This window comes from Caretta caretta, chromosome 25, assembly GCF_965140235.1.
Source record: "Caretta caretta isolate rCarCar2 chromosome 25, rCarCar1.hap1, whole genome shotgun sequence".
Lineage (NCBI taxonomy): Eukaryota > Metazoa > Chordata > Testudines > Cheloniidae > Caretta > Caretta caretta.
The window spans coordinates 4,901,784-5,190,141 of record NC_134230.1 but is presented as its reverse complement, the minus strand read 5'-3'; the positions used below and the strand labels follow the sequence as shown (position 1 = coordinate 5,190,141).

At 47.3% G+C, this 288,358-nt stretch overlaps 3 protein-coding genes across 9 annotated transcripts; 2 read left to right on the top strand and 1 right to left on the bottom strand.

Annotated features, from left to right (window-relative positions):
• Positions 1–13,929: 13,929 nt before the first annotated feature.
• On the bottom strand, positions 13,930–105,897 carry ELAVL1 (ELAV like RNA binding protein 1). Of its 2 annotated transcripts, none has more exons than XM_048831123.1 (6): positions 105,800–105,897; positions 62,026–62,209; positions 43,279–43,382; positions 36,354–36,507; positions 30,462–30,687; positions 13,930–15,464 (listed from the first exon to the last, which is right to left on the bottom strand). In XM_048831123.1, the coding sequence occupies exons 2-6, from the start codon at positions 62,195–62,197 to the stop codon at positions 15,140–15,142; spliced, it is 981 nt and encodes a 326-aa protein (XP_048687080.1). In that variant the 5' UTR covers positions 62,198–62,209; positions 105,800–105,897; the 3' UTR covers positions 13,930–15,139. The 2 variants fall into 2 exon arrangements, with proteins under 2 accessions (XP_048687080.1, XP_048687079.1); XM_048831122.2 differs by lacking the exon at positions 105,800–105,897 and adding an exon at positions 92,455–92,600.
• Positions 105,898–139,179: 33,282 nt separating this feature from the next.
• LOC125627219 (zinc finger RNA-binding protein) lies at positions 139,180–231,123 on the top strand. Of its 3 annotated transcripts, none has more exons than XM_048831111.2 (19): positions 139,180–139,677; positions 176,234–176,453; positions 177,205–177,319; positions 188,321–188,539; positions 188,636–188,928; positions 191,323–191,505; positions 196,385–196,613; positions 197,669–197,829; positions 200,151–200,270; positions 206,110–206,255; positions 208,110–208,248; positions 217,248–217,438; positions 218,296–218,467; positions 220,406–220,547; positions 221,128–221,225; positions 222,499–222,594; positions 224,649–224,760; positions 225,447–225,544; positions 230,736–231,123. In XM_048831111.2, exons 1-19 carry the CDS (start codon positions 139,613–139,615, stop codon positions 231,036–231,038), a joined length of 3,102 nt encoding a protein of 1,033 aa, XP_048687068.1. In that variant the 5' UTR covers positions 139,180–139,612; the 3' UTR covers positions 231,039–231,123. The 3 variants fall into 3 exon arrangements, with proteins under 3 accessions (XP_048687068.1, XP_048687071.1, XP_048687070.1); XM_048831113.2 differs by lacking the exon at positions 230,736–231,123 and adding an exon at positions 227,292–229,040 and having other exon boundaries at positions 139,183–139,677; XM_048831114.2 differs by lacking the exons at positions 225,447–225,544; positions 230,736–231,123 and having other exon boundaries at positions 139,181–139,677; positions 222,499–222,645; positions 224,649–224,738.
• A 7,249-nt stretch (positions 231,124–238,372) lies between these two features.
• MATK (megakaryocyte-associated tyrosine kinase) lies at positions 238,373–266,130 on the top strand. 4 transcript variants are annotated; one of them, XM_048831119.2, is made up of 13 exons: positions 238,373–238,717; positions 252,555–252,633; positions 253,553–253,666; positions 254,285–254,400; positions 255,120–255,339; positions 256,647–256,740; positions 257,046–257,111; positions 257,589–257,688; positions 262,349–262,433; positions 262,897–262,970; positions 263,471–263,666; positions 264,553–264,639; positions 265,063–266,130. In XM_048831119.2, exons 2-13 carry the CDS (start codon positions 252,625–252,627, stop codon positions 265,243–265,245), a joined length of 1,344 nt encoding a protein of 447 aa, XP_048687076.1. In that variant the 5' UTR covers positions 238,373–238,717; positions 252,555–252,624; the 3' UTR covers positions 265,246–266,130. The 4 variants fall into 4 exon arrangements, with proteins under 4 accessions (XP_048687076.1, XP_048687078.1, XP_074979313.1 ...); XM_048831121.2 differs by lacking the exon at positions 238,373–238,717 and adding an exon at positions 239,404–239,531 and having other exon boundaries at positions 254,288–254,400; XM_075123212.1 differs by lacking the exon at positions 238,373–238,717 and adding an exon at positions 239,404–239,531.
• The last annotated feature ends 22,228 nt before the right edge of the window (positions 266,131–288,358 follow it).

The window sequence follows — 288,358 nt, the reverse complement described above, 5'->3', positions numbered from 1 at the left end:
ATAGGGGCGATAACTTGGAAGATATGAAACGTTAGGTGGTTTAACTTGACATTTCCTTACTTTTGTGAGTTCATGTCAGGTATGCAGTGTGTTGCTTCACAACAAAGTGTCTTCTGTATTATTCATATAAATCCTTTCAACCTCATCCCAGTCTCTCTTTGGTTTATTCTCAATCCTCACTTTTTACATGATACCTACATTTTTATTGTAAGTTCTTCAGGACAGGGATCTATTTTATTTTGCAAGGTGCCCAATGTATGAGATAATATTAACTACTCCTGGGGGAATACTGCACCACTGTGCATGCGCATAATTCACAGGAAAAGGTACAAAAAAGGGCAACAAAAATTATTAGGGGTATGAAACAGCTTCCATATGAGGAGAAATTAAAAAGACTGGGACTGTTCAGCTTGGAAAAGAGAAAACTAAGCAGTGGGGGGAACATGACATTGGTCTTTAATATCTCGAATGGGTGGAGAAAGTGACTACGGAAGTGTTATTTACCCCTTCCTGTAACCAGGATCCACCCAATGAAATTAATAGTCAGCAGATTTAAAACATAAGGAAGTACTTTGGCATGCAACCGACAGTCAGCCTATGGAACTCATTGTCAGGGGACGCTGTGAAGGTTGAAACTATAACTGGCTTCGAAAAAAGAATTAGTTCATCAGCCATGATGGTCAGGGATGCAACCCCATGCTCGGGGTGTTCCTAGCCTCTGACTGCCAGAAGCTGGGCATGGACAACAGGGTATGGATCAGCTGATAATTGCCCTGTCCTGTTCATTCTCTCTGAAGAACCTGGCATTGGCCACTGTCAGAAGACAGGAAATTTGTCTAGATGGACCACAGGTCTGACAAAGTATGGCCGTTTTTATGTTATTTTAAAAGACGATGAGGGGCTGGAATGGATTCTCCAACACAGACTCAGTGCCTTCCTGTTCCTCTGCTGCAAGAGGTATTAATTCCTCTGCATCAGTGACTATACAGAAATCACACTCCCAGTGCTTCCAAATTACTCAGCATGGTGCTTTTCATAGAATCATAGAATATCAGGGTTGGAAGGGACCTCAGGAGGTCATCTAGTCCAACCCCCTGCTCAAAGCAGGACCAATCCCCAATTTTTGCCCCAGATCCCTAAATGGCCCCCTTAAGGATTGAGCTCACAATCCTGGGTTTAGCAGGCCAATGCTCAAACTACTGAGCTATCTCTCCCCCACACAGGAATGGAAGCGACACCAGCTGAGCGACTGTATGGGTAGTTGTAGGGGTCTTCATGCTGAGACTAGTGTAGCAAGTGCTGAGGCTTACTTCTGAACTGCACGTACTCTCCTCAGATCAAATAACACCCTTACTATACCAAGAGGTGAAAGAGCTCTATGCAAGGGCCTCTGCCTACAGCTACCACCCAGGCAATCTCAGCACCACCCAGGGTAGGCAATGCCTCTTGGAAGCAACGCCTCATCAGATGAGCCAGAATTCATCACCAACATCTTGCAGTCTATTTTGAGACAGAACTAAGGTTGAAGTAGAGGTAACAGCTGGCAGGATCAAAAGGCACTTGCTATGAGAAGCTTTGTGTCTGGCTGGCTCCAACAAGGAGTTTGGGGTAAGGTTCTGGTAGGGCTATGGTGTGACAACTGCTGGGGCACAACTGACCAGCAAGGTGAGGGTGTCTCACGCTAGCCTTTATTACCTCAGCAAGCCAAAAATAATTTGGGGTAACGTATTTCTGCCTTGCCCATATGGGGAGCACAAGACCCAAGGGTGAGAATCCCTGGTATCTTGAACCGAAGCTACTTACTTACTTTCCAAAGATATAAACTGCAATAGAATCACATGCATCTTCACCTTTCCCATTAAGTGAGGGATACATGGTGGCAAGGGTCCTTCACTCAAAAAAGAATTAACAGCTGGAGCTCTACTGTCGGCCACTCCCGCTGAGCAGGGATGATGTCCATCACTCGCTGCTCTTAATACTCTATAGCTATGGGAATTGTTGCTGAGTTATGCATTGCAGAAGAATTGCTCCATGAATTTATTATATACCTTAAAAGAACAAGAACAATAGGCAAGTCGTTTTCTTTTCCCAAACATCCTGGTGGCTGCCAGAATGAGGATGCTGCTGAACCCATTTCACTAAATGGCCCATAATGGGTGGCAAGACTATTGCAGCCCTTTTAGAAGGTGGAATTATGATGCAAATATCTATTAATCCCAGTTCCTGGAATCTTCTGGATAAAAAGCAAATTAAGCCAGCTTTAGCAACAGTCCCACAAACTGGAGAAAGACTGGCTTTTCCCTGGTATACTCTTTGTCCTTCTCAGTCAGGGGCCTAAGAAGAATCACCATTCTCTTCCTTGCCTAACACCCCCAACCCAATAACTCCTGATCCAAAGCAGGAGTTGGAGATCAGATGCTCAAGCAGGCATTAGTTACATCAAATCCACCATTACAGATAGTGACACTGGTAACTGTCAGGACTGGTGCAATGTATAGTGAGGGTGCTGAAGTCCAGATCAAAGGCTTCTACATCAAAGAAGACAGCAGCACAATAGCACTCAAGGCTACAACCTGCCTAGATGACAAATTGATGCTTTGAGGCATTGAGGGTATGTAAAAACCCAAGACAAAATTGAAAACATATGCTCATGAGATCAGATCAGACAATATCTCCTGCTGTTGCCTTTGAGAAACCCCATGTTGAGGTAACATCAAACATAATTCAAAGCAGAGTAATTGGAGGTCTCAACAGGGGAATACAGAAGTGCTTAGCATTAGCCATGAATAAAGAGATGACTGATGCCCACTTGGTGTAGACTCTGAGGTATTTAGTAGATGATGCCATAACTGAAGTCCATTTTCTTAAGTCACCTGTGTGGCTGGTGGATGCACTGAGGGTCAACATGACTCAGGGACATCAACGGATGGGGTCATATGACAGCAGTTGTCATGAATACAAACCCTCAGTATCTTGGTTAAACCTTAACTCTACCTGGTTGGGACTTGAAACTCTTGAGGCTCATTTGGGCCAGTCATAAGTCAACCTTAGTTAAGCTAATGCAGGCAGCCAGAATGCTCATTCTGGGATTCTTCGAGCACATGGTGCACCCCAGTCAGTTATGTTCTGTGCCACGGCAGATGAGGTCAGTCAGGGTCACCATTACCTTCATGGTACTTCTGGAAGTTGTTGGGTTGTCTTCCTTGATCCATTCCTGCGGTAAGAAAGGATTAAAAAATTAAGACGGTCTAGGCAGCATTGGTAAAAATAGAAAGGGTCAAAGATAGGGAGAAGATGCCCAAAAGAGCCGAAAATAATTACGTTGAAGGCTGCCAACTCCCTGAGGAAACAACAGCACTTTCCTTTATGGGACAAGGACATGGATGAAAGGGAAGCCCCAAGAAAGTAATGACACTTTCCAGTGAGTCCCTTTAAAGCAAACTCACAGAAAGGTTATTTTTCTGCACCAATTAGTAGTTATTTTAGAGCAAATGCAGGGAGAGGAGGGATTTTAAATATTAATTTTTTATCCCACTGCCAATTCTCATTTGACATGCTCATTAACCAACACTGCTATGGTGTGAGAATGACTGACTACAATAGCTGAACCTACAGAAATAAAATAGGATTTTTTTAAGGGTATACAGTATATCTGCGGTAGCCTAGACTGAGCCTCCTGAGAGATACCGCACAGAACAAACAGTCTGGGAGAAAAAGTGATAGGGTGAGCAGGGAACACACACTTTCGAATTCAGGGCACCTGCAGACCAGAACTATCTCTGAAGTTAAAGTAGCCCAAACAGGCTGCTCTAATTTACAGCAGTTTTACCCGGGCTGACCTGCAGCCCACAATCTCTGGAGCAGCGAGTGTTACAAGCACATGCTTTCTTTCCGTGGCTCCCGACATCACCCCTATACCAGGGCCTCGGAAGGGGGGCAGCCTTGGGCTTCTTTTATTTGCCCTATACGGTTCCTGTGGCAATAGAATTCTCTTCTGCATTCCTGCAGCCCCTTCATGGTCTTTATATGATGCCTAAGGAGCATTCAGATGCTGTAACAGGGGCCACAACTTATTCCAATATGTTTTAAAGGAGGATCAGTTGCAATCAATGAAGTTAAAAAAAATTAAACATTAACAGATAGCTACATAAATAGCAATAGACTGAGGAATGCCCCAAATCCTATTTTTTTATTAGTCAATAACGTTTTCTATTATTCTAGTTTAGGGTGAAGCAGCACATTCTCTTTATTAAAGTGCTCCAGCTAGAGCTCCTGTAGAAATCCAAAATCTTCTCAGATTTTACTTTTTTGCCTGCATAGTATATTGTTCTGAATTTTCCATTTTAACTGAAACAATCTAATTTTAACTCAAATGTGTCAAGTTTAGTTTGAAGAGTTTTTATTGTAAAGAAAATCTTCTCCAATGAGCTGTTAGTAGAGGAGTGTGGTGAAGAAATGGAATCAGATTTCTGTTACGCTAATTTAACAGCTTCTAAACCAGGCACAGGAAAAAGGTAATTGTAGTGGGAAGTGAAGAGAAAGAACATATCTACTCCTCAAATTAACAACTCACTTGTATTTACAGTAAGAAAATGTGAAAAAGTTATCCTACAACACAACACTTGTTCCCTTTCTGCCTGATTTTGGAAGCAAAATAATAAAAGGATAAGGTGTTTACAAGAAAAGAAAAGAGGTACTTCCTTAAAGTCAAGAAATTGGAGAGGGGAGAAAAATCTCTTAAAATAGAAGAAACTTCTCTAAGGCAGACCTTACTGCATGGGATTCCAAGTGAATACTTGGAAAAAAAAAAGACACCAGGAGACTTGAGAAAACAAAAATATTTACCTCCCTTAAAACAAAGAAAATATTTATATATCTATACACACACACGAGCAAGGTGACAAGAGCAATCAGGTGGGCAGGACCAGATGGAAATGTTCCTCAGCTGGTTTCTGAAGTAGCATTGGGTAGGAAATTAGTGGAGCTTCTAATGCTGTTCTCTTAGGGTCCTCTGGGCTAGAATCTAATGGAAGATGACCCCAGCTGATTCTCTGCAGTAGCTCAGATGGCATAGGCTCTGAAGAACCTAGAAAGGAGAAGCATGGCAAGTGTCTCCCTCTTCTGGGAACCCTGTATCAAGAGAAACTCCATTTTGGAGTTAGCCTCTTTATCTAGCCTAGAAGTTGTCTCTTCTTTGGAGTCCAGCAGTACGCTGCCATTTGTGTGAGGAGGGGTATACTTGGCTTAACTGTTTTGTGTTAGCAACTAACGCGCAAGTAAGGTAAGTCATCAGCTCTCTGTCCTCCATGAATTTTTCCATTAAAAAAGGGCAGAAAACTCATCAGTTAAAATCAAGGAAGGAAGTGGAGTTTACTGCAACACATTGAACTAAGCTTGTAAAATGAACTGAGGAGGTAAACAGAAGAAGCTTAGCTTAGGTTCTAAGCAGGTAAGAGCTCAGGGAAGATCTAAACCCCATTTAAATATACTACACCCAATAAATGGGATTTAGATTTGTTTCCAGTGTTGTCTTTGTATAACTTAAGTTGTATTCAGTATCTTGTTACTCTTTGGTTGTCAGTAGAAAATGCTTTCATAAGCATAGTGTGAAAAAGTTAATTTCAGCATGATCTACAGTTTGCCACACTAATCTGATCACCATCATAGGCAGGAACAACTCTGAAATCCATCTTCCAAACGGGTCCAAATTATCAAAAGCAACATGCCTGATTCTTTGTGTCCCTGCACGTTGTATAGTCATTAATACAAAGTAAGTATAAAACAGTAAGATTCTGATGCAGCAGTGTTTACATCCACTTTCCACTGAGATAAATGATTACACAAGATGCAGGCCAATGGAGATTCAGAGTCTATGTCAAATGCACAGGTCTCAGAGAAGAAAACATTTTGTCTCAGAAAATCAAAAACAATGATTTCTCTGTCTGAAAAGCAACGTGAACGTAAGATGTATGCCAAATCTCACCAGATGCTGACTTCAAAGGGCAAGGCTTTCTGGCAGTGAAGTAATAAAAAATGACTGTTCCAGTTGAACACACAGTATGTTCAGAGAAAAAAATGAAAGCAGGGTGATGTGACTTAACTGAAAAGAACACACACTGGTCTACTCAGTGAACCAAAACTTTCAGGGAAGACTGTATTAAGTGATCCCTTTGGAAAGAAAGGCCATGAGTGTGTAAAACCTAGATGTTACCACTGCCTCATAGAAAAGGCAACATTTAGAAGTGAGGCAGGGAAAGGGATCAATTGAAGTTCACTTCACCTTCCCATCTGATTTGAAGACGGGGTGGAAGGTTCTCATTTTCAGGTAGAAAGCTCCTCAAATTTTCAAACTTAGATTTGCAATTCAGACTATGATCTGGTTAAAATAAAAATCTTTCAGCCAAGGTAACCGCCATCATTTGGTAGAAAAACAACAACATTTTACCTGAAAAGTAAAAAGTAAACCAGGTGTCTTATTTTAATTCCCACTCTGTTGATAACATTACAAGTACTAAAAATCAAAAAACTGTGGTAACCCTGATTATCTCATTTCATGAATGAACATAATTCAAATGCTTCTGAAAAATGTCACTGTTCCAATAAATTAAATTAATGTACAGTGTACAACAATAATCCAATTCCTGTGGAGAAAACAGGTAAGTATTTGAACAATTCAGTAAATATTACATAAAAGCCTTAATTGTGATTTTATATTTGAAAATACATTAGTTTTCATTCCAGTTCACTTAATAACATAATGAAAACATTTTGAACAAGGGTTTAATAAAAATAGTAATGAACATGTGGTAAAAAACCAAAAAACCCTGTTACAGATAATTTACTTCGTATTTTTAAAAATTCTGAAAATGGAGTAAAACATTTTTGTGTTTTGTTTTTATTAATTTTGAGAATACCATTTAGAAAACAGAATGCTGGTAACTCCACCCACACGGTTCCAGAAAATTGATTCTTCTTTCATAGGTCCTTTAAAGATTCAATGTTCTTGAATATCAAAACTCAGTTGTTTTGTTGTTTAAAAAACATTGCTAAGAACTTCCAAGAATATGAATCAAAATGCAAACAGAAGTTGGACTTTGCACATTTCTGCAACTACTACTAAAATAATTACATAAACACTCTCAAAATAACACAATGGGATTCAACTTCATTTTAGACATTTGGAAAGCAGTGTCATACTTTATTTTAAATAAACCCATGTAAAAACAAAGTTAAAATGAAAAATGGTACCTGAAAAATAAATTATTTGATATAAAACAAATCAATAACTTAAAAACATACTAATATACAAAATGATTAACGATATAGCGTACAGTATGGGAAACAATTGATAAAGCCTTCTGTCCCACAAACAGATTACTTTATAAACAAAAGGTTACATAAGTTAAGGGAAATGAAATCAGTAAATAGACTAGAAGTACAATGTTATTCAAACTTACTGGTCAAATAAAGGTTTATCCCAACTTATGATGCTTCAAATGTCTCAAGTCATTTTCTTCTTAATGACCAAGTGAAAAAGTTTAGCTTTATCACTGAAAGGTTGTTTAAAAATGTTTAAAAATAAACAATAGTTAATATGAGAATGAAATTTCTAAAATATGAACATAGTAACAATATTTCAAGATTTCAGGTGGCTGTTCCACTATTACTGAATTTCCATCATCAACAAAAGAATTTAGTGTTGAAAATTCCACTCAACAGAAAAATATTTTAGTTAAAATTGTCCTTGTAAATTGTTTACCAAGTGTGATATACAACAGAGAATTGCAGCAAGATTGAACAAAGCAACAACAAGTTTTAAAGGCAAAGCCACTCACTGGATGCTTTGTGTTCTGTTTTAGAGATCATAAAAGCTTTAACATCAATTGTGTTTTTATCATGCACAGGGAAAAATATACACCTAACTTTTTATTAAATATATTTTACTACATATGAATGCTACAAAAAACCGTACAGAAAAAATAATGCTGTACCTGATTAGAACTAAGACAAGAAATTTAGAGAGAAGTTAAACTTCAATTTTCAATTCTATTGGTTATACCTTGGACACACTAAGTTGTGCATTACACAAGTACCTCAACTTAAAAATGGAAGTGGGGTCATTGTGTTTTCTTTGAAATCCATGTATTTTCATAATGTAGCAGAAACCCAGTAGCATATACTATAGATCACAATGCTTAGCCTTTTGATCAATATATTGATCTATCAATCCTACGGTGCTGGGATTTCCCAGCATTAACAGGAAGTGCAGACATAATGTTCAGGAACCTGCCTTCAGCACAGCAGAAGACTCTTCTGCCAACAAATATAGAGATTAAAGAAAATGTGGTACACACTAAGTGACAAATTCGGTCCTTGACTAAATGAATGCAACTCCACTGACTTAAAAGGAGATGTGCCTGTCCATAGTAGGCGTGAATTTGGTCCCTTCTCCCTAAAACTAATTGTTAGGAGCCCCCTCCCCCAAAAATTGAAATGGTGTAATAAGGTGCTTGTTCAACAACAATACAAACTTCCCATTTTGGAAGTCAAAATTCGGTAACCTTATCTCAGAGGTAGTATTATGACAGAAAGCCCTATGTGGAAGGTGCTCTGTGTTTTACTTTTGAGAATTACAGAAAACCATGACATCATCACCAATATTTCATTAAAAAGTTGTGCATTTTTAAAAAAAAGTTTCCACAAACTAACATTTTACAGGTAATTCTTAGAAGTCCTAATTCCAATAAGCAAATTTTTGTTAGAACTAATCAAGTACATTTGGGGACATCCTTATAAAATTAATTAGAAGTACATATTATTCAATTATAAACTGTACATATTTAACTTTAATCATTCCAGTTTAGCATATATGGAAGCCGAGACCCTTTTCTGAAATTTTTGAAGAACCTCCATTTTATTGCCTAACCAGAACATTAAACATAAAATTATGTAACTGCTTATAAGGAGGCTGGGAAATATTCACATTTGAAATTTAGCATTCACAAAGACTGGATTTCATTTTTACGAAAAAGTGACATTTTAGTTGAGGCTTAATTCAATTGCTGAAAGCTGTCTATAGTAATAGCTACAGTATCTTATTCTAAAACTTTGAATTGCTTTGTAAAAATGACATTGCTACAACTTTGCATGCTCCTATAAAAACAAAGTTAAAAACAGCTGACTTACAAACCTTTAGGAGTAAAGGTATTCAAACTCATTTGGTCACCTGCAATAAAGTAAATGACCATACACTGACCACCTACAATTAACTGCAGTGAGAAATTCATATCCTATTCCAAGGACTTGAATACCTCAATATTTTCAGTGTGTTTTCTGATACTATCATGATACGGATGTGCTGAAAAAAAAACAAAAACAACCAAGGGGAAAGAAAAAAGTTTAGACATACACCACTGAGGGGATATTGCCCTGGAGAATGATTCCTCCTACTCTTCCCCTTCCATCCCCAGCATGATCTTGAAATTCTTCACAGTCCCAAACCAAAAGAATTGAAGAGGAGGGGTTGCCATAAGGTCAGGGGCAGGAGGCATCATGACTGTTTTGGCTCAGTACCACCCCCGTCCATACCTCATAGTAGAGTGGGGGCACAGGATCATAAATGAACCAAAATCTTATGATGCAACAGCTTCAAGGATAAAGATACCCTCCTGCTTACTTTAGTGCATGGGAATAGTTTGCAAATAGGAGAATCAAGGGGTCAATATATTTGGAACAGACTAAAAACCACTACGAGAAGTTGCTTTAATTCATCTCAGTTCATAGCTTTCATGATTCTCAGTATTATTTTGTTGCTGCCAGCTTATGTGAAAGAGTTGTATTTATTTTTGCATCTTGTACAAAAGTACATAGCAGCATTATAATTTTATGTATTTATTTTTTGCTTTTAAAGTGAAATTCCCTGTGCTACTGATCAACACAAGCCTATAGTGAAGGCTAAAGTGGCACATGGGCCTTGTTGTTAACCCTTGTACACAAGGGTGAATGCAATCCATAATGGGATCTTGTGAAGCAAACAAAAAGTGAATTGTTGGAGGGTTTAAGAAATATTACTTATATTAATATAAGTAGATGGACTGGGAAAAGCCAGTTTCTGAATACTTTTTCAATTCATTTGAATTCTTTTGAAAACATTGAATTTTACCAGATTAAAATATTTAATACTTTTAAAAAATGTCTTAACAATAGCTAAAGCCCAGAACATTTTAATGGAGTTTTAGAAGTCATTCCATGGTTATAATTAGGATAGTTTTGCCTTACCTATAAAATTGTCTCATCTTGGAGTGAAACTCCACCAGTCATGCAAGAACTACCAGGTAGCCAGGCCCATATCAAATTCTGGAAGAAGCCCTATGCAGACAATGTGTTTAGTATCCAAACTCTGGCCCTACAAGAGCCTGATTGGAGCAACAGCCCCAAGAAATGTTTGGAAAGATGAACAAATACAAAGAACAGGTAAACAGAAGGAATGATGCCAGACCGGCAAAGGTTCCCATCCAACTGAAATTCCAGGATGAAGGACAGAGTGGCATGAAGAGAAGTGTACACATCTATGGAAGAGCATTAATGCAAACAGCAAGATCAGTCATCCAACTCTGAGGGAAGGTCTTTCATGCCCTCTGTACGATTTCTATCAGCTGAGATGAGTACCCAAGGTTCTGAAGGATCATCCTTGTCAGTCTCCAAACAGTCAAAAGAGTGTTACAGGAGCAAAGGCAAACAACTGTGCTTGATCAATAGGAAAAGGAATCCACCTTCCAAAACCCAGGAACCTCTGTGTTTGGGGAAGAATGGAGGTAGCTGAATATTGTTAAATGAAGCAAACAGATCCACTTGTGGGTAGACCCACATAAAAAAGGTCTGTAGTATCACTGATTTGTTCTATTGATGTTCTCACTTGTCAGTCCCTTTGAGTATGCAGGTTGCCTTGAACATAGGTGGATATGAATTAAAAATGGGCTCATTTTTGGAGATTATATAAACTGCAAAGATTCTGTTTTCACATTCAATCAGAATGGCTGGTGAATAGAGGTAATGAAGAAAACCCTGTGCCCTCCAGACCTATTGTCCTTTGTTCCATGAAATTTAGATTCTTAGCTTCTTTGAACTAGAACCCTTGACACAGTCTGTGACCCAAGTGCACACTCCATCCTTTGAAACCTTGTAAATCTGGTGACAGAATTATCCTGGAAACAGATTACTCTAATAGCACATTGCCCTTTAATAGGGATTTCTTATGTAACACCACTGGAGTGATGTCTGGACCTGGAGAAAAAGTACATTAAGGATCCCAGGGAGTCTTTCCAACTATCTCAGAGAGAACGAAGGCCAGAAGAATTCTTATATGTAGTGCTACTCATTGTAGTTTGCCTGCTATAGAGACTGATCAGGATAAATTGGTTCAGCAGGCACGACCTGACAGTTTCCTTTATCTTACTTGCCTTCTGTGTCTGATGAGAAATGTATCATGCCTCTTGTGTGAAAACAGGCCCCTACATTAACAAGGTTTTGAGAAGGAATAGGGAAGTTCATGAAGCCAGAATCACGGAAAACAGACAAAAGCAAATGGAAACATAGATGTGCCATCTGAAAGGTATCAGCATTACTTGGTCATCCAAATAATGAAATCTGTGGATGCCCTCTGTCTTAGGGATGGGTATGATGATGGTTATGATTTTTGTACACTCCCTGAGGGATAAGAGGCCAAAAAGTACAACTGCAATGCTGGAAGTGGTTGGTCCAGGTAGAAATGGAAGCGTGTGGTAGGCTGGATGACTGGGCACACCAAGGCATGCACACTTCTAAACCACCAAGCAGAAGAAATCATTGATTTATCTTATTAGAATGGAGAGTGTTAAGAGTGCAGGATTCAGGATGGAAACAGAGGGACTGAGAGAAAGCAGGTCTGGTATGGGTCAGAACTAGCCATCCGGTTAGTTATCAAAAAGTAATGTGAACACATGCCTCAATTTCTCTCCACCTGGGGAGTCAGATTGGAGTGGTTACGGACAGTGACAAAAAAGGACTTTGAGAACAGTCTCTCGCTAGATATAAAGTGGCCTACAGACCTGGAGGACTGAAAGGGAGATTTGTAGCTTTATCTGTCTCGCATTATCCCCGGAGGAATTAAATGAATGTACCTCTTCCTGATTTGCTCCTGCCTAGGTGAATGGTAGTTTGCTCAGGTGAATGGCCTCATTGACAGATTAAGGGTTCCCCCCAAAATTGCTAAAGGAAACTTGGACCAGATGCGTTCTAGAAACAGAGAGTCTGCATCCCCAAGTGTGAAACCAGGACGTTGTGTCTCAGTCTTACTGAGCAGAGGTGTATGGGAAGGAAAACATCAAAGCAGCCAACGAAGGAGAGCGATGTCAAAGTATTTGAGGATAGTGCAAAGAGTTGCCATTACTCTGTTTTAAGAGCAAGGTTTGGCAAGCTCACAACAGTGAAGCTTTTGATGTGGCTGCATGGGCCAATGCAGTTTTAATGATTTAATACCACAAAGGCATCAATCTCATTTTAAAGACTGGTCTGTGCAACTATCTACCATGCCCTTTACAGCAGCAGCCCTGCTCCCACTAAAATGTTTCTTAATGAGCCATGAGATGAAGGGAATTACAAGGAAGGTTCTTGGATCTTTAAAAACTGCACTCTCGTGGAGGAGTCTAGGGCTGGTAAAAGAGTTGATGGGACACAGTGAGAGGACTTTATTTAAATAAGAACCTCAGATTTAACATGGAGATAGGCGTAAAGTAACCCTGATACAGCTGCTGAACCCCCCAAAACTAGTATCTCACCACAGGATACAGGAAAAGAAGGACTCATTGGAAGGAAACATGAGTGATGGAGAGGAAACACTGGAAATAGCAGCCTGCCCAAGGAGGAGCTCATAGAGGGCCCACTGTTTACCTTTTACCTGGTGGCAGCTGCTGGTTTTGGAGGACATTATCCTACAACTGTCTGATGCTGACTGTGCTTCTCAAAGGTTTGGGGCATGGAATAAATGGGAATGGCAAAAATGGAAAGATAGCACACATTAGGCAGCAGAAAGCACTTTAATATACTGCACTAGAGCTAAGGCAGCTCACTCAACATTGCTAGAGCTCTTGGAAAAGAGCTCTGCTCTTGCTGGGCTCTCCTGAAGCCAGCAGAGAGAGGCTGTGTACAACCACAAACAGCCAATCATTAGGGCAGTAAATGACCGGCTGCTGACAGCAAATAGTGCATGCTGCAGATTAAAGGAAAGGCCAACAGCTGACTGAAGAATGAGTAAAGAACCAAACAATGAAGTATAGGAAAGGAGAGCACAGAATTCCAGCGCCAGCACAGGATTGAAGGCCCTGATGTTGAAAAAAGAGAAATCATAGTTGTGATGCAAGATAGGATCTTAAAGAGCCAATGTTTGGGCACCATACAAACAAAAACAATTCTGCATGGGACTGCCTCCAGAATCTGAAATGACTACTCATTAGCTCTTTGGGATTGGCACAGGTTCACTCAAAAGAGAATTGCTGACAAGTTGTCCCAATTTCTGCATTTCCTCTGGTGACAGAACACAGATAATATTCTTGCAATAGTTTGTCAGGTGAAGTCCCTACTCATGCTCACTAACTATGTACCTACATGCCTTACATAGCACATTTTTAATAAAAGAAATATTGTTCAGTCTGTCTACAAAGCAACATATGTGTGTTTAACTCAGTGTCTGGCACATACTTTCTATGTGACACATTTATTGTAATGCTTTTGTTTTCACACAAATATTTTCTCCTACTGATCTGTCAAAAGGACAGATTAATGGATTTTAATTTTAATGAAGACTTGTAGTACTTTAAAGCAATACTCTTAATATTGGACACTTTGTGCAATACTTGGCAAAAAAAATAATATAAAATAAAAAACAAAACAAAATTCGAGCAAAACAAAATCAAATTTAATGGTCTTAAATGCAAAAGTAAAAACAAACAAACAAAAAACACAAAAAAGCAAAAGAAAATTAACAAACAGAACAACTCAAAGTTTCAAGGCAGTCTGCAGAAAACTTGGGGGATTAATCTTTAAATCTACAAATCAGTTTTTTGTTAATATCTAACTTGCAAGTAGTAAGTACTTTTCTGCTGAGTGTTCAATAAGTAAAGCTAGTTGTCAAAACAAAATCCTATTAAAATAGAAAAATCTAGCACTCGTTAGAAGGGATGCGAGAAATACAATGCTCAAATGTTTATAACTGTTTTTACAAAATGGAACTACCCTTAGGAATTCAAACTATAATGATCTTTGAAACTGAATAATTATCTTGCTGCATTACAATGTACCAGTAAGTAGTGCATCATGCATTAAATATTTGGACAGAAGAAATTCAGTTTGATAAAGTAAAAAACATATTCACACTGTTTTTGGAGTTTCGTTTTGACTCTGAAATCTTCCGAGTTTCTCTGAAACTCTTTGGTCCATTCCTATGAAAAACTGGGCTTAAAATTTTTTGTAAAACCTTTCGATTTGACAACTTGGCCACTGTTCAGTGCGCAACTTACCTCATCAATGGTGTTAAAAGTTATGCTGGCATGCTACTACTTACAAGACCTGCATGTTATGAAGTCTAATCCTCAACTAGATGTAGCAATGAAAATCACTTTAAAAAGCAATGTACTGCCAACATCAGTATTTCTCAACTTTTTTACCAGGCTATTGGGGACTGAGGGGAGGACCATACTAACAGTGTCCACTTGATAGTTTAAAATAAAAAAAAAAAATTAAAAAAAGTTCCAGTTTTTGCAGACAATGTTCAATAGAACAAATGTTAGTCTCATAAGTGAAAGCATGCTCCAATTTTACCACCATCCAGAGGGTCTAGTTAATGCAATCTACTTAAGATTTTATGGTTTTTTTAATATATATTTTTAATGAAATAACTTAAAGGAACTTAAAATTGGTCTAACATTGTGGGATTTCAAACATTTGAACATGTCAGTTGCATCCCAGAGTATAAAAACCTTTTTCACTTCTCATTTAGACTAAGACAAACACTTGTGAAAATTGGCGCAAAATGAGTTTTACACTAACAAAAATGTTTTAACTTCTGTCACTCAATTATCTATTCCATACAAAAAGCACGAGCAAGTTATTTGTGGGACTTGTTGGTTTTGAAGGAAACCTGTAAGATTTTGTCCCCCAGGCGGTAGCCATTAAGACTTGCTATGGCCATTGCAGCTTCTTCATAGTTTGTCATGGTCACAAAACCAAAACCTTTGCACTTGTTGGTGTTGAAATCTCGAATAACTTTCACATTGGTAACCGCACCAAAGGGGCCAAACATCTGCCAGAGGATTCCCTCATCAGCATCTTGACCAAGGTTGTAGATGAAGATACACCAGCCAGAAGATGCGTTTCCTGGAACATTTACACCAGAAAGCCCACTCATGTGATCTACACCCATAGGAGAGAACCTAGCAAATAAAAAGCACAATATTTCATGTAAAAGTTCAATACAATCAAGCAAATTAACTTGAAAGGGAAGCAACTGAATATTTTCTATATAAGCATCAAAACTTCTAGTCAGAGTGAAATGTTTCACCTTCCCCATTTATCATAGGACAATCAAACTGGCAGCTGATCGAGAGAAGAGTTAAATTCAGCAATGTGTCTACATTAATGGGTAACTACATAAGAACAGATAGGCAATGAAAGAGTTGCCTGGTGATGTGACAATCAAACAGGATATACAAGGCTGGTTTAGATACTCACATACACTATTAGGGATGACTTAGGGCAGCAATATGGAACTACTCAGTGCTTAAAAATAGGCCAAGAATCCCTCCCCTACGCCCCAACCAGCCTTAAATCAACTTATCTTTGTCTACAAGGAGCTTGTGCCCAATTCCCTCCTAGAGCTGATCCTGCCTTTACAGCAGTGTCTCGGGGTCTCGCCAGTCAAAGGGGTTTCTGTGGCAGCAAACACAGCTTGAACCCTTCTCCACCATAAAGCAGCAGCAAAACACTCCTGCTCCCAACTGGCTGCTAAACTGATGACAGGCAGACACCTCGTAGTCCCTACCACAGTAGGCCGGGAACTACTAGAGTTTCCCTAGAAAGTGCACATTAGCTGGAATAAGCCCCAATTCCTAGGTACACCGTTAATGTCACTTCCAGTGTATTCTGATTTAATTTTGGTAACACATTTGCATAACTGATCACGTTTATTTCCAGTAACTAATCATTTCTAATTTATTAAATAGCCACTTCTGTTTTTAAATATTGATTGTAAAGTTTCTTCTGCCAAATATAGATTATCTATGAATGTATAATTTAAAAATAGTACTTCTTTTTTAAAATGTAAATCCAATAGGGTTGAGTCTACTTTCATTTACATCCATTTTACACGAGTAAAACTCCAGTGACTTCACTGGAGTGGACTCCTGATTTACACACATATGAGAACCAGACCCAATATGCCTGTCCTTCCTCACCCCCAATATACATTTCTCCCCTTCTTTCTCTCCCCCAGAATCCGGTCTTGACTCCTCCTGCACAATGAGCCAGAGGCATCTCAGAATTTCTGAACCTTTGCTCTTTTCTGTTTTGCTTTTTTCTTTCCCTCCCCAACCAACATCCCACACCTTTAGCTATTTCATCCCCCACTTCTATTCTTACGACCTAGGAAATTAAATCAATAAAATTATTTTAATGAAGCATTAGGGTTGCACAGTTAAGCACTCAAAAAAAATCAGCAAGTGTCAAAGTTAAGGCCAAAGGCACAATTTTAACTGTGATCCCATGCACTTATATATTTAACAATCTAAATTTGCGGTTCCATGTGACTCCAGAACTACTGTGTAGTATTATGCTATAGCTGAGAAAGTTGTTAGCCTACTAAAAGCACGCTGAAGCATGCAAGGCTTCTGTACATTGGTAGTCCACACATTAAGTGCCCAAAACAAACTCTCTGATATACAAAAATTGCACTTCTTGTACAATTCTTTACTGAGCAGATCCAAGTGATCTGATGACTATCATCTTATATCCCATCAAGCAGTTCTCACTTTAAAAATATAAAATAGTTTTTGTTTTCTTGTGTGTGTTACGTTTCTGGTTCTTCGAATGAGAACCTTGAGCTTTCATTTGTTTATCCAAGTCTTACTTGGAAGGAGAAGCCTATTTTCCTATAAATCATTCTTTGAAGATACACAATCTTGGGTTCCTGCAGTCAATGCTTTATTGCACCCCTTGCTGTCAAACTCAGATGCCTCCAACCCTCACCCAGCATTCTAACCATTGGTTATGGTCATGGCAACAAGTGAAAATACTCTAAAGAGGAGAAAAACCAACTTCCAGTGGTGAATAGGGTGGATAGGCTAATATGTATATACGCAATAACACCCAGCTCAACAGATTCCTCACTCTTGAGACTAAAAAGCTACAGAGATGTTACTAAAGGAAACTACCAAGAGAACTGCAACAAGCATTTTCTGTAAACAAACATGGACAACATGTTTAAAATTAAGAAAAAGCAGAGTGGGATAAGATGCACCCAAAACCACAAGAGAGTATAAACAGACACATTGCCAAACAAAGGCTATGCAGTGTTGTTGTAGCCGTGTTGGTCCCAGGATATTATAGAAACAATGTAGGGAAGGGAATATCTTTTACTGGAGCAACTTCTGCTGGCGAGAGAGAGAGAAGCTTTCGAGCATACAGTGACCTGCTAAGCTCACAGCTTTAATATTCTGTGGCCAAGACTTCCACCAGTGTACAAACAAGTATTTCTTTTTATCAGTGTTAAATTCGCTGGCTTTTAATTTTCCTGGTTGCTCTCTTGTTCTAATATTATGAGGCAGGATAAATATTAAAGCTTCACTTACCTTCTCTATACCATTCATTATTTTACATACCTCTCATGTCCTCTCAGTCTTGTTTCTAAACTAGAGATCTAATCTTTTCAACACCAAAATCCTTTCATACTTGCAAACATTTTACTTGTCCTTCCCTAGATCCTCCTATTCTAGTTGCATCTTTTTTGGGATGACATGACCAGAACTGTATATAGCATTCAATGGGAGAGTGTTCCCTCAGTTTACATAATGATGATACGATGGTTTCAAAATCACTCTATTCTTTTATCATAATTTAATGACTAGTTTGTTTTGACCTCATCTGCACACTGATCAGAGGTTTTTATTGAGATGTCTCCAACGTCCAGATCTTTTCTTCTGAGTGGTTACAATTAGATTCTAGCCATGGGTAGGGAGGACAGTCCATCCTTTACCAGATGGGTGTTGACAAAACCTTCATGTTGCAGGCTTTCCAGCCTGAAACAGTGAACGATGGGTCAGAGAGCAGTACCAAGTGAAATAAGAGCATTCAGTAACAATGTGCTATTGCTTTGCCTAGACCAGCAGTTCTCAAACTATGGGGAGGGCCTCCCAAGGGAGGCACGAGCTGTGTGTTTTTTCTGATTTTTGTAGAGCTCTCGGTCGGCCCCAGGATAGCTGGGGTTTGTGCAGAAGGGCTGTATGCTCCTGGGAGGTGGGGAAATGGGACAGCAAAGGGGCTAATAGGGCTCTCCTTTTCCCCGCCCCCCTCAGTCCCTCACCAGGAAGTAGCCCAGGCTATGGCTCTCTCCTCCTGCCCCCAATCTCTCACCTGAAGGTGGTGGGGCTCCAGCTGAGAGCCTAAGGGGGCAGCAGCAGCCGCGCAGAAGTAAGGGTGACAATGGGGCACTAAGTCTGCTGTGAAAAGTGATATTGACGAATATCACTTTTCACATTGCCAGCCTTACTTTTGTGCTGATGCTGGCGTGGCGCTGCCTTCAGAGCTGGGTGCCCGGCCAGCAGCCGCTGCTCTCCGCTCTGCCTTCAGAGCTGGGTTGCGGTATTTGTACTTGTGGGGGAGGGGAGGGGCCTAAACGACTACAGACAAAGACGGGGACGGGAGCTGATCAAGTAAGTTTGAGAACCACTGGCCTAGACAGACCAAGTTCTGTTGAAGTGAAGCTCTTCTCTGTGGGCTCTCCATTCCATGCAAGATGCATCCACAGTAAAAAATAGTTACTAACCTCGCATAACTGTTGTTCTTCGAGATGTGTTGCTCATGTTCATTCCAATGTAGGTGTGCACTCGCCACAAGCACTGCTGCCAGAACGTTTTTCCCCTCGGTGATATCTGTTGGGTCAGCTCTAGTGCCCCCTCATAGCACCAGTATATAGGGCCCCGCCACCCCTTCAGTTCCTTCTTGCTGGCCAACTCCAACAGAGGGGAAGGTGGGGTGATTTTGGAATGGACATGAGAAACATCTCAAAGAATAACAGTTACAGGAGGTTAGTAACTGTTTTTTCTTTGAGTGCTTGCTGACATTCATTCCAATGTAGGTGACTCCCAAGCAGTTGTGCAGGTGGAGGGATCAGAGTTGGTTGGCATGCTGATTGTAGCACCGCTCAGCCAAAGCCTGCACCATCTCTAGGTTGCTATATGATGATGTAGTGTGATGCAAACGCATGGACTGACCACCATGTCACTGCTCTACAGATAATTGGAACCTGCATCAAACACAGTAGATGATGCCTGAGTTCTTGAAGAATTGGCTGTCAACTGAGGATTGGGACCTTCGCCAGGTCATAGCATGTGTGGATACAGGAAGTGATCCACGATGATATTCTCTGGGCCAAGACTGGACGGCCTTTCATTCTGTCTGCGATGGCTACAAAACAGCTTTGTGGACTTCCTAAAGGGTTTAGTCCTTTCTATGAAAAACGCTTGCGCACATCTCACATCCAGTGAGTGGAGTCTCTGTTCATCCCTGTTTGCATGTGGGTTAGAATAAAAGACTGGCAGAAAAATATCCTGCTTACTATGAAATTATGAGACAACCTTTTGCAGAAAGGACAGGTATGGCCACAATTGTATCTTGTCCTTGAAGACCATGTAGGGTGGCTCAGAGGTAAGAGCTCGGATCTCTGAAACCCTTCTGGTAGAAGTAATGGAGACTAGGAAGGCCACCTTTCAAGACAGATAAAGCAGAGAACACATTGCCAGCAGTTCAAATGGGGGTCCTGTTAGCCTTGCCAGCACCAAATTGAGGTCCCAAGGAGGTAGTGGCTGGCATACCTGTGGGTATAGCCATTCCAGCCACTTAAGGAAATGGCCACAGACTGAGTTTGAGAAGACTGACTGCTGTTCACCCATGGGCAAAAGGCTGAGATTGCAGCTAGATGGACCCATATGGATGACACCATTAGGCCATGCAGCTTTAGGTGGAGTAGATGTTCCAGAATGAAGGGCGGTGATGACTTGGTAGGTGAAACACCCTTTTGTGCTGACCAGATAGAGAAATTTCTTCCACTTTGCCAGATAAGTGGCTATATTAGATGGCTTTCTGCTCCCTAAAAAGCACCTAGCAAACACGCCCGGAGGAAGCCAGTTCTGCTGAGTTCAGCCATGGAGCTTCCATGTCGTGAGGTGAAGAGATCTGAGGTTCAGATACATAGATGTCCATGATCTTGAGAGATCAAATCTGGAAACAGTGACAAGCTGACTGGTGTATCCACCGAGAAATCTAGGCATGCGCTGAGCTAGTGTTGAAGCAGCTAAGCTATCAGGATCAGACGCGTCTTGTCGCTTCTGGCCTTTAACAGGACCCGGTGTATGAGAGGGATGGAAGGGAAAGCGTAAAAGAGCTGATCCAAGGGATGAGAAAGGCATCTGTGAGCAAGCCTGGGCTTACCCCTAGGAAGGAGCAGAACTGAAGACACCTCCTGTTGTACTTAGTTGTTTACAGGTCTAACTGGGGAGTTCCCCACATCTGGAAAACAGCGTTCATGACATCTGGAAGAACTGACCACTCGTGATGGTTGGAAAAGGATCTGCTCAGATGATCCGCTAACTCATTCTGCGACCGTGAGAGGTATGAGGCTTCGAGGTGGATCGAGGCTATACAGAATTCCCACAGCCTCCTGGTATAAGGGCGAAGAGTGCACTCCGCCCTGCTTGTTCATATAAAAAATTGCTGTTGTGTTGTCTTTGAGGAACACCACGCAGTTGCCCTACAGGTGGGGCTGGAAAGCCTGGCAGGCTAGGCACACCATCCCCAGTTCCCTCATATTGATGAGCAACGAGAGTTCTTCTGGTGACCAGAGGCCTTGAGTTCTGAGTGTTCCCAAGTAAGCCCCGCATCCCACTGCGAACACCTTTGTGATGAGACACACTGACAGTGGGGATCTCGAGAATGGAATTCCCGCACATACCATCCCTGGGACCAGTCAGCAAATGAGGGAGGAAATCACTGACAGGGAAAGCGAGAACACCTTGTCCAGATGATGTCGACCCGGTATGTATACCGATGTTAACCAAGATTAGATCATAGAATATCATGGTTGGAAGGTCATCTAGTCCAACCCCCTGCTCAAAGCAGGACCAATCCCCAATTTTTGCCCCAGATCCCTAAATGGTCCCCTCAAGGATTGAACTCACAACCCTGGGTTTAGCAGGCCAACGCTCAAACCACTGAGCTATCCCTCCCCCCAATAAGAAGAGACCTCCAGATACTTTCCCAACATAACACATGACTGTTTATCACTCACCTTTCTTTACAGCTTGTTTTCAATCTATGGTGACTGAGCTCACATCCAGGCCAACTTGATTCCATTATGTAAGTAAGATTTCATAGAATCACAGAATATCAGGGTTGGAAGGGAGATCTAGTCCAACCCCCTGCTCAAAGCAGGACCAATCTCCAATTTTTGCCCCAGATCCCTAAATGGCCCCCTCAAGGACTGAACTCACAACCCTGGATTTAGCAGGCCAATGCTCAAACCACTGAGCTGGAGAGGTCTGAGTCACAGTCTTGCGTGCTGTACTACGTAGGTGCACGATGCCTTATGCCCCAAGAGCTTTAAGCAGTTTCTTACAGTGGTAATGGAGTGACCTCTCAGACTCTGAGTGTCCCTATAGCTCTGAACCCGTTTTCCTGGAGAAAAGCTCTGGCCTGGATCAAGTCGAGGACCACCCCTATGAATTCTATCCTTGGAACCAGACAAAAGTTGGATTTTTGCATTTTTAATCAACAGTCCCAGGTCCTGGAAAGTTGACTTTACATTTGCCTGCACCTGGTCCTTGGTCTGACCTCTGATCAGCCAGTCGTCTAGGCAAGGAAAGACCTGAACCCCTTGTCTCCTCAGAAAGGCTGCAACGACTGTCAAGCACTTTGTGAACACAGAAGGAGCTGCTGACAGGCCGAAGAGTACTGTAAATTGGTAGTGTTTGTAGTTTAGAACAAACCATAGGTACCTTCTGTAGCCCCAAAAAATAGCAATATGGAAATACGTATCCTTCAAAGGGAAAATTCACAAGCTAAAACAAAAGATAACCTAACGTGCCTTGCCTTGTTTACTTACACTTCTTGTAAAATCAGAGACTCGTTTCAGGATTGTTTGGAGGAGATGTATTTCCCTGACCTGGTGTGTCTCTGCCTCCTGAGAGAACACACAGAAACACAAAACAAAAACCTTCCCCCACAGATTTGAAAGTATCTTCTCCCCTTATTGGTCCTTTTGGTCAGGTGCCAACCAGGTTATCTGAGCTTCTTAGCCCTTTACAGGTAAAGGAGGGATTTTATGCTACCCTTAGCTGTATGTGTATGACAGGCAGGTGTATGCAGTCCTAGGGATTTAAGGATGACTATAGAGTCCTTTAAGCTATGCAGTTTCAAGTCTGTTTGCTTTGAAAAGAGGGATTTGCCTTCAAACTGAAGGTCCTCAATTATCTGCTGTACCTCATAGGGCAACCCGAAGATTGAAGCCATGAGCTTCGCCTCTTGATCACTGCAGAAGCCATGGAGCAGGCTGCAGAGTCTGCTGTACTCAGTGCTTCCTAGAGGGATGCCTTGACCGCTAATTTCCCCTCCTCCACTCAAGCTCAGAACTCACCCCTGGAATCCTGCGACAAGAGCTCCCTGAATTTTGCCATTACACTGCAGGAGTTGCAGTCAGACCAGTCCAGGAGCGCCTGAGGGCTGGCGATCCTGAGCTGGAGATCTCCTCTGTAGTAGATCATTCTGCCAAAAAGGTCAATTTTTTTGGCATCTTTAACCTTGTGAATTGGCCCTTGCTGTCCCTGTCTCTCCCTTTCATTCACTTCTGAAACAATCAGTGAGCCCGCTGTGTGTAGGGGGGAGGGGGTGGTGTGGTATGGTGTGGTCTGACCAAAATTCATACCCCTTGTCTCCATCCTCTTAGCAGTAGGTTGGCAGGATCCAGGAGTCTGCCATGGAGCATTTACAGGCTCCATGATGGCACTGTTCGATGGCAGGGCACCACCCATGACGGCCCTGAGGCTGCTAAAATATCCACTAGGGCGTGGGAGGATTCAAATCTCCTCTGCCTGGATACCCATCTGAGGATGGGTTTGGGCACCCATCCTCAGGAGGCTCCTGGTGCACCCTGTAATCATCTTGGGTGGACGCCATAGCTCCACGTCATCTAGAAAGCAGCAGCAGCCTGCACTGGCCCCTGTACTTCTCCCTCTGCCCCAGATGGGTCCCGTGGGGGAGAGTCCTGTAGTTCAGTACGGGCTCAGCACCGGGGACTGATCCCCGTTCTGATGAGGATGGTGGGGAAGCTCTTGACTCATACACCAGAGCTACCTTCTGGACTGGGGGCCCTGGATTGGCTGGAAAGCCCAGGGATTCCAGAATGGGCACTGCAGTGGCATTTTCCACTGTACCAGCGGCCAGGCTATTGGCAGCATGCCGTGGTTCATGTCAGCGGTAGGGTGCTGCTGTTCGGAGTGGTGTCTGCTCCCGCACAAGGCATAGGACTCCACTTCTGAATTGGAGTCCGAGGAGTCATTTCTCAGCGACCGAGACGGAGCAGTACCAACTGGTGCCGAAGAACGGTGCCAGGAGGGAGGGAGGGATATCAGCTCTGCGCTATCATGACTGGCTTGCCCTTCGACAGTCCTTGTTTCTAGTGCTGCTACTGTTAATTACTGAATGGCCGGGGATGGCAGCACCAGGACAGATAGTAAGTCACTTGCTGCCACAAATGCCCCCGGCCTTGATGGGTAGTGCCAGGGCTGTTGAACCCCAATGGCCTCCCTTGGCAGGGAATCCAATGGTATCGGATTCAACGGCTCCCTTCCCGGGGCCAGAGTCAATGGTACCGTTTACCCTGCTAGCGTCTGAGGGGCCCAGCACAGGTCGCACTATCAACATCTCTATGGCCCATAGACCTTGCAGTTCGAGAACGCCCCAGTCTCTCTCTGCTTTTTCCTTGGCATCAGCGATACGAAGCAGTGGCAAGAGTCCCGTGCTGGAGTTGACTTCTTCGACGCCGGTGATGCGTGTTTGTGCCGGGAGTCCCGGGCCGTCAGTGCGGAGTCCTTCCTTGGTGCCGGGGAGGTGGAACAGCACTGTGCTTCCCTCAGAGACACCAGAGTACGTTTCACCGAAGTTTGAATGCTTGGTGCTGAGTCCCCAAGACTTGGCTCCAAAGGGGGACTGAGCGCTGCCTCCATGAGGAGGAACTTAAGCCCTGTCCTTTTCTGTTCTGGGTCTGAAACTCCTGCAGATCCTGCACGTGGGTCTCTCCCAGACACATAAGGCAGCTAGCATATGGATCACTAACTGGCATTGATTTGTGGCACGATGCACATAGTTTGAACCCCTGGGACCAAGGCATATCCCGGTGCTCAGGGAAGGGCTAGCCCTGCTAAGCGGGGTTCGCTGACTACACTACGAAACAAACTGAACTTAACTCTAAAGGGTAACTATTTACAATTTTACAGAACCAGTACTCTTAGAGCAGGTATTAGCAGAAGTGCAAGCGAGCAGAAGTTCCAGTGACCATCATGGGCGGTAAGAAGGAACTGAAGCGGCAGTGAGGCCCTATATACTGGCGCGACTCCAGGGGGCAACAGAGCTGACTCGATGGAGATCACTGAGGAAAAACACTTTCTGGAGCCAGCATTTGGGGTGAGCACACACCTACATTGGAATGGACATAAGCAAGCACTCAAATAAGAACTACACATTTGTTTAGATGAATTTGGAAGCCCTGACCAGATTTCTATTGTCCCTAGAATGGTATCAAGGACAGATGCCCTCCAGGCCTATGTGGCTTCCCACTGAGGTTGCAAAAACCAGTGTGTATGAATACTAATGCAGCCCTCAGTCCCAGCATTTATAACAGTTCCAGCTGATACTTGCTGGCTAAGGAAAACTGTTACACTTACAAGGTCATGCATCCCATGTTGGGACAGGAAAGATCCAACTCCAGAACTCAAGTGAAAGAGAAACAGATTCTTGGATCCCTTTCATAATGTTCTTTGATCAGATAATTGTCAATACGAAAAACAAACATGCACTCTCATCCTTATAACATTTTGGGCCCAACCAAACACCTACTGAAGTCAATGGAAGTTCTTTTATTGACTTTAACAGACATTGCATCAAGCACCATGAATGTACTCTGCATCAAAGGCAGCTCGTATACTCAGAACTAGTACCATTATTCTCCTAGAATAACTTTGATACAAATCTAGTGGTTGAGATGTAGCCCCTTTGTGCAAGTACATATCCGTAAGACTTTTCAACATACTCTATAGCCATTAAATTAACATGTCTACAATTAATCTGAATCAATAACTAAAGCTAATACTTCTGCAATTTAGGAACTACAGAACTTTACTGGCAATGTTGCTGTAGAAAATACTGATATCAGTGGATCTTAAGAGCTTAACAGAAATGCCAGCACCAGCCCCTGTGAAAGCTGCTGCTTATCAGACTGCCAGGATTAAAAATGAAGCAACAGGATGGCCAGCTAGTCAGTAATTCTATTAGTTCCTGCTCTCTTTTTCTTTAGGTCCTTTTCCATTTTTGTTCTTCTGTCTCTGTCCTAGAATTCTGGTAATGCTGGAAAGTGCTTTGAATGAAAGAAAATTTACTCTAATTAAACTGAGAATGCAAATACAATTAGAAAAGGAGTACTTGGGGCACCTTAGACTAGACTAACAAATTTATTTGAGCATACGCTTTCGTGAGCTACAGCTCATTTCATCGGATGCATGTAGTGGAAAATACAGTGGGAAGATTTTAATATACACAGAGAACAAGAAACAATGGGTGTTACCATACAGACTGTAACAAGAGTGATCAGGTAAGGTGAGCTATTACCAGCAGGAGAGCCGGGCGGGGGGTCGGATGGGAGGGAGGGAACCTTTTGTAGTAATAATCAAATCAGCGGCACTGCTATGGGTACCCACATGGCCCCACAGTATGCCAACATTTTTATGGCTGACTTAGAACAACGCTTCCTCAGCTCTCGTCACCTAACGCCCCTACTCTACTTGCGCTACATTGATGACATCATCATCTGGACCCATGGAAAAGAAGCCCTTGAGGAATTCCACCATGATTTCAACAATTTCCATCCCACCATCAACTTCAGCCTGGACCAGTCCACACAAGAGATCCACTTCCTGGACACTACAGTGCTCATAAATGATGGTCACATAAATACCACCCTATACTGGAAACCTACTGACCGCTATTCCTACCTACATGCCTCCAGCTTTCACCCTGACCACACCACACGATCCATCATCTACAGCCAAGCTCTATGATACAACCGCATTTGCTCCAACCCCTCAGACAGAGACAAACACCTACAAGATCTCTATCAAGCACTCTTACAACTACAGTACTCACCTGCTGAAGTGAAGAAACAGATTGACAGAGCCAGAAGAGTACCCAGAAGTTGCCCACTATGGGACAGGCCCAACAAAGAAAATAACAGGACGCCACTAGCCGTCACCTTCAGCCCCCAACTAAAACCTCTCCAACGCAACATCAAGGATCTACAACCTATCCTGAAGGACGACCCATCACTCTCACAGATATTGGGAGACAGGCCAGTCCTTGCTTACAGACAGCCCCCCAACCTGAAGGAAATACTCACCAGCAACCACACAACAGAACCACTAACCCAGGAACCTATCCTTGCAACAAAGCCCCTTGCCAACTGTGTCAATATATCTATTCAGGGGACACTATCATAGGGCCTAATCACATCAGCCACACTATCAGAGGCTCGTTCACCTGCACATTTACCAATGTGATATATGCCATCATGTACCAGCAATGCCCCTCTGCCATGTACACTGGCCAAACTGGACAGTCTCTAAGTAAAAGAATAAATGGACACAAATCAGACGTCAAGAATTATAACATTCAAAAAAAGAAAAGGAATACTTGTGGCACCTTAGAGACTAACCAATTTATTTGAGCATGAGCTTTCGTGAGCTACAGCTCACTTCATCGATGAAGTGAGCTGTAGCTCACGAAAGCTCATGCTCAAATAAATTGGTTAGTCTCTAAGGTGCCACAAGTACTCCTTTTCTTTTTGCGAAGACAGACTAACACGGCTGTTACTCTGAAACATTCAAAAACCAGTCGGAGAACACTTCAATCTCTTTGGTCACTCAATTACAGACCTAAAAGTGGCAATTCTTCAACAAAAACACTTCAGAAACAGACTCCAACGAGAGATTGCTGAATTGGAATTAATTTGCAAACTGGATACAATTAACTTAGGCTTAAATAAAGACTGGGAGTGGATGTGTCATTACACGAAGTAAAACTATTTCCCCATGTTTATTTCCCTCCACCCCTACTGTTCCTCACACGTTCTTGTCAACTGCTGGAAATGGCCCACCTTGATCATCACTACAGAAGCCCCCCCATCTGCTGGTAATAGCTCATCTTACCTGATCACTCTTGTTACAGTGTCTATGGTAACACCCATTGTTTCATGTTCTCTGTGAATATAAAATCTCCCCACTGTATTTTCCACTACATGCATCCGACGAAGTGAGCTGTAGCTCACAAAAGCTTATGCTCAAATAAATTTGTTAGTCTAGTCTAAGGTGCCACAAGTACTCCTTTTCTTTTTGTGGATACAAACTAACATGGCTGCTACTCTGAAACCTGCAAATACAATTGTAATTCTGTTTCTTACCAAATGTTTTAACAAAGCAAGCAGTGTTTGTTTGTTTTTTAATTACTCTATGATCCAAATTTTTATCTATTAAATGCAGACAATTAACACAAGAGTGGCTTGTGCCTCAGATATCAGGTGAATAGAATTTTTTATCTCCAAGACATTTCCTCTATAATAATGCTGAATCTCCATCTGACGACATAATGAAAAAGACACAGTCATGAACACCTTCAAGCATCACTTATGAAGGCAGATGCTCTTACTGTCATACTGATGACATCAAAGGACGCTCGTATGTGAGATCCAGCTACTCTTTGCTATAGCCCCTTCCTGCAACCGTGCTCTTGAGGTGAGGACGGAAAGAACAGTTACTGACATCTAGAGGCAGAGATATGTTCTATGTACCTGCCTTTGACAAAGATGGAATGCTGGAAGGAAGTGAAAATACCTCCTTTACTTCTGTTCCTAGAAGGAGATATCTTCCACTGTTGTTCACAGCGTTGGCCCCAGGACATTAAAGAGACAAGCTGAGTGAGCTAATATTTTTTTAGAAAGAAAAGGAGTACTTGTGGCACCTTAGAGACTAACCAATTTATTTGAGCATGAGCTTTCGTGCCACAAGTACTCCTTTTCTTTCTGCGAATACAGACTAACACGGCTGTTCCTCTGAAACCTGTCAATATTTTTTTAGTGGACCAATTTCTGTTTGGGAAAGAAAAAAAGCTTGCAAAGCTTTTGTTCAGGTCCTGTGTAAGCTCAAAATTGTGTCTTTTACCAACAGAAGTTAGTCCACTAAAGGATATTACCTCACCCACCCTGTCTCTAGAATAAGATAAAATTGTCCAGATACCATATTTGTAATGCGACCCATCTTTAGGTATCTCAGTTTGAGTCTTAAAAAGCCTCCAACAATAAAGGGGGTGGATTTAACCTCGGATCCTCTTATGGGCTTTGTTACCTCTCTGCTTCACAGTGAAGATACTCTGGTCTCAAAAGATTCCTTCACATCCCTTAGCCGAAGTTAGTCCTAATTGTTTTCATCCAATCCTTCAACTAGGTGCCCCATGTTATGATGTCAACTCAAGAGGTGGAAGCACTGAAGCTTCTGGGGCATATGTCCACATTAGCAGCACGAAAACCATGACATGCCATTAATTATTAAGACCAGTTCCAAGTGCAGTGCAGAGGAGTGCAGGAGCTTTGAGAACATGGATGACTCCAACTACTACTTGTGTCAAGACATTGCTTCATTACACCGGACTGACACAAAAACTTTAGTCCTGGACATAAGAGAAGAGGACTAAACTGAGAACAGCCTAAACACACAAATGTTGTTCAATCTTTAAGTAACACAACCTTTAAATAACACAATTATAATTCACTCAGATTAGAAACTCTTTAGGGCAGAGATCATTCTTTTATTAAGTATTTGTACCGTGCCTAGCACAGTGCAATTCTGGTCCACGACTGGGGCTCATAGGTGCTACCACAGTACAAATAACTAATAAAAATTGTTTAATAGTTCTAAGTTCAATGTCCTTGGGGGAAGGATCACACCAAAAACTACATTGTTACATGTAGTAACGCTACATTTGAGGAGGGAAAGAAGGGAAATGTACTAAAAAAGAAGATCCTTAAAGAAACCCGCGAAAAAATTAAGACTCAACATAAAGGATACTTAATCACCTCTCAAGCAAAGGTAATAAAATAAAATGATAAAATAGTTTCTTTTCCAGAAGTAACTAAGGAAGATGCTTCTACAATTAAGCATTTTTAAATCAGCAGGTGCAGATAACTTGCATTTAAGAGTTTTAAAAGACTTGACAACCAATGTTAATTTTTAATAAAAATGTTGTAAAACTGGAGAAACTTCAGGACTGTCAATATTTTTAAAACAGAAAACAGGATGACTGATAATTATGGGCCAATTAACCTGATAATGATTCCCAGCAAAATAATGAAATGACTTAAGGATTCTAACATTAAAGAATTAGAAGATCTAAGTATAACTAACACCAATCAATATGGTTTAATGAGAAAATATGTTGTCAGACAAACATGATATAGTTCTTTGACAAGATTACAAGTCTTGTTAAAATATCAGCCTGCCAAGGTGTGATACAATGACAACAGAAGTTGGTCCATTACCCTGGGACCAATACGGCTACAACACTTCATACACTTTCTCACTATGTACTACTTTGTGGAACTAGAAACTTTACTTGATTAGTTGCAACACAGTTTTCCATATAGGTTATTACTTTGATCATACTCTACTTGAGCAATTTTTAGATACACACACACACACACACAGAGAAATACACAGTGCATTATTATTTATTCACACATGCTAGGACAAAGATATTTATTACTTTACAGTTGAAACAGTGCAACACTTTCCCCAGTGGAAATGCGTGTGACAGAATAGGCCTTAAATGGATTATTCTTCCTAACATACCTGAATCTTTGCGCCTGGTGATGAACTGGCCCTCCAAATCGTCTAGCTGGTGAATGATACAGCTGTGATAACAGTGCCACATTTTTGTTCTGGTTAGGATTGGCTGCAAACTTCACAGTAATGGGTTCAGAGGAACCTGGGGGTTTGTGACCATTGAAACTTGTAATTGCCTCTTCTGCTTCTGACCTTTTGTCAAACCGGATAAAAGCGACCCCTCTGGACAAACCTTTTAATCAAACAAACAAAAAATGCATTAAGAATAAGCTCAAAACAATTTTCCAAGTGAAAAAACAAAAATTAAGTACTTCTAAGGTCATGGCTTTAAGTTCTACAGTTTTACTGGTGGTTCTTCAACAGGATGAAATCAAAATATTTAAAAATAATTACGAAATTAAACACAAATGAGCACATTTACTTCAAATATATAATGATGATGGTGGAGCAAAACACATTTATAACATGTTAGTTCATAGTCCAAAAAAATCAAAAACTGTACAAAGTACAAGTGTTCTAGGAAACCCACTGTCAATTGACATTAAATGAAAAATATTTCAGATCAACTAAAACGTTTTCAAAGGAGAAATGCAAGGTGACTATTGGGCTAAAAATCATTTTTTATTTTTGCTCAGTTCTGTTACTCAAAATATCAAGAGACCTAAAACTGAAAAATAATTTCCAAACAGGAAATTAATGCATGCTGATGACACACCATTTCACAGATTCAAAGGCCAGAAGAGACCATTGTGATTGTCTAGTCTGATCTGCTGAACACATGCCACAGAATTTCACCCAAATCAAGTGCATTAGCTGATCGCCATATTTGGGGTTGGGAAGGAATTTTCCTCCAGGGCAGATTGGCAGAGGCCATGAGGGTTTTTCGCCTTCCTCTGCAGCATGGGGCACGGGTCACTTGCTGGAGGATTCTCTGCACCTTGAAGTCTTTAAATCATGATTTGAGGACCGCAATAGCTCAGACATAAGTTAGGGGTTTGTTAACAGGAGTTGGTGGGTGAGATTCTCTGGCCTGCATTGTGCAGGTCGTCAGACTAGATTATCCTTATTTGTGGTTAAGCTAGAGCCTCTCTTAAGACATCCTATTGTGATTTAAAGACCTCAACTGATGTCAACTCCATCACACCCCCTCAGAAGTTTTTCCAATGGTTAAATTACTCTCTTTCAAAAGTTTGCAATTAATTTCCAATTAGATTTTGTCTAGGTTCAACTTTCAGCCACTGGAGTTTGTTAGGCCTTTGGTAGATAAAAGAGCCCTGTACTATCAGAAATCTTCTCCTAACAGTCATAAACTGTGATCAAGTCATCTCTTAACCCTCATGGTGGTAAGCTACATTGAATGAGCTTCTTAAGTCTCTCACTCTAAGGCAGGTTTGCCAGACTTAGAATCGTTCTACTGGCTCTTCTCTGAACCTTCCCCCCCACCCCCCTTTTTAAAATAAATGTGCACAGGTATAGTAACAATAAGAGTCTGAAACATTTATATAGCATTTATTATATGCAGACTGGAAAATGTTTTTTAAAAGGTGGGTATGCATTATCTCCATTTTACAGATGGAGGAAACGGAAGCGTAGAATGTTTAAGTGATGTAATCAAGGTCATGAAGCAAGTGAATGTGAGAGCTGGGTGGAATCCACATCTCCTGCTTCCTAGTACAGTTATGGTTACATTATTCTACTTGATGCATTCAGAGCCTTTCTATTCAGGAGCTTTTGCCGCATTCATTGATGATTTTAAGTACATGGGACTGAAACAGAGCATGGCCCTTACCTTAGTCTCTGCACTAAGGAAACACTGTGTAGCTCTGAAGTGCCTGAGTTAGGTATATGTTCTTGTTCTTTCCCGAGCGTAAAGACTACACTTGGGTAGCACCAACAATGACACTAGCCTCTCCAGTTAGCTGTGAAGGAGCAGTGCCATGAACATGTTATGTTACTCTATGATCTTCCATTTGGGGGTTTCCTCGCACCTTCATGCATCTGGTACCAGTTATTGTCAAAAACAGGAGACTTGACCAGATGGACCATTAGTGAGATCTAATTTGGTTATGTTCCCACATACCCCCTGCACCAGCCAGAGAAGATATTCCTATGCTAGGGGAGGAAGAACACACTATATCCTCGCAAAGGGGGTCACAGCAGCTGCATCTCCTAGCTTCCAGCAAACACTATACCACAGTCTGATGCACAGTCTCACTTCTCTTCTACTCTGTGCTGTGCTCCTGTAGTCCTCTCTCCTGCCCTACCTAAGTTACCATTTGAAATAGATCACCTATAATTTACTTGCTGTATAAATGCACTTGGATTTTTATTATTTTTAATACATTGTTCAATTTCCCTTCTCTTGTTTATCTTCATATTACATGCTTGTCTACTTCAGTTTGTAAACACTTCAGGTCAGGGCCTTATCTTTTAATCTCTAAAGACCATGTAAAGTTATGGCATTATATACAGGTTTGCTAAAATTAACATTGTCCATACTGTTCTATGGGACATAGGAGAAGAAACTACACAGGAAAATTAAAGAATTACATCCTAAGGGACAAGGTCTTCTCATGAGAAAGATTAAAAATTGGTTATGTGACAACCAAGTTTAATACACAGCTGTTGCTTAAAGTGCAGAAAAGTTATTAATGAGGCACTATAAGAGCCAGTATTTAAGACCAACACGACAACTGCAACATTTATAACAGCTATAATTGAAAAGGCTGGCCATTTCTATGAGAAGCCCCTGTTTTCAAATACTCAACTTTGAGAAACTTTTACACACTGGAATGAAGTTTTCTAGGACTGGTCTCTATTTCAGAGGATGTCAGATTAAATAGTTTCACTGTCTTTGTTTACAAGGAGAACGAGTGCATGGGGGAACCTCCTCCATTATCAAAATGTGACTATTTTTGGACAGATCTTGCTCCAAAACAACTGGGAGTAGAAAGCTGGAATTTGGCAAGAGAATGAGGCGCATCCGACTATTCTGATGAAAAATTATTTTGACTGGTCCAAGTTATGAGGATCAGAAAACTACATTTTTGTACAATTATTTAGCAAAGGTCTGCACGTGTAATTTTTACCCGTATTTTAAAAGGGAAGGAAGGCTGTGCTGCACATGGCATGGCTAACTTAGCTGTACAATCTGTACAAGATATTTCCTGCGACAGCTATACAGTTAATGTCATTTAGGGTTCAATCGGTGCACTTGGGTAATCCTTCATGAGTTGCCATCTCCAAAATTCAACCTAGATGGAACACTATAAGATGAGTGCAAAACTGGTCAGAAAACCATTCTGAGAGAGTAGTTATCAGTGGTTCACAGTCATGCTGGAAGGGCATAATGAGTGGGGTCCCGCAGGGATCAGTTCTGGGTCCAGTTCACCTCAATATCTTTATCAATGATTTAGATAATGGCATAAAGAGTACACTTATAAAGTTTGCAGACGATATCAAGCTGAGAGGGGTTGCAAGGGCTTTGGAGGATAGGATTAAAATTCAAAATGATCTGGACAAACTGGAGAAATGGTCTGAAGTAAATAAGATTAAATTCAATAAGGACAAATACAAAGTACTCCACTTAGGAAGGAACAATCTGTTGCACACATACAAAATGGGAAATGACTGCCTAGGAAGGAGTACTATGGAAAGGGGTCTGGTGGCGATAGTGGATTACAAGCTAAATATTAGTCAATAGTGTAACTCTGTTGCAAAAAAAAAGCAAACATCATTCTGGGATGTATTAGCAGGAGTGTTGTAAGCAAGATACAAGAAGTAATTCTTCTGCTCTACTCCATGCTGATTAGGCCTCAACTGGAGTATTGTGTCCAGTTCTAGGCGCCACATTTCAGGAAAGATGTGGACAAATTGGAGAAAGTCCAGAGAAGAGCAACAAAAATTATTAAAGGTCTAGAAAACATGACCTACGAGGGAAGATTGAAAAAACTGGGTTTGTTTAGTCTGGAGAAGAGAAGACTGAGAGGGGACATGATAACAGTTTTCAAGCATGTAAAAGGTTGTTACAAGGAGGAGGAAGAAAAATTGTTTCTTAATCTCTGAGGATAGGACAAGAAGCAAGGGGCTTAAATTGCAGCAAGGGAGGTTTAGGTTGGACATTAGGAAAAACTTCTTAACTGTCAGAGTGGCTAAGCACTGGAATAAATTGCCTAGGGAGGTTGTGGAATCTCCATCATTTGAGATTTTTAAGTGCAGGTTAGACAAACACCTGTCAGGAATGGTCTAGGTAATACTTAGTCCTGCCATGAGTGCAGGGAACTTAAGGTTGTGTGAGCAACCCTTAACTTTGGCCATTCCTGACCTGAGTGTTGAACTAAGCAACGCTCATCAAAGAATAATAGAATATTAGGGTTGGAAGAGACCTCAGGAGGTCATCTAGTTCGGCTCAAAGCAGGACCAACCCCAACTAAATCATGCCAGCCAGGGCTTTGTCAAGCCGGGCCTTAAAAACCTCTAAGGATGGAGATTCCACCACTTCCCTAGGGAACTCATTCCAGGGCTTCACCACCCTCCTAGTGAAATAGTGTTTACTAATATCCAACCTAGACCTCCCCCACTGCAACTTGAGATCATTGCTTCTTGTTGTGTCGTCTGCCATCACTGAGAACAGCCTAGCTCCATCCTCCTTGGAACCCCCCTTTGGGTAGTTAAGTCTGCAATCAAATCTCCCCTCACTCTTCTGCAGACTAAATAACCCCAGTTCCCTCAGCCTCTCCTCGTAAGTCATGTGCCCCAGCCCCCTAATAATTTTTGCTGCCCTCCACTGGACTCTCTCCAATTTGTTCACATCTCTTCCGTAGAGGGGGGGACCAAAATTGGACATATTTATCGTAACTTTCTCTCTTAAATCTCATTCAGTATATTCAGAAGTGACAAAGAAAACAGTTAGCAAGTTTGTGAAGCTTGTTGCTAAAGCTTTTGGTTAGCAGTAACTGGAAAGGACCTTGAGAAACTCCAGATATACTAAAGTGCAATGAGAAATTATGAAGATCAATTTCAAGTTGATTACAGGTATTTAACGAACAAGTTATCCTCTCACATAAAATGATAGCTATTATTTAGCAGTAAAATCCAGACTATCTGTGAAAAGTGCTTTCTTGCTTCTCCTTGTCCAGCAGCTGGGGTCGGCAGTGCAGACTCACAGAGTGTGATTGGCACAACTTTTGCAAACCAGATAGCCACATCAGATGTTCTTGGGTTGAAACTGGAGTTTTCATTCTCTTAGGCAGGCTACCTGACACACCTGACAAGCCCCCATTGCCCAACAGAGGTACAGAGGTGAAGCAGTATGCCTAAGGTCAACTGCAGAACTGGGAATAGAACTCAGGGCTCTCGTATCCCAATCCTATACCCTCTCCACTGTACCATGCTGCCTCCCTTGTGAAAAAGTAAAGGTAACAAAATCTGCTTCAGGTTGCAAGCTGATCTTCTACAGTGATGAAGTACTGCATAATCAGATAGTTGTATTGTTCTATGTCAAGCACCAGGAATGGACAATTGGTGGGGTCAAGATACTGAATTTGGCAGACCAAAGATCTGATCTGGTATAGCCAAAGATCTGATCCGGTAAAGATCTGATCTGGTATAAATCCTGTGTTTTTAATACCATTCTCAATTTACAGAGAATAATCTACAAAATGGACTCTAAGTCATGTGTTTCAGAAAAGCCCCCAAAACACGGATGTTTGCCATTCTAGTTCTATATTTCTGGGACATAGTGATCAATAACAAATTCAACAATTAGTTTCTGAACATATATAAAAATTACCTGGAAAATTAAAAGTTAATTTTAAGCACCAATAATCTTTGAAAGAATGAACATTTCTGTGTATCCTGTATAGTCAAGTTTTTAATATCTAACATCACTGTGCATACCTGTAGTTTGATCCACAAGTACACGTGAGTTGATGATGCGGCCAAAGCGTGAAAACATGTCTTCTACATCTTTTTGTGTCATTGTCCTTGGTAGTCCACTAATATACAAGTTAGCATCTTTGATAACTTCAGAACTTGGACGAGCGTACGACACCTTCAAGAGAAATTTTTTTATGGTATGTGAAATTACATGAATGATTTGCTGTGTTATAAGACACCCACCTAAAATCCTTCTTTTGTAATATAGGCAATTTTCCTACAGTAGTTTCATAAAAGGAAAAAAAGATTGCCAGCATATAAAAAGCAAGAAACAAAAGTGTTTTTTTGTGTTTGATTTAAAAAAAAAAAAAAAGATACACAATCCTCTTCACTATTTGACTCTACTGACAATGAAACCAAGGCCCTGTCTACACTGGGAAGTTTCTGCACAGTAAAGCAGCTTTCTGCACTGTAACTCCCGAAGTGTACACATTGCCAAGCCACTTAGTGCGCAGAAACTGCACAGTTGGAGCGCTTAAAAAAACAAGCACTCCAACGAGAGGCATAGATCCTTCTGCACCGGAGAGAGCACTGCGGTACCACTATAGACACCATGGTTGATTACAATGCTGCGATTGGCCTCCGGGAGGTGTCCCACAATGCCTGTTCTCACCTCTCTGGTCATCAGTTTGAACTCTATTGCCCTCAAGTGACCAACCCTCATCCCCACCCCGTAAATTCTTCTGGTCTTAGCGTATCTTTCCAAGTGGCCATGCCTGCTCCATGCACCAGGGGATCCCCCGCTTGGTGCAATGCTGAGCTGCTGGACCTCATCAGCATTTGGGGAGAAAAGGCTGTCCAGACCCAGCTGTGCTCCACTCGTAGGAATTATGATACTATGGACAGGTTTCACAATGTAAGACAGAAAGAAGACATGACTGGGACACGCTGCAGTGTAGGGTAAAAGTGAAGGAGCTGCAGAATGCCTACCATAAGGCACAGAAGGCAAACCGCCGCTCCAGTGCTGCCCCCACAAGCTGCCAGTTCTACAAAGAGCTGGACGCAATACTCGGCTGTGACTCCACCTCCACTGTGAAGACCATTGTGGATACTTCAGTGGGTCGTGTGCCAGTCGAGAGTGGACCGAGCCAGGAGGAGGAAATCTTGGACAAGGACATGGAGGGGGACCCAGAGGTTGAGGATGACTAGGAGGCCAGAGATGCATGCAGCCAGGAGCTCTTTTCTACCCTGGAGGAGGCTAGCCAGTCACAACTGTCATAGACTGGCAAAGCACAAACAGGAGAGGAGGCCCTTGGTAAGTGGATCTGGATTATGGGAATCGCTGAAGCGAGTTGTTGGGGGCAGGAGGGTTGCAGTAAACAGGCTTGTCTCCCACTGCATGCCTAGTCTCAGCTGCGGAACAGCCTGCTGATTGACTCCCTCACTTCATGAGAATCTGCCTCAGATCTTCAGGAAACTCTCGTGGAGATACTGGGCAATCTGCTGCCACAGGTTCTTCGGTAAAGCTGCTTTGTTTCTTGCCCCATTAATGGTCACTTTCCCACGCTCTGTGCCATCACGGGGGCGGGGGGGGGACCATTGCTGCACACAGGTTAGCTGCACAGGCACCAGGGAGGAAGCCGCAGGCTTGGAGAAGACCCCTCCCTTGATTCCCTGCTCACCCTCAGCAGCGAGATATCTTCCATAATGATCACATCCTGTGGAAAGTGTGGGGACAGGAATGATTATCAGGCCCCCCCTACAGTGCTGGCTCTCCAAGAGCCATATGCCCAGAATACAGCAGGGTCCAGGACGAGTGATTTACCCTGCCCCTGTGGCTACTCACCATTCTGGGAGTCTTGTGGCTTGGCTTGTGTGCGCTTGCCTGGGGTCAGCCAGTTAGTGACAGGTGTGTGAGAGTACTGGCTTTGTTTTAAATCACTGAATTAGTGTTGTCTGTGTTGAAAACAATACTGTTTCTGTAAAATGTTCCGTTTAAACTTCACAAAGATGACCTTGGGAGCCTAGCCTCCCTCTTTGTTATTGGCGGCTGAACGGCTGCACAGAATTAGAAAGCAGCCAAGAAAAACTAAGGAAGATTTTCTGCGTGATGTTATGATGCACTCCACCGCCGAGAAACAGGAATTGAAGGAGTGGTGAAACAGCGCGAAGAGGGACCAAAAGGAGAACACAGCACGCCAGAATGAAGCCGCGGAGCGGCTCTGAAACATTATGGAGCACCAAGCAGACATGCTCCAGGCAATACTAGCTCTGCAAACCGAGCAACTCTGCGCGCGCGCGCCCGCCCTCCCCTACAGCTGCTGTCACAAAACTCTTTCCCATGCACTCCCCAGACATCACCAACACACTCTTATCAACCTCCTCGCTCAAGTCTATACCCACAGCATTCCACTCCTTCCCCTCACAGTCCAGCACTGTGGACTCCCACTACGCACAGCACTCAAACACCCATCCCTCTGCAGTGTGGCCCTGCTGAAGTACAGCACCTACTTCATTGTACTCCAAAGGAGAAGGCTGGATATGATCCCTGGACATACTCAAATCTTTAGCTGTCTTGGGATGCCTCCTCCCCCTGGGACCTTCCCTTCCCCCATCCCGCTCACTCCTAATTTTTGCTTGTTTGACTCTCCTTTTAATAAAATAATTGTAATGGTTTGAAAGCAATCTTTATTCTATTAACTGAAAGCAAAAAGAGCACTGCAAAGCAACATACAATTATGTTAAGTCCCCTTATTGCATCATGTGCATTAGTCACCTCCTAGCATTAAAAGCATTACAAGCACTGCAATCCTGAGCATAGCAACAAATATTAGTGGCTTTCAGCTTCAAATTGCTGCCTCAAGACATCCCTGATCCTTATGGCCCTGCACTGTGCCTCTCTAATAGCCTTGGTGTCTGGTTGTTCAATCTCAGCCTCCAGGTGCTGAGCCTCTGTGGTACAACCCTGAGTGAAGTTTTCACCCTTCCCTTCACAAATATTCTGGAGCTGTGATAAATTAAGCGGGGGAGGGAAGGAGAGGTGCTCCCTTTTATGGGCACCCAGCCAACCAGTTAGCTATTAAGTTCCTCTTGGTGGCTGTTCTCTGCTTGCTTTACCTGTAAAGGGTTAACAAAGTCCCCCAGGTAAAGGAAAGGGAGTGGGCACCTGACCAAAAGAGCCAATGGGAAGGCTAGAACTTTTTAAAAATGGGAAAAAAAGCTTTCCCTTTGTCTCTCTGGTTGTTCTCTCTTGGCTGAAGAGACAGGGACAGCAGGAATGCTGTGTAAAGTTTGAACCATGTATGAAAAATTATCTTCCATACCTAGAAGGATTCATTGGGACAGGGAATGTTTAGATAGATGTGATCAGATTTATTTCTCTATTTTGGGTTGTGGATTTCCTCTGTGATAAGCTCAGATATTTTTGTTTTCTTTTGTAACGTTAAGCTGGCCTCCAGGGAGCCATTCCTGGTGTTTAACCCCTTTCCAGTTGCTTTATAAAATCAAGCAATAGCCTGATTTTCCAGATGTGTTTCCTTTTCTTCTTTTTTAATAAAATTTACCTCTCTTAAAAAACCTGATTGAAAAACATATGCACAGACCTTACCTTTTAAGGCACAAAACCAATTAGCTGGTGGCAACAGCTGGATTTCCCTTTTGTTTGTTTTCTCTCTCAGCTTTCCCAAGGGAGGGATGGAAAAGCCAAGGGGCCTTAGGGAGAACTTCAAGTGAGTTTTTCCGGGATTTGCAAGAGGCAGTTTTTCACTTGGGTGGTAGCAGTGTTTACTGAGCCAAGGTCAGAGCAAAGCTGTAACCCTGGGAGTTTAAAACAAGCATGGGGTGACAAGTATTAATTTTTAGAATCCTTGCAGGCCCCTACCTTCTGCGCTCAAAGTGCTAGAATGGGGAATCAGCCTTGACAGAAGCGTACGGCACACGGCTATATGCATAGGAATATTGTCATTGGTCAGGTACAGCTTCCATAGAGGCAGCGCCAGCGGGCTTTTAAATGGCCAAAAACACACTCCACAGTCATTCTGCACTTGCTCAGCCTGTTGTTGAACCGCTCCTTGCTGCTGTCAAGTTGCCCCATGTATGGCTTCATAAGCCACGGCATTAAGGGTAGGTGGGGTCTCCCAGGATCACAATGGGCATTTCGACCTCCCCTACAGTGATTGTCTGGTCTGGGAAGAAAGTCCCTGCTTGCAGCTTCCTGAACAGGCCAGTGTTCCAAAAGATGCGTGCGTGATCCACAAAAGCGCCTGGAGAACCATTGAGAAATACCCCTTGCGATTATAGTACTTGGTGGCTGGGCAGTCTGGTGCCAGAATTGGAATATGTGTGCCATCTATCGCCCCTCCGCAGTTAGGGAAGTCCATTTGTGCAAAGCCATCCACAATGTCATGCACGTTACCCAGAGTCACCATCTTTCAGAGCAGGATGCGATTAATGGCCCTGCACACTTCAGTCAACATGAGTCCAATGGTAGACTTTCCCACTCCGAACTGATTAGCAACCAATCAGTAGCAGTCTGGAGTAGTCAGCTGCCACAGTGTGATTGCCACGCACTTCTCCATTGGGAGGGAAGCTCTCATTGTTGTGTCCTTGTGCTGCAGGGCTTGGGCGAGCTCATCACAGAGTCCCATGAATGTGGCTTTCCTCATCCGAAAGTTCTGCAGCCACTGCTCATCACCCCAGATGTGCATGATGATGTGATCCTACCATTCAGTGCTGGTTTCCCCAAGCATAAAAACGGCACTCCACTGTGGTCAGCAGCTCCGCGAATACCACAAGCAATCTCATGTCATAGCTATTATGCGTGGTGAAATCAATGTCGCACTCCTCTTGCCTTTGTAGTTTAAGGAATAACTCCACTGCCACTCATGATGTGCTGGTCAGAGCAAGCAGCATACTGGTCAGCAGTGCGGGATCAATTCCTGCAGCCCAAATAGGCAGGGCGTGCAGTACACAAACCGTTGAAAGACAGTGTCGAATGCGGACGGAAGCACAGGGATTGCTGGGATGCAAAGCAATGCATCACGGGTCACTGGTACGGGACCCAGGATGCCCCACAACCCCCTCTACCTTCCCACAAGTCTTAGTAGCAGAAAAGAAAGAGGTGCTCTGTGGGATAGCTGCCCAGAGTGCACCGCTCCAAATACTGACGCAAGTGTGAACATGCTACTGCGCAGGCAGCTGACAGTGTGAGCACTCTCTGAGCGGCGCTGTAACTGCCGGCACTGTAACTTTGCCAGTGTAGACGTGCCCCTAAGTGGCATCATTACTCTGATGAGCCAACTACAGGCCCAGCATTGATCCTGCCAACTGACATATAATACACTGAGCAGCCCCGATGTGAGCTTTGCTTCGTGTATCATATCTGTTATTTTGTAATAATTTCAGTGCCTACTAAGAACCAGTAACTATATTCAAGCAAAAAGAAAAGGAATACTTGTGGCACCTTCGAGACTAACCAATTTATTTGAGCATAAGCTTTCGTGAGCTACAGCTCACTTCATCGAATCATAGAATCATAGAATATAAGGGTTGGAAGGGACCCCAGAAGGTCATCTAGTCCAACCCCCTGCTCGAAGCAGGACCAATTCCCAGTTAAATCTGAGACGTTGCATCCGATGAAGTGACCTGTAGCTCACGAAAGCTTATGCTCAAATAAATTGGTTAGTCTCGAAGGTGCCACAAGTATTCCTTTTCTTTTTGCAAATACAGACTAATACGGCTGTTACTCTGAAACCTATATTCAAGCACAGAACATACCAATTGAAGAACTCATGACATCAATACAGGCTTTAGCACCTGAGTTAGGGACAGTTAACCAGCAAAAATACACCTTTTATCCTTCTTCAAACCTTCTAGTACAGAAAAAGAAAGTTACAGGCAAATATTTCAGCTGATCTGAGAGTCTATCCTTTTCAGGACAATGGTATATATACATTGTGCATGTCTTTCCTTTGTTTTAAGGCAGAGCTCATTGAGTACCTGAGATTCACATGAGTTCAATCCAAAAGCCAGGCAACAATCTGGAATAATCTTACCTACTGTGCACAGACACCACAGTCGTCACCATATGGCATTGAGATAGAACCCATGACCTGCCAGTAATTATGTACACCAGGGGTATGTAAATTGGCACCTAGATACTATAGTGATGGGTGCTCTAAAAATGGAGAGAGAGAGAGAGAGAGAGAGAGAGAGAATATCTTTGAAAATAAAGCTATTACAAAAGCTGAGGTGTTTGACAGCTCATTCCACTGCACGGTTCCCCTATAAACACCCTGTTCCCAGTTTCTGATGCTCTCTGATGCACAGCATTCACTCAAGAAAAGCAAATGACAAAACAAATATTTATCTGAGCATGGAATCTAAAACGTCTCAGACTTATAAGAACTTCTTCCAATGTAAGTTACCAATATAATTGACAAATAGATTTGCAAAACAAATGGGCATGACTTGAGCTGCCTACTTGGGGTGGCTATTGTGCTTTAGAGTGGTATCAAAGAGACAGATACTTTGGGAACTCCGAGAAAAAAGTGCTGAATACTTGGCAATCCACACTTAATTCAGGGGCAGCTGCTGGGTGTCCAGCATTTATGAAAATCAGTCCAAAAGCCCTCAAAGCAGTTTTAAGACAGTAATGAAACAACAAAATGCTAATTAGAAGTTTTCAAAATAATTTATCTCACCAGCTAAGCTTTTCAAACATTTTCTTACATCAAAAGAAGCACTGCTTTAAGTTATGCAAGATGCTAAACCAACATCCATTCTTGAGCTTTTAATCTTGCAAGGCATATAGAAGTCGAAAAGGAATTGGGGAGACAACTTACTAGGAGAATGCATTAAAGTTTTAGAAGACAGAGTTCCAGTTAACTGTTCTTTATGTATAAGTTACACTTTTACAATATTAAGCTTTAAAATCCATGCTTGTTACCTTGATTGTTTTTGACTGAAGTCTCAGGCCATTCAGTGTGTTTATTGCTCTTTCAGCATCTTTAGCACTCACATAGTTCACAAAGCCATAGCCTAAGCTGTGTCCTGCATGAAAGAACATTTTTTTACATTAATCCTGATGAATAAAAAGGTGTCACTGGTGAAATACAAGTAAAAAAGTATTTGGTCTACAGATGACAAAACTTCACCTAAATCATACAAAAACTTAAGAGCTTTTCCAACAACTCCAGGTTAAGTTACTCAGGCCTGTCACATATCATGTGGGAAAAAGAAAAGGAGTACTTGTGGCACCTTAGAGACTAACCAATTTATTTGAGCATGAGCTTTCACGAAAGCTCATGCTCAAATAAATTGGTTAGTCTCTAAGGTGCCACAAGTACTCCTTTTCTTTTTGCAAAGACAGACTAACACGGCTGTTACTCTGAAACCTATCATGTGGGGTGTCTGATGTAATGCTCACCCATTTGTCACTTCAGACGTGTGTCCTTGAGGCTAGTGCATCTCAGATGGCAAATGGAGAGCCTCAACAATACATTCAAGTCTGAAACAATGACTCGGGTACCCTGTTTCATCTGCAATCACAATCAGCAACTATTTTGTCACCTGGAACAGATCCTGACATGCAACCTTTTCTGATTTCACTTCTTATTGTCTCCCCTCTACCCTTCAACAGGGTGCTTCAAAATCTGTGAGAGAATAGTTAAACTTCATGCAAAAACAAGTGAACCAAGTGCTAAACTAAGTTTATAAATATACAAAGTTTAAAAAAAAAAAGTAGCAAGTGAGAACGTTTGGCAAATGACCGTGCACCAGAAAAGTCACAAGATTATCCGTTTCCCTGCTGCTGCAGCAATTCAATCCTCCATTCCTGGAGGCAAGAGTAGAGAAAGAGGGCTATCTTTCACACCACTCTTATTATTTCGTTAAATTTGTCATGCTCTGTATGTAAGGGTGGAGAAAACCTTAGGTCCAAGTTGGTTCATGCCCTGTCTCTTAAAACAAAAACAGCCGTACTTCTCTGCAGGTATATTACTGGATGTTCATGTCCATCCTTTTCTTAAATTATTCTTCACTCCCTCTTAAGTGTTTGAGAATAAAAATTCAATCTTTAAATCATCTCAGACAGTTACTCTGAAGAAATGTTTCAGAGTAGCAGCTGTGTTAGTCTGTATTCGAAAAAAGAAAAGGAGTACTTGCCAATGAATGCATCCGATGAAGTGAGCTGTAGCTCACGAAAGTTTATGCTCAAATAAATCCGCTAGTCTCTAAGGTGCCACAAGTCCTCCTTTTCTTTCTGAAGAAATGAATTCTCAGACAAACATTCTTTCTCCAATTTCCCCAAATGCCAGCTCCCAGCTGAAGTACCAAGTACCAAGCCTACTTTAGGGTGCAACGTCCTTGCGGTTAGGGACTGCCACCAGATATATAACACTGTAGTGGGGCATCTGCCCCACTCCTGGAGAACAGGGGTTAAAAGCAGCCAAGCTAACCTGATTGGGGAAGCAGCCACAGCTGTGGCCTGCTCAATTAGTGCCCAGCTGGTCCTGATAAGAGGGCTATGGGCAAGAAGCTGGAGGAGTCTCACTCTAGCCCTGGAGTGGGATGGGCTAGCTGCCTGAGAGGAAGTTACCTGAAGCAGAGCAGTATTGGGACAGGGCAAGAGGAGCTAGGGAGCTCCAGCCTGGTAAAACCCCAGGCTGCAGGCCTTGTTGAAGGCCTACAAAGAAGTACTGGGGCCTCAGAGGTGCAGCCTAGGAATAGGCAGAGGCAGCTGTTCCTAACCCCTTGCCAACGATGCGTGGCCATTACAGACTGCTGTCTGCCCCAGTGAGCGGGAGCTAGATGACGACTGGCAGTAGCCACCGAGGCAAGGCGGGTTTAGAGGGTTGGGGGTTCCCCTGGGATGGGAGACCCAGAGAGAGTGGGGGTACTGCTGGGGCAGAACCCTGAGGTAAAGGGGCACCGGAGTCCAGGAGGGACATGGGGCCTGAGGCAGGCAAGACACCAGCCTGCAGAGGGCGCTCTGGGCTGGACAAGAGCTAATCCCCAAGACGACCAGCAGGAAGCACCACACTGGTGAGTCGTCTCCTCGCTACAAACAAATTTTAAATTTTCTCAAATAATTTGACCTAAATACAGTGACTCTCCCTCAACAAAAATTCCCTCTCCCTGCTTCACAGTCAGAGCTGTGGGCTGTGATTAAGGACAACTAGGAAGAGATTGTATTATTTTATCTGACAGGGGGTTGGACTAGATGACCTTCAGGGGTCCCTTCCAACCCTGATATTCTATGATTCTATGAAATACTAAAATTAAGTTAACCTATGCAACCTTACTTATGTTTTCTTGAGTATATGCATTACCATATCATATTTAGGTATTTAAGACACTCTTCCCACAAGCAAAATTATTCCATAATTGTCCATTATAGGGATTCTAACTGCTTCTCTTGAACCATATGGTATTGGCCACTGTCAGACAGAAAAACAGAATAGACAGACCATTTATTCTGATCCAGTATGGCAATTCCTACATTTCTGAATATCAATTTCAATGAACAAACTCCCCAGAAATGACCATGTGCAAAACCATTAGCTTCATGGGGGGGGGGGGGGAAGGATACATAAGAATTTGTTCATCCCTTGGTGGTTCTGGACAGGTGTGAAAAGCCTTAACACTGCCTTTTCAGTCTCTACTGCATTTAGAAACAGCAGCACTGAAGTGCTTCATTCAGAGACTCCTCCAGAAATCAAGATGATCTTTAACTGGCCCAGTCTCCCAGTACCCTCAGGTAAGGCATTAGAGTTCAAGGCTTTTCTAGAAAGCTGTTTCATACAGTTAACTTTAATAAAGTTAACTTGATAGAAACAATAGCTTCTGGACAAACAGGAAACAAAATACGTAATCTATATCAGTTTTTCCTGTCAACTTGGTAAAGAAGTGTTCACATATATGTGGCGGGAAAAGGATGTGGATAGACAAGTTAGCCCAGGGAATGGGATTTGACTTGGGGAAAAGAACCAGCAATCTTGATTTGTAGCACAATAAAATTAGAATTTAAGTTTAATGTACTTTAAGACTAGAGTGGTTATAAAACCTATTAAAGTTGGGTGGGAACAGGTTTTGAAGAAATTGCAGTCAAAGAGGTAAGAAATATATTATACACTTAGTGAACATATCCAATTATTACACTATAGGCAATTCATAACAACCAAATATTTCAATATGGTTACATATTTGGCTGAGTGTAAGGCCTTGCTCTGCTCAACTCAATGGCATTTCGCTGTTTGTAACGTGATAACTTTTGAAAACTGCATTGGCTCAAATCCAAAATGTCAGGGAACGCTCCAGGTATCAATGTGCAGAATCTTACCAATTTTGTCAAAAGTCAGAGAAGCCTGATTTCCACTGATCTAATTGTTAGGATTATTCAGGCTCTCGCTACAAGGGTGAGGTCAATGCCTTGAGGGGTTAAGGTGAGATATTTGGGCTCGAGAACTCTCTGCAGCACCAAATGGGCATTCTATGGGCCTAATTTAAGTGAAAATCACACTTGCTGGAAGCCTCTCACATATTCACCCACTGGGCCCCTCACCTCCGCTCCAGCCAGGTCTGCCCCCAGCTGTGACATTCACCCTGGGGCAGGAGCTGGCCCTCAGGGAGTTGAGGATCCAGCTGGGTATACAGCTCCACCTACATAAACTTTAAGTATGCAACCCTCTAGATATTACCAAAATGATTCTTTAGGGCTTCCGAGTAAAAAATGAAACAGTGAACAATGAATCTTATATTAGTAGCCGCTGGACAACTGGCAACTTCTCAATGGAGAGGGAAATTTTTTTTGAAAATTAGTAGGGCTGTCAAATTATTTAAAAATAGTCACAATTAAATGCAATTTTAATTGCACTGTTAAACAATAATAGGATACAGATTTACATTTATTATAAATATTTTGGATGTTTTTGTACATTTTCAAATATAGTGATTTCAAATACAACAGAATACAAAGTATACAGTGCTCACTTAATATTTTTGATCTTTTTTTAAGTTTACAAATATTTGTAAACAAAATAGTATTTTTAATTCACATCATTCAAGTACTGGAGTGCTATCTCTATCAGAAAATTGCAACTTACAAATGTAGAATTTTGTACATAACTGCACTCCAAAAAAAAAGTTTACAACTTTAGAGCCTACAAGTGCATGCAGTCCTACTTCTCGTTCAGCTAATCACTATGACAAACAAGTTTGTTTACATTTATGGGAGATAATGCTGCCCCCTTCTTATTTATGTCACCTGGAAGTGAGAACATGCGTTCACATGGCACTACTGTAGCCAGCATTGCAAGGTATTTACATGCCAAATACGCTAAATATTCGTATGCTTCCATGTTGATGGGTGCTGCTTGATAATACCCAAAGCAGTGATTAAATAGTGACTTCTTTTTAATCTAGTCAATTTGTTTTACATTAATCCCTTGCATTAACTGCGCTTAATTTGACAGTCCTAAAATTATGTGTTGCTGTAACTGAAGGGTTAACTCATCAAGTACATACCTATACAACAATATACACAAAGTAACATACTTAAATATTTGGTTAGAATTGGATACTCTGGACAGTACAATCACCTGCAAATGATTGAGCATTTACAATTGTTTCTAAATATCTTTAAATACATTTACTTGCTTTGATTTGCTAATATAAACAGAAACAGATTAGGAGGTTACTGATCACAGAATCATAGACTATCAGGGTTGGAAGGGACCTCAGGAGGTCATCTAGTCCAACCCCCTGCTCAAAGCAGGACCAATCCCGAACTAAATCATCCCAGCCAGGGCTCTGTCAAGCCTGACCTTAAAAATATCTAAGGAAGGAGATTCCACCACCTCCCGAGGTAACGCATTCCAGTGTTTCACCACCCTCCTAGTGAAAAAGTTTTTCCTAATATCCAACCTGAACCTCCCTCACTGCAACTTGAGACCGTTACTCCTTGTTCTGTCGTCTGCTACCACTGAGCACAGTCTAGAGCCATCCTCTTTGGAACCCCCTTTCAGGTAGTTGAAAGCAGCTATCAAATACCCCCTCATTCTTCTCTTCCGCAGACTAAACAATCCCTGTTCCCTTAGCTTCTCCTCATAAGTCATGTGTTCCAGTCCCTTAATCATTTTTGTTGCCCTCCACTGGACTCTTTCCAATTTTTCTACATCCTTCTTGCAGCGTAGGGCCCAAAACTGGACACAGTACTCCAGATGAGGCCTCACCAATGTCGAATAGAGGGGAATGATCACCTCCCTCGATCTGCTGGCAGTGCCCCTACTTATACATCCCAAAATGTCACTGGCCTTTTTGGCAACAAGGGCACACTGTTGACTCATATCCAGCTTCTCATCCACTGTAACCCCTAGGTCCTTTTCTGCAGAACTGCTGCCGAGCCATTCGGTCCCTAGTCTGTAGCTGTGCATTGGGTTCTTCCGTCCTAAGTGCAGGACCCTGCACTTATCCTTATTGAACCTCATCAGATTTCTTTTGGCCCAATCCTCTAAATTGCCTAGGGCCCTCTGTATCCTATCCCTACCCTCCAGCATATCTACCTCTCCTCCCAGTTTAGTGTCATCTGCAAACTTGCTGAGGGTGCAATCAACGCCATCCTCCAGATCATTAATGAAGATATTGAACAAAACAGGCCCCAGGACCGACCCTTGGGGCACTCCACTTGATACCGGCTGCCAACTAGACATGGAGCCATTGATCACTACCCGTTGAGCCCGACAATCTAGCCAACTTTCTATCCACCTTATAGTCCATTCATCCAGCCCATACTTCTTTAACTTGCTGGCAAGAATACTGTGGGAGACCGTGTCAAAAGCTTTGCTAAAGTCAAGGAAAAACACGTCCACCGCTTTCCCCTCATCCACAGAGCCAGTTATCTCATCATAGAAGGCAATTAGATTAGTCAGGCATGACCTTCCCTTCGTGAATCCATGCTGAGTGTTCCTGATCACTTTCCTCTCCTCTAAGTGCTTCCCAATTGATTCCTTGAGGACCTGCTCCATGATTTTTCCAGGGACTGAGGTGAGGCTGACTGGCTTGTAGTTCCCAGGATCCTCCTCCTTCCCTTTTTTAAAGATGGCCACTACAGTAGCCTTTTTCCAGTCGTCTGGGACTTCCCCCAATCGCCAGGAGTTTTCAAAGATAATGGCCAATGGCTCTGCAATCACATCCGCCAGTTCCTTTAGCACTCTCGGATGCAGCGCATCCAGCCCCATGGACTTGTGCTCATCCAGCTTTTCTAAATAGTCCCGAACCATTTCTTTCTCCACAGAGGGCTGGTCACCTCCTCCCCGTGCTGTGCTGCACAGTGCAGTAGTCTGGGAGCTGACCTTGTTCATGAAGACAGAGGCAAAAAAAGCCTTTATTAGCTTTTTCCACATCCTCTGTCACTAGGTTGCCTCCCTCATTCGGTAAGGGGCCCACGCTTTCCTTGACTTTCTTCTTGTTGCTAACATACCTGAAGAAACCCTTCTTGTTACTCTTAACATCTCTCGCTAGTTGCAACTCCAGGTGTTATTTGGCCTTCCTCATTTCACTCCTGCATGCCCAAGCAATATTTTTATACTCTTCCCTGGTCATTTGTCCAATCTTCCACGTCTTGTAAGTGATCTGTAACTAGATATTTTTTGAGATGTGGTACCTGTTTGTATTCCATTGAGGGTTTATGCATGTGCATCATGAGCAGGAGATTTTTTTTCCCCCAAGAAGTAATGTCTGTTGGGCTACACATGAGCCCTTTGTTTGCCCCACAGTTTCATCCAAAGTGATTGAGGGTGGGGCAGACTGATCTTGTCTTCAATTCCTTCTCCACCATGAATTCAAGATATCCGCAGCAAAGGGGAAGGAGGGCAGGAAGTGGAATACAGATAGGGACCACAAATCTTGAGGGCCCTCCAGTTACAGGCAAGTAACCACCTCCTTTTCTTCGAGTGATGGTCCCTATTATATTCTACTGAGAGTGATTAACAAGTAGTACACTTAAGTCGGAGGATGGTGCAAGGATGAAGATGGAATGGTTTAGCAAAGGACAGCCGTGCCAAATGAGGCATCTGTTGCAGAATCCTGCATATATGCATGGCAAAGGTATGTACTGAACTCCACGTGTCCACTCTACATATGTCCCGAAGCAGCACAATGTGGAAGATGGCAGTGGTCGAAACCTGGGCTCTCATGGAATGTGCCCTCACCCCAGGGGATGGAGGCAGTCCTGACAACTGATAACAGTGAAATCCACTTGTAGACTGCATGCCACTTAACCCTCCTGGATATTGTTTATCTCAATCTAGAAGATTTCCTGATTGGTCTTGTCCTCTGCAGGTAGAAATTGCTAAATTGCTGCTACGTGGACCTTGAGAGTGTTGAGGGCGACACCCGGTCACTTCAAGCACAGGAGGTAATCCAAAAGAAGGGGAATCTTCACCTCTTCTGGGGAAAAGTCCTTTCTGTTGGGCCAAGGTAGTGAAGCGGCTCCACTTGGCCTGGAAGAAACGCCTAGTGGACTCCTTCCTGCTGCTCAAGAGGTTGTCTTACACTTCTGATGAACACTCTCATTCTAGAGAAGATGCCCATCTAAATACCACACTGTGAGGTGAAGTGTCTGCTGATCAGGATGTCTGATCTTCCTATTATGTTGCGTTAGCAGCTCAGGGAAAGCGGGGATGGGAAGTGGAGGGCAAGCTGACCTGGTTTCCCAACCTTCTCTGCAGAACTGTCTGGGTCACAGTAGGGCAATCAGGATTACCACTGCTCTCTCCTGCCTGATCTTGTGGAGTACCCATGGCAGGAATGGTGGTGGGGAAGATGTAGTTGATCTAGTCTGACCAGCAGAGAATGAGTGCATTGCAAGTGGAAACCAATACCTCTCTCAGTGCAGTATGTGCCTCGGGGGAGGCAAAGAGATCCCATGTTGCAGTCTCCCATTTGTTGAAGATGTCGCTTACTATGGTATCGTGGAGTTCCCACTTGTGATGGATCACGAATGGTCAGCTGAGCGAGTCTGCAATCACTTTCTGAGTCCCTCGAAGATAGGCTGCAGATAAAAGGATCTTGTGGACGATGCACCAATATCATAGACTGACCACTTCACCACAAATAGAGCCGTTAACTTCATGCCCCCTTGTTTGTTGATGTAGTAAACAGTGGCGGTGTTGTCCAGCATGATAAGACCATGATGGGAGCAAATGGATAGGAGAAATGCTTGGCATGCCTTCCTAACAGCTCAGAGTTCTAGAATGTTGACTTGCATCCTGAATTCTTGAGGGGTCAATGTTCCCTGCGTTATGCAATCTCCCACACTATGCGGGATGTGTTGGTAATGACTGTATTGTCCGGGGAGGATGGGAGAAAGGGGACCCTCACACAGACCTGTTGGATATTAGGTAAACCTTTTTCACGAGGAGGGTGGTGAAGCACTGGAATGCGTTACCTAGGGAGGTGGTAGAATCTCCTTCCTTTGAGGTTTTTAAGGTCGAGCTTGACAAAGCCCTGGCTGGGATGATTTAGTTGGGGATTGGAGTAGATGACCTCCTGAGGTCCCTCCCAACCCTGATATTCTATGATTCTGTGACCCATCGGGGCCTGTCCACCACTGGAGGGAAGAGTGTACTTCAGTAGAAACCATCAGTATCAGATCCATGGGTGAGTAAACTCTCTGGAGCCACATCTAGGAGGCAGCAAAGGTGGAGGTGAGCCAAGGCAGTGATGTTAGTGCCCAAGGCCATATGGCCAAAGAGAGATAGGCAAGAGAGAAGGACCAGGAGAGAAGGACCACTGACTACTCAGGCTACGAGTTCCTAAGAAAGACTACTCGGGCTACAAAAGACTGGACTACGTTCCTTGGTAGCTATGCTTGTGCTATGACTAAGCTGATGGAGGCCCCTATGAATTCTAGGGACCATGTGGGGTCCAAAGTTGATTTTTCAACATTGATGATGACCGTATGGGTTGAAAGGAGTCTGAGTAATATGGAGGTAGAAATCTGGACTTCATCTCTGGACCACGCTGCTAAGAGCCAGTCATTGAGATAGGCGTTATGGGTCCTTGTATTCCCCAGAGATAGGCCTCCCTGATGGCGAAAGCTTTTCCACTGAATGCATCCGATGAAGTGAGCTGTAGCTCATGAAAGCTTATGCTCAAATGTGTTAGTCTCTAAGGTGCCACAAGTCATCCTGTTCTTTTTGCGGATACAGACTAACACGGCTGCTACTCTGAAACCTGGGAGCAGTGGTGAGTCCAAATGGCAGGACCCTGTATTGAAAGTGCTGAAGGACTACCGTAAACATCAGGAACCTTCGGTGGGACAGATGGATGTTTATGTGAAAATAAGCATCCTGCACATGGAGAGCCATAAGCAAATGCCTTCTTCTAATGATAGGATGATGGCTGCTAAGGTGACCATATGAAACTTCGGTTTTGCAGATGAATCAATTGAGACTATAGAGATACAGGATTGGGCTCCACCCATCCTTCTATTGAGGTATCAGGAAGTAAGTTGAATAGAAAAGTCCAGAGGAACCCACTATCGCCCCTCTTTGTAGTCAGGAGGCCACCTCCAGAGCGAAGCTGCTGTCATGAGTAGTCCTTGAGGAGGATGGGGAAGGGGGCTGTGGATGAGGTAGCATAAAGAACTCAATCGTATAGCCATATTGGATGACATTTAGCACCCACTTGTATGTTATTGCACTCAAGCTTGTAAAAGAGTGCTAGACGACACTCAAATGGGGTGGTGTGGTTGTATGGCAGCAGGCAAGGTGGCTGACAGCTCTCTAGAGTTCCTCAGAAATACCTCTTCTGTAGGGGTTGCACCTGGGAGGAGGAAGACTGAGGGTGGTCCTGGAGGATGAGATTTTTTTAATCTTCTGGAATCAGGTCTGGTCCTGTTGTGGAAGTTTCTCGGCAAAGTCCTTAAATTTTCTGTAATTCAGGAAATTGTATTTGGCAAGTAATGCCTGATCATTTGAAATCCTATATTGAAGGCTGACTGAAAAGAAGACTTTGCAGCCTGAAAAGTCCAGTTGCTTGCCCTCCCTGCTGGATGGGGTGGAGCATGGATGCTGTTGCCTAGCCCGTTCTGTCGCTGCATGGACCACAAGTGAATTGGGAGGTGGAGGTGAGAACAGAAACTCAGACCCCTTGACTGGTACAAGTATCCTTTTCTGCCCCCTTTGGGGTAGGTGTACATGGGGCTGGAGTATGCCAAATTGTGTGAGCTGGCTCAAGGATGGCATCATTGTTTGATATCGAGGCCAAGCAGAGTCGACCTAAGAGAAGTATATCCAGCAGCTTATGCTGAGTGTCTTGGATCTCCTTCTGGGGAATGTGAAGCTCTCCAGCCACCCCACGCAGGAGATCCTGGAATTCCTGGTAGTCATCAGAAGATGGGCAGGACATTGAAACCACTGCTGCATCAGGAGAGGATGATGGGAACTTCTCCTGTTCCAGCAGTACCTTCTGAGCAGCTCATCTTCCATTACAGGTTCCAAACATCAACTCAAAAGCACCTCAGGTGGTGAAATAGGTGAAGCCTCCCTGACAGAATGGACAGGTTCTGAGGGAAGGTATTAGGGCCATGATCCCCAATAGGGACAGCAGGATGGATCCAGAGGGTGCTGAGGAGGGCCCCATGGAACAAGGAAACCAGTGGCAGCTGGAGTGAAGAATATGGTCACAATATAGAAGGCCACAGTGGGTACTCGTAGTGGCGGGAAAGGATGGATGGTCCCTAACCCTCATCTAAGTCCTCTGAAGACAAAAACTTGGGAGACCAGTTCCATTGGCAGTACCATCGGAGCTAGCAGAAGCATGTGCACTGTTGGAGTGATGGGCAAGGAGTGCCTCAGATGTGGCATGTCTGATGCCGGAGATAACTCCCCAGAAGTAGAGGGCTCCAGAAAGCGCGGGGACCTTGATTCTCCCAGAACAAACACTTCCTGGGGCTCTGGCACTTTTCCCAACCTCCCTGGCACCAAGAGAACTTTCTCAGTCCCTGGAACCAGAGCAGTGGTCTTTCTTGGAGGTTATGGCTCTCTGGTTCTGAGCAATGCTGATGTTGACTGTGTGCGTGTGTCCACACTTGGTACAGGCGGACCAGTCTATTCATGCAGCTGCTTTTCATGTTTGTGCACTTTAGGTTGCACACCGTCCCCATGACTAACTCATGGAAGGAATCTCTCCCTTCTTAGGTTTAGAGGAAGACTTACTGCCATGCTTATGTGCATGCTTCCTTACCTCCTGACTAGACCCCGGCACATGGTTCACAATGGTGGTACTGCTGGTGCCAGCCTACGACTTCATAGTTGAAGGCACACCGCTGGTAGCCTCAGGTTGATGTACAGAGAGGTTGCCTGGCCAGGGTCAAAATGAGGTCTCATGGCAACTTCCATGAGGTACTTCCAGAGATGGAGAGTCTGGGTATGGCTTGGGAAGAACTGGCAGATACTGCACCTGGATGAAATGTGGGCTTCTTCCAAGCAGTAGATGCAGCGTTGATTTTCGTAGCTGACCAAGAAGGAACATGGGCAGGAGGCACTGATTTTAAAGCCTTGGGTTCTCTGCATAGTCCAGTACCCGCACACGGGGGGCTGGGGTGGGTATGGTGGAGGGGTTTCCACTGGGACTAAAACATCCCAAAAAGGAACCCTGATTCTACTAAAACTAAACTACTAAAACTACTATAAAACCAATAGAAATGGTAAAACTCTTTAAAACTATGTTCAATTGTGTTTTTTGTAGTTGTAGTAGTAAGTGCACCACATGCAAGAGGACACTAATAGTTCCGATCCAGACCATGTTGCAGTCAGAAGGAACTGGAGACGTGATCGGTTCTGTCTGCCCTTTATCACCTCAGACAAAACCATGAGGCAAGCCACAGGCGCATGTGCAGATCAACAAACACTACCACCTGAAAAAAAATCTCCAGATCCAAACACATGGGGCACATGCATAAGCCCTCACTGAAATACAATAGGGTCCATCACTCGAAGAAGAATAGTCTTTTCAGTTTAAAGCAGAAAAAAAGCCTTTGATGACAAGGAGGTTCACCGATGACTATCTTTGTATAAGTTCTCTAAACAAAAATTAATTTTTTGTGATTGTTAATATTATACTTGTGGTAGAGATATTTGTAAAATTGCAAAACTACTTCCTAAATAAAGAGTTATTTTAAGGGGGAAATCATTTAAAATTTGCCATAAAGACTGCCCCTTATTCCTTAATTTTGCCCCAATGATATGACCACATGCTATTTTCTTGCCCCACAGAATCTGGGCCTTAACCAATGCCTAAAATACATACTAAGGCTATATCTACACTACAGCTTATATTGGCATACCTTACGTCACACAGGGGTGTGAATAAACCACCACCGAGCGACATAAGTTACACTGACGCAAGTGCTCGTGTGCACAGTGCTATGTTGGTGGGAGACCTTGTCCTGCAGATATAGCTTCTGCCGTTCGCTGAGGTAGTTTTATTGACAGAGCGTCTTCACCAGACACGCTGTAGCAGCATCAGTCCAGCTGTGCCGTTGCAGCACTGAAGGTTAGCCATGCCCCCAATGAGGCAGTTATCTGAAGCCCTCACCCCACCCCTGCCTCATTCAAAGGTGTGTAACTAATAAAGCAGGGGACTGCAGGAAGAGAAAGGATGGGCTTGTGCTTTAGGAAGTGAATTGGAGCTGCTTCTTCAGGAAGTGAGCAAAAGTAAGATCATCCTGGACAGACATTGCCTTTGTCTTCCTCCTCAGTGGATATTTACATAGCTTTTGAGGAATCAGCCCATCACACTCTAAAGAGTCATAATCCTTTTCAGCTCTATCCCTTTGCCCCCAGTCAGGTGATAGGCTGAAGCGTTGTTAAGGGGGGCTGGGAAAGCCTATGAACCTTGGGCAACCACTGACAGGAATTATACCAAGACAAGGGTGTTACATATCCATAAAGAGCAGCACAAAACAGGCTACAGGTACAGTTTTCTGCATGAAACCAGGAGAAATATCCATGGTGCCCAACCTTCCAACCAAGCCAGCCACCAAGAGCTTCAAGTGTGATGTGACAATCAAACAGCACTTGGAACTTCAACCTCCTTTGAGGAGTTAATCAAACAACAAAGCAATGCAAAGGCTCTCAGGACAAAACCCTCAGACCAGACACTCCGCACATAAAGTCAGATGATTGCTTTGAAGCAAGCACAGAACCATAACCACTCCATCAGAATACAGAAATTCAAGATGAGTGCTCCATCTAGTTCAGTATCCTGTCTCGAAAACTGAAGCAGCTGGGTTTGGCCACAAGATACAAAAAAACCCTAACAGATATGGGACAACCTGCTCCCAGGGAAGAAGTTTCCTCCTAAACCCCAGAAATTAGAGGTTGGCTTATGCCCTGAAGTAGTGGTTTTAGATACTAGTTACTAAAACTTTGGAAAGTAACTCTGGATGTTCCCCTCTAGAAAAGCAGTTCCTTCTCTACTTGGGCACAAGTAGCTTAAAAGCCATTAACCTCTGGGAAAGCGTGGCCATTTTGAAAGAGAAAATTGCTTAAAACAACTAATTTCTTCAACAGTACATATAAGGATAACTGGCAATGATTTTTAATTATATGGAAAAATGTAACTAAAGACAACCATTTGTTAGTAAAAATGGTTCAAAAAAAGAGATACTAAACAGATTAGTTATTTATAAAATTTTATTTATTTAAAAGGGACAAAGATGCATTCTCAGCAAAATAAAGAGTTAGCAGATGCCTTAGCAAAAGTGACCACGATCTATTTGCTGTGTGAAAACAGAATACAGTCCCAGCCAGTAATATAGACTCTTGGCATTGTAAAAGGGCCAATTTCTCAAAGCTAAAAATAATTATATGCAATACTGACTGAGAGCATAATGCTTCAGTTAGAGGGGCATCTTGGCTGAGAGCATATGAAAGATAAGTCAGCATGCAGCAATCAGCAAATGGAAAAAGGGGAAATGGATTGCAATGAATATAAACTAGAAGTTAAGAACTGCAGTTGACTCAAAGGAAGCTGAAGGTACCAATGGAGTATCAATGGCTAACGGGTTAAAGGACAGTACGGAAGAATATTTTTAATGAATCATGGAACAAAAGAAATCCTAACACTTATACAGATCTTCTTTACTAGATTGAGATGGTAAAATAGTCAATGATGCACAGAAGGTAAAAGCATTTGGTTAATGTTTATTCTGTATGAGGAACAAAACTAGATAACGTATCCACCTCATAACAGCACCATTCCAGCAGTAACCAAGGAGGGTGTTAAGCAGCTTCTACTAAAGTTAAAAACTTTTAATCAACAGATCTGGAAATGTTGCACCCAAGAGTCTGCAGGTCACTAGTGTTAGTTCAATAAACCTTGGAAAACAAATTCCAGAGACCAAGAAGAAAGTCAAAGAATAAAACAAGATAAGTAGCTAATTATCAGTTAGCTTGTTTGGCCTCAATGTCAGGCAAAAATAATGGAACAGATGCTGTGGGACTATCAATAAAGAGAAGACAGAAAAATAATTAAATGACAATCAACATAGCTTAATGGAAAATAGGTATTGTCAAGCAAACTTGATTTTTTTAAACAACGTTACAAATCTGGTTGATAAAGATATCAAAGTATATTTTATCAAGTTATCTGTAAGGCATAAGATTTAGTACCTCAGATTAATAAATCTGCATTACATCAAATCAGTACGATACTTGTTCAATAAATTAAAATAGGCTAGCATCTCAAAATGCAATTGTTAACAGAATGATCAAATAGTGGGGATACTTCCAGAGCAGTGATTCTCAAAAACTTATTTGATCTGTAGTATCTATAATAGTATCTGTAGTAGTTTACCCCCCTCACCCCAAGTACATATACTGCCACCCAGTTCTGAAAGCAGAGCAGAGAGCAACAGCTGCTGGCCAAGCACCCAGTCCTGAAGGCAATGCCACACCAGCAGCAGCACAGAAGTAAGGGTGGCAATGTGAAAAGTCATATTCGTCAATATCACTTTTCACAACAGACTAAATAAAACAAAAAACAAAAACAAAAAACCCCCACACAAACATACACAGAGCTTGCACCTGCCTTGACCCATTCCTGCTCCTCTCTTGGGAGACCTGCCTCATAGTTTGAGAACCACTGTTATAGAGGGCTCCTGCCTTGTCTTTCTCAGCCTTATGCCATTTAAAAAAAAAATAATCAATGACCTGGAAGAAAATATAAAGTCTTTGCAGATACAGTTTGCAGACGACTGAAAAATTGTAGCAGTAAACAACTCACACAGAGTAATCTAGATTGCTTGGTAAATTATGTAGAAGAAGTTGAAATCATGAATTTCAATATAGCCAAATGCAAGGTCATAGATTTAGGAGCAAAAACATAGGCCAGTATTTACAGGATGGGCAACTATTCTTGAAAACAGTGACTCTACAAAGTACTTAGGGTCACTGTAGAAAAGCACCTGAACATGAGAGGGATGCTATGGCGAAAAAGGCTAACAAGATCCTTGGATGTATAAACAGGGATCTAGTAAGAGTAGGGAGAGAGCACCACTTGCATATACAGCACTGGTGAGACCACTACTGGAATACTGTATCCAGTTCTGATACTCATACTTCAAAAGGAGACTGGAAAAAAATGGAGAGAGTTCAGAGAAGAGCTATGAAAGTGATTCAAGGAATGGAATATATGTCATACAATGAGAAACTTAAAAAGTTCAATTTAACTAGGCAAAAAAGTTAAAGGTCTTGATCATAGTCTATAGACACCTACTGAGGTGTAAAGTATTTGACACTAGGGGACTAATCGAGCAGAGAATACATAACAAGATCCAATGCCTGTGAATTAAATTTATAAAAATTCAAAACTGGAAAGAAGACAAATTCTTAAAAGAAAGCATAATTACCTATAAGGGAAGAAGTAAATCCATTCTCATTTAAAGTCTAAATAGAGAGGTTGCATATCTAACTCAACCACAAGTAACTGGGCCTGAAACTGTTCATTTATATAATAGGGACAAAATTTCCTTCAGTACAGGAATTACCATAGGAATTCTTCAGCCTGTGTTAAGCAGGTCAGACCATGCTCACAGTTGTCTTTTCTGGCCCTAAAAATAACTATATATAAATGAACATAGGTATGTAATAGCTCTTTCTAGTTTGCTCATGTCCAGTGCAGAACATATTATTCTAGGTGTGATCTTGTATTACCAGAGACACAATGATGCAGTGGAATACAGTTTACAGCAACAAACGTGGGCAGACGGATTCATTTATGAGGTAAGATTAGAACAACAATCTCACATAGTTCAAGTAGCAACTAAGAAGGGAGTCATGCCGGTGAGACAATTTTCTAATGTATTAATACTTCAAATATTTAAGATGGACAGGAATTGGGAGGCAGGGATAGCTCAGTGGTTTGAGCATTGGCCTGCTAAAACCATGGTTGTGAGTTCAACCCTTGAGGGGGCCAGCTTTGAGCAGGGGGTTGGACTAGATGACCTTCTGAAGTCCCTTCCAACCCTGATATTCTATGATTCTGTAAGAGATGAAAAATCCACTCGCTAACAATAAGTAAAAAGAAAAGGAGTACTTGTGGCACCTTAGAGACTAACCAATTTATTTGGGCATAAGCTTTCGCGAGCTACAGCCCACTTCATCGGATACATACTGTGGAAAGCGCAGAAGATCTTTTTATACACACAAACCATGAAAAAATGGGTGTTTATCACTACAAAAGGTTTTCTCTCCACCCACCCCACTCTCCTGCTGGTAATAGCTTATCTAAAGTGATCACTCTAAGGAAGGAGAGTGATCACTTTAGATAAGCTATTACCAGCAGGAGAGTGGGGTAGGGGGAGGTATTTTTTCATGCTTTGTGTGTATAAAAAGATCTTCTACGCTTTCCACAGTATGCATCCGATGAAGTCAGCTGTAGCTCACGAAAGCTCATGCTCAAATAAATTGGTTAGTCTCTAAGGTGCCACAAGTCCTCCTTTTCTTTTTGCGAATACAGACTAACACGGCTGTTACTCTGAAACCTAATAAGCAGTTTTCCCTCATAAAAAGGTCTAGGTCATCATTTTTGCAGAAAACAGGATTAAATAAAAACTACCATCATAAGGAGCAAAGATCATCTTCCAAGCGTTAACGGATGCCTAACGTCGTCTCAAATATGCATGTAGCGCCAATGTCTGTGCAGCTGCTGCTCACAGATCCCACCCCGTAGCTGCTTGGGAAAGTAATGAAACACAGTCAAGTATTGGAGCTATTCATAGCAAAGGATGATCCAAAAAACACAAGACAGATTAGGGGAATAGAGTAGCAGAAACTCCACACCAGATCCTCCAGAATCGGATGTAGTGGTAGTGGAAAGGGAAGAAGGGAGGGAAAAAGTCTCTAAAGTTGCAAAACCATTTCTGGTGTAGGTTTCAGAGTGGTAGCTGTGTTAGTCTGTATCAGCAAAAAGAATGAGAGTACTTGTGGCACCTTAGAGACCAATATTTATTTCTGCTGTAGTCCCCTGTTCTCACATGCATGCTTTCTAAAATATTCACCTTTTGCACAAAATTTTACATGCTTCATCTCTAGCAAAACTGACATTCTATAAAAATATTAATTTCTATTCATGAGGATAACTCAGCCACTGAATTTTGAAGCTTCAGACTTGGTATGTAAATAGGCCTTAATGAACAATATGGGCTTTACTAATTTTGAAGAAGAGAGTAAGAATCTTTGAACTGCAGGATTCACCAAGTGCTGTAGAAAATTCCATTAGGGCTGTTAGCTGCATGCTTAGACATGGGTGTAGGCAAACATGCATCCACAGGCAGTTAGCTGCACAGCTACTTGGTTATAGGAATTTACAACCTCACCTGCTGAAGCAGGAGATTGAAAACTCAAAAGATTCTGAACAAGGATGAGCAGAACTTGTAAATATAGGAAACTGCTTAGCGTGTCAAAAATTACAGTACCTTTATACCCTAACCACCTCATTATTTCCACACCAAGAAGCTGATAAAGGCTCTGCTAGTGAACCTTGTTAGCTAATAAGATGAATAGGTGTATCAAGAAAGTTATGGCTCTGATGACATTATCTGAATTTCAAAGAACCATCAAATTCCACAAGACTAAGCAGCTCTGTGTTTGTTATTTTTCCCTGAGCCCCATCCTGCCTTCTTCCTTAAAGAACTTGGGAAGTTAAAATGGAATTAGCATTAGAGCAATGTTAAGGTCACAAAATAAAGCACTCAAATAAGAAAATTCCTTAAATTCTTTTCTCCTGCAACAATATATAAGACACGTTGCACATGTAGCATTTTCCTGTTTTGAAGACTCCGATTGTTTGCACAGTCTACATCGCAATTTATTCAATAAGGCCAAGTTAATAATTCAGAAGAATTTACAGGTTGAATGGACCTGTTCACACCAGGGTCTGAATTAAGTTAATGAGTTGCACCTCCTAATCCAAGAGATGAATTTAGCCCCTTCATTTCTGAAATGTCTTGGACTTTATAATACTTTATTTCTTAATCTTAACATTGCATTAAATCTAGTTGTGTTCATTGCTGGTAACTGCAGACAATATACACAGATATTCAAAATATCTACTTGAATTGCATTTAGTCAAGGGTTTGAGCAAGCAGTCTACCAAAAAGCAAAAATTTGTATAGACTAGATTATACCTGCAACTTTGTCCCGAATAAGTTTAGCAGATTCAACTTCGCCAATACTGCTAAATAGACTCCGTAACTCATCCTGCGTCATGTTTTGAGGGAGGTAGTTCACGATTAAATTTGTTCTACCAATATCATCCCTGCAATCTTCAGCCATGTGATCTTCATAACCATTAGACATTTTATAAAATATCTGGAAAGAGAAAAAAAAAGTCACAAATAAGGTCTAAATCTTCATTTTAAAATAAATTGAACTTTCTCTGCCTGTATTCAATTGAAAGCTTCAAGTAACTATTTCAAAACTATATATTATCTTTAGTTCTTAAAGGAAAACTCCAGTATTTTTCAAAAAATTCCAGACTACTTCATTCTGTCAAGCTAACAAACCTGAACCACTGAAAAGAACCCCAGATGTTCACTTCAATAAATTGGGGGGGGGAAACAGGAGTGAAAATATATTTTAGGTACATTTCAATGTTTTTCCAAATCACATACACAAAACTATGTTAAAAAAGTTATTATAATGCATATGAGCAAGGGGCTGAACACAGATTGCAGGAGTGACAGCTTCACCAATGTAACAGGAAATCTGTGGCAGAGACTGAAATAGAAGCTAGTTCTCTTGGGTTCCAGTGCAGTGTCTTAACTACAAGTTATTTTCTTACAAACCTCTGCCTTATACACTGTCCAGCCTTTATACAGAATGAAGTATGGGTGTTGTAGAAATGACAGCATGTGATCACATGAAGACTAATAATTCATAATACATACACAAGAGGCAAATTACATAAGATTGCATAAGAACCTTAATTCTGGCATTTCCTAGTTTCAGGCTTGACTTTGAAGCTCAAGCATGCTTTTAACAGAAGTGTTTTTTTTATTATAATTTTTTAAGTTTAAAAAAAACCTGAAAAAATGCAAAAGTTTCATGTGAAGTCATACTGACCTCCTCACCCAATTTAACACATCAGAAGGACTTGAATCCAGAACTTTTAAATCCACGACAGAGATGTACTTACCTGAGCTAAATGAATAACTGGTCACAATATCAGGCTGTTACCCACTGTGTGGGCCAGCTACCAGAAGAGCAGGGATTTACACAACTATCTGGGAATATTGAGAATTAGGATTGCCAGGTTCTATTCCTGGCTCAGGAGGGAAATGGGGCCTAGAGGTTATAGAAAGCCCAGACACACACACAGGCCTGGCACATTCATTCTCAGAAACAAAGTAGTTAGATGGCCGAGACTTGGTCTGCAACATTAGAGACAAGAGTCCTTGTGGCACCTTAGAAACTAAAATTTATTTGGGTATAAGCGTTCATGGGACATAACCCACTTAGTTGTTTTTACTGATACAGACTAACACAGCTACCCTTCTGAAATTAGAGACTAGATTATTTTCCCAGCTGTTTGAAATGATCTTGTGCAACTCTCAGAGGGGGGAGATTATACTTCCCTGCGTTCTAAACTAGGTGTTACTGAGTTACAAGGCCACATACACAGGCTGTGAAGTGCACAGAATTAGTGGAAGAATGGGGACTAGAACTCAGAATCCCAGCTCTCAGCCTAGCACTCCTTCCCCTATGCCAAAAGGGCTGCAACAGCTCCTACTGAACAGGGTGATGCCTAAGCAGATGGTTATTTAAAAACAAAAAGAAAAGGAGTACTTGTGGCACCTTAGAGACTAACCAATTTATTTGAGCATGAGCTTTCGTGAGCTACAGCTCACTTCATCAGATGTATACCGTGGAAACTGCAGCAGACTTTATATACACACAGAGAATATGAAACAATACCTCCTCCCACCCCACTGTCCTGCTGGTAATAGCTTATCTAAAGTGATCAACAGGTGGGCCATTTCCAGCACAAATCCAGGTTCTCTCACCCTCCACCCCCCCACACAAATTCACTCTCCTGCTGGTGCTATAGCCCATCCAAAGTGACAACTCTTTACATAATCAAGTCGGGCTATTTCCTGCCTAGATCCAGGTTTTCTCACATCCCCCCCACCCCCACACACACAAACTCACTCTCCTGCTGGTAATAGCTCATCTAAACTGACCACTCTCCAAGTTTAAATCCAAGTTAAACCAGAACATCTGGGGTGGGGGGGTAGGAAAAAACATGAGGAAACAGGCTACCTTGCATAATGACTTTAAATAGAGACTGGGAGTGGCTAAGTCATTATGCAAGGTAGCCTGTTTCCTCATGTTTTTTCCTACCCCCCCACCCCAGATGTTCTGGTTTAACTTGGATTTAAACTTGGAGAGTGGTCAGTTTAGATGAGCTATTACCAGCAGGAGAGTAAGTTTGTGTGTGTATGGGGGTGGGGGGGATGTGAGAAAACCTGGATCTATGCAGGAAATAGCCCGACTTGATTATGTAAAGAGTTGTCACTTTGGATGGGCTAGCACCAGCAGGAGAGTGAATTTGTGTGGGGGGGTGGAGGGTGAGAAAACCTGGATTTGTGCTGGAAATGGCCCACCTGTTGATCACTTTAGATAAGCTATTACCAGCAGGACAGTGGGGTGGGAGGAGGTATTGTTTCATATTCTCTGTGTGTATATAAAGTCTGCTGCAGTTTCCACGGTATACATCTGATGAAGTGAGCTGTAGCTCACGAAAGCTCATGCTCAAATAAATTGGTTAGTCTCTAAGGTGCCACAAGTACTCCTTTTCTTTTTGCGAATACAGACTAACACGGCTGTTCCTCTGAAACCTGTCATTTAAAAACAAGGGGCATAAAGAATACTCTTAAGTGATGGAGGTCCCTACTGTACACAACTAAGAATTGGTGCACTGGCATAACCTTACGTCTGGCCAATTACAATATTTTCAAAAGAAAATCTATGTCCATGAGCACACTCATACGGTTATTAAATCTTCGCTGTAGAAATTAAATTCCAACTTCAACTTACCAAATCACTCCCATCACCAGTTATATAAAGCAGAACCAGTCCCTTTTGGTCACTATATATTAGCACTCTTTTTTATTGCATCCTACAAACACATTTTGTAACAAGTTACATTAAAAAAAAGTTCCTGATCACACAAGGAACCCATCAGCATACAAGATTAATTTAACCCAGAGCACGGTACTATGTTAAACTGGAGTTCTAGATGGAAATATGTACCACCACCACCAAGTTTCAGGACCCTACACTTTGGACAGCAAACAGATGCAAAATTTTCCACCCCTGTAGTCCTGCCAGGCTCCATATAAACTTATGAAACTACTGTACCTACAGACCTTCAACATTCAAAATTTGTGTTACGGTTGTCACCATGGAATCAGAGTACCTTGATTCAATACATTGATGTATAAATAAGGTACGCAAACACCCACCCCGCAAGTGATATCATGCGCTTCACACTAGATTTTTCTAATACCTTCCTTCCTTCGCAGTATAACACCCTCATGCCAGCCACTGGAAGTGTTGAAGCCATTTTAACCTTTTAGCCAGTGATCTTATTTCTTTTAACTTCAGAAATACTAAACTCCATACACTCTCCTAGTTTGGCTACCCATAGGCTTTGCATTCTTCAGTCTGAAGAGAAAGGTATACCACGATCGAATGCCTAGAAGTTGAAGCTAGACAAATTCAGACTGCAAATAAAGTGCACATTTTTACCAGAGCAATTAAACATTGGAATAATTTATGAAAGGTCATGGTGGATTCTCTATCAGTGATCATTTTCATATCAAAATTAGATGTTCATCTACAATATCTCTTCTAGGAATTATTTTGGGAAGTTCTATGGCCTCTGTTATACAGGTCAGACTAGATAAAATGGTGCCTCCTGGCCTTGGAATCCACTGAAAGAGGTCCACAACAAGCCTATGTTTCACTTACCCTTGTAGTTCGGATTCAAATCTGTGTTACCACAACACTGAAGGTCAATTCTCAGGATGAATGAAAATTTTCACTCACTTTTAAAAAAGTTCAAGTACTATGGTTAAAATATTTTTTTTAAATACACATATAAAATAAATGAGATATCACATTTTGTCTTAAAATTTCTATAAGACACAATGTGGGTGAGGTAGTATCTTTTATTGGACCAACTTCTGTTGGTGAGAGAGACAAGCTTTCGAGCTTACACAGAGTTCTTCCTCAGGCCTGGGAAACGTACAGAGTGTCACAGCTAAATACAAGATGCAACAGATTGTTTAGCATAAGTAGTTGCATTTTGATCCATTGAAATACATGTAACAAAAATGATTAGGGGTATTAACAGCTGCCATATGAGGAGAGATTAATCAGACTGGGACTTTTCAGCTTCGAAAAGAGATGAGTAAGGGGGGGATATGATTGAGGTCTATAAAATCATGACCAGCGTGGAGAAAGTAAATAAGGAAGTATTATTTACTCTGTCTCATAACACAGGAACTAGGTGTCACCAAACAAAATTCAAAAGCAGCAGGTTTAAAACATACAAAAAGGAAGTATTTTTTCACACAATGCACAACCTTGCCAGAGGATGCTATGAAGGCCAAGACTATAATAGGATTCAAAAAAGAACTAGGTAAATTCATGGAGGATAGGTCCATCAATGGCTATTAGCCAGGATGGATAGGGATGGTGTCCATAGCCTCCGTTTGCCCGAAGCTGGGAATGGGCGACAGAGCTTCGATCACTTGATGACTACCTGTTCTGTTCATTCCCTCTGGTGCACCTGGCATTGGCCACTGTCGGAAGACAGGATACTGGGCTAGATGGACCTTTGGTCTGACCCGGTATGGCCATTCTTATGATCACTCAAGGTGAAGTGGCCTGTGAACACTCCTCCAGTCACAGGAGGGAAAGGAAGGGTGGGGCAGGGGGGAAGAAGGCAGCTAGGAAGGGTGGTTAGCAGGTTACAGATTCTTGTAATAAGCCATAAAACCAGTGTCTTTATTCAGCCTAAAGAAAAGGAGTACTTGTGGCACCTTAGAGACTAACCAATTTATTTGAGCATAAGCTTTCGTGAGCTACAGCTTAGCTCACGAAAGCTTATGCTCAAATAAATTGGTTAGTCTCTAAGGTGCCACAAGTACTCCTTTTCTTTAGGCTGAATAGAGACTAACACGGCTGCTACTTTGAAACCTGTCACTTAGGTACAGTCTCTACATCTGTATTCCAGATGTAGCTACCTATCGCCACGGTTCTTTAATAATAATAAAAAACCTCCTTGAATTCAAACAATGGAGGATCACACACACACCGTACGTACGAAGTCACGCTGTGCAGATGATGCAATTTTGTAGAAAAAATGGTATCATTCATGCTGTCTGGGATCCTGGGAGAAAAAATTAAATAAAATGGGGCTGTGCTGGCAAAGAGTTTGAGAACCCCTGAAGTCTGGGAAATTTTGAAGACTTACAATCCTGTTAACTTCTCTAAAAAGAAAAGGAGTACTTGTGGCACCTTAGAGACTAACAAATGTATTTGACCATAAGCTTTCATGAGCTTATGCACAAATACATTTGTTAGTTTAAGGTGCCACAAGTCCTCCTTTTCTTTTTGCGAATACAGACTAACACGGTTGCTACTCTGAAATCTATTCAGCCTGTGATTTTTGGTGCCTAGAAGAGTTATGGATTCAATTAAATTCTTTCACAGTGAGCACACCACTCATATTACCACATCCCCATTGACACTCATAAGAAAAAAGAATTGACTTGACACCACAGAGCAGACAAAACCACACCCTTGATCATTACATTGATTACATCATGAAAGAAATTGACTGAAATCCTTAAAAAACATCACATACACCAGGATCTCGCCACCTTTGAGAGGACAGCTATACGGTCCCTGAAGTCTAATCTGGTGATTAGATTATCTAACCACATAGTGATCAAACAATCTGACAAAAGGAATGCCATCATAGTCCTCAACTATGGGGACTACATTAACAAGCTCTCCAAAACCCACATACTATAAAGCAGGGCTTTGGAGCAGAGCCCACGGAGCAGCTCCGGAGCTATGGAGCTGCAGGTTTTTGCCTGGAGCTGGAGCAGAGCACAGCTCCAAAGCCCTGCTATAAAGAACTCAAAGCAGAGTCCATGCTGCAATTCACCCAGGAATTTAAGGACCTCAAATCCTTCCTGAACAACTCCAAGACAAAAACTCTATAAACTCATCCTCCCAAGGGCCTACCCCAGGGACCTTGTACATGCTTCCCAAGATACATAAACAAGGGAACCCAGGCAGACCCATCATACCTGTCCACAGCACTCTTACTGAAGGAAAATCAGGACTCATAGAAACCATCCTGAAACCACTCATCACAAAAAGGACCAGCTTCCTCCAGGACACAAGTGACTTCCTCCACAAACTCCACAACATTAACAACTTTCCCTCAGAACACCATCCTTGCCACCAAGGATGTCACTTTTCTATACACCAACATTCCCCACAATGACAGGATACCTGCCTGCCTCAAATATTTCCAATAGACAACATGCAGCTATCCACCCCAAACACATCGCCAAACTCATCTATTTCATCCTCACTGTTGTTGAATGTAAAATTGTTATCAAACATTTTGTCCAAACCATGGGAACAGTTCTTGATACTAGGATGACTCCACAATATACCAGCCTCTTCATGGCCAACCTTGAAGAACAATTTCTGGACAAATGCACTACAAAACCAATGATATACCTGAGATACATAAATATTTTCGTCCACCATCCATCCGTCAGTCTCTCTCTAGGACATTTCCACAGGATTATCAACTTCCTGACCACCACAATCGCCTTCAATAATGGAATCCTACAGACAACTATGTATTACAAACTCGTGGATCACCACGCCTACCTTCATAGATCCAGTAACTACTCCAAACACACCAAGAAATCTGTTCTGTACAGCAAGGCACTCTGATACCACAGAATATGCTCAGAGGATGAAGTCCTGGACGTGACAGGTTCGGTCACAGAGACCCCCTTGAGGCTGTCACCGACGTGATGGAATTACCTCTAAGCCCATTAAGCTTGGGACTCCAGAACCCTGCTTTGTTGAGACAGACATGCCAACCTGCTGCAACACAGACCCAGGTCTGAACCACACAACCAAAGCTGCAGGCTTTAACTGAAAGCCACTCAGCAGGTTACCTATCTCCAACACCCAGTTCCCAATGGGATCCAAACCCCCAAGTAAATCCATTTTACTCTGTTTAAAGCTTATACAGGGTAAACTCATGAATTGTCCATCCTCTATAACACCGATAGATATGCACAGCTATTTGCTCCCCCAGATATTAATCACTTACTCTGAGCTTGTTAATAAGCAAAAGTGATTTTATTTAGTATAAAAAATAGGATTTAAGTGGCTTCACATAATAACAGACAGAACAAAGTAAGTTACCAAGCAAAATAAAACAAAAACACACAAAAGTCTAAGTCTAATACATTTAAGAAACTGAATACAGGTAAATCTCACCCTCAGAGATGTTCCAATAAGCTTCTTTCACAGACTAGACTCCTCCTTAGTCTGGGCCCAATCCTTTCCCCCAGTGCAATCCTTGTTAGCTCCAGCTCAGGTGGTAACTAGGGGATCTCTCTTGTTCTGTTCCACCCCCTTTTAGATCTTTGGCACAAGGCGGGAATCCTTTGTCTCTCTCTGGATTCCCACCCTTCCTTCTAAATGGAAAAGCACTGGGTTTAAGATGAATTCTAGTATCATGTGACATGTTCACATGTGAGACTTCGTTACCCACTGGCTGGCACACAGGTATATAGGAAGGCTTACAAGTAAACAGAGCCATTTACAACCAACTGTCCTAGTTAATAGGAGCCATCAAGATGCCAGGCCACCATTAATGGCCCATACTCTGCATAGTTACAATAGGACTTCAGAGTAATACTTCAAATTTCTGGCTTCAGATACAAGAACGATACATTCATAAAAATGGGATGAACACACTCAATAGATAAGCTTTGTAATGATACCTTACAAGAGACCTTTTGCATAAAGCGTATTCCAGTTACATTATATTTACACTCATAAGCATATTTCCATAAAATCATACGGAGTGCAACATCACACTGGATACATACCTTAAAAAGGCACTTAAAACTGCCTTCACCACACAAAGGACACTCCACCAGAGAGTAGACTGAATCATAGAACAGGCCACCCAAATACCCCAAGAGAACCTGCATTAAGATGGAAATAAAACCCACTCCAACTGCACACCCCTAGTTGTCACCTACCACCCCACACTGAAACCTATATGGGGTAACAAACAACTATAACCTATACTTAATGGGGACTTCATCCCCCCCCCCCCCCCCCCCCGGCCAATCTGTCCTGAACTCCATCTTCTCGCCTTCAACCAACCCTCAAACCTCTCCAAGCTCATCATCAGAAGTAAGCTCCCCATAGACCAGGATAGACCAACTCAAAGGAGCACCAGACCCTGCCAGAACAATATATGCAACCTGCAGACATATCTTCATTGCTACAATGATTAACAAATCTCTAAGGTGCTCAGGCACCAGAACAACATGTACAGTATACCTACGCTGATTTAGTAAGTTATAGGGACAACAAAATTGGAGGATTCAAATGATTAAATGGGAAAAATTAGCACATTTGATATTAATGCTCAAGTGTCCACCACCAAAGCACAAAGAGAACTTTCATCCATCAGCAGCAAAAGCCAATAAGGAAAAGTCTTGTCAAACCCTTTTGACAGGAAAACGCTTTATAGTAAGTGGCAAAAATCTTTGTTAAAACAGAGTTAGAGTTGTCTGGTGATGTCTCATGCCCTTGCAGAATGTTGAGTTCAGAAAAACTCAAACTTCTGAAAATCAGGAAGTACAGAAAAAAGCCCACACATTTTAGTTTTCCCCCTGAAGCTGGCAATAATAGCTACTGGGAATTATCTAGATGCATTCCAAACGCATTCATTGTGCCAGGTGTAGCTTCACTGAATGGGGGGGAAAGTAAGTTGGAGCAGCTTGGAAGAGCTGTGATTGTGATATGAGATCTGGGGCTGAGCCCCCATTGTGCGTGATCGAAGGAAAGAAGTGCATGTGTACCTTGAGGTTTCAGTCTCCATTATGCCAGTATAGGATTGTGTAGGTTGTGTCAATTGCAGGGCACCCTTACTAAGGGTACTGTCAGTAGTGAGGTGGGATATGAGAACAGGCTGTGGATTTATTGATGGGTGGGAGAAAGTATTAGGGTTAGGCTCTATCTTATGTACAAGTGTAAAGAGGCGATGAAAGGATAGTATTCTGTTGGGGGAGTAGACTCGGTGTTTGAGCATACAGCAAGCACAGGTAGCTACTCTCCATTACAGTGAAAAGGCAGCATGGGAGTGTGCATGTTGTGGGTGTATTGGGGCAACACCCAAAGGGCAGAATTCAGGTTATGTGGGCATTTACCTTAACACTGCTTCCTGGCTTTCAGAGCTTTGAATTTTACAACTTTAATAATACGAGGAAATTAAATGGGAAAAGCCTTTATTAATGAAGAGTTAAACAGAAAAAAAAAAATGTGTTGGTAGGAGCTAGTGGTCATTTCTAGACAGCTGGAGTTCTCACCTTTGGTTTGCAGTTGATATGCTACTGGTCTATGTCCCAAAACCTTAGATGACTTAGTAACTTTAAGCATGCGTGAGAAGACTGGTGTGTCTCTCCTTCACCCCCTGCCTTACCATTCCCCCCAGTATGTAGCCCCCCAATTGCCACACTTTCAGCTTCCCATCAAGCCAGTAGTTGGCAATACAATCCATTCATATGTAAGAAGTTGCTTCTTACTGACCCCAGCCCTAAGCGGCTGCACACACATATCACAAGGCAGCGGCTTACTGGAAGGCTGCATGCTACCTTGGTTAGGTAGCCTAAGCTGCACCTCTCACTTCCACTTCTTACCTTCAGCTGAGACTCCTGCCCCTGCTGCAGTCAGGCTTCCCCAGCCATACCCCAGATCCACCCAGTCTGCCACTCCTCCAAAAAGAGCCTCTCCCACACACTCTGGCGGCCCCCCACCATTACCTCCAGCCCTGGTAGCATCACACCTCCCACCCCAGATCCTCGTCACATGGAGGGACACAAAAAGAAGCTCAGACACTCCTAGAGGAGCAAGGTCCTCCAGGTCCCAGAACACACAAGCAGGCAAGGAGAGGGGCTCAGTCCCTCACAGAAATGTAGGGCTCCCCCAAATCCCAGCATACACACAAAAGGGCTCTCAGCCTTGTGACCCTAAGCACCCTGGATTCACCCCCTACATGCTACTGCAATGATATCTGTACAAACGATGCCTTGTAAGGTGTTAGTTTTCAAATGATAACATTGGTGATTAATATCATTAAAAATGTACATATTGACACTATGAGTAATTATGAATACTCAATTATATTATGCTTTGAAGTCTGTATTTGGACAAAGTAGAAACAGGTCTGCCCAGGTCTTGAATACAAATGAACCAGGGAGACCAGTGACAATGGAATTGCAATTTATATATACAGTAAACAAAACCATCAAAGCTCACAAGGTGGTTGGGGAGTTAGCATGTCTGGATCATAAAGAATTACGTATTCACTTGTCTAACCAGCCTGGTCCTCAGGCAGACAATGAAGGTATGTTTACATAAAAGGTAAACAAAGCCATCTAGCTAACAGGAAGAGGTGACAAATCAACTAGCTATGGCAGTTGTTCTCAACTGGGGGTACATCAACTCATCTAGATATTTAGAACAGGCTACATAAAAAAGCACTCGTGAAGTCTGTACAAATTAAAATTTCATACACACAATGACTTGTTTATACTGCTCTATATCCTATCCACTGAAATTAAAGTACAATATTTATATTCCAATTGATTTATTTTATAATTATATGGTCAAAACGAGAAAGCAAGCAATTTTTCAGTAATCGTGTGCTGTGACACTTTTGTATTTTTAGAACTGATTTTGTAAGCAAATAGTTTAAGTTAGGTGAAATGGGGTATGCAAGAGAAACCAGACTCCTGAAAAAGTACAGTAGTCTGAAAAAGTTGAGAGCCATTGACCTATGGGGGATGGAGAGTGCACGCCCAGGAAGCCTCCCTGCTTCTTGAAGCATGGTCAATGAACTTTAAGAGATATGCTTTTCAACGATTCACCGCACTATAAAAAAGAGAGGCAGTCAACCCCTAAGTTACCTTTCATCTAAAGTTGCCAAGGGAAAATCCTTTCTTACCATCCTTTTTCCTCCTCCTCATACCTCATCCCTCACAGCAGAGCCAAACCCCTTTCCCCTATTACCACCTACTCTTGCACCCCTAATCACCTTTGCCCTATCCAAGAACATTCACATGTGCAAGTTACTGTCTTTTCAAAAATAGTTTCAGTGCCTTCTGAATATTTTGCTGTACTCAGATTACATTTCTCTGAAACAAGAAAAATTAAAAGAAAACTTTACAGATGAACTTTAGCAATATGCCTCCCAACCTTTTCCAGATTTTTGCCCCAGGTGAAACTTGAACTGAATGACTGACTCAGTGGGTAGGTTAAGAGGACTACTTCAGCAGTTCCCAAACTGGAGGTCAGTCACATTTTGCTCCAAACGCAGCGATCTCATGGTCACAATGGAGGATCACACACACACTGTACATACGAAGTCACGCTGTGCAGATGATGCAATTTTGTAGAAAAAATGGTATCATTCATGCTGTCTGGGATCCTGGGAGAAAAATTAAATAAAATGGGGCTGTGCTGGCAAAGAGTTTGGGAACCCCTGAAGTCTGGGAAATTTTGAAGACTTACAATCCTGTTAACTTCTCTAAAAAAAAAAGGAGTACTTGTGGCACCTTAGAGACTAACAAATGTGTTTCAGCATAAGCTTTCATGAGCTTATGCTTATGCTCAAATACATTTGTTAGTCCAAGGTGCCACAAGTCCTCCTTTTCTTTTTGCGAATACAGACTAATCACGGCTGTTACTCTGAAATCTGTTAACTTCTCTGCGCATGTTCAGTGCAATCTATTAGGAGTGAGACTAAGCACATGAGGCAGACGACAAGCTTAACAGGAGAAGAAAATTTTTTTCCAAACATTTTAATTTGATTTTCCCTAGAGGGCTGGTGGGTGCCATGCACTCTGCTGGGGTAACCTTTGAGCAGTAGAAGCTCTGGTGTGATAATCTGGTTTCATCTCTATCCAAGAGCAACAAATGTGCTAGAATCTCTCAACTTGGAAAAAAAAAGGGGGGGGGGGGGAGGAGAGGAGGAAGGAGGGCTGTATCTCAGAAACCCCTTGGTCAAATAGCTCCAAACTGGCTCACTAACTGAACCCCCACTGCCATGAGGCACACCAAATTCAAGGCAATTGGAGTAACCATGTAGATTTTAAAGCACTCAGAAGAGTTGAGCTTTAAACAGAAACTTGGTCTTAACCTTAACAGTTCAACCCAAGAAATGCTGCGTGCCAGAAGATTGGAAAAAGGGAACCCTTCGGAGCGTACGTTGCTATCCACTGAATTCTACCTCCTGTGTATTGTTATACACATCTGTTGGCACTGAAGGAGTTGTCTTTAAAGACAACCACACAGAAACTGGAGAATTGGTGCCCTCATTGCGCAAAAACCATAAAGAAAGACTTGATCCCTTCCTTTAAGGGTTTAAAGCTAGATTAAGACAAGAAACAAGTGAAAGTAAAAACACAATAGGAGGGAATGGGAGAAAATCAGATTACACAGTCACAACAGTCAATGTACACAATTGGATTCTATAAGCTTTTTGCTAAACCTCTATTTTTTTCCCCATAATTTTTTTTTTGAAGATGTGGTTTAAGAATTCAATTGCATATGAATATCAGACACTAATATTTTCACTTTTAAGTTATTACACAAAACTGTTTTGTATTCCACAGTTAAACACACCTAAGATATTTACATAATTTGACGCTTGGGAGTTAAGTTTGTATTGAAACAAATTGTTCCAAATTTTTGAACTTTTTATAACTTGAAAAGTAACGTATTTGTTGAAAGCTATGTTTTGCAGGTCAGAGTTAAATTTTAAATTGGATGTCTAATGTGACATTTCACATGACTATTTTTTATAGAATAAATTAAACTTTTTCCAAATTACCCTGATGGACTGTTTCCATATTTCAATGCTGAGTGGAGAGGAGAGTCAGGAAGCAGAATGACTTGAAGATACTGCAGCTCACTTCTCCTTTGGAGGGGTGTACATGTGCAGGTAATGGGATAAATGGACAGACTGAAGACATTTAAGAGATAAACTAGAAAGTAGGGAACTGAGTAAAAGAGAAAAATAGATAAAGTAAAGATTAATAAGGAAAGAAAGATAGAAGTACTGGTGGGCAGAGGTAAAGTACCACTAAAAATAAAACAGTGCAAGAAGAAATACACCACGTTATGAAATGTGGAATGAAGTCAAGAAGTTATAAAGCAGCAGATATGCAGTATGCTACACTTTATAAAATGTATTAATTAGAAAGCTAATCAACAATCTATGACTAAAATCCGTACACAAATAGTACACCACCAATTACATTCCTTAAAACACTGAGCACAAATATTTTTCACTTTTGGTAGTGGGCTTGTGTGTATGCAGGTTACAGTCTTTAGATCAATGATATTCAGACTGAGGTTCGCAAGTGACTCTTTAATGCGTCTCCTGTGGCTCTTTGAAGCAAATGGTATCAAAACACTGTGATTTAATTATTAACCAATCCAAGTTATTAACTAATCAGAATGCTTTTACTATGTTATTAACCAATTGTAGTTGATAAAATAATAATACTTGGGTAGTCATTTTGCTGTGAGTATATATAACTAAATATTTCCCCTCTCATACTGTTTAAATATAAATATATAGCACTATAGTCAATGAAACAATGAAGTCACACTGCTGTGGCTCATTGGGTAATTTCGAATAACTAATTTGGCTCTTAAACCACTGAGATCTGAGTATTACTGCTTTAGATCATATTCCCCACATCCCAGAACCCCAGCCTCTTTTCAGTGCACAGAATGGACAAGACTCAAAAGCTCAACATTCAATATTTCTTTATCATCTTTTCAGTCTGTGGTCTCACACATTCTTTACTACAGACCGACCAAACTCTGCTCTGAATATGGAACTTAATTTCTTCACAGGCTTTTCAGTGACCTTCATCAGTGTAGTACCAGCACCTCACAGATATGAATTTGTCTTTACAAGGTAGGGAAGTCATCCCCTTTTCACAGATGGGAAACTGAGGCACAGACTTTGAGGTCAACATTTGCGTAAGTGTCCACTAATTCTGGATGCATTGCTAACCAAACATTCAACCCGAGACATTTGGGGCCTGATTTTTCCAAAGCACTGAACACCTGCAGCTTCTTTTGACTTCAACCTGAATAGAAAGCGCACCATACTGGAAATCAGACCTTAAGTGTTTCAGACACCCAAAACACAAGGAACACTTTGGGTACATCTGCAAGAGATACAAGCCCTGCAGCAAAGCTGTGGCTCACTCAGGTCAGCTGACTTGAACTCCCAGTGCTGAGGCTGCAGGGGTAAAAATTGCTGTGTAGACATTTGGGCTCGGGCTGGAGCCCAAGCTCTGGGACTCTCCACCCTCGCAGAGTCCCAGAGCTTGGGCTCCAACCCAACACCAAAATGTCTACATAGCAATTTTTCAGTCCCAAAGGCCAAGCCCCATAAGCCTGAATCAGCTGACTTGAGCCAGCTGTGGGGTTTTTTTTTTTTTTTTTTTTTTTAATCTGTGTTGATCAGCAGTTCTCAAACTTTTGTACTGGTGACCTCTTTCACATAGCATGCCTCTGAGTGCCACCCCCGCTTATAAATTAAAAACGCTTTTTATATATTTAACACCATTATAAATTCTGGAGGCAAAGAGGCGTTTGGGGTGGAGGTTGAAGGCTCATCACCACCTATGTAATAACCTTGTGACCAGCTGAGGGCTCTTGATCCCTTGTTTGACAACCCCTGATGTAGATATACCCAGAGTTTCCAACTCTAACATTCTGATTTGATGTTGAATATGAAGTATATAGCAAAGCCAGGGACAAAGCCCAGGTCTAAATCTAGTGCCTTACTGACAAGATCATCATTCCTCATTCACAATATACCTGCCAAGTTCTGCTGTGAATGAGGCAGGGGTCCTATGACCTAATTACACAAAATTTAATTCAGTCAACTGCGTGATGTGAATGAGTAAGAGTAATTCTGAGGGGAAAAGTAGTATGTGAAAATATAATTAAAGTTGATTATGCACAGGCCCAAGGAGCTGAATTACAGCTACAGAGGCAACCTTAATTCTGGCATTTTCTAACTTTTGGGTACTTGACTTTGCCATCCTAATGTTATTTCAATCTAGAATTTTTGTACAAAATATCATTTTCAACTGAGGGCTTGTTTACACTTAAAACACTGCAGCTGCGCTGCTGTAGCACCTCAGCGAAGATTCGGCCTATGCCGACGGAAGATCTACCTGGGGATTAGAAAGTACCAGAATTAAAACCTTGGTTGTGGGGTTCAGAGGTATTTGTTCTATAATCCCTATGCTAACAATTGCCTGTACTTCCTCTGTTAATAGTCTCTCATGAGAAGAGATCCCACAAGGTAGGAGATGGTGGTGCTGCATAGTGATTGGATAAAGGAAGGGCTTTAAATTAGACATTATAGCCTTCCTTTACTCTTTCTAAAACATCTGTCCATAACTGTTTGGTTGGTAGCTATGTGCATGTTTAAGGATGCAAAAGAAAACTATTCCCTGCCCAGGGAATCTAAGTTTCCCCCACCCCTTTATCCATGGAGGGGGAAAGATTGAAAGCCTGGCCTAGAGACTTTTGCGGTACTGCTACTATAACCAAAGAGCTTGGAAGAGTGTGCACATTAAAACAAAAAAATTACTCCTGTGGGATTTGATATAAATTTGTCCAACTTCTACAGACTGCTTGACACAAATGAAATACTACAAATGTGTGACATTAGAAGAGAACTTGAGACAAGAACAGCACTAAGGGAGCTGATAAATACAGAGCGATTAGCAAAAAGATCAAGAAAGGAATGAAGGTGGCCAAGGAGATATGGATTAAAAAACAATGCTCTAAAATTGAAGAGAATATTGATCATAAAAATAGCAAACGAGCCTTCCAGGTTGTAAAAGATTTGACGAAGGACAGATGGACCAAAGCTAATGCAATTCAACACAAAGAAGGGAACAGTCTTACAGAAGAAAGGGACATCATCAATAGGTGGACAAACTACTGCTCTGATCTATATAACCACCAGACAAATGGAGATCCTAGTGTCTTAGACAGCCCAGATTCAACAGAGGAGGATGACTGTCCAATACTAAATGAAGAAGTGGAGACAGCTGTGAAATGACTCAAGAACAGAAAGACGTCCCAGTCGAACTGATGAAATTTGGAGGAGAAATAGTAACAGATGTACTCACCAAGATCTGCAACAAGATCTGGCAGAACGGTGAGTGGCCCTCCAAGTGGACACAGTCACTAATCATCACTCTGCCAAAGAAAGGCAACCTGCAATTGTGTCAAAATTACCGGATCATAAGCTTAATTAGCCATCCCAGCAAAGTGATGTTGAAAGTCATATTGAACAGATTGAAGCCACAAGCGGAGAATATAATCGCTAAAGAACAGGCTGGCTTTTTGTGCTGGAAGAAGTACCACAGAACAGATTTTCAACATTCGTGTTCTATGTGAGAACACTTACAACACCAGCAGGACATCTATCATGTCTCTGTTGACTTCAAGAAAGCGTTTGACAGAGTATGGCATGAAGCTCTCCGGGCAACCATGAAGTACAGTGTTGGTCGTAAGCTTATTCTTACCATTAAACAACTGTATGCCAAGGCCAGCACTGATGTTCTTGTCAGTGGCACAATAGGAGAGTGGTTTCGCACCATTGTTGGAGTCCGATAAGGCTGCCTTCTTTCACCCACACTGTTCAACATCTACTTTGAGCGCATAACAACTGATGCCCTAGACGATCACATACACAGAATCAGCATGGGGGGTGGGGGTGGGGGCAAGCGAACAATTTTAAATCTTCGGTTCACTGATGACATTGATAGCCTTGTGAAACGATTGGATGAAACCTCTGCAAAATACGGCATGGAAATCAGTGTAGAGAAAACCAAGCTGATGACAAACAAATGTGACGGGATCAGCTGACGTATCACTGTCAGTGGACAAGAGCTGGAGACAGTGAAACAGTTCAAGTATTTGAGGGCAATCACTGATGAAGGATCCAAGGCAGAAATTCAGGCAAGAACTGCGCAAACAGCAACAGCGGCAAAGCTAAAGCCAATTTGGAAGAATAAGAACATCTCCCTGGAATCCAAACAAACTGCTGCATGCATTGTCATCTCCATTTTTCTATGTGTGTGAGACATGGACTCTTACAGCAGAACTTGAACAGAAAATACAGGTAGTAGAGATGAGATACTTCTGTAAAATCCTGGGCACCTCCTACTTCGACCATGTCACTAATGAAGAGGTCCAATACGCTGGGTCATATGAACACCTCCTGATGACCATGAAGAAGTGCAAGCTGAAGTGCTACAGCCATGTAACAAGATCTGGCCTATCCAAGATCAGCCTCCAAGGGTCAGCACAGGGGACGAGAAGAAGAGGTAGACAGAAGAAGAGATGGATTGACAACATAAAAGAGTGGACAGGAATGGACTTCGGAGACTCAAGCACTAACACACAATCATCAGGGGTGGAGACAATTGGTTGACTGCTCATCGATGATGGTGCCCAATGACCAATGCGATGATGGGAGTTACCACCACGATGGTTTGGACCAAAGGAATTTTGCCAGTTGCTGCAGCCCTTCTAATATAGGCAAGGAGACTTTAGTTTTTGATATTATGAGATCGACCACCAAGGCTAGACATGAGGTCTCCCCAAAACTGCCATATCAAACAATTCAATTTCATTAACTGGATCCTCAGATGGAGATGTTTCAGAGGAACAGCCGTGTTAGTCTGTATTCGCAAAAAGAAAAGGAGTACTTGTGGCACCGTAGAGACTAACCAATTTATTTGAGCATGAGCTTTCGTGAGCTACAGCTCACTTCATCAGATGGAGATGGTGTTGCTATGCTGATGCTGTAATAGGGATATGAGCCTCTCTGCAACATCACGTTGAAAGTCATCCTGTGGAGGTCCCTCTGGGTAATCCTCTTCTGAGAATATCTCCTGTTCTAATGGAGGGATGGGGAAGGAGAGGAGACTGTGCAATTCTTGGATCTGAACCTTTTCCAACACAGTTTACACACATGAGATCTACCAGCACCGGAGAGTTTAACCTTCTAGTCTCGTAAGAGTAGAGAGAAGGAGTTAGACAGTATGGCCAGGACATCCAAGGCAGCATAGGCCAGTCCTGCCAACAAGTGGAATATGTAGAAAACACTCAAAGAGGAACCTTCAGATTTACACCTACAGGCCTCTATCACCTGCGCTAAGGAACTCCGTTAGAGAGTAGCAGTTGTAGGACACTTTCTGTGGACTATCCACTAGCAGAAAGCTGAGACATTTTGCTAGACAGAAGTACAATCCTGAGAATCAGGATTTCTAGGCTCTACTCCTAGCTCTGGGAAGGGAATGTAGTCTATTGGTTATGAGCCAAAGTTTCAGTCCATCACTAGCTACTATTTCAGAGTAACAGCTGTGTTAGTCTGAATTCGCAAAAAGAAAAGGAGTACTTGTGGCACCTAAGAGACTAACCAATTTATTTGAGCATAAGCTTTCGTGAGCTACAGCATACTTCATCGGATGCATACTGTGGAAAGTGTAGGAGATTTTTATATACACACAAAGCATGAAAAAATACCTCCTCCCACCCCACTCTCCTGCTGGTAATAGCTTATCTAAAGTGACCACTCTCCTTACAATTTGTATGATAATCAAGGTGGGCCATTTCCAGCACAAATCCAAGGTTTAACAAGAACGTCTGGGGGGTGGGGTAGGAAAAAACAAGGGGAAATAGGCTTGAATAGAGACTGGGAGTGGCTAAGTCATTATGCAAGGTAACCTAAGTTAATTGTATCAAATTTGCAAATGAATTCCAATTCAACAGTTTCTCGCTGGAGTCTGGATTTGAAGTTTTTTTTGTTGTAATATAGCAACTTTCATGTCTGTAATTGCGTGACCAGAGAGATTGAAGTGTTCTCCGACTGGTTTATGAATGTTATAATTCTTGACATCTGATTTGTGTCCATTTATTCTTTTACGTAGAGACTGTCCAGTTTGACCAATGTACATGGCAGAGGGTCATTGCTGGCACATGATGGCATATATCACATTGGTGGATGTGCAGGTGAACGAGCCTCTGATAGTGTGGCTGATGTTATTAGGACCTGTGATGGTGTCCCCTGAATAGATACGTGGGCACAGTTGGCAACGGGTTTTGTTGCAAGGATAGGTTCCTGGGTTAGTGGTTCTGTTGTGTATGTGGTTGCTGGTGAGTATTTGCTTCAGGTTGGGGGGCTGTCTGTAGACAAGGACTGGCCTGTCTCCCAAGATTTGTGAGAGTGTTGGGTCATCCTTCAGGATAGGCTGTAGATCCTTAATGCGTTGGAGGGGTTTTAGTTGGGGGCTGAAGGTGATGGCTAGTGGCATTCTGTTATTTTCTTTGTTAGGCCTGTCCTGTAGTAGGTGACTTCTGGGAGCTCTTCTGGCTCTGTCAGTCTGTTTCTTCACTTCCGCAGGCGGGTATTGTAGTTGTAAGAATGCTTGACAGAGCTCTTGTAGGTGTTTGTCTCTGTCTGAGGGGTTGGAGCAAATGTGGTTGTATCGCAGAGCTTAGCTGTAGACGATGGATCATGTGGTGTGGTCAGGATGAAAGCTGGAGGCATGTAGGTAGGAATAGCGGTCAGTAGGTTTCCAGTATAGGGTGGTATTTATGTGACCATCGTTTATTAGCACTGTAGTGTCCAGGAAGTGGATCTCTTGTGTGGACTGGACCAGGCTGAGGTTGATGGTGGGATGGAAATTGTTGAAATCATGGTGCAATTCCTCAAGGGCTTCTTTTCCATGGGTCCAGATGATGAAGATGTCATCAACATAGCAGGGCCTAATAACATCAGCCACACTATCAGAGGCTCATTCACCTGCACATCCACCAATGTGATATATGCCATCATGTGCCAGCAATGACCCTCTGCCATGTACATTGGTCAAACTGGATAGTCTCTACGTAAAAGAATAAATGGACACAAATCAGATGTCAAGAATTATAACATTCATAAACCAGTCGGAGAACACTTCAATCTCTCTGGTCACGCAATTACAGACATGAAAGTTGCTATATTACAACAAAAAAAAACTTCAAATCCAGACTCCAGCGAGAAACTGTTGAATTGGAATTCATTTGCAAATTTGATACAATTAACTTAGGTTACCTTGCATAATGACTTAGCCACTCCCAGTCTCTATTCAAGCCTATTTCCCCTTGTTTTTTCCCATTCTCAAACTGCTGAACCATTTTTATTAAAAAAAAAAAAAAAAAAATTAAGTTTGACTTGTGGTACATGTCAAGAATGGAAAATTTCCAACCAAATGGTTAGTTTGACAAAGTCATAAGCAACCAAAGAGGATTCTATCAAGTTTTAAAAGAGCATTTTGCAAATTGGCTAGGAACCCTAGAGACTGTGGTAGAGTACATATGGTTTAAATATAAACTAGCTGCAATGCTTGTCTCCCTTGGATGAATGAGAGCAGCAACTGTTCAGAATTCAGAGGCAGATAAAATAGTTATAGGAAGTTCAATCTGCTCATGTTTTTAAAGACTTGGACTGTCTAAGGTTCTGCCTGCTCCCCTTATGTCACTGAGATACATTTATAACCTTATTGCAATCATGGCGTTTGTCCAGGAGTTGCCTAATTTCAAAGAGGCTAACAAGTATTAAAAAGGTCACTTATTCCATCATTTCGAGCTATTTATTCCACAACAAATGAAGAAAATTAATTATCTCATACAGTACACAGTTGTGTTAACATCTTAGTGTGCTCCTTGCTAGAGCTTCAACATTTCCTAAATCAGTACATGAAAACTTTCAATCCAGTGCATTCAGCTCCAGGCTTCATCATCCTTTTAGAGTTCTAAATAATCTTTCAGCCCATTTCATTCAAGTCTGCAACTTAAATCCAAACATTTCAGTACCAGTGAAGTAAAGCCTGCAGTCCAGCAAGATCATCAAGAACAGTTCTACGAATGCTCCCCACAGTTTCCTCACTGTGAAATGGGCTAGGCTCCCCCCCACACCATCCACAGTCCTTGTCAAGTAGCCATTCATAGTTTCACAGAGTTTAAGGCCTGAAAGAACCATTAGATCATCTAGTCCGACCTCCTGTATATCACACAGCATTAAATTTCACTCAGTTACCCCTATATAGAGTCCAAAGCATTTCAGTCAGGGTGGATAAATCAATTTTTTATTAACATTTTTATAGGTTTTTCTTTTAAAAAAAAAAACTGTTAAAAAGAAATCTGAATTGAACACAAAATATTAAGGCCTAAATTATAAGTCTCTTAAAACATGTAAATAAAAAAAATAAATATGCTGAATCCATGGGCTTCAATCAAAAGACTGCTTTTCTATATAAAGAAAAAAATCAGGGAAAAAACAACATCTTATTTTTGAGGTCAAGCTTTATCAATACGGCACGATAGGTTACGTACTAAGGGCTTGGATCCTGTGAGGAACCTGGGGTAAGAGACTGGCAAAGTCATCACAGACATTGGGACACAGCCTCTGACTCCAGGAGACACCATCATGTATCTCATCAGTTTCAGAGTAGCAGCGTGTTAGTCTGTATCTGTAAAAAGAAAAGGTGTACTTGTTGCACTTTAGAGACTAAAATTTATTAGAGCATAAGCTTTCGTGAGCTACAGCTCACTTCATCGGATGCATTCAGTGGAAAAATCTCCCCACTGTATTTTCCACTGAATGTATCCGATGAAGTGAGCTGTAGCTCATGAAAGCTTATGCTCTAATAAATTTGTTAGTCTCTAAGGTGCCACAAGTACTCCTTTTCTTGCAGTCTCTCTCCCTGAGGTAAGGGAGAAGAGGAGGAGAGAGACCCATGAGAAAGGGGATAGGAACCCATGAGGAAGGGTTTGTCTAGCTGGCCTTTACAGAGGGGTTTGGCTAGGAAGGCTGATGAAGGAGAAGCTTAAAGAAGCATGACAGGAGGTAGTCCAGGGAAGAGAACAGTATGGCTAGTGAAGTCACAGACCCGAACAGCTCGCTACAGAGCCTTGGACTGGAACTCAAAAGCAGAGGGTGAGCCTGGGTTCCCCTACCATCCACTGCAGGGTAGTATTGCTTGGAGCAGTGAACAAGGCGACTGCCTGGGTCACTGCTTGACTGACCATCAGGACAGTGAGCGTGAGGACTGCCTAACACTGTTTGTGCAAAGGGACTTGGAAGGACTCCCACTCCATTACTCTTTTGAGGATTTTACAGGTAAGGGCGGAGGAGAGGGGCACCAGCTAAAAGGGGGCATGTGACCCGCCATGTGACTCCTCCCAGCCCAGAGCCCCCACGCACTCCCTGTCCCATGTGTCCTCCTCCTGCTGCGCCAGAGACTTTGGAACAGCAGCGAGAAGAGGAGCAGAACTTGGGGTCGCTGGGCAGCCCCACACCAGCAGCTCCTCCTGCGCAGTTCTACCACCCCCAGCCCCGCCCTTCCATGTTGTCTGCACAGCAAAAGCCCCGCCAGAATCATAGAATATCAGGGTTGGAAGGGACCTCAGGAGGTCATCTAGTCCAACCCCCTGCTCAAAGCAGAACCCATCCCCAACTAAATCATCCCAGCCAGGGCTTTGTCAAGCCTGATCTTAAAAACCACTAAGGAAGGAGATTCCACCACCTCCCTAGGTAACGCATTCCAGTGCTTCACCACCCTCCTAATGAAATAGTGTTTCCTAATATCCAACCTAAACCTCCCCCACTGCAACTTGAGACCATTACTCCTCGTTCTGTCATCTGCTACCACTGAGAACAGTCTAGATCCATCCTCTTTGGAACCCCCTTTCAGGTAGTTGAAAGCAGCTATCAAATCCCCCCTCATTCTTCTCTTCTGAAGACTAAACAATCCCAGTTCCCTCAGCCTCTCGTCATGTGTTCCAGTCCCTTAATCATTTTTGTTGCCCTCCGCTGGACATTTCCCAATTTTTCCACATCCTTCTTGTAGTGTTGGGCCCAAAACTGGACACAGTACTCCAGATGAGGCCTCACCAATATCGAATAGAGGGGAAAGATCATGTCCCTCGATCTGCTGGCAATGCCTCCACTTCTCCATCCCAAAGTGCAGTTAGCTTTCTTGGCAACACGGGCACACTGTTGACTCATATCCAGCTTCTCGTCCACTGTAACCTCTAGGTCCTTTTCTGCAGAACTGCTGGCGAGCCATTCCGTCCCTAGTCTGTAGCGGTGCATGGGATTCTTCTGTCCTAATTGCAGGACTCTGCACTTGTCCTTGTTGAACCGCATCACATTACTTTTGGCCCAATCCTCTCATTTGTCTAGGGCCCTCTGTGTCCTATCCCTACCCTCCAGCGTATTTACTTCTCCTCCCAGTTTAGTGTCATCTGCAAACTTGCTGAGGGTGCAACCCACACCATCCTCCAGATCATTAATGAAGATACTGAACAAAACTAGCCCCAGGACCAACCCTTGGGACACTCCGCTTGATACCAGCTGCCAACTAGACATGGAGCCATTGATCACTACCTTTTGAGCCCGACAATCTAGCCAGCTTTCTATCCACCTTATCGTCCATTCATCTAGCCCATACTTCTTTAACTTGCTGGCAAGAATACTGTGGGAGACAGTGTCAAAAGCTTTGCTAAAGTCAAAGAATAACACGTCCACTGCTTTCCCCTCATCCACAGAGCCAGTTTTCTCCTCATACAAGGCAATTAGATTAGTCAGGCATGACTTGCCCTTGGTGAATCCATGCTGACTGTTCCTGATCAATTTCCTCTCCTCTAAGTGCTTCAGAATTGATTCCTTGAGGACCTGCTTCATGATTTTTCCAGGGACTGACATGAGGCTGACTGGCCTGTTGTTCCCAGGATCCTCCTCCTTCCCTTTTTTAAAGATGGGTACTACAGTAGACTTCTTCCAGTCATCCGGGACCTCCCCCAATCGCCATGAGTTTTCAAAGATAATGGCCAATGGCTCTGCAATCACATCCGCCAACTCCTTTAGCACTCTCGGATGCAGCGCATCCGGCCCCATGGACTTGTGCTCATCCAGCTTTTCTAAATAGTCCTGAACCACTTCTTTCTCCACAGAGGGCTGGTCACTTCCTCCCCATGCTGTGCTATGCTGCCCAGTACAGTAGTCTGGGAGCTGACCTTATTCGTGAAGACAGAGGCAAGAAAAGCATTGAGTACACTGGCTTTTTCCACATCCTCTGTCACTAGGTTGCCTCCCCTCATTCAGTAAGGGGCCCACACTTTCCCTGACTTCCTTCTTGTTGCTAACATACCTGAAGAAACCCTTCTTGTCTTAATATCTCTTGCTAGCTGCAACTCCAAGTGTTGTTGGATCATATTAAAGAAGTTCTGTATTAAAATCACAAATGAGTTTGATTCCCCATAGTTTAAATTCCAGGGTAATTACTAATTAAGAGGTCTCTTGGTTTTTGGTACTGTTTCTCCCCCTCTGTGTGTGAAACTTGCAAGCTGCTAATTGTGTTAGTACATTCTAAGACAGAGTCTGTTCTCAAAGCAATTCTTTGTAACTACTACTCACACAGAGAGAGACTCAAAGCAATACTCTGTAACAACAGAAACAGCACCCAGAGACTCCCCGCCCTTTTGTTGTATTCGTCTCGCTTTGTTAACAGTTGTGATTAAAATGGAGAGAGAGGATATATGTGGATGGATGCTTGGTGTGGATAATAACTGAATGATCAGGGAGGCGCCAGCCTAAGAATCCAGTGTCCATCGGCTGAAGAAGGGGTCAAGTGGAAATAACAAGAGGACCCCCGGAGGGCAGACTGGAATCCATTCAACAGCCTCAAAAATGGGAGAACCAAAGAACAAGGTAACATCTGGCAGCACGGAGCCGTCAGGAATGTGCCACCTGCTGATTGATTCAGCAACAGCATGATGAAGCAATTCCCATAGACTGGCATAGGAAGAAATTCCTATAAAAATAGACTCTAGAAAGTGAGAACTTTGGGGTCTGATTCTGCAAGCCAACTTCCAGGAGCATCAGATGAGCATCTGACAAGGCCCTGCTCCCTCCTCATGTCCAGGCCACCTGGCCAGTGGTTTGGCATGAGCAACTCTAAGGCTGGTAACTATGATAACCTTACAGAACGTGTGTGTGTGTGTGTGTGTGTGTGTGTGTGTGTGTGTGTGTGTGTGTGTGTGTGTGTGTGTGTGTGTGTGTGTGTGTGTGTGTGTAAATAGGAAACTGAATGGAACATTATAGCTATAACCGATTATGATTCTTTCTGTAGTCACAATAAATGTGGCATTTTGCCTTTTCCCCTTTAATAAGATCCTGCTGGTTTTTAATTTTATTGGTATAAAGTGTGATTTGGCCTTCCTGATTTCACTCCTGCACGCCTGAGCAATATTTTTATACTCTTCCCTGGTCATTTGTTCAATCTTCCACTTCCTGTAAGCTTCTTTTTTGTATTTAAGATCAGCAAGGATTTCACTGTTAAACCAAGCTGGTCGCCTGCCATGTTTACTATTCTTTCTACACATCAGGATGGTTTGTCCCTGTAACCTCAGTAAGGATTCTTTAAAATACAGCCAGCTTTCCTGGACTCCTTTCCCCCTCACGTTATTCTTCCAGGGGATCCTGCCCATCAGTTCCCTGAGGAAGTCAAAGTCTGCCTTTCTGAAGTCCAGGATCCGTATCCTGCTGCTCTCCTTTCTTCCCTGTGTCAGGATCCTGAACTCGACCATCTCATGGTCACTGCCTCCCAGGTTCCCATCCACTTTTGCTTCCCCGGAGTGCAGGGCTGGGGGCAGTACAGCCACTTGCGTCAGTCACAGGTGTGGAAAAAAACCAAAAACGCCCCTGACCGACAAAAGTTTTAACAACAAAAAGTGCAAGCGTGGACAGTGCTTTGTCAGCAGGAGACACTCTCCCCCAAAAACAAAGCTACCACCCATCATTGGTGGTGGTTTTATTTTGTCTGTCAGCAGGAGAGCTCTCCGGCCGACAAAGAGCAGCTACACTGTGTGCCTTATAGCTGCCAGGCTTTAGCGGCACAGCTGTGCCGCTGCAAGCTGCAGAGCGTAGACATAACCTTATACTGGATAATAATTGAAGCGTTTTAATATCATGTGCTGCAAAGAGCTGCAGTAGACACATTAAAGAGCCACTTGCGGCTCACGAGCCTCAGTCTGAGTATCACTGTTCTAGAACGTAGAGAATGAAACAAGAATCCCTCCTGGAGGCAAAAATTCCAAGAAATAAGGTTTTTAATGTGTGGCCAGAGCATCTTTTTAGACGCTTTGCAAGCATCAGTGATGGAAACGTCTGAAACAGACCATGACTGCAGCCCTGCCTTGAATTGTGGAAGTCACATGACAACCATTTCATTTCAAAAGAGACAGGAATATAAAAAACATTCTAACATCCACTTAGTCAAGATCCTTTTGGGAACAGCATTGGATAACAGACTAAAGCCCTTCGAGAATTTAAAAATAGAACCAAAGTACAAGAGGACACCAGAATGGCCACAGGAACTCTAACGAAGAGAGAAACTCAGCTAAGTCTTCAATACCACTTTATCCTTTTAAAAAAAACTGGGGCTGAAGCTAAAGCCTGAACAATGTAGCTTCACAGGGGCCCCTGTGGCATGGGGTCCCAGGTAATTGCCCTGCTTGTTACCCCTTAATGCCGGCCCTGGCTTTTACATGCAGAAAACCAGTTATTGTGGCACAGGTGGCTCATGGAGTTTTTATAGCATGGGGGGGAGCGGAGGGGTGTTCAGAAAAAGGAAAGGTTGAGAACCCTTTCCTAGATCTGAGACCAGACTCTGCCAAAGCCAAATCTCATCAAGCTACCTACAAAAGATATGATGAAGGAGTTACCGACCAGTTACTAGAATTCTACGTTAGAGTCCTCTGACTTTGCCTATTCACACACTTGTGAAATACATGTCCCCAACCTCATTTCCTTCCAGCTGCACTTGTTTATGGACATAGGAACCCCAGTGTCTGGTTCTGATTCAAAACACCTACATTCTGTTTCTCCCAGTAAGATGGGGCATATTTACTGTTTGCCAGGAAGGATTAAATTTCCTCCAGAATCTTTCCTGTTACTGAGGAGCTCAAGAGCACTCATGTTTAGGGGAGTTAACCTTCAAAATTAGATTTTTAGAACAGGGACAGACTGTAGTCTTATCAAACAGTGCTCAGGATTCTTGAGCAGAGGTGACCGGTTCACTTGAAGGGGGAGAAGGGGGATCTCTGCCTCAGGCAACAGTGTTCTGGCAGGCTGTTAGTGATCCTATTGGGATCCACTGCTAAAGGATCAACCCCTCAGCCTAAGGGGGGAGTCCACAGGACCTGGAAACCAAGTAATTCCGGGGAACAACTAATGAAATAACAGGGATAGGAGTGCAGTCAAAGGGTCAAACGAAGGGAACCAGGTGGGAACACAGAGCAGAGAACCATGGACAGCGCCCACTGCTCCTCAAAGGCATCAAGGGAGTCAGTGGACGCTGCCCAGAGGAACTCTGCCCAGATACGCGAATGGACGGAGGATCAGAAATAGACCCCACAGTCACAGGAAACTCCATCGGCCAACCTCCTCACTCTGGTTTTATAGATGGCCATTTTAGCCAGGGCCAGGAGAAGGCTGACCAGGAGGTCCCGTGACTTTGTGGGGCCACGGATAGCAAGTGCATAAATAAAAAGGTGAGGGGAAAAGTGCAACCAAAATCTTAACAAGATGTCTAAGAGGAGCCGAAATAGGGGCTGCAGCCTAGCTCACTCCCAGTAAGTGTGCGCCAGGTTTCCCGCACACCGCAAAAGGGGCAGGTGTCCGGGATGGGGGTGAACCATGCCAAGTACACACCCATGCTCATGGCCCCATGAAGGAGTTGCCAACTGATATCCCTGGCAGGCCTCGGGACCAAGGTGGAGTAAAGGCTGGCCCACCGGGGCTCCTCACCCTCTAGAGGTGGCAGGAGGTCCCGCCACTTTGTGTCTGTGAGGGGGGTGAGGAGATGAAGGTATGGAGCACTAGCGCTTACAGATGATTCCTTGGCGCGGTCTGGAAGCGGACTGGCTGCAGATCATGCAGCCAGCTCACAGTGAAGGGGTGGGGGGGGCCGCCGGTTGGGTCCACGGGTCAGGGGCCAGATGAAAAGGTCTGGAGGACCTGGGGTGGGTGGGGCATAGCCCTCTCTCAGGACCCTGTTGAGGTAAACCCGAGCAGCAGGCGGCAAAGCGGCCCTTACTTCCTGAAGTACGTGCCGGGGGTATGAGGCCAGGAGAGCCCCATGCGCTGAGCGAGCGTCAGGGGATCCAGCCAGTCTCCCTGATCGTAGCCCAGGAGATCTCCAACTCTGGTGACTTCTGCCAGGACCAGCCTCTGGCGCGCAGAGTGGGACTCCGCCACCTGCACACGGAGCTGAGGGTTGTGTACCAGGAGCTCCTTGAGGAGATCTGCCCCCATGGACCTGGTCACTGAACAGTTTCCAGGTCCGGAGGAGGTCCTGGTAGAAGACCGGCAGCCCGAGAGGTCTTGCGGAAGGCCTCTCGGATGGAGAAAAAGGAGCTGCCGGTCATACTGGAGTCCTCGGAAGCAGCGCAGGAAGTCGTACACCAGGCTGCTAGTGATAGAAGGCAGACTAAATACTTCAGAACCTTTAGAAAAATCTTGTGTTATTTTCTGCCTACAGAAATTTTTCTGTCTTCGGACCCTTTGGCTTCTGCTGTTGAGTCAGAGTGCCCAGTGCAGGGGATACTGGGCTTCTTCCTTTTGAAACCAGCCATCAACATGAACAATTTCCAAAGGAAGACTTTTCTTTTTCCCCCTTATATGAATGTTTGCCAAATGCTTGGTGCTAGGATGGTGAGAGCAAACCCAATAGCCACAACTTCTAGAATGTTTGAGTCATGCAGCACTTCGATGCCTGCAGACATTCACTCATGAGGCAGCACCTCTTGCCACTATATCACCTGCACCAAAAGTAGACTGGGTCTGCATCCTCTTGAACTAGCTTCATAGTGAATTAGCTTCATAAGCTCCTGGTATTCCTCTATTATGCTCTAATAAATTTGTTAGTCTCTAAGGTGCCACAAGTACTGCTGTTCTTTTTTCTTGGAGAAAAGAGGCTCAATGAGGGTTGAGGCCTTCCTACCAAGATCCACCTGATCTCTGGCCAGGAAGATTTAGTAGACTGTGGCACACAAGTTTACTGGTCTGATTGAAACCACTTCTGATTATATCTCAGTGTCACCATTTAGGATTCTGAGACACAACAGGTTGAACAAAAATTATTGTAATGGCCACCTCCATCACCAAGAGCTTGCAGGGAGGGAGGAGGGGGAAATCAGAGATTTAACCAGTGGCACTCTCATGGAGGATGGACTTTGTACAGCTACCTCATCTTGAAGGTAGTCAAAGGATTCACCACACCCTCTCCAGCTAGTCTAGATTAAGGTACCTCACATTTGAGGGATTGAGACACTGCAGAACCCTGGAGAGATTATAAATCACAATTTGGCTGTCTTAGACAGCTGCTGTAAGAATTGGAAGTAGGTAGGGTTCTTTCCTGAAGAGTCACAGTCTTGTACAGGCAGAGTCCTCTAGCTCATCACTATTCAAAATGAAGCTCCCATCACTCTAATAGTTAATTTACCTTCACTCAAACAGCTGGATTTGTTTAGACAACTGAGGGCAGAAGGGCCTTGTAGCACTCCAAGTGCTCTGCTAAGCACTAACGCTAGCTGTCCTAGAGCCCTCAATGCAATTGTGCCAGCATCAAGGCCAGAGTTTCCTTTCTTTGGCTTTGGTGCAAAAAGCACTCTGACTGCACTCAGATCTGACATCTGGTAACAGAGGGCCTTAAAACTGGTACTGGCTTCATCGCAGGCTCACAGAACACCCAGAAGTGTTTGGGCAAGATTGAGGAGCACAGAATGGTTTCCCAAATGCAGAAGGGGCAATCCAAAAAGCTTAAAACAGGAGCTGCCTAGAATACAGGGTTTCAACTGAAACATGCTGGGGAGCTGTTGACTTTTTGCATCTTCACCTCTTATGCGAAGCTTCATCTTATCCAGCAAAGTGAAGCTCAGGATCACATATGACAAAGCCATCTGAGTGATGAATATTGGTGGGGGGAAGGGACTCATACATTGATGCAGGTGGTGCTGGAACCAAGTTCTGATGGGTGAGCTATCATGGCCAACTCGAGTTTCAGCTCCAAGGGTTTACCCTTTTAAGTACACTGGCTGACCTCAGGAGTCTTCCTGGGCTGCCGAAAGGAGAGCTTCAGTCCTCTGCAAAGAGCTCCTCCTGTTTCTTCAGTGTCATGGTGACACTTGCTGACATGTCACCCATGCAAATCACAGAGGTAAACACAACCAACTTGGCCATCTGTACTAGACACTGTTCTACCACACAAATTTTGAACCTACTGAGCAGTCTTCCTTGGAGGCCACACCTGAAATAAAACAAAAAAAGAGAGACACTACTGCAAGACAGGAAGTGCTAGACCAATGAACAATCACCAGAGAGAGACTGATACTGAATCAGTGAGGTGCCTAGACTCCAACACTAGTGTGCCAAGAACAACGTTACAATCAAGCATGGCTAAAGAAATAAAAACCTCACACTGGAGTAGCTGTGAAAGTCTAAAACACTAAGGCACTTGAATGCTGACAAATCAGGGAAAGCACTCACAGCAAACCCCTTACATATAAAAACAGGTCTAAGTGAGGCAGAGGTGATTCTGTGGAAAAAATAAGGTAATCATAATTAAATATTTTATCAGAACATACACTCAGGGGGCAGAATTAAGGTTACAACCATAATTCTGGCATTTACTAACAATTCAGTGCTTGACTTTAACTTTAGTGGTTCCTTTAACAGTTTACTTTTCATATGAATGCCCAATTAACATTGCAGCTATAACAGTTGTTCTACCAAGTTGCAGTTATGTCCCCTATGCATTCTCCAACATACATTGAGATTTCATTTTTCTGTATTTTATTCTTCATCTTTTTCCACCCTGTCTACCACCTTTGTATGTTGGAAGTACCTGGATACGCCCGATTGATTGACTTCAGCTAAAGCTCATCTTTCCTTTCACAAATTATTCAAAGCCTACAAAAGTTCTCCCTGCTATTTTTAAAACTACTGAAAGAAGTTTGTAGTACAGTTTAAAAGGTAAGTAAAACAACCACAATTGCTTCTGCAGCCTATCACCCAAAAAGAGACAGAACACCAGGCCCAAATTGAAGACTTATTTAATGATCACAACAATCCCATCTCCACTGCCTCCAACCCTGATAGTATTTTCCTGGGACGCAATGTGCATAGTCTCCACCAGTTGTGATTTTTCCTTCATCCCATTTCTCCCCCGTGCGCTGGCCTGAATCCCCCTCATGCAAGTCCTCCTCTTCAGGCCCTCCCATCACCAAACACATATCATATGCCTCTCATTCTCTCTTCCCCTATCCTCCAGAGCCTAGACACACTCAACTCTTCCCAATCCTTTTCACAAATGTCCACATAAACTACAGATCAGTGAACAAAGAGAAAGCAGCAGACGTATATACTTTAACTATCATATTTGACAAAATGCATCTCACAATCTTACTCATCATTCATTCAACTGGCCTGAAAATCATCATACATTGAAAGCTGACTGAAGAAATGGAAACAAAACATTCTAATAAGTAGCAAAGCTCTGAGTTGGGGAGGTGAGATCACGGATATAGGATCACCGGATTTAACATTAACAAAAAAGAATCTATAAAGATTAGAAACATAGGAAGAAAACAAACATGGCTTGGAAAAATACAAATAAATCTAAAATACATCCAATAGGGAAGAGAAACCTGGAAGTCAGCAATGCTGATCAAGACCTACGGGTAAGTGGACAGCAAATCAGACATTAGAACTCATCTACAGTATCATTAATTCTCAAGCCCTTTTATAATGTAAGATTACCAGCAAAGAATCTTTAGCCTTTGTATCGACTCTCACTAACCATTAGAAAGCAAGGAAATATCCAATTAAGGTGTCATTCTTTAACATACCACCCTCATTCACACTTCACAACTCAGTATCATGCACCTCTAACATGTATACACAATATATAACACTACAAACGCCCTGGACCTCAAAACCTGAACTCCAACTACATAGCATATGCTTGTAGACATCTCTTTACTAAATTATTCTATTGCGTGTTATGCGCACATGAGGGAAATATGAGGTTGGAATCAAGCTTGTACATTCCATGCAAGTGTTATTAACAGAGAACTTGGTGTGAATATTGTGTGCCTGCACATTTTAGAGATGCACGGTACTTTGTGATTGATAGGAAATGTCAGAGCAGGTAAACATGAACCATGGCTGTTAATGAAGGGTGGATCAGTAAGTGTTACATTTAATAAGTTTAGATTGCTTAAGGGGTTTTTTTGAGTGATAATTTCCATAGGTTTTATGAAGTGTGGATGTTTGACGGGGTATCAAGAAAAGGGAAGAGCAATCGGGGAGAGGAAATGTGCACATCCCCTATAGACACTATGCAGTCGTTTCCCTCCCTTCTCCCATGCTAAGTAGGTGCAGGGTTCTCTCCTGGATTACTGCCCCACAGAGGAGCTCTTCTCTTCAGTTATTTTCGTACCACATAATGCTCATTCTGCACACTGGTTCCTGGCACTATTAGTTTCCTTACCAGGCATTCTAAGGAAAAGAAAAAGTGAGAGCATCAGAATAAAGACAGTGGACTTCAACAAAGCAGACTTTACCAAACTGAGAGAACTGGTAAGTAACCTCCCATGGAAAGAAAATCTCAAGGGAAAAAAAAAAAAAAAAAGAGCTCAGCAGTTTCTCAAACAGACAATATTAAAGGCACATCAGCAAACTATACCAATGCAAAGGAATGAAAGGAAGAGGCAAATATGGCATCCTCAAGAGCTCTTTAATGACTTTAAAAAAAAGGAATCCTGCAAAAAGTGGAAACGCAGAAAAATGCTAAGGATGAGTACAAAAATTGGCACCGCAGAGACTTGGTGGGATAATACGTGTGACTGGATTATTTGTATAGAATAGTATAGCTTGCTCAGGAAGGACAGGCAGGGGAAAAAGAGAGGAGGTGTAGCCTTGTATATTAAAAATGTATACACTTGATAGAAATAGGAGACAGACTTGTTGAAAGTCTCTGGGTAAGGATAACGGGTAAAAACCAAGGGTGATGTCATGGTAGGGTGTACTACAGACCATCTAACCAGGAAGAAGAGGTGGACAAGGCTTTTTTTAAAAAACTCCAAAGCACAGCACTTGGTGGTGATGGAGGATTTCAACTACCCAGACATCTGTTGGGAAAGTGACACAGAAGGGAACAGATTATCCAACAAGTTCTTGGAATGAATTGGAGACAATTTTTTATTTCAGAAGGTGGAGAAAGCTACTAGGGGAGAGGCTGTTAAAGAGACGTTATTAATAGGACAAGAGAAAACTGTCCCACTGCACTGGAAAGATAGGAATTATGGTAAGAGACCACCCTGGCTTAAAAACAAGCTCTTCAATGATCTGAAACTCCAAAAAGAAAAAAAGTCTTACAAAAAGTGGAAACTAGGTCAAATTAAGGATGAATACATATATAAAAAAAGTACGTAGGGACAAAATTAGAAAGGCCAAGGCACAAAATGAGATTAAACTAGCTAGAAACATAGAAGAGTAACAAAAAAAAACATTTTACAAATACACCGAAAGCAAAAGGAAGATCAAGGACAGGGAAGCCCGTTTTTCAATGAGAATGGGGGGTGGGGTGAGTGGGGACAGAAAATATGGAAATGGCAGAAGTGCTAAATGACTATTTTGCTTCGGTTTTCACCAAAAAGACTGAACATCTATCATAGTGAATGCCAGTGAAAATGAGGTAGGATCATAAACTAAAATAGGGAAAGAACAAGTTAAAAAAAAGTCTTCAAGTCACCAGGGCCTGATGAAATACATCGTAGAATACCCAAGGAGCTGACTGAGGAGATATCTGGAGCCATTAACGATTATCTGCAAAAAAGTCACAGAAGACGGGCAAGATTCCAGAGGACTGTAAAAGGCAAATATAGTGTCAATCAATAAAAAGGGAAATAAGGACTACCTGGGGAAATACACACCAGTCATCTTAACTCCAGTGCCTAGAAAGATAATGAAACAAATAATTAAGCAATCAATTTGCAGACATCTAGAAGCTAATGTGGTAAGTAACTGTCAACATGGATTGGTCAAGAATAAATCGCATCAAACCAACCTAACAGCCTTCTTGGACAGGGTAACAAGCCTCGTGAATGGGGGGGAGGGGGGGAGCAGTAGATGTGGTATATCTTGACTTTAGCAAGGCTTTAGATACTGTCTCACGTTACCTTCTCATAAACAAACTAGGAAAATATGACCGAGATGGAGTTGCTATAAGGTGGGTGCATAACGGGTTGGAAAACCGTTCCCAGAGAGTAGTTATCAAGAGTTCAAAGAGAAGCTGGAAGGGCAAATCGAGTGTGGTCCAGCAGGGATCAGTTCTGGGTCTGGTTCTGTTCAATATCTTCATCAAGGAATTAGACAATGGCATAGAGTACACTTAAAGTTTATGGATGATACCAAGCTGGGAGAGGTTGCAAGTGCTTTGAAGGATAGGATTAAAATTCAAAATGATCTGACAAACTAGAGAAACTGTCTGAAGTAAAGAGGGAGAAATTCAATAAGGACAAACGCAAAGTACTCCACTTAGGAAGGCACAATCAGTTGGCACACACACAAAATGGAAAATGACTGCCTAGGAAGGAGTACTGCGGAAAGGGATCTGGGGGTCATAATGGACCACAAGCTAAATTTGAGTCAACAGTGTAACACTGTTGCAAAAAAAGCAAAACATCATTCAGGGATGTATTAGCAGCAGTATTGTAAGCAAGACACAAGAAGTAATTCTTCCGTGCTGATTAGGCCTCAACTGGAGTAGTGTGTCCGGGTCTGGATGCCACATTTCAGGAAAGATGTGGACAAATTGGAGAAAGTCCAGAGAAGAGCAACCAAAATGATTAAAGGTCTAGAAAACATGACCCATGACAGAAGATTGAAAAAATTGGGTTTGTTTAGTCTGGAAAAGAGAAGACAGAGAGGATGTGAAAACAGTTTTCAAGTACATAAAAGGTTGTTACAAGAAGAAGGGAGAAAAATTGTTCTCATTAAACTTTTGAGAACAGGACAAGAATCAATGGACTTAAATTGCAGCAAGGGCAGTTTAGGTTGGACATTCTGAAAAACTTCCTGTCAGGACAGTTAGGCACTGGAATAAATTGCCTAGAAAAGTCGTGGAATCTCCATCACAGGAGATTTTTAAGAGCAAGTTAGACAAACACCTGTCAGGGATGGTCTAGACAATACTTAGCCCTGCCATGAATGCAGAGCACTGGACTAGATGGCCTCTCGAGGTCCCTTCCAGTCCTACGATTCTATAAATAGAATAATACAAGCATGTAGGGACAAAATAAGAAAGATTAAGGCACAAACAAAGTTACACCTAGCAAGGGACATAAAAGGCAGTAAGAACTAAGAAGAGGTTTTTTTAAATACATTAGGAACAAGAGAAAAGGAAGGAAAGTGTAGGTTCTCTACTGAACAGGAAAGGAGAGCTAATAATAGAAGACGTCCCACAGAAGGCTGAGGTGCTTAATAACTATTTTGCTTCAGTCTTCACTAAAAAAGCAAATTGTGACCAGATACTTAACAAAATTAATATTAACAAGGGGGAAGGAAGGAACACAAGCCAAAACAGTGAAAGAACAGATTAAAGAATATTTAGGTAAGTTAGACGTATTCAGGTTAGCAGGGTTGGATGAAATGGACCCTAGGGTACTTAAGAAAGTAGCTGAAACAACCTTGGAATCATTACTAATTATCTTTAAGAACTCACAGAGGACAGGGAGGTCCCAGAGGACTGGAGAAGAGTAAATGTAGTACTTATCTTTAAAAAGAGGGGGTGAAGGAAGAGGACCTGGGGAATGATAGACCAGTCAGCCTAGCTTTGATACCTGAAAAGATACTGGGACAAAATATTAAGCAATCAGTCTGTAAGCGACTGATTACAGTCGCTTACAGACTGATTGCTTACATTACAGATTACCTAGAGATAACAGGGTTGTAAGTAAAAGCCAACATTGATTTTGTCAAGAATACAACAAGCCAAACCAACCTAATTTCTTTTTCTGATAGTATTACTGCCTTGGTTGTTGGTGGGGGACGAGAATTCCAGGAAGAAAAGAAAAGATGTAGACATGATATATTTGGATCTTAGAAAGGATTCTGACAGTCCCATGGGACATTCTCCTAATGAAACTAGGGAAACATGGTCGAGAAGAAGCTCTACAAGGTGGATGCAAAACTGGTTGAAGGATCATACCCAAAGAGCAGTTACCAATGATGTGCTGACAGCCTGGGATGGCACATCTAGTGGGGTGACGCAGGAGTCTGTCATGGGTCCAGTACTATTCAGTATTTTCATTAATTACTTGCATAACAGAGAGGAGAGTATTCCTATATATAATCTGTGGGTGACACCAAGCTGGAATCGGTTGCTAGAACTTTGGAGGACAGAATTAGAATTCAAAACAACCTTGACAAATGGAGAACTGGTCTGAAATCAACAAGACAAAATACAGGACAAACAAGTACTACACTTAGGAAGAAAAAAAAATTAAAATCACAACTATAAAATGGGAAATAACTGCCTAGGTAGAAGTACTTCTGAAAAGGATCTGGGGGTTGTAGTGGATCACTGCATATGAGACAACAAGCTGCAAAAAAGGTGAGTATCATTCTGGAGTGTACTAACAAGAGTGTTGTAAAACATGGGAGGCAACTGTCCCACTTACTCAGCACTGGTGAGATGTCAAATGGGAGTACTGTGTCCAGTTTTAGGTACCACACATTAGGAAAGATGTGGATAAATTGGAGACGGTCCAGAGGAGAACAATTAAAATGATAAAAGGTGTAGAATAGCTGACCTCTGAAGTCACATTTAGTCTAGAAAAAGTGGTAACCTGAGTTTACAAATATGTTAAAGGCAGTTATAAAGAGGACAGTGATCAATTGTTTTCCAAATCCACTGAAGGTATGATCAGAAGTATTGGGCTTGATCTACAGAGAGAGATATTTAGGCTAGATACTAGGAAAAACTTTCTAACTATAAGGATAGTTAAATATTAGAATAGGCTTCCAAGGGAGATCACGGAATCCCCAACTTTGGAGTGTTTAAAAGCAGGTTAGTCAAACACGTATCAGGAATGATCCAGGTATATTTGGTCCTGCCTCAGTGCAGGGGAGCTGAACTAGCCGATTTCTCAAGGTTCATTCCAGAACTACATTTCTATGATTCCAGACTGACAAAGAAGCTGTAATTTGGCAAACCAGACTCCTCTCCTGGAAAGCTTCCTTATTTTGCCATCTGTGGGCCTGGGTGTGACATAAGAATGGCCATATACATCAGACCAGTGGTTCTCAACCAAGGGTACGTGTATCCCTGGGGGTACTCAACTCATCTAGATCAGAGTTTCTCAGCTGGAAGGTTGCAGCCCCCAGGAAAGGTGGGGAGGTCACAGGACAGGTTTAGGAGGATTGCAGATGCAGAGCTGGCATTAGGGGATGGCAAGCAGGGCAAATGCCCAAGGCCCCACACCACAGTGGGGCCTTCAAAGCAAAGTTACATGTTTCAGCCCTGCCACTTGGAGCTCAGGCTTCAGATTCGGCTCAAGTATCACAGTGAAATGGAAGTACAATATTAATACTCCAATGGATTTTATAAATATGGTAAAAATGAGAAAGTAAGCAATTTTTCAGTAACAGTATGCAGGGGCACTTCTGCATTCTTATGTCTGATTCTGTAAGCAAGTAGTTGGGGTATGCATGACAAATCAGACTCCTGAAAGAGGTATAGTAGTCTGGAAAGGTTGAGAACCACTGTGTTAGACCAATGATCAATCTAGCCCAGTGTCCTGTCTTCTGACAGGTTTCAGAGTAGCAGCCGTGTTAGCTCACGAAAGCTTATGCTGAAATAAATTTGTTAGTCTCTAAGGTGCCACAAGTACTCGTTTTCTTTTTGTCTTCTGACACTGGCCAATGCCACTAGCTTCAGAAAGAATGAACAGAATAGGGCAACTATTGAGTAATCCATCGCATCATCCACTCCCAAATTCTAGCAGTCATAGGCTAGGGTAACCTAGAGGATAGGATTGCATCTCTGACCATCTTGGGTAATAGCCATCCAGGAACTTATCAAATTCTTTTTTAAACTTACAAGATCCTTCACAACAACCCCTATACAGATTGACTGTGCACTGAGTGACATAGTACTTCCTTAGGTTTGTTTTAAACCTGCTACTTATTAATTTCACTGGGTGAGCCCTGGTTCTTATGTTATGTGAAGGAGTAAATACGACTTCCTTATAAACTTTCTCTGTACCATTCATGTTTTTATAGACCTCTAGCATATTTCCCCTCAGTCATCTCTTTTCCAAGATGAAAAGTCCCAGTTTTTTTAACCTCTCCTCATATGGAAGCTGTTCCATTCCCCCTAATCATTTTTGCTGCCCTTCTCTGTATCTTTTCCAGTTCTATATTTATTTATTGGAGCCAGGGTAACCAGAACTGCACAGAGTATTCAAGCGGTGAGTGTACCATGGATTTATATAGTGGCACTATGATTTTTCTGTCTTATTTTCTATCCCTTTCCTAATGGTTCATAACATGGTTAACTTTTTTGACTACCGCTACACATTGAGCGGATGTTTTCACAGAACTACCTATGATGATTCCAGGATCTTTCTTGAGTGATAACAGCTAATTTAGACCCCATCATTTTATATTATACACACACACGGGATTATGTTTTCCTACATGCATTACTTGCATTTATCAATACTGAATTTCATCTGCCATTTTGTTCCCCAGTCACCCAGTTTTGTGAGATCTTTTTGTAACTCTTTGCAGTCAGCTTTGGACTTAACTACCTTGAGTAGTTTTGTATTATCTGCAAATTTTGCCACCGCATTGTTCGCCCCTTTTTCCATATTGTTTATGGATACACTGAACAGTACTGGTCACAGTACAGATCCCTGGGGACACCACTATTTACCTCTTCCCATTCTGAAAACTGACCATTTATTTCTATCCTTTGCTTTCTGTCTTTTAATCAGTTACTGATTCATGAGCAGATCCCTCCTATCCTATGACTGCTTACTGTGCTTAAGAGCCTTTGGTGAAGGACCTTGTCAAAGGCTTTCTGAAAGTCCAAGTACACTATATCCACTGGATCACCCTTGTCCACGTGTTTGTTGACCCCTTCAAATAATTTGAATAGATTGGTGAGGCATGATTTCCCTTTACAAAAACCACGTTGACTCTTCCCCAACATGTTGTGTTCATCTGGGTGTCTAGTAATTCTGTTCTTTACTATAGTTTCAACCAATCTGCCTGGTACTGAAGTTAGGCTTATCAGCCTGTAATTGCCAGGATCACTTCTGGAGTCTTTTTTAAAAATTGGTATCACATTAACTATCCTCCAGTCATCTGCTACAGAAGCTGACTGAAGTGACCGATTACATACCACGGTTAGCAGTTTTGCAATTTCATATTTTAGTTTCTTCAGAACCCTTGGGTGACTACCATCTTGTCCTAGTGACTTATTACTGTTTATCAATTTGTTCCAATATCTCTATTGACACATCCATTTGGGACAGTTCCTCAGATATGTTACCTAAAAAGAATGGCTACGGTGTGAGAAACTCTCTCACATCCTCTGCAGTGAAGACCAATACAAATGATGTATTTAGTTTCTCCACAATGGTCTTACCTTCCTCGATCATCCAGTGGCCCCACTTCTGATGTACTTAAAACAAAAATTACTGTTAATTTTTGTGTCTTTTGCTAGTTGCTCTTCAAATTCTTTTTTGGCCTGCCCAATTATACTTTTATACTTAACTTGCTAGAATTTATGTTCCTTTCTATTTTCCTCAGTAGGATTTGACTTCCAATTTTTAAAGGATGTCTTTTTGCCTTTAACCGCTTCTTTTACTTTGTTGTTTAGCCACGGTGACAGTTTTTTGCTCCTCTTAATATGTTTTTTTTTAATTTGAGGTATACATTTAATTTGAGAAATTACATCCAGTTCATAAAACCAGACTGCACGGTAGGAAGGCTGATGATAGGGTCCAGAAGACAAGACAGCAGGATGGAAGAGGCCACAGTCGCCATCCTGACCTTCCCAATGCTGAAGAAATATGATGTGGAAGATCAGAAACATCCCTCTCCTGCCCCCCACCTAATAACTCCTCTAAGTGATTTCGAGGATTAAGAGGCCAACTTGGAATTCTGCAGAAGTTTAGCACTAATTAGCACTGCTGCCATCTCCAAGGCTTCCCCCCAAAGAGTAGCATAGTCAGCAGAAAGAAACAGGTTGTAGAACTGGGTTCATATCTCCCCTTCAGTGCCTTCTATAGCACAGCTCTGCCACTGTGTCAAAGATGGTGATGCTTGACATAAGAGAAACCTTCAAGCACAGATGTCTCCTACAGGAGCTGTAGACAACTGTTGCCAGGCAAGACTCCCACTCTCAGTATGGGACATTAAAATAAAGGGTTCATTGGGGAGAAAGGCATATCCCGATCCATCCTATATCCTCCACTACTACTTCCCCCCGCATCCCTAATTAGCACCTTTCTTGCCTCCAGCTCCACCCCGTGTCAGCGTAGGATAGATCGGGGACTATCTCTGCCTGCCAGATTCCAAAATTGCTCCCTGGACATGCTCCCTCCTCAGCACAAATTTCAGTTGAAGAAACCTGAAAATCCAGTCCCTCTACCCATGTGGTGCTCGCAGCGAGGAAGAAAAGGAAGCAGGGATATGAGGGGTAGTGAGCAGTGTCTTTCCGAGCTGCACTCCTCTGAGTTCAGACTCAGACAGCAACCTATCTTTGGATCAGTAGCCACTACTGTCAGACTGATAAATCATAGATGGTTCATCAAACTTAATTATGCAGGGGAAGCTGAGAGTAAATAAAGGAAAGCAGGGATATTGATGGAAGTGATGGATGATAAACTGGTAATGCCAGTGCATCAAACATCCTGAGGATGATCAACTACAGGGACTGCCTAGGGAGTAGGGCTCCCTGACTGTCTCCTACAAAGAGCGGGAGGAGTTTTAACTTTTCCTCTCTTGTTAGAAACCAGAAGGGGTCAGCATAGTTAGTAAGTAAGTTTAAAAACAGTTGTATATCACCAACATTGAATGATACAAGAATCAGTATGTATGTGAACATATGGGACCAGCAGTCTGGGGTTTCTAGGTGCCAACGTCATTTTTAGGGCTTGTTTACACTTAGAAGTTTACCAAAATAGCTATTCTGAAATGGTTGTTTCAGTGTAAGCCCCTGTGTGGATACTTATTCCAAAATAAGACTGCTCACACAGGGCTTGTGCCAATGTAACTATTACGGAGTAATTATTCCAGAATAGCAACTTCCATAAACTTTCAGGGCTTCAGATAGTAAGGGCCCATGAAAATCAGATATCTGATACAACCTTAACCATGATACCACTAACAAGTTTCCATAATACATCTCTGCCCTGAAGTTCTTACAATCAACATAGGAATCAAAGACAAGGGGCAGAAAATCACTTTGGGAAACAGAGGGTGAAGGTTCCTGGGTCTGCTCAGAAAGGTGAGTTTTAAAGGAAAGAGGGTGAGCTTCTGGCAGATGAAGACAAGATGTTCCAGCTATAGAAGATAAAAGTGATAGAAGGCACAAAACTAAGAATGGGGAAAGGAGACACAGGTTTGAAGAAGGCAAAAGGATGAGGAAACAGAGAGTGAATAAAAAGAAGACAGAGATGGTAGGGGTTAAAGGCAATGTAGGGCCTTCTATGAAGAATATGCTCCTTTTATGTATTCAGACACAGGAAGCGAAGGAAGGATCACAGTAACATTAAGTCACAGGAAAGGAAGATGTCTTTGGCAGCAGCATTTCAAACAGACTGGAAGGAGAACAAAAGAAAGAGAGGCCAGACAAGAGATTATAGCAATAAAGGCAAGAAGTGACCAGGATACGGACAAGGGTTTTAGCAGTCAGTACAGGACAAATTTTAAAAGAAAGAAGCAACAGGTGTTAGCAAGAAAGACAACATGGGGCAGAGTAGAATAAAACATCATAGCAAGATTACAGGCTGAATCACAAGAAAGAGTGGAATTATCAATGGAGACAGAAAAGAGAAATTAGGAGAAAAGATGAGAAAGTCTACTTACCAGTAACTAGTTTTGAGTAGACTATCAGTAACATCTTCATTACTGGAATGCAGGGTGCATGGGCCAGCAAGAAGTTGAGATAGTGGCTGGACACCCAAGATGTCAGCATCAGCTAAGTATGCTAGAGTGGATAGGGGGTGTGGAAGTGTCATGAGTATATAGGGCTACGGGGTGATAATGAATGTATAAGTGGTGATGAAGTAAAAAAGAGGAAAGTATACAGAAGAAGCGAAAACAGAGAACTGAAGGACAATGGCAGACAGAAAGAGGGGAGTATGAAAAACTGTTCAAAGGAACCTGAGTTGTCAGCAACTCTAACCAATTGTATGGCACTCCAAATATTCAATACAGCATCCAAGGGCAAGATAGGGAAGAAAAAGAAAAAAAAAATCACAAAAGTCAGGTGGATTAAGTCATCAACCATGTCAAAGGCAGCAAAAATGAATCATAAGAGAACACGCTATATGACCCAGCCCCTTACCCCTTATTCTCCACAATATCAACATATCCAAGGCCCCATGACCCAAAACATTCCCCCATCTGCTTCTAACAGGGCACAAAACACACACTCCCCACATACACTTCATCATCCATCACCCTGCATCAGAAGGAGACACAACACTCCCTCTCGCCATGGGGCAGCTCCAGGTACACACTCTCTCCACACACATTCTTCCCATCACCCAGCTCACTACACATACAGGTAGTCAGTACACTTGGCTTTACTCGAAAGATCTCTCACCAGAGCAACCTCACTGACGGTACCACGGGGGGGGGGGGGGGGGGCTAGTATAGCCAAGGTCTCCCAAAGTCTCTGGAATTTAACAGGATGTGGGTAACCTTACCCAGAGCAGGTCTAACTTACAGTGCTGATGTTAGTGCACATGGGATCCCTGTCCACACTCGTACTCCCACCAGCCAGAGGAGCTGCTCTAATCTTGCCAATAATGAGAATTTAAAAAAGAAAAGAACACGATGTAGACAAGCCCACACCCGCTGCCCATGGCCTGCATCCTGCACACCCAATACCACTGCAACCGGCTCCACTTCCCGCTCATGATGTGCCGCCGCAGGCCAGGGTCTCCCCCACCCCAGGCCCCGGCCCGCCCCTCCCCCCACAGGCCCCGGCCCGCCCCTCCCCCCACAGGCCCCAGGTCTCCCCCGCAGGGCCAGGCCACAGCCTCGCTCTCGAGCCCAGCCTGGCCCGCTCCTTCCACCGCCAGGAGGCAAGTCCGACCTGGCCCCAGCCTCCCCGCACGCCTCGCCCAGCCTGGCCTCACCTGGCGGCGGCTCCGGCAGGGCCTGGGCAGCGGGAGGCGAACAGCTCCGCAGCGCGCAAGACAAGCCGCTCGCTGCGCCGCCTGCACACGCCCCCGCTCCGCCCACCGAGCCCCATTGGTTACTTTGCACACGTGGCCGGCGCCCCATTGGAGCAACAGCCAGTCCGTCAATCGTACCCCCGGGGCGGGCGCTCGCGGCGGCGGGAGGGGGGAGAGCGGGCCTGGCGCGAGGAGAGGCGGAGCGGGCGGAGCTGGGCAGGGCGCGGAATCACCTGGGCTGCCGCCGCGGGGGCCCACGGGCCCCGTTTCTCGGCGCGGGCTCTGTGTCCGGGCGCGGGAGTTGGGGGAAGGCCCCGTCCCCCGTCCAGGCCGCCTGCTCGGTTCGTCCACGTAGCCAAAAGCGGCTTCCAGCCCTTGGGGAGCGTGTCCAGGGCCCCGCGGGCCGCGAGCCTCGGCCCGGCCCGGCTTTCTGCGGCCGGGCTGGGGGAGCAGAGGGGGGTACGTGTGTGCTCGGAGAGCGGCGCTCCGGCCGCTGGTTTGATTCTGAGGGGAAGGAAACTCTGTCCACTGAGTGAAGAAGAGAGGGTCCGCTCGCCAAGCGGGGGTCCGTGCGGTCACAGGCGGCCCAGGTACGGCTGTCAGCCGAAAGGCGAATTTTCCTTCGGAATCTGTAGGTTAAAGAAATGGGGAAACGGGGGGACGAATGAAAGGAGAAAAGAAAAGTCAGGCTCCAAATACAGGAGTAAAAGGCTCACAGGGGCAGAAGGCTTCAGAATGACCGTTTGGGCAGGTTTCAGAGTAGCAGCCGTGTGAGTCTGTATCCGCGAAAAGAAAAGGAGGACTTGTGGCACCTTAGAGTCCACTGCATGCACCGGATGGAGTGAGCTGTAGATCAGGAAAGCTGATGCTCAAATAAATTTGTTAGTCTCTAAGGTGCCTCAAGTCCTCCTGTTCTTTTTTTAGTGTGGACAATGGATACTGATGTTCACCCTTCCTCTGCTCCCAAGCATTTTGGGGCAAAGCAAAATCATGGGCACCCTAAGCACTCTTTCATAGAACCTGGCAAGTAGGAGTCTTTCTGCCTTTCAGGCCCCTGTTTGGCCTGGCCCCAATTCTACTTGCAGAGATGGAACAAGACTCTTAACGCTCCCTGGCTACAAATGTTCAGAGCAATAGGGTCGTAAGGGTGAAAAGCAAGACGCTGGAATCGTTGAAAAACTCTGGCTGTATTCCCTGATATCAAAGGACATGACTGGGTGAAATGATCCCTTTGTGTGTGGGGCCAATATCAAAACACAGGACACAAAGATAAACAGATTGTTACAATAAAAGTCAATGTTTTTGCCCTGGTATGTCTACGGTGAACATGAGACTTGCTATACCCCAGAAACTCAGCTGGCCTGCTCTCCCATGTGGGCTCAGAGCACTTTCTGCAGTGAGCTTAAGGGGCATAACCATTCAGGATTTTTATTCTCCTAAATCCCTCCATCCTCCATAATACAATTTGGAGAAAACAGTTATATTGGATACCTGCACATTTCATATAGTTAGAGGCAGTTGGCACTTTGAATTTGTGGTTAGCCCCAGTGCACAGAATCTGTGAGGAGTCCTGGTGTCTTAAAATGTCGCCGATGCTACAGGAAAGAAATGTATTTTTTTAATCAATCCAGTGTCATTCAGTGGTATACCTCCTACAAGAAAGGAAATTCCATGCATGACAAATGTAATTTTAAGTCTTCAGGACTGTAGATAATCTAATATACTTGGCAAGGTTCAATGTGGCACACATTGGTCAGACTCTAAACAAAGGATGCCAGAAAATGACTAGTATTTCACATAATGTGAATTTTTTTCTCTTTCATACATAAGACATGTAACCTCAAATTCATGATTCTGTATTACTGATGTAAATAATTTACAACTGTAAATATGAGTTAATGCAAAATTTGTGCTGAATGATCTAAAGAGAAGGATGTAAATTTAAAATATACTGACATAATCACATATAGAGGCATATGTGTGACATATTGGTATATACATATGTGGAATTACTTTATGCACTTAGATGATTATTATTTACCCTATTATTCTGGAACATCTGAACAATCAGATGCGGAAAGTGCACAGATAATTTATTCAAGCCGTCTTGAATTTTAAGAAATTCAAGTTTTTTCTTGTGTCAAATGCTTTGTGTAATACATGCCCAACATTTTTTGAGTAATGTTACCCCGCTTTACAGTCTAGGTGCCCACTGAATCTCATTCAACTGTTCAAACTGTAATGGGCCACTCTTTAATCTCCATGCTCAGCACTATAAGAAACTGATGTGTGGGGCAGCCCAATCTCTGTAACAGGATGGAGAACACACTATCAAAGAGAAAGTGAGGGGAAATAACATCATGTCAGAGTTTGGCAAAGAGACTACTTATTGATGGAGGGGAGAGAGAGCACCGCCTGTCCTTTTTTTCTCCTCTATGATTGCCATATGTACATTGAGCCAATGAGACTCAACATTCTGTAAATTCCAACCTGTTAGGTCCTGAAATACCTTCCAAAGCTCTGTAAAAAATGCTAAAGATGTTGGGACATCTGTCATTGCCTTCTTTCATTATGTGCCAACTACAGTGTCACAATTTTGTCACTCACAAGCACGACAATCTTCTGGTATTCTTGGATTTTCTGGAATTATCCTGATTTTAATGGAGCAAATCCCCATGACTGAGAGCAGAAGGTTCACAGGTCTCTATAATCCTTTTGGGCCACTAAACTTAATCACATGGCAATGCTACTTTGAGTCTTGATGATGATTTTCATGTCATAATGGCACTTCATATCGCAATTATGTTATAATATAATATAACATGCTATTTCAGTGCAAAAAGCATTGTGTTGTGTAAAGGCGTGACTATGATTTGAAGCAATGCCACCATTTTACTGCACTGTGTTACGTTTTTTAAGAAAGTGTGATGCTGTTTTGAGGGAATGTTTTCATTTTGTGTTGTGAAGTTCTGATGCCATATGATGACACATCTGTGCAATGCCTTCGTGTTGCATTAGGATATGGCATTTTTTAAAATGTGATGCTAGTTTGTCACAATGCAATTACAGATTCCTAGTCTTTAAGGCCAAAGGGACCATCATGATCAACTAATCTGACATGCACATTACAGACCACAGAACCTCACCTCCTGAAATAGGCAATTAACCTCTGGCTGAGTTACTGAAGTCCTCAAATCTTGATTTAAAGACTTCAAATTACAGAGAATCCACCACGTACTGTAGTTCACACCAGCAAGTGACCCATGCCCCATGCTGCAGAGGAAGGCAAAAAAACCCAGAGTCTCTGACAGTCTGACCCAGGGGAAAATTCCTTCATGATCCCAAATATGGCAATCAGTTAGACCTTGAACATGTGGGCGAGACCCACCTGCCAGACACCTGGGAAAGAATTCTCTGTAGTAACTCAGAGCCCTCCCCATTTAGTGTCCCATCTCCAGCCATTGGAGATAATAGCTAATAGCAGATGCAGATGGGCCATATGCCATTGTAGGCAACTTCATCAGACCATTCCCTCCATAAACTTACCAAGCTAAGTCTTGAAACAAATGAGGGTTTTGCCCACACTATTCCCCTTGGAAGACGATTCCAGAACTTTGCTCCTCTGATGGTTAGAAACCTTTGTCTAATTTCAAGCCTAAACTGGTTGATAGTTTATATCCATTTGTTATTGTGCCAGCATTGACCCTTAATTTAAATAACTCCTCTCTTTTCCTTGTGTTTCTCCATCTGATGTATTTATAGAGAGCAATCATATATCCCCTCAGCATTCCTATTGTTAGGCTAAACAAGGCCAAGCTCTTTTAATATTCTTTCATAAGGCAGGTTCTCCATTCTTCTGATTATCCTAGTAGTCCTTCTCTGCACCTGTTCTGGTCTGAATTCATATTTCTTAAATATGGGATTCCAGAATTGCACACAATATTCCAGAATAAGTCTCACTTGTGCTTTGTACAATGGTAATACACTTCCCTATCGCTACTGAAAATACCTGGGCTAATGTGCATTTTTTGGATTGCATAAGCCTTTTCCACAGCCATATCAGCCTCACCCCGTCTTGTGATGATGCAATGTAGTGACATTTGGCACAACTCAAACATGTTGAATGATGTTATGTTGCTATACGATGCAACATTAATACATTCCAATGCAATTAAATAATGGTGTGAGGACATTTTAAGAAACTTGGTGACAATTCAGCAAAACGTCCTCAACTTGTGATTCTGAACACAGTACAGAGGTTTAGTGATGTTACGTTTACATGATATCACTACATATTGAGATGTTGTTTGTTACAGAACGATGGTGTTCTGAGATATTACAATGACATTTCAGCTCCATGCCATGATGTAACACAATGTAGTGATGACATTTGACAAACAGTGAAGCTCTGCTTTATCATAAAATATCATGGAGCAAGTCTTCAAGGAAGCCATTTTGAACCACTTGGAAGAGAGGAAGGTGATCAGGAACAGTCAGCATGGATTCACTGAGGGCAAGTTACACCTGACCAAACTGATTGCCTTCTGTGATGAGATAACTGGCTCTGTGGATATGGGGAAAGCAGTGGACATGATATAACTTGACTTTAGCAAAGCTTTTGATACAGTCTCCCACAGTATTCTTGCCAGCAAGTTCAAGAAGTATAGTTTGGATTAATGGACGATAAGGTGGATAGAAAGCTGCCCAGATCGTCAGGCTCAATGGGTAGTGTGCCAAAGTTCCTGGGCTACCTTGGTGGGTCTCGTGCTTATTGGTGGATTTGCTCACCTTGGAGTTTCATGGCAGCCCTCAGCTTGGCCATTTTTCTGAACCCACAGTCCAGGTCGGCTCCTCCCGTGTCTGACCAGGAGTTTGGAGGATTTGGGGGGAACCCGGGCCCGCCCTCTACTCTGGGTTCCAGCCCAGGGCCCTGTGGAATGCAGCTGTCTAGACTGCCTCCTGGAACAGCTGTGCGACAGCTACAACTCCCTGGGCTACTTCCCCATGGCCTCCTCCCAACACCTTCTTTATCCTCACCACAGGACCTTCCTCCTGGTGTCTGATAACGCTTGTACACCTCAGTCTTCCAACAGTCCATGTTCTAACTCTCAGCTCCTAGTGCCTCTTGCTCCCAGCTCCTCACACGCACACCACAAACTGAAGTGAGCTCCTTTTTAAAACCCAGGTGCCCTGGTTAGCCTTCCTTAATTGATTCTAGCAGCTTCTTGATTGGCTGCAGGTGTTCTAATCAGCCTGTCTTGATTGTCTCCAGACAATCCCTGTTGGGAAACGGAACGTTTTTTGCTTGCTCCTCAGCTATCTGCTTTCTATTCTTTCCTAAAGCCCCCTGGCCCGGATTTTTCTTACTTTTTGTACCTGCCTTAGTCCCCCCCTGACCGGGCCAGACGCTTTTTTTGTTTTCTTTTCATTTTTTGTGTTTTTTTCCCGTCTATGTGCTTCGGCCCTTAGTTTGCCAGCACCCACCCCCCCACGCCTGCTTTCGGGCGCAGCTACTTGCCTCAGCTGAGCCCCCGGAGGAGGGGGGGAAGATTGCCGATTTGCTGTCCGGAGGGGGGAGTGGAAACCCCCAGACCCAGCCATTTTGCCAGCAGCTCGGACTTTACAACATTCTTAACATGCCGGAAGCCTTGGAACACAGCCAACACAGCCGGAGAAGAAGATTTCAGCAGACAGAAGAAATAATATAAATCATCGTGAAGAGGGCCGTAAGACTGAGTAATTTTCTGAATTATACTCTCGTGGGGGGGAGTTTGACTGTGATTATTTGCGTTCGTGGCGGCACAGGGGGTGTGGCGTGGAGACCCCCACCCCCGATCCAACAGTGCCCCTACCCCCCCATCGTTATTACAACTGTCATGGCCCCCCCGCCGTCTGTCCCTGCTGGCAACCTGCCATCTCCCTTCGGATCCAGCTGTCCGCTTTGAACTTTGCCTTCCGGACCGGACATAACAGCCGACCAACCGAGACTCTTTGGACAAACGTGTGTGGGTCTGCACCCCCCCCCCCCCGGATTGCTTATCCCACAACTTGCCCCTATTACTGGACCCCAATTTTGTTCCCCCCCTCCTCTCAGTCCCCCCCCCTCGGCATTCCTCCCCTTCCTGCCCGCAGCCTAGCGGAAGGAGGGGCTACTCCGCTTTCTCCCCTCCCCCCTCCTCCTTCCGGTGTCTCCCTGTCTCTCCCTGCTCACAATGGCGGGGAACGAGAGGGGCGAGACTGCTTCAGCAAAATTAGTTGTCTCTTCCCCACCACCACCCCTGCCCGACCCCCAAGGTCCCCCCCCACCACTATTGTTAAGATACTTGCCACCCCCCCTGCTGGGGCACCGGTAGCAGGAGGCACCAGGGTGATTGCTGCTGCTGCTGCACCCACCGCCCACCCAGATTCTAGGAAACCCCCCCGCGGTTCGCCGGAAGAGCCAGGGCGGGTGGAAAGGAAAGGGCCCCGCTAAAACCACTGAGCCCTCCATGGCAGGGGCTGCCCCCACCGCTGTGGCCTCGTCATCAACCGTGGCGCCCCTCCCTGCGTTTCCCTCCACCAGCTCTGCGATTGCCCCTCCCCCGGCCCCCAGGACGTATGCCCGGGCGGCAGCGGGCTCTCCCCTGCCTGCCGCCTCGTCATCTCGCCCCCCCCGCCTCCGCCACCATCACCAGCGGCCGAGGCCCTTTCCCCGCCTTGACCAGGAAGCACGGCGTCCGTTGCCTCCTGGTGCCCGCCTCGCCCCACGTGGAGACATACGTGGCAAGGATATTATCGGAGGAGGAGAGGAGGAGGAGGAGGAGGAGGGTGTGGCAAGGATATTATCGGGTATAGGAGAGGGCCCTCCCCAAGGAGAAGCCCCCGCCCCTCATGTTGCCCCACCGCTACCTCCCCGAACCCCTAAACCATCGCCTCCGCCCCCCGACATGACCCCTGCTAACCAGCCCCCAGATGACGCTATGGAGGGCTGGACCCTAGTCCAGGGGAAGCGAGGCAAGCGGAAGGCTCAAGCTCCGCTGCATCCACCCGACGCGGAAGCCCCCCGGAAGACCAGGAAAGGAGGCACTGCTATCGAGCCTCCCGCCACGGCCGCGAGCGAGATCCATCCGCTGGTGTCGGGAGGGGAAGACGGACTGGCATTGGAGGGCAGAATCCCCCCTCCACGGGAGACCCTCCCCTCCGAGACTTCTGAGGACGCCCCTTCTGCCTGGACGCTACCCGAACCCCCCGCGGACCCCGAGGCGACCGTTGAGGCGGGCCCTAGAGGAGAGGCCCCCGGGGTGGCAGGAGTTGGCCTCTCCCCCGTGTATGCGGAGATTGAGGCCCTAGATTTGACCCCGGTCACCCAGGGAGGGGATGATCTGCTGCCGGCTGGCCTCGAGCTGGGCAGCCTTACCCCAGCCTCCCTTTCCCCATGCTCCCTCCCCCTAATTGCCTTCCCGGGTGAGCACCCTGCAGAAGGTGGTCCACCACCTGATGCCATGGCCGCTAAGACCACCATGGAGCCAGCACCTAGCATTATTGGGAGCCCCCTCCCTTACCCCTTAACCCTTGACTCTGCTCAGGAGGCACTTTCCTTTAGCTGCTTGCCTCCTGCACCCCAGAGCCTTGCCCCTGCCCAAGGTCCCTCCTCCTGCAATGTTAATGCCGCCCCTGGGGTTATTTCCTTTCCGCCTTTTGCAGATTCCCCCCAGGGAGCAGTCTTTGCACTTTCTAGCCGCGACCCATTAGGAGTGGCAATTTTCCCCCTGCCATCCCCCTCCACCCCAAGGCGTGAAATGAATTTAATAACCCCAGCCTGTCAGATGCCCCGTTGGTGGTCCGCACCCTGTCTACCTGCCTTAGCGGACCACGAGGCTGTATTAAGAGGCCCATCAGGGAATACCTCGGGAATTGTAACCCCACCCCCCCATGAGCTGCGGCATGCGCTACGGAAGTTCCTAGAGCACACCCGTGGCGCCCGCGATAGGGCACAGCTGGCTCTTCAGCTATGGGGGGACTTTGATCAAATCCTCCAGGCCACAAGGGCCCTTATAAAGGAGGGCAGGGGGCAAGGAAGGCGCGGTGCTGCGGCCTACGAGAGAGCCCGCAGCTTCCGACGCGATCTACTCACCCACGGGATGGGTCATGGGTTGCTGTGCAACCCGCCGGGGGCCCTGAACCCCCCCGCCAATACGAGGCCCCCACCCCCCCAGCCCTCCGCATGACGCCTCTTATTATTGCGACCCTGAATACCAGGGGCTGTAGGATGGCTCTCCGCAGGTCCCAGGTGCTCTCTTACCTTCGGGAAGGGAGGTACTCTGTAGTTTTCCTGCAGGAGACCCATACGGACCCGGCCGCCGAGGACAGGTGGCGGCTGGAGTGGGGGGACGGGGTATACTTTAGCCACTTCGGGACCTGGAAGGCTGGAGTGGCAACCCTGTTCTCCCCCAACCTACGGCCTGAGGTGCTAGGGGTCAATGAGGCTGTGCCGGGCCACGTGCTGCACCTTCGAGTCCGTATGGAGGGCCTCGTGGTTAATCTTGTTAACATCTATGCCCCGCAAATGAGCTCCAGGCAGCCACAATTTTATCAGCAGGTGTCCGACTTTCTCGGCACCCTGGATTCGCACGAGTGCCTGGTCCTGGGAGGGGACTTTAACACCACCCTCGAGGAACGGGACCGCTCAGGGGCCGAACCGAGTCTGGCCGCTGCGAATATTCTCCAAGGGATAGTTGACCATCACTCCCTAGTGGACGTCTGGCGTGACCATCACCCAGATGACACCTCCACGTTCACCTTTGTCCGGGTGGAGGCCCATCGGTCACACCACTCTCGGTTGGACCGTATTTACTTATCCCGTTTCCATCTTTCACAGGCCCACTCCTCCGCCATTTGGCCGGCCCCATTCTCCGATCATCATTTAGTCACTGTAACGGTCTCCCTCCGTGCAGAGAGACCGGGGCCGGCCTATTGGCACTTTAATAACAGCCTGTTGGAGGACGAGAGCTTTGTGATGTCCTTCCGGGAGTTTTGGCTGGCCTGGCGAGAGCAGTGGCGTGCCTTTCCCTCGGTGCGGCGATGGTGGGATCTCGGGAAGGTGCGCGCCAAGCTCTTCTGCCGTGACTACACTCGGGGCACCAGCCAACGGCGAAATGCGGCAATAGAGCAGTTGGAACGGGAGGTCTTAGAGATGGAGAGGCGCCTGGCCGCCGATCCCGAGGACCCGTCCCTCTGCGGAGCGTGCCGGGAGAAACGGGAGGAGCTCCGGGCCCTTGAGGACCACCGGGCCCGAGGTGCCTTCGTTCGGTCCTGCATCCACCTCCTTCGGGAGATGGACCGCGGCTCCCGCTTCTTCTATGCCCTGGAGAAAACGAGGGGGGCCAAGAAACTCGTCACCTGCCTTCTTGCGGAAGACGGCACCCCCTTCACAGATCCGGAGGAGATGTGTGGGAGGGCCCGTGACTTCTACACAAGCCTTTTCTCCCCGGACCCGACCGATCCTGACGCTTGCGAGGTGCTCTGGGAGGAACTCCCCACGGTCAGCGTGGGCGACCGAGACCGACTAGAGCTGCCTCTCACCCTGGCCGAGTTCTCGGAAGCCCTCCGTCGCATGCCCACCAATAAATCTCCGGGCATGGACGGGCTGACCGTGGAGTTTTACCGCGCGTTCTGGGACATTCTCGGCCCAGACCTAGTCACCGTCTGGGCTGAGTCCTTGCAGAGCGGGGTCCTCCCTCTGTCATGCAGGCGAGCGGTGCTCGCTTTGCTGCCGAAGAAGGGGGACCTCCGCGATCTACGAAACTGGCGTCCCGTCTCACTCCTTAGCACGGATTACAAAATTGTAGCGAAAGCAATCTCGCTGCGGCTAGGGTCCGTGATGGCGGACGTGGTCCACCCAGACCAGACCTATACTGTCCCGGGTCGCAGCATTTTCGACAACCTCTTTCTAGTCCGAGACCTTTTGGAACTCGGGCGGAGAGATGGTCTATCGTTCGCTCTCCTGTCTCTTGATCAGGAGAAGGCGTTCGATAGAGTAGACCATGGGTACCTCCTGAGCACTCTGCAGGCGTTTGGATTTGGACCTCAGTTTGTGAGTTTTCTCCGGGTGCTGTATGCCTCCGCGGAGTGTTTGGTTAGGCTCAACTGGACCCTGACTGAACCGGTCAGCTTCGGGCGAGGAGTGCGGCAGGGGTGCCCCCTCTCGGGCCAGTTGTACGCTCTGGCGATCGAGCCTTTCCTCTGTCTCCTCCGCAGGAGGATGACAGGGTTGGTGCTGCGGGAGCCGGAGCTGCGGCTGGTCCTGTCGGCGTACGCCAATGACGTACTCCTCGTGGTCCAGGACCCGGGCGACTTGGCGCAAGTGGAGGCATGCCAAGCCATCTATTCGGCAGCCTCCTCCGCCCGAGTCAACTGGGTCAAGAGCTCTGGCTTGGCGGTGGGGGACTGGCGGCAGGTAAGCTCCCTCCCACCCGCACTTCAGACCATCCGGTGGAGTGCGGGTCCACTGCTCTATCTCGGCGTTTACCTTTCCGCCATGCATCCTTCCCCGCCGGAGAACTGGCAAAATTTAGAGGGCGGGGTGATAGAGCGGATCCAGAGATGGACGAGGCTACTCCGATGTCTCTCCCTCCGAGGGAGAGCACTGGTGCTTAACCAACTAGTCCTGTCCACGCTCTGGTACCGGCTCAACACCCTGGCCCCGGCCCCGGGTTTCCTGACCCACCTCTGGAGATTGATTCTAGAGTTCTGGTCAGGAATGCACTGGGCCCCTGTTGGAGTTCTTCATCTACCCCTGAAGGAAGGAGGGCAGGGCCTGAAGTGTCTGTACACTCAGGTCCGTGTTTTCCGCCTCCAGGCCCTGCAGAGGCTCTTTTATAGTGCACGTAGTTCGGCGTGGAGCATACTGGCGCACGCCTTCCTGCGCCGTTTCCAAGGGCTTCGATACGACCGGCAGCTCTTTTATCTTTCTCCGAGGAGTTTTCCGCGAGACCTCTCCGGGCTGCCGGTCTTCTACCAGGACCTCCTCCGGACCTGGAAACTGTTTCGAACAATCAGGTCCATGGCGGCCACCGTGGGAGCAGATCTCCTCACGGAGCCCCTGCTACACAACCCCCAGCTCCGTGTGCAGGTGGCGGAGTCCCGCTCGGTGCGCCAGAGGTTGGTCCTGGCGGAAGTCACGAGGGTCGGAGACCTCCTGGACTATGACCGGAGAGACTGGCTGGATCCCCTGACGCTCGCTCGGCGCATGGGGCTCTCCAGCCTCCGTACCCCCCGGCGCGTGCTTCAGGAGGTGAAGGCCGCCTTGACCCCCGCTGCTCGGGCTTATGTTAGCCGAGCCTTGTGCGAGGGCGCACCCCGCCCATCCCTTACCCCAGGCCCGCCGGATTTTTCCATCGGGCCCCCACCCCGTAGATCCCAACAAACCCCTCACCCTTTCACTGCAAGCCGGCTGCACGAACTGCAGCCGGTTAGCTTTCAAATTGCACCACGGAAATATTTATGTACACTTACGCTTCACACCCTTCACGCCCACACCCTGGTGTCCTGCCCCTATACAAAGTGGCGGGATCTCCTGCCACCTTTGGAGGGTGAGCAACCTCGGTGGGCCAGCCTGTATTCCACCTTGGTCCCAAGGCCCGTCGGGGACATCAGTTGGCGGCTCCTTCACGGAGCTGTGAGCACGGGCGTGTTTTTGACACGGTTTACCCCCATTCCGGACACTTGTCCTTTCTGTAATGTGAGGGAAACCCTGGCGCACGTGTATTTAGAGTGTGCCAGATTGCAGCCCCTTTTTCGGCTCCTCACAAATATTCTATTACGCTTCTGGCTTCATTTTTCCCCCCACCTTTTTATCTATACACTTCCCATCCGTGGCCCCACAAAGTCGCGGGATCTTCTGGTCAACCTCCTCCTAGCTTTGGCTAAAACAGCCATTTATAAAACCAGAGAGAGGAGGTTGGCCCATGAAACGTCCTGCGATTGTGGGGCCGTTTTCCGATCCTCAGTACATTTACGTATCCGGGCGGAGTTCCTCTGGGCGGCGTCCACCGACTCCCTTGAAGCCTTCGAGGAGCGGTGGGCGCTGTCTGGGGTTCTCTGCTCGGTGACCCCGTCCGGTTCCCTCCGTCTGACCCTTTGATTGAGGGGAAGAGCGAGAGACGCCAGCCCCAGCCGTTGCCGCTGTGGATACCATCATTCCTGTCATCTAGGAGGGGTCCTATAATACCTGGGTGTCTACCCCCCCCCCCAAACCGCCCACCCCGCAGCCGTGCCCATCTTACCGGGCACTCTCAGGAGAGGGAGGATCGGTGACACTGGGCGCGGCACTGGGTAACTCGAGGGGGTGGAAGACCACGAGTGTCGAGGAAGCCCCCCCGCTCTAGGCCACCAGGTAACTCAGGAGGGTGGAAGACCACGAGTGTCGAGGAAGCCCCCCCGCTCTGGGCCCAGGCTAGCCTGAACACTTCTCCCTCCTGAAAGCTGCTGTGTTATACCTTCTGATTGCGTTGTTTTGTTGCATAGTTGTTTTGTTTCCTTTGGTAATTTTGTAAGCGTTACCAATAAACTTTCTTTCTGTTTCAAAAAAAAAACCTTCCCTGTTACCTTACCCAGGGAAAAGGGACCTACTTAGCCTGCTCTCCTGCTGCTGCCCTCTGGCCTGGGCTTTCCTTGCTTTTTGCACCTACTTTTGGCTTCCCCCCTACCAGGCCAGTCGCTCTCCCCCCTTTCTTTGCTTTTTGTTGTTTTTTTTTCTTTCTCCGCTGTTGCTAGAGTGGTGGCCGGCTGCCGGCCGGCTTTTAGCCCCCCCGCCCGCCCTCGCTCCAGCTGAAACCAAACCCCCCCCGCCCCGAGAGAGGGGGGCCTGCCGGCCCGCTTCCCCAGAAGGGGGGAGTGGAAGGACCCAGCCCCCAGACCCAGCTGCTTGCTGTTTGTCTGTGGACCCGTCTCTGGCTGAGAGAATTTCTTATCATCTGCTCCAGCATACCTGGAATGCAAAAAAGAAAGCCCGGAACAGACAGAGAAACAGCCGTCTACCGGAGGAACACCGCACAGGGAATCTACAAATCGCCGTGGAGGGGGCCCAAGACTGAGTAACTTTCGAACTGTGCTCTCGTGTGGGGGGAGGCCTTGACTGTGTCGTGACTGTGTCTGAAGGGACACAGGGGGTGTGGCACGGAGCTGCCCCCCGATCCATCTGTGTCCTCCCAACCCCCACACCACAATTCTCATCACTGCCCCCTCCATTGTAATTGCTGGCTGTTTAACATCTGCCTCTGGACTTAGCTGCTCACCCTGATTTCACCGTGTGGGCCAGAAGCACCAGCCAACCAAACAGGACTCTCTGGACAAGCGTACGGTGGTTCATGTGCCCCCCCCCCGAACTGCCCATCCCTCAGCCTGTCCCTTTTCACCTGACCCCAACTCCTGTTAACCACCTGCCACCGCCCCCACTGGGGCATCGGCAATGGAGGGCACCGGGATGACCTCCGCCGCTGCCATGCCCACCGCCTCCCCAGACTCTAGGGGAGCCCCCCCAGCCGGTGGGAAAGGCCAGGGCAAGAAGAAGGGGAAGGGCCCCGCTAAAACCACCAGGCCCTCCATGGTAGGGGCCACCCCCACTGCTGCGGCCCCGCCACTGACCACGGTGTCCCTCCCCACTGCCTGCTTCACCAGCTCTGCGGGTGTCCCTCCCTCACCCCCCAGGACGTATGCCTGGGTGGCGGCAGCCCCCCCACCTGCCGCCTCATCATCTCTCCCACCCACCGCCTCCGCCACCATCAACAGCGGCCGGGGCCCCTTCCCCACCATGACAAGGAAGCATGGTGTCTGATGCCTCCTGGTGCCCACCTCACCCCACGTGGAGACCTACGTGTGGGCGTTGGCGAGGGTGGTGGGGCCCTCAGCCATTGTGGCAGCCTCCAAAATGTATGGGAAGGTCGTCTTCTTCTTAGCATTGGAGGCTGCCGCCCAGGAGGCCGTGGAGAGGGGCCTGGCGGTGGGGGGGTGTTTGTCCCCCTAGAGCCGCTAGAGGACCTGGGCATCCGCCTGGTCCTGACCTCTGTCCTTCCTTTTCTCCCCAATGCTGCCCTGTTACCCGCCCTTTCCACCCTGGGGAAACCTGTTTCTGTCATCAGCCCTCTCCCGTTAGGCTGCAAGGACCCCACCCTCCGTCACATCTTTTCCTTCCGCCGGCAAGTGCAGCTTCTACTGCCATCAGCGGCACGTGACGGAGAGGCACTCGAGGGGTCCTTCCTAGTCCCCCACCGGGGGGCCTGTTACCAGGTGTATTTCCACGGGGGAAGCCTGGTGCTACCTCTACCAGGCATCAGGGCATGTCTGGAGGGACTGCCCCTTAGCCCGGCAAGGAGGGGCACCTGGGATCCCCGAGACTCGGCAGGACATCGGCCCCGTCATTGCCGACACCCCTGGCCGCCCGATACCCGAACCCGCCCCCCCTCCTCTTTGGACCACCACTTCTCCCGCTCAGGCCCAAGGGGCACCTCCTCTACAATGCCCAGATGAGCGGGAGAGCCGCGCCCTTGCTGCTGACAATCTGGCGGGGCCTATGGAGGAGGGTGTGGCAGAGATACCATCAGGCATGGGAGAAAGCCTGCCCTAGGGAGAATCCTCCCTCCCTTATGCCACCCCACCGTCCCTCCTCCAAGTCCCTGAGCCATCGCCTTTACCTCCTGATACGACCCCTGATAACCAGCCCCCAGATGATGCCATGGAGGGCTGGGCCCTAGTCCAGGGGAAGCCAGGCAACCGGAAGGCTCGAGCTCCGCCTCATCTACCCGAGGCAGAGGCCCACCGGAAGACCACGAAGGGGGGCACCGATGCCGAACCTTCCGCTTTGCCCACGAGTGCGTCCCATCCACCGGTGTCAGCCGGGAAAGATGTGGTAGCACCGGAAGGTAGTGTCTCCCCTCCACGGGAGACCCTCCCCTCTGAGACCCTCGAGGAAGCCCCTTCTGTCCTGACACTACCCGAAGTCTCCCTGAACCCCGAGGCAACCATCTTGGCGGGTGCCAGCGGGGAGAACCCCAGGGCAACGGAAAGTGTCCTCTCCTCCATGTTTGAGGAGATCAAGGCCCTAGATCTGACCCCAGTCGCCCAGGGGGAGGACGACCTTTCACCAGCAAACCTCGATTTGGGCAACCTCACTCCACCCCTTTTTTCCCCATGCTCCCTCCCCCTAACTGCTGCTTCTGCTCCCACCTCTGAGGAGCCCCTGGACTCCTCCACCGACCCGGCCACTGATGGCACCCTGCTGACGACCACCGAGTCTGCTCAGGTGACAGCCGGCACCACGCGGCCGGGACACAAGCCGCCAGGGGCACCCCCCGTTGGTGCAGAGCAATCGATTTCCTTCCCGGGCAGGGGCCCAACAGAAGATAATCCACCTCCTGATGCTGTGGCCGCTAAATCCACCATAGAATCATAGAATATCAGGGTTGGAAGGGACCTCAGGAGGTCATCTAGTCCAACCCCCTGCTCAAAGCAGGACCAATCCCCAACTAAATCATCCCAGCCAGGGCTTTGTCAAGCCTGACCTTAAAAACTTCTAAGGAAGGAGATTCCACCACCTCCCTAGGCAACGCATTCCAGTGTTTCACCACCCTCCTAGTGAAAAAGTTTTTCCTAATATCCAACCTAAACCTCCCCCACTGCAACTTGAGACCATTTCTCCTTGTCCTGTCCTCTTCTACCACTGAGAATAGTCTAGAACCATCCTCTCTAGAACCACCTCTCAGGTAGTTGAAAGCAGCTATCAAATCCCCCCTCATTCTTCTCTTCTGCAGACTAAACAATCCCAGTTCCCTCAGCCTCTCCTCATAAGTCATGTGTTCCAGACCCCTAATCATTTTTGTTGCCCTTCGCTGGACTCTTTCCAATTTTTCCACATCCTTCTTGTAGTGTGGGGCCCAAAACTGGACACGGTACTCCAGATGAGGCCTCACCAATGTCGAATAGAGGGGGACGATCACGTCCCTCGATCTGCTCGCTATGCCCCTACTTATACATCCCAAAATGCCATTGGCCTTCTTGGCAACAAGGGCACACTGCTGACTCATATCCAGCTTCTCGTCCACTGTCACCCCTAGGTCCTTTTCCGCAGAACTGCTGCCTAGCCATTCGGTCCCTAGTCTGTAGCTGTGCATTGGGTTCTTCCGTCCTAAGTGCAGGACCCTGCACTTATCCTTATTGAACCTCATCAGATTTCTTTTGGCCCAATCCTCCAATTTCTCTAGGTCCCTCTGTATCCTATCCCTGCCCTCCAGCATATCTACCACTCCTCCTAGTTTAGTATCATCCACAAATTTGCTGAGAGTGCAATCCACACCATCCTCCAGATCATTTATGAAGATATTGAACAAAATCGGCCCCAGGACCGACCCCTGGGGCACTCCACTTGACACCAGCTGCCAACTAGACATGGAGCCATTGATCACTACCCGTTGAGCCCGACAATCTAGCCAACTTTCTACCCACCTTATAGTGCATTCATCCAGCCCATACGTCTTTAACTTGCTGACAAGAATACTGTGGGAGACCGTGTCAAAAGCTTTACTGAAGTCAAGAAACAATACATCCACTGCTTTCCCTTCATCCACAGAACCAGTTATCTCATCACAGAAGGTGATTAGATTAGTCAGGCATGACCTTCCCTTGGTGAATCCATGCTGACTGTTCCTGATCACTTTCCTCTCATGTAAGTGCTTCAGGATTAATTCTTTGAGGACCTGCTCCATGATTTTTCCAGGGACTGAGGTGAGGCTGACTGTCCTGTAGTTCCCAGGATCCTCCTTCTTCCCTTTTTTAAAGATGGGCACTACATTAGCCTTTTTCCAGTCATCTGGGACTTCCCCCGTTCGCCACGAGTTTTCAAAGATAATGGCCAATGGCTCTGCAATCACAGCCGCCAATTCCTTTAGCACTCTCGGATGCAACTGGTCTGGCCCCATGGACTTGTGCACGTCCAGCTTTTCTAAATAGTCCCTAACCACCTCTTTCTCCACAGAGGGCTGGCCATCTACTCCCCATGCTGTGATGCCCAGCGCAGCAGTCTGGGAGCTGACCTTGTTCGTGAAGACAGAGGCAAAAAAAGCATTGAGTACATTAGCTTTTTCCACATCCTCTGTCACTAGGTTGCCTCCCTCGTTCAGTAAGGAGCCCACACTTTCCTTGGCTTTCTTCTTGTTGCCAACATACCTGAAAAACCCTTCTTGTTACTCTTGACATCTCTTGCTAGCTGCAGCTCCAGGTGCGATTTGGCCCTCCTGATTTCATTCCTACATGCCCGAGCAATATTTTTATACTCTTCCCTGGTCATGTGTCCATCTTCCACTTCTTGTAAGCTTCTTTTTTATGTTTAAGATCTGCTAGGATTTCACCGTTAAGCCAAGCTGGTCGCCTGCCATATTTACTATTATTTCAACACATCGGGATTGTTTGTCCCTGTAACCTCAACAGGGATTCCTTGAAATACAGCCAGCTCTCCTGGACTCCTTTCCCCTTCATGTTAGTCCCCCAGGGGATCCTACCCATCCGTTCCCTGAGGGAGTCGAAGTCTGCTTTCCTGAAGTCCAGGGTCCGTATCCTGCTGCTTACCTTTCTTCCCTGTGTCAGGATCCTGAACTCAACCAACTCATGGTACTACCTCCCAAATTCCCATCCACTTTTGCTTCCCCCACTAATTCTTCCGAGCACCATAGAGCCCGCGCCCGGTATCACTGAGAGCTCCCTCCCCACCCCCTTAACCCTCGAGCCTGATCGGGAGGCGCCACCATCCAGCTGCTTGCCTCCCGAAACCCAGAACCTTGCCTCTGCCCATGCCCCAGCCCCTACCCCTATCCAGTCTACCTCCTGCGATGTTATCGCCGCCCCCGGGGCTGTCTCCTTCCCTTTCCCAACCGATGATCCCCAGGGAGTGGCCTTTGCGTTCTGCCCCGACCCATTAGGGGCTCCTTTTTTCCCTCCACCGCCCCCTATCGCCCCAGGGCTTGAGGCGGGCCTAGAAGCTCCAGCCCATCAGTCACCCCGTCGGGGGTCCACACCCTGCTTGTCCGTTTTAGTGGGACACGGGGCTGCACCAAGGGCCCCGCCGGGGAACAAACGGGAAACCATAACCCCACCCCCCATGAGCTGTGAGGAGAGCTGCGGAAATTTTTAGAGGATGTCCGTGGCTCCCGCAGCAAGGTTATAGCTTGCTCTCTAGCGATGGGGGGATTTATTTCAAAGGGCCCTCATGGGGGAAGGTAAAGGGACAGGGAAGCAGGATGCCGCGGCCTACTGGCAGGTCTGCGTCTTCCGTGACCAATTATTCACCTACGGGATGGGTCAAAGACTGTTGCACGGCCCGCTGGGGGATGCGAGCATCCCTGCCAGTGAGGACCCCCCCCCCCGGCCCTCCCCATGACACCTCTCACCATCGCAACGTTGAACACCTGGGGTTGTAGGATGGCTCTCCGCAGGTCCCAGGTGCTCTCCTTCCTTCGGGAGGGAGGGTACTCTGTGATTTTCCTGCAGGAGACCCATATGGATCCGACTGCCGAAGATAGTTGGCAACTGGAACAGGGTCTACTTTAGCCATTCCACGATTCGGCAGGCTGGAGTGGTGACCCTGTTCTCCGCCGACCTACGGCCCAAGGTGCTAGGGGTCGCCGAGGCCGTGCAGGGTTGCCTGCTGCATCTCCGGGTCCATATAGAGGGGCTCGTGGTTAACCTCGTTAACGTCTATGCCCCGACATCGGGCCCGGAGCGGCTACAATTCTATCAGCAGGCGTCCACCTTCCTCAGCACCTTAGATTCTAAAAAGTGCCTGGTCCTGGGAGGGGATTTTAATACCACCCTTGAAGAGCGAGACCGCTCGGGGACCGAGCAGTGCCTGGCCGCCGCGGACACCCTCCAGGAGATAGTTGAACACCACTCCCTAGTGGACATCTGGCATGACAACCACCCGGATGACACTTCCACGTTCACCTTTGTCCAGGTGGAAGCCCATCGGTCGAGCCACTCCTGGTTGGACCTCATTTATTTATCACGCTTCCGTCTCTCACGAGCCCACTCCTCCAGCATTCGGCTGGCCCCATTTTCTGACCATCACCTAGCCACCGTGACAGCCTCCCTCTGTGTGGAGAAGCCAGGGCCAGCCTATTGGCATTTTAACAACAGCCTGTTGGAGGATGAGGGCTTCGTGATGTCCTTCCAGGAATTCTGGCTGGCCTGGCGAGGGCAGCAGCGTGCCTTTCCCTCGGCGCGGCAATGGTGGGACCTGGGGAAGGTGCGCGCCCGGCTTTTCTGCCACGACTACACCCGGGGCACCAGCCGACGGAGAAATACGGCAATAGAGCAGTTGGAACGGGAGGTCTTGGAGCTGGAGAGGCGTCTGGCCGCCAGCCCCGAAGACCCGCTCCTCTGCGGAGCGTGCCGGGAGAAGCTGGAGGAGCTCCGGGCCCTCGAGGACCATCAGGCCCAGGGTGCCTTTGTTCGATCCCGCATCCGCCTCCTTTGGGAGATGGATCGCAGCTCCCGCTTCTTCTATGCCCTGGAGAAAAGGAGGGGGGAGGGCCAAGAAACACGTCACCTGCCTCCTGGCAGAAGATGGCACCCCCCTCATGGAACCGGTGGAGATGTGCGGGAGGTCCCGAGCCTTCTACGCAAGTCTTTTCTCCCCGGATCCGACCGACCCTAGCGCTTGCAGAGTGCTTTGGGAGGAGCTCCCTACAGTCAGTGTGAGCGACAGAGGCCGGCTAGAGTTGCCTCTCACTCTGGCCGAGTGCTCGGAAGCCCTCCATCATATGCCCACTAATAAGTCTCCAGGCATGGACGGGCTGACCATGGAGTTCTACCGTGTGTTTTGGGATGTCCTCGGCCCAGACCTAGTCACCGTCTGGGCTGAGTCTCTGCAGAGCGGGGTCCTCCCTCTTTTGTGCAGGCGAGCTGTGCTCGCCTTATTGCTGAAGAAGGGGGACCTCCGCGATTTACGAAATTGGCGTCCCGTCTCGCTCCTCAGCACGGACTACAAAATCGTAGTGAAAGCAATCTCGCTGCGGCTAGGGTCTGTGCTGGCGGATGTGATCCACCCAGATCAGACCTACACCGTCCCGGACCGCAGTATCTTTGATAACCTATTTCTGGTTCGGGACCTTTTGGAACTCGGGCGTAGAGACGGTCTGTCGTTCGCCCTCCTGTCCCTAAATCAGGAGAAGGCGTTCGATAGGGTGGACCACGGGTACCTCCTAAGCACTCTGCAGGCGTTTGGCTTCGGACCCCAGTTTGTGGGTTTTCTCTGGGCGCTGTATGCTTCCGAAGAGTGTCTGGTTAAGCTCAACTGGACCCTGACTGAACCGGTCAGCTTCGGGCGAGGAGTACAGCAGGGGTGCTGCCTCTTGGGCCAGCTGTTCGCTCTGGCGATTGAGCCCTTCCTCTGTCTCCTCCGCAGGAGGTTGACATGGTTGGTGCTGCGGGAGCTGGAGCTGCGGCTGGTCCTGTTGGCATACGCTGATGACATGCTCCTCGTGATCCAGGACCCCGGCGACTTGGCGTGGGTGGAGGCTTGCCAGGCCATCTATTCGGCAGCCTCCTCCGCCCGAGTCAACTGGGTTTAGAGCTCTGGCTTGGAGGTAGGAAACTGGCGGCAGGCGAGCTCCCTCCCACCCGCGCTTCAGACCATCCGGTGGAGCACAGGTCCGCTGCTCTACCTCGGCGTTTACCTTTCTGCCACGCATCCCTCTCCGCCGGAGAACTGGCAAAATTTAGAGGGTGGGGTGATAGAGCGGCTCTGGAAATGGACGGGACTACTCCGATGTCTCTCCCTCCGAGGGAGAGCGCTGGTGCTTAATCAACTAGTCCTGTCCATGGTCTGGTACCGGCTCAACACCCTGGTCCTGGCCCCGGCCCTGGCCCCGGGTTTCCTGACCAACCTCCAGACATCGATTCTGGGGTTCTTTTGGTCAGGAACGCACTGGGCCCCTGTAGGGGTTCTTCATCTACCCCTGAAGGAAGGAGGACAAGGCCTGAAGTGTCCACACACTCATGTCCGTGTCTTCCGCTTCCAGGCCCTACAGAGGCTCCTCTATGGTGCAGGCAGTTCAGCATGGAGCACGCTGGCACCGCATCCAAGGGCTCCGATATGACCGGCAGCTCTTTTATCTCCGTCCAGGAGGTCTTCCGCGAGACCTCTCCGGGCTGCCGGTCTTCTACCAGGACCTCCTCCGGACTTGGAAACTGTTTTTAATGACCAGATCCTTGGCGGCCACCAAGGGGATACATCTCCTCATGGAGCCCCTGCTACACAACCCCCAGCTCCGTGTGCAGGTGGTGGAGTCCCGCTCGGTGCGCCAGAGCTTGATCCTGGCAGAAGTCACGAGAGTCGGAGACCTCCTGGACTACGACTGGGGAGATTGGCTGGATCCCCTGATGCTCGCCCGGCGCATGGGGCTCTCCAGACCTCCTACTCCCCGGAGCATACTTCAGGAGTTGAAGGCCGCTTTGCCGCCCGCTGCTCGAGCTTTCCTCAACCGGGTCCTGCTCAAGGGTATGCCCCGCCCACCCTCTACCCCAGGCCTGCCGGACTTTTTAATTGGACCCCTGCCCCGCAGATCCAATCGACCCCCTCACCTCTTCACTGCGAGCTGGCTGCATGAACTGCAGCCAGTACGCTTCCAAACCGCGCCAAGGAATCATCTATACACTCTCGTGCTCCACACCCTTCATGCTCTCACCCTAGTGTCCCGCCCCGACACAAAGTGGCGAGGCCTTCTGCCACCTTTGGGGGGTGAGCAGCCCCGGCGGGCCAGCCTATAGTCCACCTTGGTTCCTAGGCCCGTCGGAGACATCAATTGGTGGCTCCTTCACGGAGCTGTGAGCACGAGCACGTACTTGGCACGTTTCACCCCCATCCCAGATACTTGTCCCTTTTGTGGCGTGAGGGAAACCCTGGTGCACGTATATTTGGAGTGTGCCAGGCTGCAGCCCCTGTTCCAGCTCCTCACAAATCTCCTATTACGTTTTTTGTTGCATTTTTCCCCTCACCTTTTTATTTATGCACTTCCCATTCCCGTGGCCTCACAAAGTCGCGGGATCTCCTAGTTAACCTCCTCCTGGCCCTGGCTAAAACGGCCATCTATAAAACTAGAGAGAGGAGGTTGGCCAATGGAGTTTCCTGTGACTGTGGGGCCGTTTTCCAGTTCTCAGTCCGTTCACGTATCCGGGCGGAGTTCCTCTGGGCGGCGTCCACCAACTCCCTTGATGCTTTTGAGGAGCGGTGGGCGCTGTCCGAGGTTCTCTGCTCGGTGTCCCCGTCCGGGTCCCTTTGTCTGACCCTTTGATTGGGGGAGAGAGTAAGAGACCCCAGCCCCAGCCATCGCTGCTGTGGACACCACCACCTTAGAGGGGTCCTTTCACACGTGGGTGCACGTGCCCCCCCCCACATTGTCCACCCCACAGCCTGCCCGTCTTGTTGGGTGCTTTCAGAGGAGGGAGTTGTTGGTGACACTCGGGCGTGGCGCCAGGTAACTCGAGGGGGTGGAAGACCACGAGAGTCGAGGAAGCCCTCCACTCTGGGCCCAGGCAAGCTTGAACACTTTCCTCCCCTGAAGCTAATGAGAAAACAATTGTGATTGGTTGCTGTGTTACACATTGCATATGCTGCTGTTTTTACTTTGTAAGTGTGTTATGCAAATAAAAACATCTTTTGCTTAAAAAAAAAAATTACTCTCCTGTAGACCTCTGGCCTGGAGGAAGAAGGAAGGAGAGGGCTGTTGCTCCTTCTGCTGCTCGTACTGCTGCTGCTAGGCCCTGGGCTCTCTCTGCTGCCATTCCTGCTCCAGCTGCTCCCCTGGCTAGGCCAGACACCACCCCCCTTCTCTGCTGCTACCTAGTTGCTGGCTGGCTGCTGGACCCCCCCCACCCCACCCCACCCTCGGGTGCTGCTACTGCTCCAACTGCAGCCCCTTGTGGGGGGGACCTGCTGGCCTGCTCCCCAGAAGGGGGGAGTGAGGGATCCCAGCCCCAGCTGTTGTGGACACCACCACCACCACCTGAGAGGGGTCCTTTCTGCCTGCCTGGACCACCACCTGGAGTTCCTGGAGCTGCTGCTGCACAGGTTACTGCCTGGAGCTGCTGAAGCCCCGAGGAGGAGAAGAAGAGGACCATCTACCAGTGCGGGAGCACCTAGAGACTCTGCAGACCACTGTGGAGGGGGCCTTTGGAACTGAGTATCTTTCAAACTGTGCTCTTGTGGTGGGGGTCTTGACTGTGTTTGTAGGGACATAGGGGGTGTGGCGTGGAGCTGCCCCCTGATCCATCTGTGTCCCCCTCAAACCCCCACCACTGCCACCACCGCTGCCCCCTCCACTTCCCACTCTGGCTGTTTACCATCAGCCTCAGCTCCTGCCTCTGGACTCAGCTGCTTGCTTAGCTTGCCACGCCCTGATTCCACCATTTGGGCCAGAAGCAGCAGCCAGCCCAAATTGACTTTGTGCAAGTACACATGGGCGCACGTGCCCCCCCACCAGACTGCCCACCTCATAGCTTTGCCTCTTGTTACCTGCCCCCTTTGCCCTTTGCAGCTTTTGCCCCCTCATTTTTGCCCCAGCCCCCCCTTACTAGCTTCAGTTTGTTTGCCTGCCCCACCCATTTCCCTCTACAGCCTTTGTTTGTTTACCCTGCCCCAGCCTCTGAAGCTAGCCCCTTGGTTTCCCTGCTCTAACTCCAGCCCGCTCAGCCCCTTGCTCCGTGCGCCCATGCCCCCTCCCACGCGCTTGTGCAACTCCCCACTTTAGTTTCAAACCTGTTCGCTGCACCCCCAATGCTGTTGTATCCCCCACTCCCCTAGTGCAGCTAGAGGAGCCGGCATTCCACCCCGTGTCGGCGACTGACCCCTAACCCCTGTTTTGTCCCCCCGTCCAGCCCACCCTTCTTGGCGTCCTCCTCCCCTGCCTGCAGCCTAGCGGGGAGGAGTGGTCGACCTGCTTCCCCCTTCCCCTCTTCTTTCTGGTGTCTCCCCTTCCCTCCCTGCTCACGATGGCGGGGGACAAGACGGGTGGGGCCCCTCCATCAGCCCCAGCTACCCCTCCGCCACCTGCCCCTCTGTCACCCCCCCAAGCCTCTACCTCTGCTGCCACTGCTGAACCACCTGCCACCGCCCCCGCTGGGGCACCAACGGCAGGCACCAGGGTGACCTCCACTGCTGCCACGTCCCTCCCTCCCTCAGGTTCTGGGGAGCCCCCCCCAGCCGGCAGTTAAGGCCAGGGTAAGAAGAAGGGGAAGGGCCCCGCTAAAAAGACCAGGCCCTCCATGGTAGGGGCTGCCCCCACTGCCGCAGCCCCGCCACCGGCCATGGTGTCCCTCCCCACTGTTCCCTCCACCAGCTCTGCGGGTGTCCCTCCCCCGGCCCCCAGGGCGTATGCCCAGGTGGCGGCAGCCCCCCCACCTGCCGCTACATCATTTCTCCCACCCACCACCTCTGCTACCAGCTATAGTGGCTGGGGCCCCTTTCCCACCATGACCAGGAAGCACGGCATCCATTGCCTCTTGGTGCCCACCTCGCCCCACGTGGAGACCTACATGCGGGCGTTGGCGAGGTTGGTGGGGCCCACGGCCATTGTGGTGGTCTCTAAAATGTATGGCAAGGTCATCTTCTTCTTAGCATCGGAGGCCGCCGCCCAGGAGGCGGTGGAGGAGGGCCTGGCGGTGGGGGGTGGGTGTTCGTCCCCCTGGAGCTGCTAGAGGACCTGGGCGTCCACCTGGTCCTGACCTCCGTCCCTCCCTTTCTTCCCAATGCCGCCCTGTTACCCGCCCTCTCCACCCTGGGGAAACCCATCTCTGTCATCAGCCCTCTCCCGTTGGGCTGCAAAGATCCTGCGCTCCGTCACGTCCTCTCGTTCCGCCGGCAAGTGCAGCTTCAACTGCCGCTGGTGGCGTGTGATGGAGAGGCACTCGAGAGGTCCTTCCTGGTCCCCTACCAGGGGGCCCATTACCGGGTGCACTACTCCATGGGGGAGGCCCGGTACTACCTCTGCCGGGCGATGGGGCACGTCCGGTGGGACTGCCCCTTGGCCCAGCAAGGAGAGGCATCCGGGACCCCCGAGCCCTGGCAGGGCACCGGCCCCGTCATCACCGGCGCCCATCGCTGCCTGGCCCCCGAAGCCACCCCTCCTCCTTCCCAGTCTACCACTGCTCCCGCTCGGGCCCAAGGGGCAGCTCCCCCACTATGCCCAGACGAGCGGGAGAGCCCCGCCCCCGCTGCTTGCAATATGCCGGGGCCTGTGGAGGAGGGTGCAGCAGGGACACCGCTGGGCATGGGAGAGGGCCTGCCCCGGGGGAATCCTCCCTCCCTCCTGCAGCCCCACCATTACCCCCCCAAGTCCGAGCCATCGCCTCTGCCCCCTGACATGACCGCTGCTAGCCAGCCCCCGGATGATGCCATGGAGGGCTGGGCCCTGGTCCAGGGGAAGCGGGGCAAGCGGAAGGCTCGAGCTCCGATCCTCCCAACCAATGCGGAGGCCCCCCGGAAGACCAGGAAGGTGGGCACCAATGAGGAGCCTTCTGCTTTGCCCATGGGTGTATTCCTCCACCGATGCCAGCTGGGGAAGACGTGGCAGCACTGGAAGGCAGTATCTCCCCTCCACGGGAGTCCCTCCCCTCCGAGGGAGCCCCTTCTGCCCTGGTACCATCTGAAGCCTCTATGAGCCCCGAGGCGACCGTCGCGTCAGGCGCCAGCGGGGAGAACCCCGGGGTGACAGAAAGCGATCTCCCCTCCATATACGAGGAAATCGCCTCTGACCCTGACCCTATCCCATCCACCTCCCGTGATATTATTGCCACCCCTGGGGCTGTCTTCTTCCCTTTTCCAATAGATGACCCCCAGGGAGTGGCCTTTGCTTTCCCCTGTCCCGACCCACCAGGGGCTGCTATCTTCCCTCCGCCGCCCTCTATTGCCCCAGGATTCGAGGCGGGCCTAGTAATGTCAGCCCATCAGGTGCCCCGTTGGGGGTCCGCACCCTGTCTGCCCGTCTCGGTGGGCCACGGGGCTGTACCAAGGGCCCCATCGGAGAATAACCAGGAGACCGTAACCCCACCCCCACATGCGCTGCAAGAGGAGTTGCGGGAGTTTTTAGAAGACGTCCGTGGCTCCCGCAACAAGGTACAGCTTGCTCTCCAGCGATGGGGGGGACTTTCATCAAATCCTCCGGGCTGCGAGGGCCCTCATGGGGGAGGGTAAAAGGACCAAGAAGCAGGCCGCCGTGGCCTACCAGCAGGTCCGCCTCTTCCGTGATTCTTTACTCACCTATGGGGTGTTGTGCGGCCCGTAGGGGGCAGTGAGCGTCCCTGCCAGCGAGGATCCCCCACAGCCCTCCTCATGGCACCTCTTACCATCGCAACATTGAACACCCGGGGTTGTAGGATGGGTCTCCGCAGGTCCCAGGTGCTCTCCTTCCTTTGGGAGGGGGGGTACTCTGTGGTTTTCCTGCAGGAGACCCATACGAACCCGACCGCTGAAGACAGCTGGCAGCTGGATTGGGGGGACAGGGTCTACTTTAGCCATCTCACAGTTCGTACAGCTGGAGTGGCGACCCTGTTCTCCCCCGACCTACGGCCCGAGGTGCTGGGGGTCACTGAGGCTGTGCCGGACTGCCTGCTACACCTCCAGGTCCGTATGGAGGTGCTCATGGTCAACCTCGTTAACGTCTGTGCCCTGACATCAGGCCCAGAGCGGCTGCAATTCTACCAGCAGGAGTCCGCCTTCCTCGGCACCTTGGATCCTCATGAGTGCTTGGTCCTGGGTGAAGACTTCAACACCACCCTCGAGGAGTGGGACCGCTTGGGGACCGAGCAGTGCCCGGCCGCAGCGGACGTCCTCCGGGAGATAGTCAAACACCACTCCCTGGTGGACGTCTGGCGCGATCATCACCTGGATGACATTTCCACGTTCACCTTTGTCCGGGTGGAGGCACATCAGTTGCGCCACTCCTAGTTGGACCGCATTTATTTATCACGCTTCTACCTTTCACGAGCCCACTCCTCCAGCATCCAGCCGGCCTCATTTTCTGACCATCATTTAGCCACCGTGACAGCCTCCCTCTGCGCGGAGAGGCCGGGGCCAGCCTATTGGCATTTCAACAACAGCTTGTTGGAGGATGTGGGCTTCGTGACATCCTTCCGGGATTTCTGGCTAGCCTGGCGAGAGCAGTGGCATGCTTTTCCCTTGGCACGGTGGTGGTGGGACCTGGGGAAGGTGCATGCCCGGCTCTTCTGCCGCGACTACACCTGGGGCACCAGCCAACGGAGGGATGCGGCGATAGAGCAGTTGGAATGGGAGGTCTTAGAGCTGGAGAGGCGTCTGGCCGCCAGCCCCGAGGATCCACCCCTCTGTGGAGCGTGCCGGGAGAAGCGGGAGGCGCTCTGGTCCCTCAAGGACCATCAGGCCCAGGGTGCCTTTGTTCGATCCCGCATCCGCCTCCTTTGGGAGATTGGATCGCAGATGAGTTGCATCCGAGAGTGCTAAAGGAACTGGCGGCTGTGATTGCAGAGCCATTGGCCATTATCTTTGAAAACTCGTGGCGAACGGGGGAAGTCCCGGATGACTGGAAAAAAGCTAATGTAGTGCCAATCTTTAAAAAAGGGAAGAAGGAGGATCCTGGGAACTACAGGCCAGTAAGCCTCACTTCAGTCCCCGGAAAAATCATGGAGCAGGTCCTCAAAGAATCAATCCTGAAGCACTTACATGAGAGGAAAGTGATCAGGAACAGTCAGCATGGATTCACCAAGGGAAGGTCATGCCTGACTAATCTAATTGCCTTCTATGATGAGATTACTGGTTCTGTGGATGAAGGGAAAGCAGTGGATGTATGTGTCTTGACTTTAGCAAAGCTTTTGACACGGTCTCCCACAGTATTCTTGTCAGCAAATTAAGGAAGTATGGGCTGGATGAATGCACTATAAGGTGGGTAGAAAGTTGGCTAGATTGTCGGGCTCAACGGGTAGTGATCAATGGCTCCATGTCTAGTTGGCAGCCGGTGTCAAGTGGAGTGCCCCAGGGGTCGGTCCTGGGGCCGATTTTGTTCAATATCTTCATAAATGATCTGGAGGATGGTGTGGATTGCACTCTCAGAAAATTTGCGGATGATACTAAACTGGGAGGAGTGGTAGATATGCTTGAGGGCAGGGAATAGGATACAGAGGGACCTAGACAAATTGGAGGATTGGGCCAAAAGAAATCTGATGAGGTTCAATAAGGATAAGTGCAGGGTCCTGCACTTAGGACGGAAGAACCCAATGCACAGCTACAGACTAGGGACCGAATGGCTAGGCAGCAGTTCTGCGGAAAAGGACCTAGGAGTGACAGTGGACGAGAAGCTGGATATGAATCAACAACAGTGTGCCCTTGTTGCCAAGAAGGCCAATGGCATTTTGGGATGTATAAGTAGGGGCATAGCGAGCAGATCGAGGGACATGATTGTCCCCCTCTATTCGACATTGGTGTACTGTGTCCAGGCCTCATCTGGAGTACTGTGTCCAGTTTTGGGCCCCACACTACAAGAAGGATGTGGAGAAATTGGAGAGAGTCCAGCGAAGGGCAACAAAAATTATTAGGGGTCTGGAACACATGACTTATGAGGAGAGGCTGAGGGAACTGGGATTGTTTAGTCTGCAGAAGAGAAGAATGAGGGGGGATTTGATAGCTGCTTTCAACTACCTGAAAGCGGGTTCCAAAGAGGATGGATCTAGACTGTTCTCAGTGGGAACTGATGACAGAACAAAGAGTAATGGTCTCAAGTTGCAGTGGGGAAGATTTAGGTTGGATATTGGGAAAAACTTTTTCACTAGGAGGGTGGTGAAACACTGGCATGCGTTGCCTAGGGAGATGCTGGAATCTCCTTCCTTAGAAGTTTTGAAGATCAGGCTTGACAAAGCCCTGGCTGGGATGATTTAATTGGGTATGGGTCCTACTTTTGAGCAGGGGGTTGGACTAGATGACCTTCTGAGGTCCCTTTCACCCCTGATATTCTATGATTCTATGATTCCCGCTTCTTCTATGCCCTGGAGAAAAGGAGGGGGGGGCCAAGAAACACGTCACCTGCCTCCTGGCAGAATACGGCACCCCCCTCATGGAACCGGTGGAGATGTGCGGGAGGTCCTGAGCCTTCTACGCAAGCCTTTTCTCCCCAGATCTGACCGACCCTAGCGCTTGCAGAGTGCTCTGGGAGGAGCTACCTACGGTCAGCGCGGGTGACCGAGATGGCTCGAGCTGCCTCTCACTCTTGCCGAGTTCTTGGAAGCCCTCCGTCGCATGCCCACCAATAAATCTCCGGGCATGGACGGGCTGACCATGGAGTTCTACCGCGTGTTCTGGGACATCCTTGGCCCAGACCTAATCACCGTCTGGGCCGAGTCTTTGCAGAGCGGGGTCCTCCCTCTTTTGTGCAGGCGAGCCATGCTCGCCATATTGCCGAGGAAGGGGAACTCCGCGATTTACAAAATTGGCGTCCCATTTCGCTCCTCAGCACGGACTACAAAGTCATGGTAAAAGCAATCTTGCTGCGGCTAGGGTCCGTGCTGGCAGACTTGGTCCACCCAGACCAGACCTACACCATCCCGGACCGCAGCATCTTTGACAACCTATATCTGGTCCTGGACCTTTTGGAACTCGGGTGTAGGGATGGTCTGTTGTTCGCCCTCCTGTCTTTGGATCAGGAGAAGGCATTTGACAGGGTGGATCACAGGTATCTCCTGAACACTCTGCAAGCATTTGGTTTTGGACCCGTTTGTGGATTTTCTTCGGGCCTGTACGCCTCCTCAGAGTGTCTGGTCAGGCTCAACTGGACCCTGACCAAACCGGTCAGCTTCGGGCGAGGAGTACGGCAGGGGTGCCCTCTCTCGGGCCAGCTGTACGCTCTGGCAATCGAGCCCTTCCTCTGTCTCCTCTGAAGGAGGTTGACAGGGTTGGTGTTGCGGAAGCCGGAGCTGCGGCTGGTCCTGTCGGCATACGCTGATGACGTGCTCCTCGTGGTCCAAGACCCGGGCAACTTGGCGCGGGTGGAGGCTTGCCAGGCCATCTATTCAGCAGCCTCCTCCGCCCGGGTCAACTGGGTTTAGAGCTCTGGCCTGGTGGTCGGGGACGGCTGGCAGGTGAGCTCCCTCCCACCTGCGCTTCTGGCCATCCGGTGGAGTGCAGATCCGCTCCTCTATCTTGGCGTTTACCTTTCTGCCACGCATCCCTCTCCGCCGGAGAACTGGCAAAATTTAGAGGGCGGGGTGATAGAGCGGCTCCAGAAATGGACAGGACTACTCCGGTGCCTCTCCCTTCAAGGGAGAGAGCTGGTGCTTAATCAACTGGTCCTGTCCATGCTCTGGTACTGGCTCAACACCCTGGTCCCGGCCCCAGGTTTCCTGGCCAACCTCCAGACATCGATTCTGGAGTTCTTTTGGTCAGGACTGCACTGGGTCCCTGCAGGGGTTCTCCATCTACCCCTGGAGGAGGGAGGGCAGGGCCTGAAATGTCTGCACACTCAGGTCCATGTCTTCTGCCTCCAGGCCCTGCAGAGGCTCCTTTACGGTGCAGGTAGTCCGGCATGGAGCATACTGGCGCAGGCCTTCCTGCGCCGCTTCCGAGGGCTCTGATACAACCGGCAGCTCCTTTATCTCCATCTAAGAGGTCTTCCACCACACCTCTCCAGGCTGCTGGTCTTCTACCAAGACCTCCTCTGGACCTGGAAACTGTTTTCAACGACCAGGTCCGTGGCGGCCACCGAGGGGGCAGATCTCCTTGCGGAGCCCCTGCTACACAACCCCCAGCTCCGCGTGCAGGTGGCGGAGTCCCGCTCGGTGCACCAGAGGTTGGTTCTGGCAGAAGTCACAAGAGTCGGAGACCTCCTGGACTATGACCGGGGAGACTGGCTGGATCCCCTAACGCTCGCTCAGCGCTTGGGCCTCTCCAGACCTCGTACTCCCCAGCGCGTACTTCAGGAGATGAAGGCCACTTTGCAGCCCGCTGCTCGGGTTTATCTCGATCGGGTCCTGCACGAGGGCATGCCCCGCCCACCCTCCACCCCAGGCCCGCCGGACCTTTTAATTGGGCCCCTGCCCCGTGGACCCAACCGACCCCCCTCACCCCTTCACTGTGAGCCGGCTGCACGAGCTGCAGCAGGTCTGCTTCCAGACTGCGCCAAGGAAACATCTATACACGGTCATGCTCCACACCCTTCACGCCGTCACCCTTGTGTCCCACCCTGATACAAAATGGTGGGACCTCCTGCCACCTTTGGAGGGTGAGAAGCCCCGGTGGGCCAGCCTCTATTCCACCTTGGTCCTGAGGCCCGCCGGGGATATCAGTTGGCAGCTCCTTCACGGAGCCGTGAGCACGGGCGTGTTCTTGGCGCGGTTCACCTTATCCCAGACACCTCCCCCTTTTGCGGCGTGAGGGAAACCCTGGCACATATATATCTGGAGTGTGCCAGGCTGCAGCCCCTATTCCGGCTCCTCACCAATATTTTATTCTGTTTTTGGCTGCACTTTTCCCCTCACCTTCTTATTTATGCACTCCCTATCCATGGCCCCACAAGGTCACGGGATCTCCTGGTGAACCTCCTCCTGGCCCTAGCTAAAATGGCCATCTATAAAACCAGAGTGAGGAGGTTGGCCAATGGAGTCTCCTGTGACTGTGGGGCCTATTTCCGATCCTCGGTCCGTTCATGCATCCAGGCAGAGTTCCTCTGGGCGGCATCCACTGACTCCCTTGACGCCTTTGAGGAGCAGTGGTCGCTGTTTGGGGTTCTCTGGTTGGTGTCCCCGTCCGGTTCCCTTCGTTTGACCCTTTGACCACACTCCTGTCCCTGTTATTTCATTAGTTGTCCCCGGATTTATTTGGTGTCCAGGTCCTGTGGATCCCCCTCTTAGGCTGGGGGGGATCCTTTAGCAGTGGACAGGCTTCACCCGCCCTCTTCCCGGATCCCAATAGGATTACTCTCCTATAGCCATCTGGCCTGACCCTGTCACATATCCCCCCCTCTGCTCAACACTACGGGGTTAGGCAAAAAAAAAAAAAAATTACTCTTCTATAGCCATCTGGCCCGACCCTGTCACAGTAGTGATCAACGGCTTGATGTCTTGTTGGCAACCAGTAGCAAGTGGAGTGCCCCAGAGGGCGGTCCTGGGACTGGTTTTGTTCAACATCTTCATTAATGATCTGGATGATGGAATGGATTACACCCTTGGTAAGTAAGTAAGCTGGAGGAAGAGGTAGATACGCTGGAGGGTAGGGATAGGGTCCAGAGTGACCTAGACAAATTGGAGGATTGGGCCAAAAGAAATCTGATGAGGTTCAACAAGGACAAGTGCAGAGTCCTGCACTTAGGACAGAAGAATCCCATGCACTGCTACATGTTTGGGACCGACTGGCTAAGCGGCAGTTCTGCAGAAAAGGACCTAGGGGTTACAGTGGACGAGAAGCTGGATATGAGTCAACAGTGTGCCCTTGTTACCAAGAAGGCTAACAGCATTTAATAGCTGCACTGGTAGGAACATTGCCAGCAGATCGAGGTAAGTGATTATTCCCCTCTATTCGGCACTGGTGAGGCCATATCTGGAGTATTGTGTCCAGTTTTGGGCTCCCCACTACAGAAAGGATGTGGACAAATTGGAGAGAGTCCAGCAGAGGGCAATGAAAATGATCAGGGGGCTGGAGCACATGATTTATGAGGAGAGGCCGAGGGAACTGGGATTATTTAGTCTGAGGAAGAGAAGAATGAGGGGTGATTTGATAGCTACTTTCAATTACCTGAAAGGGGGTTCCAAAGAGGATGGAGCTCAGTTGTTCTCAGTGGTGGCAGATGACAGAACGAGGAGTAATGGTCTCAAGTTGCAGTGGGGAGGTCGAGGTTGGATATTAGGAAAAACTATTTCACTAGGAGGGTGGTGAAGCACTGGAATGGGGTCCCTAGGGAGGTGGTGGAATCTGCATCCTTAGAGGTTTTTAAGGTCAGGCTTGACAAAGCCCTGGCTGGGATGATTTAGTTGGTGTCGGTCCTGTTTTGAGCAGGGGGTTGGACTAGATGACCTCCTGAGGTCCCTTCCAACCCTGATCTTCTGATTCTATGATGGTGACATTTCAACGACACGCAGCAATGATGGCTTCAGAGACAGCGCGGCAGCATTTGTACATGTCATCATGAGGTTTCAGCGCGGTGCTGTGATGTCACGCATGCAGTGATGGTGGTTGACAGAGTGGCACCCTAAGGCCTTTCCGGTGATGGTATCTGACGTGGGGCAAGGGTGTTGTCTGAGGCATTTGAACACGCGCGTGACATCACACCCTGCGGTGCCGCTGGGGGCGCTGCACTGGGATCTCAGCATGGCCCTGTGAGGAAGCCTGCGGCGATGGACGCGAGGTGGCATGGCGGGGCTGTGAGCTGCCCCGTCACCAGCACCCTCTCCTGGCAGCACCCTCCTGCAAGGTCACCCCGGGGTGCCCTGCTCTGCTAGCCCCCCCATCTGGCAGCAGCCAGGCTGGGCAGCCCGCAGTGCCCTGCTGCACCAACTCCCGGCCAGGCAGCCGGGCTCCAGCGGCCTCCCGCCCAGTAACGGTCGCTCTGTGCACGCGCCCCCCAGAGGTGGCACGAGCCACCCCGCGAAAGAGCGAGGGGGTTTCACGGGAGCGCGCCCCCGCGAGGGGGCGAAGGGAGCGCGCGCGGCCGTCACGTGTTCCCGTGCTCCCTGCCGCCCCCCCCGCCGGCCGGTCGCCTCCTGTGCCGCCGCCGCGGCCCGCCGCTTTGTGCAGACGGCAAGATGGCGGCCAGTAACTACTACGGCTTCGCGCACGGGGCGGCCGCCGCCGCCGGGCCCCAGTACAGGTACGGGGCGCTCCCGCCGCGCGCGGGCTGGGTGGGGCCGCCGCGTCCCTCCGCCCCGAGCCGCGCTCAGGCAGCGCCTCTGCCCGGGGGGTGGCGGCAGGTGCGGGGCGAAGCAGGGAACCGGCACGGGAAGGCTCGGGGCGCTGCCGGATCCTCCGGCCCCCTTGCTCCACTTCAGACGGCTAAAATGGCGGCGTGGGGAGTCAGGGGGTCTGCCCCCCCCGTCGCTACCCTCCTGCTCTCCCCGCCCCCCCCGGGGGTCTGCCCCCCCCCGTCGCTACCCTCCTGTTCTCCCCGCCCCCCCCGGGGGTCTGCTCCCCCCATCGCTACCTTCCTGCTCTCCCCGCCCCCCCCCCCCGGGGGTCTGCCCCCCACCTCCTTCGCTACCCTCCTGCTATCCCCCGCCCCCCCGGGGGTCTGCCCCCCACCTCCTTCGCTACCCTCCTGCTATCCCCCGCCCCCCCGGGGGTCTGCCCCCCGCCTCTATCGCTACCCTCCTGCTCTCCCCGCCCCCCCCGGGGGTCTGCCCCCCCCGTCGCTACCCTCCTGTTCTCCCCGCCCCCCCCGGGGGTCTGCTCCCCCCATCGCTACCCTCCTGCTCTCCCCGCCCCCCCCGGGGGTCTGTCACCCTCCATCGCTACCCTCCTGCTCTCCCCGCCCCCCCCCGGGGGTCTGCCCCCCCCCGTCGCTACCCTCCTGCTCTCCCCCGCCCCCCCCGGGGGTCTGCCCCCCGGCTCTATCGCTACCCTCCTGCTCTCCCCCGCCCCCCGGGGGTCTGCCCCCCGCCTCTATCGCTACCCTCCTGCTCTCCCCGCCCCCCCCGGGGGTCTGCCCCCCCCGTCGCTACCCTCCTGCTCTCCCCGCCCACCCCGGGGGTCTGCCCCCCGCCTCTATCGCTACCCTCCTGCTCTCCCCGCCCCCCCCCCCCGGGGTCTGCTCTCCCCATCGCTACCTTCCTGCTCTCCCCGCCCCCCCGGGGGTCTGCCCCCCGCCTCCTTCGCTACCCTCCTGCTCTCCCCCGCCCCCCGGGGGTCTGCCCCCCGCCTCTATCGCTACCCTCCTGCTCTCCCCGCCCCCCCCCCCGGGGGTCTGCTCCCCCCATCGCTACCTTCCTGCTCTCCCCGCCCCCCTTCGGGGGTCTGCTCCCCCCATCGCTACCTTCCTGCTCTCCCCGCCCCCCCAGGGGTCTGCTCCCCCCATCGCTACCTTCCTGCTCTCCCCGCCCCCCCGGGGGTCTGCCTCCCTCCATCGCTACCCTCCTGCTCTCCCCGCCCCCCCCGGGGGTCTGCCCCCCCCGTCGCTACCCTCCTGCTCTCCCCGTCCACCCCGGGGGTTTGCCCCCCACCTCCTTCGCTACCCTCCTGCTCTCCCCGCCCCCCCGGGGGTCTGCCCCCCGCCTCCATCGCTACCTTCCTGCTCTCCCCGCCCCCCTTCGGGGGTCTGCTCCCCCCATCGCTACCTTCCTGCTCTCCCCGCCCACCCCGGGGGTCTGTCCCCCTCCATCGCTACCCTCCTGCTCTCCCCCGCCCCCCCCGGGGGTCTGTCACCCTCCATCGCTACCCTCCTGCTCTCCCCGCCCCCCCCCGGGGGTCTGCCCCCCGCCTCTATCGCTACCCTCCTGCTCTCCCCGCCCCCCCTGGGGGTCTGCCCCCCCCGTCGCTACCCTCCTGCTCTCCCCCGCCCCCCCCGGGGGTCTGCCCCCCCCGTCGCTACCCTCCTGCTCTCCCCGCCCCCCCCGGGGGTCTGTCACCCTCCATCGCTACCCTCCTGCTCTCCCCGCCCCCCCGGGGGTCTGCCCCCCCCGTCGCTACCCTCCTGCTCTCCCCCGCCCCCCCCGGGGGTCTGCCCCCCGCCTCTATCGCTACCCTCCTGCTCTCCCCCGCCCCCCGGGGGTCTGCCCCCCGCCTCTATCGCTACCCTCCTGCTCTCCCCGCCCCCCCCGGGGGTCTGCCCCCCCCGTCGCTACCCTCCTGCTCTCCCCGCCCACCCCGGGGGTCTGTCCCCCTCCATCGCTACCCTCCTGCTCTCCCCCGCCCCCCCCGGGGGTCTGTCACCCTCCATCGCTACCCTCCTGCTCTCCCCGCCCCCCCCCGGGGGTCTGCCCCCCGCCTCTATCGCTACCCTCCTGCTCTCCCCGCCCCCCCCCCCGGGGGTCTGCTCTCCCCATCGCTACCTTCCTGCTCTCCCCGCCCCCCCGGGGGTCTGCCCCCCGCCTCCTTCGCTACCCTCCTGCTCTCCCCCGCCCCCCCGGGGGTCTGCCCCCCGCCTCTATCGCTACCCTCCTGCTCTCCCCGCCCCCCCCGGGGGTCTGCCCCCCGCCTCTATCGCTACCCTCCTGCTCTCCCCGCCCCCCCCCGGGGGTCTGCTCTCCCCATCGCTACCTTCCTGCTCTCCCCGCCCCCCCGGGGGTCTGCCCCCCGCCTCCATCGCTACCTTCCTGCTCTCCCCGCCCCCCTTCGGGGGTCTGCTCCCCCCATCGCTACCTTCCTGCTCTCCCCGCCCCCCCAGGGGTCTGCTCCCCCCATCGCTACCTTCCTGCTCTCCCCGCCCCCCCGGGGGTCTGCCTCCCTCCATCGCTACCCTCCTGCTCTCCCCGCCCCCCCCGGGGGTCTGCCCCCCCCGTCGCTACCCTCCTGCTCTCCCCGTCCACCCCGGGGGTCTGCCCCCCACCTCCTTCGCTACCCTCCTGCTCTCCCCTGCCCCCCCGGGGGTCTGCCCCCCGCCTCTATCGCTACCCTCCTGCTCTCCCCGCCCCCCCCGGGGGTCTGCCCCCCGCCTCTATCGCTACCCTCCTGCTCTCCCCCCCCCCCCCGGGGGTCTGCTCTCCCCATCGCTACCTTCCTGCTCTCCCCGCCCCCCCGGGGGTCTGCCCCCCGCCGCCATCGCTACCTTCCTGCTCTCCCCGCCCCCCCGGGGGTCTGCCCCCCGCCGCCATCGCTACCTTCCTGCTCTCCCCGCCCCCCTTCGGGGGTCTGCTCCCCCCATCGCTACCTTCCTGCTCTCCCCGCCCCCCCGGGGGTCTGCCCCCCTCCATCGCTACCCTCCTGCTCTCCCCGCCCCCCCCGGGGGTCTGCTCCCCCCATCGCTACCTTCCTGCTCTCCCCGCCCCCCCCGGGGGTCTGCTCCCCCCATCGCTACCTTCCTGCTCTCCCCGCCCCCCCCCGGGGGTCTGCTCCCCCCATCGCTACCTTCCTGCTCTCCCCGCCCCCCCGGGGGTCTGCCCCCCTCCATCGCTACCTTCCTGCTCTCCCCGACCCCCCCCCGGGGGTCTGCTCCCCTCCATCGCTACCCTCCTGCTCTCCCCGCCCCCCCCGGGGGTCTGCCCCCCCCATCGCTACCCTCCTTCTCTCCCCGCCCCCACGGTGGTCTGCCCCTCCTTCATCGCTACCCTCCTGCTCTCCCCGCCGCCCCCAGGGGTCTGTCTCCCTCCATCGCTACCCGCCCCCTCTCCCCGCCCCCACGGTGGTCTGCCCCTCCTTCATCGCTACCCTCCTGCTCTCCCCGCCCCCCCCGGGGGTCTGCTCCCCCCATCGCTACCTTCCTGCTCTCCCCGCCCCCCCGGGGGTCTGCCCCCCACCTCCATCGCTACCCTCCTGCTTTCCCCGCCCCCCCCGGGGGTCTGCCCCCCCCAGCGCTACCCTCCTGCTCTCCCCGCCGCCCCCAGGGGTCTGCCTCCCTCCATCGCTACCCTCCTTCTCTCCCCGCCCCCATGGTGGTCTGCCCCTCCTTCATCGCTACCCTCCTGCTCTCCCCGCCCCCCGGGGGTCTGCCCCCCACCTCCATCGCTACCCTCCTGCTCTCCCCGCCCCCCCCGGGGGTCTGCTCCCCCCATCGCTACCTTCCTGCTCTCCCCGCCCCCCTGGGGGTCTGCTCCCCTCCATCGCTACCCTTCTGCTCTCCCAACCCCCCCCGGGGGTTTGCCCCCCCCATCGCTACCCTCCTGCTCTCCGTGCCCCCCCGGGGGTCTGCCCCCCCTCCATCACTACCCTCTTGCTCTACCCGCCCCTCCTGGGGGTCTCCCCCCCCCCCATCGCTACCCTCCTGCTCTCCCCGCCCCCCCCGGGGTCTGTCCCCCCCTCCATCGCCACCCTCCTTCTCTCCTGGCACCCTCCATTGCCACTCTCCTCATTCCCCTGCTTCCCCTTCCTCCATCGCTGCCCTGCTGGTCTCCCCACCCATCCTCCTTCGCCACTCTCCTCATCCCCCTCCTCCATTGCCCCCCCCTCCACCGGGGTCTGCCTCCCCCTCCATTGCTACTCTACTGCTCTCCCTGCCCCCCTCTCAATCGCCACCCTCCTTCTCTCCGCGCCCCCCTCCATCGCTACCTTCTTGCTCTACCCGCCCCTCCTGGGGGTCTGCCCCCCCCATCGCTACCCTCCTTCTCTCCGCGCCCCCCTACGGGGGTCTGCCCCCCCTCCATCGCTACCCTCATGCTCTCCCTACCCCCCTACGGGGGTCTGCCCCGTCCTCCATTGCCACCCTTCTCTTCCCCCTGCCCCTCCCACTGGGGTCTGCCCCCCTCCTCCATCGCTCCTGCTCTCCCCGTCCCCCCACGGGGGTCTGCCTCTCTCCTCCATCGCCGCTACCCTCTTTCTCCTTCCCCCCCACGGGGGTCTGCCCCCCCCCTCCATCGCCACCCTCCTTGTCCCCCTGCCCCCCCACTGGGGTCTGCCACCCTCCTCGTCCTCCTGCCCCCCCACAGGGGTCTGCTCCCCTCCTCCGTTGCCCCCCTCTTCGTCCCCCTGGCCCTCCCGTTCCTCCGTCGCCCCCCTCTTCGTCCCCCTGACTCCCCTCCTCCATTGCCACCCCTCTCATCCTGCTGCCTCCCCCTCCTCCGTTGCCACTCTCCTCATCCCCCTGTCCCCACATGAGCATCTGCCCCCCGTTCCTCCGTCACCACCCTCTTGCTCTCCTGGCCCCCTGCATTGCCACCCTCCTCATCCCACTACCCCTCAGTTCCTCCATTGCCACCCTCCTCATTCTCCTGCTTCCCCTTCCTCCATCGCTGCCCTGCTGGTCTCCCTGCCCTTCCTCCCTCGCCACTCTCCTCATCCCCCTCCTCCATCACCACCCTTCTGGTCTCTCCGCCCACCTCCATCATCACCCTCCTCGTCCCCTTACCCTCCCCATTCCTCCATTGCCACCCTCCTGCTCTGCCTGTCCCCCACGTGCGGGTCTGCTCCCCTTTCTCCACTGCCACCCTCCTAATCCCCTACCCTGTACATTATGGGGGTCTGCCCTCTGCATCGTGCCTCATCCTCTGCCCCACACAGGTGGAGTTCTGCCACTGGATCTGCCCTCACCTCTCTCCCCTTTTCTTCATTGTCATCTTCCTCATCTTCTGACCCCACATGCAGGGGTCTGCTCCCCTTCCTCAATCCTTACCCTCCTCCTCCCTCACCCCCCCATCCTTGTTTCCTACTTGACTGGGAACTGTACCCCTATCCCCTATAATTACCCTGGCTGCTCCACCCCCATCTGTCATCTGTCTCAGTGCTTTCACACACTGGAGGCTCATTTCCTAGCTCCTCTCTTCAGACACACTGTGGTGCCTCCACACCCTCAAACCTTCCTTTGCTTCCCTTTCCCTGCCTTCAGAGGATCCCACCATTTGCGCGCACATAAGTGGCTTTGCCCTTTCTTCAGATCCGCTTGCCTTGCTCTCTTCCCACATCTACTACCAGTGGGGCTCTCCCACGTGATCAGCCTTGTCCTCTCATTAATCCCCACCACAGTATTCATCCCTCTGTTCTCACATCCACTGGGGCGTGTCTGCTGATCTTTGTCTGCTCTTCATTCTTCACATGGTGACAGGTTTCAGAGTGGTAGCCATGTTAGTCTGTATCAGCAAAAACAATGAGGAGTCCTTGTGGCACCTTAGAGACTAACACATTTATTTGGACATACACTTTCGTGGGCTAAAACCCACTTCATCAGATGCATGGAGTGGAAAATACAGTAGCAGGTATATATACACAGTACATGAAAAGATGGGAGTTGCCTTACCAAGTGGTGATGGGGGTCAGTGCTAATGAGACAGTTCAATTAAAGTGGAAGTAGTTTATTCTCAACAGTAGAATACCAAGGAAGGAAAAATCACTTTTGTAGTGGTAATGAGGGTGGCCCATTTCAAACGGTTGACAAAAAGGTGTGCGTAACAGTAGGGGGAAATTAAGTTTTGTAATGACCCATCCGCTCCCAGTCTTTATTCAGGCCTAATTTGACGATGTCCAGTTTGCAAATTAATTCCAGTTCTGCAGTTTCTTGGGGTTTGTTTTCGACTTTTTTTTGTTGAAGAATTGCCACATTTAAATCTGTTATTGAGTGACCAGGGAGATTGAAGTGTTCTACTGGTTTTTGAATATTATAATTCCTGATGTCAGATTTGTGTCCATTTATTCTTTTGTGTCGAGACTGTCCAGTTTGGCAAATATACATGGCAGAGGGACATGATGGCATATATCACATTGGTAGATGTGCAGGTGAACGAGCCTCTGATGGTGTGGCTGATGTAGTTAAGTCCTATGATGGTGTCCCTTGAATAGATATGCGGACAGAGTTGTCACCGGGGTTTGTTGCAGGGTTTGGTTCCTGGGTTAGTGTTTTTGTTGTGTGGTGTGTAGTTGCTGGTGGGTGTTTTGCTTCAGGTTGGGGGGCTGTCTGTAGGCAAGGACTGGCCTGTCTCCCAAGGTCTGTAAGAGCGAGGGATCGTCTTTCAGGATAGGTTGTAAATCCTTGATGATGCGTTGGAGAGGTTTTAGTTGGGGGCTGTAGGTGACAGCTAGTGGCATTCTGTTACTTTCTTTGTTGGGCTTGTCTTGTAGTGGGTGACTTCTGGGTACCCTTCTGACTCTGTCAGTCTGTTTCTTCACTTCACCAGGTGGGTATTGTAGGTTTAAGAACACTTGATAGAGATCCTGTAGATGTTTGTCTCTCTCTGAGGAATTGGAGCAAATGTGATTGTATCTTCGAGCTTGGCTGTAGACAATGGATCATGTGGTGTGGTCTGGATGAAAGCTGGAGACGTTTAGGTAAATATAACGATCAGTAGGTTTCCGGTATAGGGTGGTGTTTATGTGACCATCGCTTGTTAGCACTATAGTGTCTAGGAAGTGGATCTCTTGTGTGGACTGGTCCAGGCTGAGGTTGATGGTGGGGTGGAAATTGTTGAAATCCTGGTGGAATTCCTCAGGGGCCTCCTTCCCATGGGTCCAGATGATGAAGATGTTATCAATGTAGTGCAAGTAGAGGAGGGGCGTTAGGGGACGAGAGCTGAGGAAGTGTTGTTCTAAGTCAACCATAAAAATGTTGGCATACTATGGGGCCATAGAATCATAGAATATCAAGGTTGGAAGGGACCTCAGGAGGTCATCTAGTCCAACCCCCTGCTCAAAGCAGGACCGATCCCCAATTAAATCATCCCAGCCAGGGCTTTGTCAAGCCTGACCGTAAAAACTTCTAAGGAAGGAGATTCCACCACCTCCCTAGGTAACGCATTCCAGTGTTTCACCACCCTCCTAGTGAAAAAGTTTTTCCCAATATCCAACCTAAATCTTCCCCACTGCAACTTGAGACCATTACTCTTTGTTCTGTCATCAGTTCCCACTGAGAACAGTCTAGATCCATCCTCTTTGGAACCCGCTTTCAGGTAGTTGAAAGGAGCTATCAAATCCCCCCTCATTCTTCTCTTCTGAAGACTAAACATCCCCAGTTCCCTCAGCTTCTCCTCATAAGTCATGTGTTCCAGTCCCCTAATCATTTTTGTTGCCCTCCGCTGGACTCTTTCCAATTTTTCCACATCCTTCTTGTAGTGTGGGGCCCAAAACTGGACACAGTACTCCAGATGAGGCCTCACCAATGTCGAATAGAGGGGAACGATCACATCCCTCGATCTGCTGGCAATGCCCCTACTTATACATCCCAAAATGCCATTGGCCTTCTTGGCAACAAGGGCACACTGTTGACTCATATCCAGCTTCTCATCCACTGTAACCCCTAGGTCCTTTTCTGCAGAACTGCTGCCGAGCCATTCGGTCCCTAGTCTGTAGCTGTGCATTGGATTCTTCCGTCCTAAGTGCAGGACTCTGCACTTGTCCTTGTTGAACCTCATCACATTTGTTTTGGTCCAATCCTCCAATTTGTCTAGGTCCCTGTGTATCCTATCCCTACCCTCCAGCGTATCTACCACTCCTCCCAGTTTAGTTTAGTGTCATCTGCATAGATGCATAGCATGGGTATCGTCACAGGACCTAACCTCATCAGCCACACCATCAGGGGCTCATTCACCTGCACATCTACCAATGTGATATGTGCCAGCAATGCCCCTCTGCCATGTACATTGGCCAAACAGGACAGTCTCAACGCAAAAGAATAAATGGACACAAATCTGACATCAGGAATTATAACGTTCAAAAACCAGTAGAACACTTCAATCTCCCTGGTCACTCAATAAGAGACTTAAGTGGCAATTGTTCAACAAAAAAAGTCAAAAACAGAGTCCAACGAGAAACTGCAGAACTGGAATTAATTTGCAAACTGGACACCATCAAATTAGGCCTGAATAAAGACTGGGAGTGGATGGGTCAATACAAAACCTAATTTCCCCATGCTAATTTCCCCCTACTGTTACGCACACCTTCTTGTCAACTGTTTGAAATGGGCCGCCCTCATTGCCACTACAGCAGTAATTTTTTTCCCTCCCTTGGTGTTCTACTGTTGAGAATAGCCTACTTCCACTTTAATTGACTTGTCTCGTTAGCACTGACCCCCCACTTGGTAAGGCAACTCCCATCTTTTCATGTACTGTGTATATATACCTGCTACTGTATTTCCACTCTATGCATCTGATAAAGTGGGTTTTAGCCCACGAAAGCTTATGCCCAAATAAATGTGTTAGTCTGTAAGGTGCCACAAGGACTCCTTGTTATTCTTGAAATGGGGGCTCTAACTCCATAGGAGTCCTGCTATTCCTTGTTATCTCCAGAGGACTCTGCCTGTTCCAGGGATTTCCTTACTAATCCATCATGCCCCAGGGTGTTTAGTCTGTTGCTTCCCCAGGGCTTTGCTTGCTTTGCTCCTGTATCTTCCCCCAAGTGCTTAGTCCTTCCTAGGGATCCCCTTATCTTAACTGATGCTTCTAAGAATCCTTTCTGTTCTCCCATCAATCCTTAGGATGCATTCTATCACCTCTCTTCTCATCTTTAGGGGGTGCTCTGCCTTCAGGGATTCCCTCTATTCCCACATGTCGTAGGGTGCTGTACCTCCTCCAGAAATCTCCATTCTCCATGTTTTTGTCCTCCCTTTGTTCAGTATACTACCTTCCCAAAAATGTCCCTTCTTCCCTGTCTTTCTTCTCCAGGGCTCCTTTCCTCTTTCTCCTCCCAGGAATGCTCTGCCTCACCCCATATCCACCTCACTCCCTTGTGGTGCTAATCCTCTCCCTGCTTTCCTCTTCCAGCTTGGGCACTCAGTCTTCTCAGAGGATTCCCTTTATTTTCCCCTCACTCCCACCCTCATAGGTTTCTCTGCCTCCTCAAAGGCTCCATCTGCCCACCCACCTTTACATTCTTTCCTGCCAGTTCCCCCGGCATGCTCCAAGATTCCACCTGCCTAATTTCCCAACTTCTCTCCTTGGGGCTTGCTGCCTCCAATAACCCTCTGTAGCTATTCTCCCCTGAGATGCTCTGTCCAATGATGTCTTTGCCTGTTTCTCCTAAGCCCCACCCCATGCTCTCGTCCAACAATTCTTCTTTCCTTCATGTTCTCTGTATCCTATGAGTCCCCTTCTATGGTTTCATCCCCCTCCTGGAGGGCTCTTCCCTCTGCAGAGATCTATTCTGACCATCTCCCTTTCCTCAGGGTGCTTTGTCTCATGTCTGGGGTGGGGTTGCATTGCCTCAGAGTTTCTTGTCCATAGGGTATGTCTTCGCTGCGGAGTTAACTCAAGTTACTTTTAGCCTACCTCAGTTGAGAATTGGCACACTGCTGAATAACACTCAAGCTGCTTGTGTCCACACTGAAGCAGTGCTCATTTGTGTGTGGGACTAAGACCTTTCGGGGCATATCTCATGTTTCTTTGTATGCAGTAAGCTGAGCTGCTTCAGGAATTCTTTCCCAGTGAAGTGTGGGAGAGTTTGTCAGTTCTGTCTGAGCACATTTGGGGAATTGTGAGAAGGCATTGGAGTACTAGTGGCACTCAAGTAGAGCTAGCCTGGATTCACAGTGCAGAGGGATTGTGTTAGCACAACTTGTCATCTGCCAACTCTGCCAGCCAACTCTAAAGCAGTACCCCATGAAAGTAAGGGTTTTGTGTGTGGATGATCTCAAGTTAAGGGCAACACTTGAGGTAACTTTGCAGTAAAGACAAACCTTAGTGATTGCTGCTTTCTCCCAGGATTTCCTTGTTTTCCATCTTTCCAGGATTCCCCCTCCCAGTTGCTATGCAACTACTGCTGTTTATTGTCCTTGAGTTTTGAAAACATTTTGCTGGACTCTAGCAGTCCTTTCTTCTCTCTCCCTGCCAAAACAGTTCCCAACTGGAGCTGTAGGGAGGAAGCAAACCATACAGTTGGAAACTCCTCTCCACCCCAATATTTCCAAGGAGGTTTGCATTTGTCCTTTTCCCAGTCCAGCTTACCGTCTATGAAATGTCTGACTAAATGTTGGTGCATTTTTGACAGGTGTTCATGCAGTTATAGCACTTAGTATAAGACTGCAGTGTAGCTTTTAACCTGTCCAGTGAGTTGGAAATGATTCACCAGTGCAATTAAAATCCTGTAAATTTGTCAACTTCTCCAGCAGAGTTGGTGACCACTTTCTTGGTCATGGAATTTTAAGATGATTTAGTTGGGGATTGGTCCTGCTTTGAGCCAGGGGCTGGACTCGATGACCTGAGGTCCCTTCCAACCCTGATATTCTGTGATTCTAAGATATGTCCCAGAGTTGGTATAAAAAGGGGGTGGCTGTTTGTTAAGCATGTGGGATTGTGAGAAACACCAGTCAACTTGACAGTTTCAGTACTTTGGATGCCTTCCTGAAGAGTAATATTTTGCTACTACTGCTAGCAGCACATTTTCAGTAATGGAAAATGCACGTGCCACTGGTGTGTTTGGAGCAGCGTGTTTGACTATTTCAATTGTATTTGCATTCTCAATACCATTCTTGGCATGTTGCTTGCCAGTTCTAGCTTGTATATACAAAGAGACCTAGTTGCATACTATTAACCTGGCATAGTCTGCTCTTAAACATATTTAAGGACTGCATCTGTGTTTTCAACCTGATGTGGAAAATACTGTGAATTTGCCAATTTGTCAGTGAGAAAATTCAAACTATTTCTTGTCACTTCTCCACTGATAGAAACTAAGTTACTTAAAGCATTTGAAGATACTATACTGAGCAGTAATAAACATGAAAACCAAGCATTTCTCTGAATTAATTCACTTGTAAAAATTTGAATGCAGCTGCATTCTCAGTATTCTGGTTTGGTTGGTAAAATGTACCACAGCTGCATGTGTGTGACACCACCGTTAGTATGCAGTTCTGAATGTCTTTATTAACTGCTTTAAGAGCAGTTTGAGATAGTAGCTTGTCAGTCTTGGAAGGATTGAATATTAATAAATTCTTGTGTATCACAGCAACACAACCTCAATAAGTAGAATCCTATAGAAAATGGATGTTGTGTGACATTTAAATAATTCAAATGTTTCCATATTATGTATTTCTGCTTGGTTGATGATGGTTGACGCTCTCACAATTAGCCCATTAAATTAGTTTACATAGGTACTGGACTTCCAAGTATGTATTTCTCGTTATCTTAAGTATAAGGAATGTGGCGGTATGAACATCATGAAGATAACTTATTAGATGACTTAACTTTTATGGCACCTATTTACCATCTAACAAATCTCTGACAATACCATGAAAGATAAACTCTCGCAATTAAAATTGCTGCATTCTAATACTTTGAAATAACAGGGTTTCACACTTGCAACAAACTGGCTCTTAACTCTAAAGTGAGGATACTGCACAGATCTCATATCTTTACCTCTAAAGCCTTGGCTGTAACTATTTCTACCAGTGTAAGTCTGTAGAAGTTCAAAGGCCTGTTGAATCCAGTTTTGGAGTGAAATGAAATAGAGGGTATGAGAAACTTTGCAGGATGCTTGGCCATCCAGACTTATTAGGGCCTTAAAAACTGAAATGGAAACCTTAAGTGCTGAATACCTACCAACAGGCAGCCAGTGTGTAGTTAGCCATCAGGTAGACTTGCTCCACTCTTATCACAACCAGTTGCTCTGTTGCAGTCCATAGCTGACAGATCAGCTTCTTAGATAGCCCTATAAAAGTAGCACATTACACTAATTCTGTTGTGAGGTTAAAAGGACTGTCCCACAGTTACCAGGTCAGAATGCAAGCAGAAGAGTTGCATTCTAGCATTACTGAGATGGGAAATTCCCACACACAGATGCTTGACGTCTGATCTTCTACTGTTAGCCCATATCAAGGCTAGATCCATCATCCTACTAAAGCACCTCCTTGTGTGAAAGTGGAAGGCATAGGGAAATACTACTCTGTACACATCACCTACTTGAACCAATCTGCATAATTTAAATCTTGCAAGGGTTCAGTCTTGGCCAGTTTGTCATTCAGTCCCAAACATGTCAGATACCACCATAGTCAAGAGATAAGAGAAATATACAGTGGGGTATCATCAGCATAGTAATGATAACCCAAGCCCTATCTTTCAAAAATCTCTCCCAAAGGCAATATATAGACATTGAAAAGCACCGGAGTCAAAACCGACCCATGGGGAACTTCACATGCAATCCCAGTACAGGCAGACGGAAGATCACCCATCGCCACCGACTGGGAGCACTCTGTCAGGTATGACTAAAACCAGTTCAAAACGGTCCTGGTCATACCCAGCCTGGCCTTCAGGTGATGCAGTAACATAGTGTTCCACAGTAGCAAATGCTGCAGATCCCATATCACCAGTAATGAAAGGCCTCTCCTGGTGAGATCCCTTACAACCTATGTTGACCAGGGCTAGCTTGGTGTGTATTTTAGGAAAAGTTATTTCTTTATCTAATTGCTGTGTCTGCTGCACCAAACAATACATACTACAGAAGACAGTATTGCATCTGTGATTTAAAATGTTTTAATTAAGAACTTCAGACAGATGTTACCTCATCTGACTATAAGATCCCAGGACACTATCCATTATAATTTGACCTGAATGCAGAACACGGTTTCTAGAAAAAAGTGTTCCTTATTTGGAGTTTTTAAGATATCTCAAATTACATTAGTAAATGGTCACCAGGTGTGTTTCTCCCACTTTTACAGGATATTTTAAAGGGAATTGACTGAGCAATCTTGAATAATGAAGGCACAAATAGTTTATTATAAGAGAATATTGTAGGGTGACTGTTACAATCAAATTTCAAGGTAGTTGGGTAATTTATTCTTGATAAGTTACTGAATATAGTAGATTAATTTTTTTTAAAGAACTGGTAATATTTTTAATTCTTTAAAATGTTTACATGTAACTCAATCTTTTTTTTCTTTAATCTAAGATGCCTGTTTTGAAGTCTCTTCACAAACAGTGGCTCTTGGTATTTGTTCTCAAGATTCTTGCTTCTCTTTGAACTCCAAATCATTTGTTGATTAGTGTATTTTGGGGCTAATTCTTTTCATCAGCGTATAGAAACAAAATTAAGATGGAGTACAAGAACATCTCCAAATTAACATCTTTGATTATTATGTAGTGTGGTTTTTATTTTTTACTGGTTTCTGATGTTCCAAATATCTCATTATGGGATAAAGTTAGGATAGTGCAGTGTCACATCTAAACCTGAAAAAGTTGATTTGAAGCCATAGATTATTCAATGACTCTCTAATTTTGATGTTTTAAAAACAGATTACTTGTCCATTGGTTTTGATGATAAAAACCTGTGGCTTCAAACCTACATGCATAAATATCACAGGTGCATCCAAGAGGATTGTCACAACAGTTTTTATCTTTCTCCCTAAACTCTTGAGTGGGAGTAGAAAGATGCATGATCTTGCAATAGAAAATGTTTCTTTGAAAAATGCATTTGCCCATGGTAAGTTAATCATGTTTTTTATAAAAAAAAAAAAAAAAAAAAAGCTTAAATTCTACAGAAATGTATTCTGTTAAGGTACCCTCAAGTTTCAGAAACTGTCCTGGCGTTAATGTGGGAATTGATTTTTCAAGGGGTGTTCATTGCTGCAGCAGAGTGAAATTAACAAGATTACATGGGTGTTAATGCAAAAAACTGTCAACAGCAATGAAACTGATGTTCATACTCCTGCTTGGAAAGATATTACTAGCAGACACTTGAGTTACTCATAGGAGAAAAGGGCTCAAAAAATGGGAGTCTTGTGTAAGAGGTGGAGTAATGGAAACCCCTGGTATTTTGAGTTAACTCTTTGCAGCAGCCAGGAGAGAAGAGAGAACTCCATCTTCCTTATGTTAGAAACAGGATTTAGATCGAGAATTCGGAATGCCTGAAAACTGTCTCCAACTGGTCCATGAGCTTTATGAAGGTTGCACCACCACCATCCGCTCCATGGAAGGAGAGACGCCTGAAATTCCTATCTGTAGCAGTGTGAAGCAAGGCTGTCCGCTCAGCCCCATCGTTTTCAACTTAGCCATGGAGCTGCTCATTTGAGCCATCTCCAGCAGTTTAGATTGTTTTGATCTGTACAGTAGTAGAGTGAATATCCTGGCCTACGCAGATCTGGTCCTGATTGCAGACAACCCTGACGGTCTCCAACAAATGCTCGATGTCACCAGCCAGGCTGCCAACTGGATGGGACTCCGCTTCAATGCTAGGAAGTGTGCATCCCTGCATATCGATGGCAGTAGAAGGGACCCGGTCCCGACGACACCCTTTCAGATCCAGGGTGAACCATGATGTTCCTCGAGGATGGGCAAGCTTACCAACATCTTGGCACACCCTCGAGTTTCCTTGTCCAGCAGACACCTAAGGACACCATCATGGAGATCCTATAAGACGCGGCCAGGATCGACTCCTCTCTACTAGCACCGTGGCAGAAGATCAACGCCTTGAACACCTTCCTGATCCCCTGTATCTCATTTGTCCTGAGGGGTTCTGCCATGGCGAAGGTACCTCTTAATGCAGACAACACCATCAGGCAGCTAGTGAAGAAGCGGATATTTCTTCCCCAGAGGGCCAGCAATGAACTGGTGTATATGTTGCACAGACAGGGCGAAGCTAATGTCCCTCAAATGGGTGATCTGTGCGACGTTGTGGTGATCACTCACGCCTTCTGACGTGCCCGGGTGCCATGGTGAGGAACATAGCAGAAAGTGCTATGCAGGATGTCATCAAGAAGCGAATTGCCAGGACCCTCTCCCATCAAGACGTTGCAACCTACCTAAGTGGCTCCCTGGAAGGTGAATTTGGAAGGGTGGGAGAGACTTGTGCCCGCAGTGCAATGACTGGAGAAGCATATCAGCTGCTGGTGGATGTGCTGCGAGGAACGTCAGGTGCTGGTAGTCCTGGTGCACAGGTGAAGAATGCAGAGCACACAATCATAGATTAGGGTTGGAAGAAACCTCAGGAGGTCATCAGTCCCAACCCCCTGCTTAAAGCAAGACCAGCCCCAACTAAATCATCCCAGCCAGGGCTTTGTCAAGCCGGGCCTTAAAAACCTCTAAGGATGCAGATTCCACCACCTCCCTAGGGAACCCATTCCAGTGCTTTACCATCCTCCTAGTGAAATAGTTTTTCCTAGTATCCAACCTAGACCTCCCCCACTGCAACTTGAGACCATTGCTCCTTGTTCTGTCATCTGCCACCACTGAGAACAGCCAAGCTCCATCCTCTTTGAAACTCCTCTTCAGGTAGTTGAAAGCTTCTATCACATCCCCCCTCACTCTTCTTTTCTGCAGACTAAACAAGCCCAGTTCCTTCAGCCTCTCCTCATAAGTCATGTTCCACAACCCCCTAATCATTTTTGTTGCCCTCCGTTGGACACTCTCCAATTTGTCCACATCCTTTCTGTAATGGGGGGGGGCCAAAACTGGACGCAATACACCAGATGTGGCCTCACCAGTGCCGAATAGAGGGGAATAATCACTTCCCTCGATCTGCTGGCAATGCTCCTGCTAATACAGCCCAATATGCCATTAACCTTCTTGGCAACAGGGGCACACTGTTGACACATATCCAGCTTTTTGTCCACTGTAATTCCCAGGTCCTTTTCTGCAGAACTGCTGCTTAGCCAGTCCGTCCCAAGCCTGTAGCAGTGCATGGGATTCTTCCATTCTAAGTGCAGGACTCTGCACTTGTTCTTGTTGACCTCATCAGATTTATTTTGGCCCAATCCTCTCATTTGTCTAGGTCTCTCTGGACCCTATCCCTACGCTCCAGCCTATATGCCTCTCCCCCAAGCTTCATGTCATCCACGAACTTGCTGAGGGTGCAATCCATCCTATCATCCTGATCATTAATGAAGATGTTGAACAAAACCAGTCCCACTCCGCTTGCTACCGGCTGGCAAGTAGACATCGAGCCGTTGATCACTACCCATTGAACCTGACAATCTAGCAAGCTTTCAGTCCACCTTATAGTCCATTCATCCAATCCATACTTCTTTAACTTGGTGGCAAGAATACCATGGGAGACCATATCAGAAGCTTTGCTAAAGTCAAGATATATCATGTCCACCGCTTTCCCCATATCCACAGAGCCAGTTATCTCATCATAGAAGGCAATCAGGTCAGTCAGGCATGACTTGCCCTTGGTGAATCCATGTTGACTTTTCCTGATCACCTTCCATTCCTCCCAGTGCTACAAAATGGATTCCCTGAGGACCTTCTGCATGATATTTCCAGGTTTCAGAGTAGCAGCCGTGTTAGTCTGTATCCGCAAAAAGAAAAGGAGTACTTGTGGCACCTTAGAGACTAACCAATTTATTTGAGCATAAGCTTTTGTGAGCTATAGCTCACTTCATCGGATGCATGCAGTGGAAAATACAGTGGGGAGATTTTTTATACACACAAAACATGAAACAGTGTGTGTTACCATACACACTATAACGAGAGTGATCAGTTAAGGTGACCTATTACCAGCAGGAGAGGGGAAAAAAACCTTTTGTAGTAATAATCAAGGTGGGCCATTTCCAGCAGTTGACAAGAACATGTGAGGAACAGTGGCCGGGGGAGGGGGGGGAATAAACATGGGGAAATAGTTTTACTTTGTGTAATGACACATCCACTCCCAGTCTTTATTCAAGCCTAATGTAATGGTGTCCAGTTTGCAAATTTATTTCAGTTCAGCAGTTTCTCATTGGAGTCATGATTTTTCCAGGGACTGAGGTGTGGTTGACCAGTTTGTAGTTCCCTGCATTCTCCTTCTTCCCTTTTTTAAAGATGGGCACTATATTTGTCTTTTTCCAGTCGTCCAGGGCCTCCCCCAGTCGCCACGAGTTTTCAAAGATAATAGCCAATGGCGCTGCAATCACATCACCCAACTCCCTCAGCACCCTCAGATGCATTGCATCCGGCCCCATGGACTTGTGCATGTCCAGCTTTTCCAAATAGTCCTTAATCTTCGACGGCTGCCCCACCACTGAGGGCTGCTCATCTCCTCCCCGTACTGTGCTGCCCAGTGCAGCAGTCTGGGAGCTGACCTTGTCTGTGAAGACGGAGGCAAAAAAGCATAGAGTATTTCAGCTTTTTCCAGTCATCTCAGTAGATTGCCTCCTCCATTCAGTAAGGGTCCCACACTTTCCCTGACCACCTCCTTGTTGGTAACATACCTGTAGAAACCCTTCTCATTACCCTTCACATCCCTAGCTAGCTGCAATTCCAATTGTGCCTTCCATGCTTGAGTAATATTTTTATACTCCTCCAAAGTCATCTGTCAATGTTTCCCCTTCTTGTAAGCTTCCTTTTGGTGTTTAAGCTCACCAAAGATTTCTCTGTTAAGCCAAGCTGGTCACCTGCCATATTTGCTAATCTTTCAGCACATCAGTATGGTTTGTTCCTGTGCCCTCAATAAGGCTTCTTTAAAATACAGCTAGCTGTCCTGGACTCCTTTCCCCCTTACATTAGCCTCCCAGGGAATCCTGCCCATCAGTTCCCTGTGGGAGTCAAAGTCTGCTTTTCTGAAGTCCAGGGTCTGTATTCTGCTGCTTTCCTTTCTTCCTTTTGTCAGGGTCCTGAACTCAACCATCTCATGGTCACTGCTGCACAGGTTGCCACCCACTTCTACTTCCCTTACCAATTCTTCCCGGTTTGTGAGCAGCAGGTCAAGAGGAGCATGGCCCCTAGTTGGTTCCTCCAATAGTTGCACCAGGAAGTTTGTGCACTGCTCTATTGCTGTCCCAGCAGATGTCAGGGTGATTGAAGTCCCCCATGAGAACCAGGGCCTATGATCTGGAAACTTCTGTTAGTTGTCCGAAGAAAGCCTCACCTACCTCATCCTATTAGTCTGGTGGTCTATAGCAGATGCCCACCATGACATCACCCTTGTTGCTCTCGCCTATAAACTTAACCTTGGACTGGAGCTCTGCGCAATCATACTGCTCTCTGACATACAGTGCAACTCCTCCACCTTTTCTCCTCCGCCTGTCCTTCCTGAACAGTTTATACCCATCCATGAGAGTGCTCCAATCATGTGAGTTGCTCCAACTCTCAGTTGTTTATCATATCATAGTTCCTTGACTGTGACAAGACTTCCAGTTCTTCCTGCTTGTTTCCCAGGCTTCTTGCGTGCATCACTCCGAGAGCTAGAACCATGCTGGAGAGGACCTTGAAGGATGCCATCCGCTGCCAATATCTGGAAAACCTGAAACGGAAGCCGGACCAGGGCAAGGTGTTTGAGGAGACATGCAAGTGGGACGCCAGCAATCACTTCCTCCCCGGGAGTAGCTTTCCCCAATTTGCCGACTGGAGGTTCATCCACAGGACCCAGATCAACTGTGTTCCACCGAACGGAACAGACTGTTGTGGAAACTGGGACAAGTGATGTAGGAAGTGTGGCTGTGCCAATGAGACGCACATCCTGTGTAGTTGCAAGTCTCATTCCAGAGCCTGGCAGCTGCGACATAACATCATCCAAGATCGCCTAGTCAGAGCCATACTGCCACCTGTGTGGAAGGTGGCCGTGAACTCCGCAATCCTTGGAACCGACAGTCAACTGCGACCGGACATAGTCATCACCAACGAAGAACAGGAGACTGTCATGATGGTGGACCTCACAGTGCCCTTCGAGAACAGGACCCTGGCCTTCCGCAACTCCTGAGCTCAAAAGGTGGAGAAATACACCCGTCTGGCTGAAACCTTAAGAGCTAAGGGTTACCAGGTTCAGACACACACACTGATCGTCGGAGTAACGAGTGAGTGTTTCGGGAATGTGGAATCAATGCTACGCTCAGCTGATGCAGCAGCTCATGGTGTTGGATGCCATCGGGTGATAGAGGGACATCTACCTAGAACACATCACCAGACATTGACAATACCAGGAGAGATGAGCTGGAGTGATGAGAAGCAAAATCGGAAAGTCACTGAAATACTTCTCTGATGGATTCTATCTACTAAGGTTGAACCCATCCTAAATGCTCAAATACTGAGAGACAATGTACACTCATTCATATATTTGTTTTCCGCAACCAACTCTTTGTATAAATTTTCATGAGTGATGTACCTGAGTATTTGGATTCTGATATCTAAACTCTATCATTAAATTTCTCTAAATTTGGGTTATTGCAGATATGTACCATATTATCTTATGAGTTTTTAAACAAACTTTGTGTTTGTATGTAATCCTAGCATTATACCCAGATGTACAGGCACTCTTTTCTTAACCTGTGTATTATATAATTTTTTTTAACATTAGCTTAAATAAAAGTTTTATATCCGAACTTCAAATCTGTGACCCCCTACTAGCCAGAGGGTGACAGAAAGATATGGAATCACTAAACAGGGTTAGGGGTGACATCCTGGTAGCAATTCAGCACCCTCTCCTATCCCCAAAGCTAAGTCTAACTCATGATATTGTATATGAATAAATTTGTAGTCTAACTAGTTGTAATCTAGTTTGAAAGTCTGAGAGCCTCTGGCCTAAAAACAGATGGTTTTAATCTATCAGTGTATGGCACTCCATAATGTTGTTACACATACATTAACTACAAATTAAGATTTGGAGTAGCATATAAATAACGAATGCCATGGCATCCTGATCATAAACTCTGTGGGATACTGTTGGTACATGGTAGCACATAATATCCAAAACATCCTAGAGAACCTAAGGTGCTCTGTGCCATACCTGAAACCTAATTAGTTAATTAAAAATCATAGGAGGTGCACTGTTGCAACTTCCTTAATGTAAATCAGTGAGTAATGAGAGAGAGACTCTCTTACAGGCACATGAACATATTTTTCATATTTTAAAAATCTCAAGTGTAACCAAATATTGCAAACTAAAAACTGAAAGCTTTTTTTCAGGTGTATGTTTCTTGAAGGCATGCATTCACTTATTATTTTAGGTTTCAGAGTAGCAGCCATGTTAGTCTGTATTCGCAAAAAGAAAAGGAGTACTTGTGGCACCTTAGATACTAACCAATTTATTTGAGCATAAGCTTTCATGAGCTACAGCTTCATCGGATGCATTCAGTGGAAAATACAGTGGGGAGATTTATATACATAGAGAACATGAAACAGTGGGTGTTACTATACACACTGTAACCAGAGTGATCACTTAAGGTGAGCTATTACCAGCAGGAGAGCCGGGGTGTGGGGGGAACCTTTCGTAGTGATAATCAAGGTGGGCCATTTCCGGTAGTTGACAAGAACGTCTGAGGAACAGTGGTGGCGGGGAGGATAAACATGGGGAAATAGTTTTACTTTGTGTAATGACCCATCCACTCCCAGTCTCTATTCAAGCCGAAGTTAATTGTATCCAGTTTGCAAATGAATTCCAATTCAGCAGTCTCTCGTTGGAGTCTGTTTTTTGAAGATTTTTTGTTGAAGTATTACCACTTTTAGGTCTGTAATCAAGTGACCAAAGAGATTGAAGTGTTCTCAGACTGGTTTTTGAATGTTATAATTCTTGACGTCTGATTTGTGTCCATTTATTCTTTTACGTAGAGACTGTCCAGTTTGACCAATGTACATGGCAGAGGGGCATTGCTGGCACATGATGGCATATATCACATTGGTAGATGTGCAGGTGAACGAGCCTCTGATAGTGTGGCTGATGTGATTAGGCCCTATGATGGTGTCCCCTGAATAGATATGTGGACACAGTTGGCAACGGGCTTGTCTCTACGTAAAAGAATAAATGGACACAAATCAGATGTCAAGAATTATAACATTCCAAAACGAGTCTAAGAACACTTCAATCTCTCTGGTCACTCGATTACAGACCTAAAAGTGGCAATACTTCAACAAAAAATCTTCAAAAAACAGACTCCAACGAGAGACTGCTGCATTGGAATTCATTTGCAAACTGGATACAATTAACTTAGGCTTGAATAGAGACTGGGAGTGGATGGGTCATTACACAAAGTAAAACTATATCCCCACGTTTATTTCCCCCCCGACACACACACACTGTTCCTCAGACGTTCTTGTCTGAGGAACTGCCGGAAATGGCCCACCTTGATTATCACTACAAGAGGTCGTCCCACCCCCCCTGCCCTTCCGCTCTCCTGCTGGTAATAGCTCACCTTAAGTGATCACTCTGGTTACAGTATGCATGGTAACACGCATTGTTTCATGTTCTCTGTGTATATAAATCTCCCCACTGTATTTTCCACTGAATGCATCCGATGAAGTGAGCTGTAGCTAACGAAAGCTTGTGCTCAAATGAATTTGCTAGTCTCTAAGGTGCCACAATTACTTCTTTTCTTTTATTATTTTAGGGTGGCTCATAAGGATTGGGTTACTGCCATAGTTGTATGTGCAGGTAGAGCATCATCTTTGGTGGTGGTAAAGGGGAGCGCCACAAAAAATTATATTGTCTTTGCAAGAAAATAGTCCTCTATATAATATTCAAAAGACAATTGTGGGGTCTGCTATTCTTGATAGTATATTTTTAGCAGTATTGCAAATCATTATTTAATCATTAGGGAGTTGACAGCCACAATTTCTCAACATATAGTAGCCTTATTTCACTAAATATTCTGTTTGGCAGTTACTAAAACGTTGGAAGTATCTTGATTGGCTGATGAGCTTAGTTTTTACTCCAGTTTGTTTCCTGCTGCTAACATTCACAGCAGAGAGGCAGGAAATAGAACAGGTGCTTTGGGGGAGGAAAGCACCTTTGGAGACCTCTAGCAATGCACTTGCAATAATGTATGTTTAAAGATATTCATAAACCAAAGAGAGTCTACATAAAAACAGATTTCAGAGTAGCAGCCGTGTTAGTCTGTATTTGCAAAAAGAAAAGGAGTACTTGTGGCACCTTAGAGATTAACATTTATTTGAGCATAAGCTTTCGTGAGCTACAGCTCACTTCATCGGATGCATTCAGATGAAGTTCACAATGCACTGCATCTGCTACCTGTCATTTAGAAACAAGCACCATATGCAAGCATTACTATTTGTGTAAGTACTACATAACAGAAGTGCAGGACTCACCCAGTAGGCAGAAAGTTTAAAACTTCGAAAATAAGTTATGTTAACATCAAAATAACTTGTAGCATACTTCTGCATGCTGAATTCCCATAGCTCAGTAGCCTAATAGAAGAGTCTCATCTCCAAAATATAACTCACAATTAACCCACTTCAGTGTACAACCTTACCATACGCAGCTTTTTCATCTTAAACTGTTCTGGGATAAATACACAAATGTATATTTTAAAAATATTAATATGTCTAAAATTCCAAACGAACAAATTTGTTGTAACTGGTAAAAGTCCCTAAAGAGGATTAATATCGGATTCAAAACTACAAATAGTGGGAAATAAATCCTACAAGAACACTGGTATCAAACAGAGGGCAGAACTAAGGTTATCAGAGTGTGACCTTGGTGACTGACTGAATAGGGCTGATATGCTAAAGAAATGGCCGGTGTATTAGAGAAGCTGATACATGTAGGTATATTGCTCTATATCACATTTCTTGGGGCTTTCTTGTGTTTGTATTGTTATCCCTCAGCACACTAAAGTGGTTTTCACTAAGTGTTCTTTCTTGTTTACAACTGGAGGGATGATCTAATCCTCGGTTCCGATCTTGATTGGAACCCTGAGAATCCTCTCATGAGAAGCATGAATGATGACCCTTTTACAATGTCAAATTCAGGAAAAATATATAATCACATGCACACTGATGATTTGCCAAAAGAGATAATTAAAATGGGAAGTTAAATAAACAAGGACCTAATGTTCATTAAAAAAGAAGAGGCAAGGCTCAGTTTCGTAAACCCCAAACATTCAAAAATCAAAGTGGGGTCCCACAAAATTGTGAGTTTAAAAAATATACTTGGGTGCCTTTTTATTTGCATTCTGGTTTTTGAGCCTTTAGGGTTCAGGTTTTCAAGATTTTCTCTGTAAGAATGAGGGCTAAATTTTTGTTTTTAATGATAGCTAATATTCGAATGTGTTCACATGATTCCAGGAGCTGGAGTTTTAAGCAAAATACCATGATACGATAAAATTGCAAGAGCTGGCAATACCGATTGGTGGTGACGATATATGAAATGGAAAGAACCTAGCTTGCCTCACACATTCTGTTTTGAGTTTGAAGTTAGAAAAATTCATTGTACTTGCAACCTAAATATTTTACATAAAAATCATTGAGACAACAAATATGATGGAACCCTATGGTGCCTTTTTCATTCTGTCTTCAGAGTATCTGCTTCTTGAAAACCAAAGAAGGCAAGAATTAGAAACAATAAAAATGATAGTTGGATGTAGGGTTAGGATAAAGTGAAAAGAGGGAGTTGGGCATGGGATTTTATTTATTTTATTTCTCTTCCCTCCCCTCATTTTCTGTTACCTGTCTTTATTTAGGCCCTGTGCTCAAGGTGTCAGTGAGGTGGCATCTGGCCACTCAGAACAGGTCTAGGCCCTCAAATGTTAGGTCTTCAGGGCATGGACCATATCTTTTTGCATATGTATGAATTAGCTAAAAAAAAGGATAGATGCTGTAAGATAATAGAACTATTTTTTACAAAATTAATGCAGGGAGTAACTTTGAAACAAAGGGGAAATTATAATTTCTTCAGGTTTGCCACTTCCTGCTAGCAGTTTTAGAAACTGTATTAATCATGTTTCCTTCAGTACCTTGGGATACTGGCTTGGAGAATAAACTTACAAGGGCTGTGATTTAATATAATAAGGGCTGTGATTTAATATAATAAGGTGAAAGCTTCATTACAAAGCATTGAACTAATCTGAATGTTGATTGCGGGTTACCTTTATCACTTTACATCAACTAACTAATTTAGACAGGAGAGTATTTGATTGAGTTGGCGCAGCTTTAGCAAAAGTTGTTTTTTTCTGTGACGTAACAATAAAAGATGAGGCAGAGAAACTGTTTTCATGCTTGAATTCTGATTATCTATCCAGTGGTCTACCAGACTTTGTGTAGAGCTCAGTCCTTGCCTTTGGTGCTATCACATAGGAAACTTACACTCTGCTGTATTTGTTGGAAGGAAGAACTTTGTCAAAGCACGCGATTGAAACTAGCAAAATATAGTTTTGCCACTCGTTCTGATCTAGCAAGGACCAGAATGTATTGTTTGAAACAAGTAGAATGTTTGTTATGATTCTTCATATATTTTAAACTTTAACATTGATTAAAAAGTCCCAGCCCCTTTATCAGTAATACAATATATAAAAACTTGAAAGCTATTAAATTCTGTTTTGTAATGTTAAAGCTAAATTTTAAAATGCACTCCAATCAGTAATGCAAAAGATAAAAGGGCACCATGAATTTAAAAACCACACTTCTGAAATTATTTTATCTACTATTGTGATTTGACATAAGAACAGCCATACTGGGTGAGACCAAAGGTCCATCTAGCCCAGTATCCTGTCTTCCAACAGTGGCCAACGCCAGTTACCCCAGAGGGAATGAACAGAACAGGTAATCATCAAGTGATCCATTCGCTGTCGCTCATTCCCAGCTTCTGGCAAACGGAGGCTATGGACACCATCCCTGCCCATCCTGGCTAATAGCCATTGATGAACCTATTCTCCGTGAATTTACCTAGTTCTTTTTTGAGCCCTGTTATAATCTTGGCCTTCACAAAATCCTCTGGCAAAGAGTTCCACAGGTTGACTCTGCATTGTCTGAAGAAATGCTTCCTTTGGTTTGTTTTAAACCTGCTGCCTATTAATTTCATATGGTGACTTCTTGTTCTTGTGTTATGAGAAGGAGTAAATAAGACTTCCTTATTTACTTTCTCCACACCGGTCATGATTTTATAGACCTCAATCATATCCCCCTTTAGTCATCTCTTTTCCAAGCTGAAAAGTCCCAGTCTTATTAATCTCTCCTCATACGGAAGCTGTTCGTAACAATTTTTGTTGCCCTTTTCTGAACCTTTTCCAATTTCAGTACATCTTTTTTGAGATGGGATGACCACATCTGCACCCAGTATTCAAGATGTGTATTTATACCTAAGTATACTGAATGGTTTTTAGTTCTTGTGCATTTGACAGTGTTGTGTATTGTCAGTTTCCTCTGTTAGGTTTTTTGAGTAACTGTGGAGAAGAGAGGGAGATTTTTAAAATTGGTTGGAGGTATTTTGGGGTTGGGATAGTACATGAAACTATTTGTAACTTTTTTAAATTGACCAGATTTCCAGTTGTCTGTAATTCACAAAAAACCCTCTGTTTTACCCCTGGATACGTCCTTGTAATTCTCACAAAAAATGTTTGATTTTAGGTGTGCGTATCTGAGGGTGCCAATTGAATATTAGGGCATAGATTTTTATTTTCACAAATCTTTGTATTTAATTTTCTTGGCTTTTAACAAGAATGAAAACACTAATCTCAGACTTCACTAAGTGCTTGTGCAGTTGAATAATTAGAAACTAGTGCAACTTTGGAATTCCATATGGAAAAAGTAGTTGAAAACCACGTGGATGTCATTAACATTGCTATATTTGTATAATCCTGTAACTCTGAATTTTAATGGAAACTTCATACTGTTCATGGGCAAAACCTATTTTTTCCTCACTTATGCTACCGTTATTTTTTTGAAAATTGTACTGGAGATCAGCCCTCAGTGAGAAGAGCATTGTGTTGTTTACAGCAGGAAAAAGATTTTCTTAGTTAAAAAATGGAAGAAAGTATTTTAATCAAAGGGGTGGAGGGTTGATTGCTGCAAATGACTAAACTGTAAAATGAATCTCATGAAGTACAGCTTGTAATATGATTTTCTCACATCACTGATGTAGAGTTAGTTGACAATTCCTCTTTGCTCCTTTAGATCACATTCTTACCCACCCACTCTGGTAATTTTAAAATTACCTATGGGTGGTGTAATAGTTTGGAGTTCTATAGTAGTACCTTCCATTTGAGAATTCTGAGTGGTTTTTTAAGCAATGAATTAAGCTTTACAAGACTCTTGTCAAATAGGTGAGCAATACTAACTTCAGTTTGTAGATTGAAGGGAAGGGAAACCGATATGAAGTGACGTGGATAGGGTTGTGTGTCAATATTGGAGCTATGATTTAGAACCTAGAGCTCCTTACTCCAGTTTTGTGCATTGACTATTTGATACTCGGGAAGTAGAATGCATATAAACCTATTCTTGGTGAAATAGTTGGAGACTTAGTTACTGGTCTGTGATTGGAAATCAGTCTTTCACCTGTGCAACTTCTATGTCCGCAAAAACAAAACAAAACAAAAAAATACTCCACCCCTTAAGAGCTGAAGACCTGTTCTAATCCTAGAGGGATGTTTCCCCTCTGCAATTTGTATCCTTTTGGGAGAAAAATTCAGTGTACTTAATACAGTCTTTCATAGAGCAAACCTCTTTCGTGCAAAGAGGTTTACAAAACCTGTATCCCAGGTTACGATAGCCAGGCTCTGAAGTTCCTGCTTCAGGGCCCACTGTGACAAAACCTTTATTCATAAAAGCAGTCCCACTGACTTCAGTGGGACTGAATATAGTTGCAGAATTATACCTTTGGGCTTAATATCCCAGAATGCCAAAAGGAGTGCCTCTGGTGGTAGTTCACTGTAAGAAAATCCCAATTTATAAAGTGTAAACTTTCCTGGCAAAGAGCTTATATTGTTTTAAAAAGGGGGCAGAATGCTTGCACATGCACACACCCACACCTCCTTCCTTCTTGTGTTAATTGTGAATGGATAATTAAGCTTACTATAAGACTTTCCTAATTTTTATTAGTTGAATATTAGATGTCGTCATGTGATTTAGTGCAACCAGTCATGCCAGCTTCATTTCTTTGTTTAATGTTAGTTAACACATTTTAAAATATACATATAACCAAGTGACCACTTAGCATTTTGACAAATAATCATAGGTCATACTCACGATACTTTCCCATGCAGGAGACCGATATTAAGGAAAAACAGCAATCCCTGTTGAAGTTGTCCCGTCAAGGAAGGTTAGAGAATGAGTTTGAGATACCTTCTCCCACCAAAGTTTCTGGTAGAAACCGTTGTCCAGCATTTCTCCCTTTTTCTCCTCTCTCCCTGATCAGTCCCCAGTTCACTAGTCTCCCATTCTCTCACTTCCAGAAAGGACATATTCAGTTTGAGGAAGAATTTCTTCTTCTGTTCTTGGAGTGGTGATAAAAATTCCTTGAGTTTGTCATCACAGTTGACCAGTCTGGTGATAGGAATGAAGGGCTTAATATGCTTGCATGTATGTTGTCATAAGTCAGTTATAGTGTAGCTGGTTGCAGAAGTCCATTTTGAATTCTTGATGTGTGTCAATAACTTGCATTTATACAATGTGGAACTTTTCATCCAGAAGGATCCCAAGGCACTTTGCCAAATGATTATACATCCATTTCCAGGAAAAAGTGCGCCAACATCTTGGGTTGAGTGCCTGGATGTGGCAACACTGCCTGAAGAAAACTGTTTAACTGAAATTGCAAGGAGAATTTTGCTAAGTCGAATATAATGAGCTGAGTTGAAATTGGGATAGGATAACTGTGTATTTTAAGGGACTAATTTGTGTAGTAAATTACGCAAAAATTCTTTTAGGAGCTGGCAGGAATTACCTGGGTAATCCACGTATTAACAATGTATTGTTGGACTTATGGTATTGCTGCCAGTTTCATAGCTGGTGCAGATATATTTTTGCTTATTGGGAAAAATTCTGGAAACTGGGAAAACAACTTTTATTTTTCTACAGTTCTGTTCTGATTTTATTTAATTTACACTGCCTTTCTGAGTTCATGCTGAAGATGCTTTTAAAATAACTCTTTAAGTGTTCAGGTTGTTTCTAGTACATCCCTTCAGAGTTTATTGGTGAGTGGAAGGAATCTGCTTGTTTGTATAGTGATAGATGTTACTACGGTGGAGTAAATACTAATCCTGCTTTGCAAAGCCCCGATCCATTCAGGCTTTTGATCCAAAATAAAAAAAAAATTGAAATCTCAGGTATTTACACTATAATATATATTCTCCTTCACTGTTGACTTCCAGGATATTTGTGTGTTACTAGAACCTGTTTTTCTTCATGGTCTTCCTACTAGTCATACCTAGTTTCATCAGAAATGTCCCGCTCTAATGTTTGTGATTGGTCAACATACTCTTTGGGAGATCCTACTTCTTTGATGTGCTAATGTGGAAAATGAGATTGCCCCACATCATTGCTCCAATGGATTGTACACCACTACTAATAGAAGCTGCAAATAAACTATGTCTCTGCTTATTTGTCTTTACCAAGGGGCTTTACAGCAAAGTAATACATACTTACAAAAACTGTATTATGTAGTGCTCTCCTATTTTAATAAACATTTTAAACTTCATCACAAAGATGGATTCTACAATGACCAATCTTGGTTGCATATTGATGACCTTTCCTTGTTTGTACTGGAACAATTCATTTGCATTGGCTGTTTGAATTTTGGGAGGATGGCTTTTAATTATATTTTAATTTGCTCTCCTTATGTTCAATAAACACCCCTTATTTATGTGTGTGTCTATGGATGCTTGATAAATAACCAACCATTGAGAAGGTGTTTGGTCACAAGCATGCTTTATCTTGGTTTCCATTTACATTATCTCTTTCTTTCACATACCCACACAAATATAAATGTTAAAAAAATTAGCTATCACCAGTGATACAATTTTTGCCTTAATTGGTACTTTTAGTGAAGAAGGATGAATGTAACTGCAAAATACATAATTTTTTTTCTCACACTATATAATTCTTTCAAATGTACCAAACAGACAACAGTATAGTATGCACAGTTTGGACTGTGTCTGGGGGAGTAAGTGGCCATCCAGGCTATTTAAAATAAAACAGTAATATTGAATTCTAAATTCAGTGTGAAGAATATTCTGAATATACATATGTAGTTCCCATTAATTTTAGTTTTAATGGACAAGTGTGATCTTGAGGCATTATAGTACCCAGAATTCCTTGGACTGGAAGTGCAGTGAGAGGAAAGATGGGCCAATGGCTGAAGTGCTAGCCTGTGCTATGGAATAACCAATTTCAATTCCTTCACCTCAGACATCCTGTGTGACCCTGGGCAAATCACTTGGCCCTGGTCTATACTACGAGTTTAGGTTGAATTGAGCAGTGTTAGATCAATTTAACCCTGCACCTGTCCACATGACGAAGCCATTTTTGTCGACTTAAAGGGCTCTTAAAATCAATTTCTGTATTCCTCCCTGCTGAGGGGATTAGTGCTGAAATGGACATCGCCGGGTCGAATTTGAGGTAGTGTGGACGCAATTTGATGGTATTGGCCTCCGGGAGCTATCCCAGAATGCTCCATTGTGACCACTCTGGACAGCACTTTCAACTCAAATGAACTAGCCAGGTACACAGGAAAAGCCCCCGGAACTTTTGAATTTCATTTCCTGTTTGGCCAGCATGGCAAGCTCATCAACACAGGTGACCATGCAGTCCCAGAATCACAAAAGAGTTCCAGCATGGACCAAACGGGAGGTACTAGATCTGATTGCTGTATGGGGAGACGAATTTGTGCTATCAGAACTCCGTTCTAAAAGACGAAATGCCAAAATATTTGCAAAAATCTCCAAGGGCAGGATGGACAGAGGCTACAACAGAGACCCGCAACAGTGCCGCCTGAAAATTAAGGAGCTCAGGCAAGCCTTCCAAAAAACTGGAGGCAAACGGCCGCTCTGGGTCAGAGCCCCAGACATGCCACTTCTGTGATGAGCTCATGCACTTCTAGGGAGGCCCCACCACTACCCCATCCCTGTCTGTGGACTCCTGCAAGGGGGGAGTCTCGTGCAACAGGGATGAGGATTTTGGCGATGAGGAGGAAGAGGATGATAGTGCACAGCAGACAAGTGGAGAAACTATTCTCCCCGACAGCCAGGAACTGTTTATCATCCTGAAGCCAATACTCTCCCAAGGCGGGCTTCCGGACCATGAAGCTGGAGAAGGCACCTCTGGTGAGTGTACCTTTGTAAATATAATACATGGTTTAAAAGCACGCGTGTTTAATGATTAATTTGCCCTGAAGACTTGGGATGCATTTGCAGCCAGTACTGGAAAAGTCTGTTCACGTGTCTGGGGATGGAGCGGAAATCCTCCAGGGACATCTGCATGAAGCGCTCCTGGAGGTACTCCCAAAGCCTTTGCAAAAGGTTTCTGGGGAGGGCAGCCTTATTCTGTCCTCTATGGTAGGACACTTTACCATGCCAGGCCAGTAGCACATAGTCTGGAATCATTGCATAACAAAGCATGGCAGCGTATGGTCCCGGTGTTTGCTGGCATTCAAGCAACATCCGTTCTTTATCTTTCTGTGTTATCCTCGGGAGAGTGATCATCCCAGAGAATTGGGTGGGTGTGGAGGGGGGGTGTGGTTAGTTGGGTTTGTGCTGCAGGTTAACTGGAAAACCACAGCCCCTCCTTTTAAATGGCTAACCCAATAGGTGCTTGGTATGGGAAAGGAGGGCGCTGCTGTGAGAAACCATTCCCACATGTTTTGAAGGTTGAAGAAGCCGAAACACTGTGGCTTACCATGGCTGCCTGCAAGCCGAATTCTGTTGCCCGGCCCTGTGTGTGTGATCTCTCACACCAAACCGGCAGGCGCTCAATATAAGAGGCAAAATGCGTCCTTGTACCAAAAGCACATGTGCTATGTAATATTAACAGCTTGGTTCACTGTGAAAGAGTCTATCCATTGTTCTCTAAAATGTGTCTTTTAAAATACTACTCTCCCTTTTTTTCCTCCCACAGTTGCAGATGTTTCAATGCTCCCCTGATCATCTCTGTCCTAGAGGCTAGCGCAGATAAGAAAGCGGAAAAAACGCACTCGCGATTAAATGTTTTCTGAGCTCATGCAGTCCTCCCACACTGAAAGAGCTCAGCAGAATGCTTGGAGGCAAACAGTGTCAGAGTCCAGGAAAGCAGAAAATGAACGCGAGGACAGGAGGGATGAGCAGTATGAGAGGTTGCGGGAGCAAGAGGAGAGGTGCGGGAGGCGTGATGAGAGGAGGCAGGATGCAATGCTGAGGCTACTGGGGGATCAAACTGATATGCTCCAGCATCTGGTGGAGCTGCAGGAAAGGCAGCAGGAGCACAGACCGCCACTGCAGCCCCTGTGTAACCGCCCGCCCTCCTCCACAAGTTCCATAGCCGCCTCACTCAGACACCCAAGAACGCGGGGGGAGAGGGGCTCCAAGCACCCAACGACTCCAACCCAGGGGACTGCCCAAGCAACAAAAAGCTGGCATTCAATAAGTTTTGAAGTGCAGTGTAGCGTTGTCCTTCCCTCATCCACCACCTCACCCAGTGCTTCCCTCCTCCCCCACCCCTCTCGGGCTACCTTGGCAGTTATCCCCCTATTTGTGTGATGAATTAATAAAGAATGCATGATTCTGAAACAACAATAACTTTATTACCTCTGCAAGCGGTGATCGAAGGGGGAGGGCGGTTGGCTTACCGGGAAGTAGAGTGAACCAAGGGGGCAGGTTTTCATCAAGGAGAAACAAACAGAACTGTCACACCATAGCCTGGCCAATCTGGTTTTCAAAGCTTCTTTGATGCGCAGAGCGCCCTGCTGTGCTCTTCTAATCACCCTGGTGTCTGGCTGCATGTAATCAGTGGCCAGGCGATTTGCCTCAACCTTCCACACCACCATAAACATCTCCCCCTTACTCTCACAGATATTGTGGAGCAAGCAGCAATAACAATGGGATTATTGGTTTCGCTGAGGTCTAACTGAGTCAGTCAACTGCGCCAGCATGCTTTTAAATGTCCAGATGCACATTCTACCACCGTTATGCACTTGCTCAACCTATAGTTGAACAGCTCCTGACTACTGTCCAGGGTGCCTGTGTATGGCTTCCTGAGCCATGTCATTAAGGGGTAGGCTGGGTCCCCAATGATAACTATAGGCATTTCAACATCCCCAGCGGTTATTTTCTGGGCTGGGAAGTAAGTCCCTTCCTGCAGCTGTTCAAACAGACCAGAGTTCCTGAAGATGAAAGTGGCATGTACCTATCACGGCCATCTCATGTTGATGTCGGTGAAATGTCCCTTGTGATCCACCAGTGCTTGCAGCACCATTGAAAAGTACCCCTTTCAGTTTATATACTGGCTGCCTTGGTGGTCCGGTCCCAAGATAGGGATATGCGTTCCGTCTGTCGCCCCACCACAGTTAGGGAATCCCATTGCAGCAAAGCCATCCATTATGATGTACACATTTCCCAGAATCACTACCCTTCATAGCAGCAGCTCAGTGATCGCGTTGGCTACTTGGATCACAGCAGCCCCTACAGTAGATTTTCCCACTCCAAATGGATTCCTGACTGACCGGTAGCTGTCTGGCGTTGCAAGCTTCCAGAGGGCTATCGCCACTTGCTTGTGAACTGTGAGGGCTGCTCTCATCTTGGTATTCTTGCACTTCAGAGTAGGGGAAAGCAAGTCATAAAGTTCCATGAAAGTGCCCTTACGCATGCAAAAGTTTCGCAACCACTGGGAATCATCCCAGACCCGCAATACTATGCGGTCCCACCAGTCTGTGCTTGTTTCCTGGGCCCAGAATCGGCATTCCATGGCATGAGCCTGCCCCACTGCCACCAGGTTGTCCAATTTGCTGGGGCCCGTGCTTTGAGAGAAGTCTGTGTCCATGTCCTCATCACTCTCGTCACTCTGCTGCCATTGCCTCCTCACCTGCTTTTGCAGGTTCTGGTTCTGCACATACTGCAGGATAATGCGCGAGGTGTTTACAATGCTCATAACTGCCGCGGTGATCTGAGGGGGCTCCATGCTTGCCGTGGTATGGCGTCTGCAGGAGAGCAGAGTTGCAGCGGAAGTGGTGGAGGACGACGGTTAGCACTGCGCACATTTCCAGAGAAAGAACACATGTACCCTGGAGCCCATGACAGACAACATGGAAATATTCGCTATTGAGACAATAGCAGCAGAGCAGAGTTGCAGGGGAAGCGGTGTATGACGACAGTTAGCAGTCCTACTGCACCATCTGCTGCCAGCAACACCCAGGACACAACAGTGGCGGTGTCGCTGAGCTGAGCGGGCTGCATGTATGCCATGGTATGGCGTCTGCGCGGAAAAAAGGCACAAAACAATTGTCTGCCGTTGTTTTCACAGAAGGAGAGGCGACTGACAGCATGTACCCAAAACCACCTGCAACAATGTTTTTGCCCCATCAGGCATTGGGAGCTTAACCCAGAATTCCAATGAGCGGCAGAGACTGTGGGAACTCTGGGATAGCTACCCACAGTGCACCGCTCCGTAAGTTGATGCTAGCCACAGTAGTGAGGACACACTCCGCCGACCTAATGAGCTTTGTGTGGACATATGGAATCGACTGTATAAAATCGATTTCTAAAAATCCACTTCTATATCGATCTGATTTCATAGTGTAGACATACCCTTGGTCTTCCTGTGCCTCAATTCCCTATCTGTAAAATGGGTTTAATAGTACTTCCATGCCTTCAAGGGTGTTGTGAGGATAAATGTGTGTTAAAGATTGTTAGGTGATGGAGGACATATAAGTACTTAAGATAGCATATTGCATCTATAGTATTTCTCTTGAGCACCTTTCTCTGGCAGAAGCTTGGAGTGGCTTCTTCAGAAAGAGCCATGTCTAGTTCACTTTTGTCAGAGAGAGAGAGAGAGAGAGAGAGATGTGGTGATGTTGCAAATGGAGAATCTTTCTCCAAAAACAGAGAGCAAGTGTCGTGGAAAATAATGTTGCCTGAATGTGTGGTTTATCAATGACTAGATTAGGAACAAGTAGTGCTGCTTAAAATTAAGTGGGGAATTTTAAATAAATTACACTTGGAACTGAGTGCTTCAGAGAATTGCTAGTTCTGTTATTGTCTGTCTTAATGGACACTAAACTTAAGTTACTGGGGTCTCCTGGCTTAAATGCTGTTGGCTGCAATGTCTTGGTCTTTAGAGATTGGTTAGTATTATCTGTTGTAAACCTGCGTGGTGTCGTGTTAACATGTTGATGAGAGCATGTATATTTAAAAAATGCTCTATAAATATAAAATGACAGTATTTAATATGTGCAGAAAAATGAGATTCATTGGAGAAGTAACCAATGATGAAAGGTAAACTGAAGAAACCCAGATCCTGTCATCCTTGGGCCAGATGCTCGCTGGTTTATATTAATTAAGGATATAGAATCATAGAACATTAGGGTTGGAAGGGACCTCAGGAGGTCATATAGTCCAACCCCCTACTCAAAGCAGGACCAATCCCCAACTAAATCATCCCAGCCAGGGCTTTGTCAAGCCTGACCTTAAAAACCTCGAAGGAGATTCCACCACCTCCCTAGGTAAAGCATCCCTGTGTTTCACCACCCTCCTAGTGAAAAAGTTTTTCCTAGTATCCAACCTAAACCTCCCCCACTGCAACTTGAGACCATTACTCCTCGTTCTGTCATCTGCTACCACTGAGAACAGTCTAGATTCATCCTCTTTAGAACCCCCTTTCAGGTAGTTGAAAGCAGCTATCAAATCCCCCCTCATTCTTCTCTTCCGCAGACTAAACAATCCCAGTTCCCTCAGCCTCTCCTCATAAGTCATGTGTTCCAGTCCCCTAATCATTTTTGTTGCCCTCTGCTGGACACTCTCAAATTTGTCCACATCCTTTCTGTAGTGGGGGGCCCAAAACTGGACGCAATACTCCAGATGTGGCCTCACCAGGGCCGAATAGAGGGGAGTAATCACTTCCCTCGATCTGCTGGCAATGCCCCTACTTCTCCAGCCCAAAATGCTGTTAGCCTTCTTCTCAACAAGGGCACGCTGTTGACTCATATCCAGCTTCTCGTCCACTGTAACCCCTAGATCCTTTTCTGCAGAACTGCTGCCGAGCCATTCGGTCCCTAGTCTATAGCAGTGCATGGGGTTCTTCCGTCCTAAGTGCAGGACTCTGCACTTGTCCTTGTTGAACTGCATCAGATTTCTTTTGGCCCAGTCCTCCAATTTGTCTAGGTCACGTTGGACCCTATCCCTACCCTCCAGCATATCTCTCACTTCTCCCAGTTTAGTGTCATTTGCAAACTTGCTGAGGGTGCAGTCCACGCCATCCTCCAGATCATTAATGATGATATTGAACAAAGCTGGCCCCAGGACCGACCCTTGGGGCACTCCACTAGATACCGGCTGCCAACTAGACGTGGAGTCACTGATCACGACCCATTGAGTCCGACCATCTAGCCAGCATTCTATCCACCTTATAGTCCATTCATCCAGCCCATACTTCTTTAACTTGCTGGCAAGAATACTGTGGGAGACCGTGTCAAAAGCTTTGCTAAAGTCAAGGAATAACATGTCCACTGCTTTCCCCTCATCACAGAGCCAGTTTTCTCATCATAGAAGGCAATTAGATTAGTCAGGCATGACTAATGATATGGCCTTTTGTTCTTAGCCCTACTGCTGGATGAAGTTCTGTGTACACTCTAAGTGTGTTAGAGGCGAGACATTTTTCCGCAATGTTGTTTACACTCGTACTCTAGTACGACGGTTGTGGTACGGAAATGTAATTGGCCACAGAGCAAGATATATGTTGAATTAGAGGAAAGGATTCAAAATGGCTTGTTCCTGGATCAGACCATGGAAATTAATATTCTAAAATCAGGGAAGTTAAGTCTCCCCTTTACCCCAATAAAGCTGCTAGTTGATAATTGATGGTGTCAGATTGTACACAAATATATTGTTAGTACCCTACCTCTTCACATCCTTCCTTTCTTTATATGAATTCCAGTTTTGATCATAGTATTAAGTTTCAACATTGACTTTACGTATGTATCCTTTGATTAATACTGAAATAATGTGTACTGGCTTGATTGATGAGATGAAAATGTAGTGTCAGATTTTGTGTATGAAACCTATGCCCAGTTTAAAAACCTTGTGCTGCTGTAGACTTTAAATTGTTCATCTTGTCTTTCAGCACTCAGCCTGCTACAGCTTATTCCCATCCAACCACTGCAGCAAGCTACACTGTCCAGCAAACTCCTGTGACTCCATCTTATGCACCCCCAGTGCAGGCTGCCAGGCCAGTTGCAACTGCTGCCTATGGAGCATACCAGTCACATTCAGGACAGGACTATGGTTATGGAACTCGGCAGCAGGAACCTACCCCCCAGCCTACCACAACACCAAACTACCAGGTATCTATCCACAAAACCTTTTGGTGACACTTTAATTGGTAACTTATCTGAGCAACATTTGTCCACATTAATTGCATGGTAAAAATTTTTGCCTGGGAAGCAGAATAAGGCTGATTTTTTTTGTTTTGTTTTGTTTTTTCACTCCATATATTTCCAATCTTTAATTGAAAAGGGGACAAGGACTGTCTTTTATGCTACATTTGTACAGGCTCAGTGGATTCCAATCCTTAATTGGGGTTTCCAGGCACCGAGATAATACAGCTATTAATTATAAAATTAATATATTGGTATTAAAGGATTTTTCTGTTAAATTCTTCAAGATATTGGACTTGCGGGCTCTAGTATATTTGCTACCTTTTTGAATATACATAAGTGCTACATTTATATATATATATATATATATCAGTAAATGCTGAGGGATCAGACCAAATTACTAGAGAGCCAAAACAAGTGCAAATCTAAGAACATGCATAGTTTTAATTTCCTAAAGTCTAAGGACTATAAACTTTGAATCAATAGCTGTAGAATGAAATCTGGGAGGCTTTTTGATTTTTTCCTACTATAAACTAACTTGTTCTTCCCAGTTGACATGAACGAATGCATAAAAAAAGCTTTTAGCCATTTTGGTAGAGTCCAACTAATTGCAATCAATTTTCTAAAGAATGCTTAATTTATCTATTTATTTTTGTAGCATTGGGCTGTGTGTTCCTAATTTGGCTTCTTTTTTGTTCTGTTGGAATTTCATATACAGGATGGTTATAGTTATGGACGATCTACATCTGCAAGCAGCTATGAGAGCAAACAGTACTACCAGCCAGTTGCTACCCAGCCTCAACACACTGCCACAGACTCTTACTACCAGTCAAGTGAGTGCTACAGGAACCCAGTGTTCTCAACTTTAGTGTGTTATTTCAAAATATGTACGGTACTGGGAGGTTCAAAATGTTAAAGGTTTATTGGCAGCAGAGTATCAGTTGCAGGTAAAGTGTCAAAAGTAGCTTAATTAGACTTTTTAGCAACTTTGGAAAATGCCTTAAATCTTCTCTTAAGGGTGTGAAAATTTTTGTGAAATTGTGGTGGTGTTTTAATTTTTTCCAGTTCATTAAATGTCATAACTTGAACACAAATGTTACTTCATACTAATGTTTCAGAAAAAGATTTGTAAGAAACTGAATGCACAAATATTTATCCTCATACATGTAAGAGAAAGAGAGCTATCTACATATGACATGAACTGATAGAGTATAAATACAAATCACAGTGGTGACTTGAAACCAAGCTGGACATACTGTTGCTTATAGAGGATTGGATTTTATAAGAATGTGAAAAGTAACTTATAACTTTGGAAGATCAGTCCTTTTATGGGTTAATGTACATTACTCAAATTTCAGGTGAAAAATAATTTACTAAGTGCCCATGAGTAGTTAGAAAAAATCAGGCCCATTCCTCAAGCCTCTGGGTGTGTTTACATATTGAAATATAATTAAATATAAAAAAATATACAGCATGCCCTATTTGTAGAGAAAATTATAGTAAAAAATATAGGGACAGTGCATGTCACATTTTTGTTGAGGAGGCAAAAAGCACAAAACTGACTCCCATGCATTTTTGCTTGCACAGACTTCGCTATAAACATAAGAACGGCCATACTGGGTCAGACCAATGGTCCATCTAGCCCGGTATCCTGTCTTCTGACAGTGACCAATGCCAGGTGCTTCAGAGGGAATGAACAGAACAGGTAATCATCAAGTGATCATTCCCTGTTGCCCATTCCCAGCATCTGACAAACAGAGGCTAGGGACACTTCAGAGCATGGTTTTGCATCCCTGCCCATCCTGACTAATAGCCATTAATGGACTTATCCTCCATGAACTTTTCAAGTTCTTTTTTAAACCCTGTTGCAGTCTTGGCCTTCACAACATACTCTGGCAAAGAGTTCCACAGGTTGACTTTACGTTGTGTCAAGAAATACTTCCTTTTGTTTGTTTTAAACCTGCTGCCTATTAATTTCATTTGGTGACTCTTCGTTCTTGTGTTATGAGAAGGAGTAAATAACACTTCCTTATTTACTTTCTCCACATTGGTCATAATTTTATAGACCTCAATCATATCCCCCCTTAGACATCTCTTTTCCAAGCTGAAAAGTCCCACTCTTATTAATCTCTCCTCATATGGAAGCTGTTCCATACCCCTAATCACTTTTGTTACCCTTTTCTTTATCTTTTCCAATTCAAATTTATCTTTTTTGAGATGGGGCGATCACATCTGCACACAGTATTCAAGATGTGGATGTACCATGGATTTATATAGAGGTAATATAATATATTCTGTCGTCTTATCTATCCCTTTCCTAATGGTTTCTAACATTTTTAGCTTTTTTGACTGCTGCTGCACGTTGAGTTAATGTTTTCAGAGAACTAGCCACAATGATGCCAAGATCTTTCTTGAGTGGTAACAGCTAATTTAGACCTCATCATTTTATATGTATAGTTGGAATGATGTTTTCCAATGGGCATTACTTTGCATTTATCAATATTGAATTTCATGTGCCATTTTGTTGCCCAGTCACCCAGTTTTGTGAGATCCTTTTGTAACTATTCGCAGTCAGCTTTGGATTTACCTACCTTGAATAGTTTTGTATCATTTGCAAATTTTGCCACCTCACTCTTTATTTCTTTTTCCGGATAATTTATGAATATGTTGAACAGTACTGGTCCCAGTACAGACCCTTGGGGGATATCACTGTTTACCTCTCCCTATTCTGAAAACTGACCTTTTATTCCTACCCTTTATTTCCTATCAGTTAAGCAGTTACTGATCCATGAGAGGACCTTCCCTCTTATCCCATGACAATTTACTTCGCTTAAGAGTCTTTGGAGAGGGACCTTGTCAAAGGCTATCTGAAAATCTAAGTACACTATATCCATTGGATCAGCCTTGTCCACATGTTTTTTGACCCCCGCAAAGAATTCTGTGGATTGGTGACGTATGATTTCCATTTACAAAAGCCATGTTGACTCTTCCCCAACAAATTGTGTTCATCTGTGTGTCTGATAATTCTGTTCTTTACTATAGTTTCAACCAGTTTGCTGGTACTGAAGTTATGCTTACCGGCCTACAATTGATGGGTTCGCCTCTAGAGTCTTTTTAAAAAATTGGCATCACATTCATTATCCTTCAGTTATCTTACTCCAGGCCGAATTCTGTACCACTGCGCATGCACAGAATTTGTCCCCTGCAGATTTCTTTGCTTCCCCGCAGAAAAATGACTTTGACGGGGAACCAAAAGGAAGCCACAAGAGCGGTCATGAGACCCTCCCCAGCAGCATGTTTCGGGTGCCCAGGGCAGCCAGCAAAGAGGTAAATCACTGTGGGGCAGGGGGCGGGACTGGGGAAGACCCAGCTGGTGGCTCCTATGCTGTGCTGGGCTCAGCTTCTAGTCAGTTGGGCTGGGGAGGATGGGACTTCCTCTTCCCTTGTACGGCATCCGGGGCTATGGCAGACCCACCCCAGATTTCTCCCCTGTCGGTAGGAAGCTCTGGAAACTCTCCCTTCCACGCTTCCTGCACCCATCAGCTGCAGGGGGAGGGATCACTTTACAAGGTGCTGCTCCTCCATCTGCCCACCCCCATGCATCCAGACCCCCTCACGCCCAGACTCTCCCTCCGAGCCTCAACCTCCCTGCCCCCTGGACCAATCCGCGGAACTACCTGCACCCAGATCCCCACCCTACCAAGCCCCAACCAGCTGCACCTGGATCCCCACCCCACTGAACCACATTCCCCCAGCATCTGGACCCCCGCCAAGCTCTATCCCTCCCACACCCAGACCCCCCGCTGCTGAGCCCCAACCACCTTCACCTGGATCCCCATGCAGAGTCCCATTATCATTGCACGCAGAACTCCCCAACAACCCCCGTCCATGCAGATCCCACTGCACCCAGATTGCCTCACACAGCACCCTCTCAACTGACACCTGTATCCCCCTGCACTAACTCCCCCCCACACACACACACACACTTGGATCCTGCCTTGTTGAGCCTGCCCGCTCACACCTGGTGCATCTGGCATGGAAGGGCAGGGCCCTGGGGTGTTTCTGGGGCAGGCCCAGTCCTTGTGCTATGTCAGGGTTGGATGCAGCCTCACCACTGAATCCATGTCCCGGGGGCGGAGCAGCACAGTGATCTCCCACCCTGTGCAGCCAGTGGCCTGTGTTTCCCAGTGCCATGCTGGAGCCTCCACATTTATTTGACAAATAAAAATTGCAGAATTTTGCAGAATTTTTTTTTTTATTTTTTTTTTTTTGCACAGAATGCCCTCAGGAGTAGTCATCTGGTACAGAAGCTGATTTAAATGATAGGTTACATACCACAGTTTGTAGTTCTGCAATTTCATATTTGAGTTTCTTCAGAACTCTTGGGTGAATATCATCTGGTCCTGGTAACGTATTAGGATTCACTTTAAAACTTGTGAATTCTAAATGTTTGTTTCATTTTTGTGACTATATAGGTTCCCTCTAGTGGCCAAAATAATAGCTTTAAATTCCCATGGATAACTGACGAAAGCTTATGCTCTAATAAATTTGTTAGTCTCTAAGGTGCCACAAGTACTCCTTTTCTTTTTGCAAAGTCTCTTTAGCCCACTGGAATAAATCTGTATGATTCTGTTCATTTTTTGTTATTATAGTTCAAAGGTATTGAGTTCATCTCATGTTGAGGGTATATTTAATATTAAAAATTCTTCATGTTTTCTTGCTGCTTTTCCCTTCAGGATCAAATTGGGTCACTATATTTTCAGCTAGATTATCTTTCTGATTCAGAATTTTTTCATATTTAACTAAGCTAGTTAAATAATTCTATTTAAAAAGCAAATCAAACATACAATAATAAGCATTTTGTCATGAAGTTTTGCTCAAGGATACTTTTTGACTAGAGGCTTTTCAAGGGCTCTACAAATCCATAACACACTTAAGGTTTTAGAACCAGTTGCTGTAGGTAAATGGACATAGGAAACTATTCACTTAAGTCCTGAAGTCCTTTCTCAGACAAAATTTCTTTTGAAGTTGTTGAGAATTTTGCCTCATTATTCTGGAATCCTTAAGGTTGCGAAGTAGAGTGAAAATGAATACATGTAGGATGATGGTTAAATCAGGCATTTTAAGAACATAGGATTAGCCATAATGTATGAGAACATTTGTCCTTCAAGTCTAGTATCTTGCTTGTAGCAATGATTATTTGAAGCTTTAGAAGAAGGCAAAAAAAATCATAAAACACCAGCCAATTGCTTGTATTCATGGTCGCGGAGGGAGGATTTATTCTAGGCCTCTGCAGTGATCATTGAAGGATGAAATTTGACAGTCCACATCTTAACATATGTAACTACAAATTATTATTGGTCATAAATTTATCCAGATCCTGTTTAAATCCAGCTGCAATATTTAGTTCTCTGGCTTCTTGGGGTAATGAATTTTACAGGTTAACTACATGTTCTGTGAAGAAGTGTTTCTCATATGTGGGTCCGTCGGTCAATCCAGAAGACTCACTGCTGGGTAGGTCTCTCCCACTCGTCCACAGAGGCAGCTGGCTCGACTTTTTGGTGGCAAGAGGAGATTCTGATAACCAAATGCAATTGAGCTGCCACTGTGCTCAGTGTTAGCTGTATTCTGAAGCACCTTGCTCTTCTTACCTTCTTGGCTGGCTCTTCCAGATTTACTCCCGCTGCTGGGAAGCCATCCCCATCTCTTGAACACTTCTGTCTCCTGCATTCTGTTTTTCCTCTGCTTTGCCGAAGTGGTGGTTGGGCCTCTGACGTGGTGCTTCAAAGGAGCTTCTTGGCTGAGCTGGCCCTGCTTCTGCACCAAAGAAACAGTTTGGCCGCAGCAACAGCTCTTCACTGACTGTTTTTCTCCTCTACCCTGCTTCAGGGAAGATTCCCAGCAATGGTCTTCCTCTACCTTAGTATCAGCACCACTGGGCAAGTTCTCCATTTTGTGATTTCTTTTCCCTCAACTTCAAGGTTAGGAGAAGAGCAGATCCAGTAGAGAAAATGCCATTTCCACCTTCCTGGGAGTGAGTATGTGGGGCTGTGATGACAAGGGCCTCTCCAAATGATAGCAAACTGTCTGTTAAAAGTATTGCTGCCAAAGACCATAAATATGCTTGCAAGTCAACTCAGCAGTGTCTGGCCATCTACTTCCATCCTTCTGCCATCTTAGTACACTAAAGTTTTCCCTTCAAGGCCAAATTTTAATTCCATCAAAAACAACTTGTTAAATGAAGTTGAAAAGTTGAGAGCTCTTAATCCCTTTCATCCAAAAGGAATAGCCATCTTTCCTCTTTTCCACCATTGCTAAAGAGGAAAGATGGAATGAAGGCAAAATCCAGAAAATCTTAGTAGTATAGAATTCCTTCCTTTTTAAGCAAACGTGAACTCCTTGACTTGGACGCCAGATGACTTTTGAACGGGATGATTTAGACAGCTTCTAAAGTGCAATTCTGCTCTGAAATTGAGTCTCTGTGTTACGTACACTTTGTTGGATTCCATGTTTGTCTCTCATTGATTATCATATTTGCTCAGTTTACAAAGGAAAAAAAATACTGTGTGACTGTCCGCTCTGCAAACTCAGCCTGGGCTCTTGGGAGTCTAGCTGGGTTATTTTTTCCCTTTGTGCATCACTGACAGTAAAATATATATATATATATATACATACACTAGGCCATATTCTGCCCTCAGACCTGTGAACTTTATTAGCCTGTGTGAAATTTGCAGGGAGGACTGTTATGAAATAATATTTCTAAACTGCATAAATTTGATATGGAGACACAATAAATATGGAACTGCATGATGACATTTTTTACCCGCTTTTCAGAATAGAACTGCATTTAAGAAGACAACTTGCACTGTGCAGATAATGCTGACGAAGCATTCTTGTCTATCAAAAATACATTCAAGATGAGGAAATCCAAGGGTAATGCAATATTCACTAGTGTCTTCAGAAAATCATGATTCAGGACTTCACCTGCCAAAAGGTTCCTCTGTAAGGCTTATTTTAAACTCTGCAAGCTCTAGGAAGACATATATACAGATACATTTTCAAATTACAGCTTCAGAAAGAGTGTCTATCCATACTGCTGGTATTAAGGCCTCTAAATTTAAAAAAATGCTAAAGTGAGGAGTAAGAGTTGCCTCAAGCTTCAATGACTTGGCATAGTATTGTCAAGAATTCTCTGTCATGGATAAAAAGCTACCTTCACTTTGAGAGCTCTGTCCAAAATAACGAAGAGCTTTCATTGAGTTATAATGCTTGCTGTGACATAAGTTTTATTTTTCTGACATCACTTTTCTGCAGTGCTATAGCAAGAAAAAAATTGTAGTTTAGAACGTTGGCCATTGATTTGACTGCTAGCTCAAATCTCACCCAGCTTCATTTGATCTTTATTTGGAGGTTCCCAAGAAAAAGCTTTAATAACTCTTCAACATTGAGCAGTCTCTTCATAACAGCAAGATCATTGGGAGTCATTTTTTTAAAAATACTGATGTCAATCCTGATATCAACATTTGTATTTGTTAGGGCCTGGTCTCGAGTCCTGGTCTTGAAGCCAGGCCCACTGGGTTCTTGGAAAACAACCGTGGCCAACGCACCACACCAACTCATCCAGTTAACAGGGAATTCATAGACTTGGGTGGGCCAGCTTCCAGCGTTCTGCTTCCTGTTTGGCCACACGATCTTGACTCTGGTTAGTGACTATAACACTCTCTCTCTCTCTCTTTCTCTCTCTCTCTCTCTCTCTCTCTATATATATATATATATATAAACAAACTTTCTGCTTACTTTCAGGGCTTGTCTGAGCATCAAGCCATTGCCCATTAGTTGCTACATGGACCCGTTTGATTCTGTCTTGTTGCCCCCATCTCATCCTGTCTTGTTGTCTTGTCTGACTCCACCAGCTACTACACTGTACATTTCCCTTGGATTGGATCTCCTGGCTATTGGACCGCTTGCATGAACTGTGACCACTGACTTGGATGGACATTACAGTATTTATAACCAGCTCTTAATTTTCTTCATGCCTTCATACATGGGAAGTATATACGCAGTCTCTCAATGAGGATGTCCTGGGATCCTTTCAGGAACAGGGCTTCTCAGAATCTCTTTAATCTGTGCCAGCTCGTGGCCTCTCATTGTTTTGGAGGATTCCTAAAGATGTTTTGGTGCCTGGGTTGATACAACTCAAGACAAATAGGGACTAGAGGTGATAAGTGAAGGATATCTGATAGAGTTTCAGCAAATTCCTCCTTTTTTCCCCTCCTTTTCTTCCCCTCAAATTGAACTAAAAAATTAGCAGTGCAACAATCCATTCAGAACTTAGAAAAACTAAAAGCAGTAGCTCCAGTCCCTCTCCAAGAACAACGTTCAGGAAACTGTTCCAGAGTTGTGATGTCAAAACAAACTAGAGGCTTTTGCTGGATCTCTCTCTCCTCTGAACTAGGAAAAGAAGACTGAACGGAACTTTTTTAAATTCAGAAACAAGATGCCAATCGTTGCCTATCTCCATTTTCCCATCCAAACAATTTTCTCAAACGTCATAGTATTTGTAATGTCCAAATTATGAGATACAAATTTATCATTATCTTGACGCACTCAATAAAAAAAACAGTTCAAAATGCAGAAAGGCTTGTAAGAATCACCACGTTCAATTTAACTTCTATAGCAACATGGTTTTACTATCTATCCCAAAAGCTCATGGAATTCCCTCACAGAATGACTTCCATCTCAGGACAAAGTATCTCTCATCCTTCAGCACTGTAGTCTTATCCATGGACAAATTTGAGTAGTAGTATTGTCTAATTCAGCTTTATCACAGATCATCAAAAATGATGGTATGGACTATAACTGACTAGAATCTTAGTCATTTTGTAGAAACTGTTTAACGGGAAATTATTTACCTCTGACCTCTGTAAACTCTCCTCTGGCAGACCTGGAACTTCCAGCTACATAACTGGATCATGTGTTGACACTCCCATGAAAATGGTAGTTCTGGTGTTGGGAAAGCTCCTGACAGGCAAACCTCATTCAGAACCACACCAGCTCAAGATGATGAAAATGCTTGTCAAGCTGGCGTGCCCAAGAGAGATGTGAACCCTCGTACTGCAAATGTTCAAAAAGAGAGACTACCCTAAACATAACTGTCTAAACTTCAAAGCAGTTTGTTATTTGAAAATAATGCCCAGTTCTAGTAGAGTGATGATGATAACAGGAAAGGAGTACTTGTGGCACCTTAGAGACTAACACATTTATTAGAGCATAAGCTGTAGCTCACGAAAGCTTATGCTCTAATAAATTTGTTAGTCTCTAAGGTGCCACAAGTCCTCCTTTTCTTTTTACGGATACAGACTAACAAGGCTGGTACTCTAAAACCGATGATAATAGGGAGAGCCATGGTTATGTGCACCAACAGGGAGATACCAAAAGTTGTTGTTAAAGGACACAAACAATGAAACTTATTGTAGCTAGCAATCAAAGCAATTTCCATCAAAAAAGTTAAACCATCAAGCCATCTGGCTAACCCATCGACTGTCCCTAGAGTAGTGGGAGCTAGACCAGACTGTGTTCTGAAATGTATATCAGCCTGGGATGCTCCACACTTGGATCTCTCTGTCTCTCAGACAAACAGGACCATTAAGATCTTCTCAAAGCACCAGAGAGGCTCTTGCCACATGGACACCACCTTCATCTCGTGGACTGGCTATCTCCTATATACCTTTTAACCAAAGGTGCCAGGAAAAGTCAATTAGACAAAGCAAGAATGGTTCTTAGTCATTTTTTGGCCCTGATGGTTTTGGTTTTTTTACTGGATGCAGAGAAGCACCCCAGCTTTCCAACCTCTCTCCTCCGTCCAGATCTTTTGAGGCTGGAATGCTTGGAATCTGAGGTTAGTTATCTAGGAAGAACTTTACCTTCTGGTCTTATTAAGGTATATTGAACATATTTTTTCCTTTAGTGTAGACTGTACGCTATAGATGTAACACCACTCTCCTGTGTGGGTTATTGGAAGCAGGGGTCGAACCTGGACTTCTGGGTCTTGTTGCACAAGACTTTACTGCTTGAGCTAAAAAAAGACTCTGCTAATGTCCAAGGCTGTATTAGGCTTATCCACCTCTATGTAACTTAGCCACCACTAGAAGGGCACAGAGCACCATGCCAAGTGGGTATGGGTTACACAGACCGCCTCTGGCACCTTCCAGTTCAGCCATATCACTGTTCCTTCTGGCCAGATTCAAGTAAGGCTTAAGCCCTATTTTCCTGTCTATTCCACTTTCAGCACTAAGATGTCTGACTTCAGGAAGGAAGTTAACAGTAATGCTCCCCATTGTTATGTGACATATTCCTTAAAAGCTGTATCTATTCCCAAGAATATTTCATATATTTTAAATTTGGAATATAATTTTAGTTCTACAAGCTACAACAAAGCCATCTGTAAACCCTTATCCAAATATTCTTTTATATACATTTCCTCAAAACAGCCTTATTTATGTCTCAGCAGATCAAATTTTACTGTTTGGGAGCATTATCTATCTGAGCAGTATCTGCATATTTTTCCAAACAAAATGGTCCTCAGACCTGCTGCAAATGTTGTGCCCATCGGTAATTTATCTTTCTATCTCAGAGATTGCCTTTCATTCATTTTTGTCCCAGACCAATTGAAATTCCTGCATATACCCTACATGTTTGGAGCACTCTAAAATACTACTTGGGTAGAGCCAAATCATAGAAGTCAGATGCATTGTTTGCCATACAAGGCACCTACAAGATAGGCAAGAAAACCTCAAAGGCTACAATTTCCATATGGATCAGACTGGCAATGAAGCCAAGGGTACCTCACACCTAGTAAAGATTTTTTCAAAGGATTCATGATGCACACAACAAGGCTGAGCTCTTCCTGGACAGAAAGCAATGGTGCTTTGAAGCAGGAAACTTGCAAGGCAACTACATGGTCTCTGTGTGTTCTTTCATCCAACACTGATGCAACCTTCAGCAATAGGGTTCAACAAGCTGCGTCTGATATTTAATAGCTTAATTAAAAATTCTAGTGCATGTAATGTTCCCTGCCTTCCTTTTGGCCAATATCTTATTTCTGACAACATTCATTACCTTACTGCCTGCTAGATCCCAGCAGTGAGTCTTCTGGATAGCTGGATGGTCCTTGTGAATGAGAGAAGAAAATTTTTGGTTTCTCATAGTGGGGACATCCATCAATCCAGAGGAACCCTTCCTAGGTCTAGTTTTTAAAGTATGAATTCTTTTTATAATCATCTATTGTTTTAAGAAGAGAGTGTGTCTTATTTGGTGCATTTAAAAATATCTCTTTCCAGTTTTAACCAATTTGTATGAAAGCTTGAGAATAGATCTTCAGGGGTGTCTCATGTCCTGCAACTGGTTATTGGAGTCTCCCTTTTACACCTGAAATCAGAGCATCTACGTCCAGGGATGAGTGGGTGGAACCTACCCAGCTGTGAGTTCCACTATGAGAAACCAAACTTACAGGTAAGGAAAAAAAAAATCTCCCCTCATTTACTGTAGTTTTTAAACTTGCCTGCTATTAATCTGAGTGACCTCATGCTTTTTTATTATGAAAGAATGGAAAAGGGAAGGACTGATCAATTATTCATCCGTATCTTTCACTTCTTTTCAGCCTAATATGTTTTGCAGTCTTTCATCATATAAATTGTACCCAATTGCTAAACATCTCCAGTGTCTTGTTTAGCAATTATATATTATTATTGAAGAGAGATGACTGTAATAGTTTAGAAGCACATGTATCTGTCTTCAGTTTTGCAAGAGGATGAGCTTGTGTGTTTGCTTTCTAGGCTCCAAAGGTGGCTACAGTCAATCTAGTGGTATTTATAGTCAGAGCCAGCCCCAGAGACAGGTGACTACAATTAAGCCAGTTCAAACAGTGAGCGCCACATCTTCAAGCTACAGTGCCTACCCAACAGTAACAACTGTTCAGCAGAATGCATCTGCCTCCTCCATCTCCTCGTACACCCCCTCTTCTTCATACAACTCCACTTCTGCATCATACTCTGGTAAGGAGATAGCTGTCATGCAGGTGTTGCACTGTAATTCTCTTTGTTTAGACTATAACCCTCATAAAATTGCTCCCTTTTCTTTCTGCCTGCTAGGGTCAAATTACTCCAATTATGATGCCACCGCATACACAGCAGCTAGCACTTACTATCAACCACCTCAGCAGCCCCAGGCCCAGCATCAGCAGCCGCCACCCCTCCCACAGCAACCGAAATCCACGAGCTCTTCTTCATGGAGCAGCACAGGGAACAGCACCACCACCAACTCTAGCAACAGCTTCAGCAAAAAACCACCTTTTCAAAACAAACAGCTGAAACCCAAAGGGCCCCCTAAACAGCCTCAGCTTCATTACTGTGACATCTGCAAGATCAGCTGTGCTGGTCCACAGGTTAGCAATCCCCTTTACCCATGTGTCCACTCTATATAACCTGCACTTCCTCCCCAGTCATATAGTTTAGCAGATGATGTCCTATTGATCTGCAGTATGTCCTCTTCAGTAACTTAACGGTGAAACATCTCAGAAAATAGATGTAACAAATCCCCCACTATTGCAAGATCTAGTGTTGTGGTATGCAAGCTTTATCTAAGTGTCTGGTGGTTTGCTGGATGTACTGTGAGCTTGGAGGCAAACGCCGTAGGCTCTCCAGGCACTAGACTGTACAGACTCTACCTTTCTGTGGATTTTCATTAGCGCTCAGATTTTAAGTAGTTAATGCAGGATTATTTTGCTACAACTGCCAGAAATAAAGAGTGAAAATATCCTAGGCCCAACTACTATTGACAGTTCCAATAAAGATCAAAACATTCCCTAACCCTGTGCCCTAGGCTGCCTGGCCACCTTTCCACAGCCATTTCCCAGGCTGCTGCCTCCAGCCTGCTGCATCTCTGCTCATAGGCAGCCTATATGTCTCTTTCATCAGCCTAGTCTCCCTGACCTTAGTTTGTACTTTTCCAGTTTGTTTGGCATTATGGAGCTTTCTAGTGGCTGAATGCTGGACTGGATAACATATTGCCCTCCGTTGGTTAGCCCCTTTCCCCGCAACTCAGTCAAGGTGTGAGGAAAGATACTTAATGAGCCAGCAGGTTCTCTAAGACTTAAACCAATATAGTGGAAAGAAAATTTGGAACAAGCTATTGACCAAGACACTGTTTTAAGTTTTTATAAACACTGATTTTATTGGACATGTGTTTATTAGATATGCCTGTGTAAATGCCTGACCTTTTTTAAAGCCGTAACTTCCCTCTGCTCTGTTTGTTGTTCTCACTCATTGTGGCTTGTCTCAAATTTAGATTTAGCTACTTGAGGCAGGGGTCTTATTTTTGTGTTTTTACTGTCAGACACTAGTGCATTCTTGGGGTGCTATTTAAAAAAGAAGAAGAATAGGCTTGAATATAAATGTGAAGTGGTGTTTGTTTGCCTTTGTTCTTGGAATTCTCTGCTTAGCTAGAGCATATAGCATTTAACTGAAGAAGCAGACAGGGTCCTTTGGGAGAGAAATTATTGTCTCTTATAAACTGTCGTACAAGGTTTTAACGAGCAATCCTAAGAAATACCATATAGACTTCTGCGGTGGGATCCTTCTCTCATGGTGACAGTAAAATGTAGCATATAAATAATCAGACTGTCCAGCTCTGAAAGCGTGGAAAATTCTTACACAGCTTAGAGACTCTGCAGTGTAGTAGTAATATTCTGTCCACTGCTTCTAATTGAATAAAACTGAAGCTAATTATTAAATATTTCTATCTAACATTGCCTAAATCAGGATTGAGCCCCAATGTTTCAGGTGCTGTATAAATACAAAGGAAGTGGTCCCTGTTCCAAAATGTTTAGCCTGAAAGCTTATTAAATCCAGTAAAGGGAGCTGCCATTTTAACATGATTATAATTATTATTATTATAAATAATTATCAATTATAATCAAGCCATGGGAAATGCATCTTGCTATTGGAATGAATGAGAAAATCTGAGCTTTTTAGAGTTTTGTTTCGGAAACTAATTCTTTTAGATTGGCTAATATAGCATTTAGTACCGCTTTAAAGCTAGCGTTGCAAAATTCTGTTTGTCCATTCACCACGGTCAAAACTGTAATTCTTTTTTTAGTGGGTAAGTAAAATATTGGGGTTCCACTTCCCTACCTCCCAGTATCATGATGATGATAAAGGGCAGGTGAGTAGATTAGTTCCTGGCCTGGTAACATTTCTTGACCATCTTGTAGGAATGCTTTAAATCATTGTTAAACTCATAATTTTTTTTAAAAAAGAATATTAGTTACCTTTATAATAATTATAATAAGCTCAGTTGTCCCTTAATTCTGATGGTGACATGTATTCTCTGTCTGCTTCCTACCAAGAAGACCAATCAAATATCAGTAAAATAATGCCCTCTGAGAGAGACCAGTTTACCCATTGTATAGTGATAATGAAATGTGCCAGACACTTCTAAAAACTGTCTAAAATACTTAAACCATTCTTCCTATTGTCCTGTAAATATTGTGGTTATCTAAGCCTAAGTGGGTTTTGTAGTTGGACATTGTCTTCTGGCGGAAGTAAAGCACTATATATAAAAGAATCTGTTTGCTTCAGAATGCCTCTAGATGCTGCTGCTGTGAGTGGTGTTAATGAATGGGACACTCCACAAAAAGGCTTTGAGTTGCACACATTTGTACCCTTAAAACTAGACAGATTATGACCTGTCTTTGCAGATGAATGGTTCCAAGGAAATGCTGGGGTGATATCAGTGTTTCACATAGCTGCTTAGAGTGTATTTCCCTGTTTGACTGCAGACTTACCGGGAGCACTTGGAAGGACAAAAGCACAAAAAGAAAGAGGCAGCTCAGAAGACAGGTAACCTGGCAAACTGTGGCCCTCGTGGGGTGCAGACTCAGCTTCGATGCGAGCTCTGTGATGTCTCCTGCACAGGAGCAGATGCATATGCAGCACATATCCGGGGAGCAAAGCATCAGAAGGTATGAGAGCTCAACAGGACGATGGACGTTTCATGCAGAAATATACTGTGGAATATCTGATTTACAGAGGATGCTGGTTTTCTAAAAATGTTCACAGTAGCTCACGGATATCCAGGGAACATTTCTGATTAAAAAAACATTGAAGTAGAAATATATCCTACACGTCAAGATTTGATTGCAGTAGATGACTGGCTATCCAGAAATGGCTGGAGCACAAAAGACTACAGCACCAGGTTGCTTCAACGCTAAGCAGTGTACTTGGGTACTGTAATACCAGAAACTCAGCTATCATAAAACCATGGGACTGGAAAGGATCTTGCGAGGTCATCTAGTCCAGTCCCCTGCACTCATGGCAGGACTAAGTTTTATCTAGACCATCTCTGACAGATGTTTGGAGGTTTTTAAGAGCAGGTTAGACAATGATGGAGATTTCACAGCCTTCCTTGGCAATTTTTTCGATTAACCACCCCGACAGGAAGTTTTTCCTAATGTCCAACCTAAACAGGGGGTTGGACTAGATGACCTCCTGAGGTCCCTTCCAACCCTAATCTTCTATGATTCTAAACCACCCTTGCTGCATGCAGTTTAAGCTGATTGCTTCTTGGCCTATCCTGAGAGGTTAAGGAGAATAATTTTTCTCCCTCTTCCTTGTAACAACCTTTTCTGTACTTGAAAACTGTTATGATGTTCCCTCTGTCTTCTCTTCCCCAGGCTAAACAAACCCAATTTTTTTCAATCTTCCCTCACAGGTGATGTTTTCTAGGCCTTTAATCATTTTGGTTGCTCTTCTCTGAACTTTCTCCAGTTTGCCCACATCTTTTCTGAAATGTGGTGCCCAGAACTGGACACGCTGCTCCAGTTAAGACCTAATCAGCGCAGAGCAGAGCGAAAGAATTACTTCTCAAGTCTTGCTTACAACACTCCTGCTAATACATCCCAGAATGATGTTTGCTTTTTTTGCAACAGTGTTACTCATAGTTAGCTTGTGGTCCACTATGACCACCAGATCTTTTTCTGCAGTACTCCTTCCTAGGCAGTCATTTCCTATTTTGTATGTGTGCAACGGATTGTTCCTTCCTGAGTGGAGTACTTGTCCTTATTGAATTTCATCCTCTTTTCTTCAGACCATTTCTCCAGTTTGTCCAGATCGTTTTGAATTTTAATCCTATCCTAAAAAACACGTGCAGCCCCTTCCAGATTTGTATCGTTCAAAACTTATAAGTGTAGTCTCCATCCCATTATCTAAATCATTGATGAAGATATTGAACAGAACCAGACCACAACTGATCCCTGCAGGAACCCACTTGATATGCCCTTCCAGCTTGCCTGCGAACCACTGATAACTACTCTCTGGGAACGGTTATCCAACCAGTTATGCACCCACCTTATTGTAGCTCTATCTAGGTTGTATTTCCCTAGTTTGTTTGAGAGAAACTCATGCAAGACATTATCAAAAGCCTTACTAAAATCAAGATATTACCACATCTACTGCTTGCCCCCCATCCACAAGGCTAGTTACCTTGTCAAAGAAAGCTGTTAGATTGTTTTGGCACGATTTGTTCTTGGCAAATCCATGTTGAATGTAGTTTATTACCTTATTTTCTAGGTGTTTTCAAATTGTTTGCTTAATTATTTACTCCATTATCTTTCCTAGGTATCTTTCCTGCATCCGATAAAGTGAGCTGTAGCTCACAAAATCTTACACTCTAATAAATTTGTTAGTCTCTAAGGTGCCACAAGTATTCCTTTTCTTTTTACGGATACAGACTAACACAGCTGCTAATCTGAAACCATTCCTTGGTATTGAAGTTAAACTGACTGGTCTGTAATTCCCTGTGTTGTCCTTAAGAATGACCATACTGGGTCAGACCAAAGGTCCATCTAGCCCAGTATCTTGTCTTCAGACAGTGGCCAATGCCAGGTGCCCCAGAGGGAATGAACAGAATAAATGATCAAGTGATCCATTCCCTGTCGCTCATTCCCTGCCTCTGCCAAACAGAGGCTAGGGACACCATCCCTGTCCATTCTGGCTAATAGCCATTGATGGACCTATCCTCCATGAATTGATCTAGTTCTTTTTTGAGCCCTGTTATAGTCTTGACCTTCATAACATCCTCTGGCAAAGAGCTCCATGGGTTGACTGTGCGTTGTGTGAAGAAATACTTCCTTTTGTTTGTTGTAAACCTGCTACCTATTAATTTCATTTGGTGGCCCCTAGTTCCTGTGTTATGAGAGGGAGTAAATGACACTTCCTTATTTACTTTCTCCACACCAGTCATGATTTTATAGCTCTCTATCATATCCCCTGTGACAGGTCAGGCCAGATGGCTATAGGAGAGTAATAGAAGGCAGATATATTAGCCCCAGGCTAAGTAGGTCCCTTTTCCCTGGGTAAGGTAACAGGGAAGGTTCCAGAACAATCAGGAACCTTCTGGAGACAATTAAGACAGGCTGATTAGAACACCTGCAGCCAATCAAGAAGCTGCTAGAATCAGTTAAGGCAGGCTAATCAGGGCACCTGGGTTTTAAAAAGGAGCTCACTTCAGTTTGTGGTGTGCGTGTGAGGAGCAAGAGGCACTAGGAGCTGAGAGTGAGAACGCGGACTGTTGGAGGATTGAGGTGTACAAGCATTATCAGACACCAGGAGGAAGGTCCTATGGTGAGGATAAAGAAGGTGTTGGGAGGAGGCCATGGGGAAGTAGCCCAGGGAGTTGTAGCTGTCACACAGTTGTTCCAGGAGGCAGTCTAGACAGCTGCATTCCACAGGGCCCTGGGCTGGAACCCGGAGTAGAGGGCGGGCCCGGGTTCCCCCCAAATCCTCCCAACTCCTGGTCAAACACAGGAGGAGTTGACCTGGACTGTGGGTTCAGAAAAATGGCCAAGCTGAGGGCTGCCGTGAAGCTCTAAGGCGAGCAAATCCGCCAATAAGTGCAAGACATACCAAGGTAGAGCAGGAACTTTGTCACGCCCCCCTTAGTCATCTCTTTTCCAAGTTGAAAAGTCCCGTCTTATTAATCTCTCCTCATATGGTAGCCGTTCCATACATCCCAATAATTTTTGTTGCCCCATTCTGAACCTTTTCCAATTCCAATATATCTTTTTTGAGATGTGGCAACCACATCAGCACACAGTATTCAAGATGTGAGCGTACCATGGGTTTATATAGAGGCAATATGATATTTTTTACCTTATTATCTATCCCTTTCTTAATGATTCCCAACATTCTGTTTGCTTTTTTGACTGCTGCTGCACATTGAGTGAATGTTTTTAGAGAACTATCCACAGTGACTCCAAGATCTTTCTTGAGTGGTAACAGCTAATTTAGACCCCACCATTTTGTATGTATAGTTGGGATTATGTTTTCCAATGGGCATTACTTTGCATTTATCAACATTGAATTTCATCTGCCATTTTGTTGCCTAGTCACCCAGTTTTGAGAGATCTTTTTGTAGCTCTTCACAGTCTGCCTGGGACTTAACTATCTTGAGTAGTTTTGTATCATCTGCAAATATTCCCACCTCACTGTTTACCTTATTTTCCCTTTTTATAGGTTGGCTCTGTATTTGCTCTTTTCCAGTCCTCTGGAATCTCCACAGCCTCCTTGGCTGGGTATGGGGGACAAAGTAGCGCCCCCTCCCTTTTGCTTCTGGATGCCCCACCTTGGTGTTGATCATTGGAGCTGCCAGCAGGGGTTGGGCCCTGCCCCACTCTGGAGACACTTGGGCACAACACTGGAAGATCAGGCACCCAGTGAGTTCCCCACCCTCCCAGCGGTGGTGGGGCTCAGGCTTTGGGCCTCAGCCCTGGGGTGGTGGGGTGGTTTTGGGCTCCAGCTGCGTGGCAGCAGGCTGCAGGCTCCGGCAGCAGGGCTTCAGGCTGTAGCCCCCCACTGCCTCCCCTGGCCTCCCATCCAGGGCTTAATTTGTCCCCAGGCTTGAGTAAAAGTGATACTTGTATGTTTGTTAATATCACTTTTCACAATGGACTTACTAGCTACAATAAATAAATTACAATGATTTGGAAGTGTCTATGTGCATATTTATTTTTTTTCCTAAAGCTTAAGTAAGTATTTTAGGAAAAAATGAGAGAGGCCACCAGCAAGAGTTGGTGGCCACACTCTGAGGCCACCAAAATTTTTGTTCTGAGAACCCAAATGTATTTCATCCTATCTCTTCTTTCTCTCCCCTCCCTATGAATGGTGACAGGCTTTTTCGTGCAACTCATGCTTAATGCAATTTATTTTTCCTCTTGGTGAAATGATCTCTTTTGAAGATATCTGTTTTCTAGTTCTAATTCAGCTGGGAAGAGGGGGAGAGATTGTTTTTCATTCTTTGAAAGTTTCTTGTTAAAGTCTCTACGTTGAGATATTTCCCAACAGCAGTTCTCCCTGATCAATTGCAAGTTCTGTAATCTGTTCAGAAAAGACCTGGCAGTTGAGGCACTAATGTCTGTTATGCTCTGCCATTCTATGGGCGTGCATGCCACCTGGTGGGAAAATAGTTCAATACTTTTTGAATATTTTGTTACAGAGTACTGCTCTGTCTTTCAGGACTGCATACAAAACTGTAGATCTGTTATAAATATAATATTACAGTGGAGCAATTCATCTTGTGTGTGTTTGCATCCGATGAAGTGAGCTGTAGCTCACGAAAGCTTATGCTCCAATAAATTGGTTAGTCTCTAAGGTGCCACAAGTCCTCCTTTTCTTTTTGTGTTTGTAGTATCACTTAGTTTTATTATATGTTTTTATTGGGTGTGGAGATTACCCCGGTCTTTCGGTGAATGTGTACACTTTCCAAGGAAAAGTTTTATAGTATTGCTGTTAACTTCTGTCCCTTTTTAGTCCTGCCCTTTCATATGACCACTGCATGTATTTCAGGTTGTTAAATTGCATACTAAATTGGGGAAGCCCATCCCTTCAGTAGAGCCTGTAGTAGTGAACTCTGGTTCAGGTCCTACCATCGCTGGAGCAAGTAAGCCAGCCCATGCCCCTACAGCCGCATCTGTTACAGCAACAAAACCAGCAGCTGTAGCAACTAACAGTGCAAGCAACATAAGCAAGCCAGTGCCAGTGAAGAAACCAGTTGCATCCAAGATAACATTTTCAGGTATGTCTCATTAAAATCCATTTTTAACTGTCTTGTTTTCGATGTATTGTCTAAAATTCGTCATCTCATATAGAAATGACAATTTGTTTAAAATGTATGATTCTTCCAAATGCTTGCAGGTGGGGCCTTTTCACATTCCCATCATTATCCAGGAAAACTGACCAAGGAAAAGTAATTGTACATCAAGCTCCTTAAATGACTCTGAAAATTTTTTTTTTAATTTTTAACCATTTGGCTTCTAAAATCTAAAACTGTAGCGTTCATCTTCCCCCTCTGCCTCCAAAAGTGTTCCAGAAACAGAACAGGGATTTTTGTGTGTTTCTTTACAAATCTGATGGCTTCCATATTTGCTTATTTTTTTCTTTTGAAACCTGCTGTGAGGAAATAGAGGGAGGGCTTCTGTCTGAAAGTTGCATCGCTTGGCTGTAGTATTTTAGCAGAATATCAAACACTGGGAATTATATGTTGCTGAAATCTGTAGAAATCCTTCTTACTCTTGATATTAAACTGATTTTTTTAAATCTCTCACCATTGAGCCTTTACCTCGTTAAATTGTTTTGTATTTAAGTTAATCTTTAAGAACTGTAGTTATTGAAGTTCAGGTTTGTCACTTGTTCTCTTTCAAAAGAATTGCTACTATTAAAAGAACTTCCTTATCTTTATAGTAGTCTAGTCTGCTCATTCATAGTAGATGTTGTTTGTTTTAAACTTAACTATTGGTCATAAAATAGTGAAGACTTGTAGTCTGAATGGAAGGCTGATAAGAGAAACTTCCACTTGACTATCAATTTGTAACTTTTAATTATTACTATAGATATGTGGTTTCTTGGTGTCATAGAAATTGTATAGTGGAGCCATACATCTTATCTAGTTATATTTTTGGCAGCTGCCATAATGACAAAAAAGCCCTACAGGACAAGCCTTGGGATATTGTCATTTGGCATTATAAAGAGAAATTAACAATGACATGATGGATTTGTAATACAGGTTCTGATAAGGGTACTTTCACAGATTGTAAGAAATCAGGTTGCTTATTAATCCACCTCTTTATACAGGGACTAATAAGCTTCAGGCAACAAGCATCAAATTGGAGGAAGTGAAGGTGATGCAACCAAAATTAGAGCTACAAAATGAACAGCCCACGCATGATGGCTCTGGGGATGGCCCAGGGGGTTTACTTGATGTACAACCTGTGGGACATGACTATGTGGAAGAGGTAATGCTTGACTGCTTTTTTTCACAAATCACTCACATTTACAGCTATATAATGTCAGGCTTTGAAGTTCAAATATACTTAAAGCATGTACAAGGCCCTACCAAATTCATGGCCATGAAAAATGCGTCACGGACCATGAAATCTGATCTTTTGTGTGCTTTTACCCTATACCAGCAGTTCTCAAACTTTAGCGACCCGAGGACCCTCATTTTGATTTTAAATTTTTCACGGACCCCCAAGCTTACTGCTCAAGCTTACAAGCTTACTGCCACAGGCTCCTGCCTCCACTCCACCCCTTCCTCCAAGGCCTCACCTCTGCCCCTCCTCTTCCCACCCCCGGTCCACCCCTGCCCCTCCTCTTTCCACCCCTCCCCCAAGTGTGCCCATCCTTGCTCCTTCCTCTCCCTCCCAGCTCCTCCTGCACGTCGGGGAACGACTGTTCTGTGACATGCAGGAGGCGCTGGGAGTGGGAGGAGTTGATCAGCAGGGCCCACGGACCCCCTGGAGTGCCCATGTGGATGCCATGCGGTCCGCGGACCCCAGTTTGAGAAATGCTGCCCTATACTGTACAGATTTCACAGGGGAGACCTGCGTTTTTTAAATTGGGGGTCCTGACCCAAAAGGGAGTTGCAGGGTGATCATAAGGTTATTTTAGGGGGGTTGCAGTATTGCCACCTTTACTTGTAAGCTGCCTTCAGAGCTGGGCAGCCAGAGAGCAGCGGCTGTAGGCCGGGAGCCAGCTCTGAAGGCAGAGTCGCCACCAGCAGCAGCGCGGAAGTCAGGATGGCATGGTGTGGTATTGCCACTCTTCCTTCTGTGCTGCTGCCCGCAGAGCTGGGCGGTCGGACAGTGGCGGCTGAGGCCCAGATCTGCCGGGAGCAGCAGTGCAACGGTAAGTGTACCAGCACCGCAACCCCCTTCTACAATAGCCTTACTGTGCCCCGCCCCCGCCCCCCGGCGCACACAACCCCTTTTGGGGTCAGGACCCCCTACAATGACAACACTGTGAAATTTCAGATTTAAATGGCTGAAATCATGACATTTCTGATTTTTAAAACCCTATGACTGAAATTGACCAAAATGGGCCATGAATTTGGTAGGGCCATATTTATGTATTTTCAACATTGAGCACCCTGAGAAAAATCATCTAGCTCAGTGGTTGGCAACCCTCAGCACGTGGCCTATCAGAATAATCTGCTGGTGGGCCACAAGACATTTTGTTTACGTTGACTGTCCGCAGGCATGGCCCTCCCGCAGCTTCCAGTGGCCACAATTCGCTGTTCCATGCAGCTGTTCCTTGTTGGGCAGCATGCCAGAGGCTGCTGACCCCTGATCTAGCTGCTGGCTTCATTCTGTGCCCTCCATTTCATTTGCTGTTGAATTACTGTGGCCCAATTTTCATATCTACATTTGGGCACCCAAATGCAGGGTTTAGACAGCCTATTAAGGAGCCCTTGTTTGAGAACTTTCTCTGCTCTGCCTACATACAGTTCATGAGGATGTGCCAAGTATCAAAATTATTTGGTTATATTAAACTGTTAATGTTTTAATTAGTCTTTAAAAAGTTCCCTTGCTCTTGAATCCCCAGTTCTGTAGAATTAGATTGGAAATCAGGATTAAATTTCGTCTGTATGACTTCCAGTGAAATTTTATTTACTTCAGTGTTGTCCTGTTTCCCATCCTTGGTAAGATTATAAACAAATAGTGGATGAACAGCAAACAGTTTTTAAAGTTTAAGAATCATTTATGGCTTGGAGCTGTTACATGGTTGAGAATCACGAGCTAAGAAAGGTTGGGAACATGTTGGTGCTGCAAGAAGCAGTGCTGGTAGTCATGATTCAGTAGATGATGCTCTTTACTTGAGTCATGACTGTACTAGAACCCTAACATGGTGCTGAGGTCTGTTGTGTGGCTTGGAGAGCCCACATTGCAGATGAGCCATAAAACTGAGGTCCTGACCATATGTGTTCATGAAAGTTGTCATGTTGCTTTTCAGAAGTATTAATCCTAATGTTCAGGTTACATTTCTTCATACATGTGCTTATTCTGGGCCTCCCTAAATTTCTCCTACAGTTTAAATTGGATGTTGTATCTTCTCTTTCGGTCCTAAACAGCTCTGCAGTGTCACTGTGAGCTATTAAATAGATGCTGTGTCTCACCCAAGAGTTGACTGAATTTTAGTAATGGATAAATGCACATACTTTTACGTTTGTAAAGTGCCTTAGGCTCCACTGGGATGTAAGACTCTTCTTAAATGCAAGAGAATTTTGTTGTTGCCACAAACAGTGCCTATAAATATTAAATTACATATTTTGTCTCAGGTACGCAATGATGAAGGAAGAATGATCCGGTTTCACTGTAAGCTCTGCGAGTGCAGTTTCAACGATCCTAATGCCAAGGACATGCACCTGAAGGGGCGTAGGCATCGGCTCCAGTACAAGGTGTGAATGGGGACATCCTGTTATGGTGCTGAACAAAGGGACTTGGATGGTAGTAGCTTCACTCTCAACTCCTAAAATAGAAAAAGGGGGAGAAATCAGTAGCTTATTTTGTAAAAAGTTTTTTCTAAATAGAAGAAGGATTCTATCAGATGTAAAAGCAAATGGGGTGAGTCCAGAAAAATTTCTTGCAAACATTTTTTCTACCAAGAATTGTCCACTTCCAGATTCTCAGCTCTGAGGGCTTGTCTACACTACCCGCTGAATCGTTGGGCAGCGATCGATCCAGCGGGGGTCAATTTATCATATCTAGTATAGACTCGATAAATCGACCGCTGAGTGCTCTCCTGTCGACTCCGGTACTCTACCAGAACAAGAAGCGCAAGCGGAGTCGACGGGAGAGCGTCAGCTGTCAACTTACTGCAGTGAAGACGCCGCGGTAAGTAGATCTAAAATACGTAGACTGTTCACGTTGCTGAAGATGCATGTCTTAGATCAACCCCTCGCGGTTGTGTAGACAAGCGTTTACTATATTTAGCATCTCTGACTGAACACTTTAATCTCCTTTTCATAAAAATATAAGGAAAACTACCATAGATTGATGATCGGTGCAGGTAACTTAATTAAGGTGAAAAGAAAAGGAACACTTGTGGCACCTTAGAGACTAACAAATTTATTTGAGCATAAGCTTTCGTGAGCTACAGCTCACTTCATTGGATGCATTCAGTGGAAAATACAGTGGGGAGATTTATATACATAGAGAACATGAAACAGTGGGTGTTACCATACACACTGTAACCAGAGTGACCACTTAAGGTGAGCTATTACCAGCAGGAGAGCGGGGGAGGGCGGAGGGAACCTTTTGTAGTGATAATCAAGGTGGGCCATTTCCAGCAGTTGACAAGAACGTCTGAGGAACAGTGGAGTGGGGGAGGTAAACATGGGGAAATAGTTTTACTTTGTGTAATGACCCATCCACTCCCAGTCTCTCTTCAAGCTTAAATTAATTGTATCCAGTTTGCAAATTAATTCCAATTCAGCAAACTGGATACAATTAATTTAAGCTTGAAGAGAGACTGGGAGTGGATGGGTCATTACACAAAGTAAAACTATTTCTCCATGTTTATCCCCCCCACACACACATACACTGTTCGTCAGACGTTCTTGTCAACTGCTGGAAATGGCCCACCTTGATTATCACTACAAAAGGTGACCCCACCCCTGGCTCTCCTGCTGTAATAGCTCTCCTTAAGTGATCACTCTGAATCATAGAATCATAGAATATCAAGTTTGGAAGGGACCTCAGGAGGTCATCTAGTCCAACCCCCTGCTCAAAAGCAGGACCCATTCCCCATTAAATCATCCCAGCCAGGGCTTTGTCAAGCCTGACCTTAAAAACTTCTAAGGAAGGAGATTCCACCACCTCCCTAGGCAACGCATTCCAGTGTTTCACCACCCTCCTAGTGAAAAAGTTTTTCCTAATATCCAACCTAAACCTTCCCCACTGCAACTTGAGATCATTACTCCTTGTCCTGTCCTCTTCTACCACTGAGAATAGTGTAGAACCATCCTCTCTGGAACCACCTCTCAGGTAGTTGAAAGCAGCTATCAAATCCCCCCTCATTCTTCTCTTCCGCAGACTAAACAATCCCAGTTCCCTCAGCCTCTCCTCATAAGTCATGTGTTCCAGACCCCTAATCATTTTTGTTGCCCTTCACTGGACTCTCTCCAATTTATCCACATCCTTCTTGTAGTGTGGGGCCCAAAACTGGACACAGTACTCCAGATGAGGCCTCACCAATGTCGAATAGAGGGGGACGATCACGTCCCTCGATCTGCTCGCTATGCTCCTACTTATACATCCCAAAATGCCATTGGCCTTCTTGGCAACAAGGGCACACTGCTGACTCATATCCAGCTTCTCGTCCACTGTCACCCCTAGGTCCTTTTCCGCAGAACTGCTGCCTAGCCATTCGGTCCCTAGTCTGTAGCGGTGCATTGGGTTCTTCCGTCCTAAGTGCAGGACCCTGCACTTATCCTTATTGAACCTCATCAGATTTCTTTTGGCCCAATCCTCCAATTTGTCTAGGTCCCTCTGTATCCTGTCCCTGCCCTCCAGCGTATCTACCACTCCTCCCAGTTTAGTATCATCCGCAAATTTGCTGAGAGTGCAATCCACACCATCCTCCAGATCATTTATGAAGATACTGAACAAAACTGGCCCCAGGACCAACCCCTGAGGCACTCCACTTGACACCGTTACAGTGTGGTTACAGTGTGTATGGTAACACCCATTGTTTCATGTTCTCGGTATATAAATCTCCCCACTGTATTTTCCACTGAATGCATCCGATGAAGTGAGCTGTAGCTCACGAAAGCTTATGCTCAAATAAATTTGTTAGTGGCTAAGGTGCCACAAGTACTCCTTTTTCTTTTTGCGAATACAGACTAACACGGCTGCTACTCTGAAATCTTAATTAAGGTGGTAATTGATTTGAGTAGATTTTGTTGTAGGAAATAAATGTTTTCCAGCATCTTGTTAGAACTTAACAAATAGTAAGTCTAAGTTTCAAAACTAGTGTAAAATGAAACCAGATCTTGCATGTCTGAATGGAGATTTTCAAAACACAACTTTGACCATTTGTTTTGTATTTCATCTGGGTGAAATTCTTGCTCTCTAAAAGAATAAAATAATATTGTATGAGGTGAGGTTAAATTACCAATTCAGCCTGTTCTCAGACATCCTGCTGGAATATGTTAACTCTAGAAAAGACAATTCCCAATGATTTTTTTTTTCAATTAGTAAATAGTTGTACAAAAATTTCTGAGAATTATCCAATAGAGCTAATTCCTGATCTCTCTTCCTTCCCCATTGCTAATAGTTTCTTGAAGAGAGTAGCCATACCATCTCTCTCCCCCAAAGCAATTGTCCGGAATGACTGTGTCCTCTTTCTGCCTTTAAGTGGAGCAGTAGACCAATTAGACATCCTTTTACAAGGAGTATTGCAGTTCAGGCACCTGAAACAGTGTGGCCAACAGTTTGCAACTTCCCAGCACTAATTCAAAATGTACTGGTCAATAACAAAATGAGTCTTGCATAGCTATTTGGACATATATGAAGGTGCTTAGTGATACTTTCTTCCAGGGAGGAGAGGGAAAGATCTTGTGATCACTGGAGGCAACTTTAAGATCAGTAGTTAAAGATACTTATTCAGAGACTAAATGCTGAATTTCCATATCCGCCATTTACTCCCACGATATTAAATGACAACAAGGATACTTACACTCTCTATGCCCAGCAGGAGGTATTGCAAATGGGCTGTTGCTCCCAACTGTTTCCTCCTCCTTTAGTGAAATGGCAGTCAGTTTGCAAGCTTGATGTTACTGCCCAGTCTCCCATTATTCTGATTCATTAAAACAAACACAACAGAATCTGGTTTCCATGGAAGGAGCAAATTTTATTCAGAAACAGCCATTTAATGTCAAAAGGAATGTATCAAAAAATGTACCAAAAACAAAAAAACATTGCATTTAAGCACTTATGGGCAAAGCTCCGTTTTAGGAGTATTTTTAGTGAACACAAAGCATTTTGCAAGCTTTGCAAGTGCTATATGTTACAATATGTTGGGGGTGGCAAACACCATTTAAATCGAGCACAGAGGGATCTAAAAAGCATATTTTAAAATTCTTAGGTTAAAACCTCTTTAAGCCATCTTCAGTTGGTCTCTTTGGATGGTCTCTTTGAGTGTGGTGTGTTTTTTTTGTCCCATTCTGAATATTATGGCATTGAGTCAAGTTTCCACATGCTCAGTCCATTGTGGGTAGCAGCTCTGCCCAAACTTGTTGTCACAAAAAAATTAGCCTTTGGTAAGGCTGACTTCCTAACAATTGAAGACAACAGTGGATTGCTATACTAAAGTTCTTGAAGTTGTAAGTAAGTGGCAAGTAGATGGTGACCTTGATTGGTATTTCATGAAATGAAGTAACTGTAGAAGACTATCCCACCTGTACTTAACCATTCTGCACTGTAATCCAGGGAGTGATGTTATAGTACAAATTAACCACTAACCAGTGGACATGCCTGGGATGGATTTATTGTGTTCAATGATAATGCAATTATTGGAATTATTAATGTGAAGCCAAAGTTGTTGCACATACCACAAAGAATTGAATCCATCAAACTCAATTTGACTTTGGCGATTCAAATGTCAGTGAATACAGTCACTGCTTGTAGGCTTAAGTCATTTGGTGGGTCTGAGTTCCCTATATCAGAAGGATTCATCTTCACCATTTTAACTTCTTTCTTGCATTGGTTGACCTTAACATTGCATTTAAGCACTGGTGGGCAACGCTCCATTTTAGGAGTATTTTTAGTGAACACAAAGCATTTTACAAGCTTTGCAAGTGCTGTATGTTACAATATGTTGGGGGTGGCAAACACCATTTAAATCGAGCACAGAGGGACCTAAAAAGCATATTTTAAAATTCTTAGGTTAAAACCTCTTTAGGCCATCTTCAGTTGGTCTCTTTGGATGGCAAAGCATATTTGGCTATTGAGCGAGTGGTACATGGAATATATTTTGTCATCTGGGCCTGTTCCAACTCCTGTTGAAGTAACATTTCTTGGAAGCAAGTTTAGGCTCTTTAGATCATTATTACCCCCAAATTGTCCATTCCATCATACACATTGTTTTGAAGTCATGCCATTGTCAAGTCCAGAACTGGCCAGTCCTTATCTTACTAATATTTTGAAGCCTACACAGAGTAAAAATATTCTGCCTTTTCGTTCAGAAGTAACGAGCAGATTTCTCATTTACACTGACTATTAGCAAGACTGATGGACTTTAAAAAGCTCTGAGATGAAAAAACGTTCTGGTTGCCTGTCCACATTTTTTTTTTCTATTTTCAGTTGCTCATGCTTTAATCAGTCACGGCCCTCTACATGAGAACATGAGCTCTGTTTGCTACGTGTTCATCTGGTCCTGCTGCTTGTTCTTCGACTGAAATTACCACTCTTGTTTGTAGCATCTCTTCCACTGCCAGCAAATGCAACATCACAAACATTTGGTTGCTGTGGAAATGTTGCAAACATTGATTTAAGGTGAAAAAGAAGCAGCAGAAAATAAAGAACTTTTAAGAACTCATGTCCCATATTCAAGCAGATATTTCTCATTTAAATGAGGCTGCATTAATATAAAGTCAGATTAGAAGAATTATTCCCAGAACATTGAAATGTACTTAATATTATCCCTGGGTTAGGCCTTTGAATATTGCTTTTGAAACATGTCAGGTTCAAGGCTTGGGTTTATGTGAAGCTGGAGACTTGGTCCCAGATTTTCAAACCTGGGTATTTCCATTTTGGGCTCCCTATTTAAGACACCTTGGGCCTCATTTCAGAGGTGCTGAGTATCCATAAACTCCAGTTTACTTCATTGGGAGTTGCGGATGCTCATCTCTGAAAATCAGGCCACTTTTATTTAGGTGTTTAATTTTAGGCATTTAAGTTTTACCCTTTGTCCTAAATCTGTTTTGGATAGGTCTTTTTGGCAATTGATGCTGGGAACTGGAATAGTTTACAAAGGCTTCCTTGTTCTGGGGGTAGGGGTTTAAGTATGTGTTACAGCTGCCCATGGCTGTTTCTCTTGATTAAGAAATGGTACAAATTATTGTTATACAACATGTCATCAAACAGTATCTAAAAACCCAAGTGTAATGTCAGGTTTATTAATTAACACTTGAATCATGGACCTACAGTAGTAGACATTTTTTTAATATTGACATTCTACTAGCTTTGTGATAGTGTTTTTAAGATTTTCTAAAATGTGTTGTAACTTCCTTGTAGAAGAAAGTAAACCCAGATCTACCAGTTGAGATCAAGCCCAGTAACCGAGCTCGGAAAATGCACGAGGAGAAGATGAAAAAGCAGAAACAGAAGGATATGGTAAAGAGACGCAGAGAGGAAGAGCAGCGTTGGCACATGGAAATGAGGCGAGTCCTCCCTCGGAGATCACTTTCACAGAAATGTGGATTTTAGGGATATTGCAAGATTCATACTTTTGTGTTAATTCACACCTTCCATTGAGTTTTGTTAGTGCAAGGGCTCTCAATCTGTGGGTCAGGCTCTTGAAGGTGGTCACAGATCTGTTCTTCTTCCCTGTCTGTGCAAATGCTTTCTTGTTAAGCTACTTGCACATTGTCTTCTTGAGATGCCAGAAAAACCCATGTCTTGACTTCTGTAGTGACAAAAGAACTGATGCAAAGGATTTGGGGCATATTTGAGGAAAACCCTGGTTGTGAAAGCCTTAATGGATGGGAGATAGGCAAAGTAGTCAAATTGTTTATGGAGTTATAGGAAGTAAAAGGTTGAAAAGCCCTGCCATAATAGAAAAGCTTATGACCTGACAGGAGTCTAAAGATGCTTTAGAGCTGTATCATCCAAGACCATTGCCTCTACATAGGGAAAGTGAAAGCAGATGTGTTGTCTTGTTCTCGCTGGCTGGTACTTTATCCTTGCTGTAACTGAACAGCATTTGAAGGGGAGGATGTAGGCCTGTTTTTGCAGTAAAGTGTGAAAGCAATGTAAGTTGAATGAATTAGACTGTGGCCTGTATTTTGCCTTCACTTCTCTAGAGCAGGGGTTCCCAAACTTTTTTCCCTGAGGCCCACCTGTGCAGCTGCAATAGGCACTACAGCCGGCTATTAACATGCGTCTGTCAGGGAGAGAGGGGTCCTGTGAGGCGTGCACGGCCCCCTTACCTCAGCAGGGACCAGGGCCAGCAAGAGGGCGGAGGGGCCAGGCAGTGCCACCGCCAGCTCCCACCAACTCCCTCCACCTCAGCAGCCCGCTGAGTGCCTTGAGCTCGTCACCTGGCAGTCCTTCCCCAGTCATCCACCCAGCAACCTAGCGTGCCTCACAGGCACCCAGGGCTGGCCTTAGGGAAAATGGTGCCCTGGGCGAACTTGTATTTTGGCACCTTTGGCCTTCGCTGCCTCCCTGGGCTTCCTCCCCCTTACCCCCACTGTTTCTCTCTCCTTCTGCACCCCCGCCTCCGTTGCCCTAAGCTCCCTTCCATGTCCTTGCATACTAGGTCTGCTCCAGTCCTTACCTCTTGACCACGGCGGCTGGAAAATGGCAGCTGCTGGCTGGGTGGCCCCCAACTCCGCCGAGGGCAGACCACCTTTGGGCTGTGGCCCACAGTTTGAGAACCCCTGCAGTAGAGCACCAAGTGGAGTGGGACGACTGATAGCTTTTGTAATGTCTCAGAGTACATGCTGGATAGTGCTCCGTGCCATCTTTTTTTCCCCACCACACCCAGGCCCCATTAAGTATGGGCAGATAGTAGGCATATGGCACTGACAGTGCCACTCCCAGCTGGAGGATGCCGCTAGATATTAGTTCCTGTGTAATGCATTTTGCGGGGAATGGGTAGAAAAGGCTCCTTAAGCTTTTCTCTATCATCCATTCTTTGCAGAATCTTGACCTGTTAATAATTCATTTAACACACTGATATGCAGTCATCTCTGGTGTGAAATACAACAGCTGTTTAAACAATACACAGCAGAGCTAGGGCAGGAAATGAGAAGATCAGCAATCTCCGATTCTGATTCTGGCTGCTTACACAGTTAATCCAATGTGTTAATTTTCTTCATATTCTCCTGATGCACTCTTGCTAACCTGATAACAAATAACGATTATTTGTTAACTTACATACAGCATCATAGGCTTTTCCTTATCAGATGGTCAGAGGACAGTGACTGTATTGAGCCCAGAAGTACTTTAATACAGTTCATCTTTGCTTGGTGTAACTGTACCGCTTTTTTTTTTAATCTCTTTCCATTCAGGCGCTATGAAGAGGAACTGTACTGGCGGCGGGTAGAGGAAGAGCAGTTATACTGGGAAGAGCAGCGGCGGCGGATGGCTGCAGACTGGCATCCACCCCCACTTATGGGCAGACCTGGCATGCCAGTTCCTCCTCTCTTGGTGGGTAACCCTTGATTCAATTCCTGGAAGGAGAAATGTGAAGAAGTCTGGCATCTGATGAGGTTCAATAAGGATAAGTGCAGGGTCCTGCACTTAGGACGGAAGAACCCAATGCACAGCTACAGACTAGGGACCGAATGGCTAGGCAGCAGTTCTGTGGAAAAGGACCTAGGGGTGACAGTGGACGAGAAGCTGGATATGAGTCAGCAGTGTGCCCTTGTTGCCAAGAAGGCCAATGGCATTTTGGGATGTATAAGTAGGGGCATAGCGAGCAGATCGAGGGACGTGATCGTTCCCCTCTATTCGACATTGGTGAGGCCTCATCTGGAGTACTGTGTCCAGTTTTGGGCCCCACACTTCAAGAAGGATGTGGATAAATTGGAGAGAGTCCAGCGAAGGGCAACAAAAATGATTAGGGGTCTGGAACACATGAGTTATGAGGAGAGGCTGAGGGAGCTGGGATTGTTTAGCCTGCAGAAGAGAAGAATGAGGGGGGATTTGATAGCTGCTTTCAACTACCTGAAAGGGGGTTCCAAAGAGGATGGCTCTAGACTGTTCTCAATGGTAGCAGATGACAGAACGAGGAGTAATGGTCTCAAGCTGCAGTGGGGGAGGTTTAGATTGGATATTAGGAAAAACTTTTTCACTAAGAGGGTGGTGAAACACTGGAATGCGTTACCTAGGGAGGTGGTAGAATCTCCTTCCTTAGAGGTTTTTAAGGTCAGGCTTGACAAAGCCCTGGCTGGGATGATTTAACTGGGAATTGGTCCTGCTTCGAGCAGGGGGTTGGACTAGATGACCTTTTGGGGTCCCTTCCAACCCTTATATTCTATGATTCTATGATCTTTAAACTGTGTTTCAAGGCTAGAATGTGTGTTCCCTTATTTATTCTTTGAATATTGCAGGATTAATTTTTTGTGTCTCCTAAAAACCCATCACCAGAATTTGGAATTGGTAATGGACTCAGATTAACTCTTTTAGTTGGTTGCAGCATTTTCGACAAATGCATATTTGAAATGTTGGACTGCTTGGCAGGGTAAACATATAAACTTCAGATCACTAATTTGTTGTTTATACTATGCAGCTCAAAGGGTACGATTTGCCTTCCCTGTCCTTATGTTCAGCAACAAAATGCCACTTGAAAACAGTTGTCTATGTCCTCTTAATCCCCTATGCCTAAACTCATAAGCCTCTTCAATTTTTATCACACCTATATTCTGCATATCTTCCCCTCCACTCATTTGTGCCCTGCACCCAGACACTCACCCTTTCTGTTAAAAACGTCCTTTTACATTCGGGCAAGAGATCACCACGTGATTGCACATGCGTGCGCACACACCTACTTGAGATCTGCTGCAAGGATTCCATATGGCCGTGCCATACCTGCGCTTGAGTAGGTGGTGCATTACAGTAGCAGGAGATAAAATATGTACTGGTGAAAATTCACTTTTTAAATTGGAAAAATTATTAGCCAGCTTTGCTAAATACTTTGTAATGTAATCTGTACATTTACACATGTTCCATTTATGTGCAGGTTACTAAAGTGATGGTTGTCACATACAAAACCCCTGTACAGTGAGCTGCATTTTCTTATTATACTTTCCCAGTCCTTTTCAAACCATTTAACAAGCGTTTTTCAGGCAGTCTGACCTGGAGGTCAGATTTCTTTTTGTTTGATTCTCTGAGGCAGGCTTTAGTAAATGGGGTTTTTGTTGTAATCATAAGCATATAGCTCTAGACTTGCCTTTCACCACAATAGATGCTCTTTTTCCTGCCCTCAGTGACCACTTCCATTTAACCATACTATTCCTTTACTTTTTAAGGCTGTGTCTATATTAGTGCACCTCTCATGGAACCTTATTTATCTTAATCACTGGAAACTGGGAGGCTTATTTACAGCTCTCACTGAATCTTCTTAGACGAATCTGTCTATACTGACTGGGCCAAACCTCTAGGTATGAGGTATGGTGTCACTCTGTCCCAAGCCACCTGATACATTTTTAAAAAGAGAGGCCACATGTGGGGATCTGATTAGTGATTGGTTCTGTGATCACTGCTGGGATTAGGAGGTCTTTATAGTCAATGTGAATACACCATGACTTGAGAAAGCTGGCTAGGAAAACTCATGAGATTGCTCATTAACCGCTGCAGCTGAAGAACTTGGAAAATCACTTGTTAGTATAAATTTGAAGCTCCCTCTACTCATGTCTTGGTCCTGCTACTGTGCCATATACAAATCATCCTGCAGCTACATCGAACCTTTCATCCAAATGAATCCTCAAATCCCCTACTTTTACAAATTCACTGATGTAGCACTCATGTTAATTATCTTGCGCAGCATTCCATCCTCTAGGTTGGAACATGACAACTGTTTAGTGTGTAATAACACTGCACAACACTTCAGTATAGGAAGTGAAAAATATCTTATCCTGTTGAAATTACAGAGGAAATTGAGGGAGGGAGAATGTAACTACCTAAATTGGAATTTTATCTGGCCACAGGGCACAAATGGTGCTGTGGATTCATCACATGTGGTCAGGACATTAGGTTTTAAAATCTGATTTACAAAACTTCACCTCCTGGAATCCAGCACCCCCTAATGCTGTGACGGAGCATTAGTGCAGTACTAATTCAGAGGGAAGAACACCTCCTATTGAGCCTCACTTTCTGCAGCAGCGAAGTTTTTCCCTACTGCTTTTCTAGCCTGACCCTTTGAGACTTGACAAAATTCCAGTTGCTTGCTGGAATTTCTTTGCTTTAATTGTTTTCACATAGTCTTCTGCATCTGTTCATGTAGTTGTGAATGTGTATACGATGTCTACTAGTGATGGCATCGCTAAGAATTTTTTTCATTTTTCTTCGAGTGCTTGCTCATGTGGATTCCATTCTAGGTGTGGGCATGTCCGCGTGCACAGCCATTGGAGATTTTTGCCTTAGCAGTAGCCATAGGGCCGGCTGTGGCGACCCCTGGAGTGCTGCGCTCATGCCAAGGTATATCAGGTGTCGCTGGCCCTCCGCCCTCCCAGTTCTTTCGTACTGCCCATGGTAGTCATTCAGAGTGCCTCTGTCCCTTGCTTTGCAAGTGGCCAGCAGTTCCTTTCCTGTTTTAGCCTTGTTGTAAATAGTTCTATTGTTTCTTAGTTAGTAGTTAAGTAGCTAAATGTTCAGTTAGTGTGGGTCCCATCGGGGACTTTGCCCCCAGGCAGGGCATGCCCCGTTCTCCAGGTTTTAAGCCCTGCTCCATGTGTAACAGGCCTATGCCTGTTAGTGACCTTCACAGTAGTTGTCTACAGTGCCTCAGGGAGTCCCATGTGAAGGAGCATTGTTGCATCTGCAAGAACTTTTGTCCTCGGACACAGAGGGAACACGACATATGTCTCAGGGCCCTCCTGATGCAGGCAGCCCTGCACCCAGTTTTGGAGCCAGCTCGGCCCAAAATGGCACCCAGCACTTTGGCCTCAATGTGTAACACACCTCCGGCACTGGACTCCTCCCAGCACCAGGCAAGCCTGATAAAAGTGAGCTGGGCACAGGACTCTGTTCGGGCCTTATGCCCACTCTTGACCTGCACAAGGGCTCCACCTTAGGGAGTTCCTCCCTTCAAAAAGACCCGACTCTGGGGAGGAGTACAGGGTCCAAGCTGATGGTGCAGTCGACGCCCGCTCAGCTCTTGGCGCCTGCAGAGTCAAGAGAGCTCCCACCACAGCTGGCACCATGTTCAGTGATGGAACTGGCTAAGGCTCCCTGCAAGGGCAAGCCTGCCGGTAAGGCCTCGTACAAGTCGAGTGAGTGCCACTGGTCTCCAGAGCCAAGGCAGAGCCCTAAGTTGCCACACTCTTGGTCTCTGCAGCCCAGGTCTCTGGCCCATCATTACCAGGCATCGGTACCATGTACCCGGTCCCCATCTTCGCACTGGAGCTCTCCCAGGCATAGACAATCTCCCTGGTACCGGTCCACATCACGTCATTGGTCGCTGATGCTGAGACCTCATCACCACTCCCTCACACGAGGCCATTCTCCCTACTCCTGGCACCAGTCATCAGTAGCCTCCAGACCTGGGCCTCGATGGCCCCGCCCTGGTCACCAGAGGGCGCCAACTTCTCCGGATCAGAGGCACATTTCAGCCCCTCACCCAGGCAACAACGGGAAGGGGCTCCAGGGGGTGTGTCTATGGCATCAGGGCCGGCCTGGCAGCAAGGCCAATGGCCTTATTGGAATGCCTGGGGGTTCCCATTATGCCATTGCCCCACTCTCGCCAACCCTCAGTTGCCATGTTGGACAGGCTGAAGTTGGCACCCATGGCACTGTCAGCACCAGGTTCGGTGCAGGATGCTCCAGTGACTGCCATGGATGTGGAGCTGGTGCTCACCCCAAGGCCACACTCCCCTTTGGGGGAAGATGCCGGCGGGCCTCCCCTGGTGGTCCCATCATCTTCCTCCCCGAGTGAGGCGGTGGTGGGCCCTCCAGAGCTAGCCCACCAGGCGATTTTAAGGAGTATCAGGCGCAGCTCCGTAGGGTGGCTTTGAACTTGGGCCTCAAGGCAAAGGAGATGGAGGAGAAGACGAACACATTGTTCAATGTGCTCTCGGCAGCCACCCAGCCCGGGTCACACTCCAGGTACATGAGGGGCTCCTGGACATTGCCAAGTCCATCTGGCAAACCTCGTCCTCTATTCCGCCCCACGTCTAAAAGAGTGGAGAAGAAGTACTTCGTCCCTGTGAAAGGGTTTGAGTACTTATACAACCACCCGCCACCAGAATCGTTGGTCATGTCAGCGGCCAACTAGAAAGATAAGCAGGACCCCACCAGTTCCGCTCCTAAAAATAAAGACGCTAAAAGTTTGGACTTGTTTGGTCACAAGATTTATTCTATGGCCAGCCTCCGGTTTCGGGTGGTGGATCACCAGGCCCGGCTGTTACAATTTTAACTTATGGGAATTCCACCTCAAGTTCAAAGACTCCATGCCCCAGGATGTGACCCAGGAGTTTGCAGCTCTGGTGGAGAAAGGCACAACGCAGCTCCTTGCTCCCTCCAAATGACCTGGAATGTGGCCGATTCGGCTGTCTGGGTTGTCACCTCAGCGGTGGTTATGAGGCACAGTTCCTGGCTCCACACTGTGGGCCAGTCCCAGGAAATGCAGGCCTCTTCTCAGGACATTCCATTTGATGGTGTCGGCCTGTTCTCTGACCAGGCGTAGACACAGCTGTATGGCCTTAAGGACACGCGGGTGACTCTCCACTCCCTGGGGATGCATACTCCTCAGGTGTTAAGACAACTGTTCCGACCTCCACCACGTCCACAACAGTGGCAGCTTGTCATGGGCCTACAAGGAAGCGGGACACCAGGTTTAGCCGCTGCCGCCGCTCGTCGTCCCACTTCCCTGTGCAGCCTGGCCCGGTGACGCACCAAGGGGTCCAGAAGCGCTCATTTTGAGGGTGCGCCAGGGAGCAATGCACCAGCCATCTGTCCAGATCCTTCCCACCCTTTTCTTGACTGCCTCTCCCCTTATTGTTTGACATGGTCCAGGGTTACATTGGACCGCTGGGTCCTGGACGTAATTGCTTGGGGCTATACTCTGCAATTCTTGGTCATAGAATCATAGAATATCAGAGTTGGAAGGGACCTCAGGAGGTCATCTAGTCCAACCTCTTGCTCAAAGCAGGACCAATCCCCAACTGAATCATCCCAGCCAGGGCTTTGTCAAGCCTGACCCTAAAAATATCTAAGGAAGGAGATTCCACCACCTCCCTAGGTAACACATTCCAGTGTTTCACCACCCTCCTAGTGAAAAAGTTTTTCCTAATATCCAACCTAGACCTCCCCCACTGCAACTTGAGACCATTACTACTTGTTCTGTCATCAGCTCCCACTGAGAACAGTCTAGATCCATCCTCTTTGGAACCCCTTTCAGGTAGTTGAAAGCAGCTATCAAATACCCCCTCATTCTTCTCTTCCGCAGACTAAACAATCCCAGTTCCTTCAGCCTCTCCTCATAAGTCACGTGTTCCAGTCCCCTAATCATTTTTGTTGCCCTCCGCTGGACATTTTCCAATTTTTCCACATCCTTCTTGTAGTGTGGGGCCCAAAACTGGACACAGTAGTCCAGATGAGGCCTCACCAATGTCGAATAGAGGGGAACGATCACATCCCTCGATCTGCTGGCAATGCTCCTACATATACATTCCAAAATGCCATTGGCCTTCTTTGCACCAAGGGCACACTGTTGACTCATATCCAGCTTCTCGTCCACTATAACCCCAGGTCCTTTTCTGCAGAACTCCTATTGAGCCATTCTGTCCCTAGTTTGTAGCGGTGCATGGGATTCTTCCGTCCTAAGTGCAGGACTCTGCACTTGTCCTTGTTGAACCTCATCAGATTTCTTTTGGCCCAGTCCTCTTAGTTGTCTATGGCCCTCTGTATCCTATCCCTACCCTCCAGCATATCTACCTCTCCTCCTAGTTTAATGTCATCTGCAAACTTGCTGAGGGTGCAATCCACACCATCCTTCAGATCATAAATGAAGATATTGAACAAAACCAGCCCGAGGACCGACCCTTGGGGCGCTCCACTTGATACCGGCTGCCAACTAGACATGGAGCCATTGATCACTACCCATTGAGCCCGACAATCTAGCCAACTTTCTGTCCACCTTATAGTCCATTCATCCAGCCCATACTTCTTTAACTTGCTGGCAAGAATACTGTGGGAGACTGTGTCAAAGGCTTTGCTAAAGTCAAGGAACAACATGTCCACCGCTTTCCCCTCATCCACAGAGCCAGTTATCTCATCATAGAAGGCAGTTAGATTAGTCAGGCATGACTTGCCCTTGGTGAATCCATGCTGACTGTTCCTGATCAATTTCCTCTCCTCTAAGTGCTTCAGAATTGATTCCTTGAGGACCTACTCCATGATTTTTCCAGGGACTGAGGTGAGGCTGACTGGCCTGTAGTTCCCAGGATCCTCCTTCTTCCCTTTTTTAAAGATGGGCACTACATTAGCCTTTTTCCAGTCGTCCGGGACTTCCCCCTATCGCCATGAGTTTTCAAAGATAATGGCCAATGGCTCTGCAATCACATCCACCAACTCATTTAGCACTGTCGGATGCAGCGCATCCGGCCCCATGGACTTGTGCTCGTCCAGCTTTTCTAAATAGTCCCGAACCACTTCTTTCTCCACAGAGGGCTGGTCTCCTCCTTCCCATGCTGTGCTGCCCAGTGCAGTAGTCTGGGAGCTGACCTTGTTCGTGAAGACAGAGGCAAAAAAAGCCCTTTTTATGGGCTTTTTCCACATCCTCTGTCACGAGGTTGCCTCCCTCATTCAGTAAGGGGCCCACACTTTCCTTGACTTCCTTCTTGTTGCTAGCATACCTGAAGAAACCCTTCTTATAACTCTTAACATCTCTTGCTAGCTGCACCTCCAGGTGTGATTTGGCCTTCCTGATTTCACTCCTGCATGCCCAAGCAATATTTTTATACTCTTCCCTGGTCATTTGTCCAATCTTCCACTTCTTCTAAACTTCTTTTTTGTGTTTAAGATCAGCAAGGATTTCACTGTTAAGCCAAGCTGGTCGCCTGACATATTTACTATTCTTTCTACACATCGGGATGGTTTGTCCCTGTAACCTCAATAAGACTTCTTTAAAATACAGCCAGCTCTCCTGGACTCCTTTCCCCCTCATGTTATTCTCCCAGGGGATCCTGCCCATCAGTTCGCTGAGGGAGTCAAAGTCTGCTTTTCTGAAGTCCAGGGTCCGTATTCTGCTGCTCTCCTTTCTTCCCTGTGTCAGGATCCTGAACTTGACCATCTCATGGTCACTGCCTCCCAGGTTCCCATCCACTTTAGCTTCCCCTACTAATTCTTCCCGGTTTGTGAGTAGCAGGTCAAGAAGAGCTCTGCCCCTAGTTGGTTCCTCCAGCACTCGCACCAGGAAATTGTCCCCTACGCTTTCCAAAAACTTCCTGGATTGTCTGTGCACCGCTGTATTGCTCTCCCAGCAGATATCAGGGTGATTGAAGTCTCCCATGAGAACCATGGCCTGCGATCTAGTAACTTCCGTGAGTTGCCGGAAGAAAGCCTCATCCACCTCATCCCCCTGGTCCGGTGGTCTCTAGCAGACTCCCACCACGACATCACCCTTGTTGCTCACACTTCTAAACTTAATCCAGAGACATTCAGGTTTTTCTGCAGTTTCATACTGGAGCTCTGAGCAGTCATACTGCTCCCTTACATACAATGCAACTCCCCCACCTTTTCTGCCGTGCCTGTCCTTCCTGAACAGTTTATGTCCATCGATGACAGTACTCCAGTCATGTGAGTTATCCCACCAAGTCTCTGTTATTCCAATCACATCATAATTCCTTGACTGTGCCAGGACTTCCAGGTCTCCCTGCTTGTTTCCCAGGCTTCTTGCATTTGTGTATAGCCACTTGAGATAACTCACTGATGGTCCCTCTTTCTCAGTATGAGGCAGGAGCTCTGCCTTCTCGCACGCTCCTGCTCGTGCTTCCTCCCGGTATCCCACTTCTCGCCCTCCGTCCCCCCTCTTCCCCATCCCTCTTCAGGGACCCTTCTCACGAGCATCTCCTTGTTCAGGAGGTCGAGAAGCTCGTGGGTTTGGGGGCTGTGAAGGAGGTTCCTCCAGACATGGAAGGAAGAGGATTCTATTCCCGCTACTTCCTAATCCCAAAGGCCAGAGTGGGCTTCAGACCTATCCTGGACCTGCATGGCCTCAACAAGTCTCTCAAGAAGTTCCGCATGGTCTTCCTGGCCTCCATCATTCCTTCCCTGCATCCAGGGGACTGATACGCGCACTTGACTTAAAGGATGCGTACTTAAAGGCCAAAAGTCTGACAGCTGCGCACGTAGGGGCATGCACACCTAGAATGGAATGGACATGAGCAACACATCTCGAAGAACAACAGTTATGAAAGGTAGGTAACCGTTTTTTCTTCTTCTCAGCTCCCAGATGGTAGTAAAGTTTGTTCTTTTCTGTCTCTCAGCCTACTAGACGTCCAGACTCTTCTGATGACCGTCACATCATGACAAAGCACTCCAGCATCTACCCAACAGAGGAGGAGCTGCAAGCCATCCAGAAGGTCGTCTCCCATTCTGAACGTGCTCTTAAGCTCGTCTCTGATTCATTGACAGAGCAAGAATCTGAAAGAGGAGAAGATGATGATGAAGAGACGGGGTAACAAACTTTTATAGACTCTTTCCATAAGTAGTTACTGCAGTATTGTGGCAAGATGAGGTTGACACTTTTGGTGTGCTGGGAAAGCCATCATCCCAGAATAGCTGTAGAGCCTTTGAAGGGGACGGGTAAAGAGACCACATCAGCAAAATGAGAGTTTAAAAATGGCAAAAAGGAATCTTCCCCTCACTCTCATTTGTGCATCTGTATTTTGTTTGCCTAAACATTAGTTAGGGTAGAGATCAGAGCTTGCGATACATACAGAATTGGCTTCCTTACTTAGTGGCTTTAATTTGGGTTTTCTGTCCCATAGCACTGGTTGAAGCTAGATTAAAAAGGGTTACAGTAATGTCCCATTCCTGCAGAAAATGTTCCAGCTGTCCATAGCTGACACACCACTTGGCAATTAATAGTCACTTCAAAAGTAGTAAAACAAAAATAGTCTCCCTTCTGAACAGTTATACGTGGGGTGGTAGTGAAATTTTTATGCTATTTCAACGTAATATTTTAAATAAAATATTCTGGAGAGTTCTTGTATTTAGGTTTACATTAAAGGTTTCAAAATTACAATCAAAAGGCAAATGTGTTGCGAAGTAACTTATAGTGGACCTACCACTAAAGTTGCTTCAATGAATTTGCGCTGCAGCAGAACCAAAGAATTGCATGGAGATTTCAGTGTCTTTCTGTTTTAACAAATACAGTGCAGCAATTTACTTCAGTAGCCTTAATTATATTGTTAATTGCCTTTTAGTTCTGCTTTTTAGATATTTTGGGGCTTCCTGTGATAGATTTTTAAGGCTCAGATTCAGTGTAGATAGCTCTGTTTGATGTTTTCCCATGACTTCTCTCCTCAACAGGAAAGCAGAAACTGCATCCCGAATTCTGAAAGGTGTAATGCGAGTTGGCATTCTGGCAAAAGGGCTTCTTCTCCAAGGAGACAGGAATGTTCGTCTTATCCTACTCTCTGCCCAGAAACCTACACACACCCTCTTAAAGAATATCACAGAGCAGCTGCCCAAGCAGCTTTCAGTAAGAGTGGATCCTCCTTCTTTGTTTCTGATTTCTAATGACTGTTTCTCCTTTGCTTGTTGTCAGGAAAAAGGATACCTAGAGCATAGAATAATCCAGTACTGCTTATTGAAGATTAACAATATCCTAGGCTATGTACAAAACAAAATGGAAAATACAGTTCCTGCCCTTAGAAATAGGCATTGTAAAAGGGAACATGTACTGGGTTTTTTCTGCATTCCATCTCAAAATGTCAATTTCCATTATAGTAGTAGGTAGCTTAGTGGCTTGCTGCACTTGTTTGCTTGGTTTTTTTTTGTTTTTTTTCTTCTCTCCCCCCCACCCCCTCTTTGCACACAAGAAATGATTTTTGGGTGTCTTAGTTCAGTCCTTTTAAGGCTCTTATATCACAAAGCTACTACAGTTTGGCATAATTTGCATGATGGGACAGTCTGCTCAGGAAAGTCTCAAGACTAGAATGACAGAGTTGCATGTCAAGCTTGAGGTACACTGGTAGAGCTGTGAGAAAGCACGGCCAGTAAGGGCCTACTGCAAAAAACCAAACAGTATGCTGCTCATTCTATCTGTTTGTAGTGGTGTTGTAGCTGGGGTCCTGGTCCCAGAATATGAGAGAGACAAGGTAGGTGATTTTTTTTTATTGGACTGACTTCTGTTGGTGGAAGGGGCTAGATTTCAAGCTACACACAGCTCTTCCTCAGGTCTGGAGAAGGTAGACAGTGTGTCTGAAATAAATACAAGATGAGAGAGATTATTAAGTGTAAGAGGTTCACATATGCTGTAGGAGACAGCAATTTAAGGAATTGGGCAATTAAAGGTTAGCAGGCAGCAGAGTGTATTGCAAATTACTATAATAAGCCATAAAACCAGTGTCTTTGTTAATATCATGGTTTTTAGTGTCCAGCAGAGTTATGAATTTAAGCTCCCGGGCTTGTTGCTTGAAGGCGTATTGTGGGATTCCTTTGAGGACAAGGACTGAGAGGTCAGACATGGAATGATCACTTTGTGAAAAGTGTTCGCCAATGGATGATGTGGTTTTCTGTCGCTATCATTTTTCTGCATGGTTTCATTTAAGAGCTTAGTGATTGGTTTCACCCACATAGTTGTTGTTGGACCATTTGATGCACTGGATGAGGTACACCACATTTTGTGATTGGCATGTGTAGGATCCATAGATCTTGAAAGTTGTATGTGGGAGGTACTGATCATTAAATTAGTGGAGATAGATCTGCATGTTTTGCACCTGTTCTGGCTTGAGTTGGTGTGTCCTGGTCTGGTTGGAGCTTGCTTCTGAAGACACACGTGGTGAGGTTGGGGTGTTGTTTGAAAGCCAGAAGAGGGAGTTTGGGAAAGATTTCTTTCAGGATACAGATGTCTCCATGTCTGACCTCTCAGTCCTCATCCTCAAAGGAAACCTGCATAATACCTTCAAAAGATAAGCTTGGGAACTTAAATTCATAACTCTACTGGACACCAAAAATTATAGACTTAACACACACACACTGGTTTTATGGTGTATTACAACAATTTGTAGCACGCCCTATTGCCTCCTAACCTTGAATTGCCCACTTCATTTAAAGTGGTCTTATACTGCATGTGTGAACTTCTTATGCTTAATAACCTGTCCCACCTTGTATTTAGCTCAGACACTCTGTCTACCTTCTCCAGACCGGAGGAAGAGCTCTGTATAGCTCAAAAGCTTGTCCCTTCCTTCACCAGGAGTTGGTCCAATAAAAGATATTACCTCACCCATTTTTTCTACTAATGTACTTGAAACTGATGCTACATCATTCCTAGCTTTTAAACTATATTAGTCAATTTCTTTCTTGAACAAAAAATTCACCAAATAAGTTTTTTTTTTAATAGTGGGGTGTAGAGGTAATGCTGGCACATGAACTTGAAGGTGAAACAAGTGGAGTTTTTGTTCTTTTAACTTTCTAGACGTTAACTGAAGATGAGTATGAAGTTTCATCTGATGCTGAGGAAGCAAATATACTCATCTGTTCATGCAAGGAACCAAAAATGCAGGTCACAATTTCAGTCACATCTCCTCTCATGAGAGAGGATGCTTCCACTGACGAAGGTGAGTAAATCATTGATGGTTTAAAATTACTTCATGTGTGAAAGTTTTGATGTACTAAATACGTAATAATTTCCAAATGAAATAACCATGGTGACTGAGCAGACATTTTGATACCTCTTGTTGATTTGGTTACTACTGTCGGAATACTTCCAAAGTGACAAAATCAGGAGGCTGAAATCCTCCTCAAACTCCTGTGCTGCTTTTTCCCTTCACCTTCCAGAATGGGGGGGAACAGAAGATGGATGGAGATAGCTGTGTTCAAGACTTAACTTTATGAATCTGCAGACTTAATTGTTGTAATCTGCTAATGGAGATTTTTGTGCTGCTCTCAATGCTTTCAGAAACACATTCTCATTTGAAAAAGCCTGCTTGCTTTTCATGGAGGAGACAATGATCTCTAATCGCAGTGCAGTCAGGCTTCTGTCTGTGGATATGATTTAGAAACTACAGTATGCTAGTTTGATAGCTATTAGTAACAAAAAGTTATGCTTCTGTTATGGTCTTTTACAACAACTCTTGGTCTCAAAAGCTTTGTAAGTAAGTGGTGCAAAGAGAAATTCATATATTTCTTTCCTCTTAGAAGCAGCAGCAGAATCTCAGCCTGACCCCTGTGATATTTTGAGTCAACAGAAATGCCTAGAGTCATTGGCTGCCCTTCGTCATGCTAAATGGTTCCAGGTAAAGAGCTTTTCCAAGCACTGAGATGTGTTGTGCCATTTCCCATTGATTTACTAACGTAGTACAAGGAAGGAGGCACAGTTTTGTGCTGCAGAGCTAACCATGTTTATTCAAAGTGTAACTGATGCTATTGGGGGCATCTTCTGTATAGTGACCCCAACATTCTCGTGTACGCATTCCAACTCATCCTCTCCACAGTACAGTAACTTAAAATAGGAATATTTCTAGAATATAAATGAGCCCGTTATGTTTTTCATAGGGTTTTAGTGAAAATAAATCCTGCTGAAGCAAAATATTTTATCTTTATTCTGGCAGGCTAAAGAAGTCTGCGTATGTCAGCTCCTGTCAGTAAATGGATCTGAGAGGATCGTTTTATATGTCACCTTCACCACCTAGCTTAGAAATGCCCTTTTAGAGCCTAAACTTTCAAATACAACTGACGATTGTATAAGAGCCACTGACCTTCCTTTGTCCTTTGACGGCAGAGGTGTTAACTTTCCAATTCATCTTGAGTGGTTTCTTACAACATATTAATTCCTTATGCTAAACAAACCTTGTTTTTAGCTGTGACACTCTTGTCTACCTTTCCCAGATCTGAAGAAGAGCTCTGTGTCAGCTTTCAAGCTTGTCTCTTTCATCAGTGGAAGTTGGTCCAATAAAAGATATTACCCCACCATGTCTCTCTAGTTGTTTAAGAAATACTTATAAAATCCACCACCATAATTAGCAATGTGCACAACCCCAACAGAAAATCAGGAGCTGAATAGCTCCTGAGAGATAACATCCCCATTGGTCTCTCCAGGACACTTGCGATGCATTGGCTAGTGGAGAAGTGAAGCCTGCCCTGTCCTGATCATTCTTTACCTGCTTTGTGGATAAGTAGAGGATTTGAGTATTCAGAGCTGCCAATCTAACATCTTTTGCTAGCCCTGAATCCACAAATAATGTTGCTTACCCTGAGAGTGCTCAAAATCTTGAACACAATTGGTGTACCCTTCTCTTAACTAGATAGGTTAGTTTCTTTATCTCTTTTGGTTTTGTTCTACCTCACCCTTTTTTTGGCATGCCAGTGCCCCATTGCATTTTTACATGGCGTATTACACAGTGCACACTTTGCTCCATGTGAAGTCAAATGGTTTAATATTCAGATAAGGAGAATATTTTCCTCAGACTCTAAGATATTTTTAATGAGTTTTGTTTTGTTGCTTGTATGACCTTAGGTTTTTATTGTCTTAGGTATTTTCTGTTAGCAGTCTTGTTTCTTTCCATAAAGGCTAGAGCTAACGGTCTGCAGTCATGTGTGATTATCATCAGGGTTCTGCGAGATCTTTGCCAACGTGTACCAACATGGGGGGCACTTCCAGATTGGGTAAGAAGACCGAAGCCTTTTCTGTGACATCCTTCCTTTGATTGCTATCATGTAAGACGCTTCTTTTTAGCAACAGTGATGATTATCAGGGATATTGAAATGATGTAAAAGATAAGCTAAGCACACAAGTACAGTGGATACATAGGGCTGAATCTGTTGACGTCAGTGGTAAAGCCTGCTGACCTCAGTAGGTCCCAGAATATGGTCTACATTTACCCTCCCTTTTCTATAGACTAACAAGAAGACTGTTGCTCAGCAATAGGGAATCCATCCTCCATAGCCTCTTCACCAAAGCAAATGTATGTAGTTATTCAATTCCAGATCCTCTTACGGGGGTGGAGACTGTGACAGTTTAAAATAATTAGTGCATATCTGCAGTCATCTCAGATTTTCAACTTCATACTTGGCTATAACAAGTATGGTGCCTCAGCCCATGTCTGCAGGCCACATAAGCAGTATGATTTAGCTAGAGCACTGTGAGAAGAGGTCCCTTTCCTCAGAATGTGAACAGCAACATCAGCATGACTGTAGACACTCTATACAGAGTCAGATATGTGTATAACATACAAACTCCTAACACAGCTGAGCTCTAAATCCACTGTGCTGTTACGTGGGTTTACATGCTCCATGCAGACCTGGAACTCTCTTCTCTCACAAGGCTTCCAGGTGTCCTATTCATATTACGCATATCAAGACTCTGCAGAGAGTATGTCTATTTCAGAAAGTCTTAAACAACTGGGGAAGCTAGTTGGATTTTATTTATTGTAAACCATACAGTTCTACTTAGGAAACCTTCTGCCATACTAGCTACTGCATTAGTCTAACTTGTGGATTGCCTCAATAAATACTAAAAATATAATGTAGGAACACATTTTATCCCTCCGGTGTAATTGAACCCTGGTGTCAATTATGGTTTTGGTCTTGTTCATCGGTCTTTGTTGCCTTTTTGCTGCTGGTTTAGGAGCAGTTGAGGGACTTGCTCTCATTATATTTGGCTGAAGAAATGAACCTAACCTTTGGAGAGAGTCCCCACTGGTACTTGCTTGTACAATAGTCCCCTCTTTCTACCCCCTCCTCTTTCTGCACATGTTCTGTTAACCTGTGGTAGGGGGATGAATTGGCTTCTTGAGAGGGAAGCACATTTGCTTTCTTCACATTGCTACCCCTTCTTTTCCAGCTCTTACCGTGGCTGGAGGATTGTAAGTACCATGGGCCCAGAACTGTCTTACTGTGTGTGTATACTATGTCTAGTACAATGGGATCTTGATTGGGAACTTATAGTGCAACTGTAATGCTACTGATGGTGATTGGACAAAACTTTCTAATACAGTAGTAATAGAATCATATAAACATCATAGGAAAGCTGGATAAAAGGTGACAAGGGTTTCACTGGTAGATGCCTGTAGGTTTACAAAATAATTTAATAAACAAGTGATGATAAACTTGAACATTTTTAGAAAAGAGCCAATAAATAACAGGGCTATTATCAACTAATAAATGCCCAAAGAAACCATAGAGGAGCTGGTCTAAATGGTCCCATGTAGCATACAGTGGTCCAAATCCTTTGGTCAGTCCTAATTTTGCTCAGAAAGTGACCAGACTTCCGTAAGTCCTGTAGGTGCAGAATTCTATCATGTGACTTGCTAAAGAGAGTTTTTTTAGAAAGAAGTTAGTAGCCAACTCTGAACTGAGTTGTGAATTCTCTTAAGCTCAGCCTTGCAAAGTTCTATTTGTCCATTCTCTCACCCAAATAATTTTTGTTGACAAGCAAGTAAAATGTTTTCATTATTATTGTCATAGCACAAGTAGACAAGAAGGGTTTTTTGCAGGAGCTTAGATGTTCATGATGGTTTTACAAGGCTTCCTTAGCAGTATCTTGAGTCTCGTTTTAAAGAGCTAAAAAGCAAGACACAGTCCTAAGGAAAGGATTCTTTCCTTCGCAGAAGCTGCCAGCCTTTTGTGGAGGACACACCATTGCTTATATTTTTAAGAAATTGTATTTTAGCTTCATTTCCTCATTTTAAAAGTCAACCCTGATTTTGTCTTTCCTGCAGGCAATGGAACTTCTTGTAGAAAAGGCTTTAAGTAGTGCAACAAGTCCGCTAAGTCCTGGAGATGCCATGCGCCGAGTTCTTGAATGTGTAGCCACAGGAACACTCTTGATGGGTCAGTTGTAAACTTATATCTGTAATGTCACTCCACAAAATCTTTGAAACAGTGGATTGGGCCATCTGTATTGTCATCCCGCAGTACATGCTACATTTTGTGATCGTTTCCCACTGAACAGATGATAAAGTATGACTGTTGGAATAAACTGTCCACAGCACTGATTCTGGGACTCAGTTGTATGTGCCTTTTTGATTGATGGGAAGGAGTTGATTATTTTTTATTTTGAAGTGCTTAAAGAGATTCGGATAGTTTAGGCCGAACACTTGTGTGTGCATTAATAATATTGCTCTCATTAAAACTTTTAAGCAAGATTTTACAAAATATAAACCACAAGCACTTTAGCATTCTGTGCCAGTCCCTGAGAATGCAGAAATGAAACTGACTAGTGAGGTTTCCTTGTTCAAGTTGAGTGAAGTGCAAAAAAAGTAACCCATCATCATAACTAGTGAAAAGCAATGTCAGTGATACTGTAACTATGATGAAGTGATGCTGTAGCTCATGAAAGCTTATGCTCAAATAAATTTGTTAGTCTCTAAGGTACCACAAGAACTCCTTTTCTTTTTGTAACTAACACTGTACGTTTGGAAATTATTTACATGTGATTTTTTTTAAAAACATCTTTTTCTTAAACCCTGATCATAGTGAGTTTTAGAGTTGTGGTTTCTTCTTCCCCTTGCATTCAGATGGACCTGGGCTACAAGATCCCTGTGAGAAAGATGAAATGGATGCTCTAGAGACTATGACCAGTCAGGAACGAGAGGATATTACAGCCAGTGCACAGGTAGATAAGACAGTTATTTCTAATAGCACTGAGAAGGAAACTTCAGTAGAAGCATTCTGTAAAGAGAAGCATCTGGTATACATTGGTATTTGAGGTTACTGTATCCTTTCCAGTTAAGGTTTTGAAAACAGCTACAGCTCCCATAGTAAGGGACAACCTCTGGTTTGCAATTTTATGTGTTTGTGACCCCAAAAGCCATGTTAACAACTCTGTGACTCTGAAAGCTGCACCTAATTTACACGCTTCTTTAAAAATAAAGAAATACATCAATGTGAAAAATACTTCATATTGAAGAGTAAACTTGCCTTTAAAGAGAGTTAAGTCAGTTTCAGTATTGCATTTGCCTCCAAGTCTCCCTACCCATTTTTTAGTTGTATTTTCCTATTTTCAAAACGGTTTTCTCTCCTGTGTGGCTTGGAGGGATTAAGGGGTAAATACATAAAAAAAACAAGGGGAAACTGACTATAGGGAAAACCAGTGAAATGGACTAGAAAATACAGAATTGTCAAAAAGTAAACGTAATGAAAAAATTACAATTTTTCTCTAATCTTGTTAGCCATCTTTATGGTTAGTGTAATGGTAACAAGTGAAGTAAAAAAACATCAAATGTAAGTCCATGTGTTCCTTAAGTTAATGCTTTAAAAATGTGCACAACCATATTTCTTTATAATACTATTAATTTTCTTAATGAACAGTGTGGTGATAGTTCTTTACATCCACCAGCCTCAAAAGCTGCCAGTTTAATCAGATTTTATGTGAAGAGGCAAGCTGTGGGCTGCATTTTCTGCTCTCAATATCTAAAATCTGCTCCTGTTGGCCACGTCAGCAATGGTATGAGTATCAGTCAAAAATTCTTAGGATGTTGGCAGGCAATGTAATGCAATTTTAAAATTAAAAAAATCATCTTGCAAGCCAGCCACTACATGGTAGAAAAAATTAAAAATGCTTTTAGTGTATGTAATCTTGCCTGACATCTCCAGAGCAGTAGGCTGAAGTCAGATATTTGGTTTAGGAATTCACACTGATCTCTGCTTCTGAGCTAAGTATTGCCTGTGTGTAGAACAACCCTGGTAGGCTTACCAGTTAAATATTGAATTTTCACCTTTCTGGCTTGTATTAAACTCAAGACTTCAGATTAGATATTCCTATGTGGCCTCTGTATAGCATTTTCTACTTAGACCCCAGTGAATAATGAGAGTACCTAACAGAGATGTCTAGGACTAAAGGGTCGAGGGAGTTAGAATCACTTCTGTTGGTATAGCAGGCAGGAGATCATTCTAGGATGGATCAATGTGGGATGTGAGAAGACTGCTGCTATTTGTACTCTGTTTCTTCTGCCGAACAAAGAACAGTGGTTTCTAGCTCTTTGTGGGGCTTTGGGAACAGTCTTTTTAAGAGCTAGAAACTATTGTAAAGATTGCCATTGACTTCAGCAGGTTTTGGATCAGGACAAAAAATGTGAGGCCAGATTTTTCAGAGGAACTGACTAGCTCAGCTTTCCCGGATTTTAATTGAACGTATGAGCTCTCAGCAGCTGTGCAGTAAGGTCCTTTGTACTTTGTATCTGTACTTGGTATTTAGAACATGTTGTTGTTGTTGTTAGCTTTAAACTCCAGCCTGCAGTGTGTGACTATAAAGGCTGCTGTACGCAGAAGATACCATAGGCTATGTGGTATCAGCTGTGTCATGCCTACTACTGTCCTGTCAATGGTACCATCCTTAATGTTTCTTCTGCTTCCTCCTCTAGCATGCTTTAAGGATGCTAGCTTTCAGGCAGATACACAAAGTACTTGGAATGGACCCTTTGCCACCTCCTAAAAATAGACTTAATGCACGCAACAGAAAAAGGAGACGAGACACCAGTGAGACAGCTGAGGGCGAGGGCGACGGGAAGAAGCACAAAAAAGAGGAAGATGATGATGCCTAACCACTGTTGTAGCATTTGCTGAGATAATGTTCACATGACTTTAATTTTTTATATATAAATATGAGTTGCTGTTTAGTCTGACATTTGGCAATTTTAGTGTTTTTTCCCTTGAAATAACGTACTGTAGATTTGTTTTAAATTGTGCTTAAATCATTACATAAATTGCATCATTCCGTAAGAGTAAAGTTGATTATGGCAACAGTCCCTCTCCCTCTATTACGTCCCCTTCCTGTGCGCCCATCCCCCCGTCCTCCCCCCAGAAGAAACCCTCCCCACAGCAACATAGATAGATTGAGACAGGCACTTTTTTTAAACTCTGGTATTTCTCTTAAGCTTTAAATATGTCCCATGACATGTAAAGGAAAACACACATTTATTGGGTTTGTATCTTTAAAAAGTGTGTCCGTGTTCACTTTAGCTGTCCAGCCTGAAATGGGAGGCAGTTTCTAGCTGGATCTGGAGTGTCTGTCTGAAATTGACCAGTTTGATTTGATTTTTTTTTTTTTTTCTTTTGGAAGGGGATCTTGCACTTTGTGCGCTCCCACTTTGGGGCAGTGAAGTGGGTGCTGCATTGTAAAGAGGTACATAAGCTGCTTGCTCAGAGCCATTTTTGGCAAATCAGCCAACTTATAAATGACAGTTGGCAGTAGAAATGACAGAGTCTGCAATGTTTAATTCCCTTGGATTTATAGTTCTCCATTAGACACCTCACAGTGTAGTTAAAAACACCCCTGTAAAACATGCTGTCTAAAAAAGAGGGGGAAAAACTGGAACGGTTTCTCCTGTTTGGTATTGTAGTTTGCAACTTTGCATAGTTTTTCTCTTCCGGGAAAGCAAAAAATATGTGCCCGTCGAGGTGACGCTATGAGTAGGGGTAAGTGCTACTCTGAACAGTCTGAAGTGGTGGTGCTAAGAATAGGGCCAGCGTGCTAACTTTCTAATACCTGTTACATGACAGTATACTCACTAACCACAGAGATTCTCTGCATACCAATGAGTGCCTTCCAAAGAGAGGTGGCCAGGACTCACACAGGGAAAAGCTGCTGCCTTTTTTTTTTTTTTAATCTGCACAGTTTAACATTTAGTCCATTTTTAAAGCCAGGCATTTCTCAGCAGCACCTCTCGGAAATAGAAAATTTCAGGCTTTGATAGCTCTGTTTGTTTGGGTTACCATTCCGTAAAATCTTCTGATGCTGAGCAAAGGAAGGGTGTCCTAGCTGCACTGACAGAAACGGGGGTGAAGGGCTTGATCTCAGCACTTAGTGTATAGCCAGCAAGCCCATCTGGGAAAGCTGATAGCCTAGCATTGGGCAGCCAGTAGTGATTGGATCAACCTGTTTCTATGTGGAGGGTTTCTCAATTGGTTGCCCAATGGCATTTTTTTTCTTTTAAAGAACTTTTATTTTGACAACGTTGTGTTCTAGGGTCACTTGACACAGTTCATTTGGTTATTTTATGTGTGTTTAAAGGACGGCCTGTAATGTGGCTTTAATATTTGAATGTCTTTGTAGTGCTACCTGGAAAAAAGGAGAAAAATGAAAAAAATAAAATAAAGGAGTTATGCTTCCATTTACTATCTAATGTCTAGTATTTAACCAATGAATCCCACTAGCACAGTGGTCCCCAAACTTTTCAGGGTCGCACCCCCCTTACCCCATCAACCTTCCATAGCTCCCAGCGTGGGGGTGGGAAGGACAGATAAAGGGGCCACAGGTAGGGGTATATCTAGGCAGGGAGTGGGGCCAGGAACAGAGCCATGGCGAGGGGCCGAGGCTGAGGGCAGGGGTGGAGCCACAGCCTAGGCCATGGTGGGGGCCTGCAGCTGAGCCCACGGCCCCATGCAGTTCCACTCTTGTCCCCATACTTGGCCCTGGGTCGGGAGCGGAGCTGCGGTGGGGGCCAGCAACTGGGGGTGGGGTTGAGCCGGGTGGCACGCACTCCCTCCCTAGGGAGGCTGGCCCAGGCCCCGCCGCAGCCTCCCAAAATGTTCCAGCGCCCCCCACAATTTGGGGAACTCTGGACTAGCAAGTGATCACAAGTCAGGTAGCTGATTGAATGGATGGTGATTATCCCAAACTCTCAGCACTTCAACTTCACACCCAGATCCTCATTTAAACCTTTTTTTATAAACTCCATTAATACTTTGGTTTGGGTTTTCTAACGTTATTCAGCATTTTTAATCTCAACAGCAAATTCTTGGATTATCTTTTTAACGAAAAATACTTGTTCTATTCACCATTAAATAGAACTCAGCCGTGCTTCCCGTTACAAGCACATTAAATTGCTTTTCTCCTTGAACCCCTGGGGAGAAGACCAAAACCCTTTTGTATCTGTATCTCAAATTGGAGTGAATTTCTTCCCAAGAAAAGGGGTCAATTGGAACTGTAAACAAAGATTTAGGTTTATATTTGTGAAAATGGATGGATTGGCTGCAGTTGAGGATGAATTCCTTAGGACAGCAATTCTCAGCTCAGGTCCTGAGCACCAAGAAATCACAAACAAGACAGTATGGTGAGCTGAGAGTCTTGAGAGGACTAGAATTATTGCATTGCATGCCAAGGTGCTACAGAAATGCTCTATGGAGGTTATAAGGCAGTTCAGGGAACAGTAACGAATATAGAAAAATTTCTCTCTGTGCATAGACGTTCTGTGGCCTGGTTGGGGCTCTTTGAGTTACATTTGCATTCTCCTCTTTAGGCAGTTGTGACCCATCAGCGTTGTTTTGCTAGCGGATTGGCATATCCTATGAAAGCTGAAGGTTTCCTTTGGTAACCTCCTAGCTCAGGGCATGGTGTTAGTGAGGAAATGATTTTTTGCAAATTAGTTCATGTTTATATGCTGGCTTAAGATAAGAGTGTAGGGAGAAGCAGGAGAAGAGCTTCAAATTCTAAACACTGAAAGCAGATCAATGTGATCCAAGATGGTCAGCAGGTATGACACATCATCTGAGACAGCACCACACCCTAAAACTAGTGTGTCCTGAGAAACTAGCCCTTGCTAATTTAGAGTTTATATATGCCATTTTTAGCTTATATTTGATTCAAGGCCTTCTCAGTTTACGGAAGAAGATTTCACTGGCACTGTTGAAATCCACATTAGGTTATTATTTAGATTGCATTAAATGAACTTCTTTGCGTTCTATGTACAATCTTGAGAGTTGTGCCAGGTAACAGAATATTCCAGAATGATTAATGTACAATAATGTGGGTTTTGTTTTTAAGTTATTCCTTATTTCCCATAAATTGGCTGTTGTTCTTTCCATAGATGATGCTGATCCTGTGTTCTGAAGATTCTCCCATGCACCCCTGCCTTGGAAAATGGAAAAATAAAAGCTTGAAACTCTCCAACGTTTCAAATAAGAACGTAATGCTGTTCTGTAAATGGGTGCTGCACAGAACCATTTTTGGGTACAGTGATACGTCCTTTTCTGAGTTTTATCTTTTTGATCTTTTCAAAATAAATATATTTAAAAGGACAGATAAGAACTTTTTGTGCAGGTTGCTAAATAAATGCATTGTTTTTTTAACCAAAGCTGTGCTGCTTGCCTCAGATTTGCAGTGTGGGTAGCAACTAATGTGCACTCGCTCATTTGTACTGCAGAATCTCCGTAACTTGTCAGTAAAACCCTGATTCCGCCGTGTGTTGTCTTCCATCATGTTGTGAGCACTGTCTGTTCCTACTGCCATCAGTGGGAGTTGAGGGTGTGCAGGACCCCTTGTCTGGATCAGCCCCTAAAAGAGGACATGACAGTTTATCATCCAGTTTGAAATAATAATAAAAGAGAATAGGAAGTAAAAGCCACGAGTGTGGATACAGCGATCCCAAACTTGAAAATCAAGTTGCCAGAGCCATAAAGCAGAAAGGAGCATAACTGCAGTGATCCCATCACAATTTGAGGTAGTGAGCTCACATGGCGACAAGGAAGGTGGGGAACAAGTACGGAGCTAGCAGCAGAACCTGAAAAGGCAAATACCAGTTCCAGCACATCCTCGTGAAAGTGCTTTTGGATTCGGGGGGTAAGGTGAAGCGATCACAACACATGCAAACTCAATATTATGGTGGTGAAGGCAAGATATGTGCCTAAAGCTAACAGCTGCCAAACAAACTGTTCCTGGAGATGATAAACTGGCTGGCAGCCTTCCAAACCTCTCTCGCAGTTGTCACTTGAGTGTGGGGAGGTTTCCGCGATCCCATGCAAGCCTCACTTTTTCATTGGAGTATAAATTCACCTGAAAATATGTGCTTTAAGACATCTACAATAGGCTTATTTCTCTCAAAAATTTCCTTCCGTTGCGATGATATTTCACTTCTCCAGTGCTAACGTGTGTGGGAACACTCGCATAGCACTGATGCATACCAGCATTTTAAGCCCCGTGTCTCTCAGATCTGCTCTGAGTGAAGAGTTGAGGGAGTGTGGTCCATAAAACTCTAGCCGCTGCCTGGAGACTTGTCCATGCTAATGTTTGTGTAGCTACAAACGTCACTGAAGCCGAATTGGTGGCAACATTGGTAGGAAATTTTTAGTTTAAAAAACAAAACAACCCCCCCCCCCTCAAGTTTAGATACCTTATTTTAAGTTTCCTATGTTTTTTTTTTCATTGTGTCCCTCAACTTGATTTTTGTCCAACGTTTGGGTCTAGTTAGTTGCAAAAGAGAAATGATTACAGCTTGTGAAACAATGAATCTGCTTCTCTAGAGTGGATAGGGGAAATAGTAGTCACCTGCCTAACTGACCTGGCCCCGTTGCTACTTGAGAACACACAAACTTGCAGAGTCTCCTGAGGAAGTGCCCCATGTTTAAAGTCTTTGTGACTGTTGTCAAGTTGTGGGCTTGGATTCCTATCTGGTTTCAGGAGTTCTGACATTTTGAGTACAGTTTAAGTCAGGTGCGTGGGCAGAGGGACTGTGTGGACTTGGCTGATGTTGATCAAAAGTCAAATGGCTGAGAGCCAAGTCACCGTTTTGGAACGAGAGTATCTCCTTGGTACAGAAACCTTATGGGTATTTAACAATATAATCAGGTTGAGACATCCTTTGGGCATGTCTTGCCGCACTCCACCCATCATCACATTTTCCTTCCACAGTTCCTTGCAGGGCTCTGAGTCTTTGCTTCCCATTGTAGCTCTCCTTCTGTGGTCCCACTGAGAATTCCTTATTCATGAATGCTCTGCTGCTGCCGGAATCTCCCCTTCTGCTCTAAGGGCTTGTCTACGCTACAAGTTAAGTAGACATAAGGCAGCTTACGTCGACCTACCAGTAGAGGTGTACACGCTGCAATGTTCCTCCCGCCAGTTTAACTCTCCTGCCACACCGACATATGAAAACCACCTCAATGAGAGGCATAGCTGTTAGGGTGACATAGAGTGATGCAGTGTTGATGTAAACATGGCATTGCTTATGTTGTCCTAAGTGGTCTCCAGGAGGTGTCCCACAATGCCCAGCATGACTGCTCTGGTCACCGGTTTGAACTCTGCTGCCCTGCAGCCACGTACACAGGCATATGCCCCTTCCCTTTTAAAGCCCTGGAAGTTTTTGAAATTGATCTTCCAGTTTGCTCGGCATGGAGAGCTCACATAGAACCTGTCAAACTGACCATGCTGGCTTCCCGCAGCAAACACTCCCCTGCCTGGAGTACACAGGACAGGGTGGATCTGCTGGTCTGTGGGGAGAGGAGGCTGTGCAGTCACCACTCCGCTCTAGCCGCAGGAACTTGGATGCCTATGGGGAAATTTGATAGTGGCATGGAGGAGAAGGGATAAAATAGGGACACGCAGTAGTGCTGGGCAAAAAATCAAGGAGCTGAGGCAGGCATCCCAGAAGGCAAGGGAGGCCAATAGTTGCTCTGATGCAGCACCAAACGTATGCAGTTTCTACAAGAAGATGCGTGTCATCCGTGGGGGCAGCCCCACCTCCACTGCCAAGAGCCCTGTGGATACTTTGGAGGGCTTGAGACAGTGGCCGGTGCTGTGAACCTCAAGGACAGCGTAGTGCATGAGGAGTGGAGTCAGAGGAAGATAGGGGACAGGGACATCCAGCGGTGTGGCAAGTCAGGCCTTTTTTTTTTTTTAACTCCAGAGGGGTCTAGCCAGTCCCAGCACTCCAGTTCTGACATGCCTGATGTAGGAGAGAGAAGCTCCAGAAATTAGTTCTCGTGCTTCAATATTGCAGGGAGACGTGGCAATGTTCTGCTTTTTAATTGGGGTAGAAGAGGGATTGAAAAAACCGGTACAGTTTATATGTTTCTCATTCCTCTCTGCATCTAGACGCAGAGGAGTCCCTGTGGAAAAAGTTTGTTTATGCACACTGGGATATCCCGGGAATCCTCCATAGAGATCTCTAGGAAACTTCCCTGGAGGTAATCAGCAATCCTCTGCCCAAGGTTTCTTGGGAGGGCTGCCCTGTTTCTTCCACCGTGGTAAGAAACTTTCCTGCACCAATTGGCAATTACTTCTGCAGGCACCATAGCAGCATATAGGGGACCCAGTCTGCAGCCATATGCCTGCAGGAGCCACACCCTTGCATCCTCAGTTACCCTCAGGAGTGAGATATCAGCTGTTATTACCCCCCACCTGTGAAAACGGTGCCAGTATTCAGAACAGTAGCCCTACATGTTTGCAGTGATACCCCACTGAACCCGACCCACCCCCCTCCCCCATACTACGGTGCAAGAAAACAGTGCCTGGTTCAATACATTACAGAAACACGCATTACTGTGGCTCATTGTCAAAATTCTCCTTTAAAGCCTCCCTGATCTGAATAGCTCCTGTTGAGCTCCTCCAACAGCCCTAGTATCTAGCTGCTCAAAAGCAGCAGCCAGTCAATCCACCTCAATGCTCCACCCCTGGGGAAACTTCTCCCACTTAGCATCACAAATGTTATGCAGAGCACAGCAGGCTGCTATGACCATGGGAATATTTTCCTCACTGAGGTCTAGTCTGCCAAAGAGGCAGCAGAAATGTCCCCTTTAAGAAGCCAAAGGCAGCTTCAACAGTCATTCTGCGCCTGTTGTTGAAGTGCTCCTTACTGCATTCAAGGTTGCCAGTGTATGACTTCATGAGCCAAGGGAGCAAGGGATAGGCTGGGTCTTCCAAGGTCACTACTGCATTTCTACATCCCCATGGAAATTTTCTGGTCAGGAAAAAAAGTCCCTATTTGCAGCTTTCTGTACAGGCCAGTGTTCCTCAAGATGAAAGTGTCCTGCACCTTCTCTGACCAGCCTGTGTTGATGTCCATGAAATGACCCCAGTGATCTACCAGTGTGTGCAATACCATGGAAAAGTAGCCCTTTCTGCTGATGTACTCCTTCACAAGATGGTCTGGGGCCAAAATCAGGATATGTGTGCCATCTATCGCCCTGCTGCAGTTAGGGAATCCCACTGCCACAAAACCATCCACTATTTCAAGCACATTGCCTGCCGTCACAGGCCTTCCTAGCAGAAGGCGATTAATGCCCCTGCACACTTGCATAACTGCAACCCTCATGGTGGACATCCCCACTCCAAACTGATTCACAACTGATCGGTAGCAGGCTGGCGTTGTCCACTTCTACCCAGTGGTCGCCACTCGCTTCTCCACAATTAGGGCAGCTCTTATTTTAGTGTCCTCGCGCCAGAGGGCGGGGCAAGCTCCACACACAATTCCAGGAAGTGGCTTTGCAGATCCGAAAGTTCTGCAGTCACTGCTCGTCATCCCAGACCCGCATAACGATGTGATCCCACCATTCAATACCGGACACCTACTGACCGCTGTTCCTACCTGCATGCCTCCAGCTTTCATCCCGACCACGCCACACGATCCATCGTCTACAGCCAAGCTCTGCGACACAACCACATTTGCTCCAACCCCTCAGACAGAGACAAACACCTACAAGATCTCTGTCAAGTTTTCTTACAACTACAATACCCACCTGCTGAAGTAAAGAAACAGATTGATAGAGCCAGAAGAGTTCCCAGAAGTCACCTACTACGGGACAGGCCCAACAAAGATAATAACAGAACGTCACTAGCCGTCACCTTCAGCCCCCAACTAAAACCCCTCCAACGCATTATCAAGGATCTACAACCTGTCCTGAAGGATGACCCATCACTCTCAGAAATCTTGGGAGACAGGCCAGTCCTTGCCTACAGACAGCCCCCCAACCGGAAGCAAATACTCACCAGCAACCACACAACAGAACCACTAACCCAGGGACCTATCCTTGCAACAAAGCCCGTTGCCAACTATGCCCATATATCTATTCAGGGGACACCATCATAGGGCCTAATAACATCAGCCACACTATCAGAGGCTCGTTCACCTGCACATCCACCAATGTGATACATGCCACCAGGTGCCAGCAATGCCCCTCTGCCATATACATTGGGCAAACTGGACAGTCTCTACGTAAAAGAATAAATGGACACAAATCAGACGTCAAGAATTATAACATTCATAAACCAGTCGGAGAACACTTCAATCTCTCTGGTCACTCGATTTCTGATCTCAAAGTGAGTATCCTTCAACAAAAAAACTTTGAAAACAGACACCAAGGAGAGACTGCTGAATTGGAATTAATTTGCAAATTGGATACAATTAACTTAGGCTTGAATAGAGACTGGGAGTGGTTGAGTCATTATACTAAGTGAAACTATTTCCCCTTGTTTATTCCTCTCCCCCCCCCCCCCAGACGTTCTTGTTAACTCCTGGAAATGTGCTGGAAATGGCCCACCTTGATTATCACTTCAAAAGGTTTTCTCTCCCCCCACCCCACTCTCCTGCTGGTAATAGCTCATCTTAAGTGATCACTCTCCTTACAATGTATATTTTTTCATGGTCTGTGTGTATTTATAAAATCTCCCCACTGTATTTTCCACTTTATGCATCCGATGAAGTGAGCTGTAGCTCACAAAAGCTTATGCTCAAATAAATTGGTTAGTCTCTAAGGTGCCACAAGTACTCCTTTTCTTTTTGCGAATACAGACTAACACGGCTGCTACTCTGAAATCTGTCATCACTCAATGCTAGTTTCTCGCACCCAGAACCAATAGTCCTGGTGCAGTTGCTCTGTGAATGCAAAAATCAACCTTGAATTGTTTCTGTCCATGGCACACAGCAGGGCAGACACCACTGGGTCATCGTCAGATTCCCAACTCATGAAATACTGCATATTGTGTTCAGAGCGCTCATCAGAGGACTGGAGAGCAGGCAGATCCATGCTTTCTGATAGAGATGGCAGGTGCACAGTTTACAGGGTCCGTTGAAAAGCAGCACGAAATGTACTAGGAAGCCCATGGAATGATGGGACAGAGAAAACTGCATCATGGGATGCTCAGCCTGCCCATAGGAGGCATTGCAAATCCTTCCCAGAACACCCAGTGGCAGATGGCCATGAGTTGCACATTGGGATTGCTACCCACAGTTCACTGGTCTCTCTGTTGATGCAAGAACACCTACTGTGGACATGCTCTGCTGACACAAGGTTTAATTGCAGCAGTGGATGAAGGTCAATTTAACTTTGTAGTGTAGACATAACTGTTCCCACTTCTCCCACTGAACCACACCTTCATCAGTGCATTGCAGAGTGATTAATACAGACATCCACTCCTTGTGGCCTCATGTTGACTCTGTAAGTATCTATCTTTAGTGTCTGTTTAAATTGCTTATCACCTTTGAAAGTGGATTAAAATAATTCAGAATAAGGCACTCTTATTCCAGAATAAGTGTGACCACATATGGAGTTAATCAGGCATAGCTAATCCACTTTAAATTCACAGCCTACCTTATTCCAGATTAATTTTTGTGTGCAAATAAATCCTTAGGGTCAGCTTTTTAAAGATAGTTAGACATTGCAGTGCTCACCCTCACTGATTTAGGAGATTAAATTTCATTTACAAATGTAATTTAGTCACTCAGGAGCCAAAATCTCATTGAAGCCAATGGGAGGCTTTTCACTGGCTGTAGTGGGAGATAGGTAAGGTCACAGAGTAGGGCTGCACAACTCTTTCTCTGATACGTCCTTTTCATTGGCTCCTTTGGGCCATAACTGCATCTACAGACTGGCTTGGGCATGTCAACATTTTCAAGCTTTCTCCATTCTGTGAGGCTTGGAGAATTTTTAAAAATTCACTCCCACAAAATACGCACTGGGGAATGCTCTGGTTCTCTTCTCCATGACCTTGGCCACCTTTCTCATAAATCCCCTCCTGCACAGACTTTGAAGCAGCTGTTCACCTACTGATGAGGGCATACCAGGCAAAGCTCCTGGTTCAGATGCTGGACAGGAGCTCTGGGTTCCATTCCCAGCACCTCGACTGACTTTCTGGGCAGCATTGGGCAAGTTGCTTAGTCTTTCTCTGCCTCAGTTTCCCACCCGTGAAAGGAGGATAATAGCTCTGCCTTTCTCCCCCACCTTTTGTCTACTCAGAGCAAGGACTATCTCTTGCTGCCTTAACACAATGCCCGGTGCAGTGGAGCCCTGAGCTCAATTGCAATTTCCTGATGCTGTTGCAACCACAGATAAGTGCTAAAGTCATTAAAGCTCCCGAGCAATGAATCCCGTGATGAACGAGAGTGGGGTGGCAGGGGTCTGAAGAGCATTGGCATGGTGGTGTCCAAGCCCTAACTAAATCCGAGGGTTTGGATGTATGTGGCATTGGCCTATTAACTGGAGAGTTTTGCTTCTTCTGAGATCTGGGAAACGGCTTCCTTACCCCTTTTCTTCACTGCAACTGTCTTGTAATGAAAAGGCTGCTAAAAACCTGCCCTGCGCTCTCTCACGCAGTGGTAGCATGAATGTCGTATGTCAAACCAAACGCAAGCGCCTCTTTACGTTGCATTTGGTCCGTAAGTTACTTTAAAATCTATTTCCAGTTATTTTCACAGGAGCACGTCTCGAGCCAGAGTGGGGAATGTTCAGTTCATTGCAGCCCATGCAAGCGTCTGTCTTTCTGCGGGATTTTGCCACCTCACGGCTCGCTGCTCTATGACGGGGAAGCAGCAGGGGCTAGCGGCGCAGCTGGTGAGGGTTGGTGCAGCTCTGCTGACTTCCGTGGAGTTCTGCCAATCCACAGGGGCTGCTCCAGGCATTGAACGGGAGCATCCACGGTCCAGTGAGAACAGAAAGGGGAAGAGAGTTCGGGACCTGGCCCAGAGGGGGTTGCAAGTGCTGTAGGGTTATGGATAATGCATTGCCCTTCCACAGCTGGCTTCATCTAAGGGTCTGTCTGCACTTCGCAGTCTTTAATTGTGCCTGGTGCTGTGCCTAAGAGGTAGGTCACTATTTCACCCCATTTACAGATGGTGACATTGAGACACAAAGAATGGAAGGGGTCACCCAGCGCTGGGGCTGGGGCTGGGGCTGGGGCTGGGGCTGGAAGGGGTCACCCAGCGCTGGGGCTGGGGCTGGGGCTGGAAGGGGTCACCCAGCGCTGGGGCTGGGGCTGGGGCTGGAAGGGGTCACCCAGCGCTGGGCCTGGGGCTGGGGCTGGAAGGGGTCACCCAGCGCTGGGCCTGGGGCTGGAACTCAAGAATCCCGTGGTCTGGCCACACTTCCTTCCAAAACGTTGGAAATCTCCCCTGCCACGCACCAATTCTCGCCCTGTCACCCGCGGAGCACAAAGGCCGGGCAGTTTGTGACTCACTCTCCTTCCACCAGCCGATCGCAAGCTCGCCCCGGGCGCCCGAAGGGCTGCGTGGTCCCGGACCCGCCCGCCGCCCGCGGGATGTGGACTTGTGCTGCAAGGGGTCCAGTCAGCCCAGGGTGAAGCGCCGCCGAGGAGAGGCTCCCCTCGGGCTCGAACTGGCCGCAGGCGAGCCGGCACGAGGACCTCGGGGGCTCGGCCTCCGCCGCCCAGCCCAGAAGCGAAACGAGGAAATAAAGCGGAGGCGCGTTGCGCGGAGGGCAGCTCTCGCTGGACGCTCTGCGCCGGAGGCAAAGCCCCGCTCCGCCGTTCGAACTGGGAATTCAGTCTCCAGAGTCTTGGGGCTCGAGCCTGGGCGTGGCTGGGAGCAAACGTGGGGCTTCGCATGGGGGCTGCAGGGAGGTGAGGACAGAGCTCTGGCTGAAGCAACAGCTGCGGCTGGGTAAGGTGTTTCCCTTCTCCCCTGCAGGGCGGCAGCCGAAGACAAACGGGCCTGCAGCATTCAAGGGGCTGCGCTCAGGGGGATACATAGCGCGTACCAGGGGCTGGTAGGTGTAAGTGAGGGGCACGCGGTCGGGGCATGTGGCCGGTTCGATATTTGATGCAGAGCTGCTCAGATGCCAGCTCTTCGGCGTGTGGCTCCCGGGTTCCTTTAGCTCTGCAGAAGGAGCTGCTCTTTGCGCTGATGCTTGAGGCAGTACAAACCAGCCTGACTTCTGGATCCGAGGCAGTTTTCCAAAGCACTTGTGACAGTGGGAAGGGAGGGTGGGATCATGAGGCTTGGCCCAATCTCATGGAGTATGTCAGAGACTTTCAATTCCACAGGCTACAGCAATCAAACCCGGTTAAAGTGGGCTGGACCAGCTCAGGAGCTGGTGAAGGATTTCCCCATTACCCCTAGGTCAGACTGGGAGTGACTGCAGGTTGTGAGGAGCATCTGACAGGGTTATAATCTGGATGGTTCTCCTTCAAACATTTGTGCATGTGGATTCTACTTCTGGGATGCATGAGTCCCAGCTGTGGGATCCACGTGAACAAAACATCTCAAAGAACCACACTTACTGCCAGGCCTTTCCCACTGCTCAGGAAAGGCAGGGAAACAAAATGACCAACTTTAACCCTCCCAATAAGCTGGGCACTGACTTCTGTGAGCTTGATAGACCAGGCATTTGCATCATCAAACTGCCACAGTTTGGCAGTGAACCCTTCTCTCAGCCTAGCAGTGGCTGCATCAAGCCCAGCTCACAAGATGCATTGGCTGGGTTGGGTGGGGAAACTTGCCGTCCAGTTTGTTCTTCAGTACTTTGGATTCCCAGGGCTGATCAGCAGCCAGCTTTCTCCAGCAGGGTAGGCAAACGTGCGCTCCACAAGGAGCTCTGATATGGAGAAAACAGCCGCTGCTCAGCATCTGTTCTGCCTATGTCATGGAGCGTTCAAAGTAGGGAATGGAGGAGACCTGTAAGGCCAGCTACGCTACCCCCTGCCAGTGCAGGACTGATCCCTAAGATAAAGCTCCTCTCCTGTGGTATCTAGGAGCCAGTACAAAGCATCATTGTCAGCTCCCCATGTGCAACGCTTCAGCACTTTCTAAATGCTGTAGCAAGAGCTGCTGTTTGGCTTCTCTGCCTGCTGCCTCTGGTTCAGCAGAGCAACATTCAGCACTCAGCTCTCCGCGTACCTGCCCCAGGAAAGCATCTGAACAGAAGAGGGGGAAGGGACAGTGGGATCCAATAGGCAGGTCCCATGAGACAGACTGGTTTGATAGATGCGATGAGCCTCACGGGTGGTTTGTGTGCCTCATTCAGTAGGCTTTGTTCCCGCCATGTCTTCATTCATCAGTTGGGACCGGGGTGAAAGTAACTTAAAGGACTTACTAGTCTGCAGGGCGGCCGGGGTCCTGGGCAAGGTGTGTGTGGGGGGCATCTCTGGGCTCCTGGAAGGGGCAGGGCCTTGGGCAGAAGGGGCGGGGCTGGGGAGGGGCTCCCGCAGCCAGCCCTTCAGTGCTGCCCGGCCTGCGCCGCCTGGTGCTCTGGCGGCTATTTAAAGGGCCTGGAGTTCTGGCCGCTGTCATGGTAGTGGTAGCGGCTGGGAGCCCCAGGCCCTTTGAAATCGCCAGGCCCCTGGGCAGCTGCCCCTTTTGCCCCCCACCCCCTCAGTGGCCCTGCAGGTACGATCAGCTGCATACCGGCAGTCCCTTTCTTACTGGTACGCCGTGTCCCCCATACCGGCTTACTTTCACCTCTGCTTGTGACTGTGGTAACTGGCTCCCTTCCTTGACCCTGACTCTGGTTTAGTTTTAGTGGGGCAGGTGAATGGAAAAAACAATTGACTTGCTTGCTCCTGAAGGCCTGTGAATGTAAGAACATCAGAAGAACATAAGAACGGCCATATTGGGTCAGATCAATGGTCCATCTAGCCCAATATCCTGTCTTCTGCTAGTGGCTGGTGCCAGATGCTTCAGAGGAAAGAAATTGTGAGGATCTGGGCATAAGTGACATGCCCAAGTCACCCAGAGTGTCTGTAGCAGAACCAGGCATTGAATCCAGATCTCCTGGGTCCCACTCTGTGCTTTAATCACACAACCATCCTTCCCTCCTAGGGAGCATATGGCTTGGGAGGGGGGGCATAGTGTGGATGGGAAAACCCACAAGGAAGCCAGGCAGAGGTGGGGTGAGTGATTGGGGAGCAGTCCTGAAGTGGCATATGTCACAGACTCCAACTTTCTTGTGTCCAGGTGGGTGCTCCACCCCCACTCTGCCCCTTCCCCCAGGGCTCTGCCCTCGCCTGGGCTCTACCTGCCCCCGCTTCCCCCCCCCCCGAACCTCCTGCCCACCAAACAGCTGATCGGCGGGTGGCTGGCGGGTGCCGAGCACTCACTAGTTTTTTTCTCTGGGCGCTTCGGCCCCGAGCACGCACAGAGCTGGCGCCTCTAGCATATGTGCTAAGCTCTGCTGTGGGTGCAAATGGCTATGCTTTGTTCACTCTTTGCCTCCCTGCACTGGATGGATTGGTCTCTGCTGCCCTGCCTTTGACTGGGTCCAGGGATGCTTTGGGAACAGCCACTGACTGTTACCTCAGCTGCCTGCTCCTCTTTGCAGCAGTGCTGATGGGTGTTTCCAGCTTGGCAGGCTCCGCTCCTATTGGAGCAGCGGGAGGCTTATAGGCCAGAGAGCCACGGGGGCTCCAATGAAGCCGTGGCATTTGGCAAGCACAGTTGTCCATGAAGATCTCAGAGACCCTGTCTCAAGTGAAGCTCTCTGCTACGTACCAAGCAACCTTCCATTTCCTCTCCTTCCCATTAGCCCACCAGGCTGCAGTTCTCCGACCTTACGGCAGATGCTGCCGGAGGGAAGGTTGATCCACTGAGAATGGTGGGTTACTGAACTTTTCCCCTCTCCCTCTCGCTGCCCCAGCCAGAGGCTATTAGCAGCCACCTGCTGGCTCAGTGGCAGAGGTGACACAAGTTTGGAGCTATCCCAAGGGGCCACATCCCCAAATCCTCCCCTGCCCATGGCACTGCTATTAGCAGCCTCCGCAGAAGAGCCAACGGAGAGCTTTCTGTCTCTGCTCCCCGCCCTTCTGTTTCTGGGGCTCATCCAGTCTAGGGATTGCTTCATGCAGGAGCAGGTGTCCATTAATGGGGTGTAAAACAGGACTTGGCTCAGTGTTGACTGGCACTGTCATAGCTGCAGTGGTTAATTTGTGCCAGGGCTTGCCACGTCAGTTATGAATATAAAAAAATTGCTTGACACCTGGCACCTAATTGCTTAAGCCCTGGCACCTCTTTCCTTACAAATTAAGCCCTGCATAGTTGGCTCTGCGGCTGCTGGTCAGTTACAGTTACAGGCCTGCTCTGGACTCGGGGAAATGGTGTATTTTAACGCTTGTTAAAATGCTAGTAAGAACAAGGCAGATGATGGTTTCAGGCTGTGTGAGCTGATCAAGATAAAACCTGGGCTCCTGTCTCAGATTTACCTTGACCAGCTAGCGTGTTTCAATTACAGCTGCCTAGTCTTCACTCATACTTTAGCACCCAAGAGCTCACATGGGTTAAAGATGCACTTTTGTCCTGGCACGAGTGTGACCCATGTGTCTCAGGTCTTGTTAGTTAATGTGAGGTTTCAGAGTAACAGCCCTGTTAGTCTGTATTCGCAAAAAGAAAAGGACTTGTGGCACCTTAGAGACTAACCAATTTATTTGAGCATAAGCTTATGCTTACGAAAGCTTATGCTCAAATAAATTGGTTAGTCTCTAAGGTGCCACAAGTCCTCCTTTTCTTTTTAGTTCATGTGGTTGAACACAAGGCGCTGCTTTCCCACTGCGGCTGGTCCCTCTCCCAGGCTCGGGTAGATTGGTGGAGCAGGGAGAAGCTGGCCCTGCTGTTGTTCATGCTGTCCTGGTTCTGGGGAGGAACGGGGATTCCCTCTCCACCTCCACCCACCTGGCGCTTTTCACAGGAACTTAAAGGCACTAAAATTACTAAGGAACGGACGGTAGCACCAAAGACGACCACACTGTTTCTTGGTCAAATGTTGTCTCTGAAATGAACAAATCGCCACCTGGTGCGTATTTTTAGCCTTGAAACATCTGCAGTTATCTCTTCCTCTTGCTTCTCATTTTATAGCAGGCAGCAAGGAAGTGCTAGTAGGGTCTGGTGCAATAAAGATTCCAATACTTGAGATTACAAAGAAAACCCACTCTGTTCTGCCCCTTGTGATGCCCAGAAACCACTGTGACTCACCCCCCAGAAGAGGAAGAGGATGGGCTGCTATCACCTCTTCTGCAGGAACATGTCTTTAAACAAACTAAAAAAGACCTCCAGCTTGCTCAGCTGATGAAATGCTGCTATTTTTATTCCCTACCCCCATGCAGCTCAGATGCGGGGAGGGTCGCTGCAGGAGTCCCATAGCCTGGCCTCCTGGAACCGAGAAAGGGTGGGTTTGTCACCTTAAGGTGCCAGTGTATTAATCCAGTGGGGGAAAGCAGGGCCTCATTGCTGTGTCCTGCGCAGAATTGCTGATGCAGCTGCTGCCCCCCCTTCCAGATGTGCAGTGCTGGTTTGGGTTTGTACACGCCCAGGGGCTTTTCATAGGTGACCCGCAAAGGGAGACGACATTAGGATAGTGTTCCCCACCCTGCCCTTTTTGCTTCTTTATATAGCAGATCCAAAAGAGACAGAGAGAGAGAGAGAGTTTAGCAATATCAGAACTGTCTGGAGGTCTGTGCTGGAGGTCTCTTTGGAGAACTCCAGGAGGAAATGGAGCACATTCTCAGTCCATCATTAGAATGGTCGTGGGAAGCACTGAATCTCAGGCATTCGAGTTCAATCAGCGCTAACAGAAACAAAAAGGGTGAACAAAAATCACTTTCCCCCTCAGTCCGTCAGGCCATTTTGCTTCTTTGGAGTCTGTCAGTTCTCTAGTCATCCATCGAGTCTTCTTGAAAAAAAATGGCTGTGAATTTCTAACTTGAAAAGCTTTCAGCCCTTCTTTACAGGGCAGACAGAGATAAGCAGGGCACAAACCCAGTGTTCCTGGCACCCATGGCTAACTCAAGTCTCACAATAGTTGGTGTTATTCTTAAAGCCCCAGATGCTGGAGTCATGTGAATATATGGGAATCTCAGCTTTCTTTTTTCAAAAAAAGTAAGTTCCTAGCTCTTATGGCTGTGGAGAAAAGCTTGAAACCATGAAGCGAGTGCAAGTAAAAGTCTCAGAAACCAGAAGGTGAAGGGCAAGAACTTCCAATATATTATTTTTTAAAATTTCATGATTGTGGATATTTCTCTGCTTTGGTGGGGGGCTGGGCCTATTGCACTCCTGTCCTGCTGCTGCAGATGGTCCACTGCCAGGGTGGGGTTGGCAGTGCTCTCCAGAGCCAGGGGGTGCTGGAGTTAACAGCCCATTGAAATGCAAGAGGCAGTTCCTCCCTCTTGGAGTGATGGTCTCAGGCTCTCAGCAGACATCCCTACATCATGGCCTGAGTGTAAACCTTTTAAATCTTTTCTTCACTGCTCTGAGGGCTAGAAACTTACTTGTTTAAAGCTGACATTGTGATTTAATCACATGACTCCTGGAGCTGGAGCCATAGGTGCTGGCCTAGTACCTTAATCCAGCCCTGCTTATGGTAGAATAAATCAGGAATAACTCCATGAAAGTCAAGGGAGTTACTCTGGGTTTACAAACAGGATATTTCTGTAGGCAGATACAGTGGCTGGAAGATGAAGCTAGACAAATTCAGGTTAGAAATAAGGTGCAAACTTTTAACAGTGAGGCTGATTAACCATTGGAACAACTTGCCAGGGTATGTGGTGGAGTCTTAAAATCAAAACTGGATGTGTTTTTCTAAAAGATACAGTCCAGCTCAACTACAAGATATGGGCTGGATACTGGACGCACCAGCGGCCATTCTCTGGTCTGTGTTATACAGGAGGTCATAGGATCACAATGGTCACATCTAGATTTTCCGGGCTGAGAGGAACAGCCTGTGGGGTCAGGCTGATCTCAGACGAAGCAGAAGGAGGGTGCCAGCACCACCCACGCTGACTTCCCCCCACTGCCCGGGTTCAGAGAAACAGCTGGCGTCAAGTCCTGACTCATTTTCTCCATATTGTAGTTCTGTGGCAGGGTGACGCCTCTTGCCCAGTAGCGATTTCCTCTTCTTTGGGCAGCAGGATCTTAGCTCATTTTGTGCCTCACGCTGAGCCTGGATGATCCCATTTAAAAAGAAATGACCTACCAAAACCATAGTATGGGTGTGTGAGTGTTCAGACAAATGGTGCATCCAGCTGCCTGGGACATGGGCCCAGCAAGGGCAGCTGGTTACAGCAGCTTCAGTCACAGCTCTGCCTGACCTGCTCTCAGACCCAGGGCTCTCCACTGGCCCGATCAGCCATGAATCTGGCTTGCATCCAAGCAAAAATCCCAGGAGTTTTTCTCTCTCTTGTGAGAGAGGCTCTGGTGTTGTTTGCCCCAAAAAGCTGGGAGAGGCCACCTACCAGAACCCTCCAAGGCACAAGAACAAGACCAGCAAACTCCAGCTGTGTCCCTGCTTTCAAGTCCAGGTGCTTGAAGCTTCCAGTGTTTAAACTCTGCCCCCACTCAACCTCCCCAGCTGCTTTTCTCTGTTTCTAGGCTGCTCTGATTGGCCCCAGACTATCTCCTTTAATCAGCCTCATCTGGCCTGCCGGGATTAAATCAGGGCAATTATTGCCTTTCTCTGCTGCTCTCTTGGTCATTACGGTAACTTTGCACAGCAGCAGACCAGGTGATGCTCCAGCCTTCCCTGCTGGCACTGCCAAGTGCCCCCGATGGTGCGTCTGTGTGCTGCCAACAGATGACGAGCTAGAAATTGGTCCATAGTGTTTAGCTCCACTGAAATGACTAGGAGAGCTTTGGAAAGGGACCGAGGGAAACTGCAATAGAGACTCAGCCTCCAAATTAGTACCCCAAAGTATTATTTATATTTCCACAGCATTCAGATGCCCCAGCCAAGATCAATGTGGCATTGTTAGACATCACATATTTGCTTATTAAGAGACAGCCCCAGCCCCCCTGAAGTTACAGTCTAAATAGACAATTATCGCCATTGCATAGATGAGAAATCAGGGGGTAAGTGACTTTCCCAAGGTCAAAGAGGGCATTTGTGGCAGAGCCAGGATTTGACCCCAGAGCTCCTGAATCCTACTTAGTACCTTAGCCACAAAGCTGTCTTGCCTTTAAAAGAGGGAAAGCTGCTGTGGAGGAAATATGAGACTCAAGAGCACTGGACTCATGGCACTGCTGTACTCTCTAAGGCAGGATTTAACTGTGGCCTACAGTGGTGAAAGGCCAGTGGCCTCAGCCCAGTGCACTGCGGCGCCCTCTCTCCTGCTGACTGGAGAGTGTGACAGAATGGCGAGGGGCAGAAAGAAGAGTTATTTACCCCTGCCCATCCCACAAGAACCAGGGGCCCCCCAATGAAATGAACGGGCAGCAGGTTTAAGACACATCTGGGAAGGTGCTGGGTTACTCAGTGCACAGTCAACCTGTAGAACTTGTCGCCAGGGGATGTTGTGAAGGCCAAAGATGTAACTCGGTTTAAAAAAGAATTAGAAAGCTCCTGGAGATAAGTCCGTCAATGGCTATTAGCCACTTAGGTCAGGGACGCAACCCCTTGTTCTGGGTGTCCATAGCCTCTGGCTGGATGACGGGATGGATCACTTGAAATTGCCTGTTCCGTTCACTCCCCCAGAAGCAGCTGGCACTGGCTGCTGTGAGAGCCCACGTACGGGGTTAGCTGGCCCATTGGTCTGGCCCATCATGGCCGTTCTTATGACATCTCAGAACTGGGAGTCAGGAGTCCTGGGTTCTATTCCCATCTCTGCTCCTGCCTGGCCACAGGACACTGCCAGACAGGGATTATGCGTGCTGCCCTCCTTCCGGAAGGTGCCTTCAGATTTTCCCTACAGAAGGGGTCATAGTGACACAAAGTATTCTGAGTGCAATAGCGTCTTGCCAGTGGAGAGTGAGGTGAGTGCATCGGGCCCTGCTGTGAGGGGAAGACGGGGCCCAGCGGAGTGGTCAGCAGTCTGAGCACAGCTTCTCCTCAGTTCTGTCCCAGCTCAGCCAGTGACAGCGCCTCCAACACTAGACAAGTCATTCCCCTGCCCCACTGTGCCTCAATTTTCCCATCTGCAAAATGGAAACAATACTTACTTGTCCCCCTAAAGCAGATGGCAGAGTCTACCATAATCCCCTTGCTGGTTCTAAGGTGCATTCCCAGTGGGGGAGTTTGTACCTGGCTGGTGTTGATCACACAGATTCCTGGCAAACACTCTGTACCGACGGCCCCGATCCCACGGCCATCACCTTGGGAGCTGGGTTGCCAGCTTTGCAGCATTCTGTGGGGTCAGATCTGGCTCTCTTTAGACTTCACTTGTTGGCAGCCAGGCAGCGAAGGAGGATTTACAATGAAACACACAGTGCCCTGGCATGGGGCTCCAGGGTCGGGCAGCCCAGCACCGTCCAGCACGCCCTGCGGGGGGACCTCTGCGGGGGCAGAAGCTGTGGGGGAGAGAAGGGAGGGAGCCATTTAAGAGCCGTGCTAGACGCGCGCCGTGCGGTGCGCTCTCCTAGCTGGTAAGCGGGGCTCCTGGGGCTCCTGCTGCAGGCACCAGGGGGGCAGGCAAGTGAGGGGCCGGCTGGGGGCGCGCTCCCCTGGTGGGGCGTCCGTCCACCCCTGGCCTGCTGCCCTGCTCCTCTGGCTGCCGGGCGGCGCGGGTGCAGTCTCTGGCATGCCCTGCTGCCGGCGGCCCCTGGAGAAAAGCCAGGGGAAGGGAGCCGCAGGCCAGGGGGTCTCAGCTCTCAAACGCGGCTGTCACCACAGCTCCCTCTGGCCGCGATCAGGAGCAGTGGCGGGGCAGGGACGCATCAGCCAGCCCGGTAAGGTAACCCAGCGGCCGTGACTGGCACTGTCCCAGCCCCGAGCTCTCTCCCCGCCCCGCCCCGCCCCCTATACACCCCCCCCAGCCGCCTGCCCTGAGCTGTTCAGGGCAGGGGGCTGGGGTGACCCCCACATACCTGGCCCACCCCCCTAACCCCCTGCCCTCACTCCTGCACCCCCGACAGCCCCAGGCCTGACTCCTGCAGCCCCTTCACGCACCCTCAGCCCCCTGACTTACCTGACTCCTGCACCCCCGCACTCACCCAGCCGCCCCACACCCCTGCCCTGACTCCTGCACTCCCCCATCCCCAGCCCCGCCCTGAGCACCAAACAGAAGTTGCCCCAGATAAGCGCTCTGCACCCCAACCCTCTGTCCCAGCCCTGAGCCCCCTCCCACACTCTAACTCCTGGCCAGACCCCGAACCCAACCTCCAGCCTGCTCCTGCCCCCTGACTCCCTCCCAGACCCCACACCCCAACCCTGAGCCTCCTTCCACATCCTAACTCCTGGCCAAACCGAACACCCCAATGTTTGTTTCTATAAAGCGCTCTTATCCAAAGCACTTTACAATAGTTGGCTAATGGTATAAACAATAAGAAAAGGAGTACTTGTGGCACCTTAGAGACTAACCAATTTATTTGAGCATGAGCTTTCCTGAGCTACAGCTCACTTCATCGGATGCATACCGTGGAAACTGCAGCAGACTTTATATACACACAGAGAATATGAAACAATACCTCCTCCCACCCCACTGTCCTGCTGGTAATAGCTTATCTAAAGTGATCATCAGGTTGGGCCATTTCCAGCACAAATCCAGGTTTTCTCACCCTCCACCCCCCCACACAAATTCACTCTCCTGCTGGTGATAGCCCATCCAAAGTGACAACTCTTTACACAATGTGCATGATAATCAAGTTGGGCCATTTCCTGCACAAATCCAGGTTCTCTCACCCCCTCACCCCCCTCCCAAAAACCACACACACAAACTCACTATCCTGCTGGTAATAGCTCATCCAAAGTGACCACTCTCCCTACAATGTGCATGATAATCAAGGTGGGCCATTTCCAGCACAAATCCAGGTTTTCTCACACACACCCCCACCCCCATACACACACAAACTCACTCTCCTGCTGGTAATAGCTCATCCAAACTGACCACTCTCCAAGTTTAAATCCAAGTTAAACCAGAACATCTGGGGGGGCTTGGTCCTGAGGGAGGACCCCAAAAATGAAGCCGAGCCCAGGGCCCCACTAACTCTAAATCTGCCACTGCCAGGCAGCCTAAGTGCTTGTGCCCCTGGCTCTGGAGCGAGGCGACCAGTATGTGTAGAGAAGGTGTATTTGTAGCTTCAGGGGTGTGAAGCAGAAAGTTAGAATCATAGACTATCAGGGTTGGAAGAGACCTCAGGAGGTATCTAGTCCAGCCCCTGCCCAGAGCAGGACCAATCCCCAACTAAATCATCCCAGCCAGGGCTTTGTCAAGCCTGACCTTAAAAAAGTTGCTGTGAAACCACATTTTCCACTCTGGGGCTTCCCATCTCTCAGGGTCCTAGAGCCCGGGCTCCAGGCTGAGCCCAGAGCAGTGAAATGGCCCCTCAGCCCAAACCCCACAAGCCTGAGTTGGCTGGCATGAGCCAGTCGCGGGTGCCTAATTGCTGTGTAGACAGACCCGTAGGTCCCTCTGTGGCCGCACTGCTGACAGCTCTCAGCAAAGCCCTGGGTGCCTGCGGCCAGTTACAGAAGGAAAGGGTTTCTTGAAAGGAAAAAATATTGCTCATTCTGTTTCCAGGAAAACGTTCCTTGGCTTGGTCTGACCTGGGAAGGGGAAGCGTAAGAGATGTGCAGGGGGCTCCACACCCTCCTCCCATGCACAGAACTGACCTGCCCAGAAAGGAGAAAAGGGAAGAAGAGTGTGTGAGCCCAGCTGGGGCCAGGGCCAACAGCTGTGGGGCCATTTTTGTTTTTCTTCTTAAGTTCCTAAAAGTCCATGCGACAGGGTTTCAGCCGGCCACCTGCAGTGATCCCCACCCCCGCATACACCCGCATACAGTGCATGCTGAGCTGTCGGTGGGATTTTTTATCTCCTTCCTCTGAAGCCTCAGGGAGGGCCAGGGCTGGGCTGGGTCACTGGACGGGGAGGTCCAGGGCTCTGAGGTGGCACTGGACAGGGAGGTCCAGGGCTCTGAGGTGGCACTGGATGGGGAGGGCCAGGGCTGGGCTGGGTCACTGGATGGGAAGGACCAAGGCTCTGAGGTGGCACTGGATGGGGAGGGCCAGGGCTGGGCTGGGTCACTGGATGGGGAGGGCCAGGGCTCTGAGGTGGCACTGGACAGGGAGGTCCAGGGCTCTGAGGTGGCACTGGATGGGGAGGGCCAGGGCTGGGCTGGGTCACTGGATGGGAAGGACCAAGGCTCTGAGGTGGCACTGGATGGGGAGGGCCAGGGCTGGGCTGGGTCACTGGATGGGGAGGGCCAGGGCTCTGAGGTGGCACTGGACAGGGAGGTCCAGGGCTCTGAGGTGGCACTGGATGGGGAGGGCCAGGGCTGGGCTGGGTCACTGGATGGGAAGGACCAAGGCTCTGAGGTGGCACTGGATGGGGAGGGCCAGGGCTGGGCTGGATCACTGGATGGGGAGGGCCAGGGCTCTGAAGTGGCACTGCACAGGAGGTCCAGGGCTCTGAGATGGCACTGGATGGGGAGGGCCAGGGCTGGGCTGGGGCATTGGATGGGGAGGACCAGGGCTCTGAGATGGCACTGGATGGGGAGGGCCAGGGCTGGGTTGGGTCACTGGACAGGGAGGGCCAGGGCTCTGAGGTGACACTGGATGTTCTCTCTAGCTAGGTGCTTGGCTGGCTGGCCCTTGCTCCCATGCCCAGGGACTGACGCATCGCTCACTGTGGGTCAGGGAGGAATTTTGCCCCAGGTCAGGCTGGTGGTGACCCGGGGGCGTGGGGGGGGCGGGGTTCGCCCGCCTCTTCAGTGTGGGGGTGCGGGTCACTTGCCAGGGTTCTCTGGGTATCTCTCACTTACTCATTTCCCTGCCATTGCGGGGCCTTGGGCACTGGGGCCCCTTGGCCCGTCCTGTTCTCTGCCTGTGGCACGGCGAGGTTTAGTCTCCTGTGAGCCATAATACCGTGGTCTCATGTCGGTTGTTGGGTCAGTATGCGGGGGCTGGGTGGGAGTGGGGGCTTGTGATCTCCAGGAAGTCAGGCTGGATGGTCTGGGGATCCCTTCTGCCCTTAAACTCTAGGACCTAGTGGTTAGAGCAGGGCAGGGGAGTCCTGGCTCGTCACTTCTAGTCCAGGCTGTAGGAAAGCATGTGATCTAGTGGGGACAGCAGAGGGACCAAGGCGTCAGAAGTCCTGGTTCTGCCACTGACTTGCTGGATGGCCTTGGGCAAGACAGCTTGGGGGGTGGGAGGGCTTCTCCCAAGTGCTCCCAGCTGGCCTCAGGGAGTACCCGCCCACCCAGTGCCTTCAGTGGGAGCAGAGATGGGCCAGAGCCGAGCACCTGAGAATCCCGCCCTTCTATTGTTTCTATGTGCAAAGCCGGGCTGCCATCTTGGGGAGGCTGGACAGTTCACCAGGCTCATGTTAGACCATGTGACCATTTGTGACACTATCAGCTTCTTGCTACAACCTTGCCTAGATCACCTGGCGTTGGGTCAGACGCTGGCTCACGGTTGTCACCATAAACACCTTCAGCTCAGACCCGCCAGGTGAGAACACACCCATTCAGACTCATATTCACAAGCAGTTGTGGTGCTGAGAGGGGAAAACGCCTTTCTAATAATGAGTGATATGTAATCGCTCACGTCGACACCTCGAAAGATCCCAAAGCTCTTCACAACTGCACAACATATAGTGGGAATCACTTTACCCCACAGCACCCAGCAGCTTCTGGGGTGGAGTGCAGCAGCTGTTCTAATGTTTGCTTGACAGTTTCTCTTTAAACAAGAAAACCCCAACAGAGTGGAGGCAGTGTTGGCCCTGCGGTCCTTCCTTCTCTGCAGCCCGGAGACCAATGGCTGTTTCCTTCTCCCAGGTGATTGCTGCATTTCCTCAGAGACAGGACTCCCCAGTGCAGCTGTGGATGTGCTGATGAGCCAGGCAGCATGTCAACAGTAAGTGGTGCAGGCTGCTCCAGCCCTCGCAAGGCTCCTGGCAGCACAAAAACCCGAAGCGTGGCTGACTTTCACTTTCCTGGAGGGCTGATTTTCAGACCCGGGTGCCTGTAGGGTGCATGAGCCCATGCAAATGGGCAGCGTGAGGGTACCGCAGCCTGGGGAACACAGCCTCAGAGGGGGGCAGATTGTGCAGGCCCCAATGGTCAAGAAGGGGTCACTGAATGTGACACCCTAAAGTGAAATCCCGCTAACTTCCTCCCCCCAGGCACTCGCAGGTCTCCCCTCCTCTCCTTCACCCACTCACTGCCCTTGGGCTGGGCTGTATCCTGGGACCATCTCCAAATGCATGGGTAGCTAAACCCCTCCACCCCTCCTTTATGAAATTCCCAGTGCCAGGATCTGATTTATTCCCTCGAGCTCCCAGGCATAAACCAGCCGCTACCTGCCTGGTGCCAGCAAGGAAGAACCTTCCACCATGGGCAGATAATTGGCTCCTTGTCCCTTAATGGGGCTACGCACCCCTTCTCCTGCAGCAGCTGGCACTGGGGGAGATGATTCCATCTGGCATGACACTGCTTGTCTTCCTAGCTAACCTACAGCACCCGCACGCCCCTCTGCCATTGCCTAGTTGGCACCTGTTTGCCTGGCAATGCCTGGCATTGTGTCATACCAGCTTGGCCATTGATCAGCTGTGGAGCATCCCATACCCCTTGCAGCTCAGGTGGGGAGTACCCCAAATTCACAGCATGGCGGTGACCGTCTCACCCTTGCAGTCCTGCAGGGGTTCAGCCAGTCCTTAGCGCGTGTCCCTTACACAGACCTGGAGGGGTGACAGTTTCGTGTCTAGCTGCTGGGGGAGGAAAGGGGAGCCCTGGCTTGTTGCCGGCTGCCCTCATGCTACCCCCTGTTGCCACAGAAACGTTGGTTGCCGGGGACGCAGTGCATCGCCAAGCACGACCACACCAAGCCCAAAGCCCGCGAGCTCGCCTTCCGCAAGGGCGACATCCTCACCATCGTCGAGGTCTGTGAGGTGAGCCGGGCGGCATGGAGGCCTGCGAGGAACGCTGTGCACAGGGCGCCAGAGCCGGGACACCAGCCCAGAGGGCCAGGCCGCAGGGCACGAGCACTTGGGGAGGGGCTGCTCCCGAGGGCAAACCGCTGGGAAGGGGACCCGCAGAAGGGGCAGCGGCTGCTTGCCCACATTCTCCTGGCAATGGGGCAAAGCCCCCAGCCTCCCTCTAGGGGGCTCTGCGGGGCAGGGACCCCCTTTCCTTAGCCGTGTGTGCAGAGCCTGGCACAAGCAGGCCCCCAGCCGCCTGGGCCCCGAGGAGCTGCTGTAACATACGCCATGGAGCGTGGGCCATAGAGCCAGGAGGGTCAGACTCTGATTTACCCTAGGATGGCAGGATCCCACCTTGTCTCTCCCCACCGTCCCACCCCCACCTGACCTCGCCCCTCCCCCCCCCGCTCCCTTCCCACCTTGTCCCCCCCACCCCATCACAGCAGCAATGAGAACCTGCCAGTGGAGGGAGTCGTGGGGCAAGGAGAGCTGGGGGTGGGCTCGTGGAGTTGGCCCCTTCCCCCGAGAAGTAAGACCCCTCCCCACAAAGTGCCAATGGCATCGAGATCCCACCATGTTCCCCTTCAGCAGAAAGGCTGGTACCAAGCGAAACACAACGACACCGGCGAGGAGGGGCTGCTCTCGGCCAGCTCAGTGCGGGAGCGCGAAGCCATCCGCGTTGACCCCAAGCTCAGCCTGATGCCGTGAGTACAGCCGAGCGCTTGAAGGTGCCAGCATTGTGGCATGGGGTGTGCTTGCGTTGTGAAGGAGACCGATTTCTGTCCCACTTCTGGCTGGGATCAGCTGGTTTGAGCACCTGGGAGTTAACGTCATGCCCGGGCCGCGGGCCTTGCCATGGCTCAGGTCACGTCTAGGAAGGGGGGAGACCAGGTTATTTTACAGCTCTATTGGCTGACGCAGGGGTAGCTCGAATCTCAGGCTTCAGGCCACGTGCTGGTCACTGCAGGGGTCAGGAAGGGGATATTCCCTGCTCTATAGTCAGCTGTGAGGGGTTGGCCAGGTGCTTTGTGGGTGCTTTTTGCCCTTCCCCTAAAGTATCAAGGATCGGATCTAGCCACAGGCTGGATGTCTGGCTATGTGGCCCTCCCCTGGAGTGCCCCCCAACCAGACTGGAGTGAGCAGGGGTTGGCCCTGCTCTGGCTAGGAGAGGGGCCAGCTGGGCAGTGACCTTCTCCGGGGCTGCTGGTCTCCAGTGTGGCACTCGGAGGGGGGGCAGGGAGGTTGGCTGGATGTAGTGCAGGAGCAGCTCACCCCACGCCCCCTCCACACACTCCCTGGGATGGGAGGGAACTCAGGAGGGGCGGGGGATCTCCACCATACTGCTCATGTGGGGAGAGCTGTGTGGAGCTGGGGCCGGTTCCCAAGTGTGTGCAGCATGGTTCCTCTCCTCCTTGCCCCCCAGCTGGTTCCACGGGAAGATCTCTGGCGTGGAGGCCGTGCAGGCACTCCAGCCCCCTGAGGACGGGCTCTTCCTGGTGCGGGAGTCCATCCGGCACCCCGGGGACTACGTGCTGTGCGTCAGCTTCGGCAAGGAGGTCATCCACTACCGCGTCATCTACCAGGAGAACTGTCTGAGCATCGACGCCTCTGTCTGCTTCTACAACCTCATTGACATGATTGAGGTCAGCAGGACACCTACCCAGGGTCCCAGCCCCCCGTGGCAACTGGGCAGGCACAGCTCCCTGGAGTCAACAGGGGGCTCCACTAGGCAAAAAAATGAACCAGAGCAAAAGCATCGGGCCCAACAGCACCCGGGCTCCTGGGCTGCATAAGAACCTAGACAGGAAGGTGGCTGGATAGACAGGCGGCTGCCCCTCCCCATCTTCTCTGTTCCCGAGCAGTACGGCTCTGTCAGCCCTGAGTGATCCACTCGCATAAAGCAGCGGCTAAAACCGCATGATCTAAATATAGAGCTGCTGCTGAAACCCTGCGGAAGGAAGTGGAGTCAGCTATTTCTAATAATCACCCTCTGGCCTTCTGCATCGCCTCCCAGCCCAGCGCTGCTGACTCCCAAATTTGGGGAATAAACCCTGCCCTGGGAATCAGGGACGTATTTTTATCCTCACCTAACAGGCAGAGAAACTGAGGCACAGAGACAGGGAACTGCCCTACTTCTGGTTGCACAGTGACTCAGCCACAGAGCTGGGAATAGAACCCAGGAGTCCTAACTCCCTCCAAGAGCTGGAAATATCCCTCAGGAGCCCCTTGTGCCAATCCTGAGCCCTCCCAGGAGATGGAGCTCAGAGGGGGAGAGGTTCCCATTGCCTATGCCCAGTCTTACCAGGTGGCAGGGGGCATATCTCCATTGATAGATGGGCACAGGGCAGATTCAGTGACTTGCCCAAGCGCACCAGTGGCTGAGCCAGGAATCAAACCCCGGTCTCCTGCACCCCTGGCCAAGGCCCTGTTGGCCAGGCCATTCTTCCTGCTCTGGGTTCGAGAACTTGGTAGGGACTTGGCAATTGCTTCTGGGGCTGAGAGGGTGGCAGCGCATTCCCAGGGGTGGGGATGGGGGGCTAGGAGAGGAGCTGTCCTGGCTGTTAGAGAACCCCCTCACGGTCACTTTGTGATGAGCTTGTCCCTGCTCCCTTTCACCATCACTGGGGTCTGCTGCGAGTGCACACACGCACACAGAGTCTCAACAGCGCCCCCTGCAGGAAATGGGAGGGAGCAGCCCAGACTCCCTCTCCTCCGACACCGTCACAAGAAGCCCTCCAGCTTCATTGCAGAGTGGGGAGGGTGGCACAATGCTAGGGTGGTGTGGGACCCGCTGGGCTGCCAGTCCTGCTCAATCTGGCAGGTCTCAGCAGCTGCTCCCAGTGGCAGAAGCACCCTGGGTAGGGCTGCACCCGGGCTCTGTGATGTAGGGTGCAGCGGGCTTACTGGGCAGCAGCTGTGAGCCTAAGTAACTCTGTCTGTCTGTCTGCAGCACTATATGAACGACCAGGGAGCCATCTGTACCAAGCTGGTAAAACCGAAACCAAAGCCCGGGATGAAGTCTGCTGAGGAGGAGCTGGCCAAGGGTATGAAGAATCTGTCTGCAAACTGCAGGGGTGGGGGATGAAAGGGGATGGGGACACTAGGGCAAGTGGCCGGACTTTGGGGGGGAAGGTAAAATCCCCAGGGTCCAACGTTCTCGAGTGACAGAGCTGGGAGCTCGGGCCAAGGAATCCTATTGCCAGGGCTGAGCTGAGTGGAGCTTATGGGGTATGAAACTCGCACTCAACTCACGGAGGGGCTTCGGCAGCTCAATGGGGGTCAGGCTCGACACTTGGGGGGAAGACCCAGCCCTGCGACTTGTAACCAGCCAGTCTCCTCTCCCATGCAGCCGGCTGGTTACTGAAACTGCAGCACCTCAAACTGGGAGACAAGATTGGGGAAGGAGAATTTGGAGGTGAGCGCTCGGGTCGGTCCAGGGAGTGGGTGGATCCTGAGATGGCATGAGGCCCTGCCCACCAGTGCATGGAAAGAGCTCTGGGGAGCAGGCTGGAGGCTGAGTCCAGAGAGGGGCCAGCCGGGCAGTGCCAGGCACACCCCCTTGCTCCCATCAGCATGCCCTGTGGGAGCCATGGGTGGCAAAGCAGGGAGGGTCTGCTCGGCCTTGGCCTCGCGGCTGGGATGGACGGGGCAGATAGTTGTCACGGGGACGTGCAAACCAGGCCCCTAGGAGCCACCCCATGATGCCCCCCCCACCCACCCCCGGCTCACTCCCAGGCTGGACTCGCCCTTGGAGTCACACCCCAACCTCTTTCCCTTCACCTCTTCCAGATGTGGATGGGCCCTCCCTGCCCCAGACCCTGCTTCTGTTTCCCCCTTGCCGGGGTGGGGCCGCCCTCTTGGCACCTGACCACCCTCTCTCCCCACCCCACAGCCGTCCTGCAGGCAGAGTACCTGGGGCAGAAAGTGGCCGTGAAGAACATCAGGTGCGACGTCACCGCCCAGGCCTTTCTCGCTGAGACCGCTGCCATGACGTAAGTGAGCCAGGAGGCTGGGCAGGCGCTCCCTACCCTGCCCCCAGAGGTCTGCAGGATTCCCCCGCGGGCAGGGAGCAGGGGCACGGGCAGCCTGCAGGGGATGACTGAGCATGCAGGGATTTTGCTGGAGCGTGTGTGCGGGAGACGGAGAACAGGCCGACAGGACAGACTTGTGCTGGTAAAGCCGTGTTGCTCAGGGTGTGATCTCTGAGCCCCTGGGCTAAGCCGCTGTACCAGGAGAGCTTATCTAACCGGGGACTGGAATAAGCTACGCTGGTGAAAGCGTGGTTTGGCCAGCGTGAGTGGCATCTGCACTAGGTGCGCTTTGCTGGTCTAGCACCATGGCTCTCAACATTCCCAGACTACTGTACCCCTTTCCGGAGCCTGAGGCCAGAGCCCCCCACCTCCCAGGGCTGAAGCATGTAACTTAGCTTCATAGGGCCCCCTGTGATGTGAGGCCCCAGGCAACTGCCCTGTTGGCCAAGCCCTAACGCTTGCCTTCACTTGCAACCCCCCTAAAGCTGTCCTGTGACCCGCTGTGGGTCCTGATGCTCAGGTTGAGAAACACTGATCTAGATGAGTTGACACTGCCTCCTGGAAGACCTCTGTGTACCCCCAGGGGTATGTGTACCCCTGGTTGAGAACCACTGGGCTAGCACAAGGGTGTAGCTAGGCCAGCAAACATGCCTAGTGAAGAGCTGGCGTTCCTCTGTGAGACTGGGAGCTGTGTGTGTTTGTGAGAGAGATTGTGTGTTTTCATAATGAACCTCAGTAATAATTACTAATCATAGAATCATAGAATATCAGGGTTGGAAGGGATCTCAGGAGGTCAACTAGTCCAACCCCCTGCTCAAAGCAGGACCAATCCCCAACTAAATCATCCCAGCCAGGGCTTTGTCAAGCCTGACCTTAAAAATATCTAAGGAAGGAGATTCCACCACCTCCCTAGGTAACACATTCCAGTGTTTCACCACCCTCCTAGTGAAAAAGTTTTTCCTAATATCCAACCTAAACCTCCCCCACTGCAACTTGAGACCATTACTCCTCGTTCTGTCATCAGCTACCACTGAGAACAGTCTAGATGCATCCTCTTTGGAACCCCCTTTCAGGTAGTTGAAAGCAGCTATCAAATCCCCCCTCATTCTTCTCTTCTGCAGACTAAACAATCCCAGTTCCCTCAGCCTCTCCTCATAAGTCATGTGTTCCAGTCCCCTAAACATTTTTGTTGCCCTCCGCTGGACTCTTTCCAATTTTTCCACATCCTTCTTGTAGTGTGGGGCCCAAAACTGGACACAGTAGTCCAGATGAGGCCTCACCAATGTCGAATAGAGGGGGACGATCACGTCCCTCGATCTGCTCGCTATGCCCCTACTTATACATCCCAAAATGCCATTGGCCTTCTTGGCAACAAGGGCACACTGCTGACTCATATCCAGCTTCTCGTCCACTGTCACCCCTAGGTCCTTTTCTGCAGAACTGCTGTCTAGCCATTCGGTCCCTAGTGCCACAAGTACTCCTTTTCTTTTTGCGAATACAGACTAACACGGCTGTTACTCTGAAACCGGTCCCTAGTCTGTAGCTGTGCATTGGGTTCTTCCGTCCTAAGTGCAGGACCCTGCACTTATCCTTATTGAACCTCATCAGATTTCTTTTGGCCCAATCCTCCAATTTGTCTAGGTCCCTCTGTATCCTATCCCTGCCCTCCAGCGTATCTACCACTCCTCCCAGTTTAGTATCATCCGCAAATTTGCTGAGAGTGCAATCCACACCATCCTCCAGATCATTTATGAAGATATTGAACAAAACCGGCCCCAGGACCGACCCTTGGGGCACTCCACTTGACACCAGCTGCCAACTAGACATGGAGCCATTGATCACTACCCGTTTCAATATTAATCATTTATTATTCGGACTCCTTTTTAGCATTATACTGTGGTGGCCTCCAGCCAGCCAGAGCCCCCGATGAGGGCACTGGACAAACATGTAGTGAGGGACAGCCTCTGCCCTGAAGAGAAAGCTTGCTAGACAAATTCAGACTAGCAATAAGGCATCCTCTTAGCACAGTGGGGTTAGCGAAGCATTGGAATAACTTGCCAAGGATGCGGCAGACTCTCCACCTCCTGCAGTCTTTAAATCAAGACTGGATGTGTCTTTCTAGAAGACCCACTCTAGCTCAACCACAAGTTGTGGGCTGGATGCAGGACTCACTGGGTGAGGCTCTCAGGTCTGTGCTCTACGGTTCCTTCTGGCCGTAAGATCTGTGACTGTAGGATTAGGGTTCCCAGGTGTCTGGTTTTCGACCAGAATGCCGGGTCGAAAAGGGACCCTGGCGGCTCCAGTCGGCACCACCGACTGAGCTGTTAAAAGCCCGGTCAGCAGCACAGCGGGGGCCCAGGGCTAAGGCAGGCTTCCTACCTGCCCTGGCTCCACGCTGCTCTCGCAAGCAGCCACCAGGTTCTTGTAGCCCCTGTGTGCTGGGGTAATCAGGGAGGCTCTGTGCTGCACGCTGCCCCCACCCCGCGTATCAGCTCCACAGCTCTCATTGGCTGGGAAGGCCAAGGGCACTGTGCAGAGCCGTCTGACTGCCCATGCACCTGAAGGCTGCAGGGACCTGACGGCTGCTTCCTCGGAGCCATGGTAAGTGCTTCCGGGACACCGCACCACCATCCCTGGATCCCAACTCCCTGGCCCAGCCCAGAGCCACTTCCTGCACCCCAAACCCCACATCCCCAGTCCCAGCCCAGAGCCCGTATCCCCTCCCACAGCCCAACCCCCTGCCCTAGCCTGGTGAAAGTGAGTGAGGGTGAGGAAGAGTGAGCGACGGGGGGGGGGGGGGGAGGGATGGAGTGAGTGGGGGGCGGACCCCCAGAGTAGGGGCGGGGCATGAGCAGGGCCTCAGAGAAGGGGCAGGGCAGGGTGTTCGGTTTTGTGTGATTAGAAAGTTGGCAGCCCTACTGTAGGAAGAGCTCTGAGTGTAAGAGACAAGCCCTAGCAGGGGGATGAGAGCAGCAGGGAGCTATGGTGGGACCTGCCGACAAGTTCTCCACGTGGGGGTGGGGGCTGGGGGGTAATAGAACAAACAGGGTCTTTCCCTACAGATTAGCTATGTGCCCTCTGCCAAGCTGGTAGGAGCAGCAGAGCAGTTGGGGGGGGGGGTGGCCTGCAGGGGCCACAGCAGAGTGGGTTGGAGGAGGGGAAGTGGTGGCTTTGCAGGTTTCGGCTGGCAGCTTGTCCTCCTGTGAGAGGGAAGGCCCAGGGTGCGCGCTGGGGAGCCGGGCGATGGAGCCTGTGTCCCCCTCCCAATGCTGGCAGAGCAGACAGGTGAGCTTGCACGACAACAATGGGGGTGGGTAAATTGGGGAGGGCTCTGATGGCTAGGACAAGGGGTTCAGGTATCCCCAGTGCCAGGCAGCTTCGCCCAAGTGGGGCCCCCCCACAAGCATTAGCAGCTTGTGTGGCTTCCCCTGCAAGATGCACCGCTTGGCAGAATGTCTGGGCCCTTTAAGAACCCACAGCTGGCCCGGTGTTGAGAGTTCAGCAGTTAGTCAGGGGAATGCCGCGGCGCCTTTCCTACCTTTGTGTGCAGGACAGTGACAGGGTTATCCCTAACTAGGAAGAGACATCTGGGAGGTTTGCTGGGCCTGGTGTCTTCTGACTTAACAACTGCGTGTGGGTTCCCTTTAACGACACCTTGAGCCTGAAAAATACTCACCCCACAAAGAACAAGGGCTGCAGCCAGGGCCCTGTGAGCTGCAAAGTTCGCCCGCAGTGCGGAATAAGGCTCCAGCAGCTCAGCTTTTGATTTGTGTGTGTAATGCTGACAGCCCCGGTCGGCAGGATCGAACTGGAGACCTCTGGAGCTTAGTATATGAGCCTCAACTGCACAAGCTGACAGCCACCCGGCTGTTAGCGAAGGGTATATAGCAGCCTCATTTTATCTCTCTCTCTAAGTGGTCCCTGTGCCACTGGATGGGACAGAACCCCACACTCAGGGAGTGTGTGGGTTACATGTGTTCCTGTGTCCCCCTCCCTCGCAGGCCAGGGGCTGGGCTGGGTGTGTGTTTGTGTGTGTACACATGTGCGTTCCCTGTGTCCACCTCCCTCGCAGGAGGGGCTCTGTGTGTGTGTGTATTCCCCAGGCCTCCCTCCCTTGCAGGCCAGGGGCTGTGTGTGTGTGTGTGTGGGGGGTGTTTCCCTGTGTCCCCCTCCCTCGCAGGCCAGGGGCTGGGTGTGTGTTTGTGTGTGTACACATGTGCGTTCCCTGTGTCCACCTCCCTCGCAGGAGGGGCTCTGTGTGTGTGTGTATTCCCCAGGCCTCCCTCCCTTGCAGGCCAGGGGCTGTGTGTGTGTGTGTGTGGGGGGGGGTGTTTCCCTGTGTCCCCCTCCCTCGCAGGCCAGGGGCTGGGTGTGTGTTTGTGTGTGTACACATGTGCGTTCCCTGTGTCCACCTCCCTCGCAGGAGGGGCTCTGTGTGTGTGTGTATTCCCCAGGCCCCCCTCCCTTGCAGGCCAGGGGCTATGTGTGTGTGTGTGGGAGGGGGGGTGTTTCCCTGTGTCCCTTTCCCTCACAGGCCAGGTGCTCTCTCAGTGTGGGTGCCATGTGTAGTTAGAGCCCACCCCTCTGGTCCGGCCCTTGATGTGGCCATTCCCTCCTCCAGGAAGGTCCATCACAAAAACCTGGTGCTGCTGCTGGGCGTGATCCTGCACAACGGCCTCTACATCGTCATGGAGTTCATGAGCAAGGTGAGAGCATCGCAGGCTCTGCTGCATCAGAGCAAACCAGGGCCCCCGACCAGCCCTTTCCACCAGAGACGCCCTCCCCCGGGCACTCGGGCTGGGGCCTGGTCTGTTGAGCCATTCACGGCTAGGCCGCAGGGTCAGATCTGGCCTGGTTCAGCAGTGACTGGAAACCCTCCCTCTCTGGGAAGATGGTGGGTCTCAGGACGGCTTGCAGGGAATAGGCCCCGTTGCAAACCCAACCCCTGCTGAGAGGCCAGGGACCGACTGGGCCATGGAGACCGTTCTTCCAGCTAGTCCTGCAGGTGGGATCAGGGAGGAGGCATGGGTGGCGGACGGCGCTAGCCTGGCTGGCGGGCCAGAGGGCTCCTGTCATCGGGGCTGGCCGTGCATTCCTTGGGGCTAATGCAAGAGGTGACAGCTCCAGCTGCCCTTGGGTTCTGATAAGTGTTTCTCTCTCCTCTGGCAGGGGAACCTGGTCAACTTCCTGAGGACACGGGGCAGATCAGTCCTCCAGCCCAAGCAGCTCATCCAGTTTTCCCTGTGAGTCCTGCACCTTTCCTGCACTGTGACCTGGATGCTCCCAGCAGGGGATAATTCTGTCCTTGCAGTCAGGACAAGCCTTGTCTAAGGCCACCCTCATCACAGGTGGCCCCTTTCCATCCCCTCTGTCCCCTAAAGGATCTAAAGCGCTTCACATTTCGCTCCCCTTGGGAGGCAGGCCCCAGCCATTGTCCCCACGTCACAAAGGGAAAGTGATTTGCCCAGGGCCACGCAGTGAGTCAGTGGTGGAGCTGGGACCAGGATCCAGGAATCCTGAGTCCCAGTCCCCTGCCCTGCACAGGTCAGAGGCTGGGGTTAGGTTATGCTCTGATTCAGGCTGCGCAGAGATGGCATGCCCAGGCAGGCTGCAGCAAACATTTGTCCTCTTTAGTGAGGGGCTAAGTGCACGTCTGTGGCTGAGAGGTGTGGAGGTGGGCACTGAATATGGATGATCTCTTCTCCCCCCATGCACCTTGGTTTTGGCTGCCCATGCCGTGCAGGGACGTCGCCCAGGGGATGGACTACCTGGAGTCCAAGAAGTTGGTGCACAGGGACCTTGCCGCCCGCAACATCCTGATCTCAGAGGAGAACGTGGCCAAAGTGAGTGACTTCGGCTTGGCCAAGGTGGACCCGAAAGGCACAGACGCCACCAAGCTGCCAGTCAAGTGGACAGCTCCGGAGGCCCTGAAACACAATGTGAGTGAGCGGGAGGGGACTGGCAGGGCCACCCAGCCCAGCCCAGCCTTCCACAGGGCTCCCGCCCTTCACATCATCTTGGCCAAGTGAGATTTGTCACAGGCCGTGACGCCCGCATCTGACCCTGGTACAGCAACATGCCCGCGCAGCTGCCTGTCTCCCAACCCAGCCACGCATCTCCCTGTGTCTGAGCTTCCCCAATGCTGCCTCGCTGGGTTCGTCTCAGTGCATTCTGGGAGAATCCGGCATTCCAGGCCGCTGTCCCTTTGCGCCTCAGCAGGGCGCGAAGTGCCCAGGGACACATGCGTAGAGTGGCACCAGCGTGGCAATGCATCCTGGGATTGCTAGTGCACAGAGAACAGGGAGCAAGGCGGAGCTGCCAAACCAGTTACAAACCTCTGGCAGAGCGACCCCCACTGGGGTGCCGTGGGGATGAGCCCTGCAACAGCCACGTGCATGGGCACAGCCCTGTGTGGAGCCAGCTGTGTCACATCTGGTTACAGACCCAGATCCAGTTACACTAGAGACAGGGCTGAGGGGATTCATAGAATCCTAGAATATCAGGGTTGGAAGGGACCTCAGGAGGTCATCTAGTCCAACCCCTGCTCAAAGCAGGACCAATCCCCAATTTTTGCCCCAGATCCCTAAATGGCCCCCTCCAGGATTGAACTCACAACCCTGGGTTTAGCAGGCCAATGCTCAATTCTCTGCAAAGGGCCCATCCCCCAGTGCGTGGCCTTGCCACGCTCCCAGGAGCACCCAGAAATGGGGCTAGGCCGTTCACCGGGTGGGATACAGCTCCTGCCCCATCCCTGGCCTGTGTCACCAGCCCTGCGTGGCTTTGTGACTGCCTGCTGCAGCGTCACCTTCCTCACATTCCCTGCAGAAATTCTCGGCCAAGTCGGACGTCTGGAGCTATGGGATCCTCCTGTGGGAAGTGTTCTCCTACGGCCGGGCGCCCTACTCCAAGATGGTGAGTGCTCCCCATGGGGAGGGGTTGGCTGACTCCTGCCACCCCTGGGCTAAGGCCTGGATGGCACAAGGCTCCAGTTAAACCAGATTTCTCAGGTCTTGCTAATGCCAAGCGCCTGAGCATGGGGGAAGTATGGGAGCCTCCATGCCCATCCCCATGTCCATCCAGCACCCTGGAGAGCAGCTGTTCCGTGGGGCATGGAAATCATGGGGAGCAGCAGTGCAGCAGGAGTGTCTGTGTCACAGGGGGAGATGGGGGCTCGAGGGTGAGTGAGAGCACACAGACAGAGGTGGGCAGGATTTAGCACTGCCCTGGGTGGTGATGGGGTGGATCATGGCGTTACTCTGCAGAAAGGCCCCAGGATGCATGCAGAAAGGGAGCCGGGGATCTCACAGCAGGTCTCTCTCTCTCTCTCCCCACAAGACTCTGAAGGAAGTGACGGAGATGGTGGAGAAGGGGTACCGGATGGAGGCCCCTGAGGAATGCCCACCCTCCCTCTACACTCTGATGAAGACCTGCTGGGAGATAGAGCCGGGGAAGCGGCCTTCCTTCAAGAAGCTCACCGAGAAGCTGCAGAAGGAGCTGAAGCACATAGGGGACAGTTAGCCCTGGGGGCTCCTGCTTCCAGGGCCGAAACAGCGCAGGGGCTGGCAGGCTCCATGCAGCCTCTTCTGGGGGTTCTTGGCCTGGGTCACCCCTGCCTGACACACCAGGGCACCACACCTGGGACCGGAAACACGCCGCAGCACAGAGCTGCCAGGGCTGGTCCTGCTGCTGCACTGGGTCTGTGCTGCCTTGCCAGGCAGTAAAGATGGGGATGGGACCTGACCTTCTCCTCCTCCGACTCTGTGTGCCTGCACCAGGCTGAGAGACTGGTTCCAAGGGGCCGTATTTACCCTGGCAGCCTTAGCATGTCCCTGCCACAAGCACAGCTCTCCGAGAGCGTGTACTGGCTGGGACTAGACTGGCATTGGGTGCCTCGTGGGTACATGTACGCTGGTGCTCGTTCTGAACCATACCTGGCAGGTTTCTGATTTGTTCAGGATGAGTCTGGTCAGATGGCCCCATAGATCACAGTCTGGTGACCACATGCCCCCCTGTCCACTCGCCACAAACCACAGCTCAGGGACGGCTGGGAGGAGTGCGTCCCATTGCGCGGAGCCAGCAGCACCCTCCTGGGTGCTCGAGCACGTGAGCCCTGGACACTCCTGGGTGTCTCCATACCATGCTAACCTCTTCAATCAGTGCAAGTGGCCCATTGCCTGTCTGAGAAAGGTTCAGCGTTTCTTCAGCGTAGCCAGGCCGTCTCCAGGGCCCAGGGATGGGGCTGGGGCTGGGGCTGAGGCGAGGGAAGGGTGGGGGAGAGGAAGTGCTGCTCCCTAGCTCTTGGCCCCTGGACTCAGCTCTCCGGAGTTTATTTCCAAGTGTTTCCCTCGTGTTTTAGTGATTGAAAATGTGGCCGCAGCACAAAATGAAGAGAGTTCCACTGTCCCCAGCCTGGCGTGTGCGTCATTCACCAGGACCAGCTGGGATTTGGCAAAATTCACCAACATGGCTTCAGCCAAAATAGCTCAGCAGCTTCATGGCTAAAGGCATTGCTGTAACAAGGGATGCCTGATTGGGTGTCAGGCCCAGCCTTTGCCCCAGTTTCCCTTTGTGGAGGTCTTCAGCCAGACTCTTGTAAGTCAAGTGTCTCAGCCCTTGCTGCCTGGTGTTCCCTCCAGCCTGTTCCTCTTTAGGCTTCTGCCCCTCGCTGCAGGCAGCTCCAGCTAGGCATGGCTCGCCCTCACCGAGCTGCCAGTTGGCCTATAGGGTGTCGCCTGATCCCAGACCCGACGCCTGGATGGCAGCCAAGTAGTTGCAGGTGGGGCAAAGGCCAGCCCATGCTGCAACAGTCATTTGGATGAGCCCGTGAGGAACGTGGATTCTTTGCTTGAGATGCTGTCGCAACCGTCCCTCCCACACACACAAGTGCAGGCAGTGGGCACATATCCACACCTAACGTACATACACAGCAGCACACACCAAGCCACATGGATACACCCTCATAATAGAATCATAGAAGATTGGGGTTGGAAGAGACCTTAGGAGGTCATCTAGTCTAACCCCCTGCTCAAAGCCTTCCTCTGCAGCGTGGGGCACGGGTCACTTGCTGGAGGAGTCTCTGCACCTTGAAAAATTTAAACCACGAGTTGAGGACTTCAGTAGCTCAGACATAAGTTAGGGGGTTGTTACAGGAGTTGGTGGGTGAGATTCCGTGACCTGCGTTGTGCAGGAGGTCAGACTAGATGATCATAATGGTCCCTTCTGACCTTAAAGTCTATGATTCTATGAAAGCAGGACCAACACCAACTAAATCATCCCAGCCAGGGCTTTGTCAAGCCTGACCTTAAAAACCTCAAAGGAAGGAGATTCCACCACCTCCCTAGGTAACCCATTCCAGTGCTTCACCACCCTCCTAGTGAAATAGTTTTTCCTAATATCCAACTTAAACCTCCCCCACTGTAACGTGAGACCACTTGCTCCTTGTTCTGTCATCTGCCACCACTGAGAACAGCTGAGCTCCATCCTCTTCGGAACCCCCCTTCAGGTAGTTGAAGGCTGCTATCAAATCCCCCCCCCCCCCGCTTCTCTTCTGCAAACTAAATAAGCCCAGTTCCCTCAGCCTCTCCTCGTACGTCATGTGCCCCAGTCCCCTAATCATTTTCGTTGCCCTCTGCTGGACTCTCTCCAATTTGTCCACATCCCTTCTGTAGTGGGGAGACTAAAACTGGATGCAATACTCCAGGTGTGGCCTCACCCACCAGTGCCGAATAGAGGGGAATAATCACTTCCCTCGGTCTGCTGGCAATGCTCCTACTAATGCAGCCCAATATGCATGCAAACATACAGGAACAGGCACATACACCCATATATGCACGCACCATGTGGACACGTGGACACTTGCAAAGATGGACCTTTGGTCTGACCCAGTATGGCCATTCTTATGTTCTTAAAAATGCATGGTATGTATATATACATACTCACACATGCATGTTCCTACACATGTGTGCCCAGGCAAACACTCGTGTGTGCACACATTGGAAACATGGCCATGTTCACAGTGCCGGTCTCCTGAGCCATGTGAGCTGGGAAAGAAAGAAATCCCAGGGAGGAGCCCCCACCCCCACCGGAGCAGCCCTAGAAGCTGGTTCTGCAGCAGGGCGCCTCCCACAAATGGGGTGTGACCAGGCATCAGGTGGCTTTGGCTGGCCATTCTTGCCCCTTTGCTTACTGGCTGCTGGCTCTGACCCCTCTCGCCCAGGCTCACCCCCCCGCCCCCTGCATGCTTCCTGCCTACCTTCCCTCCCTCCTCTCCCCATCCCAATCTCCTTCTGTGGCCCTGCTCCCGCCCCTGGTCTCCCCAGTTAGCCAATCCCAGCCCTCCCCACAGCACTAAACCCCACCAAAAGGGTTAAACTAACACACCCTGGCACCAAGTGAGGTTTGCACCCCTCAGTTTGCTGTCTGTGCATCGGTTACACCCTTCCCCCAGGTTGGGCTGGGCTAGTCCATGGCAAGGACGATCTATTACTCTGTCTGCGTCCCACTTGGCACAGTGGGGCCCCATCCTTGGCTGGCCAGTGGGTGCTACTGTAATACAAATAATAATAATGTACATACACATACACCTGCTGACACTAGTGTGTGCACACACTAACAAACCTCTAACACTAGCGTGCAAACACACACCTGATGCTAGCATGGACACACCTGCTGACACTAGTGCACTCACACACAACACACATCCACTTTCGCTAATGCATTCCCTCTGACACTAACACGCACAGCGGCTGACGCTCGTGCACACACCCACCTGCTCTCACTAGCATGCACTCCCTCTGACACTATCATTCACTAGCACACGCTCAGTCTATAGCTAGTTAAACTTCCCCTGGCTGGAAACTTCACTTAAGATTTGACCCTCCCAGGATGGGATTTTCCCTCACGGGGCCCCAAACCCTCTCCAAAATGTTTCCACCTCCGTACCTGAAGTGGGGGGTGATAGTGCCACAAAGCACCCCCAAGGCAGTGGGGGTAGGGCGTGTGCTCTGGGTTTCCCGTCCCTCCCAGCACAGACCCTTCCCCTGACACCTGATGATGCTTAGCTCATTCCCGAGCCCTGCAGGGCCCTGTGCTGAGCCGCCCTGGGTGCCAGCTGGAGTGCAAGGTGCACTGAAAATGCAGCTACCTCTGCCATCCCCCACCCCTGGCGTTTAGAGCTGATTTGAAGGTTGGGTAATATTTTGGTGGGGAGAATTGTGAATTCCCTCCCCTCCCCTGCCCCCCTTTTGTTAAATCAGGATTTTGAGGCCCGTCTCCCAGCGGCACTGATTGCAGGCTCTGCGCTGGTGAGTTCGTGTTGCTCTGTCCCGGCTGCTCCTGAGCCACAGCGGAGAGGAGTCTATTGCACCCCACGTAGGGCATACCAACAGCACGCCCTTTTAGCTCTGCTGGTGCCCAGTTCAGCCCTGGGTGTTGGCCCAGACGATGGCCGTCACACCCACTCGAGTGACTGGTACTCACTGGCATGTGCAGCGTTCACAGCTGCTCCCGTGGGATTTTCATGGGGCACAGGCCTTGTGCGCTCTCTCTGCACAGGAGAAAACAGTTTATTACATGCTCCAGTGGGTACAGGCAGCAAACAGGCCAATGTGTCTGCCTGGATGCACGAAATCTCCCCGTGGTGGAGAACATGGTGGAAATCCATCCGTGTGTGGCACTTACCTGGCCTCAGTCACTACAGTATCCGAACCCCTCGCAGCCTTTGATGGATTCACCTCCCACCCGCCCTTTGATGTGCTGTGATCCTGGTACCAATGGGGAACTGAGGCACAGAGAAACCAGGAGCACGGTTTAGACATTGAAGGGCTAGATCCACAAAGGGATGCAGGTGTAGGCACCACTGGTTCAGGAAATCCCGCTTTCTGAGCCCTGCAGGCGGCTGGATCCCTCTCTCCCCTCCCCCAGCTGCCAGAGAGCTCCACGCAGGGGGGAAGACAGGTGGTGAAGGTGCCTGTTTTACCTGTGGGGCCTGAACCGTTGGCCATACAGAGGGGCCACCACGCTGCACACAAACCAAGAGGCGGTGGAGGAGGAACTGCCTTTAGCCCAGTAGTTCAGTACTCGCTTTGGGGGTGGGAGCTGCCTTTATCCCTAAGTTAAGTGCTCGCTGTGATGTTCCCCTCTGGTGTTATCGGGGCCAGTGATCTGCTAGCTCCAATCCTTGACTCTGGGAGCCAGCTTTACCCTGCTCTGCTGTGAGAACCCCCACTCCTGGGCTGTTCACACACAGCCTCTGGCATGTCAGCTGCTCCTTGGATTGTGCAACTGAATGACACTAGCCAATATCTCCGGTCCCAGACACAACCCAAGAAACCTCAGTCTTGCAGTGTCTAGTTATGCCTGCTGGACGCTGCAAGCTTATATGAGTTCATCAATTTAACAAAGAAATTGATATGTACCAGGTTTGTTATCCCAAGGGGAATCTCTGACACACTTCAAACCAAACACAGGGCTTCAGGTAGAATAAACAAACAGATTTATCAATTACAAAAATAAATTTTAAGTGATTATAAGTCAAAGCACAACAAGTCAGATTTGGTGAAATGAAATAAAAGCAAAACACATTCTAAGCTGATCTTAACACTTTCAATGTCCTTACAAACTTGGATGCTTCTCACCACAGGCTGACTCTCTAATCAGGCTCTCCCCTTTGATCAGTGGTTCAGTCCCTTGGTGGTGATGGTCATAGGCACCAACTTTCCCTGGCACCGGTGGGTGCTTGCGCCCCCCTGCCCCTGGCCCCGCCTCTACCTTTTCCCTGCCTTGGCCCCACCCCCATTACATCCCCTTTCCCCCAAAGTCCTCACCTCAACTCCACTCCTCCCTGCCCCTGTTGGACCCCTCCTCAAATCCTTGCCCCAGCCCCGCCTTTTCATAGAATCATAGAACATCAGGGTTGGAAGGGACCCCAGGAGGTCATCTACTCCAACCCCCTGCTCAAAGCAGGACCAATCCCCCATTTTTGCCCCAGATCCCTAAATGGCTCCCTCAAGGATTGAACTCACAACCCTGGGTTTAGCTGGCCAATGCTCAAACCACTGAGCTATTCCTCTGTCTCTTCCCCCAGTGCGCCGCGTTCCCCCTCCTCCCTGCCACTTGAAACAGCTGGTTCATGGTGCAAGCGCTGGGAGCTGGGGGGAAAGCAGGCACATGGCGCGCTCGCGGAGGAGGTGGCGGCGGAGCGGAGGTGAGCTGGAGCTGGGGGTGGGGCGGGGTGGGGTGGGGCAGGGAGCTGTCATTGGGTGCAGAGCACCCACCAATTTTTCTCCACGGGTGCTCCAGCCCCGAAGCACCCATGGAGTCAGCGCCTATGGTGTTGGTGTCTGTAGGTGGAAGAGAGAGAGCAGGGCAAAATCTCTCTCCCTTTTATCATGTCCTTTCTTCCTGTCAGAAACATACAGCTAAGGGTAGCATAAAATCCCTCCTTTATCTGTAAGGGGTTAAGAAGCTCAAATAACCTGGCTGGCACCTGACCAAAAGGACCAAAAAGGGAAGAAAATCCTTTCAAATCTGTGGCGGGAAGTTTTGTTTGTGGGGTCTTTTGTTGTTCTCTCCAGAACAAACAGAGACCAGGGCAGGAAAAACACATCTCCTAAAACCCTACCTGAAATAAGCATCTAAGATTACAAATTGTAAGTGATAACAAGGAAAGGTGTTAGATTATCTTTTGTTTTAGCCTGTGAATTTTCCCTATGCTAAGAGGGAGGTTTATTCCTGTTTTTTTATAACTTTAAAGTTTTGCCTAGACGGGAATCATCTGTGTTTTAAATCTTATTACCCTGTAAAATTACCTTCCATCCTGATTTTACAGAGGTGCTTCTTTAACGTTTTTCTTTATAATAAAGTTTTGTTTTTAAGAATCTGATTGGTTTTTAGTGTCCTAAAAACCCAAGGGTGTGGTCTGTGCTAACCTATTTGGTTGGTATATTATTCTTAAGCCTTCCCAGGAAAGGGGGTGAAGGGGCTTGGGGGGGGGGATATTTTTGGGAAACAGGAACTCCAAGTTGTCCTTTTCCTGAATCTTTGTCTAACTCACTTGGTGGTGGCAGCAATACTATCCAAGGACAAGGAAAGGAATTGTACCCTGGGGAAGTTTTAACCTAAGCTGATAGAATTAAGCTTAGGGGGGTCTTTCATGAGGGTCCCCACATCTGTACCCCAAAGTTCAGAGTGGGGAGGGAACGCTGACCCTTCCCTTTTGGCTTTGCCCTGGCCCCAACTTCCGAGTCAGGGGAGCATTACCTCATCGCAGTCCCAAACTGCCCACAGGAAGGGGGGTCTTTTGTTGCTGCCTGAGCCAGTGTCCTTTGTTCCTGTGAGGCTGGGCTGGGTTTGTTCCATCCATGCCCTGGTGAGGTGTGAACAGCCTCCCTGTTCTTGGAGAGTTTTTGCCTGGGCTTGCTTTAAGCTATGAGGATACATTCTCAGCCTCATAACTAGATACATGAAATTATAACCTACAACCTCACTATAACATTACTGTAACAAGTACAATAATGTCACTGTAACAACCACACTCAGTGCATTATGAGCCTTCCAAAGACACCCAACACAAAGTTTGTGTTGGATGCCACACACTCTTTTTATAAAGATGAACATATGCGTTCCCCCGAGGTACAGAGAGTCACACTTGCCTAGGGGAGGGAGCTGCCTTTAGCCTGGTGGTTAGATACTCCTCAGCATCAGCCAGGGTTGCTCAAGGGGTTCCCTGCCTGGCATGCCGGGTTTTATGGATTGCAGGTTAAGGCACCTACCTCTCCCTGTCCATGGTACAGGGAGCCTGGCGTTGGCCGGAGGCAGGGGGAATCCCAGTGGTTTTTGAGGCACCTGAAGGAAGGCCTTGGGACGCTCAGTGGCACAGCACAAAGTCCCTTTGTGAATCTAGCCCTGACTGTCGCAGTCGGCGCCTAACACCAAAACGCAGCCCCCAGAAGCCTGCTCCATTGCCGAACCTTCCAGCTGCTCCAGTCCCCATGGCACCTAAGTGTCTGCCAGGGGCATGTGTGCAGCCACCTGACACCTGGTGCCTAGCTTGTACCTAAGCACTGAGAACCTGGGCGATCACTCACCTGCAGGGCCTGAGCTGGTAGCCTGGTCTGAGGCCACCTTAGAGAATGGCCACCAGACTAAACAGATGGCAGCACTAAACACAGCCAGAGGAGAAACCCCCTGCCCCCCAGTGTCCTTGTGGTTAGCCCACTCACCCAGGCTGTGGGGAGACAGGTACAAATCCCTGCTCTGCCTGAGAGCAGTTGGGACTTAAAGCCAGGTCTGTCATCTTCCAGGTGCGTGCCCAGCCCACTGGCTGCAGGGCACACTGGAGGGGAGTGCTCCGTCTCTGCTGCTGAAGCTGCTTCACTCTGTGTAAGATAATCAAATAGTCCCGGAGCAGCTGGCTCTCCCGCACCCCAGGCGTGTGCCCCAGCAGGCCTGCTGAGTATTTAGCTATTTCATACAAAAACAGAACAGCTTCAGCTGGTGAGATGCAGCCCAGAGACTATGGCACGTGTGAGGTGGGAGACCCGGGTGTGGGTCCCTGCTGCTATCAGGCCCTGGGGGATTTGAACCCTGGTCTCCCCGCCCAGGGGTGTGCTCGGCTCACAGGGATGGGCATGGCAGCTGCACCGCCTCCTTTTGCCAGCAGGGGCCGCGGTGGTTTTGGTGCCTCCGGTCAGGCGAGGGGTCACAGCTGCGAGGTGCCTCCGGCCAGCCCACACAGCGCCTGACCCCCTTTGAGTGGCAGGGTGAGGGCCACCCCCATCTCCTCAGCATTGCCTCCTGATTGGCTTCGCGAGCACCCCGCGCTAGGTTCTGCGCTCACCGTCCTTAGACGCCTGACTCTCCCAGGCCTTGTGCAGGGTGCCTGGGCACCTCACCCAGGGCTGAGGAGTTCATGGGCACCTAACCATCAGGTGTTGCAACACTGAGCCAAGTCCCCTTTCTGGCCACAGCCCCAGTGTCACACAGCAAGTGTAGGCTGGAGCAAGACTTGAACCCTGGGCTGGGGCATGACTCCGAGCAGTGATGAGCTGCCAAAATCTTAACAACCGGTTCCCTCCTCACCCCATGAGGGTGTCGTGGATCACCCCCACCCCCCAGGACTCCTGCCCCATCCAACCCCCTGCGTTCCTTGATGCCCCCCCGGACCCCTGCCCCATCCACCACCCCCCCCCCGTCCCCTGACTGCCCCAAGAACCGGGCAGGAGGGTCTCGTGGGCCACCGTAGTGGGTGCGCACCCTGTCCCTAAGAGCCAGAGGGACCTGCCGGGGGGCGAGGTGGGGAGTCCCGGCGGTGCTTACCTGGGGCAGCTCCCAGGAAGCATCTGGCAGGTCCCTCTGGCTTCTAGAGGCGGGGGAGCATAGCTGGGGGGGGAGCAGGGGGAGCAGCCGCTGCCCCCACTGATCACATCAAAAGTGGCACCTTAGGCGCCGACTCCGTGGGAGCTCCAGGGCTGGAGGCCCCAGGGGGAGAATTTGGTGGGTGCAGAGCCCCCGGCAGCTCCCCGCCCCGCGCCCGGCTCCAGCTCACCTCCTCTCTGCCTCCTCCCCTGAACGCGCTGCCCTGCTCTGCTTCTCCCCCCCCACGCTTCCCACAAATCCCGCTCTGCTTCTCCCCCCCCCCCCCCGCTTCCCGCGAATCAGCTGTTCGCGCAGGGGGGCTGAGAAGCAGGCCGCGGCTTCATGCTCAGGCCCAGGGAGGCAGAGGGGAGCTGGGGCGGGGGGGGGGGGGGCGAGGAGGGGCGCCCGCGCCGCAGCAGGTAACCCGGGGTGGGGGTGGGGTCGCAGGGGAACTGCTCCCCGCCCCAGCTCCCCTCCGCCTCCCTGGGCCTGAGCGCAAAGCAGCCGCCTGCTTCTCCGCCCCCCACCCCCGGCTTTCCGCAGGAAGACAAAGGGGGGGGTGGCAGGGCAGAGAAGCTGAGTGGGGCAGTGTGTAACTCAGGGGCAGAGGTGGAGGCAGAGCGGAGCGGAGGGGAGCTGGGGCCGGGCGTGGGGTGGGGAGCTGCCGGTGGGTGCTCTGCACCCACCAAATTTTCCCCGTGGGTGCTCCAGCCCCGGAGCATCCACAGAGTCGGCGCCTAAAGCACCACTTTTGGCTGGTTGTTAAATTTAGAAGCCCTTTTAGAAACCAAAAGGGCTTCTAAATTTAACAACCGGTTCCAGTGAACCGGTGCGAGCCGGCTCCAGCTCACCACTGACTCCGGGACTAGCCTCACTCTGTTTATCGGGTGATTTGCTTCTTTGGCAACGCCAGCTACTCTCCGTTCCCTCCACCCCAGCAGGGCTGGAGCAGGCAGGGTTTCTGTCTGGCAGCGCCTGCGGGCAGAGTCCCCGCTGTGGAGCTTAGACCCAGACCGGAACGCCGGTGCGGCTTGGGGCTTTGGCGCGGGCCCCGTCCTGTTCTCAGTAACAGCCTGAAATCCCCCCAGGCACTTTAGCTGCTCTAGGGCAGCTCCCAGCCCGGTACATCTGGACCCACCCTCGATGATGTCTGGAGCCCAGACATGCCACTGAGTGCTGAGTGATCGCAGCCTTGGCTTGGGGGGAAGGTGGGTGCATGAAGGGGCATGGGCTGGTCCCTTTCCCCAACCCTCCTAGCAACAACTGCTGTTTTCTAAACAAACCCCCTCACGTAGGGTGGCAGGGGGCCAAGGGGGCATCTCGGCTCCATGAAGATTAAAACTCAGCCTCCACCTCCCCCATCCCTCTTCCCTCCAGAGCAGACAACACCCGGGCCCAGGGCCTGTGTGCACCCGTCTCCCTCCATCCCTGGCCTCAGAGAGAGACAGAGCAAAACTCACACAGCTGCTCAATGGCCTAGGACGGAGCTTTCCCGATTCCATCAAAGAAATTAGTTCAACAGCGTCTCTAAGCCTCTGAGTTCAAATGAGATCTATCCCTGACTCAGGGAAGGGTCAGCCCAGCCCATGGTTCAGGGTAAGGGGCTTGGCTGCATAGCAAAATTAGAGAGGAGGGTCTGTGTGTTGGGGGGGCATAGAGATTTAACCCTAAAATACCCCCTCTCTACTGATACGCTGCATGGAGAGTCTCTAGTTCCTGGCCCTGGCTCAGATCACGGCCCTGCCCCGCTCCCTGCCCTGCACAGGGATTAGACTTTTAATCGGCAGCTGTGTGGAAAATCGCTCACATAGAGATAAAGCGCAAGGCACCTCCTTGGGGCACTTCCGTGATCACCCAGCCTGCCCGGCCACAGAAGGGGGGCAATGTACTCAGCCCCCCACCTAACAACCAATCTCGTTGCCTTGGTGGTGCCCAGATTAATCAAGTGCGCGCGTGTGTGCCAGGGATGGGTGGCTCCACTCCAATCCCCTTCTTGTCGCCATTCCAGCCTTTCAAACCTTGGCTGAGTTTTGCTGCCTAATCCTCTTGTGTCTCGCTCTGCGCTGCATTCCGGCACCTCGCTAACCCCGGGAGCTCTGCGCGGCTGCAGACATGGCGGCTGGGACAGCTCCAGCCATCGGCCTGGCCAGCTCGGGTGGAGGATCTCAGCTGCGTGTAGCTGTGCAGCAGGCTGGAGGACACCACCGTAGGGCTGGGGCCAGGGCCAGGCAGGCCAACGCCTTTGCAGGACTGTCAGCTCCAGGAGATACAGCCGTGGGGGAGCAGAGGGGGTGAAGGGCAGCTCAAGGGAAGTCCACCCCTCTTCTCCTGAGACGGTTCCCATAGGCCCTAGTCAGCCCTGCAGCCCCCAGTCTGTCTTTCCGGGAGGTAGCTGTCTGTCCGTCTGCATTTCTAATGCACCCATCACTGTGGTTTCTGGACATCAGGTGTGGCCAGGGGAGCAGCACTGGAAGCGCCTCTTCCTGGATTGCAGCCAACGTGTCCCCACCCCCAGCCTGGCATGGCCATCGATGGGGACATGAGAGGAGCGTGGGCTCCATGGCCCCCTTGGCCCTCAGCTGGGGCTGCCCAGAAGGGGCCAGTTCGTAGCCGCTGAGGGGGTGGTTTGGATAAGCTGGACATCTGCCTATCGGGTACTGTACTGAGCCCCACCAAACTCGTTTCACCTTTGCTCACTGTGCTGCTGCCGCCTGGCTGCCTCCCCTCTGGCCCCTGTCAGGCTCCCACTCTGGGGCTCCTTGGCCCTGGGGCCCAGCCCCTCCAGTGACCCAGCCTAGAGCCCGGTTTACAGAACTCCCCCACCCCCCGTCCCAGCTGCCCGGGCCGGTGCAGGGGCTGCAGCACGATCCCACCGACCTCCAGGAGGCTGCACGGGGCGAAGGAGGGGGCATGTGACGTGGCAGGGCCTCAGCCTCCATTCTTTACCAGGTGCTGAGCCACCCCTTGGAGCCCGGTCACTCCCCTTCCCAGCTCAGCTCCTCTGAACACCTGGCTCTGTCAAACCCACCCTCCGGCCACATACCCCTGCTGCTGCCACCCATCTCCGAGCCCCAGCCGCCTGTCTGCCTCTCTCCAGGGCAGGTCTGTCTCTGAGGTATCTGAGCTAGCAGGGAACCGCGCAGGCCTCTGCCCCACACAGCTACTCGCTTTCCACCCTGCTGGCTGCAGATCCTCTCCTAATGCCTTAATCCTGCTGTTATCCCTGCCAGCCCCGACAACGATATTCCCTTGACCTTGACACCCTGGCCCTCTCCAGGAAGGGGGCCCCGGCAGCTTGTGGCACCAGGATTTTGAGACCTAAGGACTGGCTGGAGGTGATCCACCATGGCCTCCCTTCTGCAGGCCACCAGGAGGCAAGGAGCTGGGGGGCCGGCAGCCCTGCCCAGTGGGATGGAGTTTGAGGAATGCCAGCAGTGGGCACAGAGTGAGCCCCCAGGGAGGCCACATCCATCAGCGTTTGGGTGTGGCCGATGCCCCAGTCCGGGTGTCACCTGGGCTGTCAGAATCCCCCAGGGGAGGGGCCATGCTGGGCTCACTCTCCGCCTTCTGGGGCTGGTGCTCTGACCATGTCAGAAACATGGGGCTTCTCTGGCCGCAGCCCCACACCCGACGAGGAGGAGGAGGATAGAGACAGTGCTAGAGGGAAAGCGAGAGGAGGAAAGCTAGTGGGCACATGAGCAGGGAGAGGGCTCTGCAGAGACTGCGGCTGCAGAAGGAAGCGCTGGGCTAAGTTCACTTCTGGTACTTGTTCCCAGAGCTCCCCCTGGCTCCTAGGAGATTATAGAATATCAGGGTTGGAAGGAACCTCAGGAGGTCATCTAGTCCAACCCCCTGCTCAAAGCAGGACCAATCCCCAATTTTTGCCCCAGATCCCTAAATGGCCCCCTCAGGGATTGAACTCACAACCCTGGGTTTAGCAGGCCAATGCTCAAACCACTGAGCTATCTCTCCCCCCTATTTATGTATTTGTTTGTTTGTTTGTTTGTTTGAGATGGGAGGTGCCAAGCTAGGACACACAGTGCTTGTGTCCCTGCTGACTGGAAACAGATATGGAGCCTTTAATAGCTGGGCTAGGATTTGACGGTGGCCAATGAATGGGATAAAGAAAAGGAGTACTTGTGGCACCTTAGAGACTAACCAATTTATTTGAGCATGAGCTTTCGTGAGCTACAGCTCACTTCATCAGATGTTTACCGTGGAAACTGCAGCAGACTTTATATACACACAGAGAATATGAAACAATACCTCCTCCCACCCCACTGTCCTGCTGGTAATAGCTTATCTAAAATGATCAACAGGTGGGCCATTTCCAGCACAAATCCAGGTTTTCTCACCCTCCACCCCCCCACACAAATTCACTCTCCTGCTGGTGCTAGCCCATCCAAAGTGACAACTCTTTACATAATCAAGTCGGGCTATTTCCTGCATAGATCCAGGTTTTCTCACATCCCCCCCACCCCCATACACACACAAACTCACTCTCCTGCTGGTAATAGCTCATCTAAACTGACCACTCTCCAAGTTTAAATCCAAGTTAAACCAGAACATCTGGGGGGGGGGGGGGTTAGGAAAAAACAAGAGGAAACAAGGGGAAACAGGCTACCTTGCATAATGACTTAGCCACTCCCAGTCTCTATTTAAGCCTAAATTAATAGTATCCAATTTGCAAATGAATTCCAATTCAGCAGTTTCTCGCTGGAGTCTGGATTTGAAGTTTTTTTGTTTTAAGATAGCGACCTTCATGTCTGTGATTGCGTGACCAGAGAGATTGAAGTGTTCTCCGACTGGTTTATGAATGTTATAATTCTTGACATCTGATTTGTGTCCATTTATTCTTTTACGTAGAGACTGTCCAGTTTGACCAATGTACATGGCAGAGGGGCATTGCTGGCACATGATGGCATATATCACATTGGTGGATGTGCAGGTGAACGAGCCTCTGATAGTGTGGCTGATGTTATTAGGCCCTGTGATGGTGTCCCCTGAATAGATATGTGGGCACAATTGGCAACGGGCTTTGTTGCAAGGAAAAGTTCCTGGGTTAGTGGTTCTGTTGTGTGGTATGTGGTTGTTGGTGAGTATTTGCTTCAGGTTGCGGGGCTGTCTGTAGGCAAGGACTGGCCTGTCTCCCAAGACTTGTGAGAGTGTTGGGTCATCCTTTAGGATAGGTTGTAGATCCTTAATAATGCGTTGGAGGGGTTTTAGTTGGGGGCTGAAGGTGACCGCTAGTGGCGTTCTGTTATTTTCTTTGTTACCCCCCCCCCCCCCCAGATGTTCTGGTTTAACTTGGATTTAAACTTGGAGAGTGGTCAGTTTAGATGAGCTATTACCAGCAGGAGAGTGAGTTTGTGTGTGTATGGGGGTGGGGGGGATGTGAGAAAACCTGGATCTATGCAGGAAATAGCCCGACTTGATTATGTAAAGAGTTGTCACTTTGGATGGGCTAGCACCAGCAGGAGAGTGAATTTGTGTGGGGGGGTGGAGGGTGAGAAAACCTGGATTTGTGCTGGAAATGGCCCACCTGTTGATCATTTTAGATAAGCTATTACCAGCAGGACAGTGGGGTGGGAGGAGGTATTGTTTCATATTCTCTGTGTGTATATAAAGTCTGCTGCAGTTTCCACGGTAAACATCTGATGAAGTGAGCTGTAGCTCACGAAAGCTCATGCTCAAATAAATTGGTTAGTCTCTAAGGTGCCACAAGTACTCCTTTTCTTTTTGCGAATACAGACTAACACGGCTGTTCCTCTGAAATGAATGGGATGTTTTCAAGTAGTACAAAGGGGCTCAGAGTGGGCATTTGGTGGCATCTAATTCTTTGCTTCCCACCATGAGCTATAGATTGTTAAGAAGCTGCCATATTTCCTCCCAGAGGGGGCTGCATTTCAGTGGTGGGTAAAGCAATTCCGATATTATACACTAAGTGCTAAGCTCACCTTGCCCTTGATTATGGCACTGCAGCCGCAATTCTCTGCTATCTGTGCGCTGCAGTACAGGGTGCCATGAGGCTTGATCAGTGGGTGCCAAATTTTCAAAAGCAGCCACTGATCTGGGGCCCCCAACCTGAGCCCCCATGGGCCCAATGCCCAGAGACATGCTGAGCAGCCACTTCTCCAGATGACGGAGCCACAACAACCAGCAGCAGAGGCCACTTTTGAAGGTGAAAGTCTTTAGTGCTGATAAAGTTCTCCGAGCTCCTCAGCTGGAAGGTGCTGGGGCCGGCTAAGGAGCAGGCCTGGCAGTGCCACCTGCGGACGAATTAGGATGAGGTGAGCTGGAATCATTTCAGATCCCGGGACATGGGGCCTTGTAGCATTGTGTCTTCTTGGTGGCATACAGGAGTTTGCACAGTGCTTTACAAACAAGTACCTGCTGCTTCTACAGGCATTGCTGTTGGGAAGGCAATTTGCATTTTCCACCTGCAGAAATCCATGTCTCAATGGCTAAACCCAGCAGGGGCTGGGACACTGAGGCTCTGCCCCGCTCAGAATCCAGGGCTCAATGCGTACGTCTGCCTGGGAGTGAGTGCATCAGGGTGTGGGAGTGTGTGTGTGAGGGTGAAGGATTGTGAATGTGTGTGTGGGGGGGGCTGTCTGAGGGCGTGGTTGGTTGGTGTGTGAATAAGTTTGTGTGAGTGCAGATTGCGGCGACTAGAGGACAAAGCCGTTTCTCCAGCAGGGTCCGATCAATATTTTCCCAAGTGACCCCTGCTGCTGGTACCTCAGTCACTGGGGACCCAGCCTGAGACACCCTGGGCCTGGCAGTGCTGAGCTCCCGTGGCCCCGGCTGGGGGGCCCCGGGTGGTGTGGCTGTGGCCTGGCAGAGAGTCTCTCTCGTGCTGTGTCTCATTCCTCCTGCAGGATGGCAGAAAGGGCAGCTGTGTGGGGGCACCTGAGGGGCAGGCACCAGCTGCTGCAGGCCAGTGTCACTCCGCCCTCCGCTCCCTGATTTTAAGGCACTGCCCCATATTTCATTTATCTGTCCCTTAGGGCGTCCCTGGTGTTAATCCGTATTGAAGTGTATCCCTACGGCTGACAGGTACCATGGCAACGTTACACTGCAGCTTGGGAGAACGGTTGCAGAGGGCAGTAGAAGTGCACACGCTGGAGAGGAAAATGCACAACATGCTCAGGGCACTGGGGCTTCCCTAAAATGTCCCTTAAATTAAGGGGTTGGCCAATGGTTTCCCCACATGGTTTCCCCACATTTTCCACTCCAGTGGCTGGAAACCCCCGAGAGCCAAGGGACCGAGCTGTACTGTGGTTGCAGCAGTCACACTTGTTGCTTCCATCACATGCACTTCAGGGCACGTGCTCAGGCCCTTCAGATCCAGAGATGCAGGCCCTGCTGGTCCTCACCGCTTGCTGTAACAGCCTTAGGTGTCCTCTGGTCTCTGGGGCGGGAGGGGTGACACCAGATTGAGATTCATTCCCGTAGCAGGCAGTGGTCTCCCCCCACCCCCCCCCACACAGAGCAGGGCTCATCCCCTGCAGCAGGGGGCAGCAGGCGCGCACATATGCACATGCACACACTAGCTGGCGACATGACAACGCCAAGCAGCAGCCTCCGGTGTAGCTGGGATCAAAGGAATTAGGTGTCTGCCTACAATGCAGCAGCATCCCAAGTGGGTTCAGTGCAGCTCTGGCTCGCAAACGGTTATTGTCCAAAACTCACCCATCTCCCCTCCCTGCAATACCAAGGGGTTTCCCCCTTGTGTTGGCTGTTTCCAGGGTTTCTCCCAGCCAACCCTCCTGCCTCTTTCCCTGGCCTCCACCTGGCTCAGAGCCTCTCCATCTTTTATATGGCATTAATGAGACCCACCTGCTCTGACAGCCAGTGTGAGTCAGTGAAATAGCTCTTGTCTTCATGCAGGGTTCTCAAAGCTGACACTGTCACCATAGCCAGGCAGGAGTTGCCACCTCTGCAGGCTGCTTTCTGTTTTCCTCTGTTCTTTTGTCACTTTCTTGGCTGTGGCATCCCTGGCCCCCATTGCTGCTTGGCAGTAGCCCTGAGCCTACGGGCAGGGCAGAGGGACTGTTACTTGTTGCACTCACACACCTTGCCTACTTGCAGAGGGACCGGGATGGTGCCCTGCTCCAAATGGCTGGAGATCTCCCCAAGAAGCTGGCATTAGCGGTGAAGGTGAGGAGGAGGCAGGGGTTGAGGAAGCTGCAAGAGGTGGATTTTGAAGCCTGAGGAGTCGAGTGCAGGGCACTGCCCATGTGGTGAAGGAGAAGTGCTTACTGGTGTATGACCCAGCTTGCCTCCTGCTAAATGAATCCAAACTGAGAGCCCACTTGCTCGGCTTCTGTGGCCTAATGGGTGAGGCGGGGGCGGCCTATGCCAGCCAAGGTGGCTTCAAATGGCATCTGGGATGGGAACATTCAGAACCTTGATATTTTAGACATTCGGATCCCACCATGCTGGGCGCCAGCTAAGACTTGGACTAGAATAACCCCCAACTGCCTCCTCTCCTCCCTCGGCCACAGAGCACAGACACAACCCTGCTGACAGCTGGTGCAGGGACCCAGACCCTGTTCAGCAGAGACTGCTTCTGCCACAGCCCTTCCTGCTCCTCTGGGGTGTGGTGCAGCCACCCGCTGCCCTCACTGTGTATGAGGCTGCGTTCAACTGATCTGGTGTTTAGGGCCTGGCTAAAATCAGGGCTCTGGTGGCAAATTCCCCCAGGAAAGGCTGGGGCTTTCCCGCTGCCCTCGGGGGTGAGGGTGCATGTCCTGGCACTGCTTTCCGGGTCACTGGAGCGCCACGGTCGGCGGGCTCAGCCCAAGCTCTCTGTCATCCTGGATAGGTTGGGGTTGCACAAGCCCGTGGCTCCGTCCCATACGCAGGATTTCAGCCCGTTCTGGGTGCCCTGTGGCTATGGATCCACAGCTGGAGACCCAGGCTGGGCCGGGAATTCCTGCCATGCCACTTGCCCCTTTTTCTGTTCCCCCATTGACACTGAGATTGAAGGGGTCTGTGTGCACCCCCTGCTGGAGAGAGGGAAGTATCACCACTGTTGCGGGATTTCGAACAGCAATGTGTGAAATCGTTTTTTGGCATCAAACACCATGTGAAGGTGCTGGCTGGGGGAGGGGTGCATCTTTCACCGAGCACGGCCAGGGTCCCAAGGGTCTAAGCACTGAGGTAGCTTTTGAATTCTCCTCTCTCTGTCTCCAGAGAGTACCCGGCTATCTAGCTACCTACCCCTCTAGCTATGGATCCATCTCTAGCCATACCCCACCACCCAATCTATCTGGTCAGACCCCACCACCCTTTGTACAGCGAGGTTTTGGAAGCGCACAGAATGCAGGACCAGCCCCAAGGGGCATTTGTGTCCAATCCATAATCAAAGCCTCACAGGACCTGGAACTAGGGGAAATTGGGGTATTTTAGTTTTACAAAACCCATGTGCCTCATTTTATTTTTCTCATGTACAAATATGCATCAATTGTCACTTTCATTCCTAGCCAGAGGCAGTGTGGTGCAGTGGATAGGGTCCTGGTATGGGACCCAGGACCTCTGGATTCTACACCTGGTTCTGCAGGTGACCTAGAGGTCTCTTCTGTTTCTCCTCCCACCTGCTGTCTATTTAGCTTGTCAGGTCTTGGGAGCAGGGAGGTTTCTGACTCTATGTTTGTACAGCCCTCAGCACTGAGGGATCCTCATCTTGGCTGAGGCTGTGACGCTGTCTCAGGGCATCCAGAATTGACACTGTCTCAAGGCACCCAGAATTATGGGTCACCTCACCTCTTTACCCCTCTGCCTTAGCAAAGAGACTTGCTAGGGAGTTGAAGTGTACACCAGTTCCCTGACACTCACAATCAGTTGCCACCCAATCAATCTCCTCCAAAGGTCTGCCAGCCTTTACTTTGCCTTGCAGGTAACACTTGGTTCTTGCCAGCTCCCAAGCCCCCTGGATGAGTGTGTTCCCCTGGATGTGCCCAGAAATGCCCAAGTCTGCTAGCTCCAGAGAGAGAGTGCACACATCGGTTTGTCTGAATCAATGACTCATATTACACAGACTGTACTGAGAGTTACATACGATAACACAAGGAGAAGTTTGTTAACAAAGATAGAGATTTAAGTGATACCGTGTAAGAAGAGAGGAAACAGCTGAGAGACTGAACATAACTTTATCAGGCTAAACTCTTTGTCTAAGATAAGCTTCTCACCTAAAGCAACCTCTCCGTGTCACCATCCCCCAGGGCCAGGATCCAGCTTTCATGGGTGCGAAAAACGCTGCCCTTTTTGCTTCCTCAGTGCTGGATACCAAAAATCCCTGTTTGCCTCCTTCTTATAGTCCAGTAGACCTTTGAAACGTAACCGGCTGTTTGCTCTCCGGAGCGCTGGTTGCTCTGTTGCTCTTCTCATCCTCTTGTTAGTTTGCTTTTCCTGTTGACTTCAGATGCAAATAAACTCCCATGGTGTTTGCCTTACCCTGCTTACTGTGCATCAGAGCTCCAGGCAGCCCAGTCAACCAACGTTCTTTTGTCTGGGGAAAACAGATTTGTAATACATACATACAACGGCTTGCATGACACCTGTTCATACACCTCACAATGCTTATGATGCCCAGTAGAATATAACCTTTTATTTAAGACCTTACACAACATTCTTTATAGATTAATACCATGGTAGCCATGTGTTAGGTGTAGTGAGTTTGTCAGGTCTGAGAGAGGTTGCTGGTACATGACAGTGAGCCCTTTGCCAACTGGCACGAGGGGCTCCTAGGGTCACAGAGGCCTAGCAGTTACCATAATCTAATGAATAAGAACTGAAGCTCAATACCACGGGCCTGTCTCATCACTGCACAACAGTACAGGGCTTGTTGGGGGGCTGGGTTTGGTTCTCCAAAAATGACACTACCGCCCAGACTGGTTCAACTTCTGCTTCCAGTTTATCTGCCCTGCCAGAGCTCAGGCAAACGGATACGGAGAGGCCGTTCGCTAGTTCAAGCCAAGGCGTGGGACTGGGGAGGAAGTACAGGAATGACTATGGATTTATGTATCGGGGGTAGCCGTATTAGTGTGTATCCACAGAAACAACAAGGAGTCCGGTGGCACCTTAAAGACTAACAGATTTATTTGGGCATAAGCTTTCGTGGGTAAAAAACCCACTTCTTCAGATGCATGTTTTTATGGATTTATGGACATCCAGATTCAGAACCTCAACTGGTGTAGAAGAGCATGCACCGATTTCCACCAGCTGAGGATCTGGCCCTAGAGTGTGTCTGGTGTAAATGGGCATGTTTTCATTCAATATCATTCAATAAAATCCAGATCCTAACTGTTTGTAGCCATAACACAGATCAGGGTACTTTTTCCCAGAGCTGACATGATAACCCTGGTGTCCCAACTAAAATCCAACCCAAGTAAATTGGATTCAACCTTCAGTCCCTGCTGAAGCTTCGCACGGATCCAGGATTCTTCTTGCCCTCCTGACCTCAACTATTTGTGCAGCACTGCTGTTGACTGTTAAACAGCTGGTGCCTTCTACCCCAGAGGTGGCTGCATTTCAGCTGTGGCTGATCTATCCAGATGCTTTGCAAGGTGGTGAGTGCTTATTGAAATGAATAGGAATGAGTGTGGCTGCCTTACAGGATTAGGACCTCTCTTTGTAAACGACTTCAGACTCAAAGGCCCCAATATGTTATTTTTATTATTCAGTTTTATTAAAAATAAACTCGCCGCTGTTGAAGGGAAAAGCTATTCATTCCCTCCTAGCCTCATTTGAACTCCTCACGTGAGCTACATGGTTAAAAAGCTCCTGTCTTTGGAAGGCAAAAAAAATAAATAAAAAAATCAAGATGATATTAGTTCTATTTTTCAACTCTAAGATTACTTCATTGAGGACATTCCCTTATTACGTATATTCCACAGGTACCATAGGCTTAAATAGTGCAGAGCAGACAAATAGCCATGGAAGGTTGAAGGCTGCTAAGATCACTAATACCTGTCTATTTTAGTGAGGTCTAATCTGCCTGAATCTCCTGTCCCCAGAGCACTAAGCTAGCTGAACCCTTGCAAAATGCACGGCAGTATTCTATAGTAATGGCCCCAAACGTTGCTGTGTGACCAAGGAAGCTGTGGGGCTCGGGGTCATGGCTGGAGAATATTGGGTTATAGGTTTATAAAGGAAATCAAGCCCTTTGATTGCAGCCCCTGCACTGGGCTGCATGTGGCTGTGCATTGTCCTGCCTGAATGTTAACCCATGTGTCTGTAAGAGCTGGAGTTTCAAAGGAGGCTGTTTGGGCCAAGGACTCTGCCTCCGTTTGTGTTTGCAAAGCACCTCCGGCATCGCGGATGCTCCTGGAACCACAGTGGTGAGCTTTTCTTGGCAAACAAGTGTAGTGTCCAGGTTTCACAGGGTGAAGTGACTTAACCAAGGCCCACAGGCAGACAGTGGGAGAGCTGAGGTGAGAATCGTACCTGAGTCCTGAATCCCATTTCGCAACACTAGCCCTGGCTGCTCTCCTCCCTTTGGGTAATGCACTCTTGGCATGTTTAATCTCAGTAACTGAGAGCCTTTTTTCCTGCAGGGACATTTTCTTGCCCTGTTCCCATAGCCGCTGGCTTGGCTCCTGGTGTTCCTCAGTACTTTTGGTAGCCAACTGAGATATTTGGTAGGCCAAGTACTCAGGAACGTGATCTAGCAGCTAAAGACAGAAATGGGAGTTGGAGAGTTTTGGGTCTCTTCCTAACCATGTCAGAGAGTTGCTGAGTGGCCCTGGTCAAGTCACATCCCTGCTCTGTGCCTCAGTTTCAACTGCTGTAAAATGAGGCTCATGATCCTCCTCTACTGGAAAGCACAAACGTGCTTGGATATGACTGTGAAGGGGCCTTGTCAGCACCTAGAAGGACAGAGTATTATGAGAATACATAGCCCAGGTACCACAGATCACAGTAATGGGGAGAGGAGACACTTGGTTCAGATAAAAGAAAAGGAGTACTTGTGGCACCTTAGAGACTAACCAATTTATTTGAGCATGAGCTTTCGTGAGCTACAGCTCACTTCATCGGATGCATACCGTGGAAACTGCAGCAGACATTATATACACACAGAGATCATGAAACAATACCTCCTCCCACCCCACTGTCCTGCTGGTAATAGCTTATCTAAAGTGATCATCAAGTTGGGCCATTTCCAGCACAAATCCAGGTTGTCTCACCCTCCGCCCCCCCCCCCCCACACACACACACACAAACTCACTCTCCTGCTGGTAATAGCCCATCCAAAGTGACAACTCTCTTCACAATGTGTATGATAATCAAGGTGGGCCATTTCCTGCACAAATCCAGGTTCTCTCACAGAGGTCCCCCTCGAGATATCTGCTGCACTCAATTCCCATTAGCTTCAGTGGGTGCTGAGCACCGTGCAGGATCTCACACAGACCAGCCACAACTAAAATGTAGTCACCCCGGGGTGGAACGCACCAGCTGTTTAGCAGCACACAGAAGTTCAGGTAAGCTACAGAGACCTCTCTCAGGATATCTGCTGCCCCCACAGGAATAACACCCACTCAGCCCCAAGCACACAGCACACTTGCCATGCCAGGCCTGTCCCAAGCTGCCGTCTGACATGCTGGGCTGGGCCAGGCTGGGCTGCCCTTTGTGTCTTCCCAGGGTTCTTTCCTCCCTAGAATGATTCGGGGGGCACCTCTGCAACTGCCACCATCCCAGGGAGCACTGGGTAGTCGTAGGGGAGGCGCTGGGAGTCCAGCAGCAGCGATCCCAGCCCCTGCTGATGTGTGCCTGCCTGAGCAGAGGAGCCCAGGGTGCCCCAGGGGGCAACACTCTGGTCCTTTTGGGGAAGAAGGAAAGATGCCAAGCCCAGATTCATACAGCAGGGTGACACCCATGGCGGGGATGGGCCTAGCAGGGGTGAGCAGCATTGTGGGGGTGCTGGCCCAGAGCTTGCTGGAGTTGATGGTAAGGAATGGTAAGCAAATACTTCTCTGAAAGGCCATGACCTCCTCCCCTCCCTCCTGTTACTGAGGAATATGGAGCTGCCTGGGACTAAGGGCTGCGGCGAAGGTGCCTTGCGAGCCAGGCCAGCTCCTGGGACATGGCCTTGGGGGTACCTGGTTGCTCCCAGGGCAAAATAGCCCAGGCATGTGGGAGGGGGGTCCCCAGCCCTGGAGGACATCTCCCAGCCCCTGCCTTGTCAGTGAACTATTCAAAGGGTCCAGAATTACACACTCATGGCTGATTTCGGGGGACGAGGTAGGATGGGAAGGGACAGGAAGGAAAG

Excerpts from the sequence above, each read along its gene's own strand:
- ELAVL1 (XM_048831123.1), bottom strand. The coding sequence starts at position 62,197 with ATGTCTAATGGTTATGAAGATCACATGGCTGAAGATTGCAGGGATGAT. Across the intron at positions 36,508-43,278 it reads TTCAGTCAAAAACAATCAAG|GTGTCGTACGCTCGTCCAAG; the intron begins GTAACAAGCATG and ends TTTCTCTTGAAG. Across the intron at positions 30,688-36,353 it reads ACTTGTGGATCAAACTACAG|GTTTGTCCAGAGGGGTCGCT; the intron begins GTATGCACAGTG and ends TTTGATTAAAAG.
- LOC125627219 (XM_048831111.2), top strand. The coding sequence starts at position 139,613 with ATGGCGGCCAGTAACTACTACGGCTTCGCGCACGGGGCGGCCGCCGCC. Across the intron at positions 197,830-200,150 it reads GACATGACTATGTGGAAGAG|GTACGCAATGATGAAGGAAG; the intron begins GTAATGCTTGAC and ends ATTTTGTCTCAG. Across the intron at positions 217,439-218,295 it reads GATGATGATGAAGAGACGGG|GAAAGCAGAAACTGCATCCC; the intron begins GTAACAAACTTT and ends TCTCCTCAACAG.
- MATK (XM_048831119.2), top strand. Across the intron at positions 254,401-255,119 it reads CCCAAGCTCAGCCTGATGCC|CTGGTTCCACGGGAAGATCT; the intron begins GTGAGTACAGCC and ends CTTGCCCCCCAG. Across the intron at positions 255,340-256,646 it reads ACCTCATTGACATGATTGAG|CACTATATGAACGACCAGGG; the intron begins GTCAGCAGGACA and ends GTCTGTCTGCAG.